Source organism: Molothrus aeneus, chromosome 1, assembly GCF_037042795.1.
Source record: "Molothrus aeneus isolate 106 chromosome 1, BPBGC_Maene_1.0, whole genome shotgun sequence".
Lineage (NCBI taxonomy): Eukaryota > Metazoa > Chordata > Aves > Passeriformes > Icteridae > Molothrus > Molothrus aeneus.
This window is the reverse complement of record NC_089646.1, coordinates 110,361,558-110,605,350: the sequence shown is the minus strand read 5'-3', so window position 1 is coordinate 110,605,350 and position 243,793 is coordinate 110,361,558. Positions and strand designations below refer to the sequence as shown.

General features: G+C 41.2%; 1 protein-coding gene across 8 annotated transcripts; it reads right to left on the bottom strand.

The window, feature by feature from the left end:
• Positions 1-214: 214 nt before the first annotated feature.
• Positions 215-224,210, bottom strand: DTNA (dystrobrevin alpha). 8 transcript variants are annotated; one of them, XM_066562910.1, is made up of 22 exons: positions 224,033-224,081; positions 169,831-169,904; positions 98,306-98,373; positions 92,423-92,503; positions 68,579-68,792; positions 61,383-61,468; positions 59,709-59,863; positions 55,382-55,487; positions 53,249-53,415; positions 50,662-50,786; positions 45,975-46,055; positions 43,999-44,088; positions 30,607-30,694; positions 28,048-28,148; positions 26,565-26,678; positions 23,206-23,302; positions 17,794-17,953; positions 14,914-15,003; positions 14,235-14,403; positions 13,381-13,513; positions 10,084-10,128; positions 3,629-3,742 (listed from the first exon to the last, which is right to left on the bottom strand). In XM_066562910.1, exons 3-21 carry the CDS (start codon positions 98,370-98,372, stop codon positions 10,111-10,113), a joined length of 2,142 nt encoding a protein of 713 aa, XP_066419007.1. In that variant the 5' UTR covers position 98,373; positions 169,831-169,904; positions 224,033-224,081; the 3' UTR covers positions 3,629-3,742; positions 10,084-10,110. The 8 variants fall into 8 exon arrangements, with proteins under 8 accessions (XP_066419032.1, XP_066419007.1, XP_066419023.1 ...); XM_066562935.1 differs by lacking the exons at positions 10,084-10,128; positions 169,831-169,904; positions 224,033-224,081 and adding exons at positions 37,782-37,874; positions 38,510-38,587 and having other exon boundaries at positions 215-3,742; positions 98,306-98,390; XM_066562926.1 differs by lacking the exon at positions 169,831-169,904 and having other exon boundaries at positions 224,033-224,210.
• Between the last annotated feature and the right edge of the window lie 19,583 nt (positions 224,211-243,793).

The following is a 243,793-nucleotide window of genomic DNA, read 5'->3' as shown; positions in this document are numbered from 1 at the left end:
CTTGGGCCACTGAAAGCAGGTGCTGCTCAGTACCAAGTTCATAGTGCTGTGGAAGGTGGTGGAGGGAGCTCTGTCATGACATGGTGGAGGAGACAAAGACTACTTGCTGCACCACAGGGACACACTTTCCTTCCTACCAAAAAAAATGCCATTTGGGCTCCATGGAACAGGACATCGAAAACCGAAATAAGCCACAAATATGATGCTCCATAAATTCCTTTTAAAAATCTTTTTAATGAAGAAATAATTCCATTCCAAAATATAGACACACAATTAAATAGTTTAATCACTTCAAAATATAACATGTCCCCAGTAGGTTCCAACACACACACACAAAACAATACTTAACAGCAATACAAAAACCCCATACAATAGCAGTTCTGTTACAATACCAATGAATATCGTGACATTTTTAGTGTCTCTGTATCTGTCTCAAGTGGTGTCAAGTACAGTGTTTCAAAAATGCGTTGCAGTTAGTAGCCTCAAGATGTAACTCTTCGTACTTTTTTTTTGTTGTTTTTTGGTTCAAAGGTAAAAATGCCCTTTATTCTTCAGGACACTGTGGAGTGCTTGCTGTTCACAGCTCCGTCTGCTGAATTGAACCAGTGTGATTACAGCAACCCGAGGTTGCAATATTTACAAGGTCTATCTACAGTAATTGCCAAGAACCAATAAGAATGGGAGAAGGTGACGACTGAAAGTAAAGGCGGACACACTTATGATAAATTATGATGCAACAATTTGGCTCATGCATATAAGAAAATACATATTATATCACAACAAAGGCCACACACCTTTTTATGCAGTTTAGTTAACATTACTACTTACAGACAACCCATTCTCCACCTTCGTTTTGGACATTCAAGGACCCTATACATCTTCACATCCCTGTTTCCTGATTCCAAACCACTGGTTTTCCTCCAGTGACAGCAAAACCACCCGGAGCTTTGACGGCTGTGGCGGGCCATGGGTAATTAAGAAAAGGGCCATACCAGGGACCTCTTCTGTAACTGTGTTTGTTTTAATGACCGCAAACCACAACCAAAATAATAGTCAACAAACAGACAAAGACCAGCTGGGTGAAAATGCAGCCAGCTTAACAGTTGGAAAAATGCTCAAAATAGACATTTGCAGAGCTAAATAAGAGGTGCTTCATCTCAGAGCTCCAGGGCATAAGGGACCCAGAACTCCTAAGGGATAATCTTGTTGACACCAGCCTAAAAGAAAGGTGCTTGATTAGTCAACTTCAGTTCTTACTCCTAGTTCAGGAAGCTCTTGCAATGGATTTAGTCTAGTGCATCTATTTTAAGCACGGTGACAATGAGCACGCAGACATTAAGGTAATGAGAGGGATCTATTACTTTGGGCACAGTTAAACATGACATGGGTTGAATTAATCAGCCATTGCACATAGCTGTGTTCTAGCTTGTTTTCTCCCTGTTCAGGAAATGCTTGCCTGGAATCCTGAGCTGACAGCAATGTCTACAGGTTCACTGGAGTAGCTTAAAACATGGAGTGCTAGGCACTAGTGGAGGCTAACTCATTCCTGAGAGGAGGTTGCAGGAGGGGACAGTGGAGGATATGGTGCCTGCCTTGCCAGGATGGCACATACCCAGGAGCAAAGACCAGTGATTGCAAAAATGAAAAGCTTACATGAAGATATCTGGATCCCTTAGTATGGATGTCTGGGAGCAAGCCCAGGTATGCAAGGATATACAGACAAGAGATCTGCATACACAAAAAAATGATATGAAAGTGAAACATGGCAGCAGCTCTTTCATACAGATACTCATTCCCTAACACATAGTGCCCAGGGAAACAGCCACGAGCCTGGAGAATGCATGCAAACGAGTGGACTTATTGGGTCGAGCTACATAGCAATCTCATGTAAACACGGCAGCACACATCCACGTCACCATGAAAGCAAGGACAGACAAGCCACGTTAACCTGCTTTAGATGGGTATCTCATCACTTGCTGTAGGCAAACTGTGCTGGTGTGAAATATCTGTATGAAACACCACTGTTTTCAGGGCTGTTAGACAGTGTCACTTCAGGTCAGCCAGGCACTGGAAGCCCAGTCTTGCATTAGGGCAGTAAAGTTACCTTGGCACAGAGGCGGCCCCGAGCTAACAGTGTGCAGCTCAGGAGGGCCAGCATGGAACACCTCCTGGTGTCCCTGCCCTGCTGCTGCTCCAGCTGTCCCTGGCCTGGCTCTGATTCCTCAGCACGGCAGTGCCATGTGCCACAGAGGTGTCACCTTTGTTTTGGAGCAGGGTGCTCTGGGGAGCACGTGGATGCTAGTTTGTGTCAATGCCCGCTCAGGAGTATCTGTAGGTTTGTGGTCACAGCAGAGCAAACACTTTTTAGCCAGCAGTCTCACTGCCTAACCTGCCTAATGGCCACATCAGTCCCCTTTCTCCTGAAATGCCTTGATACTGGAAAAATACTAAACTGGACGAAACTCCAATTCTGTAACTGTATGCCTGTCCTTCCGCAAGAACCCACTGCTCTTCTTGTGCTTTTCACTGAGCGCTATTTCTCCATCCAGCTCTGAAAGAGTCTCACCACACATTTCCAAGAGGGCATGCAGAACATCTGGTGGCTGGCTAAGGCAGTACACATTCGGAAATCAAAAGGAAACAGTTGCAAGCGCACTTTAAGCCTGTACATTTAAAGCTGAAGGCCTCGAAAATAACATAATGGAAGGGGCCGGGGAGGAAGAGGAGGGGCAGAGAGATGGAAAGAGCTGGTTTGTTGAACACATGCTTACTAAAGCTAAAACATCAATGAAACAATACCGTGGAGGATTATACGTAACATCAGTCAGTTCAGGGATCTTATGGCACCTGTGGTTTATAAACAGCTTTAGCAACGAGTATTTCAAAACATAGTTCACAGTTTTAAGAAGATCTGTGCTGATTTAAAAACTAGATTCTATATCATTTGAATGTCACCTTTTGTATATGATATCTATTTGGAAAAAAAATATTTACACTAACTTCTATGGCTGATTTGTTAGATTATTTTGAAAGAAACATTCCTAAGTTACACATTAGCCCTAAATTAGAGAAGTTTATTATTATTATTAATTATATTATTATTATTTTAGTACATTTTGTATAAGCCTTAATTTAAAGACTTGCAAACAAATTGCAAATATAGTCTGGTTCTTTGTTTTTTGGGCTACTAGATATATACACTCAGGAGTATCATCGTTCAGTGTTAAATGCATAATTGTCGCTTTTTATTTCTCCCGTGGGAAAAAAAAAATGTACAGTGTATAGTAAACCGATCTACTAAAACCTCAAAGTATTCAGAAATCAAATTTCTAACTATAAACAGTATTGTCATTGTAAACTGAACAGGTTCAATATCATGTGCAAAGGGTTCACGTGAGTTATTAACAGCGCCGCCGTGTGTGACAGCAGCACGCGCGTCAGTCTGTTTGCTTCGCCAGTAATGAGCCATGTTACAGAAGATGTAGCTAATATAAGTTAGCTTTAAACAAAAGTCTTGTTGTCAAAAAACACACATCTACAAACTACAACTCTTAGAACAAAAGTACTGTGCTACAGTCCTCAGAACTTAGTTATGTGATTTTTTTGTCAAGAGACGCTGCACCTCTTGGTTCCACTCTTCTGTGAAGTTTGCAGCTGAGTTTTCTTCATCGTCTGTCCGAAAGCAGCTCTCCTCATCATCGGTTCTTACGTAGCTTTCATTGTCTGTCTGACTGCAGCTTCCCTGTTGAGAAACGTTTATGGAAGGTTTTTAAAGAATTTATGGAAGGTTTTTAAAGAATTTATGGAAGGTTTTTTTTTTAAAGAGTGCTGGTTTAACATGCTGCACCCACGCAGGCAGAGCATGTAAAGCCTCCAACTGCTGTTTCATTGAGAGAAAAAGGGAGCTGGCCAATTCCCGTGGTTATCCCTCAAGGAGTTAAAAAAGGAAAAAAGCCATTCTACCTAGGTGAGCTACAGGTATTTGAGCTGTAAATAGAAACTTCCAGGCCATGTGGGAATTTGAAAACTTCCCTTGTCATGGGCAAGAAGACTGTTGCCTGCTCTGCTGTGGGACCTTGGAGTAACTCAGTCTGCATTGACACACATTCCCATTTTCCCTTTCACTTTCCCCTTCCAGCTCACTCTATAAATAGACTATTGAAAGTGAAACCATTGTTTTCACCATCTGCCTTGTGCAGTGTTCAGCCACTTGATTTGCAGCCACTCACCATCATGAGCCTCCCCTCACATGTAAATATCTTGTATGTTTTACTGTGTCTAAGAAAACCTGCAGTTACTTGAAAGGATGATTCTGGGTGCTACAGCTCATGAACAGCCTAGTCCACTGGTGCACAGTTTTTGCCTGTGCTCCTCTGTATGCATCAGTGAGTATGGTAAATTCCTACAGAAAAGGCATCAAAGTTTTAGCTGGTAATGGAAAATGCTTGATAGGTTACTGCTGCTTCTTCTCAGAACAATGTCAGGATCTACAGTCAGGTAATACTGCAAACTTCTGGAACATTTATTGTAAAGGCACTGTTTACACATTTGACCCTTCCTAAGTAAAGGAACTCATTCATTTTTCTTTTGAACTACCTCAGAGGGAAAACCAATCTGCATTGCATGAGATACGATAATCACAGCATAATATACCACTCCCCACACAAGAATTCTTTCCTACTCCTTTCAGGCATAAAGCTGGCCTAAAAATGGGAGATGAAATGCAAAAATAGTTAAATTAAATCTGATGAATGAAGAAAGGTCAGGTAGTTTAGTTTGCTGCTTCCCCTTCCTGAGACCATTTGATTGTATTAATTATTCAAGCACAAACACTTCCACTCCATTCCTTAATACCTAAGCATGCCAAATGGTATGATGATCTTAATTTAGTGTCTCCTTGTGTCAGATGGTTGCAAAAGACAAGCATTAACATTTTGTTGATAAATGCAAAGGAAACCTGCAGTGCAAGTCTAGTGAGAGTTAAATAAAAAATTTCTGAGGTACATCTTAAACGATATCTTCTAAAAATCAGACAGGCACCTGCACTTCTTAAGTCTGCAAACTAATTTGGTAATCTTAGCAAAGGAAAACTTTGCTCTTCACAATTCAGAAAAAAAAATGCAAATCAAAGGCATGGAAGAGGTCAGTTCTCAGCTGCCTGAGACTAACTTTTACTGAAACAGCTCCAGGGTTATGTAAATAGTAGAATCCTTTAAGCTGCAAAAGATCATTCAGACCAGCCTTTAACCCAGCACTGCCAAGCCTCACCACTAAACCATGTCCCCAAGTGCCACATCCACATGCCTTTCAAATATCTCCAGGGATGGTGACTCAACCACTTCCTTGGGCAGCCTGTTCCAATGCTTGGCAACCCTCTTGGTGACAAAGTTTTTCCTAACATACAAAAATATAGGAACATCTCATATTTCGTGATGGTACCATTATAAACCACAAGAGCAAAATAAGAATGGCTTGTGAAACATGGGATGCATTAAGATGCATTGACAGTAATGTTAAGTATTTGGGTTTGCTTCATATTTTCTGGATAAATTACTTCACTTTGGTGGACTGTGGGAAGGGTTATTCTAAATTCTCCCCAGGCTTCTCTCTGTTTCACAGCCAGGACTGGGATAGAGATATTTTCCTACAAGAGATAATGCGTACTAATGAACCTCAGAGCTCTAAATTCACTGCAACATTTTGGAAGTGCCAAAATTAATTCCAAGTTAAGATTCTTATGATTTTTCATGATATAAAACTGTTTCTAGACCTCTTCTGTTACTTAATCCACAGCTTCTTTTCTGTTACTTGCCATTCAGTGATTTTTCAAAAAACATCCTTATCACTTGTGTAATTTTAGAACTGAATTCACAAATTTAAGCTCCTTCTTCCCTGATAACTTGGTCACAGCTTTTTTACAGTGTTTTTTACACCTACATGCTAAGAAGAGGAGGACTTAGGGAGAAAAATAAACCAAAAAGAAAACCAAAACATAGCTGAGTGAATGTAGCAGACATTTTTGAAAATTACTGTGCTGTTATCCTCCTGTTATTTTCAAATGGAATGGTCCAGATAATGCTGGCTTTTATGTACTTGCTCAAGAAAAAAACAAAAAAGACTGGACTAGACTGACCACACTCTCCCTTGGGTTTTATCACCTGACATCTGATGTGTTCTTAATCTCTGCTGGGAAACATGAAAACAGAGGTTCAAAAAAAAGGGCAAGAGATGAGAAAAATATGGAAACGTTACTCAACATGAATTCTGCCCTGGAAAAACAGTCCAAGTTGAATACATGGTAATTTTAAAGAATACATTCATATAAAACATTGAGAAGATTTGGGGTCCTAGTGTTTGAAAAAAAATCCACCTGTTTTGTTTCAATAGAAACCATTCAGTCACTTTTGCAATGGAAAATGTCTCCCAAAGACACCCAAAGCCTCAGATCCCGCAACAGTTCATGTTATAAGGTTTTGAGAGAGTGGAAATGGAACTGAATCTTTAACTGAAATTATTACATTTTTGTCAAGACAGGGAAAATCACAGTTAAAATCTGAGAACAAAACCTGCAAGAAAGCCTCCTCTCTGCATTCCCTCTCAGTGGATGCCTTAGGTCTGATTTCTATTAGCTTTTTACACCTTCTCTCCTGTTTTAATAATGCATATAAATGAATTAGGCATGACCAATTCAAATGTGTGCCAGCACTAAAGCACAGCTTTAGAAAAATCTAGGAAATGGTAGGTCTCGTGAGGACATGTCCACTGCATGAGTCAACAGCAACTAATTGAAAATGACAACTTCCCAACCAGTCTCTGAAATGCAGGATTTCTGCTCCCATTGGCTGCCCTTGGCAAAAAACCAAATGCTATCAAGGAGATAAAGGTAAAATAACATCAGAGTTTCATCTAAAGTCAAGATCTGCATAGTACTTGCTGAGAACAAGCTCAAATTCACTCTGTTTCTTTACTAAAAATAAAACAAGTATATTTAACATAAAAAGTAAATTGAAAACATAATTAAATTATGTTTTATATATTACTAGAATCTCTTGTTCTCTTGGGAATTTCCTATATACTAGATGCTATTTGAAATCAATTCTGGAAAATTGTACACAGTATTTTAAAGATGCAAATAGATTGCAAAAATCATTAATCAAATAACATCAACTTCAGATGAATGAGGAAATGAGCAAAACTCTGAGGCTGGTCATCAGCAGTAATATCATTCACAAGGAGCTACAATAAACTGATCTCATTTCCCCCATCTTTTGTTTTTGTTTTTTTTTTTTTTTGTTTTTAGTAAGCACAAACATAATACTGGTGTGAGAAAATCTGCTGTCTTTCTACTTTCTATGGCCATCTAGGGCCATATCAGCTGTATTTGTATCACTAATGACTGAACAAGGGCTTAGAAATAAAACTCTCCATGCAGCTTCTAAGCTTCAAGCAAGAACCCAATGAGAACTGCAAAAGCACTTTAGATACTATGATTTAGATACTATCATGACTGGTATAAACTATTTTGAAGTTATTTTTCCAGTGCTATGAAATGCAAGTACCAAATAAAATACACAAGATATGACAGACTTCCATATTCACAACAGAGTGAATCTTGAGAAGATTCACTTACCATGTGAAGATGTATTTATCATAATGTACCATAATGCATTTTGTTCTTGTGGATATAGGTGAAGTGCCAAGTCCACCAGCTTTGGATGCCAATTTCTGTAGGGCTAGGCTTTTATAGCTCCTGGGAATGTTACACTCTTTGGTACTGGCCAGAGGGCTCCCCTGGGAGCTAAAAAGAATTTCACTATGAAAATCTTTCTTTTTGACAAGGTTTCAAATCATCCAGGAGACGAGACAGTATCTCAGTCTCAGATATCTGCTAATTTGAGACAGGATACAGATCTTCAAGAAAGCCAGGCTTCCAGAGCAGTATGTTTTCCCCACATGACTATGTAAACACTGCTTCCCAATAAAAAAGGAAACCTTATATAGAATTGCCTGAGTTTTGTAATTCTAATTAGAAAAGGTTTTTTTGACTTATCATTGCAAATTGTAATTATATTAAATTATATACAAAATTTCCACTATATACATTGTTACACACACATTGTTGTTGAAATATCTACTTTCCCTTCACATGACCTGATCTAAAACTGACAACTGTACCAAAACAGAGTAAAGAAACTTATTTTTCTGGCTGTAAATGTTTAGGGAACTTTACATGGCGCATATTTTTAACAAGACTACTGAGAAAATGAATGTAACCCGAGGAGCAATGTTAGGAGAATTTTTATGAGCAGTTATTTGGTGTTTATAGCACTCTGGGTATTGCAGTTTATTTGCTTTTCACATCCAGTTATTCTCCTTCAGCTGCAAGAGACACTGAGATGGATACCTTGGAAATACCCTTTAGTAGCTGCTTTCACAAGGTACACATTTTAACAGTCAAATTTCACTGTCATCAGAAGACACAAACCCCTTGAATCAGAGTCAAGTTTTACCATCAAAACTGCCATAAAAATGAGGAAGTCTAGCATAAAACATGACACAAGGCTTGTTCACTGGTTTTGCTCATCTGAACATGACCCTGCCCAAGCTCCAGTGCCCATTTGATTGTTGACCTCTGCTTGTTTTTAGCTTTGGCTTTGAGGAAGAGGCTCAGTCTGCAGACCAGAATCAGATCCCTATTCTGATTCCTCCTCCCTTTCCATCCCCTTTATCCCATGGTTCAGTGTCTCAGCAGGATGGACAGGACTATGTCACTGCCATCTTCACAGCAGGGCACTGCATGCTCCTGGAGAGCCAGAAATGCAGAGTCCATGGCTTCAGATGAGGCAAGAAGAAACGTGTGGTCTCCACTTCCTGGGCAAATGTGCAGAGTTACAGGCTACTTCACAAAAATAGATGCTGTCTGTCTTCCTGAGGAAAAACACAATTGCTGAACTTGGCAGTAAGCTCAGTGCTGCAACTGGGAGGATGGCATGTGTAAGAAACATGACCTCAATATGGTGATGCCTTGTTGGGGTTACCTAAAAACAGAGGTCAGACAAAACTAAAGGAATAAAAAGCTTTTATATTTATTGAAGGGCCTTCAGGTACTTTTCAGGCAGATGAAGCCTCCCAGGGGCTACACCCAAAAATTGGACAACAGGTCATGAATTTTCACACTTTGATAAGTTTGGTCCTTTTGCAAATTGGGGGTTAATTTTCCAATTACAGCTTCAGGTAATGAAGTCATTTACCCCAAGTTTGCTCAGCCCTAAGTCACTTTTGTTTACAACTCTTGGGGCCTGAGGCAGTGAGGTGTCCTTGATTCCCAGGCCTAGAGAGGAATTGTTTTGTCTGACCAAAATGAGAAGACAGTAGCTAACACTCTATATGGAGTTTAGAGTTCCACACTAAAGAACTGCAGGATTACAAATATATGAAAAATATAAAAGCTAAAATCCTAAGGCATCAATGGGACAGCAGGGAATTTACAGATCTTGCCATATTTCAGAACTGCCAGCTTCTATCCAGTAGCTGAGTGCCTTCCACTTTTTGGGGCTTTTTAAAATTCCACAACACATCTGAGGACACCTCTGTGGTTAAGCAGCTGGTGGATTGCTTTCTTTAATGTTTGCACAAGTCTTCTTTCACACACTAGAGTAGATGTTCTGACCTCATAAGAAATTATTTATTTCAGTTATCCTAGGAAGACTGAAGCACTGAATGGAATTAAACTCAGGTCTCTTGAAATGTAATCTGATTCCTTATCTTCTGGACAAGGCTTCTCTGTACTGGTTAATATATTTGTCATCATCCCCAGGGATGAAAAGCCCACGTTCTCACTCTGATGGTCAACAAAGGAAAAACATAAAAAGGGTGACAGCTTAACAGGAATCCTTGGGACTAGAACTACAGATCCATAAATTAGAACTGATTCAGAGAGATTCTGAGGCATCCCAACACAGGTTAAAAGGAGAAAGAAACAGCATTGTCACATACATTCAGGTGCCACAAGATGCATTGCAACTTAAATGTTTATTATAGGGATTCATTCCAAACTTTCTTCTAAATTATAGTAATACTTACTTGAGAGGAGAGAGAAGAATATTGCACTCAACTTTGCAAACTGACCTGTAGATAACAAAGGACAGAAAACAGGAAGATGACAAATTAAGCCCGTGAGCAGCCAGGCAGTGTATTATTCTGAAAAAAGCCATGCACAAGCCTAGAAATAAAGGGAGCAATTAGGCACCCAGAAAATAAACCCAGTGAAAACTCTCTTACACAACATATCAGCAAAAGACAGAAGTGGAAACAGATGTGGGAGGATACACGCTGTTAGCATTTACACTTGTGCATTAAATGTGTTTGGGTTTTTTTCTGATACAGATACTTGTTATTTACAACATGCTTAAAAAAAAAAAGAGAGAAAGAAGCCTCCTCTAAGGTTTCATGTCCCTGATTTCCCTGTGTATCCTGGCTTTTTTATACTAATTTAGAGTTCAGCACAAAAATCTTTCTTAGACACAAGGTGACACAAAATAACAAGAGTGGGTTTGGGCCAACCATCTTTCATGCTACACTACATCTACATGTTTTTCTAAATGTGCTGATTGTACAAGAAGTGAGACATTTAATAACATAAAAATGGTTACCAGATTGTTACTGAGGTGACCATTCTGCACCCTTAGTAGGAGTTCCTCCTTGCAGATTTTTTCAGCTGACAATTGCATTACGATAGCTACAGCTTCTGGCTCTCTTTGGCAATCCAGATGAATGCAGTGTATATGTGAGTACAAACAGTAAAACAGCTTGTAATATATTCCAATAGTTTGATGCAAATGAGAATAGTTGACCTGGCCTCTGTTTAACAGGATACCCTAAACAGAAATTTTCCAATTTTCCTTTGCTTTTTCAAGTAGTAAGCTGTGGCTTTTTTAGAATACTCAGTGATATTAGCAGAAAAAGGGATAGAAGAGTGAAATACCACAAATAAACAGTAAATTGCAGAGAACAACCAATGCCAAAGCACATGTCTTGGGGTCAATATATGACACTCTCAACCAGCTCCTAATCATCTTAGTAGTCCCTATTAACTTAATACCTTTTCTTGCTTCCTTTAAACCCATCCCCTATTTTAAATGGCATCACCCATACTGGGAAGGACTTCTCATGCATTGCCATTACATGCTTTGGGGCTGTGGTATTAACTAAAAATAGATTCTACTTACAAGTCACTACTGTCAAATCACTGCCTGATAGGAGCTGACAATCTGACAGACAGTAAAGTACATCATGGAACTTCTTCTGAAAAAATGCTGTTAAGCAGAACTTGTCTAGAATGAGGACTTTCTGGTCCTTCAGTGAATATATTTTTGACAAAAAAAAAAGCTTTTCCTTTTTTTTGACCAGGGGAGGGGGTATGTGTGTGTGGTGGGCTTTTTGTCTGTTTTTGTCCCCTGGTGGAAACAAATAATGTAAAACAATGGGGAATAAGCTTCACTTGTGTGTCATCTTGGCTCACCTAAATTCAGGAGTTTTATTCTGATGTTAATAGGGAGAAGATTTCCTCACTTTCTCCTTGGAATGTTGGTGGAAAACAGCAGAAAAACTATTTTGACTGAAGCAAGAGTAACATCCAGTGCCATCAAGTGACATACATAACTTCTCCTGCCTTTATTTGCAGTGTACATACATCCTGAATTTTATCCATGTACAAAATCCCATTGTAACTTGTGAAACTCAAGTAACACTATTGCCATATATTGCACTTCCATACTGTAATCAAAATACAGTCAAACTGATCTGTTCTTTCTGTGGAACATAGCATTTTTACCAGCAAGAATAACATTTATTATTTGATGCCAGATAGCTGTGACTATTTAGGCACCCCTTCTCTAAACTGACACCTACGTTTCATTACATCAGCAGTAGCTGTTAATCCTGTTCAGAAGCTATAAGGCTGTGATTTTTGACCATTCCTGTCTTGGATAAAAAGTTCAGACAATTCCCCCTAGTCACCTGCTGTTGCCTTAGTAAATGATCTATAACAATCCTGCTCCTTTTGTCAGGTCCTTCAAGACCTCTGCGATGAAATTACTTTTGGCAACCTACCATGGGAATGTAGCAGGTCTCAACAACAACAAAAAGATGTTCACATCAACCTCAAAGATACCTCAAATTTTGACAAGACTCAATAAACTTTTACAAGACTAACATATCCTAGCAGCTTTACAGAAAAAAAGATCAAAAGAGCAGCCAATCTTCATTACAACACAAGCCTGTCAGACACAGATTGTCTCCAAAGTGACCAGCACTGAACAGTAGAGGAGAATTACCAGAAAAGAAGGCTAGATTTTATTAGCTCCTAAAAATCAGCAGTATAAACAACTGCTGCCCATAAAGTGATTTTGAACCTCATTGGCAGACATCTGGCCTCCCAGAACATGTCTAATTTGGTTTTTGTATCCCATTTAATATGTTCATTGGGGGTTAGGTCCAAATTTGAGCTGATTGCCATGTGGAAACAAAGTTATTTTTGCTTGTTTCAGCTCTGCTCCCAAATAACTGAACTAGGTTTTCCCTCCTATTGACACTACTTCTAACTTTATAAGAAGTAATGTATTTTAAATTCAGATATTCCAAGTCAGAATAACTGAAAACATGGCAATAATCTGCAACACCAGGTAGAAGTGGAGACCATGATGCAAATATGGGCATCTACAGAATTCCACCTCCCCCTGGCATATCTGCTTTGCTCAGATTCCTAAACAAATGCCCTTTGAGAGCTTCCTCAGGGAGGTGTTTAATAACAAATCCCCAGGCTTCTCTGCACCAGATGCTTGTTGAATACTTGGTTCTCTGTTCCAGACCCTTTTCTGTACCTCCAGATTCTGACAATGACAGTAACACAGATTGCACCTGAGCTTAAGGTCACACTGGAGAAACCCTTATGAATGTTTCTTCTTTTGGAGAAAAAAAAAAAAAAAAAAAAAAAAAAAAAAAAAAAAAAAAAAAAAAAAAAGAAAATGGCAGGACACCCTGACACCACCATCCAGCACCTACGGTAGTGGGGAATAAGCTCTAAGTGACTTGGTAGGCATGGGCAGAGAACAAGCTCAGAGGCAGTTCTGTCCCACCTGGTTCCCTGGTACCCTTATGGATCACTGCTGCTTCAGGTGTGGTCTTCTTGGATATGCACAAAGGCTGGATGCTTGTGTGTCTGTGTAAGGCTGGCAGCAGCTTTTGGAATGTGGCTGCTCTGGTAACCCAGAAGAGATCACACTCCAGAGCCCAGGGCTGGTTAGATGGCCCTGGGCACTTGAGGGCCATCATCCTTTCTCACTTATGGAGAAACAGGGGCAGTTGGTGTCCTTCTCCCACCTGGTACGCCTCATCCTGCAGCTTCTGCTTCAGGTACTCCTCCATTTTCAGTTCATTCTCCAGCTGGCGGACAGAGTCATTCTCATAATTTTCATCATCTGCTCTGACATAGGGGTCTCCATCTTCTGTAACCCTAAAGACAATTATTAATAAATAGCCTCCTGAGATGAATGACATTCAGAGTCAATAAAACTTCCCTTTATTATAATCTATGAGGACTGTGGGATACTTTTAGGCTAACCACATGCTCCACTAGTTAGTATTTTCCTGGCAGTGGAGAACACTTCTGTTATTTCCCTCTCTCATGAAGTACACCAAAGGGCATATTCTGCTGAAGGCACTCCCCTAAGGAAATGAGTAACAAAAGTTCTCAATAACTTCATACAAAGAGGCTGAACTAAAAATAACTAGAAAGATGCCTATTGTCTCTGAAAGGAAGGATCAGGTTGTAAAAATCAATGTTTGTTCATTAATTGAGTAGGTCAATGAAAAGCATTCTGTCTTTTCCATTTACACATTTCTCCTTTTCCAGTGAGCCCCAAGAGGTCCCTCAGTCTGGATAAATAGGGAATAGGACTGCAGGGCACGTTTGGGAAAACAGCTGTCCCACAGCCTCCACGCTGTTTGAGTGTTCCAGGCTGGATGTGAGACAGCTCACTCCTGAAGGAGTCCCAAGTTCAGGCTTTATTGTTTACAAAGCCCACTACTATGTAACCATGAGGCAGTCCTCACTTGGATTTGTGCCTTTTTTTTTTTTTACCCAAATAACTGAGAGGGAGAGGAAATCCTGTGTGCTGCACAGTTTTCAGAGGAGGAAGGATGAGATCAGGAGAAGGTGTAGGGCAGGTACCCACATGTCACTGCGGATGGAGCCGGTGGCAGCAGCGCTGTGGATGTATCCCGGCTTCCGGGCGTGGATCTGTGCCAGGAAAGCCTTCTCAGACGTTGGGGATGGAACCAGATCATCAAAATGGGTCCGGCCAAACTCAGAATCCACGTTGCTCTCTGTCTCACTGCCCACTTCTGTGAAGCAAAAAGTCCCATTTAACTTCCACAAAAGTACACTCGCCTATTTCTTTAAGCATTTCTTTGCCTTTCCAATTAGGAATGCCACCTCCTTGTAGTGATTAAAAGCATATTATTCCACTTATATTGGCAAAACTTACAGTTTTCTTCTTGTGGTAGGACCAAATACTGAAACTTCTGCTTATCTCAGTTATTAGGTAGGATATTTTAATGGTAATGCTACAGACTGCATTTTACAACAGGTCCTATATGATCTATGCTAAATCTAATTTCTAAAGAGTGAAATCTCACTCCATGTGGAATCACAGACAAATTTTTAACTGTATCCACTTGCACCTCTACATCCATGGCTTTGAGAACTGCTGAGTTCCAGAAGCTGTAACTTAGGGATTTTTTTAACAAAAGCATAAAAAGCTTTGAAGATACGTATCTTCCTACCTCCCACGTTTTTCATACAAATGTGAAATGTCACTGTGACAACTATTCCCCCTTGCATGCCTCACTCACCAGAATTTAGTTCTTTTACCAAAGAAGACATGGTGTTGGTGATTGAATCTGCTGCCACCAGCAAATCATTTCTTAAGTTTCGTCTTGCACCTGAAGCAAGGGATGGACAAAGCACAAGTTACCATCATTCACATGACATATGTTTTACTGTTGAAAGCAGTTGTGACCCCTCTGAAAGCTGGCATTGTGATAATTCAGGGTCTCAAAGTCCTTGTGAAGGGCACGTGCAGAAGAGTTCTCTGTAGAATGGCCTCATTTACTTATGCTGTATGCAAAAGCAGAAGCCTATCCTCATGCTTCATTTAATCACAATGCCAGATATGTGGAGATTATTCATTGCCATCAAGCTTGCATTTGTGTGGTGACACCAGCAGACCAGGCCTGGAAGATTAAATCCAGCGTGAACTCATTTACAGTGCCCGTGGGGGAGGAGGGAAGAAGTGAAGTGTTTTCTCCAAGTTCCCACAGCTCAGTTTAATGACACCATTATTGCCAGATATTTGCCAGATAATTATGGCAAATGTTGAAGAAACACACTTGACCTCATCCCTCATGAAGACTATATGGATTTCTCTTCTCTGCTCCCTCTCAGCCTCTCCTGTAGCTCAAGGACATTCTTGTATAGTCTATAATTTACTCTCTCTCTCTCTCTCTCCCTCTCCCCAGCCCCCCTTGTTTGGTTTTTTTTTTAATAAAGGGAAGCACTACTGCTTCCATAAACAGCCCCAGGCTGCTTTTAAACTCTTTCTAATAATGCATCCAGAAGTGTTTCCCTGCTGAACCTGGCAATATTCCCTTAACCATCAATCATGAGAGATTCTTGGGAGCTGCATGGCATACTCCTTCCTTAGGAGGGGTCTGTGGGTAACATGTGCTTAACTCCCTCAAATCCCAAACACAGATACTATTGTTGAATAGCTGAATAATCAATATATTCCACAGAATCACTAGTCTTCCAAATGGAACTATTTACAGGAATTGGCTACTGTAGATTTTTTAAAACTTGTGAATGCAAACCAATACATTTAAAAAAGTTTCTCAGATCCTGAAGAGGTTTTTTTCTTTAATGTATCCATTAGCAAATAGTTACTGGAATGTAAATTATAGTAGTTAAACTCTCTCTTACACACACAGACAACCACTCTCTCTCTCTAAAGTCTTCCAAATTTGTGCCTCTGAACTACTGCAAATGCTGTGAAAGAGAAATGGAAAAAATGAAGAGAAAAGGTCCTTTAACCATGGCTTGTCTGCATTATGTGTATATAGGCAGATCTCTCTTGGTGCAGCAGAGAATGGAGCCATAACACCTCAGCCCAAGCCCCCTCACAAAGTCATATGTCAAGATGTGACAGAATGCTGGCTTCAAGTTCTTTGGCTTTGACCTTCCTATCTAGAGCTTGCAGTAAATAATGACACAAACCTAGGTATTTATCAAATGCAGCAGTTTTAAAATGTGATCACATAACTTCTTATATTGCTTTTGATCTTGAACAGAACACATTTTTACACTTAGAATGCATCTGCCTGAGGCAGACTTAGCATTGTTTATGGATATTTTATTGTGGTCATTATATTATTTATCTTACTCCTAACTCTAGAAGAAGCTGTCCCATAACAGCATAGGAGCGAGGGGTCCATATTTTTGCCTGTCTTGATTTTTCTCATAGCAGAAAAAAAGGAAAACATATTGCCTGTTTTCTTTTGCCACAGAAAATGAGACTGGCAACAACCCGTTAGTTGGGACCAGGAATTATGCCTATGTTCAATACTTGAATTGACCAGTGCTTTAGGAGAAAGTTCTTGATTGCATTAAAGATTCAACCTTGTCCAAAAATACACACAAAGACACAATTCACAGGAAAATCAAGGGGAAGGGTGCATGAGAGGGCTGAACTGGGTTCCTGGGAAGAAGCGTGCTTCCACTGTGGCAGAGGAACTTCTGAGCTTACATTTAAACTTATATTTAATTTGTGCTGGGTAAAGAGGGAAAAAACTTATTTGGATCATAGAAATGCAATGATGCAAATATTTTAGAGAGAGCAGATTAAAAAATTAGAAGTATTTCTTCATTTAGATAACACAGACTACTCTCTGTTATTCAATATAATAATTTAATTTATGGCCTTAGAAATTCAAAACAGTTTAAAATTTATTCTTACTTGAAAAAAGAGTGGGAAGGTGATGACAGTTTTCTGGAAACGCAAGAAAAGGGTTCACCTAGATTTTCAGACTTGATTCCTGTCTAGTCTACCTGGACTCTTCTCAGGCCCAAAGCAAAAAGACAAGGGACAACAGTCACAAGTTGCATCCAGGGATGTTCCAACCAGATAGAAGGACAAGGAATTTACACAATAAGGATGGTGAAACACTGCAACAGAGAAAATGAGTGACAGGATCCATCCAGAACTCAGCTGGTAATGTCCTGAATGGTTTGATCTCACTTTGAAGCCCTCTATCTTGGGGCAGAAGGACACAGTGACTTACAAAAGCCCTTTCCACCTGAACTAATTCTATGCTTGTATCATTTACTTCTAGCAAAGTCTTTATTTAAAACACACTGACAATGCCTGCTGAGGTCAATAGCAATTTTTCTGGTTAACAGAGCAGTGATAAGAAGGAATCAAAATTCTTTCTTGCCCCAAGCTTCATTAATTGCCATCATTGTCCAGTTTCTGCCTACCTGCTTGCTTTGACACCTTGCTTTGCTGGCTGACAAAGTTGATTTTCAAAAGCAAAATGCAGTTGTCACAGACATTTTTTGTTTTGTTTGGTTTCATTGCATGCAACTCAGAAGCTCGAGTACATTAAGTCAGTGAAACCACAAGAAATAATGATTCTTCAGTCTGCAGGTGCCTCAGACAAGCTGTTAATGACACTTACTTTGTGCAAAGGCTTCCTGCACATCTCCTCCCACCCCGGTCAGAGAGTCCTGAGGTGCGTGGGTCGGGGTGGAGCAGGCAGAGGCAGACCGGATGGGCATGGGGATGGGCCGGCTGATGGTGTGGCTGGGCGAGGAGCGTGGGGAGCCCGCCCCCTGCGTCTGCAAAACAACCAGGGTGTTAAACAGGGGCTTTGCAAGAGCCTGCCTGCTCTCCTGGCCACCCACCCCTCAGCTTAAAGGCATCATGCTGCTCGTAGATCAGTTGGGTAATGTTAATTTTGCTAGAAGAAGTAAACCAAAGTCAGTTGTTAGTTGACAGCGAGGCTTCTGTGTAGAGAAACAGTAAGTAGGAAAATATGAGTCAAGATCTGACTTCCTCCAAGCATGGGAAAATGTCAGGCAGCTAAATTAAAAAAAATCCAAGTTAATAAAGACCACACTACAGAGCTCTCTGCCCTCTCCCCTCTCACTCCCCCAGTTCACATGCATGTCTGCTAAACTGTAAGCCATTCTGGCTGGGAGAAGGGGAAAGCTGCTGGCACCAGCCTGGGCAAGGGACTGGAGCAGCCCCGTTCAGCAGAGCCCTGCCACGAGAGCTGAGCTCAGCCCTGCCCTTTGCCTGCAGGACAAGTTCATGGTACATGCAACCTCCCAGTCACATAAAGTCTGACACTCTCAATAAATAACACACATTTCTGCTTTTTATTTGGAGCTCGAGAACTATTTAAGCCACTATTAAATTATCTGCTCCACATACTCAGACACTCCCAAAACACTGTGGGGATAGGGCAATATAAATCCCTGCCATGGGTTCAGCTGCTGGAAGTGAAAATGCTTTAACACCAGTCATATAAATGTCATGCTGTTAGCACCTCACAGTTAGGATCACTTAGCTGAAATTCAAGCAGACTTAAAAAAAATTGCAATTTTTACTAATGCAGCTAGGTGAATGATATCAAGAGACACAGCTCTCTTCTCACCCTCTGTTTCAAAGTCCTGGGAATGTGCATCCATGTAAGAAAAAAGGAATGCTGGAACCCACACCTAACTGCACATAGCTTTTGAAACCCAGTGTTTAGCAGATGCCAAGGATGGAGGTGGCTTGAGTGCTTTTAAAGGGGAACTGCAACACAAGCTCCTGGTTGTTTTCAGTCAAAAGTGACTGGAGAGGTGGTGTTTCCCTTATCTTGGCTTTATTTTAAAAACACAGGAGGATTTCTTAACTCTTCCCACGGCATTTATTTTGACTCTGGTATTGATTGCCACTGCAACTCTGATTATGTTTGGCAAATATGTTCTAAGAAAGACAAGAGCAGGCCATTACAGGTTGAGTGCAGCACTGTCCTTGAGACTTTTATAAATTCTTGACCTGGACCATAAATAATGTATCAGAATACTAAGGTATTTGTTCTTTTATCCTATCACCCCTTCCTAAGAGACATTATCACCTGAAAGCCATCAAGGGTAAATTAGTTTTATGAGAAAAAAAGCACATTACTGATGGAAGAATGGAGGATTTAATACTTATAATTTCTTTAATTATTGGTTTTGGAACATTTACATGATGGATGGAAAACGCAAATTGAATATATTAAGGCCAGATGCTCTCCTATTTCTAGAATCATCTATGCCAGCTCCAGCAGAAATGGAGATATTTAGTCCTCCAGAAAAAGGGCCCAGAGCAACTTGGAGATGCTCCAAGGTCCCTGTTAGCCATAACCCCTACACATCAGGCAGGTACCCAGGACCTACAGCTTTATTCTTTCATGCCCTGATGGAGCACACTTCATCCTCACTGAAACACATCTGTGGATGAATTTTTAGTTCTCAGCTCTCTGAAAGACAAGTGCCCTTTTTCCCTTGCCTTTTTCCTTAGCTCCCTTCTGCCTTTGATCTCTGTTCTGGGAACACCAACAACAGTGGGAACTTTCAGAGAGAGATGAGGAAAAAAATGGACAAAATTTGCTTCCTGCCATCAAGTCATATTCAGGAATGAACTTCAGAATAGGCATTTTATTTACTAAAAATAACAGATGCCCGCCAGTACTTCTGGGCTGGAATTTTCCCTTAAGAGATGTGGAAACTGCTGCACACCCAGTGCTTACCCTCTGTCTGCTCTGCAGCTATGACTGAGATCTTGTGTTTATGATAAAAACAAAATGTTTGGGAAGCACAGGAAGATGAAGCATTTGGAGTTCCTTGTCCAGGATAAAACTCCTCACTTTTTATACTATTTGGGCAGTATGAGATGGAACTGATGAACAGCAAGTTAAAATAGGATATTAGGGAATGCCTGATTTCAGAGAGGTGAAAACTCAATCTATTTCACTCATTTAGATCCACCTCAGCCCAGGTTTGTGGCAATGAAGTGGTATATTAAGATTGGATTCCTGCTTAGTGGTTATCAGGAGAATTGTGGTTTTCAAAGGCTGGACCTAATGGTCTGAAATCTGCTATGACAGCCAGTCTTAACTTCTTGGTAAGGTCAGCAGAGAAGACAAGCCCTGAATTGCTCTCAAACCTTGACAGCTCTACCAGCTAAGGATTAAAGCATGCTGAAAGGGGAGCTACCACAGCCACTGTGGATATTTGGATGGCTTCAGCTTTTGTGTAGTACTTGGTTGCAGCTATCAGTGTTCTCATGCCTCCCAGGAAAATTTTCAGGCATTTTATTTAATTCACCATCTCTAGTCAAATTGCTACAGCTTTTTAGTTAACTCTTGCTAGACAGGAAAATTTCCCCACTATCAAGTGTCATGCAAGTTAGCATAAAACGCTTGAAATGAAAACTGGCTTTACAGGAGTTTTAGCCCATTGCTCCCTCTGCTGGGACTGAACTGGGATGACATATGAGGAAATCACACAGCCTCATCAAACGACAGGGATGTGAAGAACTCATTATCCTTTCAGAAGGAAGGGCAATGGAGAAATAGATAATTCATAAGCATTAGATGAATTGCCAGGCTGCTCATTCCAATTGAATTCCTCCAGAAATTAATTTAATCCTGTTTCTCTCAACAGATCATGAAATGGCATAGCATAATGGGGATCATTAAATGGAAATGGTGAGAGTAATTCTTTAGCATCATCACCTGGTATTCAGTGAGGCTATTACTCTTGGAAAAAAAAAAGCCATAAAAATACCTCATAGCAGCCTGAAAATGTGCTTTCACTTACACTGTCCAGTGAACATTTTATATGATAAGGTAACTCCTGTCACACTGGAAGCTTCTCTTTTGTGAACAGATCTTCAGAATCAAAAAAGACAGCCCTTACACGGAGGTGATATTTGGGCAGATTTATTTTTTTGAGTGTAACTCTACAAAAATTAGGCAAGTGTTGGTTTTATGAAGGTGAGCATTACCTACAAACTCTGGATGCTGTATCACAGACAGAACAGATCAGACTTGTGACTGCACTTCTGCTGATGAAAGCAGGAGGAAGTGCATTTTGTTAAAATGAAACACTTATTGAACTCATAAATCAGACTGCTATCTGAGAAGTGCCTTTTTTTTAAAGACTAATATATTTCTAAGATCCATTACAATACTGAAAAGCTCAGAAACAATTAAATCTTCTAAAATTTACTATTATTAATCTAAATACTTCCTCTTTTTATCTAGGTTGCAGGAAACATTTATTTCCCTGAAGACTCATAGGACTGTTAGCATCAAGGCCAACTTTTAAAGATGTGCACACTATGCCCTGACTTTTTGGATAAAATGAGGTTTCAAACTTGGTACTCTTGTCTAATTTAAGCTCAGTTATGCTTTTCTTGAAAGTACAAAGTTTCTCATGACATTTTCAAAATGTTATCTATTGAATTCATATTCTAGATTGGTTTCACTACATTTGAGGTGTGGTTTTTATAGCTTACATGTTTTAATTTAGAGGAGTGAGGAAAAGATTCCTTGTAGCCACGACTCACTTTCTAGAGCACTAAGATGGTTCATTGTGAAAATTGCTCCAAGACAATAATGTGGGAAAGAACTGCAAAATATTAATTTTGGTCAAAAGAACACACACACACACTTCTCAAGCAAAAGAAGGAACACAAACCACAGGAACACAATCACATTTAGGAGTTAGTGAGGCATCCAAAGAGAAGGTAACTTGCTACCTGTTTCAATTCTTCTTCCTAAAGAAAAAGAGGATCAGCACATGAGATGAGCCAGGATGTAAGTGAAGAACAAAAAGCCAACCCTGGAGTACAGGGTTAAAGGTGCAATCAAGATAGTTGAAGATATGAGACCAGGTTATGTCCCACCTCTGCACACTTTGAAACAGCAGAACAGTGCAAAGTGTGCAGAAAGCTGCTGTCATTTCCTACCCCAGATTTTCTTTGTCCAGTTAGTGACTAACAGCAGGCATCCTTCACTGCTGCTTGTGGCACTGCAGCATTTCATGGGTAGAACAAAAAGTATCCTGCCTAGTTCCAGCTCCCAAAAATCTGCTGGCTCTTCAGTGGGCCCTGCTGCTGAGGTGCCACCAAGTCGTGCATTGTGTCTGAGGAGGGGCAAGTGACAAAAAGTGACAAACCCATCCTTTGACGCAAATGGATCTATGGATGCATGTTGCATCTAAATGGATGCATGTTGCTAAATGTATTTCAGTGAAATTCCTTCTGCTCTTATCTGAGCCATATTTGACCCAAGTTGCACTGAATTTCCATGAACTCATTTGAGCTGCCACAGCCAACAAGTAAAGAGTCTCCTGTCATACTCAGAGAGCTTTGTTCCAATATGAATTTTTGGCATCATCTGTCCTGAAGTACATCAGGTAAAATAAGGCTGCAAATAAAAACACTTATTCCATCTTACTGTGGATGGCCTGTGTTTAAAAAAGCACTTGTTTTTTGATATCTTTGTTCTTAACTGCTAGTTGAGACATGTTTCATCTCTTTAACAAGGGCCTGCTTCTATATCCCTGAAAATGAAACAAGTGTAGGGAAAGCACCTCTGAGCTGAGAGAGGTAGATGTGGCTCTTAAATTACTCATCTGACAAAACCAGCAACTGAATCAATTAAAGAAACTTTAACTTAAGTGCAAAGTTAAAGGCCTAATGACTCTATACTGTCAGCTGCAGTGAATAATAGTGTACAGTACTGAGGTTTTTTCCTTGCAGTTAATAGTTAACTTGTTTTATGTGTCAGTTTCTTTTCTTTTTCTCACTCCTTTTAGCAGCAGGTGAAAATGATGATGCAGTACTGCTACAGGAATGACATCACCTGAACATCATCTGAAACCCTCGAATTAAAAGACCAAGGCAAAACATAAAAAGGGAGGGAGACACAGTCTCACAGTGGGTAGAAACAGCCAGCTTCTGCAGAATTCTGTGGTTACATAGTCCTCCCTCTCCTTTCTCACTTCACTTTGTATTTTCCTTGGCAGTACTAGGTGCAGCTGCTTACCTTCAGCAGTTTCATGAGGCCTTCTAGCTGAACCATCAGCTCCCTTCGGCTTTCCTGGAGAGCAGACATCCTCTGTTCCAGCTCATCCTTCCGCTGCCTGAGAAACAAGGAGACCTGATCAGGGCTTACCCCTCACAGCAGCAGCAGCAGCTTTTAACTGCATCATTCTGCCAGCCCTACTATGGACAGATGCCTACAGACCACAGGCAAGCAAACACACAGTATGAACTCAGCACAGGGCTTAGAAATGTGGCTCCATGAAGGCTAAGGAGCTCCCTCTCACTGGGAATCCTCATAGGACTGAATAGTGATTAGGGAAAAGACAGACACTGACACAGACCCTTCTTCAAAGAACAAATGAGGTTCAAACAAGCTTGTGTTATAGTCCCTTGTGCAAATGCCTGGCAATTTTAGCTTTGGAACTCTCTAGTCAATAACCTCACTAGCTGTCAGGAGAAATTAAAGCCATGCCCTGAAGGACAGGAAATTACAGCAGGGGCACTGAACACAGTGAGATATGAGAGATGCTAAGAGAGTTCAGAAATTCAGACAAAAACCCACAGTAATCTGCATTTGTTTCTATTTTTTCCCCTGAAAACAAGAGGAAGCCTATCACATAGTACAGATATAACTGCTTGAAGTTAGCTCTTTGCATTCAGAGTCCAGTGCTGGCTGTGTGACAGTGAATACTGAGCCACTCCAAGTGTGACAGTCCCTCTGTGCCCCCATAAATCTGAACAGCTTTGATTCTGCACAGCTCCATTACACAGGATGGTGGAACAGCACTTGCATACATTAAACTACTAAATTTTGGGAGGTCTCCACCTAAAAACAAAATAAAATTGTTGCCTCCTGGAAGTTATGATATAATGAACATTACATCATACATACAATTAACTACTGAAAAAGATGCATATATTTTATATTCTACTGCATTGCAAGTAACATACAAACACTATGTTGCTAGCCTTGTACAACCTACAAAATATGACAATTTAATCCTAAATGGAAGAGCACTGGAACCAATGAGACTTAAGTAGATTTCCTGTATTTAGGGCAATATGAAACCCTGATTTTGAGCCTTCACTGTAAGTGAGCAAGTACAGATACAGACAACATTGATTTCTACAGGACTGCTCATGTGTGCTATCCCTCACCTTTATAAAAGGATCATATAGTAACACTGCCAGGTTGCATTTACTCTTCTGAAGGATTGATCTATTTCCTGCTACAAAATGCCTGGTTGGCTTTTCTTTTCCAGACAGGTAATGGCTGGAAATGCTATGAACTGTACAAAGGCAGCAGAGTTTATTATTTAACCAAAATAAGGTCCGTGTAAGTCAAAGTGGCAGGTCCTAGTACAGAGCTCTGCTGGTTTTAGATTCATTCCACAGGGAGAGAGGAGCTAAGCAGTGTGCACTGTGCAGACTGCTCCTCTGAGGGGTTTCTCCTGCTGTACTCCAGAGCAAATTCTTTGAAGTAAGGGGTTTTCCAACCTGTCTCCAAGACAGCACTGGTAATGTGAAGAATGCTGTGTTCAGGACCTCATTTCAGTGAGTGACACACTACAGCAGCTTGTGAAAGCTGGTGGGACAGGTACCCACAATATGGTTTACAGAGTCCAGCATTTCTTAAAACAACGTGAACTAAATTGCTCTACAGCCCCTAAGTGCTTCAAGCCTGAAAAATCAGCAGGATAACAGACATAAATCAGGGCTGCTACCCTGAGTCCTGCTGTTTTACACATAAGAACAGCCTTGTGCCATCTTAAGTGTCTAGGAATTTGAGGTGGTGTCAAAATTCCCCAGTAAATCCAAAATCAAGACTTTTGCCTTTCAAATGGTGAATATTTCAGAAGGAATGCAAAGTAGTTCAGACCCAGAGATTAAAAGTTATTTTCTGATTCTCATACTGCATATTAAATCAGAGAAGGTAGAGGTGAGGAATTCAGTATCAGTGCCCTAGGGACATTGCATATCAAGAAATTCAAATAAGGGTATTATGCTTTAATATGTGTATCAAAATTGAAAAGAGGGAAAAGCTAAGTAGTCAGCCTGCTAACACTACACCATCATTCCTTTTTTTTTAAAGTGTAGTGAATTTTACTAGTCAACTATATAAAAAGCTGATTTCCTAAACCTGCTGAAAATGGACTTCCAGTTTGATGGACAAGAGTTACATTATTGGTATATTTTACAGTGTACACATTTTCATGGCAGTCAGTGTTATATGCCTCACACAATGTCACTTGCCTGTAGATCTCCAGAAGTAATTACACATTAAAATCCCTCATAGAAATGAAGAAGCTAATTTGTATTTAGATTGGAAAGCCAAAGTAATGATTTGTGAATCAGAAAAATATTTTTGTGTGGAAAATTCCATAATAAAACTATCAAGTATTTGTAAAGAAAAAAATTTAGCACAGTTTCTGATAGTAAATTCCTTTGGATATGCATCAGACCACTAAAATATTAGTTGTGTGAGGAGTGGCTAAATGGCAAAAAAATGTTCATTAGTCAGGGGGCAGAGCAATCTTGCATTGTTTCACTGGAAAGAAAGTGCTTACACTCTCTTCTCTATTCACATAGAGCATTTTGAATAGTTCTAATTGGATTCTCTGTTTGGCTCTCACAATGTGAACTTCAGGACTTCCAGGGAGCCTATGGATCTGGGCCAATGACAATTGCACTTCTTCAATGTGATATACATGGAAATTAGTAAATCCATGTAGAGTATTGTAACTAACATGCAGTCACATTCATATTAATGTTTTTAGCTCAGTGGGATAACTGGAGGAAGGATCCTCTAAATCTTCAGCAGCTGCAGATGATATTACTCTTAACGCCCCCATGTGACAAGGAGGATCATTCTGCAGCCTGGTTTGGCACCATGAAGAGAGCTGACCTCTCCTTAGAGTTCAACACATGGAGGAAATTTCCAAAGATTAATATCTAATTCTGGCTGTATTTTCATGTAGTTCTCTATTTTCTTTAGCATAAACTAGAAATCTTTGTAAAGGCATTTGTTCTGAACATTTTTTCCCATATAATTAATGGCATTTGGACCAGGCTGGGGGGACCTGTTCCAAACGACCTAAGGGCCTAACTCTGAAAATCCTAATGCATATGCTTAATTTAATGTAGAGGAGTAATATGTGAGATTTCACATGCACACAATTTAAAGCATAAGCTTAATTACTTCTAGGACAACGGGCTGCACCAAAACTGGATAAAAAATATACATTGGCTTACTTAAAAAACCCTCCAAAACCATAAGCCAGGCTTATCTTTTATTTCTTCTCTTGCTGAGAATGACTGGTTGGCCCCTGCCAAGGCCAGAGGTTTTACTCCTGAGCTTACCTCAGGAGCCGGAGCTCTGCAAGGAGAGTGGGATTTTGTTGGGCCTTCTCTGGTGTGGGCTGAGACGCTTGCTCATGTTCAAGTCGCAGCCTCTGGATCTCCTGCAGGATTTCTCTTGGGGAGGAGAATAAGCAGAAGACAATAAGTCATTAATTTTCCACAAAAGCAGCTCCCTGGACATTGCAAGAGGTGAAGAAGCATGACTGTATTTAGCTTTAAATCAGTGAAGATGTAAGTAAAATGCAAACAACTTGTTTGCAGCCAAACAAAGAAGCCCTCAGCAACAGGAGAGGGTTCTGGATATTTCCTGAATAAACTCTTAGGATTCTGCCATAAAGGGAAATCATTCTTCAAACCCCCCCCAAAAAACACAGGTAGACATAAAATAGCTCCATGCTTGACAGAACTGCTCCCTTTTAATTCTTCACCATGAACATTTCCAGCACCTCATGAACTTAAAAAAAATTGAAGTAACCTTTCTGGACATTGTGGGGTATCAGAGAAAATATTTAGCCCTTTAAAATACTTTGAATGGAAGCAGAGATGTGAGAGCAGCTGACAATTCACAGAAAAGCACTTTAACAAGACTTGTTACGACTGGCTTGTGAGCCCTGGAGTACTGTCAAAAGGCTAATACAAAGCTTCACAGCACAAGGTTGAAACCTTTGTGAATTTTGTCTCTTCTTCACAATGTGCTGGAAGCAGACGGTCAGGAGGCAGCCTCGAAGTATGAAAGGCAAATCGAGACTGGAGCTGGTGGTGCTCATTACACGGTGACAGAAGGCAGTGCAGAGTTTGAAACAGGAAACCATCTGGTCTGGGCTAGCCTCTGTTTTATGGTCCAGCACTAAAAGCAGAGCTCTGCTGCCATACATTTCATGGCATCAGGCAGTCTGGTACCCAGGGCCAGGTTCTCTGCTGTTAACAAACAGGCATCACTCCTATTTTGGGCCGGCTGGCCTATTTCTCCTGGACACTCTCTCGGTCACATCTGCACCTCCTGTCTCATTTGATCAGCAGCCTAACTTGCTGCTAATCTTCCTGCTAACCTCTCCCAGGCAGGCTGTGTTCTGAAGAGCTTTAATCATCTTTTTCCTGAATAAAAGCAGGGGAGCATAACATTACAAGCGTGACTGATCCTTTTATCATTGCATGTTATAGTGCTACTGAGAATCCAACTGAAAGTTAATCCGGTTTTGAAACAGAATTTTTTAAAAAACTCTTAACAAACAGCAGCTGCAAACAGTAAAGCATCCATGATTACATCATGTCATTGGACAGTACATTTCTGAAAACATGGGGTGGCTATGGATTTCATAGCCTTTATCCTATTGTATGGAGCTTTTTGTGCTCTGTTTTTATTTGTAGGGGGAAATGTATGTGCCTGTATAAGCACATTTTACAGGTGGTAAAAAATGCTAAGAAACAAACACATATGTAACATATGGGACTGAACAAAACCAGGAACTTAGCGGATCCTTACCGGTTTTTATTTTCAAGCTCTGCAATCAGCTGCCTTTGTTGCTTGTTTGCATCAATGGTGAAGGAGATATCTGATGCCCCTCTCTGCTGACTCGGCTGCTGCTGTAAAACAGAGAAGGCTGCATTGAAAGAGGAATAGCCAGCATGCACCACGAGTTCAACACAGATCTGTTCTGTGAAATCTGTTTACAGAAAGTGCAGTACCAAGCTTGCCTACACTAAAAAAAGAACATTCATGTTGTGCTCATACCAGTATGGAACCATTGCTAGTAAAAGCAGAGTAAGTGCTACAGTAAATAAGACTCAGTGTTTACCATCCTGTCAGTCACTGCTTTTTCACGCAGCTTCCTCTGAACCAATCATAAAAGGCAATGACACTGCTGCAGGCAGTTGCTGTAATGTAGCTCTTGATATTGATGCTACAGACAAGAGGGGCACACTGAAGCAAAAAGCAGTGTCTGCCTCCAGAAAGGATGGGATGTGTTTCCAGTGCAGTGATGCTTCGCTCTCTTGAAAGCACGGTTTTACTTTCAGTTTGAAAGCAGTGCTCAGTTTTCAGTCTGGCTGTGTGGCCCATTTGGCCAAGTTTTCCTATCTGCTCTCATGATACTTCAGGAAATCTATTTCCCCAGTCCTTCAAGTACAGAAAAATCTTTTTTTCCACCAGTAAAATGATATGAGAATTTGTCTCTCAGCAAACTAGGTAGTGCTCACTACAGCTTCATTGGACTACGCACTTTTTGCGTGTTCATCAGCAATAATCAATCGCTGTTTTCCTTGTTCATACTTCTGTATTTCAGTATCGTAACAATGACAACACAGAGCAGGACATTTAGAAGTTTCACAACTATGAAAGATACCCATTTATTTCTAACTTCAACCTGAAAGAATCAGGTATTTTAAAATACCCTGCTGAGTTACTGCTGTGATATGAGGACTCATCACCACAAAAAGGCCTGTGAAGTGTAACTCTTGGAGTGTTATTTTATGTGATGCCAGGCATCCCCTCTGCCAGGAGGTGAAACCTCAAAAAGGGTGAAGATCTATTTCAATAGCCTAACAAAGGTTAGGATTGTCTGTGAGAAAAGGACAGTATGTTTCCCTCATAACCACATACTATCTTTTCTGCTATGGATACATTTTAACACATCAACTACAGGGAAGCAGAACAGTGAGCAAAGAACTGATAGACACTGGTGGATGTCATCACTCATACAGGAGGAAGCAGGATCTTTATCCTGAATGCCCACTGTTATCAATATATTTAGCTCCTTAAAATCCAGAATGACTATCACCAAAGCTTTAAAAATTTCCACTGCCCCTACTGAGCATCAGTCTTTTGCTTGGAAAGATTTCTCTTTATAGAAACCCCCCCCTCTTCCTTCTGTCTTTTTTGTTCAAAGAGCAAAGATGGATGGCAATGAGAAATTCAGTATTTTCCTTCAAGTCAGCTGTGTTTATACTGTTTTCCCCTACATCAAGGACACATGTTATATGGAACTGATGTCGACTGATTTTTAACCAGAGACATTATTACTGGGGAATCATGTTCCCATAAAGAATTACTGTCTTTCAGGAATAAGACTGTCATCTACAGGTTGCCTTAAATTTGAAACACTGTGTCACATGTCTGGAAAGGATTGATTTGGGCTGGACTCGCAGAACAGGAGCACTCCTCTCCTCCCAGGCAGCTGCAGGTAGTGTGAAATCTCCGTGACAGCATCTGCACAGGGCAGCAGAACCATCTTCATGTGGTCTGAATGTGACTCAGTGTCTTTACACATGTGTGGTGCCCAATTTCACTCTTTCAATTGACCCCACAGTGTGAAAATTTCAGTGTGAAAATGTTTCTGGGTGCTCCAGACCTGCTGCTTTTCACTTAACCATCATTCATGGACCCTTCTTCTATCAAATGGTCTGAGATCAAATAAAAGTAGCTCGGCTGACCTTTAATGTACCATTTAAGATTTTATATATTTTGATAAGGTTCCTGCTTCATTCTCTCTTGTTCCTGAATGCAGTTAGTGAGGTTTTAGCCTGTCATCACCTTCTATCTTTGGACACAGAGAACAGAATAATCATTGCTCTGAAATGAAAATGGGAGCCAGGGCTAATGCAGGGGGTCATTACAGTCATCCTGCTGAAGAACATTCTTTAATATCCTTAGTACTTAAGGTCCTAGTGGCTGTGATATTCGAGCCAGAGAGTAAAATGGATTCACCACACCATTTTTCCAATGCAGTAAATCATTAACCTTTAACCAAAGCTAGTCCAGACAATATTTTATAGTCTTTCCTGAGTTCAAGATGTCAGACTCCTTTTGATGCAATTATTTAAATGCCACTACATTAGTATATAGATTATATGCATTAGTATGTGGATTCTTTGGATTCAATGGACTGCATAAAAGTGTTATTATTAAAGCATAACAGCCTCTGATGAAAAGAACAGGGAAAAATAATCCATTAATCATTAGACTGTCAGATGTAATTTCCCTGATCTTGCCAAGCCCCTGGAACACAACAGAAGGAAAGTACCTTCCTTTAATTAAAACACTTACTGATGAAGAAGTTTCTGCTGCCAGCCTTGCTGCGTACCTAGCGATCAGCTTGTGCTCTTCATCCAGCCGACTTGCACTGTCAAGGACGCTGCTCAGAGGGAGGGGGAAATGGGAAGAGAGGTTCATACACTGCAAAAACACCCTCTGCCTCAGCCAGCCACCACCTCACACCCCCAGGCAGAAACACCCTCTGCCTCAGCCAGCCACCACCTCACACCCCCAGGCAGAAACACCCTCTGCCTCAGCCAGCCACCACCTCACACCCCCAGGCAGAAACACCCTCTGCCTCAGCCAGCCACCACCTCACACCCCCATACATCAGTCAGAGCAAAGGAGCAAACCGTCACCAAATTAGGAACAGCTGATGTTAATGGAGCAAATGGGAGAGAATTTCCCTGGAAAGATCAGCTCTAAGGGGCTGGGTAGCACCTTCCCTTAGGGAGAAAACAGCAGTGCTCTGCAGCCCACAGTAAAGGCTGTACAGGGTGCAGCTTGCAGACTACTCTGCCCAAAAAGGGTCAGGAAGTGGTTAGGACCATCAGTCCACATTACTTTGCAACTCAGCTTTGTCATGTAAGGGGGATAGAATATAAGAAAATAAAGGTAGTATAGAAAGTAATCTTACCCCTAAGGAGTTGCAGCTGAGCCAATTATTAGAGATTAGGAACAGGCCTGACTTTAACAGGCCACAGCTGTAGCCAATGAGAAGAAGAGTGCTATAAAAGAGTGGGGTGGCTGGTTGAGAGGGGAATTTGACTCAGTTGGCTACTGTGAGGAGGAAGAAGAATCAATGCTTAGAGGAACTGTCCATGAGAAACATCAAGGAGATGTGAAACTCTTGCAGTAAGAAAAGGAGAATATGGAACCTTTGTGATATAATGACAATGTTACCATATCACCTGGAAGATTACTTTTTGGCCATCGGATTAGCAGGAGCCTTGGTGTTTCTTGAGAAAAACTTTAGAAGCTTTGTGATATTTGCTCCAGAAAACAGTGTTTAGGATAGTTTTGCAGGTCACTTCCTAAGGTCTCATAGATCACTGACCTAGGAATTTATAATCAGGCTTTCTCTTTTTTTCTTGGTTTCTTGCTATTTGGGAGTAAGACTTCACAGTGCCAAGTGACTGTGATCAACAAGTGTAAGAACTAAACAGTAAATATGGTGAATTCCTTTAAAATATTGCACCTTATTATCTTTTCTCCCCCAGGAATATAACATGCAAATATTTCTCTAAGGTTAATGCTTTTCCAACTGTCCTTATTTTAAGAGGAAGCTATTATTTAGTCAGATGAGCAGGAAAAGTAATATAGTGAGAGTCTTCACTATTTTTAAACATTAAGAAGTTTGCAGACAAACATCAAAACTAACAAAACCAGAAATACTTTTCAGAAATCTGAAAAGGACTTAGTTGACCCTGGATAATCCTGAGCTTTAGAATCCTATACTGCATTACTTCTAGTATACGTAAGAGAGAAAAAATGAAGTGCCTAAGAAGAGGTGAGAGGAATGTGGAATTGCCATGTGGAATACAAGGCTGCCTGTGGACTTTCCCAGACAGAGGCAAGTCTGGCCTCTTTTCTTATCCTTTGGCTACTGTATAATGGTTTTTGGCTGAAGGGAAACAGGAACAAATCTCCCTGCCCACGGGCTCTTCTGGGCATGTAACTGGTTGCTGGCAAACAAGCTTCAAAAGAGTCTGGGCATGGGATTTTATTCTGATTTTTTTTCCCAGAAATTGTACCTTGAACTCAAAAAGCCTTCCAGAGGAAAATCACACTTGTACCAAAAGCTCTGCTTTTGAAGAACTGATATATTTAAAAGGAATATTTCTCTAAAACTTCTCAGTGAGTTCATATCCCCGTGTCCTTCAGGGAACTAGAGTGCACATGTGTTGTTTGGCTTTATTAAATCCACTGGGATTTAAAAGTTATGTTTGAAAGATGAGCAGTGGTTGGTATTCACTGATCATGAAACTAAAGCTGGGTGTCATGTGGATTTGCTACAGCTTAGTGATGCAAGAGAAAAGAGACAAACATCATCTTTTTCTCATTCTGATAATAACCTGTGAGACCACAAACATGAAGTTTAGAAAAACAGTAAAGCTCTGAAAAGTGAGACACAGAGAGGTTCTGTGTAAATAAAACTTGTCCTGCAGACTGCAAGTAAGACTTCTGGTGGTAGATGAACACTGACTTTCTGGTTTTGGTTATGTTTATTTTGTTACATACACAGTCTAATTTTATACTTACTTAGATTCTGGTGGGGAAACTGATATACCTCTGGGAAAGACCAAAGCTAAAGGCATTTTTCTAAATTTACACAGTTCTGCTTCTTACATACTCATGCTTACTGTACTAGTATGTCACCCAGAGAAAGAAAGGGGTGAGCAACTCTTGCAGATACATAAAATTATGTAAACTGGGTAATAGGGGTTACTTTTATGACAGTTTAATTAATTTTTAATTTTACCATAATGACCAAAACATTGCATCCTAACAGATGGTTGTGAAGACAGCAAGTATTCAGCATCAATTCTCCTTTTTATGGCAATGTGCAGCCATATCCATCTTGGAAAAATGGATTATGGTTCCACTTATTGGCATAACCCAATCTGCACCAGAGTTCTGAGATGTGAGCTAACACCTAAGCCAACTGCTTTACTGAATGAACCAAGCCACTGCAGCTTTTTGAGTCTTACTTGTACTTAATGTCTTTGATATATATTTATGTGTGGGTGGATGTCATAAAGTAGATGTAGCAATGCATCAAATTTAGTCTATGAGTCCTGCAAATCACTAACCCCAAAGCCTTGAAAATTAAATTTCAATGTCTGAGATAAATGGATTTCTGGAATATACCTATTCTATGTGACCATTAAGCACAGAAGTTTGCACAGCAGCATTAGCCTCAACTGCCAAGAATTTTATGTCTCAGAGTTCTCAGATTTACCATAATTCAGTTCTGTTTTACTTCACCAACTTCACAGAAAACCATTCAGTGATACAGCAAGACAACTGCACAAAAAAGGTTTAAAATATTATGAATGTGTGTGCAGAATTTGGGATCCCAGGGGAATGACTCGGGCATCCTTTTGAGAGAAGCTGGACATTTTGCATACAAATATCCTAATGTTGTTCCTTCTTTTCTAAAAATCACTGCTTCTCCATTAGTGACCATTTATTTAAAAACCTTATAATTATTAGCAAGAATTGGTCTGGCACCCATCACCATTCAGATGTAGAGTGAATATCCAATATTAGCACCTGCACAAGGGGACTTCTGTGGTCTAAGGCAGCTCCATTAAAAAAAGGGATCTCAAAACTGTAGGCAAAGGATGAAAAACATGATAACCTATGGGCAAAGGAGTGACTCTGGAGGATCTTTCTATTTCTCAGGCTTCAGATGTGTCAGACCAGCCTATTCTGCAGTAGGCAGCTGGCAACAGCTGATGTGGATGTTCCCTGCTGGTTTTACAACTCTGTCACCGCTGGTTAGAAAAGTCTCTGGTGAAATTTTTGCAAGACAAGTATCAGTGCAGTCTTCATGACATGTTCTTATTCTACAAACCCCTCCTTAATAAATAATTTGCTATAGAAAATATGGACAAATTAAAAGGTCCGTTTCTAAGCCTTAGGGCTGAAAAAAAACCAAAAACATGTTGCATAACAGCAACACACCAAATGTTCTCTGAGGACTGTTTAACTGCCACACTTTCAGAACTGGCTTGGTTTTAAGACACTTTAAACCAAGACAAATCATCTGAGTCCTCTACTACTGTTAATTTGCCATTTACTTTAGAATGACTGAGATTTTACCACCAAAATACCACTCAGCTATAGGGGAATAATCACAAAATTGAACTCTGTTCAAGGGAGCTAAATGTCTATACATTTCCTCTGTAGCAACTGGTCTCTGAATGCTTTTCCTCTTTCCAAGGAAGACTAAACCAGCCTTCCCACCTAGAGTTCTACACACCCCCTTAATAAACATTTTAAAATATACCCTAGAATAGTACAGCACTTTTATATAGAAGTAGAATTCACATAGTACTATGCAGTATAACACAAAACCCCCAGAAAACAGCTCTCTATGAAACCAAAATAACCAAAAACCTCTTTCAATTTCTTATTTTTTCTGTACCTGAAAAGAAAAAGACTGAAATATATGGAATTATTATTCAAAGCTAGGCAAAGTCTCTATCTTACAAAAATGGAAATTATTTGCAGTTAAAAATTCTTTTTAAGAATCAGACACTAAAGATAAACTAAAGTAAGTGTCAAATATTGGTTTTAAATACTAAAAAAGACTTTGCAATTAAACTATTCAAAACATCTGCCTAAGGGCTAATTTTTCTACCCATACAGTTACTATAAATAATGAATTAATTCTTCCTATTTTTTATTAATTTGCTCTGGAGTACTGGCTTCTAAGAAACCCTCAAGTAGCTTATTAGCCTGTGGTAGAAGGAAAGGAAAACTTGTACTTTTACTTGCAGTATCAAATAACTGGAGATGAAAAATAAAGATAAGCAGTGAAAATTAATTAAATTAATTAAAAATATCCTATAAAGTCCAAAATATAAATACTAGCTGCACTTCAAACAAAAACAAAGTTATGCTGGGTTATATTAGACTGATGATTAGCTATAAATTAGCCTCAGTATCTAAAAAACCTCAACTCTTGTTTTGTTTTTAAATGTTACTATACAGCTCTTCAGATAATTTTATGTATTATGCTCACGAAGAATCTCTGCAGGTTTTTCTTGCAGATAAGGGTCCAGCTACAATCATTCCTCTTTTCAGCTTTGGCTGCCAGAAGCACTTGAGTTATCTGATGTCTGGGGATGTGCAGGTAGCATTTTGCAGGCAGATTGAACAGCAGAGCTGGCCAGCTGCAGCCTCCCCTAAAGCAGAAGCCACCTCATTTTGGTTAACTGCATGCTTTACTCAGGTTACCAAACCTCCTTAAGATGCAGGGTGAAGTAACTTGAACTCAGCACCATCCTGGAACAAATGTGTGGGTTTTGAGCAAAGTGCATCCAGCCACTCTGGGGCATGGGCAGGAGGAGGTCAGCTCTGCCTGAAGATGCCACCCCAGACTTTGAGATGCAGCAGCTGAGCTTCCTGCAGAGGTCTCACCTATTCCTCTGGAAACTGGCTTCACACAGGAGCTCTAGGATGGCAAGATTTTGTTCTTGTTTTTACCAAAATGTAACCATTCTATTTCTCTACTAGCAGTCTCGGTCCAACAAAGCAGAAAATGGCAATGCAGCATGGTCTGATGCTTGACTAAGACTACTGTCCCTCTAGATTATGTTTCTGTCAAAATCTAATTATACAAATAACTGAGATTGTTTCTCATTGAGGATGCCGTGACTGCAGTGATTTAATGTCAGTAATCAGATGTTATGTACTGTGCTTTGCATCAGTTGTTTAAACAATTAAGGTTGTTGTCAGTCACTCCCCCATTCATTTCTCAAAACCAAATAAATGTTGAATATCATGGCATATGATTTGTATATGTATATTTGGAAACAAAGGTGCTATGAGTTGGTGATGTTGGCTCAGAGCCTTGAGGGAACAGGTTGGAATAGAAAGAATAAAATTTGGAGGATGAAAACAGTACAGATGAGGGGAGGTGCTCACAAAGGGGTCTCAGGAGGGACTGGAAGCCCTCACTAAGCTAAATGAATCCTAGACATGGCATCCAAAATGCTATGCCTGCCAAACCAGCCTAGCACCACCATGTCCATTCTTCACTCCCCTCCTGAACAATCATATCAAGTAAGTCACTCATGGTAGCCAGGGCCACATTTCCTTCTCCCTGTCACACCAGACTGAGTGGCAGCATATTCCTGTCCTCAGTCATGGGTGGGCAATGCCTGGTCACACACATGCCCCCAAGAGCCTGCTTTCACATCCACGTGTCAATATTGCTCAATAAGCCTGATTTCTGGAAGTGCTTCTTCAGGAATGAAATTCCTCTTGAAAATGTTTTTTTTTTTTAAAGGATAAATGGTTTTTATTTTCCTCACTAAAACCTAGTTTGCCTTTTCAACCCTCCACCACTGGCACATTCCAGTGGGCTACAGAGTAGAGAAGCAGATCCAGGAGAATGGAGGCAGACTTTTTTATCCACTGGGCATGGCAAATTACTCCTATTTTCAACAGGGGCTACATGCAGAAGTGAAATTTTAAAGACTGCAGAGAACCATTGCATTCACTCTCCTAAATAAAGTTGCTTATTGCCTCCTACATCCTGGAGTAAATGGAGACATTCTTCTAACCCAGGAAATATTCTGGAGTGGCAGCACAGGAAACTGAAGGGTTTGCTATGAGCAAAATAAACCTCCTGATCATAGTTTTGATAGAAACATTGTACAGTTTTCTGCTCAGCACCACATTTTCTAGGGCCATATACTGCTCACCACTCTGCTGGTACAAGGCTGCAAAGTCTATGGAATTCTGTTGCACTGAAGAGCTGAGGCAGCATTTCCCTTCCCTGGCGTGGCGGGCTGCAATGCCAGCATCTCAAGTGCCAGGACAGCTGATGGGTTTATGAGACAAAGCTCTAACAATTAATTATGTTCAAGACACCCACTTAAAACCCCTGAAAGAAGGGAAAATTTCTATAAAGGATTCAAGCAATGCAGAAATCAGGCAAATTTAAAAGCAATGCCTGACATATGTAAAAATCAAAATTAATTTCTCTCACTAGGTTAGTAAGAAAACTATTATTGTGATTTAATTATTTAAGTACTATTACAGTTTCTAACTTTCAAGGAAGGTGAAGCTACAAATTATAAATGATCTCAAAAATGAATACCTGGAAAACATGGGCTTGTTTAGTTATTGTTGTGTGAAGATTTCTGCACTACCACCAAGTCCTGCACTGCCTGGAGCTCAGTATCCCAAACAATTTGCACAGCCATTCTTAACTAAGCAATTATTTGCAATACTTGGCAATACCTTGCAAGCCTCAGTAGAGAGAATAGCAGCCAGTGCCACAGTCCACCAACTTTGGGAGGACATACCCCATATTCATACACATTCACTTCAGGTTAGTGCTCATGAAGAGCTGCTCCAGCTCATCAGGCAGGAAGGGAACAGGGAGAGCCTTTGGCTGAGCAAGGTCCCTTTGCTGGGTGCCCCCAAGGTGCCCAAGCTGCACTAACCGTGCGGGGCTGCTCTGCAGCATGTTGACATAGACCCCGATGAGCACGTGTTCATCAGCCAGCCTGTCTGCAACATCCAGGCTGTACTGCAACCTGCAACAGGGGCAGGGTGTGAGCCAGACAGACACACACACAGAGAGAGCAGGAGCAAGATTGTGAAATGGGAATCTAGGAATGAGTACTTCAGCGTTCTTAGGAAAAAAAAAAAAAAGAAACAACACGCCAAGTGCAGAAATTATTTTGTTATTATTGTAATTTGTATGGTTAGTGTTTAGTGATTTAGGATGGTAGCATCCCACTTGATGACAGAGTCAGCCTCAGAAATCAGTGAGATGCCAGATCAGGCCAGGGACTGAAGCTCTGGAGCTGTACAGTTGAAGCTCTGGAGCTGTACAGTAGCACTTATTACAAAATACAGCAAATTGTAGGTCAGCATTATTTAGTGTAATATACTCTATATTGCACAAAACCATTAACATAGATATGTAACATAAATGACTGACACACTGAATTCACAAGCTGGATTTGCTTGGAAGTGTCCGATCAAGATCTTATGCATCCAGGTGTACATACATATATTAAAACATGCCTTATTTAGGTTAATTGCTTATCACAATTTTCTCAGGAAAAATGTACATAGAATACATTAAAAATGGGAGGAATAGAGGAAAATGTTTTGGTTTAGCTGTGTTAGTGCAAGTTAAGAACATACTCTCCCTTTAACTTACCCTTTGCCTTTCAAGAAAGCTGGAGCAGCCCTAGCCAGCAGTTTGCTCTGCTCTACTTCAGTATTCTTGGAAGGAGAGCTAGTTAACAAGACAGGAAAACTAAGAAGAGGGTAAACAGTGATGTCTGAAATTCATTATAGAACAGAGTTTGGAGAAGCTCATTTGAGTGCCCTGGACTGAATAAAAACAATAGAAGCTTTAAAGGAATTCTAGAAAACATCAGGAAATGCAAAATCAGGAATTATGAGTTTCCCCTCCTGTTCTCCAAAAGCAAACTATTAAAGCCTCCACTACAGAAATGACAAACAAAATGTGCTTCTCTCACAAATGGAGAGATGAAGGCTTGTGTATTTTCCAGATGGAGTCCGAGATAAACACGGTCTCAAATGCTGCTTTCAAGCTGGGAAAGCTTTACCATAACAGCTAAATTGCTTTTCTCCACGTTAACTGTAAGATGGTTTCTATAATCTATGGAAAGGTATTTATTTGGATGCAGTGATAGGATACAGCAGTTTAATTTTCAGAAGTACTGTTGTTCTGTTGATTTAAAATAATATATAGGTCACCAAATACACTTTCTTTCTAATTACAGTATTTAATGGATTGCAGTAACTGCCTCTTTCTCAACACTTAAATATCCACGTTAACAAGCTACCACTGGCTAAAATTGAGAAACATTGAAAATGTTCTTTTTTTTCTTTTCATGCTGCAGCATTTCTTTGTTTTTAAGAAACAACAAAGCAAAACAAAATTATATTTTACTTTCTTTTTTTTTAAAAATTAATTACCTTTTTTTTTATTTGGCACCTCATGGGTGTGAAAGCATGGATGCACTTGTGCATCCAGGGGTGTATGGGTCTCTGTGTGTGTGTGTAGACAGGTAATGTTGCAGAAATGTGGTGCCTGGTAATCTTCAAAACCTTCAATATTGGGACAAAGAAGGCATTCAATGAGGTGAGATTTGTGTAATTCCCCTCCTTTTGGGAGGGCAAGGTAGGCAGTAGGGTGCTGAAGAGGATGGGACCAAAGGTTGTCCTAAGAACTCAAACCTATTTATTTATAATAAATTTGTAAGATAAATGAATGAAATGCTGTACTGCACAGCAAGAAAAAAATGCTTGTTTCACATTTCTCTGCCCACCAGCATGCTACTTATGCATCATTCATGGGGTACAGGGTGTGCCACTTCAGCCAAAAATGCACCTTTCACTTCTAAAAGTACAGATAAATACCTTGCCACAGTGGGAGACCGAAAGCCACAGGGCAGATTTTGTGCCTTGCTTTCTAACAGTGTGCCCTCCACCAACCACAAGTTCCCCTCTCCCATGCTCCAGAGGCCACACAGCCAGTGTGCAGAGACAGGTGAGCAAGGATTACTCACTGAGCAACTGACACCATGCCCCTTTCCTTTTTAGTTGATTAAGCAAACTTTAATCTTCCAACCTTTTCTCATGAGTTACATTTTCTCTGTTCTTCTGATGTTTGGGTGTCTCCTCTGGACTCCAGACATGCTGGTTAGCATATCTACGCCCATGCTGCTGCCCTAAACTGCAAGCAAACCTCTAGGCAGATGTCTCCTCCTCTGGGGAATGAGTTTTAATGGCTTTCCACATGATGTTCCAGGGTCAAATGCAATCTAACAATTGTATTGCTGACTTCAATTAGTTTGTGGTCCACTGCAACTGCTAGGCCCTCTTTAAAAATATTTCTATCCATCCAATTATGCTCCCATCTTTTATTTGACTATTTGCTTCCTTGCTACAGCACTTTTCACTTCTAATTACTGAATTTCCTGTAATTGATTTCAGATCATTTGGACATCAATTACTACCATTGCTACTGAGCTACTTTTATTTAGAAACTGCTCTCCAAGCACTCTCTTCCACAACTACTTCAACCTTTGTACCACCTACACATTGGATGTATTCACTCTATTGCTTCCATTAAGTCACTATGAGAAATAGTGCAGTGTCTAATTTAGGATAGCTTTCAACAATCCCAGCAGATGTCCTTCTCCTAAAGCGACAGCAAACTTCTGAAAATGTCATTATTCATTTTCAATGTTGCTCTTTTACTAATTTCCCTATGTTTGTATTTACTTTGGGTACTTCTATATCATCTGGGACTATGTATAAAGTCCTTTTAAGGTCAACCCGTACTGTATGTGCTGCCTCCTTTTTCACCCACTGGATCAGTCATCCTGTCAATGAAATAAAATAGTTTGGTTGATATAATTTGTTCTTGACAAATCTATGGTGGTTCTATCTTGTTTATTATCCTCCAGATGCTTACTAACTCTTCTACAGTTTCAGTATCTTTGGATGCCAAGGTTAGGCTGCCTCCTTTATAATCCCTTTCACCTTTGTCCCAAATTCCACCTTCAACCCTCCTTCATTTGTAAGAGCTGACATTTGTCCTTCTTGTTCTTCCATATCTTCCTACATCCTCCACATATTCCCCAAAATACAATTAATACTTCAGAGATCATTCTGGCCACAGAGAATTTCCAACTGGAACAGATATTTTAAAGACATATTCCTGCTAAAATGGAACATCTTGTAAGATGCTAAGTAATGCTTCTCCATCCAAATTTAGAGATAGATCTTCCAGCTGTGAGCAGATGCCTATAAAGATACAGACCTAATAATATTGGTGCAAAAGTTATGCCCTCATTAGTGTCTACCTGGCTACTAAACAATCAAACATATAAACCTTTCCTTTAGCCAGGTGGAATATTGCTGATATTCTGCTGAAATAAGGCTTCTCATCTTGTTCTGAAAAAAACATGCCAAGACAGCAAGCAGTTGATGTCTACCATGCTCCTTAGAGACAGGAACATGGAGAACAGCAGCAATCCAGTGTGTTTTGCTCCAAGTTAGTTGATGACTAGAAATCTGGCCTAATCTCTTGTTAGAGGTAGAATATATTGTTAGTTAGAATACCATTTCCTTTAACTTTTATGTGGAGTTCAAAAAAGGCACCAGCCATTCTGACTCAGGATTGAATAAGACTCAATTTCTCCTTGGCTATGGGTATCAGATATCACAGTGCATTCTTTCTATCTATCACACAATTGTCAAGTCATTTTAAGTTCACCAGAATGAGCTGCATCACACCATTTATTCCAGTTTATTACCCCTTTAGAAGAACTAAATGCATTAGCTGTGAAGGAGGGGCTGAGAAAAATGCAAGAAAAACCATTCTGTTTCATCTTATCCTACCTAAGCATAATAATTCAATAGCTTAAAGAAAACATTTATAAAGAAAGAGCAGGACATTGTACCCATTATTATGGCAGCTATATACTTTAAGTCAGCATGACAGACTGCAGCAGGGGAACAAAATTATTCAAATAAGGAAGAAAAGCATTAATTCAGTGTATAGAGTTATTTCTCTTGAACAGACAAAAGTTTCTATAATGCTAAGTTTGCTTGTTTTGATGTAACATATCCAAATCACTGGGTTTGCAAGGGCATTACCTATTCTGCAGTAATCTTCCCTTGTTCTGCTACCTTCTAAGCCATTGGAAATTGCAAAAACAATTGAGAGAAACCCCTGAATATTAGCTACAACAAAAGAATTACAGGCCTTGTGGTTTTAATCATATTAGCTGTCAACAGCAAATGACCATGATTTGGTACTTGGGAGAAGATCACAGACTTTTTAGTTTCTTCTTTTCTAGCACAAATGCTTTAAAGCTGTTCTTGAGCTGTGCAGAGCATATTCTTGATACCAAATTCCACACTGTATACATTAAGAAGAAAGGTGCTTGTAATTGCTAAGCCAACCTCCTCATTAAAGCTCTCTTATGGACCTGCTGGCTCAAACTAAGCAAACAAGCACAATTTTAAGTGGACATTAATTCTAAAGCAGATTTAAGAAATGAAAAAGCATCTTTGGGAAAGCCTGAACCCAGCTTCCTTTGAGCTATGGAGTAATTGTGTACCCACCCAAAATCAGTGCTTCAGATGCAATTAAAGTGTAAATAGTATATAATGTTCCATCTCCTTTCAGCTGCTCCCCACAATTTGTCACTGCATTTACCAATTATCAAAGATCTTTCCTCTAACAAGATTCTCCATTCTCCCAGGTAATTTCCAGTTTTCATCCCTATGTCCAGAAATATAGTAGTGTGCTGAACTTAGGAGGTGCTCTCCATTTCCAGCAGCAGAATGAGCTGGTGTGCTGAATTTAGCATTTGCTGCCACAGGGAGGAACTGGTTAGAATGGCTATGTTCTTATGTGAACACAAGCAGCTGAAATAAATACCATGGGAATGCTGTGAATGACTTTCTCTGCCAATTCTCCTTTGAATAAACATTCAAATTACATAAAAACGTCACTTAAAGCTATCTGAAACCTCTGAACTAGACTGCAACACAAATTAAAGTAACCATAAGTTATCTGCAGTGAAAACACAGCCAGCAGAGCTTTTAGTGTTGATTACATCCAGCTAGAAATTTTACTCTGAGTTTGTACTCTTGTTATTATAATATGAATCATGGAGTATTTAATATAAAACCAGCATGTTGCAAACAGAGCCATCAAAGTCTGTTTCTCTTATGTTCAAGAGGGAGAGCTTCCACTAATGGGGCCTGATTTTCCCAGGGCAATAGTAACAGTAAAACTTAAAAGAATGAATGAAGATACAGTTATTAGTCTAACCCAGACCGAAGATCTTGGCATTTAGCAGAAAAGTACCTTCATATCGATAATTCTTACTGAATTATAGTTAATGCTCATGGATTAACAAGAAAAAAAAAAAAGGAAATTTCCACATAATTCCACAAAAAAAGGGTGGGGAAACTGTTCTTATGCAATTGCATATTTCTTTTATCCAGGATGAAACAGGATCTTCCTTTAGGTCACTGAGATGTGAGGGAATGCTGGACAAAGGGTTCAGCAACGAGAGGCAGGGGTCCAAATCCAGTGCTCACTATAAATGGGAAGTTTTCATTAGCTTCAGGAGGATTTAGATCTGCCTTTCCTGTGGTCATTTTGAAAAGCAAAGCTGAGGGGTCTGGGGAGGGTTATTGGCAAGCAGTGCTTAGGGCAGAACAGCAGCCACCCACAGAGAGAGCTGAGGCAGAGGAGGCTGGCTGTGAGACCTGAAATCATTTCCAGGCTTTTGTGCAAGCCTCTTTCATTCCTTAGTCAAGAACACAACAGGCAAGTCATACACTGATGATGGAACCATAAAGGTGTAGTTTACAAAAGCAATGTTTCCAACTTCCACGGGACACATTAATATTAATCCTACGTGAAAGGGAAAAAAGGAAAGAGTTGTGCTGCGCAGAAGCAAGAGAAGTTGGCAAAGCCCACAGCCAGCAGGAAGTCTATTCAAAAGATTAATTAGAGCCACAGAAACCCTCTAGCCCATCAGAGCCTTCCTTAAAGAATATTTTGAGTAGTTTAGCAGAATTGCTAATGATTTAGTGCATGAGCTACAGAACTACTGCGATTAGTAGGGTTAGTGCTCTCATACTGACCGTGAATTGTTGTGAAGCTGATTTACATACAGCTTTATAAGAGAATGCTCATCAGCCACAGGACTGGCTGCATTTATACCCCCAAGTAACCTGAATGATTCAAACAATGAAACCTTGTTAATACCTCAAAAAGAATATACAGAGAGCAGAGTGTTCAGAGAGGGTTCGTAACAATAAATCCAATTTATTTAGAAAGAGTACTGACTTGGTTGTTTGTAGGGTGCTTTTCCTTTCCAATAAAAAGATGCAAATTAAATTTGTAAAAGGTGAAAATAAAAATATGAGAATTAGCTGTCAAACTCCTAAAATCCTCCTATATCAATGAAACAAAAGTGACAAAACTTTTCATATACAATCAATGTAATCACTTTACATATCAGGGTACAGTTAACTCTAAAAAAGCCAGAATGACTGCTGCATCACGGAAACTTTTAGCTGTACAAGGATGTCACACTATCCACTTATATGAAGTTTGGGTACCTATGCTTGAGGGGGGTGGTACTATCACCTGCCTTCAGGGGATTCTCATCAAGGAGTGTTTTCTAGGGAAAAAAAGGAACTCTAACAGTTCAGGAATCATGTACATTTAAACCTGATAGTTAAAGACAGTCAGTTACCAAAGAAGATAAAAGTAAAATAATTAGGTATGTTTTACAGGCAAAGAGAGACAAGCAGCACAGTAGACAGTGCTGTGAGTGTTACTGCAGGTCCCTGGCCTAAGGAGCAGTGTACCTTTGTTAATCAAGCACAGGGATGTCTTGGGAATAGACAGAAGCACCAGCAACACTCCTAAAGAGTGCTGCTCTTAGCGACCTCTCCTGGAGAGGCCACAAATACATTACTCTGCCTTGCACATAAACCCCCAAGTATTCCAACTACAGAAATGAATCTCCATTTGCAGTCTCTCTGTATAGGCAGCAGATCTGGCCTTGGGAGCTGCTTTGGGACTGGCTTTCAAAAAGCATCTCAGTCACACCCACTTGCACTGAGACAACACAGAATTTACAGCTTACAGCTTGTGGTAACAAAATTCATAAATCAAATAAGTAGTAAACCATCTGCACTCTGACTTTGCAGTATACACTGCAGGTTTGGTTTCAGTTTTGATGGTAAAGTATGTAGCTGTGAATATCCAGAGATTGTGTTTAGTCATTTGGGAATGCTGAAGCACTGACACACACAGCAGGAATCAAGCAATAAAATGCACCCAAGGAAGACACATTGCTCATCTTCCCTAAGACAGCAGAAGTTATTTTCCTGCCACCTTCTTACCTATGTGCATTTGTAGGTTCACATAGATGGGGTCAGACAGCTAGCAAATGCTACACACATATTTTGGCTGGATAAGCCAAAATATTGAGTCAAAATGTACAGTCAGCTGCAAGCACCTCCTCTTTGGGATTTGTTTCTGATGAGACTTCCCTGGTTTGTTTACTGAAGGGTCAGTCACCATATTCCAAGACTACTCTTTCTTCCTTGTTGATTTTAATGAAAATCAGAATGATTTAACAGGATGTCTTGCTATGTCTTGGAAGTATGAAGACATCCCTTTGTTCATCCATATCTTGTGGTATGATGCAGGCATTCCCAGGAGGCAATGGCACATCCCAGTTCCTATTCCTATAGTGCTGTTACAAAATTACTTTTCACCAACAGCCCATTTTGAGTCCCTATGGGAGAGTGCCTGGGGTTGCATGTGAGCACTTTTTAGTGGGTCAGAATGGTTCAAATGAGAGCTGAAATTCAGTGCTCTGCTGTGGGGAGCTTGGGGTGCCTTAACTCCAGCTCTCTGTTCAGATGTCTGGGTACTAGTCCAAATTAACCAAGACATTTCTCTGCCCACGTCTCTTGATTTTACTGGGTTTAGGTTTGGGTTTGGTGAGAGGGTTTTGTTTTTTTTTTTACCCCTGTGAGGGAACTGAAAATTGAAACTTCCACCACTATCATATAATGGTTTGATATAAATAAGAACTCACCTTCTGTTTGCAAAGGGACTTCCTGAGGGAACAGAATGGGAGAAGAGTGTGTCGTTCATGCTGGTTACAGGTCGGGGGGGCCTGAAAGGCAAAATATCCAGCTGCATTAATTTTGCACCAAAACCCCCTCCATCAGCAACAGTATTTAGGTAGAACAGAATGAGCTTGTTTAAAGTAACATGGCAACTGGCACCCTCAAAGTAACATTGCAACTGGCATCTTCTGCTTTACACTGTAATAGTTTCAAATTATAGATGCTGTGGTTTCAAGAAGTTGATAAAAACACACTGGTACTTAGGCCTGGAGAAAAATAATGTCTTTGTGTGTTCTGAGGTGAGTTTTAAGCAACCAGCTCAACTTTTTTCCCCCTGCTTTGGTAGAACAGCCACAACGCCATTGTTCCTTTCCAGAGGCAACAGTCCAGGGTGCAGTCCCTGCTTTCAACCAGCCACGATGAGCACTGGCAGTCAGGGCTCTGTGGCAGCATGGAGGTCTGCAGCATCAAACTGCCAATAAGTGACACATCTTTTCATGAAGTTATTCCTGGTGCTAAGCTCCATGCTGCCACATCCACATAGTGACCACAGTGCACCCAAGCCCTCAGCATCTCACAAAATACACATGGAATTTTAAACTGGTTTGATGGCAAAACTTTTTAACTGGTATATCAAATCCCTAAGTCAAAATGTAGAGTAAATATTTAGTTAAAGAGGATGATTTTATTATTATATTTTTTATTTCCTACTTTTACAAAAAAATGAAACAAGAAGGAATTTTCCTCTGCTTTCTTTTACTGTCTACTGTTAAAAATAATCTGTGTGTAATTTTATCCTTCTGTATCCATTAAGGAGAAATTTCCCCTTCTTAGCAGACTTTTTATGGAACATTGGGCAAAAGATCTATCTCCTCAGGAACAACTAAAAGGTATGTTATTAAAATCATAGGGCTTTCAATCAGTTATGAGCAGAATCTGAAGCCACATATAATTCAGACCTCAGTTTGGTTCATATTCCCTTTAGGCTCTATGGAAGACCTATCTTGCTTTTTGAATTCTGCAGATGTGCAAGTAGAAATATGGTAGCCATTTGCAAAATATTCACTGGGCTCCAATTGGGCAAGACAACTGGTCAACCAAAGCATTTCCAAGAAACCCACTTCTGCACAGAACTGAACTGTTACTATATATTTTGTCCTGTAACTTCTCATAAAACAGGCAAAAATATGGTATTTGAAACATTCAAATGAATTTCTCAGCATGATAATGCTACACTGATTTTTAAGAAGTTTAAAACTGTGAAAAGAAAGAAGTAGGGTGTGGAGTGTTATTTATTTATATGAAAATAGAGTTTTAACCTAACCCTGCATCTGCAGAACCTCATGAAAAACTTAACTTCTGATCAGTCATGAATTTGAGAAGCAGTCCTTTGTCTTCCATGTACTTACAAAGAAGTGTTTAATGTTATTTTTTTTGGTAATACAGAGATTATTGCAATTTTTCCAAGCTTTTCCTTCAACAAGTGTACTAAAGAAGAAAAATACTCACCAAGTATCTCTTTTGCAGCAGAATAAAATGGAAAAGAGATCATTAATTAAATTGTCAGTTCAATATGTATATGGTCTAAGTAATACATTGGACATACTCCATTCTTATGACCCTGAATCTGAAAAAGCATGAGAGCCTCTATGCATAAAAGGTCATTAACCTGTTTACAAAAGCGAAGTTACTCTTGTGTAAAAATTTCTCTGAACTCCAAGACCTTGCTAAGGTTTCCTGATTAGCATTACTTTGTCAATTCTCATAGTAAAAAAATGATGTTAAACTAATCCAGAGCTTTCCCAAGGCAAGTTTCCTAAAGGCTGATGCCCACTGTCACAGTCCTGAGGTTCCAGTTGAGTATCAAATGGATGTTCAAACACACAGAATTGTGTGATGTGGTGAGACAGAACAACAGACTTTATTGCAAAGCAAAGGAAAACTCAGCTATTGACTATAAATTATACCTTTCTGAGGTTATTTTTAAACTCCTGAAAGTGAGTGATTAAGCTTTCTGATAAAAGTGATACTGAATTAGCTGTCCTCAAGGAGACAGAAAACATTTGATGCTATTGAAATATGCTATGTAATAAAAGCATGCTATGGTACAACATATATCCACAGTAATAAACCAAATTAAATAGGAGGAATTTTCCAAACTGCTCCAGGCTGCTCCAAGCTTCTTTACACTGATGTCAAAAATAATGCTCCCACAGGCTTAAGATGGAAATGAAGTCAGGCCAGTGCAGAATAGATTTGAAAAATATCTCCATGGCCATGCCATTTGTCATCTCTGCCGTCTGGACTTTCTTTCATGTTGCTATTCTTATGTAGAGAGAGGAAAAGTGACCCTTTCATCAGTGGGAGGAGTTCTACCACCAGGTTTATGACACGTGGATAACTATTTCTCTAGGTGAGGCTTTAGATGTATTTCTTGCTTAATTCAAAATTTTATGTGGCACCAGTAAAACAAAAAAGCCATGCAGTCTTTTTGTCTGGTCCCAGGCAAAGGTGGAAGAACAAACAAAGGGAAAGTCTCTATAGTAATTCAGGGAGCACTTGTCCCCATTTAAGCTAGAAGCTAAGAAAAGGATACTGTTTTGTTGCCAAAATTCTTCCATCTGATGCAAATATAAACCCCCTTTTTTGCCTGGATTCCTGCCCAGAGCTGTTTTTCTCAACTTCCATTATGTTTAAAAATAAAAACTGCATCAGTGAGAAGATATTCTCGACAAGGTTCTGTACTATACCTCTCCCCTCAGTTAATTTGTGTCAATTATGCTGTAGCTCATGATACCTCCACAACTTACAGGTTTCTCACTCATGCATCCTTGTAGCCAATATAGATTGCCAAGTTATATTACCATCAAACTATGAATAAAGAGAAACTGTCATAAACCAGAATAGATGGTGGTTTGTTCTCACATCCCGTCACTCTAAATTGTCTGTATATTTAGGAATAAGGGAAGGTGTTAATTTCACAGCAAAAATTTGGATCAGTTCCTACTTAATTATGTACCTTCTCCTTGCCTTGCCTAATTGCATTTAATCCATTCACAGTAGCCCAGTTTTCACTACCTTTTATATTCTGACATATCCCCAGGCCTTCAAGATCCCCCTGCCAACAGGGAACAGAGGCTTCTCTTTCAGTTTCAAGCTCTCTGTCTCTCTCCATTTCCCTTAAGGATGGCCAAAATCTGCCCTGTGAAATTATCACTGACTTGCCAGCAGGGCCAGGCACAGCAGGGAGGGAGCTCACCAGATCCAACTCCAGATCATTTCTGCCAAAGAACAACATCCTCCCAGTACCCTTCCATGAAGAGGTGCAGGGGGTTTAACTGACAATTAAGTGTGACAGGGATTTGGCACTATGTATCTGTCAGAGGCACCTTGTCTCTGAAGACCAGAGCACTCTCTTACACCTTGAAGAAGCTGTGCTTTAACCACATAAGGAAGGACCATCAGCATAACTCATCCTAAAAATGCCAGGCAGGTTAGGTTGTGTGAACTTTCCAGGTGTTGCACAGCCCACAGTGGCTGGAGTGCACTTGCCCTTAGAGATGCTACATACAAATATTCAGGATGGAAAAAGGTAAATATGCATAATAATTACAGACTAGAGCAGTTCCAGCAGCCAGTAACATAGCTATGCAGCATGGAAATACAATTCTAATGGCTGCTGCCCAAAATGCTTCAGTCAGGAGCCCTGGGAACATGGTTAAGAAAGATATTTTCTTAAGAAATACACCAGAATAAGAGAAATACTTTAAGGCAGTATTTTTGGAATATTTTTTCCAGCTTAATTTCTTTGTACCTTTCTTCCAACCAATGTCATATTTTTTTCTTAATTTTATGGGAAATTTAATGTTTTTTCCCTTTTTTTAAAGAACCCAAGAAGCAAAGGTAAGCCAAGTTGATAAATGAGAAAATTGGAGTGTCTGCCACTATGGCTAGTGGACATGTTTTAGAAAAAAACTCATCCAAAGTCGTCCTTTCCTCACCCTGCACAAATACATTTTCTTTCTGCTTTGGGTTTCTTGACTCATGCAGAAAAAAAGTAGTGACATGCTACTATACCAAAAAATAATTTTGCTTTCTCAACATATCAAAACATAAGGCTAATAGACTCTTTTCAAGTGACTTGGCAGTTGAAGGCCTGCTTTTTATGCAGACTAACCAATTCTTCAAGGCTTGGTGAAGAAGCTCCACTAAAGTCAGTGAGAACTCTGACACCTTTTTTTACAAAATTGGTCTGATTTCACTTTTCTCTGGCGCCTTGTGTCAAGGGATACCTGTGATACACTGAAGTTAATAGTTTCTAGATGACAGAACTGATGTTCTCAGCATCAATACATCCCAAAGTGCTGAAACTCCATAAAATTGCATGGACATCTCTTGAGGAGAATGGGAACATTACAATGTTGTGTCCCAGTAGTTGATTATACCTATATATCCCATTGATTTTTACAGGTTAAGTCACACCAGAAAAACACTTTTACACTAAATATCCCCACCAGCAAATTTGCACTTGTGATGCATTGAGCTGGACAAGCCACATCTGCCTCCTGCTTTGTTCAGAGCTGTAGTATCTACACTTGGTGCAAGCAACTCCTACCACAAAGCTTACTTTGTCTACAGCACACAGATACTTACACAATATGAGCCAGGTTTAGAGGTTTTTCAGGCTGGTCAGGGAACATTGGGTGCAAAGGTTCACGGCTGGAAGCACAGCTTAAAGACTTGCTAAGTGCATTAGTTAGCTTCTTAGCAGGTGATTTCTGGGAGGAACAAGGAAGGTAGAGGTAATCTGGACAAGTAAGGTGCATATTGTTTCTGCTACAGGAAGCACAAAACAACAAGAAGCTCTAACAGCTCAGGTACCTACGGACTGACATCTCCCTTGCCCCCCTCCCATGCCCAGAGTCTGGTAAGGCAAAGAGTGCTCCATTTGGGAAGGGATTACTGTTAGCTCCAGCAGCCTTTAGAGCAGGCTGGAGGTGTATCTATAGGGAAAGTTGCCATGGCTTTTTTGCAATGCTGCACTCAGGCATTGTTGAACAAAGAACAGCACAGTTTGTGTCACCTGGGCTGGTGCTGGCTTGTACCTCACCAGCTTGGGAATGCAAGGAGAATAGATCCAAGCATGCTTGTCCCTGTAGATACACTGTATGGGACATCACTTCCCTCCCAGATATGGGCCAGGCTAGGCTGCTTTGTTCTTCCCCCTCACTAGTATCTCCCTCCTCACCTCCAGTACCCTGTACTGTTTAGCTGCTATTACAAAGCTTCTCTTCCACCTCCTGTGGCCACTGACCACCGGAGAATGGAAATTTGAGACAGGGGCTTGCCAGGAATTGCCCCACTGTGGCACCAGCACTTCAAAAGAGACTGATGTACTGTCACTGTCCCCAAAAGATAGGGAAGGTCTATGCAAGAAGGGTAATTTTCATCAATGTGTAAAAAAACAAAACAAAACAACAAACCAGTATTTTCTGCTTTCTGTTTTGTTTGGAGGCTATGCACTTGAGGAGTAAACTCAGCTTCCCTTCTAAGGGATCTCTGAGATCCAGGGTGTCTTTTAGGCTGTGTGAAGGATTCTCAGGAAATTCAACTCAGCTCTCTGTGATTCACTTCTCTGCCAGTAAAAAAGGGTTAGTGACCCTTACACTGTCTCCTCTCCCCAAAACACAGCTCTACGGGCTGAAATTGAAAAATCTTTCTGGAATTTGACAGAAACGATTTTGTATTTGTGCATATACATCCCGCATTGACATATGATTGTCACCAAGTCTATACTGAAATACTTCTACTAGAGAAATCCAACCTAAATACAAAAAGTTCAAGTTCTTTCTCTTGCATTCATTAAATGCAATTTCACTCTGAATTGAGAATGGTTGATTTCCACTGCACCCATAAACACTTCCAGTGAAGTACATGAAGTATACTGCATGTGGAGCTCAATACTGATGCATTATGGAGAATGCCAACCAGGTTTGAACAAATGCTAATGAATGCTACAGAAAGGCAACTTCAAACTTGAAGCAAAACATTTGTTTCTGGCAAGGAGACATCTGAAAGCACTAGGCATGTGGTCATATTTTTGTCTTCCGCTGAGCAGAAATCTTAAGTTTTCCAATTACTTCCTACCTACAATTACAGCTCCCTGGCTACAGCAAAAAACGGATTTTATAGCACAAATTGCGGCTAGGAATGGAGTCTGAGCTACACAGTGGGCACTTTTCCTATTCAGATACTAAACTCTGGCCATTTGTGTCTATGCAACAAGCAGCAATTAGGACCCACAAAAACAATTACAGACCCAGGTCTGCTGGGATGCAGTGCAGGGCTGTATGACTGGCATACAGAGCAAACCACGTCCAATTTAACCCTTGCCTGTTCCATCAACAGAAAACCAGACATTTTAGAAGTATTAAAATTCAGAACTTTGTTAAATAATAAACTCAAAGTACCATAAAAATGGGAGCTTTTGCTGTATGCATAATTTTCCCTTTTTTTAAACAATATACTGTTGAAATATTTCAAATTAATTATGTATTTTCTGCTATTTTTGTTTGAATCCTGAAGGATTTTGATGCTCTGTAAACAAGGGGGTCAACTGGGGCTTTACTCCAGTCCATGGAAAGCTGAGTCTCCAACTCTCATGCCCTTCAGGGAAGGTTAAGGTTCCAGCAGCTGTTGATACTTCCCTTTCAGCTTAGGAAAAACACTGCATTATTTTGATTAACAACAAAAAGCCGGAAGTGAGCTTTTCTCTATAATAAACGCTACTGTGGATCTAAGCCCGTGACCACGCTCAAATCTCCAGTGCCAGGATCATCCCAAATGCTACGCATATGCTGCAGCCACTCAACTGAAAATATTGATGAATGAGCATTAAGTATTCATCATTTCATTTACACGTAGCCAAAGAGAGCAAGCCAATGACGACTTTACCGTGAGTCCTGTGGGAACGGGAGAAGCTGCCATGAGCCTGCTGCCCTGCTGCCAGCCCCTCCTGCGCTGCCCTCACCGCGGCACGCACCAGATCCTCACCCAGGAAAGACTATTCCCACCTCCACGCTCTCCCGACAGCTCCCAGGGCTGGAGCCTCCCAGACAGGGTCACTAATCCAAAGTGCCAGCCCGGCTCCCAGCTCGCCTGAGCCCAGAGCTGTGGCTGGGGGCTTCTCTGATGGCTGGAGGGCAAAGCAGTCTGCAGCGAGGCAGGAGCGTTCCCTTACCCATGACGTGTACTCTTTCATTTGGTGCTGGTTGCTGTGGGAACCGCTGGCATGGCCCCTCCAGAAGCAGTCCTGACAGAGCTGGTAATTGTGACACTGCTGGCAGCGGTAGCGAAACCCCATCATGCTCTCGCTGTGGCAGTAGGAACACTCGACGGGGTGGAAGACTGGGTGGGAGAAAGAAATGGTGAGCCAGAAAACAAACAAAGGAACACCCAGAAAAAGTTTATGGACAAACACCAAACTGAAGGGTGATCCTTTCTTTGTTTAAAGCAACCTGCAGCGTTGGATGCTGCTGACAGCTCTGACCCGAGAAAATACAGCAACCTGTGCCACAGGCAACACTTCCTACACTGGGCACCAAACCCTTCTTTGCTTCTGAGCTGGTATCGATGCCTCCTGCTCACAGGAGCAAAAAATGTGTGTGTTCAGTGTTCAGTGTCTAACAGAATACATGACAGAGTACAGAGGAGGGCCATGAAGATAAAGGTTCTCCTATGGAGACAGGCTGAGAGTTGTTCAGCCTGGAGAAGAAAAAGCTCCAGGGAGTCCATAGAGCAGCTTTCCAGTACCTAAAGGGGCTACAGGAGAGCTGGAGAGGGACTTTTGTCAAGGGCATGTAGGGACAGGGCAAGGGTGAATGGGTTCACTGAAAGAAGGTAGGTTTAGATTAGGTATTAGCAAGAACATCTTTACTGTGAGGCTGGTGAGGCACTGGATTGTATTGCCTGAAGAACGTGTGGATGACCCATCCCTGGAAGTGTTCAGGTTGGATGGGGATTCGAGCGGCCTGGTCTAGTGGATGATGTCCCTGCTGGGGAGTTGGAAATGCATGATCTTTAAGGTCCCTTTCAATCCACACCATTCTATGACAGAGGAAATTTGTATGTTGCAAAATCCATTGCAGCTGCACCACTGGGAGAAGCTGAGTGTTTTGTTATGTTTTAAGCAGCTGAGGTGACGTATCTTGGAGGAAAAGTCAAACTCAGCTGTATGACTACTGAAAGGATGAAAGTGTACTCAGACATGTTATCGTCTCAATTACTGCTGTCTCATCTGTACAAGTGGTGTCATTTAGGTACCTATATATGGGATTGAACATGTAGCTTTGGATGCCCAGATTTGGAAAGCTGGCCTTTGGAGAGACCTGTTCTCTGTTCAGAAGCAGACAGTGACAAGGAAGCATGTCACTGAGGACACTAAAGCACCAATTAAGATATTTGGAAGCACCTTCCAGGCAATACTTCTATTTCTGTTCCTCTTTCCTCGCTACAGCCTGTACCAAATTTACCACAGGGTACTGAACATCCCCTCATTCCCAGGCACCCTCTGCCTTTCTGTCATAAGGTTCAGTCTGGGAAAATTTGGATCAGTGCTGAATGTGTCAGGGTTTAACTCCTTGCCAGAATTTTGCAGCAAGAAGGGTTTCTGCTCTAGGCTAGGAAACACTGCGAAGCTGGTGAGGGACAGGGATGGATGACAAGAGCTTAAGGAAGGTGGGATAGATAGGTTTCTCTGTAGCCAAAAAAGACTTGGGAAAATCACCTTACCCACCATGGTGCCTTTCAGTGGAAGAGGGATTTGTTTGGCACAGGAACAAATACAATTTTTCCTCCTTTTCCTTTTATCACCAAAAATGGATGCACACCATCCACAGGGAACTTCCTTTTCAGAGGATATGGTCTGGCAGTGTAGACTTAGGAGTAGATCCTTCCTAAGGACCTTTTGGCTGGTGTTTTGCACTGCACTGACATCTCCTGCCAGGAATACTGCATGAACGGAAACTGCCAAGCTGCTCCCTCTCTGCTGCCATATGTCATAGCTAATAAAAGTTGTGGTCTTGATAGTTTACCAAATATAAGTGTGTGAATGGATGAAGTCCTATTGCTCTTTGCTTTTCAGAGCATGGGAGGAGACACAATCAGGTTAACTTCCTGAGCACAGCAAAATTTAAGCCATGTTCCTGGCTGAATGACCAACAAACTTCAAATATTTTACCAGTCACTGTAAAAATAGCACATGGAGTCAATGAACCCTGTACAGTAGCTTTTACAAAACCATCTACAGAGTGTGAAAATCATCACACCAAAGTTTATTCTTGTAACTGTGTTTTGGCAGCGCCTCTTTACTTACCATTTTCAACATTTGCCAGTCGATGCAGAAGTGGTAACCACACTAGACACTGTGGCGGGGGATCAGACATGAGAGTATCCAAGAAAGTGTTTAATGTGACTTTTTTCTGCTCAAACAAGCAAACAAACATGCACAAAAAAAAATCAGTAATTAGACATCCCAAAATTATTTTATCTTGTCTCTACAGAAACACTTGGGAATAAGTTTCAAACACTGTTTGCCTGTAGCCCTGACTGACTAAAAAGAACAAGTGATACTAGCAAAGCTTTTCCAGGCTATTTTTAGTTGGTACAATGATACAACTGATGACTAGAAGTCATTCTCACAAGGCTGGGCTGGAGACACTTAGCTCCCACTCACTTCCAGACTCTCTTCTAGAGTCACTGCCTGAAGATGCTTTGTGGTTAAGGGTGGTATTCAACTCTGCATGCTCTCATCTGTTTTGAGTATCGTGTGACAAGTACAAGTGGATGTGGGCTATCACTGTGTATGACCAATTTTCAAATGAAAAATCACTGCTGACGGTACTTGAAAAAAGAAAATGAGAGAAAATACTGGCAAGGGAGCACAAATTTGAAAGAAATACAGAATAAGGAGAGACCAGCACAAGCAATTTGTTGCCATAATTTAAGAAACTTTGCTTGTCTAAGGAGCAATGGCAACTAGTTATGGGTGAGTTTTGACTGTGGGATGTCAAGATTGCATATGCTCAGGGACTGCAACTGCTCCTGAACTCTTCACACCTTTAAGCACTCAGAGATTTATGCCCCTTTAAATTTCAGAGAGATTTAAACTCTTAAGATATCCCTGTTGATTTTAAAAATGCAATCTAGAGCCTTAAATTTCTTAGGTGTCTGGAAAAAGTAATCACAAATCCTAGTTCATTTGTTTTTTCAATCAGCAACTGAGCCTTCTTTAAATAAAATTTAAGATGCAAAAATATTGAGCCCTGCTGAGAGTATATGCAGATATATTTTATAGACATACATATTTAAGTAGTATCCCTATATCCAAAGGGATGGCTAAATTTTCATATCTGATTACATAAGCTGCTGCTTTAACTTGCTAAAGAACTATGGTTACCCCATGAGGAAGCTAAGCAGCACTCATGCAGTGACATGTATCATCTCTGTGTGTTGTGGAATTCTTTTCAGAGCTGAGATTTCCAGACAGAGTGTCTGTGCTCCATTTATACACAATTACCACCAAGTGTAAATAAAAATGTTATTTCTCTTATACAGTGAGTGATCAATGGAAAACATCTCACACTGCAACAGTCGCAGGGACGAAACATAGCAAGATATTTGGAAAGATATGAAGATGTTTGTCCATAGGAGAAAATACTTCAGGCTACTGTGGAAATGGACTTGATTCTTTAATGAACAGAAGTAGCCAGAATATGAGCTCTAAATCTCACTGGAGTACTACCTTTCCCCAGAATAATTGCAGTGTGAAAGTCCAGTCAAACACTACCACCTGCTTGTTGTATGAATTATCTTTCCAGCCATGGAGAGCAGATAAGCAGTTCCCAAATAGGTATCCTATGCTGTAAGCATCAGCTCAGAGAAAAGGATCTTTCTTTTGGAGATGTGGATTTCTTTTTCTGCAGTGGATGCTTGGCACAGCTTTGCTGATCAATGCTGCCAGCAAATGTCTCTGTTGTCTGCAGCAGAACTTGGGAGCACAGGGGAAAAAAAGGTGGAAGGAAGCCCAGGAAAAGAAGGGACCTCCAGTGCCCCATACTGCAGAGCTGAGTAGCCTTAGATCTTCCCTCTGCTCTTGAAGGGATACGCACAACCAGTCTAACAAGCAAACAGATAAGGAGACAAGGAAAGCTCTTCCACAATGCAGTGGGCTTTTGAAAGCTGCTATAACTTTAAAATCTGATTGGCAGCAAATAAGGCAACTTAGCTTCAATGACAGCTTTATGGCCAAACTGCTCTTGTGATCACTGATTTTATGGATTAGAGAAAAAAGCAGTGTCCCTTAAAAGGACACTGTCAGAGCAATTTCCATACATTTTCCTCCTGCAATTTTCCTTCAGCTGCTGGGAAAGTTTAAACCAAAAGCTGTTTTCTAAATATACACTACACACAGATGGAGTCTAGGTTTGTGGAATAACACTTAGACAAGTGCTAAGAAAATGAAGTTAGTGTCTATCTTTTTAGTTTGGGATATTTTTTAAGTGTTTTTTACAATAATAACAATACTGCTTAGTACAAATACAGTATAACATCACATCAATCCTACCTATGGGGGAAAGTGGTAATGATAAAACTTCTTTTTGAGCCACAGATTTGTGTTCTGAAACATTAAGTCACTTGCTCCAGCATTTCTGCCCCACAAATTTGCTGATGAGGAAACACTGTTGTTTCTACTTTGAACAGACATTCAATCAAGTAGTAGCTCACAGGCAGAGGAAAATACGTGGTGGGATCAAGCAAACCAGTAGAATTGGGAATAATAAAATATTTCTGCAAAAGGAAAAATCCTTTCAGATGTAAACTGAATGGATTTGACACCATGACCAGATAATTCTCAGAATCTTTTATTTTCCTGAAATTGAAGAATCTCTAGACATCAGGGGGTTGAAAGGCTTCTGGTAGGCAAAAGTGACCCATTGTGAGAACTAGTGAGAGTGCCAAACTTATTCCAAGCTATCAATTTCTGATAATGATACATGCAATATAAGAGAGAGAAAGAATGACTTGTGTGTGACTAAGACTGTAAATACCATTTATCGTGGTGTCATAAAGATCTGAATTTCATTTCAAAACTGGTTCATCCCTAGTGAGGATGGAATGAGAACTACATAAAGTCAATTTAAGTGAAATATCAGACTAGATTTACAAGAGTACTTGGCTGCCTCCAGATGCAAAACAGCAGCTTTGTAAACCTGCTGTGTACCTACATCAGTCAGAGACTTAACTCTTGTTAGCTCTAAGTGGAGCTTGTAAACAAAACCATCTAATGCTTGCTTGAAGATGTTGCTTCTAAAGATACCTTAATGCATCTGGTCTACTCAGCTGGATGCAATCTCAAAGCAAGTGCCATTTCTGATGGCAACTGAGATAAAAAATGAGGCCTGAATTACATTTTTTCAGGAAAAGAAATTCCTTTTTTTCATCCATAATAACAGCATGACCAACATGCAAGGCTTGAATACCCTGTTCCCATGCATTATTTTAACACAAAACTACCAGAAGTCACTTCACCATGTAAATTCTTCAACATAAGATGAAATGCTGTTTTAAATCTCCCCTGTGGAACAAGACTAGTTTCACATATGCAAACATTACAATTTAAAATGAATTGGGAGATGACTCAATAAATGAGTTTCAACATCTCCTTTCGGCTGACTGGAGTGCCTATTGATTAGTGATTAAACTGAGAGAATACTAAAAATGAGACTCTATTTTGCATGAAAATGACACTATGCCTGCTCCATTGAACTTACTTGTTCAACAGTATTCAGTTAGCAAATGCAAGGATAAAGAGAGGGAAAATACAACTTTATTTCTAACATTGTCCCAGCTTCAGCATATTCCCTTACTACATATTTATGGAATTATACAGTGTGATGTGTGGCAAGAGCCAGAGGAATTCTCTCTTTCTCCACTGGAGAAGTGGACAACCAGCCACAATTACAGAATCTTCTGAAGTGCTATGTATTAGCTGAAGCCAATGTGCTGTACTCAGTGTACCTATGGAGTCTTTTGAGTTGCAAAAAAATCTTGTATTTTCTTCAGGATAAATTCATTGCTTTCCTGACCCTATCTCACTGGTGTTATTGGTAAGAGACTAAGGATTTTCTAATACATACTGATTCCCATTTACAAAGAAGTTTTAAGGCTATTTTCTTCTCACTCCTAAACTTGTATGTCTATCACTGGAAAAACCTGAAGTTTGATTTTTTTTCTGGTGGAACTTCAGCTTTGTATGCAGAAGTTAGTGTTCTGTATGCTTATACCAACACCAACTAAGTGGGGTGGAGGTCTGCACGTCTTGGGGTATAAATATATAGAATACCTAAAGGTATATATGTATCTGGTGCTTAAATTAGGAAGTTTCCTAATTTAGGAATGTGTAAGTCAAGACCCTGCTCTGAATCACTTTTTGACTAAGCCTCTCTCTTGATGGTTGTATGGGAACCTAAGGAGACCAGCTTCCTGTTGAAGGCACCAAACCTACACACCAGAAATCAGTGGAGTGGACCTTCCCCTCATTCAGCCCAGTGTTTCCTGGGCAAATATGCACTTATATGTAAGACAGGAAGAATCTTGGCCTGCTCAGAGGGGTGATTGAGAACTTGTGTCTCTTCATTTACCTGTTGTGAGAAACAGGATTTTGCTGACTGCTCAGTGTAACCAAAGGAAGGCCCCTCGAAGACAGCGGTGGGCAGCTTGAGAACCTCGCGCAGGAACATGTCGTACCTGCCATAAACCATCACCCCGCTGGAGTCAGAAATCATGGAGAAAATATCTGAGGGGGGAAAAGAGAAGGAAAGATCACAGCAGCTTCAGTGTGAGCTACAGATTCGCTCTGAGTTCAGTATCATCTGATTTGAAAGAGAAGTAGTAAACATGTTTGGCGTATGGAAACCTCCATTATTACTGCATCTTTATTTCTGACCTCTTTTAATAGAAAACAAGAAGAATTATTTGCATATTAATAACTAGCTGATTTTAATACTAAAATATTCCTGATTTGTTTTTCTTTGTGTGTGGTCATTTTTAAGCAAAGTCTGATGCATGGCACGAGGCAGTAATTTAATCAGATAAGAAGGCTCTGATTTGACAAGATATGCTACATCAGCTTTTTGCCTGCTGCCAGTTTACCATGTCAAATCAAAATCTTGACAATGGGTTCATTAAGTCAGTTATTATTGTCTTGGACAGGACACACAAAGCAATGAAGGTCTTGCCAATATGCTATTTTTCACTCTTCCCTCATTCTTATGCATAAAAATATCACACTTTTATTATTGCAGTGATGTCAGTTTGTCAGCCCTTACTTCTCTGTTTGTTTAAAATTATCCTCTGCTTAGCAGGAGATCTCTGACTAAGGAACATTTATTGTTTTTCAGGCTGTCATGTCAGCTGCTTCATTTCCAGGAACCTGGAAGGGAAATTCTGACAACAGGACTCCGGGACTGCTGACCCAAAAAATCATCATTGTACTTCAGCCCTCCACTGGATGGACCCAGTTCCTATTCTTAAAGCAGCTTAGGGAAAAAATGGTGCTCAATTTATAATTTATAATTTATAATTTATAATTTATAATTTATAACTTCAGCTCAGTCTGTATTTGAATTTCTACACAGAAAAAATATATTAAAAAATGGCACCAAATCTGGAAGACTAAATGAGCACTTGGAATTTCTACTTGTCTACCGTAAACAACTGTAATTTGTAAACTCAGTTTTCTTGGGCTCAGGTAGAAGGCTCAGTGGAAACTGAAGGTTTTTGGTCAAAAAGTCTGGAAAATGGTGTTCTAGACCTGACATTATATGCCTATAGAGAAAGACTTCCATTGCAGCAACAAGTAAACTATGCTATTGGGGAACTGGGAATAAATCCTACAAAATGAGAATCTGTTCACCAAAATACATGGCATAAGAATGCCCTATGGAAGAAAATACGAATAGTACATAAATATATTGATCTTCTAGGTGCAAAAAGATGTAGATGTTACTAAAAATAATCAGAAGAAATGATTAAATTATGCTTCATGATGTTGAGGCACTTATTTGTATTCCAAGTTCAATAACCCCAATGGAAAAAAAAATCCACCAATAAGAACCTCAATGTATGCAATTTGTTCTTAAAAACTTCAGTGTGAAGTTCAACCAAACATATAGTGAGATTTACTTAAGAGATATACATAGGGCAACTCCCAAACCCAGCCAAGAAATTGTAGTTTATCCTAATTCCCTCTTTTCTACTTGTACTGTTAATTCTCCAGCAATAACAATTTTTAACAGGTAAAAAATATCACTTACATCTTAATTTGTCCATGATCTTTCCTCCACAAAGAGTTGCCAAGGCCATTTTGACAGCAAAAACGGAAATTTTACCATGTCCTTCCCTGTTCAAAAGTAGAAAGTAGACATATTTTACATGTCCATTTTATGAGAATCTGTTCAATTAAAATGCGTATTTCTGACATCACTTACTGTAATGCACAATATATATATGTGTATTGACATACAGAGAAATGAGTCCTTTAAAAAGAAGGTTTGTTTTGTGGGAACACACATCAGTACACTGCTCTGTAAAGATCTCAGAGCAGATTTATTATATATATGAAGCTCAGTATTAAACTGTTTATCTCATTATATACTACAGTGATAATTACTACTGCTATCTGTGATACAGTAGCACTCGGAGACACCTATCAGACTCATGGTTTCCCTATCCTAAGTGCTTTGGAATTTTTTTCGACCTAGAAGATTGCAAATAAGTGAAAAAATCAGCACTGGGAACAAAAGTGAAAAAGCACACAGGGCTCACATCATCGCACAAACTTCACCTGTACCTGTCAGTAGGTCCTGACAATTGCATTTTAAATTATACACCTGACCCCCAGGAACCTTGAAGAAGGACTTTGCTGAAAAATGGGAAATATGCCTGTATCCAGAATGAGTGAAGGATGTATGTTGTGATGTGGAGAAGACTTTTGTCCCTGGCTTGTTCAAGGGGAGGCTATACCTGGCTCTCTACCTTCAATTTACAATGCATAAAAGCTAATAAACCCCAAATTCACCCAAGAGTTTATCTTGGGGCAAAAAGGCACATCAGCACCTCTTCCCCCAGCTGTCTTGAAGTATGCAATGGCTTAACTTTATTATTCCTCCCACTATCCTCATTCTCCTTTTACAGCCATGATGGTCCCCAATGATCACCCACCATCACAGAAAACCTGGTTTATTTGGGCTGGATAAGTAAAACATGACCTCACACACTGCATGGCACACTTAGCCCCTAAAACACCTATCAGCCCCAGTTTAGTGTTCAGCCCCAGTTTAGTGTTCAGCCCCTTTCCAAAGATGAGAATGCTCTGCTAAATTCATCTCCTTCTTAATGTTAATCTCTTGACATCCAAATGACGAAATGTGGTTTTTCTTGGAATTTTCTGAATCTTACTGTAAGGCACTAGGAGTCCAGAGTTGCACAGGAGCAACTTCAATCCATCATCCAAACTCCTTGGCATTACTTCACAGCTTCCCACATGAATTAATGATATTAATTAATGACATCAGTGAGGACATGTCATCATGCTTTAAAGAAGAGACAACCAATATTTGTGAGATTAGCAAAATGGCAGCCATGTTTCCTTCTAAATTCTGACAGGATTAATGATGTGGCTAGATAATGAAGTTTTGTGTCAGTTTTTTGGAAATGGAGTTTCTGTGATCTTCAGTTTACTCTACCACGGAACACAGTGTTTATAAGGGATTTCCTGTTTCACATATGTAATCATGTCCTATATAAGATGGTTTAACTGCACTGGCAATAGTAGTACATAGAAATTTAGATCTTCATCAATATTTCTAAAATTACTCTGTTCATTGTCACTCACAATTTTAAGGAAGAAAATTGCATCTGATCAGAACTAAAAGAGTAATTGATTCTGGAAGGACACAGAGCTGTGACTGTGCCTCTTTCTTTGCTAATCCCAAACCAGACTAATGCAGTAACATATACAGGTAAGACAGACATGAATGGTATACTCACATCTGTATATAGATGCATGCTACATGCTTCACTTCATTAAATCACTCAGACTTTAGAAAATGAGTCAGTTCCCTAAACTTGACTAGCTAATAATCTTTAAAGTTCATTGAATTAGATTTAGTTCTATGTCAGTGTAACCCATAATTCTAAACAGAAATTCTAATTATACTTTTCACTCATTTAAAATTCTGCTTTTTGCCAGACAATCAACTAGACATACAAGCAAAACCTAACAAATTCACTATTAGTCAGTATTAAGAAAGAAATATTTACTGTATTCTTTAATGCTTATTTTTGTGCAAACTTTTTCATTACATGAGTTCCCTTTGACTGGCTTCAAAAGATAAAAATCACAGCATAGGAATTTCCAGGCTTCTCTACTTCCATTCTTTGTTGACTGGATTCTGATTCGTGTAAACCAGACTTAGCACTGTTATGGCTGAGAATGTGGTCCTTTTGTATTCTTTTTGTGCATGCTGCCCTTTAGACCCTTAGGAATTTTTCTGCACTGTTTCATCATGAGGTTTCCATCTGCCTTTAAAAGAGCTGTTATATTAAAAAAAAAAAAGCTATGTTGAAGCAATAGCATTATTAGGAAGCAATGGAAGATTTAGAGATTAAAAAAATGTGGAAGTGCTTCAGATTTAGATTATTTTTCCCAGGAGGTTTAGTTACATTTACTAACAGGATTATATTTTTGCATGGCAGACACATATCAACTTGGCTTCAGCTTTCCACCCTAGAGCCACTGGCTTTTCCCATACTTAAATGGTTATGGAAGAGAGGAACAGAAAAAGAAAAGATATCATTTATCTCTTCAATCTCTCCATTTGAGTTGATTCGTTTTGACACTGTATTTTCTATTGGTCATTTGTATTCCTAAAAGCACCACAAGAGCCAATATAAATCCAATTTGCCCTCCAAATATATATGTCTGTGTGTGTTTGTGTGTGTGTGCACATACACACATGCATATTTAAATACACACGACTGATGAACAGACAGGGTAATGGGGCCTAAGACTGGCCAAAATCATTTGGATATCCAGAAGTGCCCTAAGCTGTGTCTAAGCACCACAGATGACCCTGACTGGCAGCACTCACAGGGTTTGCTGTGCAAAAGCAAATGCTGAAGCAGTGGCTCATAGCAGCAGGAAGATCTTGGGAGAAGTCAGCACTCCCTGAAAACAGCTTTGGGCTGGCTAATGCAAAGAGAAATAAATTTTACTAGTGGAAACAGGAGAGGACAGCAAATATTTTGATTTTATATTGCACCTCTCTTACTGAGGTTACTCTTCAGCAAGAAGCATAAATGATGTCTAAAGCAAACCTTGAAGCTGATGAGCATTTAACAACAATAGAGGATGGAGTACTTAGGAAAGGAAATGATGGCCAGGGTTGAAGGTTATCTCCTGCTGGCTTGGGGGGAAAAAGGGCAAAAAATTATACATGTTTTTAGACACCAGAGCAGGGAAACCCCACAGACTGCCTGACAAAATCCACAGAACATAAAAGGCTGAGTCCAGCTCCAGGGCCTGATTTTGCCTATTGGGTCACCAAGGAGAATGGTACCAAATAGACGACACTGTCAGTTGTCAGGATCTCTAGCAACACCCACATTGGGACAGCCAGAGGGTGGGGAAAGCCATCAAGAAATAGCATCACATCTTTGGAAACAGCAAATGTGTCCCATGAAAAGGACATTGAGAAAATAGCATTTTTCTCACTAATGAGGCGCAAGTGGTGCTCCCCCAATACTTTAAGGTATCTTTTGCAAAAGTAAGAAAAGTTCCTCAGTTATTGGTTACTACCCAGGGTAATCAATCAAGGCAGTCAATTCTGAAATGTCAGAGGCTGTAATTACAAATTCCCATTTTCCAAACAACGTTTTAGAGATGAAATTTTATTGACATTTAGCAGGATTCTTTCATGTAGGACAGCAAATGCATAATGTCCAAATCTGAAATGCATTTTTTTTCTAGACTTCCTTTGTCAATGTGCCTCTGTGTCTTTCAATGAGAAGCAAAGGTGGAGAAGAGAGGGAATTAAACACTTTACTGCTATGAACAGATGAATGAGCAAGAAGTTGTATTTCCAAAATGGATATTGATCATCTTTATGTACTGAAATCAGTACAATACAAATGTTCTTTTGATTAAACAAGGGCATGAAAATTTCCTCATTTCTCTGTAGAAGTCAAGTCCCACCCCGAGCCAGGCAGGGTCTGTTTCATAGCCCAGGGCTCACAACTCCATTCACGGGACTGTCCACAAGGAACAGAGAAAATTCAGCTACTTTTCTTATCAGTTAAACTTTGCAGCAGGAATAGCTGGAGATGATCTAGCACAGAATATTTCCCACTCTGTTTAAAATGAGTGTTTTGGAGAACAACTGAATGAGGCTGACATTCCACCTTGCTGCCTAGCCTTTGACAGCAGCCTGGGAGGAATTTTTCAGAGAGGTTTGTACTCATCAACTTTTTACGTAGTACTTGGTGTGCCAGTGAAGGAAGTGTGCTATTGTTTCATAAAGCCAGTTAATCACCCTAGGCCTTGAAGCAAAAGCTGTTGCCTAATTTTAACCTGTGGTTAGAAACATAGATCAGACATGTTTCTGTCTACATTTTTTCCAAGTCTGACCACCTCATTCTGCTCACTGGTTTTGGCGTGTCAGGGTCACCCACCACATGATGCTGACTTCCACACACTAATGATAAGTTAATTGGAGAAGTATTTCTGTTGGTGAATTTTGAATTTGTTGGCTTGCAGTTCTATAAGGTTGTACTTTAGCTTACTTTTAGCTGCATAAAGGAATATCCCATTCAGTCTCACACGAAATTCTATCCACTATAATTTTCCCCCACTTTTTCTCCTTTCAGGGTTGAGCAGCAGAGACATATCTGTGGGCCTAATGAATCCCCAATGCCATAAAAAAGCCATAAAAAAATGGGATGCAAGCTCAGCACCGGCAGTGGCTAAGTTGGCCCACATGCCATGGCAGCACACTGTGGTTCTTTTGTGTTTTGCTAGCCAAGTTTTAGCTCCTGAGAAGACATCTGTGTTGCAGGTCTAAGGAAACAGTCCTTGCCAGAGGGCAGAGAAATCTGCCAGGATTTCAGCAGGCTATAAAAGAAGGAAGAGGCTCTGTTTAAAGTTTGGAGGATCTTCATCCAGTACAGTACACAAAGAGCAACATATATATTAACTAGAACTAAATAAATGAGACAGTGGCAGGCTTATTAGACTTTAAAACATGAAATAACTTGTCCCTTGTGGTCCTTTCATATACGTTATGTTGCAGACTCCATTTCTCCACTTTGGATTCCAAATGGGACATGAAAAACTGCACCCCCTTCTCTGGATCTGCAGCACCTTGCACTTGGCCTTGCTGAACCTCATGAAGAGATTCCAATTCTCCAGCCTGCTGAGTCCCTCTGGATAGCCTGCAAAGCATTGCTTCTCTCTGAACATGAGACCACAAGAAAAGACCTTGCTCCTCCTTCCACCATCTTCTACCTTTCAGCAGAGAATGACCTTTTTCCTGCTCTGGAGGGGAGAGAAAGGAGCAACACTGGAAGCAGAGACAGCAGCTCTGGTTAGACCCCAGCAGCTCCCACACTGTTCCTGTGGCATGTAGAGCCACCTCCCTCCCTCTGTTTCCCAGAAACCAGGAAACCTGAACCACCAGTGGTTGTTAAACCAACATCCAACATAAAACTTCAATGATATGAGACATACTAAAGTGCAGGGCACATTTTGAGAATCAGATGCTTAACTGGTAAGTCTTTATTTGTGACAGGTGTCTAGACTTCCACTACAGTACAGAGAGACCTAGCTGACAAATATCTCCATGAAACCTGAACTTAGGTATCTCAGGTTGCACATGAACATCATCTCATATGTTTGCTGTATTTAATATGGAGTGATAGGCAGCTAGTCCCTATCTCTGATCTCAGAGCTAGGAGCCTCTTCCTAGGGATTCCTTGGGGGTCTCTGTCCTTCTGGGAGGTGCAATCCCATGCACTACACTCAGAGGCAGCACAAGAGGCTGAGCTGCTGCTTGACAAATGGAGTGAGGGTCACAGCTTCCTTACTCTGGGGGGGCCTGATGGGAGCTCAGAAAGAGATCATGAACCACAGCACATGGAATGTTTTCAGGGAAAGCAAAACCTTGCCCCCTTAAAAACATTCTCTGATTCCCTCCAGGGGACTAAATTCCTCTACTCCATTATGCTGCAAGTAGCTGTGTTGTGTAGCTGAGATCTTTATCCCTTTACAATGAGCTACAAAGTAAGCACAGTATCAGAGGTCTTGCTTCCACAGACCAGGGTCTTTCCATATGTCTACCAGCCAGGAAGCAGTTTACTTGTGGCATGCAGCAATAAATGCATCTGGTCATTTCCAGCATCCTTTAGTATCCTTGTCACAGCCACAATGGTCTGAATTAAGATGCCTGTTCCTTCTTTTATTGCCCTTGAGGGGAGGAAAATATTCCTGAAGGCTATGATTTCACAATGGACTGGCTTTTCTTCCTCTCAGAGGGGCAGGAGGAGAGGTTGAGTGCAGCCTTCTCATGTGGAACACCTACTTTTTCTCCCTGTTGCCATGGTGACTGAGCCACTGGCTGGTCTGGCACTGAGAGGTGCTCAATGACACCCAGTACCAGGGCAGAGAGAGAGAGGACTGGGAAGAGAGAGGTGAAGCATCCTTGTTTTAATGTTTAATGGCCAGTGTTTTCTGCCGATGAATTTTCAAAAAATAAGCCATAAAGTGACAACATCTGCACCTGTCAGACTTAACCACTGTTCTCCAGTAACTCAGTTCTGAGGACTGAAAATATTGCAGTACAGGTTGCCAACTATGTATTCAGAAATTGCAATAGATATGCACAGAATACTCATTTATGTAAGTGGTTTGCTCTATCTAAAACTTGTTCTTTTTGTAATATGAGTCCCATGCAGTAATAAACAACACGAATTTCATCACCTCCAGGTCTTTAATCCTATTTCTGTCATGGTCTCAAAATCATGCTGCACTGGCATGAGCCAGAAAAAAAAATTGCTTACAGCTGCAAGAACTTGCAGGGAAATGAGCTCTTTCAAAATAATGAGCTATTAACCCATGGCACTGCTGCAGAGGCATTGCAGTGGTGTCAGCCACTGGTGTGTCAATAAACAACAAGCCAAATTAGGAGCGCGTGTGAATTTGTTTCTGTAGATAATTCTTCTTTGATATAAACTGGAACAAGTCTGAGTAGCTGGATGAAAACACAGTTGTGCTGAATTTGGCTCCAAAGAAAGGAAAGCAGAGGCCCTTAATTTAGGTTATCTCCCTAGTTAGCACTATTCACATGCTCAGTATTTGGGACAGAATTGAGCCTGCTCAATTGATTTCAAGAGATATTTCTGGAGGAAGTCAAACCCTTCCAGCAGCTGGGAGAGGCGGGAGGAAAGGCAGACTTACGGATCAAAGGCCGCTAGCAGGAAGTTGAGCAGCAGGCTGATGGACTGCTCCACGTTGATCTGGTGGGTGGTGGGCATCCGTTTGTTGAGCTGGTAGAAGATGGTTGACATCACAGCCTCCAGGCGAGCCACGTTCAGTTCGATGCTGGGGTCCAGGTTGTTCAGGGCGTTCTCCCGCAAGGCTTCGATCACATTCCAGATGTCCACCAGGTGCACTAGGGGGCAGGACAGAAAGACTCAGATGGGGAAACGTGCTCCTGAAAGCAACTGAGAAAAAGAGTCACCTCCTCCCGTGGGGTGAGGAATAACACAACCATGTACAACATGCTTCATGAATAATTAAATGAATTAATGCGTTTTCCACCACTGTATATTGAATCTGAATTCAAACCTGTTAATAAGCAAACAATATACTGATATTACTAGTTGTAATGAATACCACCTCAGCTTGGGAAATCATTCTTCATTGTACAAAGAATTCAAATAAAAGTCTGTATTTCACAGAAATCACTGTAAGGTAAACATATGCTAATTGTTTTTCTGAACCATGCCTTTATGAATCCCCATTCAGAAATTACTCTTAGATATTAATTTGCATAGCAGATGGGCTTTTCAGAAGATCCTACGAATACTAAGTGCTTATCACATACTGATATTTTGAAAATTCTTTTCAGCAATTTGTATGGAAAGCAAAATATTTTACAGAAACAGAATTGTAATTGAGTCAGGGTACATTTAAACAAATAACACATAATGAAGTGATCCGAAAGTCATATTTTATGTCTTCTAAATATATTTGCCAAATGATTTGTTAAATCTCTCTCTTTGATGAAATCCTGGTCTAAGATGAATTTGATGAGGCCTGTTTTTACCTACAAGGACAGCTTAAAGGACAATCTCTGCTCACCCTTCACATTGCACCCAAACAGAAATCTTGTTTGCAGAGCACTGTTATTGTGGCAGTACGATTGGCTTGCTGTGGATTGCCATTTCCAGAAGAGGTGCACTGTGCCAAAAATAAAGAAACCCCTACAGTAATTTAAAAACTGGATTTAGTTCAAACCTGGACTCAAAGGTTCATCTGTCTATCTTAATATTACCAACTGTCCTACTAAAGCGTCAATAAAAAACAAATCAGGAGGCTCAGGGGGCAAATTCTCTTTTTTTCACCAGACAAACTACTGCACAGTTCTCATTTCACAGCATGGTGATATGTCTTATGATGTATCAAAAGCCACCTGTATGTGGAAGGAGATCCATGCTTTTGTAGATAGAGAAACTTAATTATAATCCTCCTCATTATATTTTTATTTTATTGGTTTGCAGGTGCTGTCTCAGACTGCAATGTGACATGAGGGTCTGATGGCAGGGAAATGTAAGCTGATAGTAGATGGATGATGAAACGAGATACAGTCATTTTACTTAGTCTAGATTTTTGCCCTATGATTGGGTTTCCCTTCTTTTGCCTCAGGAATAAATAGCCTCCAACACCCTGCTAGCACATGTGTAAACCCAAAGAGGAAGATATTTGATACAGATGAGTGGTAACAGTAGCAGCAATCACTTTACAGACTAGACACGACACTTTTGCACTTGCTGTTCCCTAGCAAGTAACTGTGAAAACCTACAAGATACAATTCCATTGTTACACCAAAGTATTTATTTTATCTTTGTATTAAAAGAAAACTTCTACAGGCAAACTTGTATGCTGGCAGGTTGTCTTCAAAATGTTACTGTGAATTAAGCTGATGTTTGCACGGCCAGGTTTTAGTCACAGGGGGCTACAGAGGTGGCTTCTGTGAGAAGCTGCCAGAAGTTTCCCCATGTTTGGCAGAGCCAGTGTCAGCCAGCTCCAGAATGGACCCACTGCTGTCCAAGTGGTCATGCCTCTGGGATAGCATATGTAGGAAGAATTAAAAAAAGGGCTTTTCACAGTTGTAATTAATGCCAAAGAATAGCAGGGTGAGAATATGTGAGAACAACAACTCTGCAGACATCAAGGTCAGTGGAGAAGACGAGGGAGGAGGTGCTCCAGGCACCAGAGCTGAGATTCCCCTGCAGCCCATGGTGAAGACCACAGTGATGCAGCTGTGCCCCTGCAGCCCATGGACATCCAGGGGGATGCAGAGATCCACCTGCAGCCCATGGAGGAGCATCCACCAGAGCAGGTGGGTGCCTGAGAGGAAGCTGTGAGTCTGTGGGAGTCCTGTGCTGGAGAGGGGTCCTGGCAGGGATCTGCAAACCTATGGAGAGAGGAACCCACAATGGAGCAGTGTCCTCATAGGACTTGTGACTCTGCACGCTGGAGCAGCCTGTCCTTGAAGGACTGCATCCCATGAAAGAGTGACCCAGTGCAGCAGTTTGTGGAGCAATGTTGTCCACAGGATGGAGAAGTTCATGGAGAACTGTCTCCTGTGGGAGGAACCCTAGGTTGGAGCAGGGGAAGGATTCCTCTCCCTGAGCAGCAGTAGAATCAACCTCTAATGAACTCTAATAATCCCCCTTCTCTGTCTGCCTGTGCCACTGAGGTGGAGGAGGTAGAACTTGTGAAGGAGGAAGGGTGGGGGAAAGATATTTTTAAGGTCTTATTTTACTTCTCATTATCCTGCTCTGATTTTGTTAGTAATAAATTCAATTCGTATCTCTAATTAGAATCTGTTTTGCCTGTGATGTTATTTGGTGGGTGATCTCTCTCTGTCCTCATCTCAACCCTTTGTTATATTTTCTCCCCCTTGACCAGCTGCAGAGGGAGTGATGTAGATGCTTTGGTGGGTGTCTGGCATAAAACCAGAGTCAACCCACTACAGCTGGGTGGGTGGAGTACACAACCTCTGAACTCTTCTGTTTGTTTTCTGGCTGGTGGAAGAGCAACTTCCCCATAAAAAGTCTGGCATAGGTCTCAGGTCCTTTTAATGCAGTCATTCCCATTCCCACTCAATCAGTTTTCACTGTCACAGAGGTAATCTAGATAAATGGAAGATGAATGATCTCCAGGAAGACAGCTGGCACTTAATAACTGATCCTTTCTGGGCAGCTTCTCCACATGGCTCAGAGGCCAGAGGATGGAGGAAGTCATCAGAAAGCAGGCCATTGTCTGGTCCAGGAGAGAGGGGTTAATGAGCATTCCACCACATAAGGCAGCCAAGGAAAGTACCAGAAATACAGAGCAACATGCCAGAAGATGCAGGAACAGGCTGGACCATGTGAATGTATTTTGTGGTGGTAGGAGAGGGAAGGACAGGCAGAAAGCAAAAAGTGAAGTACGATTGTTTCCCTCAAGGTCCATAGCCATGCAGGCTGTCGCTGGCCATGGGGGCTGTCTCTGGTCATTCAGACCAAGCAGATGAAGAAGGTGCTTCCACCAGCAGTTTTGCCAAGTTGGTTCCTGGTTATGTATGCAAATCATCAAACATGAACTACAGAAAGATAACAATGTGAGAAGTCACCAGGCATAACAAATTGCAAAAGAAAGAGTAATGACATATGCAGATGCTAACCTTGACTTGAGGTTACACGACCAAGAGAGCAATCCAAGAAACAGGAAAAATCAGGAGTACCGGCACTACAGACCAAGGCAGAAATTACTAGGACAACTTTATTGTAAACACTGAATAAGGATGTAAAATCAGCAACATTAGAGCTGGTGGGAAAAGAATAAACAGGGACAGGCTGTTTATCTCAGAGTACATGAGTGTGGTAGCAGAAAAAAAGCATGAAAGTGGAAAAGGGCAATTTGAAGGGTAACAAATCATGTCATCAGAACTGCTGGGGTACCTTTCAAGCAGCCTGTGCAGGAACAGTTTTGACCATATATGAACACTTGTGCGGTCATTGGAAACTGAGATGGGTTCCCCAACCTCGATAAAAGGTTATCCAGGGAGGAAGAACCACATGCCCAGACTCCCTAACAGTGAGAATTTCATGTTGTAATTAAACTTTAATTGCTGTAGCCTAGTAGTGGAAAATTCTTGAATAGGGAGGAAAAAAGGTGGCACTATGAATAAGGCTGAAATGGGGGTTGGTGTCTTTATTCTTCACATGATCTAGTACAGATACTGTGTGCTGTCAGATTTTAATGTGGGGTTTTTTGTTGTTTTGTTTTCCTACTGATATTATATTTCTCATAACATAGTCATATCCAGAGTTAGTTTTGATGATAGTCTTGGGATAGAAAATGTCCAGAGGCTAGGAGAAGTGGGACTAATAACATCAGTATACTAAACACATCTGAGGGAATATGACTTGTTTTATTGTTAACTCTAACCTGAAAGGTTCATAAGCTCTCCTGATGTTCATTGGTATGCCAGAAAGGTAGGGCACAAGACTAAGAAAATGACTTATTGGAAATTACACAGCTGTAAGTGTTCCCTACCCACTAGGAAATATTAGTCTCAAGAAACTACTGTATTTGTGCTATAAATAATTTTACTCGGGCTTTTCTTCTTTTCTCCAGAAACACTTTGGTTACACTTGAAGCTGAATAAACAACAATCATACTGCACTATTTTATTTTGCATTTTATTAATTAATTGTACATATATCTAAGAGGCTGGAAAGCAATATTTCCTGGAGGAGGAGATGGAAGATGGACATGAGCCGGACATTTAACAAGAACTACTGATTTTGAAAATACCTGCTCAAATGTCTAGCTCAGAATCACAAGGACATTTTATTAGGCTGCTGTACAGATGACTGAAGTCTCTGACCTTTACTCAAGTCAGTTGTTACGGACAAGAATCATGCAGCTAAATTAAATGTAAAAAACTGAGTGTCTACTGCTGACTGGTGACCAGGGCTCCCTCTCATGTCAGTGAAAGAAAAAAGCACCTTAAAGCATCTGTTGGGAGACAGGTGGGATGAGCAGTGCTTTGAATCTGCCCATATTTCTTCATTGACTCCAGACAAAGCCTAAAGCATCATGTTTGCGTGAGACACGTAACCTCGGAGCTGGTGAAGTTAACTGAGTTGAATCCCACACCTTCCTCCTCAAACATTAAGAAAAGATGTCTTTTCTGTTCTGACTATTGCATGACCTAGAATAATTCAGGTTTTATATAAAATATGAATAATAAATACTTCAATCTGTATGAACAGCTACCAGATCCTGTCATAGCCATTACCTTTTACATTCCATAGCTTGACCTTGTACAGATTACATTCAGGTGTAGTGCCCTACTGATCACCATGAATTCTATTATTTTTTAAGGTTACTCATACAGTAAGCAAACTTTTACGTATTCTATCATGCTGCCAAGTCAAACAGTCAGTATTGGCAAAAGGGAAGTAAAACACAGGACTCTGCAAGCTCCACTCATTTGTACTAATAGATATTGATGCCTATGGCTAATGTGGTATCTGTATTCTGTTCAATGTAATAACAGAATGTCAACCTTGCAAACTTTGCATAAGCTTACATTCCTTATCTTCTCTTCTACCCATTTTCCATAATACCTGTTATGCTCATCTATTTATTTATCCATCCCTGAGACTGTTTTAAGCTCACTGAAGAAGGCACATCTCCTTTGTTTGCATAACACGTACTGCAATAAACCCCAAATCTGATTTCTACATGCTACAAGATGCTTACAAGAAGAGTTTGCAGAGTAACAAAGCAGCATAGAAATGCAGGAGAGCTTTCTCTCTCCTAAAATCTGCCTTGAATTCCTTCAACAGACTAAATCTCCAAAAGTTTGTTTTTAACTTCTAATTACTGTTGCTGCTTTTGTTGCCTTGCCCACATTTCCCACTGAAAAGCGAATTATGCCTCAGCATGTGAAAGATGCCCCTTTGGAAACAGATTTGGAAAACTAGAGAAATCTGTCAGTTGTTCTTTCAGTGCCAGCAGATGATCACTATGCAGTAGGAGTAAAAGCTTCTTGTATCTAGTGCCTGTGTGGTATAAGGTTATCAAAAATCTTGAAGCCGAGCCAACATTCATGGACCCTTCAGAAAGGCCTCACACTCTGTAAACAACACAGCTACCCAGGTGTAGATCTCACTCATTTGCCTGATGTCTGAAAAAAATGTAGATCATCTCCACAAACAATTGCTAAACTGTGTTTCCCTTTAGATTTTCTGTTAAGTGATCCTTGAAGTCACAGCTAAGCTAAAGCTCTGCGTTATTGCATCTTCTATGGCGAACACTGCCTGCTAATTTAGCTTTTAATGTAATTTTTGAACAGCATCATAGAAGGTTTCACATTTGAGCATGCTCAGTAACAGACAGTGATGAGTGAATGTAAATAAAGTTCAGTGTCCGGACAGAAGTGGGACGACACAGATGAGGAGAACTACAGATGGCTGCCATTCACTCCACAGCAATCATTACCAAAAAATGCACTGTTCGAGGAGACCTGGACTGAACTGCAGAGAATTGAGATTAATGCATGAAAATACACTCCAAATAGCAAATATTATTTCCTTCAATGGACTTCTTCAGCTGTTAAAGCAACATTTGGAGAGTGCCTGTTGCCAGTGCACTGAGACAGAACTGATCAGTCTCTCCCTGCAGGATGCAAGGGGGATGAAGATGGCTGGCTCAGTTTGAAAGGAGTTTTGTATTTTACTCACATGAAAAAGTTTTCAGATGCCTTCAAGTTTTACATCCTGCTCTTGTGCCTTTACCTGTGTTCAGAATACCTCTTCCTTTAACATTTTACTACTTTTGTAATGAAAGTGAGCAATTAGTAGTTACAGTGAAGAATTCCATCACCTACAACACTGTCAACAGGTCAATTTGTGTAAGAGATGTACCCTGGATACATTCAGAGAAAACACAATTTAGCAATCTTAGGTTGCTTAGTATACACACATATGTGAGTTTTACTGATCTTGAGCCTCCCTCTTTCCTTCAGGCATTTTCTAGGCTCTTCATTCTTCATCCTCAAAAAACCAATGTACTTTCAATTTTTTGTAACTAGTAACTTGAATTTACTTGCAATAAGTAATTTTCTGTTTTGTAGATACAGTATCTTAATAGGCAAAATGAGAGAGAAGAGATGGACTACATTCCTTTTTTTCAACTCAAAGCAAAGAAATTAATATTTACTTATGCAGTGAAAAATGAATTTTTCTCTCCATCATGCAATTTATAATTATGGAAAAGCTCTGAGATATAGATAATCTTGGATATATCACTAATCTCAAAGGAGGCAGATTACTTCAAACATCAGCTGTCAAGAAATGATGTTGCCCTAAGCAAATACAAAAAAGAAAAAAACTGTAGCAAAGTTTATCTTCTAAGTAGTAAAAAAAATTTAAAAATTTAAAAACAGTCTGTGTGCTTAAGCTTTCCTACCATTAAATGGATCTACTTATACAAAAATCCTCATCTGCCCTATTTAATTTTTTGTATTACACCCTAATGATGAACTTTACAAAGTTATCTCTCCATTTATTACTAAATGAACATGGAAGAGGAGATTACATTTAATCAAATACAGGAAGTGACTAAATCAGGTCATTAACAATCAATTCGAATTTATTTAACATATAATAGGTCTAAGTAAATATAAGTGAAACATGTCCAAGTGATAGTTAGGACCAAAAATTCTCCTTGATATATTTTCCTTTGTTGGTGAATATAAGAAGAAATTTTAAACAAAATATTGGTTTAAATTATTTCCAAAATTTTACTACACATTTCATGAAAATTTTAGTCCAGCAAAGCTCTTACACACATGCTTGAGTTTAAGCATACTTGTACTGTCATTTGAAATCAATGGCACTTGACTGTATGTCAGGTATCTCAGGTGGATTTCATTAAAAGGGAAAGATTTATGCTTCTTTGTCTAGCAATCCTAAGAATACTATAAAATATGCTAGATGATTCTTCTTTTTCTTTCATTAGAATCCATGAATCCATCACAAATTAGGGTATTGGGGCCATTTGTCATCGTCATTGCTAAGAAGGCTTGGGAAGTTATTCACATGTTCTGTTTGGATCCCTCTCTCCTGCTGCCAAGCAGGTAACAGAGGACTGACTGAGGCATATTTTTCCTCTAAACCACATCTGCTGGTGGCCAAACTGCCCCTCAAATCAGTCAGCTGCAGTGTGATCACTGAAAGCTTTACCTGCACATCCCACTGCTATGCAGATCCAAGAGCCAGCAATGAAGGCTTGCAGTTTTTTACACTGTCTGGACACCAAATTACATGAAAAAGAAAATGTACCAGGGTGTTGCTTCTGCTCAGGGCTAAAATGAGGTACTCTTTGGCAGGTACATCTGGTGACAACTGTCACTCTACACAGTCTGGCACATCCAGACTGCTCATGGCCCAAATATCTGATATTAGGAAGAAACTCCTCACTGTAAGGTTGGTGAAGCACTAGAACAGGCTGCCCAGAGAAGCTGTGGATAACCCATCCCTGGAAGTGTTCAAGGCCAGGATGGGGATGGGTCATCCCCATGGATGGGGATTTGAGCAACCTGATCTAGAGGAAGGCATCTCTGCCCATGGAAGGGGGTTAGAACTAGATGATCTTTAAGGTCCCTTTCAAGGCAAGACATTTTATGATTCTATGATCCAGTACAAGGGAGTAGAGAACATGGATTCACACTCTTTTCAGGGAAAGGACAGTGAAAGGACTGAGGGAAACAGGCACAAATTAAAATACAGGAAAGCATTTAAACGTAAGAAAAATATTTTCCCTGTGAGGATTTTAGAACTTAATGAGAAAGGCTTTATTTGAGGCACTGTGTGATACTGCCCACAAAGACTGTGGATTATATCCTTGAAAATAATCAAACCTGAACAGGACAAAACCCTGAGCAATCTGCTGCAGCTGACCCTGCTCTCTCCAGAAGTCTCTACCAACTTCATTGATTCTGTGATCATGAACCTCTACTGCAAAACCACAGTAACTCTCACTGGAAAGGAGTCAGTGCTGCCTCACTGACTTCTCTCTAAAATCATTACTCAAGTAAGCTGTGCTCCAAGGGCCTTCTCTAACACATGTGGTAAATAAAAAACCACAGAACCTACCCTGAGGCCTCTTGAATGTTTGAGAAAGAGTCCTCCACATCCTCAAGAGTTTTTGTGTGAGATGTGCTGCAGGTCTTCACAGCACCGTGTGTACTCAGGTATTTCCTTTAGCTTTCCCCTGAAGACTGAGGGATTTCAGAGGGAGGCCATGGTTCCATTTAATCCCCTGTCAGCTGCATGCATTCCTCCTCCTCCTCCTCCTCCTCCTCCTCCTCCTCCTCCTCCTCCTCCTCACCTTTCTGCCTGTGCTGTGAGACTGCACATGTGTGTGGTATGCACTGGCTCAGCAGGAAGCTGGAATAAGACTATCCACTTCTACCTGCCCATCCCAGTGGTGAGGAATGCCCAGGTTAGGAACTAAAGAACAGCCAACAGAAGCAGCTTTTTCCTGAAGCAGTGTGCACATGAAGTGAGTCAGCCGCATTTGGACTCTCTGGATTCACACAGACCACCTGTCCCAGTGATGCCACATGGGACAAGTAATGTCCCAGCCTTCAGGAGCTGGCTTGTCTGTGCATATGCCAGCCAGCTGCATGCTGCATGCACAGAAGACATTCCTGAGTGGGTGCCAAACCTGGCTGCTGCTTGTTTGGGAATCTGCAGGACACAATGTGTACAACTGAGGCACTGAAAATTTAGGGGAAGTTTTAAAGGCTCCCCTGTCTGCATATTTGGAGTGCCATCCTATTATACTCTACCTCTGTTGTGCCCAGAAGGTAAAACAAGTTATCCTAAAACCTCCTGGGATTCTGATCACTACAGAACTTTGATCAAATGTTAATAATGAGGAGTAATCAATAGGCTAACAATACACTGAAATGTGGTCTTTTCACTTTTTATATAGTACCTGACAAATCCACCAAGGCGTATGAGTGTGTAAAGATGACTAGTAAAATTTTTCTTTTATACAGTAATTTAATTTACAATAGAAGTTCCTTCTTCCCCTGCTGTCAGCTCCTGACCATCTTGTCTTACCTCTGTTTAACCTAAGACTGAGGAGCTCTCTGTGGGTGGCAAAAGCCATCAGTCCCTCCAAGGAGCAGCACTAATGACAGTCAATTCTGCAAAAGGGAACAGCGGGCGATCTACCCTGAGCACTGGGCTGGGAAACTGTTGTCATCTACTTGTCACCCAGATGCTGGCAAAGTGTCTCCTTTTTTTAAAACGTGCTTTGAAACCATTTCTTCGAAATGGTGAATGAAGTATGACATATATAAAATGAAATAATAAAGAATATAACTCTAAGCTTCTTAGTATTTTGACAACTAGGGAAGAATTAAAACTCTGTCCTGTTGCTAAGAAGTCAACAATGCCTAAATTCATGGATTACATATAATTTTCTTATTTTAAGAGTTAAATGTATTCATGAATTTAAGACCAATGTGCAAATAGCAGACCTATTGCTACATGTATTCTTTAGTCAGAAACTTCCTAATCACCTGAAGACAATGGTATTTCTAGACTGTGTGTCTCTATTACTTTTGTGATCCCACTTCAGAACTACTCTAATGAGAAAGGCTTTATTTGAGGCACTGTGTGATCAGGCTTCAGTCTGACTTATTAGTTCCTACAGAAGGGCTTTGCAAGTGTCAGCTTTCAAATAGCCAAAGAACTCATGAGATAATGAGACTTGGTCAACAGGTATGTACAATACACAACATCTTTCTCATTTCTCTTCAAAAAGGTCAGCTTGCCTTACATTTGAGATGTCAGGTCAGTTTGTAAAATATAGATCTGGTGAACCTGACAGTGAATACAGCAGTGAATCACGGAGACTTTCAAAAAATGTGTCCAGAGCGTCAGAATTCAAGACACATCCCTCCAGCTGTCCTAGATTGCCAAGACCCCTGCCAAGAAGCTCAGAGACCCTAACACAGAGCCCAAGATGCCTGTAGTTTTAATTATGACCCATAGAGCAAATTACCAACCTTATATGAAGATCTGCAACCCATGAAAGGATAAGTAAAATAATAATTAGTTTGTCATGAAATGAAAAATAGATTTTTGAAAATTTTTAGAATAAGAAGGCAAGATGGAGGAATCTAGGCGTGTCCAGCCTTTCTCCTTCTTCTTCTTCTTAGCCTCCATCTTCTGCTGTGATGTTGGCATTTTTAGATTGGTTTAGAGTAGAAGCTCACTGTCTAACATAGGTGATAAGTATTAGATAGTAATTGTAAATATTGTACGTGTAGTTTTTAGTATAAAAAAATAACACCACCCCAGGGGCAAGCAGAGTGCCTCTGACTGCCCTGCTGAGCGGACCTCAGCAAGCCAAGAGAAAGAATTTTATAGAGAAGAAACAATAAACAACCTTGAGACCGAGAACTGAAGAGCTCTGACCCCTTCTTCAACCTCTGTGCTGGGAAAAGAGACTTGCTAACATATCTCAGGGTCACTCTCAGCAGCTGAGATCCCGAGACCAGAGGAGAAGAAGAAGCCACGAGTGAGCCCTCCTGGAAATCCAGGAACGCCTGAACGCCGTGGGAGGAAGGCCCAGTGTGGAGGCAGGCGCAGACGGAGTGCGAGAAGGCAGGAACGCAGCCGAGCCCCGCGCCGCCGGCCGCACACCGCACACGCTCCTGGCGGGGGCCGCCACAGGATGGCACTCCTGGGTGGGTTTTAAATGCAGCACGCCGGCTCCAGCATTTTAACCCTCTCCTGGCACAGAGTCAGGCGAGATAGCGCGGATCAGAGGCGGTGCATGCCTCCCGCAAATGGCCTTGTCTCTGTGTTTAGTGGGATCGCGACGGCGTGCGCGGAGATGCGGCTGAGTGCGTGTCCTGCGCGGGCAAACAGTGCCAGAGCCGTGCGGTGGAAAAGGCAAAATGTCTTCATGTTGGATGCCCTTATTACAGTGATAACATCTTCTCCAGCAGTGTGCTTCTTCAAATGCCCAGTCTGACTTATACCACATCTTTCTTTCTTCAAGAGTTTCCTTTTTCCCTCTGATACAACCGCTGCCAGCTCCATCCATCCCCCCCCCAAAACACTTCCCATGTCACAGGCAGACTGCAGCTTGCTTGGCACTGTTACCAGCCAAAAGCAACCATAGAGGGAATGCAAATGTTAACAAATTGGGTTATTTACGTTTTCCATTAATTTTGAAGCAGTGCATCTTTCTCATTTCTCATTTTACCAGCTTAAGGATACAGGGTGTTATCCCCAATTTCATATTAACTGCTGTTTCCTTTAAAAAAAAAGTAGCTTGTGATGATAAGGGAAAATGTGATTTAACAGTTCTTTACAACAATTTCTTACCTAATAGCTGTAGAAAACAAGTTGAGATTACATTATCAACCTTCAAGGTTCAGTCATATCACAAAGATCAATGAAAAAGAATGAGCACCTATTATACATTTAGAACTGCTCAAAAACAAAAGCCCTCCTTGGCATATATCCTGTTTTTCAGAGTGTGATCCATGGTTACTTTGCTTTCTGTAATATTATTTTTAAAAATCATTTAGGGTTGGCCAGACTGTAAACAGCAACAAGGTACAGAATATTAATAAAAGATGAACAGCGCTCTTTCTTGAATATAAAAGATGTGATATTTTACATATATGCAAATTCTTAACCTGATCCTTATTCTATTAATTTAAATATTTTCTTATGTAATGTGGACTGAATTTGACCCATAATATTTTCATCTATTAAGAATAATTTGAGAAGTTCTTAAGCTGAACATAATGCTCGGGTAAACAGTCTCATACCACAACTGCATTTTTCATGCCCAGAGCAGAAGAGACATACTAAAGACTAATACGATATGCTTCCCTCTTCTGAAGAGTTTGGTTCAGTCCAGAGGGTTCCTGGGACAAAATCCCAGTACCAGCTTCAGCTGTGGAGAGTGGGAGCACTGCTATGCAACAGGACATTCATGTGACACACAGGACTTTGGCAAAAAAGCATCTTATGCCTGAAGTCGTAAGGACAGTTCAGACTGATCTTATTTAACCTTTTGCTGAGATTGGTAATCAAGTTATTAATTACTGTCATAGGTTCCAGCTTTCATAGGTATTAAATCATGCATTACATTTGAAAACAACACAGTTTATTTGCCCCAAAATCTTCTGGAATATGAGCTACAATCAGCTTGGGAAGAAGGAAAGATGGATCCTGGTATCTGGAATATCCATTGCTGGGGTATCAATTTCATTTGAATAGGCAGCTTCTTATACAGAGAAACTATCCAGAATATTTGACTAAACTCTGTTTTTGTGTTCACACAATCTTTCCAGATTTTCTCTCCTGACATTACTCACATTCAAAGCAGTGTCTTCTGCCAGAGTGGGTCGGTGCTCCATTTCCCCAGCTGATTTATTCCCTCAGTAACCACGACTCCCAAACCAGAAGGCAACTGCAGTGTCTCCCCTTAAAATACCATGCTCTAAACCTTTCCATCTCTTGAGGAAATAAGGACTAGGACAAGGAGAAAGTTACAGCTGATACAAACATAGCTCAACAATCAGCCACACTGAGAAAGGCAACAAGACTGCAGAATGTGAAATGGCAGATAGATGAGATTTAGGTGAAGTTTTGCACATCTATCCTTCCCCCTGTGTGTGACAGAAGCTCTTTAATGATGTTGTCAGGGCCCCTAGATGGAGTAAGAGTCTCGATGTACATGGCCACTTATCTGTCATCCTTTATTTTACACACACAGTCCTTAAAGACATCCTGCAAATCCAAGACAAAATAAAAGAGTTTCAAGGCAAAATATAGACGAATGAACTGTGGAAAATTAAACGTGGGGGAAGATCAGGACCTTTACAAGAGATGCAGGATGATACTAGTGTCAACTTCATTTATCAGAAATTGAGTTCAACCTCTTCAAACAATACACACTGAGAGACTGATTCATTCTTTCCTTTGCGCCATAGTGATGCCAATGAGTTCAAAAGAGTTACTTTCAATTTACTCCCTGTCAGGAAAGGAGACATCCATCTATCCATCCACATGGACCAAAGAAAAGGCTGAGCAGACAGAGAACTTCTGTGGAATTAGCCTACACTTTTCTTGCTTAAAGGGCCAAACACTCTGCTAGAAAACCTCTGCAGCCAAAAATAATATCACAGATACAACTCAGTCTAAATTCAGACTAGGAGTGCCTTGATTCAGCACAAGGAAAAAGGCCTCTTGTAAAGCCATTGTATATCACAAACATTAATGTCAGGAAGCTGAATGCTCATTGTATAGAGACCCAGAACTGTATTAATAACAATGCCCACTGAGGACATTATATTGTGCAGTCTCTTCACACTTATAAAAGCAGGAAATTATTTTTATAGCCAACATCTTCTGTTTTCACGATTTGTCCTAGCATACCAGATACTTGCTGTATGAAATCTTCCACTAAGACTTAATGAAAATAAAACTACATGCAGTAAAACATGATATAATGGCTAAGTTATAGCTTCTCTCTAAATATTCTGGGTGTTATGAAGTTGATCTATATTACTAGAGTTACACAAACTTTTAATGTAACTAAAAACAAATAAGCATGCAAAAAAACCACTCATTGGGAATTTACAGGAGGAGAGAATTATAAAAAAATGACATCAGGTCCCACATTCTGATTTTCCTTCTGGGGACTGTTTGCTGTCTTCATCCCATAATTGCTAAGAACGTTCACCACTGGCTGTGGCTGGCTCCAAAGTGGGCTTATTTGTAAAAGTTACTGGAGACAGGAATAAGGAATGGCTGGAGATAGATGAAACTTTCTGTGTCAGGTTGTGATGGAGACCACTGTTTAGGCAGGGAGATGGTGCAGACTCTCTGTGGTTAAGGTGGAGAAAAGCTGTGTAATACCTACTCGTTCTCCTGAGCTGACTGATGGCTTAAAAACCAGAGACGGGGTAAAAATTCAGCAAAATTCCCAACTTGGCAGATGCAATGGAGAAGGAGTTCAAAAACATGAGGAGTTCAAAACAAAACCCTTCAATTTATTTACTGTGAGAGTTGCTATGCATTGGAACAGGCTGCCCAAGGAGTTAGTTGATGGAGTCACCATCCCTGGGCGTGTTCAAGAAATGCCTGGATGTGATACTAAGAGCTTTGGTCTACTTGACAAGATGGTGATGGGTCAAAGGTTCTTGGAGATGTTTTCCAACCTAAATAATTCTGTGATTCTGTGAATGCAGTGCTACAACACACATATTGGACAAAATAGTCCAGCTTATCCTGTAAGAATCTGCAAGTACATAAAAACTTTCCCTTAATCTCTACAGAAAACAGGTATGTATGGACTGAGCTCATGCTTGGCTCCTCAAGAATAATTGCTTTGAGTCCAGAATGGAGACACAGGCCTTCAAGGTGAAGGTCCTTAGGAACAAACAATCACCAAACTCACTGATAACTGCTCCAAAGATGACTTGTTACTTCTTTCCCCCCTTGCCACATAAACAGGATGTCATACAGAAAAAAACCTGAGAGAATGACCCATACATGACAGGCATTAAGTCACACTGCTTAACGCACTCTGACACATTATGGAGGTGCTCATGTGACATCAGGGCAGACCAAGCAAAAGACCCAAACAGGACAGATCAGAACAGCCCAAGGAAAGGGAGCAAAGGCTCAAGTGTAAGAGAGGGTTTGCCCAAAAAACGGTTCTTGGAACCAAGAGAATAACAGAAAAAGAGAGAGCAGATGAGGGAGTAAGGGTTGCAGAGAAGTCAGAGATAAAGCAAATGCCACAGATAATGACATGAAGCTGAAGAAGGGACAGGGAAATAGTGAAGGAGACTTAAAAACACAGCTACAGATTGAGGGAAAAAACATGAGAGTGAAAGAAGAAAAAGCTCTCACACAAAGAATCGGAAAATACAGTGATTCTGTGATCACCAAGGTATTGGTTTGTTTCCACTAAACAGTATCTCTACATCCATTTTGTGATTTTTAGACTGTCTACAAGATTACCAAGGTAATAATAGTAATAATAATAATTAATAATAAATTTTCATTTGTTTGAAGAGTTTATTAAGAGGACCAATGTGAAATAAGATACAAAAACTTTCTGGCTTGGGGAAACTAAGCCAAAGGCTGCCAGACAAAGGTGAGTGATGCCTATTACCAGAAGCAGATGTTCAGAGACATGAGTGGGGAACAGAACAGACTGTCCAACCTTACAGGTTCATCAGGAAAGCCATCAGAAATAGCACAGTGAATGGCAGTCTTCACAGAGTTCAGGAAGTCAGTAAGAAGAGATTTTCAGCTATGATCCAATTACAAAAGCTGTCTGCATTCAGGCAGAGCTGTGCCACCTGTGTAGCAGAGGGCAGCATGTAGGTATACTTGTGATGTGACCTAGGCCACGTGGCTGTCAACTTCTGACTTAAAGAAAGCCAAATCAGTCATTTTCCTCTTTAAAGGACAAAATAATATTAGCTGACAATCTTCTGCAACTCCTGCTTTCAACAGGAGCCACTTGGAATCATGGGTATATTTGAAAAATCAATCTCTAAGCAACTGAAAATGTAAGAGTTTTAAGGTAGATATCCTTGTTTCACTCCTTTTGACATTAAAATTAATTCCAAATATCCACTAATAGTTCTTGTCTCAGTCTTGGATGAGACAGACTTGCAGTGGCAGCCTTTAAGAGCAAATACTCAGGGACATCTGAGATAACACAACCCTCTTATATAACAAGAGTACACTTCATGCTAACACTGAAGAAAAGGCTGAACAGCAGTCCCTGAATGAACATGCCAAATATACAGGTTATATGCCAGCTCTCTAACAGCTATTATGATTGTCAAGCATATTAATAAACTTTTACAGTTGAAAGGAAAAGAAAATCTGAACCTATTTTCAGGATATTGTGCTCTGAGCGAACACTTACAGACTAAGGATTTGTCTGCAGGGAATATGCTAAATCAAGCCCTTTTGAACTTTTGATTAAATAATTGATGCATAATGCAGAATGTATAATATATGCATCCTTTTTCCATAGTTGCCTGGAAACCCATATGGAACAGTACTAGCAATTCCAGAAGCATTTAAATCGTTGGTGAAGACAAAGGAACAAAAAAGTTTTAAAAATCATTAACTCATTTCTCTTTCCATTCTTCAAATACTGCAGGATACCAGAATTAGTAACTTACACAATGGTATCATGACTCTTGTAATATAGAGTGGCTTTTTTTTTAAAGCTGTGTCCCTTGGAGCTATGTGAATAATGTTACTCACTGTAAGGGAACTTGTAAGACTCAGCTTTCATTAAAATAGAAAACAAATGACACAACTAATATTTCCAGCCTCTACCTTTATGTAATACTAATAAGCAGATCATAAAATATACAAGGTGGTCAACAATGAAGAACAAAAATATGAATGCAAAATGGCAATTTTCTTTCCAAATTATAGGATTTTAAGCAAATCTCATAAAAGACTGATCACTCAGGGTTTAGAAGAATATGAGACTCCCATGATCACAAATTCAAGAGGCAGATTGCTTCATATTGCAGCCAAGCAGACCTTTTGCACTTCTCAAGTAGGCAACACCGCTTGTCATTCAGTTTGATTGCTCTGTGACCCAGCCTGAAACTATCTTGTGCTTTATTGCTTCCAAGATGAAATTAAAAACAGGATAAAACCCAACAATGAGAACAGAACACTAACCATGGAAACTACAGCGATGAAGGATTAAATTATTTAAACTAAAAGATTCTGTAAACATCATAATTTGAAGTCTCTGTTTCTGATGGTCATCCTGAGTAAAAGAAAAAGAAGGGCAAGCACAGAATTGCATGGGCTGTACAGTTCTTGAGATGTGAAAGGCAGGACAGTGACAGTGAACATCCCCTGCCATGGCAGGGATCTTCATGGGATTCTTGTGCCTTTGCACATTTGTTGTGTACTCTATTTGAGAAAACAGCCTCTGCACGTTTGTTGTACATATCTGAGAAAATCAATACTCACTGAGTCAAAGGATGAATGTCTTTGTACTACACTGGCAAGAGGTCTTGTTTGAGTAAAGAGAAGCAGTTACGTGGTCCTTAATCAATCAACATGTAATTATGAAGGATTCGATGGTTAAACATCAATAGGACAGACTGAAACCCTTGTGAGTGTCCTCTAGCTTTGTGTTTAGGGAACTCTTTTGGATGTGTAAACATGGTGCAGATTTTCTCATGCAGAAGAAGAAAGTTGAACCTGGATGTCCTGTTAACTTCCTCAGTCACTGGATACCACAAAGGTCACGCATCATTTCCAGTGGAATCAAGACTTACTTATCCTTTCCTTTTACTGCAAGTACCAGATAATGTGACTTTTCATTTTGTAGTGAATTGCATGTTGAATGGGATGGGATAAAATGATACATTAAGTGTCAGCCCAGCATGGAAAAAATACAGTCAAACCCTAAGCCCTAGCAATTTTATTTAGGTTAAATCAAATAATTTTTTAAAAATTGCTTGCTGTGATGATGGGGACCTGTAGCTCATACAGGCTGATCTCATCATTTCATACCCAGGTAGTCAGTTTCTAGGACAAACCCATTTTCAGCAGCTTGCTGTAGCATTACAGGAGGTCTAAGAGTACAGACAGAAAAGAGCTTTAAGAAAAGCACCTAAAAATAATGTAATTACAGTAACTGTCATTCATTTTCAGTAGGAAATTATTACATTTCGGGAGGGGAGAAATTATCCTAACTTAAAACAAATGTAAAAAGGCAGATCAGATCAGGGAACCACCCAAAAGCATGTACAGAGATTAAGCTGACATGCCTACATGCCTCAGCTTGACTTCACAAGCCCAGAGGAAGCAGAACAAAGAGAAGGTGGAGGTGGAGGAGACTGCCTTGGACATACATAAGGATTCCATCACAGTCATGGCAGCTGCGCTCCCTATCAATAGAAAACAAACTGCTGTACTACAACCCAGATAGGCCAAAGAATTAAACAACAACAACAAAAAAATCATTCACACTGAACAATATTGAAGGGAGAAACAAAGACACCAACACCCTAAGGTGTTGAGATTAAACTGCCAGAAAAACAAGCTCCCTTTTTGTCTGCTTCACTTAAGCCACATGTTACCATCACCAGCACAGCTTTTGATTCACAATTTCAACTGTCAATGGTTTATTCTGATCTAGGGAAATCAGCAAAATCTGTTTTTGCCATCACAGTCACAGAATGATCTCACAACACATTTAGGACAGTTCATCAAGGACAGCAGAAGTTTTCCAGCCATATAGTTCTGTATTAGTGAGTGATATTTAATGATATAATGGTTTTGATTATGATTTGTTGTTATGTCCTACTCTTGGTTGTCACCATAGCCCAGAGGGAATTTGCATGTGAACATGGTATTTCATCTCAGCATGTTAATAAACTCACTGAGAAAGTAGAATTAAAATAAATCAATGGCACAATGATCCCTGGGAAAAATTATAAATCGTGGGTTTGGTGGTTCCAGATACTGGTGAATGTCGAGGTCTAACTGCTGTCCGTGGTCTTTCATCCTTGTTTTAGGAAAGCCTAAGATGCTTCTGTGCCTGGATGCCATAGATAAACAGCAGCAAATCAACTTTGCCAAGACAGCATTTTCCTGGCAGTAAGGGTGCTGATCAGGAGTTGTGTTTGCTGAGAATGTACTCAGGAGCTCCAAAACCTGCTCCTATGCACTTGCAGGGAAGTTAAGGACAATACTCTCCTGTTTGACTTGGTGAGAGCAACACTGGTTCATAGGGTTTTCAAGTTCTGTGACTGTTTCGGACCACACAATGCTCACCTGTAGTTTTTCCATCTCCCTCCTTGACTCTTGAAGTGTGCACTATCTAGGACCACCTTTGAAGCACATTTAGAAAATCTATATGATAAAGTCAGCTATTCCCATTTGGTATATTTTGTACAGTACAGACTGGAATAAACATGCAGCATGTTTCATCAGGTACCTGTACCTGCTTCCTAGTTGCTTTTATTACCCCAAATAATAAAATTTAACCTCAAATTATTAGGATGCTGCTATTTCCAAGACTATATCCAAAGCCATCCACCAGTAAAATGGCCACAGTCAGCTCATACACTCCTGGCTTTACACTGTGGGATTTAAAGATGACATAATCACCAGCAACGTGTTCTCCAAGGTCATCTGTCCACAAGTTTTCACATTCATTTGGAATATTCATGGCCAAATCTCAATATCTTCTCCAGAATTTAGTACTTATTTGATTTTTTTCTTTTTTTTTTTTCCCAGAAAAGGCATCTATGTCTTGTGCTGGTATTTATAACTAAGGGAAGACTATTGCTATTGCAACAGGTCTATTGCTACAGGAATTCTGCAAAGCAATCAGCAAGTAGTCTGCAATTATCTCTTTCTATTCCCACCAAATCCTCAGAAGTACCTACATTTCCTACAGAGTTTCTCTTTTCATTATTTCCAATTTTAGAAATTGTCAGCAGAAATAAAAAGCATAAAATTAGTTTATATTCATGGTGAATTAACAAGGTTTCCCAGCTTTTAGGATTTCTGCAGTCAGAATTTTGCATGTCTCCTGCTTTTGGGATTTTTGTAACACATTGCATCCCACATTTGGGCACTTACCAGATTCAAAGGTGTGGCAACAATAATTTGTAAATGTTTTTATTATTTATTTGCAGTGTTAACTTAGGTAAAGAGGAACACTTAAATTTGCAGGAATTTTTCTTTGAAAGATAACATCGGAGATTTTTCAAATTTATCTACTTTTTTATGAGTGCTTAAGAAGAATTTTTTGCTTTTCTGAAGAACAAGGCTGGACTGGATTAAATTCCATCCTGCTTGACAAATAACTGAAATGACTGATAATGATTTTTTCACACTTTGATGATTGTTTTTGAACTCTCACTTTAAAATGCTCAGAGACATTTTTACAAAAGAAGTACTTTCCACAGAGTATTTTACAGAAGTTGTGTAGAATTGTCAGAAAGACATACAGTTGCAATTTTGAAGACTGTTGGCTAAATATCTGCAGAGAAATCTTTTTCTTATGAAAATGAAATAATTTTACAAAGCAAATTATTTGATCAACAGTAGTAGTACTCAAGCTGCAACATATGTAGTGATATTCTGATAAAAGGTGGCAAATAGTCATGTTCTCTCTTATTTTTACCCAGATAATTTACCTAGTTTCAGAAGAAACTCTGCAAGAGAGAATGGCTCTCAGAATATGATTTTTGCCCATTGCACACTGCCTACTTTGCCAGTAAAACCCAGCCTGCTGCTGAAGGCTTCAACAAAAAAACTGCTTTCATACTGAGAGAATTCTCAAAGGGAGGCCAGGAGATGAACCTGTGTCTGTGTCTGCATTAAAGGCAGCAGAAACAAACAGAGCACTGTGTGTGATAAGTGTAGCTGCCTGTTAAATGATATCCCATGACTGCCTATGCTAATGGGCACCTCCGGGTAAAAAAGATGGTGCTAATAAAGCCTCTGCTCTGCTTTCCTTGGAACAAACACTTCTGGCACTCAAAGCAGCTCTCTGCTTCCATCCTCATACACCTTCAGCCTGTAGCCAAGAGCAGCTCTCAGCCATTTATTAAATTAGCTCTTTAAAAGAACCCCTCAAATACAGTCTTTCCAAGCAATTTTTCCAGAGTAAGTCTGGGCCAGTGTGCCAGGGCAGGGCAGGAGGGCACAGCTGAAAGAAGACAAGGATGGCTTGAGTGACAGGAGGTGCTATGCACTGGGAGTGGAGCAGAACTGTCTTTGAGCTTTTTTCTTGTTATAGTCTACCCTAAATGCAGCAGCACAGATGCAGCAGCAAGTTTTTTTTTCCCCATGACCCCTTTTTCTTTTTTGTCTCATTACTGCTGGGTGGTGCATAATGACAGTATCTGTAGGGAGGAAAAAATCCCAAAACAGTAGCTGACATGAGCCAGAGGTCTGATATTAACCATTTCAAGGGCAGTGCTCAGTTACTGGCTCTATGTTTAGCAGCTCTTTCTTGGATAGCCATTGCTTGAATACCTGCCAGGTGAATGAATGACTTCTTTTCCCATTGATAAGAGAAACTCATCTGGGAGAGCAGCAGTCTACTCGAAACAACGAGAAGAAAGCTGTACTTGATGGTGAAAAGACACACACAATCCAGCCTGTTCCAGAGCAGCAGGCACTATTTCTTAAGTTGCACAGAACCCAATACCTAGCATGACATTGTAAGTTTCTCCTTTTACTTTTTTTTCCTTAAGGAAAGAGTGATACAGTATAAATCTTTAAACAAGATCAGCAAATTACTCATCCTAGGTTATCAATGGAGACCAGAAGCTAAGTCCCATCCTCGAGCTACTTGGCACAAGCTGGCAAACTGCAGGGCATCTGCACTAATTCTCTATGAGGAGAACCAACAGTTCCACAAAAGCAGATCACAGTTCATAAATAAAAGGCACAAAATTAAAATTAACAACCAGTATATTTTCAGCCAGACAGACACTCCCAGCAATGAGGCTATTGTTAGCCCTTAGGTTTTTTTTCACTTGCTTTGCATGCAGTTGCATACATACTTTGCTAGCACCATCCATTTAATTGGATACTTTTGTCACCTCAGACTACTGTATTCTGTTACCATGAAAATGAAGTGAAAATGTTATCCTCCTAAACATAAGATTTAAAAAAACACCAACTGAATGCAACATAATAGCGTCTTTCAACACATTTGCTCCTGAATGGGAGAAGCCAGCTGCTGGGCAGGTACTAACCCCCCCTGGGTTTTGTGTCTGGCAGATTGCTTATAATGTGATACCAAACCTTCAATTCATACTTCAGCTAAGGACATATTAAAAATATGAGAAGTGTGCTACAAAAGTGATTAAACTATCACCTCCATGGCTAATAACACAGTAAATACTCTCCAAAATACTTTCCATTACAAGTTGGCCTCTCCAGTATGTTTGGACAGCATAAGACAAACATTTCTGTAACACAGACAGATGTAACCCCAAAACTAGGAACTTAACAGGGTGGTAAATTTCTATCTACAGTGAGCATTTTTTAACATACTTACCGCTGTGTGCAGCACAAGCATAGCCAGGTTGTCATTCTAGTCTGGTATGTGAGGACTAAAACCCACTTGTTTTCTCTGTGTTGGTCCTCTCCCTACTGCTACTGCTGACAAGAGTGCCCTTGGTTAGGGGATTTTTTTAAGTTGGTGTGGAAAGGTCCAGTAAAGCACATATACCCAAATCTGCCCTTCTAAGTATTTGCATACTATTTTGGATGGAGAAGAAAGTACACACTCCATCACAGATTTTATCTGTATTTCGCCTTTATAGCTCACAGCACGTGACTCTGCTAATAGAAAAAGCAGCTGTAAAGGGAAAAAGACTGAATCTCAGAAGAGAAGTTAAAAAAGGTCACTAATCAAGTGGGAAATTTCCCAATAAAACCTAGAGGGAGTAAGACAGATATGCAGAGATTACAAGCAGGTTCAGTCTCTCAGAAGAGCTGCATTTAGCTGGCCTTCTGGAAATAGAGCGGTCTGACCAACATTACACTTACTTTGCTGCACCCTAAATAGAAGAGGACTAAAAGCAGCATTTTTTCTCACAGAGCTGCTATAAAAGCATTTAATTTGCAGGGCCCTGCTAAAACTCACAAATGCTATTTCACAAGAACATTGAAGAATGCAGTTAACATACTTATTAATTAAAGTTGTGGCCTGTATCCTGTCCCACCCTTCTATGAGTGAATCACTGGCACATTTGAGGCAAGCTCCTTACATAAACAGGTTCATATTTGAAGTCTGCCCAGGCACTCTGATGAGTGTCCTTTGCAATGCCACATCATACTGCCCCGGTTTGTCAGCGGTGCAAAGGACAGACTGCAGAGTGCAGAGGAAAGCTTGTAACAATGTAGGTGAAAGAAGCGCTGGCATACTTACAGTTGCATTTCTTCTGAACGAACCGAAGCTTGCATGCTGTTCGGTAGGTGGACAAGCGGATGCGATCCAGATCCTGAGCCCCTAGTGGAAGAGAAGAACGGTGACATTTGGATGGAATGTGACCTGTGTCACAGGGAAGCCAGGGAACAAAGAGGACACACGAGCTGCCTCGGTTTAACAATTTTCAAGGCTCTTTCCTTTGCAGAGAGAGCGGAGAGGAGTGAGCAGTAACAAGGGGAATGTCAGGAGCTACAGTGTTAAAAGAGTTTTAGAAAGGAAGGCAAGGAATAGTCAGCCCACTGTGTCTGTCACTTTGAAGAACAATCTGGTCAAGCTGCAGGCTAAAAGACACACTGGCCAGGCTCCAACAGCAGGGAAAACCTCAGCTGAATTTTAATATTCAGCAAAAAAAAGCCCATAACAAATATCTTTAGCTGACATTCCACACCAGGGCAAGGTATTGCCAGCAAACCCAATCAGAAAACATACTGTGCTGTAACATAAAGACTTATGGCAATCTGCAGAAGGGGGCAATGACAAGGGGTGTGTGTGCAGCCTTTCTCCACTTTGAGGATGTATGTTCTCTGCAATGGAGACCTCTGAGGGTCAGCTCTGTGCTCCACACAAAGCTTGGCCCTGGCTGCTGCAATATAAAGATCCAGTAACATTTCCAAAGCAGCTGCCCAAGAGATGGGAACAAACCAAGTGGCAGCTCCCTCACAAACAAGGGCAGGACACAGGGGCCAGTATGGGGGCAGAACCTGGCACAGTGTCCAGCAAACTCATCCAAACAAGGTACAGTCAGGATGTAAGAGGAGTGGAATACGGCCCTGCTTTTACACAAGCTTTCTAAATGCTTTAAGATTTCTCAGCTGAACTGCTGAACATATGGCCACCTTAGCATCTGTAGCAGGATACTCTGTCTAACTGGGGGTAAAACAGCTCAAATTTTCTCCCATCTGCATTAGTTATCAGGGATGGATGGAGAAGGTGGATCATGCTGCTTCAGGTGTTCAGGAATGCTGAGACCAGCCTGACTCCACAACCCCAAAGCTAAACCTTCTGGGGACATGAAAAACAGTCTTGCCTGACAGAAATCAGCACTGGTGAGGATGTGGCACACAAAGTTCCTGATAAAGGAAGCAACAAGTGATAGTACTGATAACTTATCTGAAGCTGCTGAGCTGGCAATGGGAGCCTAGAAACATCTGACTGACAGTCAATCACTTTATACCATAAAAGCTCAGTTCTGTTTTTTAATGGCAGGGACTTCTAACACTTTCCTTCTGGATACAAATGTGGCAATTCCTTCCTTGACTGGGGACACCCCTCAAGGCTATTCCTTCAGACCAAGAGGAAGAGATTTGCCCACAGTGTTGATATGGGTGAGTAACACCAATCTATACTTAATAATTATTAAGCTATTTTTGAAAAAAATTATTTAATAAATAGTGACCAATATAATTAGTTATAAATATCTATACTATCTGGTAAACAATTTTGGTTAAAATATTTTAGCTTAATTGTTATCATTATGACCAATTTAAATAAAGATTTTATTCCTATGCATATATTTGGTTTGCTATCCTTAATCCTGCATAATGAAGTCATAGAAAGTATCAATTACATCTATATAATGCTTAAGAAATAAACTCTTGACCAAGTCTGGGACTAGAACTGGATCAAACTCTACTCAGACTACTCTCTGAGAAGGAGTTTCCAGAGTGAGGGGGATCCTTTCTGCATCTTGTGACTCAATTGGAGGGCTTCCTTCCCTGATAAATCTTGCCTGAAGCTTCCATTCTGCCTGTGGCAGCATCATTCACCCAAACTTTCTTAAACAAGGTCATCCTTTGGAGGCAAATTTTTCAAATGTGCTCTGGCCTATGACATGAAAATGAGAATGATACTTTCTATTCTCTCCAAATTCTGCTCTTTTCTTGACCAAATTCTCCCACACGTCTTCCCAAGGCTCCCAGCTACTCCCTTTTGCCAGTTACACCACCTGCTCCTAGGAGAAATTCCTATGACTACTTAACATCAAGTATGGGAAGTATTTTTGTGAGTTTTTTCCATCATATCCTTTATTGTCAGAATTATACAGGTTTTTTTCCTTCTCCATTGGTATGTCATTGACAGCTTTAGGAAAATTTCTTTGTAGGTGAAAGGGAGGATAAAGCTTGCAACACAAAACTTTTCCTTTTTAACAGGAAAAATAAATAAAATTAATGTAACTTTTTCCCTCTTCAGTGAAAGGTAACACTAAACTTCCAGTGCTCCTTTATAAAACTTCAGCCTTTTAACAAGGTTTAAAAAGTGAAAGCAAAGCGGACTCTGGCTCATTGAGCTTCTGAGGTTGCAGTAGTAATTCTAAATAAATAAATTTGTAGGCAACATTGCTGGATTTTTTTTCCTTTTTACTATTTGCACACATAGTGGGTGGTATTATTTTGATATTATTTGGTGTGTTGCTGATAAGACCATGGAATAGACAATTTAATTTTGTCGTGATTTTGCCACAGTCAGAGATCTATTTGTCAAATGACTTCTGTTGAAAAGTGCCATCACTTACGTGATGGAGAGTCCTGATAAACAATAGGAAAGATGTCCAGGACTGAGCATTGCAAATGAGAGAGCAAATTTGTAACTTCCATACAGGACTGCCAGTGGCCTCTCCTTTCTTCTGCCTGCTGGCAGTGTATCACTCTGTTTCCTTTGAATATGCTCATGTCAAGCAACACTGTTGTCAGTTTGCAAAAATAACACAGGGACACACTGCAACCTTGGCTGTTGTTTTCTGGCTGGATAATATGTGCCAACAGTGATGTACATTTTGAACTCCTCATCAGTGTGGATATACCTGGGCATGTCAGGTCAGGCTAAGTAAGATTAAGACCTAGCGGCTTGATGTCCAACAGAGCATTTTGAGTTATAATACAAGCTAAAGCTTGTTAAAATAAGCTTCTTAAAACCACGGGACTCTACAGAAGGTGATAATGATTATGATATCAATTCACAAATGTTTGTAATTTGGAACTAGAAGGATGCCTCTTCTGAAGGAAGGGAAACAAAAAAGGCTGAACTGGACCTCTCAAAATACAGGGGAAATAAACAACGGTCGAAATTTAAAGTCAGAATCAAATCCTTCTATTCCTTGTTCAGGACAAACTTCCCACTTAAAAAGGCTTGAAAAGTTGGATTTACATTTTTCTTTTTTTTTTTTTTTTTCCTCTTTTCTAGCTTGTGTAGTCTGGAACATGACCCACTTTGTAAAATTATTGTGGGGTTTTAATCACAGACTTGCAGATGTAGATCCCAAGAGCCAAAACCAGTGGCAAAAGCCTTTATATTATGAATTTTCTTACTCTGATATTGGAAAGTTGTGGAGTTTACCTATTACCACAGGCTTATGCCTATCAGAATGTTAAGAAGCTTCACATGGCCCACAATATGTAGAACATCAGGAGCACATGGTTTTTGTTGCACATGTTAAAGTGTGGGCTTGCACACAGCTGAATGTGACCCAGGATGGATTTTGGTCTCAGTGAAGCACACCCTCCACACACAGAGGTATCTGAGGGACTCTCAGAATGCAAAGTTCAGTGTTTTATGAAGATGCCTAAAATATATTTAGTTTTTCCACAAAGACTTAAAATTTTCCCCTCATTTTACCTAGCTGGAACGTCCAGTTCTCTGCGTACACAGGCAGTAGGTGGAGGAACAGAGGCAGGCAAACAGAAAAGGGAAGCACACGTGAGATAAACCAGACTGAAGTAAGTATGCCAAAATACTAAAATGTGAAAGAAGAAAATAGTAGACTATAACTACTGGTGTGTAATACAGGAAAACAGTCCCTCCTCTGCCTCCAGCTGCTGATTTTCCCAACACCTCCTTAATTCCTGCTAAACAATCCAACATCAAAACAGCCTTAAAAACTGTGGAAACAAACCACTAATTTTCACAGCAAAGTCCTAAATATTTTAGGAGTATTTAAAACTATTTGAAATTAATGATACCTATGTCACTGACTTGAGCTTCCTCTGTAATTATGATTAAAACTACAGTATGTTCTGCTAATGGACAAATACATTTTTTGATTCTGGCCAAAGTACAACACCTCCCTCCAAGGTTCCAAGGTGCTGTACACAAGAGACAACTGAATCAAAGAATATCATGAGTTGGAAGGGACCCACAAAAATCATTGAGCCCAACTCTTGGCTCTGCACAGGATACTCCCAAAAATCACCCCATGTGCCTGACAGTATTGTCCAAATGCTTTTTGATCTCTGTCAGGCTTGCTGCTGTGACCACTTCCCTGGGGAGCCTGTTCCAGGGCCCAAACACCCTCTGGGTGAAGAATCCCTTTCTAATACCCAACCTAGACCTCCCATGACACAGCTTCATTCAATTTCCTCAGGTCCTGTCATTGGGCACCACAGAGAAAAGATCAGTGAGAAATACTCATGAGTTATGCAGGAAGCGTTGTGTGATACTGAAACAATTACAGGGCACAACAGAGCTAGTGGTCACTGTGGAATGGGCCAAACCAGTTCTTGGTAGGCCATCTGAGTGGGAAGTCTTTAATTTGGAGAGCTCAGATGTAGGGCTCACACACACTGAATTCACCAGCACACACCTGGCCTTTCATTATTGCACAATTAACTCCAGTCCCAGTAATGCCCTAAGTAACCAGTGTCAGCCACCAAAGATCAGGGAGATGCTCTGTCCTAGTTTACTCTGAGCCAGGCGACAAACAACAGGAAGCTTAGTAATTACACACAAAACTCAGGTAAATCTAGTGACAGAGTGACAGTCTCAAACTTGACAGCAGAACTTCCTGGAAAAACAGTGGATTGTAAGAGAAATTAGAGATGACTGTCAAAAGTGCAGGAACCTTGCTGGTATGGTACATCCCTGACACACTATGATGCAGGGAGCACAAGACTTCATTAGGAACTACAGAAAATTACACTGAAGTGGGGTATGAAGTACATGAGTCCCTGTACTGTGTCTGGCTGAGATGCAGTTAACTTTCTCTAGAGCAGTCTGCATGGTGCTGTGTTTCAGATCTGTGGCTAAAATGTGTTGATAACACACCGCTGTTTCAGCTGTTGCTGAAGGGTGCTTGCACAGCACTCAGGCTTTTCTGTTTCCTACTCTGTCCTCTCCCAGGGCTGTCTGGGGATGGGCAAGAGGCTGGGAGGAGATACAGCAAGGACAGATGCCCCACTTGGCCAAAAGGTTAGTCCACACCATATAATGTCATGCTCAGCAATAAAACTGGGGTAGGCAGTTTTATTGAAGGGGGTGGGGAGTTTTGTCTTCCAAGGCAGACACTGTTCCACGAGTGGCTGGGCATCAGTCTGCTTTTGGGAAGTGGGGAATAGCCACCTTTGCATTACTGGCTCTTGGTTTCTGTTGTAATTTTTTTCCTCTCTTTCGGTCACCTAATCAAGTCTTTATCTCAAGCAATGAGTTTGCTTGCTTTTGCTCTCCCTATATTCTCTCCCATTCTGCTGGAAGCTGGTTAGGGATTAAGCAAGTATGTGGGAGTTTGGCAGCTGCCTGGGGTCAACCCACTACAGATACCTCCAAAAAAAGATGTAGCTTTTGGAGACCTTTATCCCTCTTCATTGCAACCTGTGCACTCCATCATCTTTGTCTTAAGAAAACTATGGATTAAAATAATTCAATAAAAAAATCTGATGTAGAAAACCTCTCTTTCCTGCTTTGGTCAAATCAGCCCATTTTTGTACAGTTTTGGTCTCATGATATTCATTTGTGCAACAGAGATTTGAGGTGGAAAGCTTGCATAAATTTTACTGACATTGCATAGCAACCGGCTTGGTCTATCACAGCAAAACATTTCCAGGAAGTACTTACGCATTTCTGCAAACAGCTGCCTTCTTTCTGCCATGGTATTTCCTCTTTTCCCACAATCTTCAATCATTCTGGAAGACAAAATCATGTGCAAACATAAAGCATTATTCCCAGACTGAACATATGTACATAAGCATCCAAAACTGATCCCGAAGAACCTTGGAGGTTGACTGGTGCTCCACGTGTATCCGATGCCTTTTGCCAGCCTCTCTGTGGCGTGCTTTGTGGAGAACCTGGTCCCCAAACTGTCCTCCATTCTCTGGACTCTGCTTTCAAGCATTTGTTCCCCCTCCCGCCCCTCTCTCCCAAAGGCAGTGTTCAGTTTTTCTGCTTGATGTAACTAACTGGCTTACATAACACAAGCTCTGAAATTCATTTTAGGTTTTCTTAAATAAGGAATCCTCAGTTTAAATTATGTAAGAGAGAAGAAATCATAAAAGATTCGGATATTATTTTATAGTCTCGAAAACTATGTTCTAGCCAATTCTATGTGGAGGAGACAAAAAAAACCACCAAACAAACAACAGCAATTAAATCTCTACTCCATAACAAAATACATGTTATTTACCCAAGCAAGCACTCTCCCAATATGAATACTCATTCAAATTCAGGGCAGTGTATCTCTGGTTAAATGAGTTTCACAAAAAAGCTCAGAAGTAAGAATATATTTTCCTTCTGTTTTCAGATGAAAAAAATCTTTCGACTATTTTGAAGAGCACTACTGCTGGATAGAGCAGAGAGAAAAGTGACAGCTTCTCTCACAGCCAGCATTCAAACCATAAAAGACCAAAGCTTTCAGAGTGAAGATAAACATCTTTAGCAGCACTCAAAAAATTAAAACTAGTGTCAGCATCACCACTTCCTATGGGTAATTACCCTGTCGAACCAATATCCTTTCCTGCCTGCCAAGTCTGGTTAGAACTTCTGACCTGCATTTTAATCTCCATCCTTATGTCAACTAGACTGTGTAAAATACCATCACACTACACAGGTTATAAAGGAGATGTTCTATACAAGCCTGCAATCAAAAATACTGCACTGTATCCCATAGCAAACCTCCATATGTATACAACAGGAAGGATGAAAGTACTGGATGCTGAAGTCTACCATCACCAAAGAACTCAAGACAGAAAACCAGTTTCCTTTTATTTCACAAAGACAGGAAGGCAATCACATAAGAGGTGTTTTGTTGTGTTTTTTTTTTCTTTCCCCTTTCAAACTGCACAGTTCAAATGAAGTGGTGGTACATTATAACCGCCTTTTCCAAGTAGCCTATTCAATTCTCAGAGTACTGATAAAGACTCTGCTGAAGTGCTATCTATGGTGGATGTTTCGTGATGTGAGCAGCAGTCCCACTAGGAAGGGGACAAAGGGTATGGATGCAGCCTCTTTGCAGGGATATTCAAATTCACCTCATATTCTAGTAGGCTCCCATTTGTCCAGGAGTGATAGGGATGTGTGTAGCATGGCGTGAAGTCTGAGCTAATGTATCCTCCCTTTCTGCAGAGATAACAGCTCTCAGGATAGTGCTTCACAGGAGTCGTCACTCAGCCTTTGATCTGAGGTAGCTGGTGTCTTGGAGGTAGGTGGTCAGGGAAGACTCAAACCTCCCTGCAAAATGAGATACCTCAAGATATGCCAGGCCCAACTAGCATCTTAATTAGACAGCAAGAAGTAATGTCTTTTTTATATGAATCGGCCTTAAATCTCTTCCCATAAAAAATTAAAAGCACTATAATTCCACTAACCATGGCTTGAGCTCCCCACTCCTTTCTGTTTCTAATGAAACTCACAGTAGGAGACAAATTTGCCATGGGAAATGACCAGATCTCATAGGACAGGTGAGTTAATAAAGCCCTTTGAAAAGATAAGATCTTTTACTAGGCAGGGCAGTTGAGTGAATACTTCAGAGCAAACACAATTTTTGATTAATATTTATTGCTCGTAGAGTTAGTTATAGGCCATCATAATTTTCTCTGACTTCTCCTATATTCAACATTATTCCACAATGTGCAACTTGTTTTCAGACCACATACTACCTGTGTTATTTGACTGAGATTGGGATAATTTGATTTTGGCACAAGGATGACATAATCTTCTACTTCTTGACACAACTGACACTTAAATCTTACAGATGTTTCTCCAGTTAATAATGTGCTGCTTTCATTCCACCAATGTTCTCTAACATTTGTGAAGTAATTACTGCTCTCAGAGTGATTGCTACAAATTTTATTGAAAACATAAGGGGTGCAACTTTACTCTCACTTGCCTCATATTGACACCTGGAGAAAAATATTCCTTAGCTATTGCTTTTAAATATCTTGCAGAGCATGAATGTGGCTCACCTGTGACCTTATTCACCATGTGGATGAATTTTCCCACTCAAAATTTAGTAACTAAAAGTATTTTTCAAATCATGCAAATTGTACAACATGTTTTCCTATTCCTTCAGAAAGCCTGTTGGAAAAGTGTCCCCTTAGTGAGGGGGAAAAATAATAATTCTTTTACTGTTTTTCTGTTTTCTGCAATTCATCCTCCCTTTACTTTTACTGTGTATATCTCCCCATATAAAAACATTCCCTGGACCTGATCATCATTTTTCAGAATGTCCCATTATCTTCTGAAATTGAATCACCCTTTTCACTGCTGGGGCTTATGGGGATTACCAGGCTTGACAAATAACTTTATATTTATAAACACACAGCTCAGGCTTCCTCAGAGAAGGAAGGAACTTCAGATTTATGTTTTTAGGACTCTTCTTGCACTAGATATTTTGCAGATTTTAAAACAGCCTTCACCCCAAATGACAATCCTAATTCTCTGTAAGGGTATGTGCCATTAAGCTAATGAGAACATTAGTGGTGGCAGTATTTTCAGAGAGATACATTCTATCCCTCTTTCTTGTCTTTTCCTGATAGAAAAAAGTGATAGATGATGCTCATCTACAGAGTATTGGTACTTCTGTGTCGCCATTGACAGGAATTCACTCAGCTGCATCTTCCCTTCCAAGCTTTTCACATGCATTTTAACTCTAGAATATGCTACAGCCCAGGCTCAACTAATGCCACTGTCAAGGTGCTGGGCATCTCCTTTTCAGCCTTGTTCCCTGTGATCCAGATCACAGGTACACAGCTCAACTCTTCAGCTCAGATTACAGACTCCTGCTTTGAGCCCATGATGTGTCCACCTCAGTCCCTGGGGCTGGCCCTGAGCTAATTAACTACAGTTGTGGCCCAGTATTTCTGTTTACTCACAGCACAAGTCATGTCACAGAAAAAAAAATGTACAATTTGTTCTTCACAGGAGAAAAGCAAATCACAAAGCAAATGTGTTTTGAAAAACAGAACACACTTCCAGAGACAAAATTATGAAAAATATTAATTAATGTATACATTTCTTATAGTAGGGATCAGATTATATTTGTCTTTTATAGATTCCTTTCACTATCTTCTTCCCTTCACTCTTCTTCCCAGGAAATACCTCCTCCACTGCAGGTAAGAACACCTATTGTGCATCTAATTAAAATTCTAGTCACAAGCTAATTAGTAAAGTACCAATTAGAGGGGGATTAAGGTTTCAATATATTAGACATTCCAAAGCAGAAATCTTTCCAAATGCGAGGTTTCCAGCCTCTGAAAAAGATACTGTGCATTTTTTCCCACATTCCAAGCTGAAAACTTTTATGACATTAGTAGTGCTAGAAAGAAAATAATAAATAAACAAATAATATAGTTTGATTTGAACTATTTTGACTACAATTTCATATTCATGCTTATCATGTATCAGAAGCATAATTGGTCTATCGTTTAATATACTTTTCTGGTTTATAAAATGTGGGTGGGAATATCATGTAATATGCATAACATGAGAACTAAATGCCTCGTTTATCTTTCCTTTCCTGTTGTGCTGCTAGGATTATGAGCACTGCAATAATCTTTCTCACAAATAAGTGTTTTTCTTGTTTCAGTATTTATAGGGTAAATAGTATTTTTTATTAAGCCCTACTATATGTCATTCTTTTAATAAATAGTATATTTCCATTACATTCCATTTCTCGAGCTATGTCTGTGCCTGATAAAAGGAATGCATGCTACATTTAAATCATTAGCTCAAAAAAAAAACATATCCATCCTGGTTTAGGCCAGAATACAGTTAATTTTATTCCTAGTAGATGGTACAGTGCTTTGTTTTGAATTTAATATGGGAGTAATGTTGATAACACACTGTTGCTTTAGTTGTTGCTAAGTAGTGCTTACCCCAAGTCAAGGACTGCTCAGCTTCCCAGGCTCTGCCTGTGAGCAGGTGCACAAATGACTGGAAAGGAGCATGGCCAGAACAACTGACCCAAAGTGGCCAAAGAGATATTCCATACCTCAGAGCATCCTGCCCACTACATAAACTGGAGACAATTGGCCAGGAGGTGCCAATTGCTGTTTGGAGATGGGCCGGGCTTTGGTCAGTGGGTGGTGATCCATTGTATTGGGTACCACTTACTTATCTTGGGCTGTATCTCTCTGTCCCATTATTATTACCTCTCTCTGAGTCACTACTACTACTACTACTACTACTACTACTACTACTACTATTATTATTATTATTATTATTATTATTATTATTATTATTATTATTATTATATTTTGCTTTGTTTCAATTATTGTTTGTATCTCCATCCATGAGTTTAACTTTTTTCCTCCTGATTCTACCTACCACTGGGGGGGTGGGGCTGGTAGTGGAATAAGCGAGCAGTTGCATGTGACTTACTTTACAGCTGGGGGTAAACCACCACACCATCAAAAGAAACAGTTGCCTATATGCCTGGAGAAGGCACTCCCCTCTGGAAAGCCCCACAGATGTCCCAGGAGACCCAAAAATTCCTGACCTGAACCATGCACATGCAGTTTGATGGGTCTAAGAAGAGCCACCCCACTAGTACTGTCACTGATCCCCATCCTGTTTGTCTGTGACAGATGAAGTGCCCCAGGGAGGCAGGACACATGCCAGTGAGGAAAACTGCCCACTGAAATTGATTAATTCTGGCATGAAAAATTTACCAAGTCCCATGTGATGGTTGTGATGCAGCAAGGGTTTGGAAAAAGAGGCTCCGAATCCCGGCCAGTGACACTTGTGACAGTCTCAGGCTGGACAAAAGCTGCTTTTCTGTCCAAGCAGGGACACAGGAAGCAGAAACACCTCTCTGCCCCAGTCCTGTCTGGCTGAGCATGCTGGGGCTCTGAAACTCTTGGAAGCATTTTGGGACCCAACTAGCTGGAAGTTTTGTACCACAAGACTGGTAAACCCAACCGTGAGTATCTCAAAATCACTTTTGGAAAGAGTACCCCCCATTTGGTAGAAAATATCAACCAGGATCAAGCACCCTTTATCTGAGCAGTCTGTATTTCCCTAGCGAGGAAAACTCAAACTCCTGATACAGAAGCTATTTTTCCTTCCATGAAATGATGGAAGCTTTGATTTCTCTGGGAATTAGAAGCATTAGGATGCAGAGAAATGTTCTGGTTTCTCAGAGACTAATTTTTATGCTGTTGACAAATCTATTTTCTATGCAGCTGGTCAATATTTAAACCCAGCTTTGAGCAGACAGCAGTACCATTTTTCAGCAGCACAGGCTTCTTGTCTGCCATTGCTTGGGACAGTTTTATCAAAATGTCCTTCACACATAACAAACTGCTGTTTCATTTCAGGATTTACCAGCATCAGAAATTTTGATTTATGAAAATGAAAGAGCCTGCTAGAGTCTATCTAACCGTGACTTTATGAGGAACTTAAAAGCTGTAGTCAACATCCAGGATTCTGTTCATGCAGGATTCGTGGCAGTGTGAGAGAGGAGATTTTCCACTGATCTTTTATTTTCTCCAAATTCAGCTGTGTTAGGCAGATTCTGCTCTGCTAACTAGAACAGTTATGGCTGCTTATTTCAAAGTGAACTTGGACTGGAGAACAGTGAGTTAAAAGGGACAGTAAGTGCTGGCTAAAAACGTATTTCTGACGTCACCAACCTCAGCAATCCTTGTAGTTAATAATAAAAATCCTGAAGGGCCATTTGAGAGCCCTCTTCCCCTTAATGGATTTATTGGTGCCATATGAATGTCTTGTTCCACATGTTCTAATGAACCAAGTCCCTAATAGGCCTCTCTCAGCTTTACATTCCAGGGCTAATCTTTGGCACTGTAATAAAACTGGTCAATGCTCTTTCCTGAGGCTAGCTATAATTGCATTGCACTCACAAAGTGTGCTTGTATTTTATCTAGATGAGATTTTTACAGTGAAGAAAGAAAACAAAAGCTGTTGCTAAGTTCATCTCCAACATGAGTCTCAGCAAGTCTGACTCTTCTCATTTTCATCGTATTTTTCAATTTTAATACCACCAAAAAAAATTGAAATTCAGTCTTGATTTATTCCTTTAGTGAAATGTGTTTTTGTTTTTAAGAAAGAATTTTCCAATATACTTTTCATCAGCTCCCCCTTTTGGGAGTTGTGTATCCTTAGTGGGAAACTCAAAAATGCCTAATAAGGCACCCACTGCAACTCATTTCCATAAGACACAGTCTTCAAGGAAGTTTGAATGCTGTGCAAATCTTATCTCTCAGGTCTAAAAAACAAGTGTGAAGGGATTAATAAAAAAAAAGGCATAATTTTGAGACAGAAAATGTGAGAGTCAAAATATACTCATTTAACATTTAATATTGTATGGAATCAGCACTTTACTACAGGATGCCATGACAAAGGAAATATCAGTTGTTTTCCATGTGCACTAGGTTTAAGAATTCAAAATCTTCCTAACTAGGCCTAAATAAGGCCCAAAATCCTTATTTTTCATCCATCCTTTTCATGGGTACTTCTACATTATAATTTCCAGCTTTTCTCTGCAACATGAAGAAGAACTTCTCTTAAAGAATCTTACTACTCCAAACATGAAAGACATTTAAGAAAATGATTACTTGACACTTAAAATATACATGGGAAACTTTAAAAAGCTGTCTTACAGGCATTGCTTAAAAAATTTTTTCTAGCCATGCTCTTTTTGAGTCATGCTTCCTGATACTACAAGAAACTACTTTCTTGGATGAAATATGGAAGAAAAACTAATGTTCAGTGCTTCAAATATGTTTTCATCTTTTAAGAGCATAAGATTATCCAATAAAATAATTTTGGTCAACTCCAAAAATCTTTTCTCCAAGGCTTCACTGACATCACTTCTGATAAACATTAGAGGTTGATTCCAGCTAACTGCTACAGATTTAAATGGATAATTTCAAAGTTCTATTCAAATGGGATTAAAAAGTTGTATTTAATCTAAATTTTATTAAATATTTTAAAACAATATAGAAGATGCCAATTTCCTTTATATATGACCTTTTAGAGCCTTAGTTCAACTAAGGGGTAGCTAGAAATAACCTCCACTAATGGTCATTTATTTTTTGTTATACTCCAAACATATTCCAGGAAAAGAAGAAGCCCCCAAAACTCAGACACAAAAGCTGATGATATACAATACCAAATCCAATTTGTCTGATGTGTAAATATTTTTATGGAGTTTTCCCAGGAACTCATTTTGGAGCTGTATTTTACTGGCATTATAGCTTTTCCCTCAAAATATGATTTTTTAAAACTGTTTTTCTAAAAGCCAAGATCAATAAAGAATGGATGACCTTTGAACACTCAAATATGTAGTTCTACTCCTTTCACTTAGTTAGAGAAGGCATAATTCATAGACAAAACTGTAATGAAACTCAAGGGATAAAAAACTATAAGAACTTTATCACAGGAAGCATTTAATTGATAATCTGATACTTTGGTAGTCTTGTCCTCTTTCTTTGTTATTTGCCATTGTAGAGGCAAAAAGGAGGTTGCAGGATATCAAATATAATTAAAATCCTACTTAGTCAAAGGGATCTTTCAGTTCTTCTTGTGCTGCCATAATTAAACCCAAATTCATTTGAGAGTAAGCTGTCAGTGATACAATTGTGTTAGGAAGCATTTCTTGGCTTCTGCCAATTTTAATAATACAAGCTGTCAGTTTTTGTAAATACAGATTTGATGATTATTTGCTGTAGGACAGTAGGTACTTTCATGTCCTCAGAATTACAAAACCAACTAAATAAACCAAATGGTAGTTGCAGGAGAAAATGCATTCCTAGGAAGCTGAAATTATTGAGATCTTTTGCATGTACTGGGAAAATCTCACTAAAATTAAGTACAGTGAGTAGTCAAACAAATTACTTAATAGAACAACTACTGGCTTTGTAACCTTACCTGATGAAAAGTGTTGGCACCCAAACAATTAATGCAATAGCCACTGATCCAGAGAAGTTGAAAAAAATCTTATCAGCTAGGATGTTTTCCATTATACAACTCACAACCAAGACGTATTTAAGCTTTTTTTATCTTTAGGCCTGAAACAGATGCCTTTGGGGTTTTTTTCACTTTTCAATTTTCTGAAATGTTACAACAAATGGATTTATAGAAAAGAAAGCCCGAACTATATCTAAACAACACAGCTAAAAAAAAGAATCTTTAAAAACAATCCCATGGAATTTCAAGTCTCTCCAGATCTATTTGCCAGAAAGGTAGAAAATAAATTACAAATGAAAGAATGATGAGGCACTGAGGAAATTGTTCATATACTCTTTCATAGTGGTAGCTGTTAATTTGTCTTGAAGCTCAGTGAGAGCAGGCACTAGGACAGAAGAATGATAACAGAATGGGAATTAAGGCATTTAGGAGCATATTTGGGTTAAGTGTATACCTTCTGAGACAAAAAAAGCTTTGATTACTGCATCTGTATGAATCTCACACAGAGAGAAATCAGATCCTTAATGCAAGCAGGAGCAGCCTCCAGGCTGATCTAATTAATATCTGAAGAAGGCATTTTTAGCAATTAGCTGCTTTAAGGGTATAAAGAAATATAAGATTTTATCTTTTTTACCTGGCCATATCCTTTCTGTGAGTGGCCCTTGGGAACAGGAATACAACTTGATTGTTTTGGTGGCTGCATTCAAATGATGATGCTTTGAAAGCAGATGTCAACTTGTTAACTTTAATTCTGTTTTCAAGTACCAGATCTCATTGAAGGTCACACCTCTATGTCTCTCATTTTGTGGTGGAAAAAGAAATTTCACATACATTTTTAAAATTATTTCACTAGGCAGCCTTAGTTATAATAAAGTTCAATCCTCAAGATACTCAGTTAAGATACTAACTCTGCTGAAGTCATAATGATTGAAATGAGGGTCTGTACATTCTTGTCCCCTAACTGCCTGCCTGCATACCCATCAACAACCACACAAGCAATACAGCATACAGTCATTATACACCACAGAAACAGAACAGGTAGGCTGGCAGTACCATGTGGTAACAGAAGAATCAGCAATAAAAACCAGCAATGGGATGTCTACATTTGTATAAAAATTAAGTGACAAGAAATTACAGGTCAATACAAGAATTTCTGAGTCTTCTAATGATGAATACACAGAAAAGCCAAGATGGGTTCCAGTTCAACAAAAGCTTGCTTTAACCTGCCCTTATCCTGCAAAACCTTTACATACACACTGAACCCAAAGCATATGCTTGAATTCCATTGTGATTACCATACCTAGCCAAAGAGGAATGGGCTGCTGAACTGGGCTCAAAAGTTTTCTATTTAGTTCTTAATAAATGTCTAAGAAAAAAGGGCAGCCTAAAAGCAGTAGGTTACATAAAAGGGAATGTACTTGGAAATGGCACTTCAAGGAGGAGTCAGTATCTCCCAATAAAGATAACCTTTAATCACATAACAGAGAACACAGCTCTTCTGCATGTGATGTGGAAGTTTACAGAGTACTGAGGTCACTTTGAAAGCAAAAGGAATTAAAGAATTAAAGGGAAGAGTGTTAGGAAACAGAAGACTCTTTCAGCCCTTCATCCTTCTATTCATTATTTGGATGTATGTTGAGATGCTATTCATGACACTCTTATAAATTATGAAAAGAAGTACACTTTATGCCAGTTCCTACATCACTGGTTATTCCTAAAGTATCCCACAACAAAAGTTAGCACAAGCTTTTCTTTTCCAAAACTGTCTTTGATGCAAATGTATTCTGTCTTTGCCTCCCAGCAAATTTAAACCTCCCTTTGCTGGAGTACTCTCACACAGTATTATCATAACACTCTTTCACATTAGTCTAGATAATTTATTTCAATGATTAAAAAGGTGCAGCTATTAACTAGGAGCAGAAATTTTTGCAAAACTAGCCTTTTAATAAATAGAAAGGCATCTTATGTCCTCACTAGAACATCAGTGTGTTAGACATAAGGCTGTGGAAGGCTGTAATAACTTAAAACAATTGAAGAAAAAACCCCACCCTTATTTCAACAGGTAAAGGACGTCAGGAAATGAAAACAAATGCAAACAACAAAAAAATGGACAGCTTGATATGCACTATCAGCTAGTTCATTTTCTCAAATAAAAAACCTAATATAACAAATTACTTTTAACCTAATTAAAATCTGACATTATTTTATTAGGCAATATCATTATTACAATAGCATACAGAAGAAAATGAAATACAATATAATTATGTAGCAAATAGTCTCATATATTAAGCCAGAACAGAAAGCTAATGCTTGAAATATTGAATTCAAAGATAATGGCTTGTAAATGGACACAACAGAAACAGGCTGCTACATGTGATTCACTCTTCTGTGTCTCTCCTCTCAGATAATGCACATTACTTCTAACACTGGTTGGACCCTGCTATACTTGAGGTAGTGTTGTATATGCTTGAGGAGGAACATTTTTAATAAAACAGTATTAATTATATTGCAAAAGAACATTTAGATTATAAAAATTCCTCCAATACTACATAAACATCTCAGCTACTTGAAATGGGCTTGTAAGCAGACTCTCATCTGGAGAAATTTCAGGGCCCTGAATGTATCTCTCCCATGGCAAGAAGGGAATGCGAAGAAAGCCAAGGGGAGCACATGAAAGCCCAGAAGAAGCACATCTAAGCAGGCTGGCACTTATGGCTGCAAAGATTCCTGATGTGCTTTGAAATCCCCAAACGGTTGTTTAAAGATTTTTCTTTGTGTAAAATGAAGTAGATCACTTCTTAGAAACCTTAGAAACACTCCTCTAAGGGTAGTCAAGACAGAATACACACTCCTACACAAGCACTGCTCTACAATGCACACAACGCATCAACTTTCGTGGAAAGATGACATTTGTATCATTAACAACAGGAAATAAGAGGTGCCAAAACAGGCAAGACACTGTCACACAGCACTTTATGTCTGTATGTCATGTTCCCCCAAAGACTAAATGTCCTCAAAGTAATTTTTCAACACCTCCTTCCTTTGAAAATATCTCATTTTCCTTCTAATACAATACAGCAGTTCTAGGAGAACCACCTCAAAAACGACTCCAGAGAGAAACTCAACCACTGAACCATGAGCTGTAAAGGTGGCATTCCCAAGGCTCACCACACTTGAAAGAGTTATTTCACAAAGACCAGTCACCAAAACTCAAGAGCCATCACCTATGAGAAAGCCTGACAGCTGGAGGGAGAAGAGGAAGGGGTGGTCAATGTGAAGGCACAGAGACATCCTACAGAAAAGGGGAACTAAGGCCTCCAGCAGCTTGCAAGACATAATATATCCTTGGACAGAGAGTAGCAATGCAAACTGTTATAAGCCATTTTTATATGAAATGCACCAGTTCTGAGGAGATAAAACACTTTACAGATGCTTTCAGAATGAAGCACTGACCACACAGAGCCATTCCCACAGCAGCCCAGTGGCCAGGTACTCGTGGCTGCTGCAGGGGCACTTCCATTAGGCCATGAAAGCGAGAGCATTATATGAATCCTTGCAGAGAGCAGTAACGTCTAAAGGCCTGGATTTTGACAAGAAAAACAGACTTGAATTCACTGCCATAGTGACAATTTGCCTGGGCAATTACAGCCCCCTCCATCCCCAGAGGGCCTGTGTACAACCACTCACTCTCTGAGCCAGCAGCAGCTCTCCCGAGCGATGCTCCAGCCACACACCGAGCCACTGCTGTAGGAAATGCCACCAGCCTACTCCAGAGAGCAGCAGAAACTGGCTCTAAGGAGAAATCTGTGTGAGTTAAAAGTGCCACACCACTGTCTGGAGAAAACCATGTCCAATTTGACCCTGTTGGTAAGTAGAGACAATCCTTAAACTGGTCCAGAGGCATCTCAATTGAAGGTGTCTGAGCTGGTAATAAGCAGATTTGAGCTAAGCTGGTTAATGATATTTGCAAACAAGAATAAGTACATTTGCACCTGTGTCATTTGCTTAATTCTGAGAGCATGTCTAATGTGGCTGGGTATTCTTCTGGGTATTCTGGCAAGAAAGCAACAGAGTATTTTTGGTCTGCCTTATCAAATGCATCACATCAGAGTAGGAAGCAAGAGACCTCCTCCTGTTTGGCTCTGGTTCAACTACACTCAACTATTACATTCTAGTTTAGGCACCAAGTTGTCTGGAAGCCATTGACAGAGTGCAAGGAGAGAGGCAGAGAGATAGGAAAACACTCAGAGGACTGAGAGCAGAGAGTCTGATTTCTGGGAAGAGAGAAACATCAAATCTATACAGTTTTGTTAAATGCTGATGAGCTGGGAATAAAAATGTTATCTGCTGTTTATGTTGGGGAGAGAATCATAAGGTGTGATATACAGGGTTTAATTAGGAGTAACAGGAATAATATTTAAACACAGAAAATGTCTGATCTCAACAGGGGAACTCGAAGTGAAAGATGTATGAGGCTGTAGACAGTCTTTCAAGAGATAGAGTGAATGCCCTACAGTCTGTGGCTTTTAAAACTATCCCAGTAATTCTTTTGAAACATATTGCAGGCCCAATGCTATTTTCAATGAGGTGAAATGGAGACTCCAGACATGTTTCTGGATGAGAATCTCAGTGGTATAAAAAAAACGTAGTCGAGTTTTATCAGCAGAGGCTCATCTTGCATTCCTCACTTGTGGGTATGTTTTTTTCCTCTTAATATTTCATAATTTCGTTTCTTAAACATAGAATATTCAAAATAGACTATTTCAGCAGCCACATGCCACTCCCCAATGCTCTTTCTGCCTTCACTATTACCTTTGGTTTTTCCCTTGTCTCCCAAACAATCCATTTGCCTCTACTGACTTGTGATGTTTCAGAGTTGCCCTGTGTTAGATCATGGGGTTGTTATGTCCAGCAGCAGAGTGCTCAGTGTCAGCTTACCCACTTTGCTTCTTGCCTTAGTCCTGTGAGTGTCAAACAGAGAGCAAAGGAAGGGAGCAAACCATCCAGCTGGATTTTGGGCACTGGGCTCAGATCTCCTGTGTGTTAAAGAGATGCCAAAGGCTGATACATGAAAAATACAGAATTGGCAAACTCCGCTCTCACCTGTGACTGATATGACCGTAACACCCTATCAAAGAGTGAAATGCATTAAAGACACAAGCTGACTGTGTTAGAGTTGTTAGGAAGCTACTCCTCCCTTAGAAAAGGGGGTTGGCCAAGCCTTTTGGCACAAATGCCTCCTCAGGTGCTCTTCACCAGCTACTAGAAGAAGTGCTGGTGGGCGATATTTTTGGACTAAATTAGCTGCTACTTAACTGATGCAAGGAAGGCTGACAACAGGCCCGGAAATAACTTTTCAAGCATTATCTGAAAAATCACTTTTCAGCTCAAAAATTTCTATTTCCAAACCCCACAGAGACAAAAGATCATTCTGTTTCCTCAATCCATTGCTTATTGACTCAGGTTATCAGTTATCTCAACTGATTTCAGCTCTTCTAATACCTGCATTTCACTACAGATGCCCAGAGGCAAAGGGTACTTAGGAATTAGAGGTGTGAATTCATTTCCAGAGGCACTGGAACAGATTTAACAAAATCCATTGGGTAAATATTTAGCTGCAGGCTTGGTTTTTAAGCAATCTGTGAAATTGTGTTTTACAACACAAATGAATGGAAAAGGGGACTCTAAGGAGTCAGAGAGGCAGATTATTCACAGTTGCTCACAATTTTTTTTATTAACTATTTTGCCACTCAATCCTACTTTCAGAGCAGCTAGAGAGCATAAACACCTTTGCTGCAGAGTGCTGAAATATTTGGCAGAGGCCTTTTGGTAGAGTCCCTTGCATACACATCTTTATTCTGCACTCAAAGAGAACAACTGAAAGGATTTCCAATGGCAATCTCCAGCACCAGGAGGTTTGTTTCTATCAAGTGCCAGTCATCCCTCACTATTTAAGGCTGTACCCTCTGATACACAGCATCACAGAGATTTGGGAGAGACAGAAAAGCATTACAGGGCAGCACTTCTGCAGGTAGTACTTGTAGTCAGTCAGCTTCTAATACAGTCAGTCAGCCTGCAAAGGTTTTAGTATAGCAGTCATGTAGCTTATAAATAACCTGGCAGCATTAATAAGGTCAAAATAATGAGGGGGAAAAGAAACAGTAACAGGATCCCTTCACACTTAAGTTTCAACTAAGATTTTGCTTTTTTGATAATCATGCTAGGTGTGTAAGAAACACACTCAAGATTGAGACACAAATAACTAAAATTCATCAGATAATTTCAGAGTGTTCTGTTGAAATTGTTCTGACTGAAATAGTGTTGCTCTCTTGAGGAGAATATTAGAAAACATCAAAAAACTTGCAAGTTTTTAAGATTATATATTTATAAAACTCTAAAAATACGTACACATAAAAAATTATAAACTCAGGTACTTTAAAGAGTTGGAGAATCAACATTTTTAAGGCCCTGAAAGTTGCTGAATCTGTCAGCAACAGTTTTTGACATCAGCTGAATTCTTGAACACTGCCAAAACTCAGATACTGGAACAGTTTTAGGTGAGCTACTCTGAAGAGGAAAAATATTGAGCACCAAATCCAATGCTTCACATCTGAATGCTTTCTGTTCACCTCTGAAATCTCAACAGAAAAGCCAGGTACAAACATTAAAAAAAAACCCCTGTACTGCAACTTGAATATTGTATTTGCTACGATCAGAATGACACATCACATTATCTTAGTCCTGACTGCTCAGTCCTTGACAGGCAAAGGACTAGAAAAACAATAAATACAGTACAAGGAAGTACTCTCTCAAATGTCTAAGGGAAAGATGTTCCTATTCTCTTCATGCACACCAATCAAACAGTAGTCACATCTGCACATGTTGTTACATCAGGATAAAAAAAGTGTTCATTTTATGTTTGTTTCCCTAGTATTAAAAACACTGACTGCAAAACAGGTCAACACCTGAATGTTTATGGGATAGAAAACCTGTTAAAATTAAACTTTTTAAGCTTCCCACAGGCAACACCAAGTCAGAATAATCATTTCTTCTGTACTTCTATGCATGAAAAAGATTTCTATACACATTTTTGGTCCTTCCAGGCAAAATACAGCATCTGGGCCATCACTGACCTGGTACAAGGGTATTTTACTTGTTCCCAAAGTCACAAAGCATCAAACACAAACTCCAGTATATGCATCAATTTATGCTGATATTTATGGAGGAAAAGTACAGATTTGGAAAAAAAATGGATCTTAAGGTATACAGCCTTTTTACAGGGTGACTTTAAAAAAGAAAAATGTCTTTTTTTCCTTGTTTTTTGTCTTTTTTCTTTTTTCCCTCTGTAAACAATCCTCTTATATTCCAGGCGGGTAATTGTATGGGAAAGTAAATGTTAGTTCTTTAAAAGAAAGGGTTTAGGTTTCTTCAGAAGCTGAGGCAAAGCTGCCTCAATGATGGAAGAGCAGACACTTAGATCTGCATTTAATGGCTCCTAGAGTTACCATGAGTCCTGGAGCAAAATATTGTGGTGGATTTCTCTTGTCTGGAACAAACACCTATGAATTTTACTTTGAAAACATGGCATCCTGGTACAACCCCTGCTTCTCCCTTGAAGATGTCCACTGTAAAATGCAACAGTACTTGCTCTACTTGCATGCCCCCAGGTAATCTCCCTCAGCATCAACACTTGGGACAAGGCAGACATAACACTGCTCCTCTAATTTCTGCCACAAAGGGCAAAATTAACATCTCTCCATAGAAACAAACACTTCAAAAAGTCAGAAGCCATTTACTCTGAGAATTGCTATCCCTTAGCTTGCTGTAGACTTACTCCCTTAAGCTGATATCCAACACAGGCTGCTACAGCAATATCCTTTCACAAATGTAACCTGCACAACATCTTATGGAAAATGTTTTGTAGGGATCTCAAAGTCCCAGTAAACATGTCTAAAATCTCTCCCCTTAACAGTGGGCACTGAAGCCTGTTGAAATCCACCTGGAGTTCATGGCTGCAGCCCTGTCAAGTGAAATACCCTCTTGTTTGTGGACAAAAGGCAGCGGCTGACGTCTGCAGCCATGCTTGGCCTGCACTGACTGGTGCTTCTCCACAGCTGGCATGCCAACTTTCCTACAGGTCATGAACTTTAGAGTGGCTCTTCTCCAGCATGGTACATTCCTTTGGAGCAAAAAAGAAGGGAACAGAAAGGGTGCGTATGTCTGCAAGAGAGAAAATTCTTCTCTTGAAATACAGAGTTTTATCTCAGTTCCACTTAAATCAATGAAAAGGCTTGCAATTACTTCAATGACAATGAAGTCATTTTTGCCAGGATTTTACCTGTGTTTAATTTTAGCCATAACATCTTGTGTTTTCAAAAGTAACCTATGATTTAGGATACCTCTATTTCTGGATATATTGTAAGATGTCCATTAGATGTCCACTTTCATAGAAGAAGAGTTTTCATTCTGTACCAAAAGATCAAGCTGGGCAATGAAAATAAACATCATCCTTTGAAAACAATCTCATCTGTATATTTGTTTATTTTGTAGTGTTGCAGTGTTAAAATTAGAATGCTGCAAGGTTAAATTGTAATGTGATCAGATTCAAAATCAAGAGGGAGCCAAGACAAAAGAACAGCAACATCAGAAATAACAATCCATAAGAGATGAATGACAGCAATGTGGGAATCAACAATCACTTCTGCTCTTTAGTCACTGTGAAGTTCTCAATGAAAAGTGGCATTTGTCAGAAACCACAGGATCTGGTTCATCCTAGAGTGGCAGATGTGAAACTGTCACTAATGGAGACTGTATAAACCATTTATTCATTTTTTTCCCACATCTTTATCCACTTTAATAACTTTGGATTTAAAATAATATGCTGTTTTTACAAAGACAAGGAAGCAACCTAATGACCTCGAGGTAATAATTTCAGTCACTGATTCCAGTGGAAGTAATCTATCTTAGCTGTCCAGAATTTTGACATGAAAAGTGTAACCAGCAAACAGTGAATACAGTTTGGGGCACTCCCAGAAAGAAAGGTATAAGATATTCTCTATCCTTATGCAATAAATCAAAAAAGGGAGGGGGAAGTTATTTTAAAATGTGGGCATAACAACTGAAACTCTTCTTCTTGGCCTGCAGGAGTTTTTAGGGGCCAGGCATGGTCTGTTCTGCCTTCAGCACATCAGTGGGATCTTTCTGTTGGCATCTGACCAGCCAGTGGAAAGGAAGATGGATTAGCATTTTCCCAGGCAGAATGTACTTAAAGCCCTGGTATTACTTGCCTAGAAGGTAAGTTTCAGAAACCAGAATGGGGCTTCAGATATTTACTATCCCCTTTTAATAGGTGCATTTAAACAATATAAATGCCCTGGCTTGACAGTTAATTCAAGATCAGAAACATCATTATGAAGACATATTCTCTCATGTGGCAGCACTCAATTTAAAATACACCATGTAGAGTATTTTATTTCTGTTAGAAATTACAATTTACACGTTAAAGTTTAGGTTTATGGACAAGGGGAGGGCATTTCAGCTAAACAGAAAATGTAATACTTTTGTTTTTTTACAAACTGGTGAGATCATTGCAATGTTGTCCTTACACTATTTACAGCCTTTTATTATTTATTTACAACCTTAACCCGGTCTTGGTCAGAATTCAAAATACAGTTATGTGAACTTAGTAAAAGGGAGCAAAAGCACTTTGTGCTCCTTGTCTCACTATTTTCAGATCTGCAGCTGTTCTCTACATTGCCGAGTCAAACCCCAAACCAAAGAAAATTTTCTGAACTAATTACACTGGTGGACTGCTGGAAAAACTTTTTATTTCCTAGGCTTTAGAAAGACAAATGGGAACAGAATGGCCTGGCTACATTCTGAATTAGCTTTTGGAAGGATTTCTTTGAACTTCACCCAAAACTTAAGGGCCTGGGATGTTCTACTATTCAAAATATATTTCTGAACTGCAAGAGCTATTTCTGCACCTACCTGATACATTCTCTGCCTTACAGAAAAAGAACTCCTAGAATTTCATCCATGCAGCTCAGTTAAATGTGCTGAGTCCCTTGTATAACTAAGAGAAAACAGAGAGCAGGCTGGAAAAAAAACCCCACAAAGAAAATGCTTCACTGTTAGCCATACACAGTCCACAGGTGTGGAGTTACAATCTCTCCTGCAAGGAAGATCCCCAAGATCCCCAAGACCTAAAACTTCCTAGAACCACTGCAAGCTGGTGATACTCCAGCTCATGGGAATTTGTTTCACTGCTTCTCCCAACTGGTTGTGTTTGATGGCACAAAGGTTTCCTGTTGCAGCCACTTCTGTCTGCTTTAAAAACATTAGAATGTCCCTTGTGTCAGAATAATTACACTTAGGCTCTTAAAAACCAAAACCCAAAATGAATAATTATTTAATTCTGCTTTTAGTCTCTTAAGTTATTTATGTGATTTACAGACTTTTATATTACCAACTCGGAGAAAAAAAACAACCCTACTAATGGCAATCTTAAAACATACTCCTTCTTTAGATTCTAATCATGGTTGAGGATTACTCCATTTCCCTGCATTTAATACATCACTGATAAATTCACTCTGTAAAGGAGACTCAGCACTGAGGTGCAGCAACAACATGAAAGAGAAGGCATGGCAGAAGCTGGTTTCATAACCTTACACATGGTCCAGCTGTAAGAAAAGGTTTCCTCTTTCACCAGCAGCCAGTGCCCTGTCTCTGTGTTCACAATCCCCCATCATTCCATTCTGCACCCACAGATTCTCCTTTCCAAAGATCATTGCCAAGTATTCATGGCAGAGACCACCACTGCTCCCCTGTAACACATTATCTTGGCAGTTAGGGAAGGGATTTCCAAGTCTCCAATACAAAAGCACTTAAGAGTACTTCAGAAACAAGATGGGAGAGAAGGGAGTGACAATACAGCCCAGGGAAGGCAGTGGGGACACCAGAGGAGAAGGGAAACACAGGGAATGGGCAGCCTGGAAGCTAAGGGTTCCTATCAGTGCCCTTCATGTTAAGATACTGCAAGTATTGCAAGAGTGAATTGTACCTTTGCAAACAGAGTTTTCAGAGGTCAACAGTTACATTTCTAACAGGGAACAAACACAGAGGGCTTCTGGAGTAAAACAAGAACAACAGGTATTTTTGGTCAGCCTACTGATGAAGAACACATCAGTTTGAAGCAGTGCACCAGAGAAGCATTTGGGCACCTGCTGGATGGCTGCTGACGTGGGAGCTGTGTGTGCACTGCTCAGGAAACAACGAATGGCTGGCAGGAAATGATCATAATCAAACAGTAACTCTTTTGCTTAGAGGCCAAAGGACTAGGCTTTGTTTCTCAAGCCACAGTAAGCAGCACATTTAAGATGCTCATGACTGATGCAGTTACATACAGGGTAGGATAATATTCTTTGAAGATAGCTATGGCCACACTTCCAGTGAAACAGGAGGCATATCCTCACCTCTGTATCCACATCATTGCCCAAGACTACCAACTTTCTTCCATCCTGCAGTGCTGCTAAGCTGTATAAACCCACAAAATCATGGTTTGAGATGACAGCCCCTTTCCATGTGTCACAAACTGGTGGTTTTGGTATAATATTGTCCCAGTACTTCCACCTGTGTAACTGGGACAGATGCTATAAGGAGAAAATTACCTACTAAGATGTGAAGAGAAGTTTGAATGCCTTGTTGCCATAAGGCAATGAGGTCTAACTGGATTTTTCCTAAAGATTAAAAATTACCATAGTTTCAAGACCTCAGTGCTTAAGTGCATTCCTTAAAGCCTGATGATGAAAATCCTCTCAGGAAACTAATACAGGAGATGAAGTAGAATTTAAAATAGTCTGTCTATTAGATACTGGGGGGGAAAATCCATTTGTGTTGCTATTTAGGGCCATAATGTTTCTTTGAGTAGGGAATCACACAATACCATTTCTATTAAGCTTAAATGTTTTCAAACATAAACTTCTTTAAAATAATCCAATTAAAGCACTTTTCCATGTTTAAACATATTCCAAATAACATGTGTTACTCCTTATTTTGGAAATCATTGCACCATTTGTTCTGTCTAAAAACCACATTTGTATTCATACAGATGAAGTCTGATCAGTTAAATTCCGGTGTTACTATTGCTGTTGAATTTTCCCCCTAGATTAGTTATACAGTTTGACCGTGCTACTAAATTAGGCACCCTTGGAAAGCCAACTAACTGAAATATGGTTTCTTCCAGGAAATCTGGAAAGGATCACATTTTCCCCTTTCTGCAGTTCCTGACCCCTCTCCAATTAGAGAAAAGAAAAAGCAGACAGATTTCTCTAACAACTTTTCCTCATGAAGATCTTCATCATCATTCATTCTCAAACAGTCCACAAAGAAGACAAGAGAATCATATGGTAATCTCCTGTCAGGCAGAAGATCTTACCAGTGCTTCCTGCCCCAAGCATTTGTACAATGGAAGCTTTTTTTCTTGACACTTTTGAGGACTTCATTGTGCTCATAAATCCTAAAGAACTGTAAAAGAAACTGGTGACAGATAAGAAATCATAAAATAATTGGTGTTTAACAACAGAAAAAAATTTTCTTATTCTGGAAATATGCTCTTACAGACTACTGTTTTTAAGTGTTATTAGTGGGTATTTACCTTTTGAACACAAGTACACTTACTTTTGTGTCTGTGGAAATAGATGCACAACTTTTTTTGTCTGGGTTCTGTAAATATTCAATTAAGCTAATAAACATTTAAACTGAAACAAATTAACTGTGCCAGCGCAATATCTCTGTTTCAATTAACCTTTTAATTTAAATGTTCATCTGCCTACTTTCAATATAATTTAAGACTGGTAAAAATCCAAGAAATCTTCAATATAAGTGAAAGATAGCCTGACTAGAATGGTAATAAGTCCTTAGGTGAGATGTCAGCAATGAGTTTCCGAGCAAATTGACAATAAAGAAGGGTGACGTATTTATGAAGCCTAGGGGTTACAAAAATGGAAAAGAAAAAACCCAACCCTTTTTTTTTGCTTTGCTTGGCTAACTTCAGCTGAATTAACAGTCAAGATGTTCCTAGTTTTCCCATATTAGCATTCCTTAGTGCACCCTCAGCTTCAGTGCTGTTGTCAAAGGGTGCTTGAAAGTCTAATCTGCCTCTTTCCGTTCTAAGAAGCACTCCACACAAAAATACCCCTAACTAGAGACAGCCAACAGACTTTTAGTCCTCACCTTGTGATAGAAATGTGTGAGAAGGAACATTCCTAATTACAGTTAGTAGGTGGGTGGGTGGCACAGTGCCTCTCAGCCCTGCAAATCCAGCTGCTTTCAGTCCAGTGCTCAGCTGCAGCTCTCAGTGAGACTGGGCTGGGACACCTCAGAAGCAACCAGAGCTGCTTCAGCATCTCAGAAGAACAACACACAATGTGACACCATTAATAGACTACCTGCCCAGCAAAAGGAAGGGGAGACTTGCACTTAGCAGTTGTTTTACCCTCCTTCACCCAATCTGACAGCACTTCTTAGGTCACTTATCTTTAATAATAGAGCTCATGGCATCTCATCTTTTCATTAGTCATTTTTCTTTCTAGAAACCATGAAAAACAAGTAATTCAACCCAATAATTTATGTCTTAATGACAGACATGAGTTTCTTCAGGTGTGTCTGCGTGTGCATTGGTGCATATTGACACACACAAAAGCAAGTACATGACTTGGGCTACATGGGACAGGCAGGCAGGGAGGGAGGTGTCTGGTCATAAATTCATTAACTAGTATAGCCTGAAGTTGGTGGAGGAGGTGGTAGAATCACAGAGAAGACCTTTTCCATAGCTCAGCATCTGGATAGGACCTTTAGTCTTTGATGTTCTGAGCTACAGATCATCCCAGCACAGGCTGATCAGGCAACAAATCTGTTGGAAGAAGCTGTGCTGCCTTTCAGCTCAAAGACTTAACTTTTCTAAGAGCCACCAGAGGCCTTAAGCTTCTGGCTAAAGGAGCTGATTTTCTTCTTTTGCTACTGAAAATAATAATTTGCACATATTCCCAAAAGCATCTCTAAGTTTTAGGGTCTCTGCACTATATGCCCACCTTAAAAAGCTTTTCTTTTGGCTGTACCTCTACCACTCCATCAGGATAAGAGAATTTTCTTCTCAGGGTATCATAGCATTTGGCATTTTTTCCTTAGGAGACCCTCCTACTGGAAAGAGGAGGTTGAACAGACTCTTTTGCTCTGCAAAAGAACAAAGAAGTTCTCCATGGTTCATAGCTGCAGAAAACAACATGCAGCAAGCCTGAAAGCAGGGGAGCTCTAGCATCTCATGACTGTTCTGTAGCACAGACTCGTGATCTATGAGCACTTGGGACTTGGCAATATTGAAAACAAGCTCCTCAGAGGAAAAATTACAGGAAGTCTGACCACAGACAAATGTGGCCAAATGGCAGCTTTACATGTGTCCTTGAGGCATTAATATACAAGCTTCCTTTCCTTGCTCAGTAGCTATAGCAGTCCTGGACCAGAGCCTCATTTTCCACAAGCTGCTGAATGCATTTGACCTGTTTCAGCACACACTTAAAGCTGAAATGGGTGTTGAAGCCAGCCTTACAGACATCCCAGATGAACATCCTGATGCCACAAGCTCTTGTGCTCTATGAAGAACTGAACCAACTTCTCCCAGGATGATTTCATAGCAAACTTTTTTCCAAAGAGAATGGTTTTCTTTAATTTTCCATGTTGAATACTTTAAGAGTCTGGACCTTTTGGAAATAACTGTTCCTGAAAGCACAGTTCCTGCATGTGAAGAAGACATTCTGGACTGCTGCCAGTGCCCACTCAGGAGATGTTAGTCCTCCCTTTGGAAATGCTTTTGTTCATTTTGATTGAGCCAGATGAACATTTGGATATGGAGCTCGAGCTCCTAGAGTTAGCATCTGCTACTGTAATCACCCATGTACATATTTATCCCTAGAAAAACATCTCAGCCATCTGATAGCTGAGTGAGGGACTGGCCTGCTCCTACTGGTGCACATATTCCTATATCAATTAGTCTCTGCAAGTCGTTCCATATTGGAATCTTGCCTACGTTACTATTTGCATACAAGGCATATACACATCGTATCACGTAGCCTTATGATTTTCTGTCTGTTTTGGTTCCTACTGATCAAGAGTCCAGATTTCTTTCTTTCTTCTAGGAGGCTGACACACAGTCATGTCAGTTCAATGGGTTAATTTTTTTTCTTAGCAGTCAAGTCAGTTAGGTATTTCTGCTGTTTTCCACAAATCCAAATCTAGTAAAAAGATTATCATATCAATAAATTGTGTGATTTAATCTGTAGGAGTGGGCAGATGAGATCTCCCTTGCAAATCTGTTGACATTATTAATGAGTTACAGTTCTAATGCTGAATAAAATCTGAATTGCAAAACTGTGCAGTAAATTTATTCTCAAGGCACAGTAGTGCATTTTAGCAGTCTTCCATGACTTTCTCAGCTGGTTCACGTACAAAAGGCACCCATAAACTAAAGAATTATTGTTTGTTTATTTTAAAGGTTTCAGCTAGCAGAGAGTATTAATTGTTTTGAAGGTTTTAGAAAAGATTCAGTGGGGTTAATGAGACAGTAGAAAGTAAGAGGAACAAAAGCCCAAGGGGAAGGTTCATATGTACCCACAGATGCTACAAATGAATAAAAAGGGGCATTTGAAAGCACACCAAATTCTTCACCAAATCATGACCAAATTTATAATCTTTAAGGACATTTGTATAGTCTAATATTGTTCTAGAAAAAAATACATGCAATGGAATGCTATTTGGTGAAGGAGACTACCTTTTACTGACAGTTCTCACATTCCTTCTGTTCACGAGGCATTGCTGAGAACATGATTTTCCATACCCCTATTTTCATAATCTCTTACCTTTTTGCTAGTCTTGCAAAGATGATTAGCTGGACACATTTCAGTGTTATTTTGCTGGTTTTGCTTAATAATGAAGGTTTTAACTAAGATTCTCACTTCCTTTTCTCCCTTCCGTGTGATAAACTATCATATCTGTGATTACAAACACAAAAAGAGAGCGGTAGTACTCAGTAAGAAGGTGCCCTGTTTCCTTTTATCTAGATTCCTTAATTTCTTAATTCCCTGGACAAACTCATTCCTAGTGCATCTCTGTGACAGTCAGTTAGATAATGTGTTAGTGGTACTATGCTATGAATCACTTGCATCCCTGGTACCTTATACTTCAGGCCACAATGGATGGGCTGTATTAGTGAAAGAGCTCTTAGGTGTTTGAATTAGGTTCCTCATTCACCCAACCAAAAAAGGTCCCTAAATCTAGACAGATTAAGCTCCCATGATTGCTTAAATAATTTGATCTGGACTCCCTTACTCTGCTCAAAGTGGTGGAATCAGAGCTAAATCACTGTCCTACTTCACTTGAGTTTTCCCTCGTACAGCTAATCTTCCCCTTCAAAGACTTCCACCCTTTCTGAATCCTCATTTTCAAGAATCCCTACTCAACTTCTTGCAAACCTGTCTAATTCTGGGATCAGGGATCATTAATGGGCTGCACATTTATATGGTTTTTTATTTCACAAATTCTCTCCCAGGCAGAGTGGCTGCTTCCCTCTTCAGCAGCGTTGAAGTCACCTCACTACAGCCAGGGGAACCTGGCTCAAACCTGAGCTGTGACCATGCAGTCCCCACAGTGCCACACAAAGCACACTTGCTCAGGGCTGTGAAAAAGCTGCCCAACACTCAGACTTGGCTCAATTATACCCTAACTCAGACTGCCCCTTCCTGTCACTTAAAAGGGGTGAGTGAGGGGAAGGCTTGGCCTTTGCACCATCCCTCAGTTTCCACAGGAACACTCCCAGTCTGCCAACAGTGGCAATGAGCCCTTTGAACACGGGGCCACCAGGGTATAAATGCATGGGGAGAAACAGAGAGGTTGCTTGAAATCTTTTACTCAGGGCAGTGGAGAAGGACTGCACATTTCAACACCCTTGATATGTTGCCTGGTGTTAAAGCAGTGTCCTAAGAAAGAAATATGTTGTAATTTGTAGATAATAGAAAGCATTCAAAATGTTGGAAAACCTTGATGGGAAGCAGGGCAAGTACTAAACCATCTAACTTGAATTTCAGGAAGGCTCTCCATCTTCTCCACTATCGTTTTGGTCCCTCAGTTTTTCCCCTTCTAAAGTACTTCCTCCACCTCATGGATGCCACTTGAAAGCCTGTCACATTTAACCTAGTGATGGGTAAAAGCAAAAAACAGTGCATAAGGAACACGGGGGAATTACTAGTTTTTTGAGTTTGACATGGGTCTGAATAAACATTTAAGTTCAAGGCTGACCTTAATTATTGCTCTTTACCTCTGTGGATGAATGGTTAACAGGGTAAAAACCACAATAACCTGTGGCACTGTTTCCACTTTCATGTCTTTACAGGTGCACTGAAGTTTGTTTAACTGCATTAACAACACTGCTAGACTTAAAGAGGCAGCATAAAACTTGAAGGAATAAATGATATGAAAATTCATTTCGAAGAAGACTCAAGCAACCTGATGAACCAAATTGGGAGGGAGAGAGGAAGAAGTGTTAATAAATGCTAAAGAGAGCAGATCATTAAAAAGTACTGATAATAAAAATCATTAAGTAGATAATGCCCTGAATTCTGACTGAAAACAGAGATGTTGTGAACCACTGTGCAGACAGTAACAAAATCAAAACTTGTTCAACACCTTCAAGTGAAGCTGAAACAAACAAAACCCCCTACATATACTTTTTGCATTGATTTGAAGACAATCACCTCCTAATCTGTAAAACTGGTCTCTCTGCAGTAGAAGTCTCTCTCTCTAATTGTTCCAACTGCTGTCAATGTTTTCACATTGTCACATTAGCAAAGCAACTTTAAAATAACCATTTGGAAAAGCTAGGAGGAAACTCTCAGGAAAGTTGAGCTGCCACAAGGAGGAGGACTAAGATCTCAGGTTATCAATGCAGCTGTACCTTACCTGGGTCTGCAGTTTAACACCTCCACACGCCTCTACCTTCCTCTGTGCACAACAAGTACTGGGACCTGGAGCATTTGACCTTCCCCAGCTCTCCAGCAGAAACTCCAGTGCAACCTTTACCTTCAGCAAGGAGCTGTGTTCCTTTTCCCCCTCGTGTTCTGCGCAGAGCAATCTAATACACCTCATCATGTGGTGTGTTGCTATAGCAGCAATGAATCCAGCTGCTGCAACACAAAAGACTGACAAAAAGTTGGGTTTTTTTCCTGTCCACCCACCCGGTAAAAGTCAGGGTTGTTTTCTCATGCAGCAAATCTCACCCAGATAGGCTCATGTCACCTGTGAGAGCTAAGTAATGGCAAAGTCTAAAAAGAGAGACACAAATAAACTACAGGTTTTGCTTTGGGGGACAACTTAGGGTTTATTTTTAATAAAACAAATGAGTCAGTAGTATGACATCAACACCCCTTAAGCACATAATCATTATTTTTCTGCTCCTGCCATTCACTGGTTTCAAAATTTAGGTCCTGATCTCCATAGGAATTGCTACCACAAAATCATGCTCAGCAGTCAGAAATTCACTGGCAATACAGGTACAGATACAGAGCCAGCAGAGGTGGTGAACACCAAATTTACACCTTCAGAAACAAAACAACCATGTACTTTCACCATTGTGGTCAGGAAAAAGACTTTTACAAGATTTTTTGCTTGTGGAACAGAAATTAATTTATCTGGAAATCACTAAATAATCATTATTAATACTGCCCTACCAAATTAAGCATGAGGACTAACCATAGCAGAGACTTTTGAGTTAAACATTGATGCTTTACAGCTTCAAATGTATTCTTGCACTACTGAGACATCTTATGAAAACCATTCAAAATTTGCCTTGAGAAGTGTATTAGAACACATGAATTATCACACTAAGGTCCCAAATTTGTAACTGAGTCTTAAAGAACAGATTCATCCTGCAAAGCAGGGCCATATTCTTCCTCCAGCAGTTTCAGCAGGGAAAAGGACAGAACATGTAATGTAGCCAAGCCTTTCCCCTGCAGAAAGCTTCTGCAAGAGAAGGGACTGAAGTGGCAGCAACCTGATACGGGCCACATGAACTGGGTCTTGCATTTCTGAAATGGTCCTATTGAGGTTTTCCCAGGAATCTGCCTTGCCCAAAATGTGCTAGGCATTTTGACTAGGACTAACTGCCTCTCATTTTCAGGATTAAAAAAGCCTGTTCAAGGTGTGAAAGATACTATTGCTCCAGAATGTAATCCAGCAACTACATCATCAAAAAGTCAACTTTTCTATTTAGTTCTCAATTTGTCTGAATGTAATGGAAGATGTAGAAAAAACAGCTACTGCTATCATGGACCTCAACCCACTCCATTAGAGAGTCCAAAATAAAAATAAACCCCTAATTACTAATTCATTCTCTTTTACTGCTTTATAAGTAGAGTCAAACTCTATCCAAGTTAATTCATAATATTTTCATACAAGACTTGCCAAAGCTGTTTGTGGAATCTGCATCTTGCTGTATCTGTCAGCAAAAGCTGGCTTTGGAGTCCACAGATCTCCAGTTTTGAAGATGCTCAAAGTAGCAGCTGTTCTAAGAGACCTCTGAAGATGGAAAATAGCAATGCAGGCTCCTGAAAGAGTCACCCTTACTTTGCCTTGAAATAGGTATTTACCTATTGATGCACATTTAAAATTCTGTCTGGCACTCTGGATATAGGGTCAAAACACATGGTGCAGGGGGATTCTCACAATAATTTCTACAGTTGCTCAGTGCCATTCTCTTTTTAATACACAGTGAATTTTCTTCCCCTGATGCTGACAATCAGAAGAGATAGGCCATAAAGCACATCCTGAGGTTGTATAATATATTTGAGTTTCAATTGCTACACAGTTGTTTGCAACACTGTGTTAAGCATTTTACCCACCAACAACTGCAAAAAAGCCCCAAAAGCTGAAAGGCAAGCAAACTCTCCATGCACATCTGTTAATATTACAGTCTGTCTTGAGTACTGTTGGTGGCTTCACTTAGATTCTGTATAGAATAAAAAAAAGTAAAAAAGAAAACCTACTAAGGGATTCTAATGGAATATATTAAACAGCATCACCTGTTAGAAAAGAAATGAACAGAGGCTTTTGAAGAGCAATATCCCTCACTTTGAACCCACAAATGATCCAGGTCAGGCAGCTGAAGCTGCAGGCTGGAGCCCCAGCAGAAGCCCCCTCCCACTCCATGACCAGAGGGCTTTCCCACTCAACAGGACCTGCAGTCGTACAGCACCTGCTCACTGTTTATAGAAGGGCTGACAACACACAGATTAACAGAGCCATAATTTCAATAATTCATGTCTTCTCTGATATCCCAAGGCCATAAGCAGCCTCTTGTGTCACTCATGATTTCACGCTTTCACAATCTTTATCTTTCCTGCTGTGTTTCCCCCAAACCCAGATCTCCTTCATCCCATGGATTTGTATAAAACTTCAGGGGACCTGCAGGAAAATCCAGACAGTTTTAGAAGTTGTGCCTGTCAGTAATGGAAGACAGCCCTGAACTCTTCAGGGATCTTTTTAAAGACAGGTAGGCACTTGGAATGTGCTACGAAAGGTGGAAACCAGCTTCCAGATGGCAGTTACTTTTGTATGGAAAGGGTTGGGCACGGCTTGAAGCATCATCGTGTGCTCACTGTTCTGGAACAGAGTCAGTTAATAACTACCTGGGAAATGCAACAGGAGAAGGAGCCAATGTCAAATGAACTCTGAGGAAGGTTACTCTGCCTTTCTGTAAATGGGGGGTTGGGCAGGGGCTGCCTGACACACATGGCATCAAGAACGTGTGCACTTGTAACACGAATAGCTATTTTCCCATCAAAATATTTTCTCATAAGAAATGCTACTGAACCTTCTAGAGGGCTCTTTTCCTACTGCCATAGGATAACTGATCCTTTCCCACAATACCTGAGCCATACAAAATAAAGCCTGGCTCCTGTGGGTACTGACTCCCTCTGGATGAACTCAGCCTGCAGCAGCTGCCGAGACTTGACTTTCCCTTTAAAAGGCAGTGTAAGCACAAGGGATGGAGTAATAGCACTGCTCCAGCACTTCCAAAGCAAAGCAGGAAATGGCACAGGGAATCACATCTCACTGCTCCACTTGCCTGATAGACAGCAGGACTTCCTTCACAGCACCCCTGCCCAGGCACCAGGCAGCTGCTTGGGTCAATAGGCAGAAAAGGCCTCCCTAGTGCTGCCCAAAGGGCTGGAGGTTGAGCTGCAAACCCAGGAGATGGCGAGATACTAAAAGGAAACAACCTGTGGTTGGGGCTGTTTGCTGCCAGATTTCTGAGCCTGAGATGATCAGTTTTACGCTTCCTTTATACAGAGACCAGTGCCCAGTCTTCTTTCCTCATTTAACTGCTTTCACAAGGAGCCAAGACCATTAAGACCCATCGATCCAAGATGCATCCTGGCTGAGCCAGCCTCGGTGTCTCAGCAGAGCTGCTGGGCACAGTGCAAGGGCACCCAGTTGGCTCTGAGGGGTGTCAAGAAGATGCGTGCCAGCTCTGGCTCCCAGCCTGCCAGGCTGGACCCAGGCAAATCTTGCAGTCACTTGGACATCACCTCAGGGTTCTGTAAGCCCCAACAGCATGGATCCAGCTGGCTTTGCAGAGCCTCTAAGCCCCATGCAAGCTACTGCAGGGGAGGGCAGGGCCAGCCAGAGAGCATGGCTGTGGTTGCACCAGTGCTGACAAACCCGTCTGGGCTCCAGCTGACCCGGATGCCCTTCTCAAGTTAAAATGCCTCAGGCCACAGCGGTGGAAGTACAATGCACAATCCTCTCTGTGGCTGAGCCATTTCACAACATTGCAACTATTTTGTTTCAGTTTCCAGCACTGCTGGGAAGGCAGAGAGGAGAGACAGGAGGGAGCATTCCTGGATTGGCACCAGAGAGACCCTGCACTGAAGGCAGGCAGAGTTTGTGTTACGAAACCACGCCCTTATCTTGTAATAGCTGAAAAAAGGTTGTGACAACTTAAGTCCTTACAGCTCCTCCTTCCCCCTACTCCCTCCTCCCTGAGGATCCAACTATCTGGTAACTGGCAGTGCATGCCACTGGCAGCCAAATAAACACTCAAGCCCTATGGTGCAAGAACCCACAGTGTCCCAAAAAATTATTTCAATTATTTGACGAGCTGGATTTCTCACAGAGTGTGTGCCTCTGGTTGAGATTAAACTCTGAATGCAAAATAAAGCACTTTAAGCAAAATAGGTCAGAATGAGCAAAAACTCTTTGAAGCCTGGGCTCAGCCTCCCTTTTTGCCTACCAGCAATGGACTCCTGGGGTGGCTGGGAAGACAGGTGTGCCACCCAAGTACACTGCCATACCAAGCCAAACAAGGGAACCATACCTTGGCAGAGAGCAAGTGCAGCAACCCTGCCTGCACACACCTCCATGGATGCCTGCAAGATGCCTGCCAGCTCCTACAGGATTGCTGAACAACTGAGAACATCCCGATACATGGGCAAGGGAAGAGAAAAAGAGAGGAAGAAAGCAAGCAAGCAAGAAGGATAGATATAATTTCCAGCCTATTTTTCATCACTCCTACCTCTTCCCCAAGAGTGCCTGTGAACAGCCTAGGAACTGGAGGGTTTGATCTGTGTTCCCCATGCTGCTACAAGCAGCACATTCTCTCCAACACAGGACTGGTCTGTGCAATCCCCTTGTTAACTACTGGTGGGCCACTAGGAATTTTTGCTTACTATTCTGAATTGTTTCTCCCTCCTGGGGAGAACTCACCAGCCACCACAAAACATTGTCAAATATTTGCCATCCTTGTCAAGACTTTGTCAAGTCAGTCTTTGCATTTTTTGTCTCTCTTCTAGGTGCCTGACATGTTCCTTGTCTCGTCCTGCTGCCCTTCCAGAGAATGGTTACTATGGCACTGAATGCAAGGCCAGGGATGCCGTATGAAGCAGCACTGTAACACTGAGGGGAACAAATGTTTGAAGACTGGACAACAACTCTACAGCAGAGTGACAGCTCGAGCACTTCCAAAGCAGCAGAGCAGACATGCAAACACAAGGGGCCAGGGAGCAGTTTGATAAAACAGCCTTTTTCTAATGGTTCTCAAAAGGATATGTTTAAAAAAACATCCTCAAATAAACTGGCAATTAGGTTCCCTACCACCACGGTCGCTTACACTCCTGCAGAGATAGTTTCATATGAAACACATTTCTTCATTTATATTTTAACATGTTTCTGCAAAGGCAAGAGCTCAAACTGCCTTAAAAAACCATTGGGGCTAAATCTCCTTGAATCATTTTCAAAAAAATCAGCCCAGGCACTGGCCTCTGGCCACTCACCCAAAAGCAATGGGGCTGCTGCTGGTCCTGCCCAGACCTCCTGCTCTCTTGTCCCCCATCAGCACCACTGCCCAGCCATCAGCACCTCCAAGGTGCGCCCCCAAGCAGCTTAGGTGGGAAGTGTGTGCTGGGGGCACACATGCTGTAACTGGCATGCAGTCATGGCCCAACACAGACATCCTTTTTTCACATTGGGCAGACAATTTTAAAAGAGTGCAAGGTCTCTTTCAGCAGTTCAAGGATAAATCACCTTTAAGACATAAACAGATGTAAGCAATGGGCGAGGTGAAGGCAGCAGACAGTCTGAATTTGCATACACTCTATTTTAAGCATCTAGCATGAATGACCTGAATTGCCCATGTGGAGACACCTGCCTCTCTCCAATGAAGTTACTGGGAATTGCTGCTCCTAACACTGTTGTCTGAAATGCATCCAAGTTGGACGCCTAAAGCAGATGGTATCAGTACATCTCCTAAGGTTCTGCTCCAAGCAGACAAACCTTAACCTCTTTTAAAATGAACAAAATAAATTACTGGAGTGCAGACTAAAATCCAGGTAATCCAGGGGCTGTAGGGACTTTTGCAGAATCCCCTTATGCCAGAGTGGTTATAGTTGCTGAAAGAATAGCAGTGAGGGCTTCTGCCTGAAGCTCTAGGTCACTTCATCTGTATTTTTTTTCTTTTACCTTTACCTCACCTCACCAGCACAAACTGAAGAAGATCAACCCAGTTCAGAAAAACAAACCTTGAGGGCAAAAGGGAGACCAGCCAAGGAGGTGGGTGGAAGTCAGGAAGTGCCGCCCTTCCCTCAAGTCAGTGCTTGTGCCAGGGGTGGATGGATGGTGAGTGACAGTGGATCCTCTCAGAACCAGGGCTTTTAGACAAGGAGCTGAGCAATATTTCTGATCACCTATCATTATGAGTCATGCAATTCTTCTCCATAATATTCTGCCCTGCAGTACTGGCCAGATTATTTTATAAGTAGATAATTTGGATTGCTAAAGTTTCCCCAGCAGTTTCAGTCAGACACAACAGTCTTCCTTGCTTTCTGATCCCAGATTCAGGTTCCTCTGACAGGAACAGGTATTAAGATTCCTTCAAATACAAAGCTTTATACAGTCTCCCAGAACGTTTAATCCCTATGATTATTAGGGATATATTTACATACTGTCATTATCAAATTTTGTTTTTTTAAGTTTGAGGGGTTTTTTTTTGCCTATATCTGTCACAAAAATATAAATATTCTGCCTTGTAAGAGATCTAAGGATTTCCTTTTTTCAGCTTACCATAAACTATACATGGTGATGTTTGCTTCTGCAGATATGTGGTAGGAATCCTGTTAGCATTTACATATGCCTCCCTAGATACTTATTCCATGCTTTAATTAACCCTAGGATATGAGTCTTTCATGAGAAAATTATCAAGTAGGGTCACTGTAGTGTGATTTAACCACTCAGCCAGAGGGAGACAAGGATATTTTATTTTCAAAATTACAAAGGATATGCCAATAACCTTTTAAGTTCACCAGTTCATTGGCAGTTATAGCACCATGATAAAACCAAAGTCACCGAAGACAGCACCATGCCATTAGTAGCTGAAAAGCTAAAATGGATATGCAAGTCTGGCCTGTTTTGTTTTACCTAGTTTAAGGGTATCAAGGGAAGTGTGCCATATCTATCTGACAGCCTGCTTTTATAACCACAACCTGGCATTTTATATTTACAGCTTGGCACATACTATGAGGGAAAGTGATGTGCGGCGCTCATCCAGTTCCTCATCTGTGATAAACATCAAGCTGCCACGAATTTCAGAACAGCTAAGCATCTCTATTTGAGAGCAACCCTGTGGTCTGGCAGGCAGACTGGGACCAGAAGCAGAGGCCACCAGCTAAATGAGACCTCAGGACCACCCCTGATCTCACCTGCCAGTCCCAGGCCCTGGGGACAGAAGCAACAGCACTCATCTCTGTGGGCCTCCTGCTGCTAACCCAGGGCCAGCTGACTTAGGCTACCTGAAACACCACTGCACAGATAATGCATGCTGCACCATCTGGAGCTTTCCTCCTCAGCCACAAATGCCAGAAACCTTATTTCAAAGAAAAGAAATAATCTATACATTTCTCGTCCATGTGCTACTGGGAGCTGACTGCCTGTCTGAAGCTGAACCTGGCTACAGGTCAGGTCTGCAGGTTTCCAGAAGACAGGGGAAGAACCAGACTCAGCTGATAGGTGAAGTAAACAGTGTCCAACACCATGGCAACGAGAACAAATTCCCATCTATCTGCTTTCACACATGTCTTCTCAAGCTTGCTGCTGTGTTCCTGTGCTGCCAGGCGGAGCGAGCATTCTTGCTGTGGGGCTGCAACAGCATGCCTCCCTCAATGCTATGAAAGTTATTTTGCCCTCAAGCAACAGAAACCTAACACATTTTGTTTGACAAGGCTTCTCACTAAAAAAAACCCCATAGTATTTAACATGAACAGTCCTTAAAATATACAATCAACTTTCTTTTTTTTTCAAATAATCACATCTTCAACTTTCAAATATGCTATTATTACACAGTATGTAAAATGACTTCAAATAAAAAATTCTGTAACTAGGTATATTTTTATTTCCTTTTGTTTGCTTTATAGTTTGAACAGCACTTTGTACTTCTATTTGTGCAGCTTTTTAATATAAAAGCAGCAGAGAGCAGTAACAGAATAAAAGTAACACGGACAAGAGATTAAGAGAAATGCATTAAGCTAAAGGTATTTTTAACTCTTACTTTAATATTTGATTACACTTCATGTCATTCATTTATATTTTTGAAGGAAGGCAGAAAGTCGGGATTTTGCTGCAATTTTACAAGTTGCTTTATCTTATCCCCAATGTTTTTACTTATAGTTCTTTGCCAATAGCCATCTTTTGTCCTTTTTAGCAACTTGCCTAAATAAGTCTGGGAGATCAGCAGGAAGCAGCAACGTGCCTGAGATGCTTCCACCTCCTCACTGCTCTTAACTGAGCAAACAACAAGAGCCCCAGAAGTCTGGAGGGGATTCAAAACCACATTCATGCATGGACTTTAGAGAAACAAAGATTCAACCCTGCCCTACCTGGTCCAAGGCAGTCTCCACCTGCATCAAGGACAAACCAAGCACAAGGTAAGGCTGCATATACAAGCCTAAATCCTCTGCCATTTCATCCATCATATTTTGCAGAACACATCTCCATCACCTGGTTGACTTCAAGAAGGCAAATCAAATGTAAACTGGCTCTTTGAAGGCCCTGTGTTACATCTATCAGAGCCAGTATTTCTGAATAGACTCACTGCTGGAGGTCACTGTGCTCCCATGCAGCCAAAGCACAAGTGAGGCTCACAGGATCTGCTGAAACTTAGCTGGCTCCTGCACCCCTGCTCTGCTGTGTGGAAGAAACCTTGCTTTTGAATTCAATGAGTCCAACTAAGCACGTTCCTAAGTCTTGGGAGGACTGGAAACCAATAAATCTTGCATTGACAGAGATGCAGCTGTTTGAAATAAAAACAACTCTTGATTTTCATTTATGGGCCTATTAGCATTTTTTTTTAATTCATGCACTGGGACGTAGTGGTTTCCCTCTCCCTAAATCTCTTTGAAAACATGTTAATGTGTCTTCTTTTTAATTTAGCAAAAGCAAAAATGGACAGATTCAGCAAATCTATTACTACACAGAAAGAAATGGTGTGAACTAAATAGGGCACCATCAACAATTACAATAATATGTAGGTATAACTGTGTCTATCTGCTATTAGCATGGAAGGTAAGTACAAGGAACAGAACTGTGATGAATGTAAAATCCTTCCTAGAGAAATTTTCGAGGAAAATGTGATTATAAACAGTAGGTAAACCACAGTGCAGGTTTTTACATGACTTTCACCAAGGCAAGCCTGACTTGCCTGCTGGGAGTATGCTGAAGCACAGTTCTATGGGGAACAAAAGGAAAGGTGCAAGAAGACAGAATGAAATAAACTTGACCATCATGTTTCAGTGAGCTTTGTCATTGTGCAATACATGAAACACTCTCCAGCTGAGGGCACTGCAATGGGACATCTTGCTGCTTTCATCTGGCCATACAAGACACATGCCAGTGTTTAAAGAGCTCTAAGTACAAGCTGGGACCTTGTTCATAATATCCACACCTACTTTTGCTTTGACTCATTGAAGTGTGAAATGTGCAGGAAACGGAAGAGTGTCCTGGCTAAAATTAGTCAGGTTGGATGCCTGCCATCAGCTCAGGTGGCTGAACAGGGGTCTGGCTTCAGCTGCAACCAGTTTGTTGCAATCTTCAGCCATGAAGCCTGAAACAAAGTTCACAATTGCTGTAACAACCTATTCTCAAATCTCTAGGGGGCAAGTGGTTTCCACCCATATCTGGTGGGCTCACCTGGAGGACCCTTTCTTGTGTCCACCCTTTTTCCCTGTGCGTGGCTCTGCAGGGGAGAGGGTCCCCAGAAAGGCTGGGGAAAACTGTGGGCAGTTGCCCCCTTAACAGTGCATGAAAAGACTCAACCACAGCCAAGAGCAGCTTGAAAATAGAGGGACAAGATGATGAGAGAGAGTAGCAACTAAAGTAGCCAGCAGAGGTATCACCCCTGAGCTGGGTAGCTGGAGAATCCATCTGGGATTGCTGGATGGAGTCAAGGCTGTGGGTAGCACAAGTACTGCTGAAGCCAGCTGTCTGGTTTGCCTTCTCCTGACATTCTTCCAATTGATTTCCCTTGAAAACATTCCATAGAGAGTTTTGGCATAAGGTATTCTGGCAGAAAAGTCTGTAAAGAGTTAATGTGTTTGGTTTCCAGCTCTGACAGGCTGGATTCATTTCCTACTTAACACTCAAATCCTCTCCCTGTGCTTTTCCAAAAGAACTTCCCATTCCATTTGAGTAGATAAACAGCCTTTTGCTCTAGAGAGGCCCATGAGGGAAAGCAAATGAATGATGTTGATTAAAAGAGAGGCAAAGCAGTCCCTACCTTCCTGAGCAGACCTACACAATTCTTAAAAGACCACACTAAAACAGCCTGGAGGTTCATATTGAAAAAGTGACTCTCAGGATTGGGTTCCTGATCATTTAAAATAGAGCACCAATCCAAACTGCATTCATATTAAGTAAAACAGTAGTTTTAATTAATTTTCACTGAACAAGAAAATGTCTTAATTTTATTTTGAAGAATGTGGTCAAATATATTTTCGCCATTTCACTGTTGTTATTTTAAGCTCTAGTTTTAGTATCAGTTGAAAAGTGAAGTATTCTCAGTTTATCATCTTTGTTTTGACAACACTTTATTTCCTTCATTTTACCTAACTGTTTTTCTTCCAATAAGAACATTTGGTATTTGTATCAGACAATCACCATAGCAAGAAGGTATCTGTAACTGTGAACCCAACAGAACTGCATGTTATCAAAATAGTTTTAGAAACAATATTTGACAATTTAGAAAATTCCACATATTATGGCAATACTTTGGCCCATACTTCTCCCCGAAAACAAAATAAATTAAAATTAAAATTAATTCCTTGCTAAAGTTAAAAAGATAAATGATGAATCCCCCTTGCCTTTTCGTCTGGTCCTTTGACCACACTAAACTTCAGCATTTAATTGGTAGCATGATCCCTAAGTCTTTGAATTTTTCACTGAGAAGAATCAATAGGACTGCCATCCATAGCACAAAAGATGAAACAGGACAAAAATTATAAAATAGGGAGAGTTTTGATTTGATTGCATATGAAAGATCAGCAGAGACATTTGGGAAGCCAGATCTCCCAGTACCATGACACATTTCACTTAGAGCTGTCCTAAAACCTAGCAATGTGTGCTACTATCCTTTTTCACTGACTGTCAGTTCACTCATCAATGAGCTCTATCTAAATCACATCTCACTTCATCTGCAGCCTCAAATTTCCCACTCCAGTTCTACTAATAAGATGCATGCCAGCGTGAACGCACCACCAAGCTTGATTAAACTTCTCCCCTTCTGCCTCTGCTCTGCAAAAGCCTCTTTTATTTCATGTGTACCTGGCAGGTGGGAATAGAGCCCAGGGCTCCCACTTCCTCACACCTCAGAGACACTGGAAGTCCCTGACTGTGTAGGGGAGCTGGACGACACGCAGACCTATTCCCTTCCAGATCCAGCCCTTTCTGAAGACAGAAGTTTCTAGTCTCCAGGCTAGTGCCATGCTTGCAACTCTACTCTTGTTTTCCTGATACATGGATGTACAAGGTATAGTGACATTTCTTCCCAGGCTCATGCAAGACCCCCTGATCTTGCTTTTATTCCAGATGTAAATCAACAAAACATATTTAATATGACAGGAAGGATTTCTCTCACCTACTATTCACCTGCTATGGAAGCTGTAAAGTATCTCTAAAAGACACTCTAAATCCTGTACTTATCCTGAGTTTTGTGGGATCCACTTCTCTTTAGGCAGCTTTGAACATATTAAAAACAACGTCTGTTTGCATCCCTATGCAACTTGCTCTTTCTAAAGCGCCTCTTCAGTAATTTTGGACAAAAGGAAACCTGAGTCACCGGATATTTGTTTAAGAGGGAGAGGATGTTCATGATACACAAGAACCCTGTTATATTTTCACCTGCAAGCAGAAAGAGCAGAGCCTGTCAGATGATTAACAGCTGACCATTCTAAGGGATGATTCTCCACATCAAGGAGAATCATCCCTGAGAATGAGAAGGAGAAACCCTCTATGACCTGAAGAGTTAAAATCCTTTATGACCTGAAGAGTTAAGTGCAGTCTGGTCCAGGAAACAGAGGTGACAGCCCTCCTGGAATTCAACCCCTTGGGAATGACCAGTACATTACACTCTGGACCTTCAAACAAAGCACTTTCATAAATATAGATAATCTTGACATTATCCTTATCTATCTTTACAGATGTTATTAACATATCTCCAGATAAATGCTGGGGGAAGATAGCTAGGAATTTGTACGTGAAGAAATCAAGTTGAATATAGCTGCAGATGACTAAACCAGTTTTAATTAACTAGCACCAAGCCAGTCAGCACTTGGGAGCAAGAATGCAAATAAAGTGTTTGCATGTCCTGGGCATCTGGCCTGGGCAGCCAGGGCAGCAGCCACTACAGAAACTGCTGAAATGTCTGCAGGTCATAGAGCAACCGCAGCCAACATGAGCATGACAGACAGGTCACTCAACCGTGGTAAAAAATGCATAACAAAATGGATGTGGACTCCTGCACTGGAAAATGAAAGCTTTCTGGGGTGGGGGAAGCAAGGCCCAAAATGCAAACCACACAGAGCAATATTTTTATCTCTTTATACTGTAGGAGAAGGGACAAATATATCCCACAGCTTAAGCAACAACACTACATCCATTCTGACTGTCCTCTGGTAGCATCAGTCCATCAGACCTGTTTGCTTTGCCTTCAGTGGAGTCTTATTATGACTAACTATGACAAACTTTTCAGAGAAACTGTAATTAAAAATTGGTTTTTAAAAGATTTGTCTACATTTACCTCGAAAATACCATATTCAACCAGTTACTTAAAAATCAAAGCTACTGATATTCAGAGAAAACTGTGGATTTCTGTTTTTACTTTTTCCTTTGAAATTCTGCACCTGAACTTGCCCCACCTGACACCAAAACTTTTGTTTCTCTACAGTTCAGTAGCAACAAGGTTGCTTTCCATATGAAATTTTTTTTAATAGTAAAACATACCAAACACTTTGCAAAAATACTTCAAAATGAAATGTATCTTTGAAATTATAGCAAATTATAATTTATGTTTTGGGATCACTGAGAACATTGTATTTTAAGAATTGTTCCATCAAGGGATGAGAGGCAAGTTCTAAAGTCTTAAGGAATACAGTAAAAGCAACATCATTCATAACTGGGTGTATTATTTTTGGTTTACAACAGGAAATTTGTTTTTTTAAAAAAAAATTATGATGTTAGAAATCTACAAATGTTAGAAATCATTTGTACTTAAGTATTTCCAATAAATACTTAAAACTAGTAGCTGAGTGTGGAGGGAACTTTCCAGTTCTGCTGCTATTTTTTTATTTGAGCTGGCCTAACAGAGGATCCTGGGCTCAGATGCTCTTGAGCCTGGAGGAATGAGTGGGAAGATGTACCTAGGACTTGTTTCCAGGATGTTCCTCACCACACAGATGCAAAGGACCAGTTTTTGAGAATATGCCAGGCACCTGGGTACCTCACCTTGTCTGCAGAAAGCAAATGGCTCACAGACAGTGCATGAGAAAGCCCAGGTAGCTCTGATTTTCCAAATGGGAAGCTTGCCTAGCAGTTCTTCTGTTTGGTCCATTTTTCTTGCTTAGTACAGTTGGCAGGAAGGAGAATGGACCAACTGAGAGAAGGGCAATCAGGACTCTCCTTTGTGTAGTCAGCCCACACCTGGCACTATCTGCAGCTCAGTGCTGCAACCTATGCTTCCCTTGAGGGCAACTCAAAATCTTTGTTCAGTTCCTCATTTATTCTCCTGTGAGGTCAGTTTAAACCTCCATTCTCCCCAGCAGAGATTAACTTCACTTAACTTTTGCTACAGCAAAATCCAGTACTGGTGCCTTGAAATAAATGTTAGGGTCTTCTTTTCTTTTATTTTTTTTTAACAACGGTGCTGAAAACAAATAGAAAGCAATCAAACGAAAGATAATTGAAATCAGCTTATCTGCTTAGAGACTGCAGCAAGCATTGCTCAGAGAGCTCAAAACCTGCACCTGAAATATGAGACCTTTTCTAACAGTGCACTGTAAGAGATGTGTACTGTGTAAGTACACTTACAGTGCACTGTGGAAAGCCAAGTTGGCTGGGACTTTTCCCAATACAGATTCATGGGTTGGAAGGGACTTTAAAGATCATGTAGTTTCAACCACTGCCACGGGCAGAGACACCTTTTACTAGACCAGGATGCTTAAAACATCATGCAACCTGGCATTGAACACTTCCAGGGATGGAGCATCCACATCTCTGGGCAATCTGTTCCAGTGCCTCAACATCCTTATAATAAAAAATTTCTTCCTTACATCCAACCTAATGTCAGTTTACAGCCATTGCCCCTTGTCCTTTCACCATCAGCCCTTCTAAAAAGTCTCTCTCCAGCTTCCTTGGAGACTGCCTTCAGGTATGGAAAGGCTGCAATAAGGACTCCCTGGAGCCTTCCTTTCTCAAAGCTCAACAGTCTCAACTCTCATGGAGAGGTGCTTCAGCTTTCCAATAATCTTCGTGGCCTCCTCTGAACTTGCTCCAGCAGGTCTGTGCTGCTCCTGTGTTGGGAACCCCTCAGCTGGACACAGGGGCAGAATTCCCTCTCTCACCCTGCTGGTCATGCAGCTTTGGATGCTGGGCAGGACACAACTGCCTTTCTGGGCTGCAAGAACACAGTGCTGGGTCATGTCCAGCCTCTCATGCACCAGCACGCCCAAGTCCTTCTCCTCTGGGCTGCTCTCAGTCCATTCTCCACCCAGCTCATATTTGTACTTGGGATTGCCCTGACCCAGTGTAGCACTTTGCATTTGGTCATGTTGAGCTTCATAAGGTTTGGACAGGCCCAACCCTCAAGCCTGTCCATGTCCCTCCAGTGTATTGACCATACCACACAAGTCTGTCATCTGCAAACTTGGTGAGGGTGCACTCGATCCCGCTCTCCATCAAAGACATTAGGCAGTGCCAGTCCCACCACCAGCCCCTGAATGCCACAAGTCACTGCTCTCCACTTGGACATTGAGCCACTGACCACAAGTGTGACCATCTAGCCAATTCTTTATCCATGAGTGGTCCATCCATAAAATCCATTCTGTTTCCCCTGTTTAAAAAGGGGGGGTTATGCTTCCCCTATGGACAGGTTCTTCTTCCCCTTCCAGTCAGTGGGAATTTCATCAGAGTGTCCCAGCCTCTCAAGTACGATGGATAGTGGCTTAGCCACATCATTTACCAGTTCCTTCAGGACTCACAGATGCACCTCATCAGGTCACATGGACTTCTGCACCTTCAGGTTTCTCTGATGGTCTAAAACCTGATTTTCTCCTACAGTGGGTGGTTCATTCTCCCAGTCCCTGCCTTTACCTTTTGTGACTTAGGTGGTGTGGTGGGAGCACTTGCTGGTAAAATTTAACCAAAGAAAGTAGCTGAGTACCTCAGCCTTCTCCATGTCCCACATAACCACATTCTTTTGCAATCATACTTAAAAAACTATCCAGGCAAATTGAAACAAAAAGCATATTCATAAAGATTGCAATATGCTCCTAATTTGTCATTCAGGAGGATTCTGGCTTAATTCGCTGTTTGTTCTGATTCCAGTCCCCTGTCTATAAAACAGGATTTAATAGCACAACTTATTTCACAGCATTTTTCTGGGGACACCGACATTCATGAGCCTGGTGTGATAATAAGATCACATAGACAAGAAGCTTAGAAATATCCAAGACAGACCATTCCTGCTAGAACTGTCTGGACAATAACCCAAGAGGCTCAGCACCAGCCAGATATGAATACAAGCACTACCTTGTTCCTTTGAGCCCCAGGGCACTGTTTGTTACAGCAGAGAGGAGTGCAAGCAGGCCAGACCAGTCAGAGACAGCCAGGAGAAAGGGGAGTTCCTGGGCAGGAGAATGGCCTGGGACACCAGAAGGCATTGGGGAGGAGAAGGGAAGAGGTGGGCTGAATAACAGGTAAAAACATGATGAAAGATAGGATCAGAGCAGGAGAGAAGGGACACAGCAGAGGCAAATGATGGTGAAAATAGAGAGAGGAAGGTGTAGCAGCTGTAAAGAAAACTTTCTTTCAAGGCACACATCCCTCTACTATGCATCGTAACTATTATTAACGATCATTTATTCATGCTCATTTGAACCTATCACCAGTTTCTGGAGCTGTTCAGTAAACCCAGCCTGGAGTCAGTTCAGGTCTTAATGGAGATTTTCTCAGAATTTTCAGTTCCTATATTTCTTATGTCTTGTAACAGCACTGGCAGTATCACCTCCGAGCAGCCTGAGTACTTCACATTTCTCACTCCACACAAACACACAGAAGTGCAGTTAAATTATCTCACATAACACACACAGTTTTCTTGCAGTGTAGCTGCACAGAGTAAAATACCATTCCTTCTTAACCAAAGACATCACTCCCTCCACCAGGATCAACATAAAGATTAGCTGTGAAGAGCACAAGGGAAATGGATTGATCAGTTGATTTTCACTCATCACTCACATGATAACCATATGTCCTGAACACTCAGCCCTTAACAGTTCATCAGTTCCATACCTGTTAGCCTCTCTCTAAAGTGCATGAATAAGGAGGTAAGAAAATAGCACAGAGCATTACAACATGCTTTGGATTTCACTGCTCTTTGTGAAAAAATAAACAGAGTGCACATAAAGGTTGAGCTGGAGATGAGGGCTCCTTCTTTCTCTCCCTAACTCACCTGGACAGTATAAAAGCTTTCAGACATTTCTTCCCTCAACGTGAAAAGGATAAAGCAGCTGTTAACACAGGCCGTTAATAGAAATCAGGCAGAAATGTATACCTCTCCCTGTCTCTCACACATCAGTGTCAGGGCACAGTCTAATAATTGAGCGATAAATCAAGTGAGCCAAAAGTCTACACATCCCACTGTCTCACTAGAGCAAGTGCACCAGTTTTCATCCTTCTGCCTAATAGTGCTTAATGCTCACCCAAGTGACATGAAAGGCACCATCTTCTGAGGAAGGAAATGATTCCCCAAGGAATTCACCCAGGTATACAATGTGTGTGTCTTTGAGAAATCTCCTTCTTGTTTACTTTGACAGCATGACAAATTTATTTGCTAAAACAATAAATACAGCTCTGGCATTGTTGTATAGCCCTTCTCAACAGTACAGGCTTTTGCAGACCTCTTGTTGTAGAGGATCTCTAAATGGTTCAGGATTTTGTAGTAATTTCCAGTATCTTACCACAATTTCCAATCCAATCACCTCAAAAACAAATGGTAAGACACAAATCGAAAGCCCATTTCACCGAGCAAAGACCTTCAGATTAAATTTCTAAACTGAGCAGCCACAAATGCCCTTGGGAAAATCTTTGTTTACTTTCAATAGTTTTCTTTGTTTGTGAACACTGTATGTTTCACTAACTGCTGAACACATCAGTACTTCAAATGTAGGGCAAAATAGCATTTGCCAATGTTCTTACAGACCAAGTTTTCCCTTGCCCCAACCCCCAGAGTTTCAAATATTGTTCACACACATATTATTATGTTCTTGCTATTTCCACTAAGCCTTAAAATTACACTGAACCCTGGCCACAGAGTGAAAGCAAAACTATGATTCTTCTCCAAATCTCAAAGGGCAGCTGGCTGCAGGACCTGCTGTGCCAATGCTGTGCCAAAGGCAAGTGGACCTGGCTCTTTAGTCACAGCAGTATAAACATGGTGACGGTACTGATGTTGCTGTGGATGTTTCTGGTCCAGCACAACTAAGCCAAAAGGCTGCAAACTTCCAGAGTGTTTTCTAAAGGTGAAGTAAGTCAGAGTAAAAACTTCTATGCTTATCAGACTGGGCAATTAACATTTTAGGGGAAACCCCTTATAATGTGGGAAGGTGAGTGAGAAATGTACTACTGATACACTGTAAAACTGTGTAGCATCAGGATGACACTGAGACACACTGAATTAGGCATAATACTGAAGAGTAGGATTCTTACATCAGAGAAAAAAAAATGTATAAATGAAGATCTCACATTTCTGTGCTGGTGATAAGACCCAGGTCAAGATGAAGAGAAAACCTTTCATTTTGTGTGGGTTTTTTCCCACAAAGCCCACTTGATCCTCCTGCTGTGTTACACAAAGGGCTCAACCTGCTTGCTCCACACTCGAACTGATGCTGGGATGCCATGGCCACTGAAGCAGCCTGTGACTGACAGGTCACTTTAGCAGCACAAACGTGATCTGCATCTGAGACTGTCACACAAGCACACTGGTGTCAAACCTGCCTCAGCATACAAGGCACAGCTTATGTTGGCTTGACACTGCGCACAGGAGATCGCTTTTGGAGTGACTCTGAGCCTGCAAACCAGAGATCAGTGTTTTGCCACCTCCTCTCCCAGTGCTAGGTGTTAGATACTCTGAAGCTGTTTCTAGGAGCCAAAAGCCTGATGTGCTGTAGTGTCAAACAACAGTCAGGGATAAGCTGGCCAGCACCTGCACAAGGGTGCCATCGATGCTGCTTGCCTTCTTTGATGCACTACAGCTTTTTGATTTTTACTCTTGATCCTGTACATGTTTCTGGGTGACAGAAACTATTTGAGGCTTTTCTGTTAATAATTTATTGGTCTCTTGAAATGGCAGAGGACAACTCTGGATGATGCTGTGTGTTGTGTTTGTGTGGACAGGTTTTGGTAGAGGGTATGCTACAGGGTTGGCTTCTGGAAGAAGCTGCTAGAAACTTTCTCCCCATGTCCAATGGAATCTGTGCTATCCTGTTCCAAGATGCTGGCCAAGTCTGAGCCCACCAGTAACAGTGGTAGCACAAAAAATGATTGCAGATGGAGAAAGGAATGAGAGAATATGTGAGAAAAACAGCTCTGCAGACTCCCAGGTCAGTGAAGAAGGAGTAGGAGGAGGTGCTTCAGCATGACAGGAGACTCCCCCGAAGCCCACTGAGGCCCATGGTGGAGCAGATATCCACGCAGAGCCTGTGGAGGACCCCACACCAGAGGCAGGGGGTGCTCAAAGGAGGATGGGACACTATGGAAAGCATATGCTGGAGCAGGACTTGTGGCCCCATGGAAAAAGGAGCCCACACAGGAGCCAGATTGCTGGCAGGACTTGTGAACCCACTGGGAGACCCATGCTGGAGCAGTTCATGAAGAACTGCAGCCAGAGGGAAGTTGGAGAAGTTCAAGGAGAACTGTTTCCCATGGGAGGAACTCCACACTGGAGCAGAGGAAGAGTACGGTAAGTCCTCTCCTTGAGGAGGAAGAATCAGCAGAGACAATGCGCGATGAATTGACTGCCACTGCCATTCCCCATCCTCCTTGTGCTACTGGGACGATGGACAAAGTACAGAAAAATTGCAAATGAAGTTAAAACTGGGAAAAAGGGCAGGGGAAAGTGGTTTTAAATTTGGTTTTATTTCTCATTATCCTCCTTTGATTTGGCTGGATAATGAATGTAACTAACTTCCCCAAGTGTTCCATGACAATAACTGCTGAGCCTCTGTCCTGTAAGCCTTTCACAGTGTTTTCTTTTCCCTGCCCAGCTGAGGAGGAAAGTGACAAAGAAACTTTGATGGGCACCTGGAGTCAATCCAGTGTCAATCACCACATGGAAGTGCTCCCTCCTATATCAATATTTGCATGGTTTGTGTTTCTGGTTTTCTGGTGCCACCTGGCTATAGCCTGGGAAACCTTACGGATACAAATACATGCACAGTGAATTTTAAGGTCCAGCTTTGCTTGGTCAGGCCTAGGCAGCCTTGGGTGCAGCATGACTACAAGGTACATATCAAATTCCACCAGTTTCTTTGTATTTTGCTGTGGAGAAAAAAATGGAGAGGAAAAGCACCACTTAGAACAGAGAGACAAGCCCAGCCCAGAGAATGAAGGCCGGCGACATTCACACCACCATGCCATCATATTCCATTGCTGTTAAATGCGGAGACCTCACCTCTGGTTCAGGGAGTCACCAAGCCAGAGTCATCTCTGTGCTGGGAAAATATTTTGAATGACCATCAGCATATTTTCCCTACCTCTGGCACCCTGATGAATACATGTATGACACCTCAGGGCTGCCTGCAAGCTCCTACATCCACAGTATGCACAGCTGTGCATTACTGCTGCTCCTGCAGCAGATCTGGTGTAGCAGCATCCCAGGAGCCAAGTGGATAAAGGAGCTGACACAGCTGTGAGGATGGTGGCACGAAGAGGGCTGAGCAGAGTGTGTGGGAGAAGGGCTCTGCCACTGACAGCAGAACAACACGGACCCAGAGCTCAGAAAGCTGTGCTGCCAATTGCAGGGCAGCTCTTCTCCCTGCTTATCAAATGGAGAATATGACACCTGTCTTGGGACGCTCCCTCCACTGTTAGTGACTGTCACACACCCTGAGCAGACGTTTCAGGCTGTGCTGCCTGACAAATCTCCCAATGGATAGGAAAACAAATCCTTTCTTTGCCCCCTGCCAAGTGACTTTGTTTGTTTTAAAGAAAAAAAGGAATTCTTGTTCTTCTGCTGAGTTAGATACGTCGTATTCAGCAGTGACTTGCTTGTTCCAAGGAAGCAGAAGGGGCCTGGGATAAGCTTAGTACGTTTTAGCAGAGCTCAAAATACAAAGGGTGCCTCTTCAAAAGCTCTGTACAATCTCCCTCAAAGAGTGGATCCAATGCTTTTTCATATTACTGACTGTTTTCCAGGGAGGCTGCATCTATTATGGCTGCTATAAGGTCCATCAGCTAAGGTATGAAATCAGGATTATTTTTAGAAAAATACAGGCTGGTGGAGGAGGCAGCATGCGATCAGAGATGCAAAAGCCTTTCTTGGCAATGCATCTTGACTCCACAGGGCTTAAAGGATATGGCTGTAACAAGACCTTTTTATGCACAAAATCAGGAAAAAATCTGGCTCAGCCTAGAGGCCTATTTTCCATGGTATTTTCCTCTTCTCCTTCTATGGTCCAGTCTGATACTCTGCTCACTGAGCAGCTAATGCATGGCTCCCTTATTTTCAGAAGTAAACAATAAATATTCATTTTTTAAAAGCAATTTGCATTTTTTAGGCACTACTTGGTAGAAATCCTAGCAGGCCTGCCTCAGATAGCATCAAATTAGCTTTCTCAGAAGGAGCATTTGATAGAAAAATTTCAGATTTCTCATTTGATAGAAAAATCTTCCTTACCTATTATTAAGGGCTGCAGGCTGGGAGGGTTTCTGCTGTGCGATCCCACTCACACAGGAAGGAAAAAAACCAGCATAAGCAAATAAATCCATTAGCTAAAATCATGACCTGCCAGTAAGAGTGTACGGTCCCCTGGAAAGTCATTCTGAAAGTCTTTCTTGCCATCCATCCTGAAGAAGCTAAACCTGTAAGAAGCAGGTTTCTGTGGTACAGGGGACTGTCATTTAGCTTGAAAATAGTTCACTAAAGCCTAGTGTCTGCTTTTAATATAAAGTTGAACAAATTATAATCCATGCATCTTGTGAGCTGATTTCAGACACTAAACAACTAAATTTTCTCACTATCAGAAAAAATTCATGTTTCCATTGCAAAGACAACTGAGCTTTCAGTAGTATCTCAGGAGGCTAATTTGCACCAAATTTTTGTTAAAAGCTTGGTTCAAGCAAACATTTTAGACACAGCCCACCCAACAAGCTCCTAAGCCTTCCCAAATCTGAACACATATGGGTGGCCATGTTTAAAAAGATTTAGTCACTGCCTGTCCACCACAGCTTGGAGACCATTCAGATTTCCATTCCTAGTTATGCCTTTGGTTAAGGCAACAAAACCTCTTTTCTTCAGGCACAAATGATCCTTTCAATGCTAAACTTGCACATTCAATTTGGACAACATATAACAGGCCCAGCAACTTACAGCACTCACTCCTTACAAGTTGAGATGCTGTCTCATTCCAGTGCTGTATCATTCCAATGTCCAAGATAACAGCCTAGGCCTCTGCCTCTAAAAAGGCCAACAGGTTTGAAAATAATTCTCATGGCAAGTTATTTCCACATTATTGAGAATCCTGCTTTCAGTCTCTTACTGATTGTTAGTTTTTTTCTTTGGCCTACTGATTCTAGTGCTAAACAGGAAGAAATGTGAAAAGAAAATGTAGCCCAAACAGAAAACTTGTAGGTTAAAATCCAGCACTAAACTGCAAACACAAGCAAGCTGAAAAACAATGCAAAGTCAAATATAATATGCTTGCTTTTTCTCTCAAATACAATCTTCTGCAGTTTTGCTGGCCATATATGTATATATTTAAATATATATATATACATACACATAAAGACACAGCAATACATTGATGCACGTGAACCAAAGCCCACAAATCTCAAAGCTCCTCTAAGTGTCAGAAGCTGAATTCAAAGTGCTTTACATTGGAGGTTTTTCAAGTAAGTAAGTCAGAAAGTGGACAAACAACACAATTATTATCCTCTGTTACACAAAATCAAGAGTAACTTTTACTTCTACATGCAGAAGTGAAACTTCGGCTATATAAAATATTCACCTGACTTCAATAAATCCAAAGGATCGCACTTTCAGAAGGTTCCAGGGGAAACACGTTGGTATAAAATAGAGTGTTCTCCTTTCTGGCAACACCTGAAAATAGATCTCTGAGGGGGAGGGAAAACTGGGGTGTCTCATGAAGATGTTGCCCCCAAACTTTGACTAGTTACATCTTTCATTCTGGTCTTAACCTAGAGAGTACTAGGTTTAATCTAACTGCATTTTCCAATCCCATATCTAAAATTACAGCTGCTGTTACCTAACTATATGTATGGGTTTTGTACGTTGCATGGCAGCTTTTAAGGAAAGCTTGTCATGCATCCACTACTTGGTTTCCAATACCACAAAATCTTTCCATGAAATGTCATTCAGGACAGCACTGTATTAATTTAGTTTAGTAAAGACAGCAAGAAGAGATCAGTAAGAGCATTTCACTACCACTGCCCCTCCCAACCAAAAACATAGCAAGTGTGGGGTGAGTTGAGTCGTGTGTCTGGCTTTTTCTGCTTCCTTTGCAGCTGTGCCCTGCCAAACACACAGGACGCACAGAGAGCACTGGAGTTTGGTACATCTGCATGAACAGTGGGAATACAAAGTGCTCAAACAGTCCCCCAGCTGGGGAATGCCTGAACTTGTCAGGTTACCTGGTACAGAGTAGTGTAAACCTAGAGCCAAGAAGATTGGTATTTTCAGGTACTGATGATGCTTTTACTCTGCTTGCTAAGCTAAGCCTCTCTCATGTCTCCACATCAAATGTCTAGATGCAAAGTATCCATCAGTATTTTAGATGGCAATGTTTTTCTGTGTGAAGAAAGCCAAAATAGCATGCATTAAATCCAGAGCTTTCCTTGCTTCTGGCCCTTGTGAGTTCTTCCTGTTGTCTGTAGCGCTCTGCTCACTTGTCCTTGCTTTAAGAAAGAAAAATTTACAATGGAACAGCACAAGGAGTCATAAGCTGCCCCTTTACCATTAACTTCTGATTTTGTGATGGTTAATTTTGATTCCCATCATTCCTGTATATGGAAAGCCCCTCACTTTTTATGTGGAGTTGTGTCCTCCCTGTTTGCTCCTTTGCTTTGCCCTTTGGCAGGCAAGACACCCTAAAATAATCTGACGGACAGAAACACAATTGCTTTTACAAGCACAACACTTGATTATATATTTGTTTTGAAAACAGTTTCCAGAGCCTAGAGTATGTCAGCAAAAGCCAAAGAAAGAGTGTTGATGTTGTTACAAGGTCAGCTCTTCAGAGACAGTAGGCAGCAGTGTTGGCACTCTGACAAATTATCACCATGGCAAAGATGGCAGCTCTCAGGCAGTGATTCAGCTGCTTTGACAATACCAAGGCTCCAGCTAAATGTGAAGATAAATTACTCATAGTCCCTCACACACACACACACTCACATGCACTCTACCTTGGGAGTTTCTTAATGTCTTATTTTTTCCTTTTTTAATGAAGTTGCAGGGTTTAAGGAAAAATAGAAGCCATGTGCTTAAGGCTGACAGACCACAGTGAAAGTTCTTTTTCCTCATACACATATATTCTGTGCATATATACACCCACCTACACAGACACCTCCTATTGACAGGATACTATTATAAACAAGCTTTTCCTTAAACAGTCGAAACACTGAGATGTAATTCTCAAAAAACTTCCTTCCTCTGTAGCTAATTTCCATCTTCCCCTCTCATTCATGTAAGGGCTTTTTCACCTTTGTTTGTGGGGGGACAGGCTGCAGCAGCCTTCCCAGGCAAGAGACAGCATGCACAGTGGCTACACACATGGGGATGGTTCAGTTCCCAGAGCCAACATCTAACTGCTCAGTCCTGCTCCTCTTTTGCTCCCTGGGGAACATATTCTCCCCTGTGCTCATTTGCCAACATTCTTATGACAGTAATAGCTGCTGCATAATTCTGTAAGTATTTTACACATACCTTGTGTCCTCTTGCTTGTACACAATGAATGCTTGCTTCTCTAATCTTAGCAGTGCCATACTCCTGTACCCCACATGGCACCAGAAACTTACTGATGGAGGGAGAAGTTTAGAGGCCATGCATAAATTGCAAGTCCTCTTAAAAACTACAATTATGGGCAGGTTTTTGGAAGCTGCTCTGTAAAAATGTACAAATTTCACTTGGGCTTTTTTATTGGGATATTTTGCTTTTAAGTTACTGCTTTTGTTTAATTTTGTGGGTGTGGGAGGACAATTTAAAATTTGCAGGAATGAAAAAACAGCTTGAGATAAACTACCTAAAGCCTGCAGACTTGTTAGGATACACTGCCAGCACTATCTGCTCTGAAAAGCCTTTTTCCAGGCTGGAAAAAGCTATAAAATTCACTTTGCTATACAAGGTGCTTTGTTCTTAGTCTTGATTAAAAAAAAAAAAAAAAAAGCTTTTGTATCTATGTGTGCCCTGCAGCCTTGTCCTAGCTCCATGTTAGGGCAAGAATGGGGTGTGCATCAGCTGCCTCCTCTGCCTCTGCCTTGGCCTGCACCCAGCAGCTTGTAGCTGTTCCAGAGGAAAGGAAAGGAAACCCAGCACAGGGAGATCCCACGCACCCTCACCAAGCCCCAGCTGGGACCATGTGGGGAGGATTCAAGCCTTGATTTACCATCCAAAATGTGCTCCCAGGGAAAATATTTCAGCATTTCTGCGGGAGCAGGTTTTTTCCCCAGGAAAGGTACAGGGAAAATTTGCTGAAATGCATGGGAGAGCATGTCCATGGGCAAGGGCCAGAACCAGGACAGTGCTGCAGTTACTGGGTGATGGGCAAGTCCACATCTCCCAAGCACACATGGCACAGTGGAGGCTCTGCTACTTCCCTGCTCAGAGGAGTTTATCCAAGTAAGAATTCTGTCTTTGAAGCATGACATGACCCAACTAATCATCCTCCAGGGCAAGGTGGATCCTCCCTGCTCCCTCCCCACTGGTAGCCCTTAGACTGCAGTGAGTACACAGTGTGAAGCAGGAGAATGCAGACATCTGGCTGCTTATAAAACAGCAGCATTAACAGGGCTTTCCTAGCAATTGCTAATTCCAGGAAGTCTCCTCTTTTTCCTATGAAGAGCCATTATGAGGAGAACATCAAAAAATACTCAGAAGTGTTTAGAAACATAAGAATTTCTTTCTGGAAGTACTGGGGTCTTGGAATGGTTCAGAACTCTCAGGAACAAATTGCTGTCTAATGATAATAAGCATCTCTGTGATCTTATGCATCTGACACTAAAAGCTGGAATTTTGCACAAAGTCCTCCTGCATCAACACAGCTTTAGTATGTGCATGTCTCCATCCTTCCTAATCGGAGGTCATGCAGCCATGAACTCACTGCCCTATTGCTTCTTTATCCTTTGGTGGTTTTGCTGCTTCTGAACAGAACAGGCTGCACACAAGCACATCACAGCTGAATGCTGTGCCAGCCTGCCTACCTTCCCCCCTTCGTCCTCAGGATGCCTTTCAGCAAGACCTGGACTTCTCTGGATCAGCCAGTGTGGGTTGCAGGAAGGTCTCAGTTTGCTCAGGCTGAAGCAGCACAGGAAGACAGGCAGAAAGCCAAGTCCGCTGCAGAACTTGGCTGTTTTTCCAAAGGAGAGATTATCACATTTTTTTCCCCTTTCAAGAAGATACTTGTCAAGGGAGTATTAGTGGAAAATGGAAAGACAGAGCTGTGTTCCTGTGCCTGTGATCAGGTATGATTACAGACAGAAAAGATAAATGTACTTTCAGTGAGTGCAAGGGCCACTGTCAAAGCCACAGGAAAGGTGGAAGCATTCTCCCATTAGGGGAATACATAAAAGGCAGGGGAGAAAAGTAAGCCAGGCAGTGTTTTCAAAATGAGAACGTACATATGGATGCAGGAGCCTAATTTTAATCACCCACGTATGAAATGTTTGGCCCAGCTCCCAATCTTTTCTGAGCAGGAGCAGTTGTGTAGGATTCCCTTTCCTGGCAGGTGTGCAGGTTGTTCTCTCTCCTCTGCAGAGGGGTCCAAATGAACACTCCTGACTCTTCTCAAGGGGAAAAGAGATGCAATAAGGAGAAGCCACCCGTGCAGCAAAGCACTGGCTCCTCTCTGGCAGTGAGAACAGACATCCATCAGGACTGCTGACAGGTGCATTCTCCTCCCATCACCATCACTGCTCCACAAGCAGGTGCCAGGTCTGGAGGAAGCCTCATTTCCTGTCACCCACACCACACAGATGCTGGTAATACTCCTTTATCAGGGATGGGACGCAATCACTAACTCCTTGAGCTGGGGGAGAGTCTCTGAAAGGAGGGACTTCTTCCTTGCTAGGGGTGCCATATGCTGCCTTTTACTTCAGAAAACTGTAAATGCACAAAAAAGGGGATTCTCCCTTTTTTTTTAACCCGACACCTATTTATCCCAGACATGCTGTTCAACACGCACTGTTTACAAGCAACAACACTAGGCCTCTGTTATTATTCTTACAGGTCTTGGGGCTTAAAATAAAAACCATCCATGTCTAATGAGGGGAAAAGATACTACAAATAACTACAAATTACATTGACCAGATGCAGAGCTTGTCCTTTTGTTACCATTAGGCATCAGTCTGAAGATCAGCAGAAACGTGTTTGCTAAAAATTGATAATCACTGACTTCCTGTTTTATTTTTAATACATGCTTTGCAGATTGTCTTACCCATTCGAGGAAATGATAGCTCTCATTTCACTGCTGCTGACACTGTTCTGCTGCCTCACAGGAAAGAAAATCAAGGAAAATGAGAGCTTTCTCACAAGGAGGTTAAGATGCATGTTTGTTTACCCAGGAGTACTGGACAAGAGGGGCAAGTATTGACCAGCAGCATCTTGCAAGCCCATTCATTACTCAGCTGCTGGAAAACCAAGTATCATAAATATTTCATTGATTTTCAGGAACCTAAACCATGAGCCATGGTACTGACATTCAGAGACCTGGGAGGAGGGGAGAGGGAAATGCAAGAGAGGTTTTTTTCAGCACTAGCTGTGAGTAGCTTGTCCCATCTCTGCTTAGAGATTGAAGGCCCAGTCATGGCAATATCATTAAAATCTCAGATAAAAATATTCCTTTAGAAAAATTAGAACTCCCATAACCTAATGGGAGCCAAAACCAAAGCAAATGGCAACAAAAGCAACTCCACAATAAAAACCTGAAAATGCTTATAGATCCTGAAAGCAAAACACACCTGACTATATACTGTGAATCACAAATCACGGCCAGCAGCAGAAAGTATTTCAACACTCTACTGGTTTTGGAGTTTGGACTCAGCTCTACTTAAAATTTTATAGGGGTAAAACAATTTCAGTAATTCCCCTTTGTAAAATATAAATTTCCACAGGCAGGCAAGTCTCGGGTTAACCAGCTCCAGGACTTCAGATCCTGCCTCAGTGAGAACATTTTCAGAGATGAGATACAAAGGAACATTAAATAACTCTTCCGTTGCAAGCTAAAAATAAAACACGTGAATTCCTGTTTCCTTTCAAGACTCTAAAACAAGCCTTCAAACAGTTACTTGAAACAGTGTCTCACTGGTTTGTGCTACAACTCATCCTTCGCTTCAATTTATTTTCTGTCAGTCCTTGGCAATTTGTACAGAAAGTTCAAAAAATTACTGGTGTGGGTATTGCCACCTATGGAAAATACTGTCCCTCTCAACTCAATAGCTAACTCCTGCTGTGCTTGTATTAATGGATGCAAAAAGTACATCCAGTTCCCCATCAAAGGCACATACTTTGCCAGTGCCCCAGCATTTAACACAGGCAAGGCTCCCCTCCCTCCACACCATGCCCACTGCTCTCCACACACACTCAGCACAGGAGCTGGTAGGTGATTTGACACATCCCTCATCCAAAATGGCAGGGGGCATTTTAGTGTCCAGAGATGGACACTGCCCTGTGCACGAGCCCCTCAGCCTACACCAGGTATGTCTCTCCCCACTAGTAAAATCTTACTTGTATGCAAAATGGTGGTATGAAGCCTTTTCCAGCATGCCAGTGCAGCTGAGTGAGGATTCTTTGTGCTGAAATACTGCAGGGGAGTCTCCTGATTGCCTGCATCGATTCCAGGAGCATCTGCCTGCCTGCCTGCAGAGCCCGGGGCAGTGAGGAGAGCTGCAGCCAGCTGTGGGTCTGCCCTGGCTTACTGCTGCCAAGCCAGCAGGATCCAGCCAGCACCAAAGCATTCTGAAATCCCAGCTAGGAGATCTCCTCCGTGCAGGGAGGAGAGGGTCAAGGCAAGGTAAGAGCTGTGGCACACCGAGCCAGAGCACGACAGAGGAGCAGCCGGGCCACCAGGCAGCCCTGCCAGCCACAGCCCCACAAGGACAGACCCAGCTCCCAGGCAGCCAGCTGACCTACCGAGCAGCAGATCTATGAGGAGGTGGAGGTCCCTGTGTGTGCTCCCAGCAGATAAACCCTGGTACCCTCCTGATTCAGAGGCAGGGTAGTAAGAAGCTTTCCAAGGCTGAACATCGGTCAGAAATTATTTTCCTTAATCGCCTATTTATTTTGTCCTTTAAAAGTATGCTGTCAAGAGAAAAGGCTGCATTACAAAAACACCTTATCTGTGTTTTTCAAAGATGTCATATTACTTAAGGGACTGGTAAATTTAGCTTTGCACACATAATATTCAACTGACCTGGTCCATTTAATATGTAAGACCATTCAAGCATATACAAGGCTGTGCTAGAGCCCCAAATCCTAGCCTATGAAAAAAACCCTTAAAGTTGATGTTAAAAATGAGAAAATAATTTATTTTCATTTCCAACTGGTTAGTGAATGAGGTACTAAATAAATATCTTCTAATTCAAGGAGACTGAGGACAAAACATGACATTTAGGAAGGGCATTTGAGCACTTTGCTAGCAGAGTTAATTACCTGAACAGAGTAAAGCACATACCTGTGTGTTTATAAGATCATTGGTGAGAACAGAAGAAAAATACCTATAACACCATGGATATCCCTAGTGCTACAGAAGAATTCATTAATGGTTGGATAAAATCAAGAACTACTTTGCCATTTTTAAGAACTACACAGACAAACACATTTGAATACTTTTAAAATACTTTTACTGCCTTTTTTCTGCTCATTTTCAGGAGTGTCTCACAGTCTTCACAGTAAACTAGGTCTCTCTCCAAAGTATTTATCTTCTAGCAATGCTGTATGTTCAGTGGTGTCTAGTCTGGGGCTAGAGGTACACCAGGAAAGAATGAAATGATGGGAGAAATAGTCTAAGATTTAGTTAGATCTATCTAAGATGCATTATGTTTCAAAAAAACCTGAAAACCAAATGCAGTACCAAGTAATTTAGTCTTCAAGAGCTGATTAACTCTTTTCTAAAGAAGATGGAGTTTCATACAAGCCCCCTCCCCAACAATACCCATCTTCTAAACAGTTACTTGGATCAATCTGGGGGGGATAGCAGCAGAAACAACACTATTTCCATCTTAATCATAACAATATACGTAGACTTTTCCAGTCTGAACTCTCTGAGTAGTGGTGGTGGTTGGGTGTATCCTCTCCTTGCATTTGGCTTTAATAGCAATTAAGTGGATTGAGTAATGACTCCAAAGCCATTACAAATGAAATGCTCAGGACACCAACAGGGCTTGGTGGTCACTAATTCCCTAACAAGGAAAGCAACTACAAAACTTAAAGCACATGATTAACAGTGGTCAGAGATCAGCCACATGAAACTATGAAAGAGTTTCTTACTATTTGGGAAGGTCCAGCAAGTCCCTGAAGATAATTCAGACCTTCAAAAAAAAAAAAAAAAAAGCAGCTTGTGTAATTCTTTGATGACTCTCAGGTTCAGTACACTGAAGCACAAGTGGGGAGAGATGGTGAAGTGATTACCAGCTGTAGATGGCAGAGACAAAATTCAGCAAGAGAATCCCTCCCATTCAAGGGCATTGGATAAAGAGGAGAAACAAGTCTCTTCCCTCTAGACCCTCCATTTAACAAAAACAAACAAGAGCCAGAAATAACATCCCAGAGGGAATGTCTTTTTTCTTCTTTTTGGACTATATTTTTATTGAAATTGGAACACACTGGTTTACATCCTAGGACCCCACAGAACTTTTCCTACAGATACTTTTTAAAACCACTGAGATGGGCTGTTGTGCAGTGTCCAGATCCCCCACTACCAACTGACCCATATGGTCACACACCATGGTCAGAGAGAATGCAGATCCAGGGTTTCCTTCAGAGACAATGCCACCAGAGAGAGATTTTGTGTTTTCATCTTCTTTCTGACAACTATAAACAACAGGAAAATTAAGTAGGTGGTTAACATCCATGTTCAGGTGTCTGCTCTCACAGGAAAAGGAGCTCTCTTTGTAGAGGCAGCAACTGAACTGCGTCAGGGACCTGCAGAGTGGCTGGGACCTCTGGAGGTCATCTGCTCCCAGCCCCTGCTCCAACAGGGCCACTCAGAGCTGCTTGCCTAGGACTACTGATGTCCTCCCCAGGAACTTCTCAGTTCCTTCTAGCACGATAGTACTACATATACAACATCATTCTCAGGGTAAATTTTAAAAATAGGGAATTTGTAAATGGTGGAACAATAGCAACGTTAAAGAAGAACTAAAATGCCCTTCAAAGTATAGTTTTTAAGTAAAACAGATGCTCCACAGTGCCACAGTTCAGCTATATGTCCCTGCACAGATGCAACAAAAAGCTGAAATGCTAATTTTCTGATTTGAAAAAAATTGTGTTGTTGAAGTTAAATAACAGCTGAACCACAGAGAACCCAGGAAACAGGGCAGTCTATTTAGAGCATTAACGACATTTTGTTTACTGCTTAGGATGAATTCATCATGCAAACAGTCCAAAGTGAGATCCTGGCAGGCTCTGAACGTGCTCAGAGAGGCTGAGGCCAGAGACATTCTACATCCATATTAGGCTGTGGATCAAGTCCTGAGCTGGATACAACAGTTCTGCTCTGCCTGAGACTTTAAAAGCCCAATGATGGCAAATTAAATGCAGAATTACCATTATCCAAAACTTATTTCATCACACTATGGGCATGTTAACTATAGAAACGCGAAACTATGAACACTGAACTGGAAACCAAAGCTCCCACATCACCAGACTGAAGGAGGATGGTCAGAAAGATTCTTGTGCACAAGGAAAATGAAAATATTTGCAAATTAAATGAGAAACTTTACTCCAAAGCATGAATCTCATATATATGTCGTATCAAATTTTTGATTTATGCCAAGGAAACTACAGAAGTAGCCTGCTTACTCAGCACAGAATTTATTTCTAAGAAAAGGAATAAATCTACCTCCCTAAAAATGTCACAATGTTTATTGTTATGATAAAACTGCAGAGTGCTCAGCAGTTTTAGCTGGCCTACGCACCAGTGACAGGCCAGCAGTGAATTTTTCTTTCCTTAAGCTTTTGGATATTGTGGGCAACACAGAACTATAGAATGGTTTGTGTTGGAAAGGGCCCTAAAGATTATGTAATTCAAATCCCCTGGCCATGGCAGGGACAGCTTCTACCAGACCAGGCTGCTCACAGCCCCTTCCAACCTGGCCATGAACACTGCCAGGGATGGGGCATCCACAACTTCTCTGGGAAACCTGTTCCAGTGTCTCACCAGCCTTACAGAAAAGAACTTCTTCCTAATATCTAATCTAAACCTACACTCTTTCAATTTAAAGCCATTCCCCCTTGTCCTATGCCTACATGCCCCTGTAAAAAGTCTCACTCTCTCCAGAGCGCTTGCAGGTCACCTTTAGGTACCAGAAGGTTGCTCCAAGGTCTCCCCTGGAGTCTTCTCCAGGCTGAACAATACCAACTCCTTCTGTCTTCATATGAGAGGTGCTCCATCCCTGTGATCATCAGTGAAACAGGTGGAAACAGGACGGGCAGTTCTACTACTACATTTAAGCTTTCCCACAATGTCCATTATTATGGTATTTGAAAACAACAATTTGGGCAACCAGCAAACAGATCTTCACGTTAAAGTTGGAAATGGATACGAACTTTGGGCACTTAATTTTAACAGTCTGTGTGGAATGAATTGTATGCTTAGTATCATGCATATGAGGAAGTGTTTCCTTCACAGCCATGACTCAGGAAAACTGCTCTGGGAATTAAAAAAAAAAGGAATGAAAGCTGTGCAGTGCTGGTCCTTCAGTTCACCACCTGACTGTGATTTCTCTCACATCTACATACAAGCACATCCTGACACAATTTGGATCTACTGGAACTGATGCTGACAAGCCCTGGACACTCAGATTCCTTCCAAAACCAAATTTTTCCCATTTGGATTGTTTAGCTGTTTGCACACGTGCATCAGTAATATCTGGCAACTCCAGGACAACAGAGCTAGGTGTTGCTACCCAATCTGCAGTAATATCACCATATTATGTACATTGAGGTACCAATAAAAGGTAAATAATAAATAAAATAAAAATACCGATAAAAATACTTCTTTGTAAACAGAGAAACAGAATGCCAGATATAGAGGAATTTGGAAAAAAAAATTAATGCCAGAATTTAGGGCTTCAGTTATTTACTGCAGCACACCGAGTAGAGTGCTGGGCCCAGGAGACAAATTTTTTGTAGCCAATTGTAGTCAAGATTTCTCCACAAATTTTTTCATGTCTTCTAAAAGTAAATGTATAATGTGTCTTGAAAAACCCCATTGACAGAAAGATCCTGCCCAGCAGAAGAAAAGCAGTCACGCTGAGCTCTGGCTTTTCCCAGGGCAGATTTGTTCCAACTTAACGTCGGAGCTGTTAGGGGGGCAGGCTGCCCAGAGTTATTCAATAACCTATTACAGTGTTCAACAGGGTTCATAACCACGTCTTGCAACACAATGGAGAGTGACAGCAACCAAACCACAGCTTCTTCTTTATTTGGTCCCATCTCCCTGATAAGAATATGTCTATATTAGTAAGTGACACTGGGCAAGGACGTGCTCCTGAGAGCTGGAGCTGTTGCCTGCACTGCTACAACACCACAGCGTTCCTGGCATGATTTTGGGCCTCCTTCCTCCAGAGGGCTCCTGGGCAGAGTTTGGGAGTTTGCAGAGTCCAGAGACATTTCCAGCAAGCTGTTTGCTTGTAGCCACCCAGTCTAGAGACTGAGTTCAGTGGTATGAACACATGCTGTGCCATCCCAGCTTGTCCTGGTGCCAGAGGCAAACCTCTGGTATGTTTACTAGAATAGAGTGTCAGTCAGTGAGTTATTTAGTATGTTGAGGTTTCTACCTCTTCAGCTAGATATAGGAATCTGGATGCCAGAGCTCTTTCCAAAATGATGTAAAAATGACATGTTGCTTAAAAAAAGCTCATTTCCAAATCAGCTTTTCCCTCTGAAATGTTAATAATAATGGTAATCAGACCAGCTGATTTATCTGAAAGAATTGCAGCTTTCCTTGCAGTCTTTAATACATGTCCATAGCCATAAATGAGAATCCTGACAGGTTGCTCATACCTAAAGCTACTTTTACAGAGGTTATATCCTTTATACTCACTGTTTCTGTGCTATTTTTTAAAATGAGCTGAACACTCAGGTGCTCTCAGAAGCCAGAATCTGACCCAATTAAGGCTAAGTCTGGCCTTCTCCTCTAGCACTGACCATACACTTGGAGCAAGAAACAAAGACAGAAATCACCCCCATCCAAGAAATGGCCATGCTCTTGGATATATACAAACAAAACTGTTTGGCAAGCCAAAGCAATGAATAACAGAACTCACGTAGGCTGCTTGGCCTCATAAAAAGTAAACTTCAGTTTTAATAGCTTCTCTAAGAATCAGTATTTTACATTCCACTGCTGTTAATTCCAAACAAAGGTTATCAAATGAAAAGGTGTGATAATAAGGTAGGACACATCCTAGGAGAGTATGAAAACAAAGATGCTCTAAAAAATACTAGCTTCTGCTCCTGAGTGTAGAAGGACTGAACGTACCTTTTAGCTAGAAAGAAAAGCTTCAAACAACACAGTAGTTTTCAAAGTAGTTTTGGTACATGCTGTGCTGCCTATTAACTGATGGCATACACCATTGCACTTTTTATAAATGAGATGTATCTCATTTCTTCACACAGTGCCTATATTGTTTTTTCTGTACTGTCGTGTAAGGTGCAAATTCCTGGGATGAGGAGCACATCTCATGGTATCGCATATCCTGAGAACTACATACTTTATCTATACTTTATACTGTCTCAGAGAGTGAGAGTTTTAGCTCCTTTATCATGCAGCCAGAGGCAAAGTTTCATCTCCAAAGTTATGTTTACTGTCAGTAGAGTGAGTCTATTCAGCTCACAGCCCAACTCCACTTCCCAGCTGATAATCTGAATGGTTTTGTTGTTTAAAGGCCATTTGATTAATATGATTGGAGAGTAACTGTCACAGAGTTTTATTTACAGTTGCACAGCCAATATTTTAAATCTTTTTGGACTTAAGACAGTTTTTTTTCCTTTCTTTTAAGCCTTTTTTCTCTGGACCCATTTGTAGATGGAAACCTGAATTCTTTTTGCTAACAAAATCATAGAATCATAGAATGGTTTGGGGTGGAAGGGACATTAAAGACCATCAAGTTCCAACTCCTCTGCCAAAGGCAGGGACACCTTCCACTACACCAGGCTGCTCAGAGTCCCATCCAACCTGGCTTTGAATACTTCCAGAGATGGGATTCACAGCCCCTCTGGACAACCTGTTCCAGGGCTTCACCATCTCTGTATTTCTTCCATGTATCTAACCTAAATTTCCTCTCTTTCAATTTGTACCTACTAGTCCTTCCCTGTCACTACAGCTCCTGATGCAGAGTTCCTCTCCAGCCTCCCTGTATGTCCCCTTCAGGTACTGGAAGGCTGCTGTGAGGTCTCCATGCAACCTTCTCTTCCCTGGGCTGAACAGTTCCACATTTGTCAGCCTGTCTTCATAGAGGAGGTGCTGCAGTTCCCCTCACCAACTCTGTGGCCCCCCTCTGGACTCACTCCAACAAAATGCTGTGGTCAGGCTCTGGTCAGAGCACCTGGGAAGTGACAGGACACCAAGAGAAAAATCCTGCTCATGCTCTGCTCTCCCACTGCCCTCTCTGGCCTCCAGCAAACACCCAGCTGCTGCTTCTCACCACAGACATGAAGATTTGTATCTCTGCTGCTCCCTTTGTAAAGGAGTCGCCTATACACTGCGTTGTACTTCGGACATCAAAGAGAACGCTGCGAGTCTCTGTTATGCCAACAGCTACATCAGTTTTAGGGTAAGTGCTGGCAACCTCAGCACCACACAAGCAGAGATGACGACTCTGGCACCCAGCCTGGCCTGCACAGCAGTTATTTCTGTACACACGAAACCACTTGCAACAGCAATATAAACTCACAGTTGCTCGTATCTGCACATCAGCTCATGCTGTTCAGCACCCTTCCTTTTTGTAATGTCAAGTTAACAATTTTCCTGCATTATTATGTAGGAAATATGTTTATCCATAGAATTTACTAGTTACTCTCCTGTCTTAATTGAAATATTTTTGTCTAAGCAGCTGGTAATCCATTTATTCAGGTAGGATTTAAATTGAAATAATGACTGAGTTCAGCACAGCTTCCTGAACCCCTTAATACACTGCTATACAAGGCCTGGGGGTCACAACACAAATCAGAGAATGTAAAACTGATGCTTTCCCTGAAGACATCAGGAAGGCAACCTTTGTCTGGAATAAATTGCTGGGATGCAGGATGTCTTCTTTTTACTTGCTTCCAAACATGTATTCCTCTGTAGTGGGAAAATCTGCCTCACATTAATAAAAGGCTCTTTAATGAACCACTCAACTATGGTATTTTTAGTTGTTCAGTTGGTGAATTTTATAACTTTGGAAAATATTTCTAGAGTGGAGTCATACTGAGATATACTCATACCCTCTCCATGCTCTTTATGCCTTGGGCAGGACATTTCTCATCGAGCAGTCAAAAACATGGGGTCCAGTGAAGCAAAATGCATGACAAGCAAACACAGAAAATCTTATGAAAGAGATCAGAAAAAAATCCCAAAGCCTTGTTATTACAGAAAACTGGGGGGAGGACCTGTTGATTTATGCATCTATGACTCCCACTTGCCAGAATTTTGTTTGTGTTTTCATCAGGTACAAGTTGAGTTTGTAAAAAACATAACTTCCTGCAAACTTCACTTATTATTTATCCTTACACCATTGTTTTCAGAGAGGAAACTGGAGCAGGAACAGTGAGTCTGAAAGTAAGAAGGACTATATACAGATGATCTTTTGAGGGGAAAGTGATCTCACAGTATTATAAATTGCAAAGTTATTTTCCATCATAAAGAACTTATTTAGGCAGACCTAAGAGGATTGGAGGATCAATAGAGAAATGTATCCCAAAGTATTATGCAGCTTGGTCAAAAATATTAACTCTTTGCTAACCCGACCATGCAACATTCACATTGATGTCAAGCAAATCTACTCATGTGAATAAAATACAGTAAGCATGGGGCATTTACTAAGTAGGAAATAACATTCATCTGACCACACTGAACAAAACACATATTGAATCAAAAGGCTCTTTCTGAAGAAAAGGGAGTTTGCTAAAAGAGAGCAGCAACAACAAAAAATGCAGAGCTGAACAGAGGTGTAACCCTAACACCAAACACACTAATGACAGCAGGATTATTTTCTACTCAGTACTGGCCAATGTGCCATAAAAAAAGTTTTGAAATGTCCACATATTTATCTTCCTTCTGTTTGTCTTCTTCTGACATCTGTTCTGCTAAGGGCTTGAAGTATGGTAAAACCCAGGAGTTTTGAAAAGCAGTGCTTCATAAACTAAAATGGAAATGAACTTAGAATGTAAGCCACTTTCTTTCCCCTGCGACAGTGCTGTCCAAGAACAAGCAGAGTTCCTCTCCTGCTCCCCGCCTGTCCTACCAGAATGCTGCCAGAAGAGTAGATGTCATACATAGTTCACGTGAGAAAGATGGGAAAGCCCAGTATGCTTCAGGATCCTCTATCAAGGTTGTTTTGAATGCTAAGCAGTGTAATTACTACAAAGAAACTGGAGGTTCTGTCAGCCTTTACTCCACAAACCACACTATATAGCAGAATTATTCCTGAGGAATTTAGGAACAAGAATGCTATGTAGTTTTTTTTGCTTTAGCAGCTTCAGGGTTTAAGAGACTGGAGATGTCAAAGTTCAGGCTGCCTGTGAAGCTGCAGCTTTGCCCTCAGTGTGTCCAAGACTTAGGGGTACAGCATTCGACTTTTCAGTACACACCTGTGCACCCAAATCCACATGAAGACAAATACAGCAGAAACCCTGACAACTGCTCAAGGACCAAGGAACAACTTGGGTGCCATAAGCACACTTGGGAGACTCCCCAGCACCTGTAGAGAGACTGGTTCTATCAAGGATCTTCCTCTGCAGCTGGTTCTTAACATGGATAAGCTGCTCTGGATTCATTTTCCCCTGAGGGCTACTGTATAGGCCAAATGGGCAGATTTCCACAGGGACAAATAAGAGAAGTACTACTCATGCAGAGGTCATGTGCTCTACTGAAGCTTACATCCTTGTTCCAGTGTACAAGAACACTAAAGTACACCAAAGAAAATAACCCAAGGTTTTCTTTAAATGTGAAGAAACCCAACTTATTTTCATGCCAATCTTGTTCTCAGTCTTACTGAATCACTTTTGCTGAAATATTCCAAAAATACTCAGGCTGAGAAAAACAGCTGGCTAGAAAAATTTCAGTTCAGACATTAAAAGTTTTACAAATACTCTGAAAAACTTTAAGGTACTATAATGGGAACTGCTGGGCAACTTTCCTAATTGGTGGTGCTACCAATCTATAACATAGTCAGGAACTTATATATTTTATTTATCACGGACTACACTATCAACTACCCTCCACTGAGCTGAAAACAAGCAGTAAAACAAAACCAGGAGGGAAGCAGAGAGCAGGCAGAGCTGCCAGGTGAACCTGCACAAGCCCAGTAAAACGGTTCTGTGGCCAGTCTGGCTGGTGAGAGACACACCCAAGGACAGTTTTTGTGTCTGCCATGGCATTACAAAGCCATCCCACACACATGCACATGCACATCTCCCTGACAGAGAAGGCTTCCACAACATGAGTAGTCTGTACCTCTCCCAAGGTCATGTGCCTGAAAGCCACAGCCAGGCAGACTGACGCTCGAATAAGAGTGGAGCCGTACAGGCTGTCGAGATAAAATTATCACAGGCGTATTTCAGCAGATTGAAAAGAAACCTGAGATGCATGTTCAGATTAGCTGCAAGAAAGAGGATCCCTGGCCAGGCAACAGGCAATCCTATCAGCATGCTGTAAGGAAAACTCAAGCAGGTTTCACACAAACCAACTTCTGGAGAAAGAGAACAAAATAGTTCCTTCTTCTGAGGCAGTAAATGAGTGTTTCAGAGCCATGTGATGACAGTGTGGTCAGGACTGTATCTCAGATCTATCCGTGTGACTACAAAGAGCACTTGGCATTGAAGTCTCCTTTCCAAATTCACCGAACAGACACAAAATGTTTCTGCAGTGACACACGTAGGACACAAAAGATCCCACCTAGGAGCTTATTTCTGAATGTACTGTTTACATTTCTCAGAACAATTCCAACTAAGTGAAAAATGGAGAAGATTTAAGAGCGTGACTTTTTTTCTGCCAACTCCAAAATAAAAACCAGCAAACAAGTACCTTGTAATATGTTAAGACACTTCAGTCCAATTGTGTCAGCTATGACAAAAAGACAAAGCTTTAGAATTTTTAAGTTTCCATGGTAATAAGCAGTGGGTATTACAGGAATTTGAGTATCTTCAGGCTGGGAAAGACTATTTGAGATAACCTACTTAATTTCCTGAGGGCATAAAGTTAAGCTATAAAGTTCTTGCATCAGGTCAAGAGAACTCCTGACACACCAGAAACTCTACTTCATGATGAATTACAGTCAGATAAAGCTGTCATTTGAGAGATTATAATACCAATGTCCTACTCAATAACTATACTTGTACAGGATGTTGCTTTTATGTCTGTAAGAGGGTTTTTGCACCTCTTACCTTCAGTAATGTGCGATCCTATCTTTGGAGTGCCTGTTACACTAATATGAAGTGACACTTCCTTACCAAGGGTTTCAAATTTTAGTTGACCTTCCATTCTGCCCTGGACAGGTGAATGAATCAGACTGTCAATTTTGTAATAACGAGTTAAATTTTACTTTTAATAAGATTTCCAGGGCAGATTATTTTTTGAACCATTCTACCCATCAATTTTTTATAGGGCCGAAAGAACTGTGGTTCTGGATCATGCATATGACAGCATAAAACAAGGATAAATTACAAGAGTTGATAAATAGGAGACAGAAGATAAGGAATTCACCTTCAATAAACAGTTGAACTGTGAGTACTAAGGTCTGGCATTGAAAATAGAACAGGAGATACTTGGTAAAGAGAGTGATGTGTGACTGCCATGTAGACTTTCCGTGGCCTTCAGAGTTAGAGATGCTCAACATCTCTGAAAAAAGACACAAAGAGTAATATTGCATTTAAAGCCATGGAAAGTTTAGGAATGTAATGCACTGTGTCCTGTATTGTGTACCACCAATACTTCCAGAGCATAAACAGGGATATTTAAGAGTGAAAAAGGAATGCATTGATGAATGAACAAGTGTGCTTTCCAAAAAGCCATTAGGGCAGAGGGCAGTAGCTGTTGGAAGAAGGGAGAGGGCTTCCTTTCCTAAGGAACAGGAACAGTTCTGACAGTCTGATCTCTTTTGGGATTTGATCCCGTGAGGAAAGCTAAACCACAAAGCCATCTTGGAATAACTTTATTTTGATCTTTTGTCAAAGACCATCTCCCTTCCCTGTCCCACAACCACACCATCCAGTTTATTCAAGAATGCAGCTGGCCAGGTGACAACAAGAGGGAATGCCTTTCTCTCACCACTCCTCCAGCACAGGGTCTGTGAATAGCACATACCTACGGCACTTTGGCCTACAGAGGGGTCATGAAAATGGGAGAAGCAGAAGAATCACTGCAGAATGATCTGAAAGCACAGAGCATGAGCCACACAGGTTATTCACCACAATGGGGCTGAGGATGGCATCACAGCCAAAAGAAATTTGGTTTAAATTGTAAAGTTCTGATGGTATCATCCCACTGATGTGATAGTTTTAGCCAAGTTTCACTACACAAACTCATTTAAATATGCTTGCCATTTTAAATTCTGCTACAGGAATCACAACTGCTGCATTTTCCAGCATGACAAGTAGAATAGATTTAGGTTGGAACCAACTTACTTGTTGCACAGAGTTTTCTTTCTAGAAAAATGGCAGTTTCTTTTGCCGAAACTTTAGCACTTAAAAAAGAAGACAGTTTAGAAGTGTTTAATCTGTTATCACTTGCTGCTTTTGTTACTTCCTGCAATATTTGGAAAGTCTTGCTCTTTATTTAAAAGATGAGTTATCAGATGTGGTGAATAATTCCCCAACACAATAATTCCCTGATTTGTTGCCTACATCAACATGGGAAATCAAATGACCCAGACTGTACATTCATTCTACTAATGGAGTGGAAAGCTGCTTCAAAACAATTACAGTCTGCAGCTGGTCCTTTCCCTTGCTCTGTTTCCCCTCCAGAGAGGGGGAGCAGAGGCAGAGATACCCAGGGAAGAGTGCATCTCTGCATCTCTGCCCAGTGGTGACAGAATTCTTAATGATGATATTTCTGCTCCAAAAGCGGGAGTCTCGCTGTGCTAGAAAGAAACTCTACTGGTTTCACCACAAATGTGCACCATCCCAGGAATGTCTCCATGGGCCGTGACTGACAAACCCCAATTTCTCTGCTTCCTCCCTGAGCCGTGCAGGTACAAGGCAGCTCTGAGTTGGTTTCAGCTTCAGCAGTTGCTAAAATGCTATGCATCATCACTGGGCACAGTGTGGTGCTAAGTGAACTCTGCAGCTCGTGAGTGGCATTGGAGCACATCCCACCAGCCTGGGGAAGGGACAGAGGGCAGCTCATGTTGCTGTCTGCTGACACATGTCCTGTGTCTGAATGGGGAGTGGGGACACTACACCTTCACACGGGCAATTTGAAACAAGATTTCTTGAGGCTTTCTTCCTTTCCCTTTCCCTTCTCTTCCCTATCCTGTCCTTTATAAGAATGTGTGTCTAAAGCCAACCCCAGTGAAGAAGTGATAGCTCAGATAGATTTATCAGACTTCCGTTCATTCGAGAGATCTGTTTACAATGAGCACAGATCCTGACTGTCAAACTGTCTCACCAAAGTCTTTGATCATGAGCAGTTCTGTAGAAATTAAGAAGCACCAAGCACACTGTGGATTTCTCTTAAAGACAAAAGTTTGTTGAATTTATCTGTACACGTACATCTACATTTGTGTATATATACATGCAGACATATATACTCATAGTCTACACCTACCTTAACCTGCAGGCACCCAAACTACTACATTTGAGCTTTTGCTTTTCAAATCTGTAACAAGAATGTGAGGATGGAAATTTAAGGAAGTTTCAAAAGCCTACAAAAATCCTCAATGAACAGGCTTTCCACATCCTCACATCCAGAGTATTAAAAAAATTATTTTAATAACTGACTCCTTATAAATGATTAATGTATTGTATTGCATGTAAGTGCTCTTCTGTTTCTAGGAATATCTTGTTGGGTAATATTCTCATTTGTGATTCACTGCATGTTCTTTTATAATTGCAGTGAAACAATGGTTTCTGGGTAAGTGGTTTTAAAAAGTTTGTTGGGTGCTACGGGAGATCAAAGTATAATAAAAATTACATGGAAGCAAAAGTCGTGCATGAATAACAGCACCAGCTTAACAAAGGACTGAACAAACACATGTAATTCTGAACAGGATGGACTGAATTTTTCATGCTGTCAATTCATTGTGGAAGGCTCCATTCAGATGAAAAGGCTGAGCAGATAAGCCTGCACATACCAGCACAACCCTTTGCTTCAAAAACACACATACATAAGCCTGGGTTCCCATGGGCAGGGAAACTCTCACTGCAAGATGCCAATATAGATCTTTACATGCAGAGTTTGGGATCCTCTGAACAGAGTAAATGCACATGTAAAAGCAGCCTCAGCAAATATTAATTAATGACTAAACCAGGCAGTCTTTGTTTTAGTGAGCAGAGAAGTGGCCAGCGCAGCTGGGATAACAAGTTCATATCTCAGCACTATCAAGAAGCAGAAAACAACTGCCAAATAAGTCAGATATGACACTTCAAGATCTAGTCACCTGTTGTTTTGTTTTGGTGAGGGAAGACATTGAGGCAGTGGCTGGGAATGAAATTTTTCTTTGCTGTCAGAAATAAAAGGAATTCTTTTCTGTAAGCATGAACTAAGTAGAGCACTGAACAACTCTTAACAGCAGATCATCCCCAAATTCAACCAAAATTCCTCACATCTTCTCCAGAACTCCTACTACTTCCAATACAACCCTGGTGGGGACTCCTGAATCTCACTTATCAGTCCCAAAAACTAGGAAAAAAAAGGGTTGTTAGCTTAGCCATCTGCATTTGGAAGCAAAATGCTCAGCTGCAGGGCTTCAGCATTTTTGACAGTAAAAGTAAATTGCAAGTGCAGTGATCAGCCAGTGAGCAGCAGTCTTTGTGGAATTAGTCACTCTTTCAGACTGAACACAGAACATATAGGTTAGCTTACTGCTTCCCAAATATCAAATAAAATTAGAATACAAAGAGGACAGCCTAATTCTGACTTAAACAGTGGAGTAAAAGAACACAGAACAAAATGTGTCAAAAGTAAGGGGCCTTTTTCCCAGAAAATGATAGAGTTAGATGTTGTAGATTTGTTCAGAATAAAAGGAATGCAGCAAGTAACATATTCTACCTCTATAAAGTTTGGGTTTGAGCAATTGTACTGAAATGCAGTGTTTTGAATGCAATATCCAAATATCACAATAATCCATTAATACAGAGCAATATGGCTATTATTTTGTCAAAATAAACTACAAATGGAGAAATCTTAGAGGCCTAAATTGCTCTGGGATTTCTTTATAGCCTCTTTGCAGAAATACTAACCCAAAACATAATGTGAAAAAAGCAGCAACTAAGGACATTCAGACAGAATGTCTTTCTTCATTCCCAGGTGAACAGAAAGCTCCATGACTTGTGTCCAAATATTTTGAAAGCATCAGCACCAAGGAGTGACAGGTATTAAAGACATCACCTACCTTCCATGATTACATGAACTGTATCAGATTGAAGAAATAAAACTTTTTTTTCCCCTTGCTATGGTAGTTATTTTCATTCCCCTCAACAGCAATCTAGTCTTCTATGGATGCAGTGGCATTTTAAAACCTGAAGTGTGAAGGTTATGAACTGAATTAACACAAAGGGCAAAAAATAATTTAAAAAATGTAGTACCAATATTTATACAGCAGTTTAACAGGCCATAATCATGATGAAGTCTGTGTAATTGTTTGTGTATATGAAGGGCTTCAGGGGGATGAAAACTGTAGTAAAATTTGATGTGCCTTTTAATCCCTGGATGAACTGCAAGGCCCTGCTGGAAGGAACAGTTCCTGCACTAGGAAATGCTGTTCTGTCACTGGGAGAGATTTGCAGGTGAGGCTGCCCAGCCAGGTCTGAGCTATGGATGCCAGGAGCCCTGCCAGGCCTGTGTGTGGGCCAAGGTGCCACTCTACAGCCTGGGACAGAACCAGGCAGGACCACCCCTACACCCTGCCCTTACACTGCACTGAGGGAAATCCAGGAATACCAACAAAACCAGAAAAGTGGTGCATTCAACAGGCTCCTCGGTGTGGATAGTGGAAGGAGCAGGAAATGTGCAAAATGTGCCTGCTGTGCTGCTGGCACCAGAGAGGGACATGTGAGACTGGTTCTCAGGAGGCTCTGGGATGGCAGGAAAAGGCTGGCATGTTGCTGTGCTTCCACCTGCCCTCCTGGGTGTCAGCTCTCACCCAGCAGCATCCCTCTCTCCCCGTGTCTGCATGCTGTGGGACTCGGTGCTGCCTGCACTTTCATGCTCTGCTGTTATACAGCACAAACAGGGAATGTTTTCTGCTGAGGCAACAGTCAGTACAAAGCGACCAGAAAGACCCCAAGCAAAAGCCACCCAGAACAACAAAAGAGAATTCAGAGTACACAAAACAAGTCTACACTATTAACAGTGTTGTGAATAACTTACCAGCCTTTTTCTACCTCTACCCTTTGAGCTTTAGTACCAAATGGTATTAGGAAGCATTCAAAACACCTCAGCTTAATTCTAAGAGGCTAAAAATCTTAATAGAAATTGCATATGGAATTCCTTTTCTTTTTTAAGCTTCAGAAATGCATGCTTTGAAATCCCCAGTGCTCTTGCATCAATGTGGAGGTGACTAAATGGAGCAAAGAGTAAAGATATTACAGGGCAGATTCTTATCTGCTTTTCATTACACTGTAGAGCTGCTCACATCTGTACCATGAGTTCAATGCTTGAACACAAACTGTTACTGTCTGACAAAAACTCTGCACCGTTTATCAAAGAGCATCCAGCCAGATTTTCAAAAGCAAGTTTTTTTAACTCCAAAAAGAATGTTTTCAGACATAAATTGTATTTCCCCAAGCCAATGCCAGTACCCCAGCAGTCCCCACGAAGACAGGTAACACCACACCCTACCCGTAGAAATGATGCTCCTCCGACCGCTTGCTCTGTTCCCTGCTCCGTCTGCCTCAGAGTGCCCAGATCAGATCCTGCCCCGGAGAAAAAGCAGAGTCAAAGGCTTGTGACACTCAGAGCCGAGTCCTGGAGCCAGGCTGCAGGAGGATCAAGGAGTACTGGGCTGAAGCAGCATGGATAGGAGATGTATCAAAGTATACTATTGCTCAGTCATCACACATAGGTAACTGAGAGCATCTCAGTTTGAAATTGCTGGTCACCATCTGGTGATAAAATATGGAGATGCCAAGTGAGTTAAAGTGAGCTTGTGCATACCAGCATATTTTAGTTACACTACAAAATGAAGCCCATCATCACTTTCATTCATACTGTGGTGTCTGTCCCAGCATTGCAGTTTCATACAATTTGTGTTAACTTTTTCCCTCCTTAGCTTCAATTACAAGTCAATTTCATCTTTCCATCACATACACATAAACATAACCTTCCAATTCAAGACACTTCTCATACGAAAGGAAGTTAAATGCAAAAGAGAGCAGCTGAGACCTACAAAGTCATGCCGCTCCTAAAAACAGGCACAGAAGTCAGGCATTGGCATGAATTTGCTAAATGATGCAGAATTAAAGTGTTAAAGGAAAAGACAGGAGTCTGGCCCTTCCCCTGCTTCACAACTCTTCAGTGTGAATTACAGAATCCTAGGAGAGCAGCAAGATGAGGCCTAGCTGACCTTTAAAACAATGAATAATTTCCTAACATGGTGAGATGTTTTAAATATACGTAACAGCTTTAAACACCCAAAGCGCTCTCCATTTAATTATTTTTGCTACATCTGAAATATTTGAGGAAAATGTAGATGATATCTCTAATTTGTTAATTACCAGCTGGCTCCTACCATGCATTATTAAGCTACTATGGCAGTGACTAATGCCTCTGACAATACTAAATTACCAACAACACCTTGTGGAGGAATGTGACCCAAGCAGCCTAGAAAGGACTACCCGCAGGTGTTTATTTTCAGATAAAGATGGTTTAGTAACTCAGGCATGGAGCAGTACCACAGTAATGCCCAAGTCTAGAGGAGGAGGGCTGCATCCCAAACCCCACATGCTGCCTACCCCATGAGCACTGCCATGGGAGTAACCTGGAGTAACCCAGACACCTGCATCCTGCTCCCTGCTCATGGCACAGATGTGGAGGAGGAAGAGCACACAGGGTTTTTCTCTGGAGGTGCTTTAGCTGCAGCCGTGGCTTCTCACTCAGTGGCTTGGACAGGGGTGCTGGATGTGCAGAGATGCACCTCGCACCCATGTCTGGGACTCTTCCACTTCCAACCCAGCAGTCCCAAAGGCTTTGAAACAGGGAAGATGAAGACAAAGGAAATGTCATTGCCCACAGAAGGTCCCTCTGCACAGCTGCAGCCCAAGCACTGCCCTTCTCCTCTCACCTTTGAATATGAGTCTTTTTTTTTTCGCCCCCCACCGCTGTTTTTTTCTCTAAGCACTTTCTGCCAAATTGATTAATTTAACTAATAACATTACAGCTTGAACAGGAACGTACACATCTTAGTCGTATGTGTGTGAAATAACATTACTCTCCCTTCCAAGTCCTCCTGGAGTGGTGAGGAAATCCAGTCTTCTCTTGTGCATTTGCATTATAAAATTGCTGAACAAACCTATTCTGCTGTAAAGAGAAGGGACACATTTTCTTCCCTGCTCTAAGTAGGTCAATGAAAACATGATGTTGTGAGGATGAAACTGTTTTCCTCCATCTTCTTTCCCCTAATGGCAGTTTCAAATCATTCCAATTTAATTATGTTTCTAGTGTGAGCATAGTAACGCTGTATAATTATTAACAGCTGATGTACTGGTGGTCCTAAAGTCGGGGTTTGTGCTTTTTTGTGGGCTTATTTTAGCCTTAGATATTTACATGCAATTCCTACACATGGCCCATCATGGCACAGTTAAGAAAAGCCTGCAAAGAAATCTGGATGTGAAATGTAATGCATTATGAGGCACAAGAATTTAACACTCAGCTCTGAGACTGACACTGAGCTTCTACATTAATGTGATCTCCTTTTTAGGATGACATTCTGACTATCACCTCCTTTAAACCTGTGACCAGTGAACTTGCTCTGAATTAGCACTGGCATAAACAAAGCTAGAATATTTCCAATGGAACTACTCCAATTCATAGCACCTGGAGACTTCTCTGAATGCATTTCATCAGGAGGGATTATCCAGTAGCTGGAGAAACATTCAACTTCCAGCTATAGTTATCTGAATACTAAATGCAAACTAGCTAACTAACTAACAAATACTAAATGGCAATAAAAAAACATTTTGGGGGAGAACACCCTTCTCCTCAATGAGAAACAGGGCAGAAATTACATTACACTAAAGAGTAATACCATCCTTTTTTTAACATTTCTTTTGATAATACTTTAGGCACTACGTATTGTGCCTAAAGTATTATCAAAAGAAATGTTAAAAAAAAGGATGTTGCTTTTCTACTGTCTATTTGAGAACAGATGGTGTAAATTAGTTTTGTTCACATTATCTGAAAAAAAGAAAAAAATTAATTCACCTCATGTAATGCCTGTTGCAAGCTCTCACTCACCCACACAAGAACTCCAAAGGCAGGCCCCCTTCTGCAGCCAAATGTTTGTCATAACAAAGGTTACACGCTCTTACAACCCAGTCCTTGTATCCTTGTCCTGAAAACAACAGGCCTGCCTAGGACAGTAAAGCTAAGCACATACAAGTGGACATCACTCTGTCCTCAGTGTGAAATTTTTACCCTATGAAACCCCATGACTTCAAAGGAAACTCAGATTTCATCCAAAGAATCCAATTACATATTTCAGATTTAGGATGGACTGTCAAGTGCCAGCTGACAAAGTGATGTCCCCAAGTATTTCAGGACAGTGATATTTGAGATGAAATGCAAAGCCAGCTGTTTATGCCTTATCTAAGGAACATTTAAAAATGAGGAAATTATATGATGATTAAGTGTCTCCTCCACCTCAGCAAAACACATTCCACTCGGCAGAGGTCTTTGCAACCAGAATTTAGAAGGAATGTCTGTCATTAAAATAATTCCATGAGTAGTATTATCACCAGTATTATCAAATCATAGGGCTGGTAGAAAAGATATGTAATCCACCTCCCACTGTGAAACAGAGTCAGATACATTTTGTTCATGTTTATTAAAGTCATTCCTAACACTTCCAGTGATGGAGACTCCTCAAGATCCACCGGCAGGGTATTTTGTGGATAAAACTTTCGTAGGGTTTACCTCCTCTTGTTTTGTTTTAGATCCGTTTCTCTCCGTCCACGGCACAGAAAAAAAATTACTTGCCCAGTCTTGGCAACAGCCTGTACTGTGCTGTCTGTGCTGAAAACCTGCCTTTCTCCTACTCACTCCTCAGCAGACTGCTCTTCCTTAGGCACAGAAAACTTAACCCTTTCAGGGTTTCCTCCTGGGCTATGTCCTATGGCTCTCTGGTCACTTTTCCTGCCCTCTTCTCCTCATTCAAAGTGGTCAGCATTATCTTCAAGAGCAGCACTGCAAACTGAACACAGAACTCCAGCTGAGCACTCACCAGTGTGGAGATTGCTCCCTGCAGGCTGTGGGCCCACATGCAGCTCAATACTGTGCATTCCTGTTTCCCCTTTCTATTGTGCAACAGCTCAACATTGCTAATCCACATTCAACCAGGGATCCACAGCAAACTCTGTCCTTTCCTGAAGAACTGCTGTCCCACTGGCTGTTCCCCAGCCAGTACTTGGTGACAACAGCTACAAGGACACAGCTCGGTGAACCTTCTGCAACTACACACCACCACTGCAGCCTCTGTGCACCTAAGAAGATAAAAATGCCCTTGCAATGCTGATTCACAAAAGGCACCAAGTTGTGGGTAGTTTATCAGCAGCACTCTGTGCAAAACTGCTGCAAAACACAGTTTGTGGGATACACCAAGGACTGGGCCTTGGTGTTTTGCATAGTTTACATAAACTTCCCCACTTTTTATTTGCTCTATCTACCAGGAGCAGGGTAGAAAACCAAGCAGAACTATTTTTCCAAGGCTGAAATACCCAATTTTATGTCCTTGCTCTGTATAGAGCCTGTCAGTATAGGCAGTCAAGCCTAGTACAAGCCCAAGCACTCACCTACAGTGGTGCACAACAGAAAAAGGATAGAAAAAGGATAGGACCAATGACCTGTGAAATAGGTATGGACAGGCCTGGCTAGGCTGGGGTTCCTTTCTGGCAAAGCCTGGTTTCTCTTGGACATAACACAATGGATGGCTTCTTTTCTACTTCAGTATTTGGCAAAAGCTCAGGCTTTGTGCACAAGGAATTTATTTTTGCTTCCTGTAAATGAGAGTGGCATGAAAAATTATCTGTCTTCTTACTTGATGCTTTTTTCACAGAGAATACACTGTTCCAACAAAAGTGGATATTAAAAAGAGTAACAGCAAGGATTAGGCCTGTTCAGTCCAAGTTTCCACCAAATTGAGAGTAACTGCACATGACAATCAGCCACCACCTATTCCACCTTCCATGAAAATGTACTGTCCTGCAAAGAGCTCATATGAGTCTGGGACTATTGTTTTTCCAAAAGTCTTTAATCTTTAACACTTTTAATTCTATTTAGGAATACATTACCAGATTTAATGCAGGTGAAAAACTTGTGTTTTGGATTCTCTTCAACTATCCACTACCTTCTTTATTTATTTAACTGTATGATTTCTGAAATCCCATTTACTATCACCTAGAGTCACATAATTGCTATTTGCAATTATCATTTTAGCAAGTTTCCTCTGTTTACCCCCACTTCCTACTATAAAACCATTTTTTCAGTTGCTCTGCTAGCTTTTATGGCTGAGCTGAAACTTTACGTATCAAATATCAGAGCGAGGCTGAATGCATTACATACATATTTTCAAAGCCAAACTTATGGAAAAGAAAGAGTTTCACCTTTAATTATTCTTTTGCTGAGAAGCCTTCATTTCTCCATTGTTTCACACACAAAAATTCTGCAGGCAGATGCAACAGTTACTTTTCTGTTCCTATCACCCAACAGCCGCTGAGTTTATTAACAGAAGTCACATTTCATCCCCAAGGATGGCTCACAGGGAGCTTTAGAGCTTACAAGGGCAAGGGATTGCTCTGGCAGCTGAGGGTCTGCACCTCTGCTGATGACTCCTGTTTTGAGCTGACGTGGGTCTATGGGAGACATGCTTGGGGGGGAGTCTCCTTGCAAGCCTCACACAACCTCTTGTTTTTGAAAAATGTGTCTCCTCCAGAAATTTCCTCCCTGAGACTCCCTAGGCAAGCAGAGGAGATGAAGCAAGGATTGCTGCTGAATTTCCACTTCTGAATGGGCTGCCAGCCTGGCCTGCTTGCTGTGACTGTGTTTGATGGATCATCCAACTCTACAGCTGGAATCAGGGGGAAGACAACTCAGAGCTTTGGATGAAGAGGCCTGGAAGGTGGCAGAGAAAGAAAGATGGGAAGCGGGGACACAGAATAAGTTGTAGGGAAAGTAATATGATAGACAGTATTATCAGAAGTGGGGGTTTTAAGGAAAAAAATATGGCTTGTTTAGAGAACAGCCTGGCAGAGAACATAGCTTGATTCTCAGCTTTGTTAGGTTCTCCCTGCATTCCTGCACCAACCAGCATAATACAATTTATAGCTGCATTAAGCTGATGCAATTTATTTTCCCCAATGAGACAGGGAAACTGATCCCAACTTTAGGAACAAAAATAAAATCATAAAGCACTTTGCATTTTGTTAGATCTGTCTGGAAATTTTTTTGATCTGTTTGGAAACAAGATTGTTGGTGTATACTCAAAGAAAAGTTAAGTATTTGCTATCATATGAACAATTAAAAATATACATCAAATATCAAGACAAAGGACTGGCCCAGCTCTCCTAGACTAATTTTTCAATAAGGTGAGAAAGCTTTCAGTCATACAAGATTAGTTAGGATTCCACATTTAAAATGTGACAAGATTTCAGAATTATCAACTCACAAGGTAAAAAACGATTAAATCAGTGTTGCCTTCATAATTTAACATATTTCTTTAGAGGTAAAGGTAGTCATTCTCAAGTCAATTCATAGGAAAAAAAAAGAATGATCTAAAAGCAGGGAATGGATAGTATTTCTGTATTACACAAATTATACAGTAGGTCTCTTAATCCAATATAAATGTATTGTGAATTAGAAAGAAACAGGGGGACAGAAACTTGTGATGGCCAAATAATCATTGCTTTATAAAAGTGGAAAGAATTAAAGTGTTCCATGATCTTCTTCCAAGGACAATGTTGCACTAAGAATGAACACGCACTGCAAAGGTAGTAATTACTAGAAAGCACATACTTCCGTTACAAGAGGAATTTTTAAAATGTAGCAGGAAAGCCCAAGATTACTAATTCTATTTGCAGCTGTTACTTGGTAAAGAGTACTCAAGGACAACTTCACTCCAAGCATGTTCCTCTGTGCTTTGCCTTTGCTTACTTTCATTGTGTTTAAAAAAAACTAATCACAAGTTGTCATCAAATTGCTTTGAAAGTCTACTTGCTGACAGACTTTTCTGTCTGTTTCATTTTTCTCTCCCTTTTTTTTTAAGGTTCCACTTAGTGCAAATTTTCTTACAAATTTACAAAGAGGCCAGACTAGTGTTATTCTTACCATAAAAAGAAAATAGGAATGCAGCATGTAGGTAGTACTTTTCATCCCTAGATCCTGGAGCACTTCACAGAACCAGGCAAGTATCACCATCCCTGTTCTCAGAATGGGATACACCAAAACCCTCTCCTCCCTCCATGGCTTGACAAAGATCACAGGCACAGAAGCTGACTTGATCCCTCCACTGCCCCAGGCAAGGTTATGTTCAGCAAACAACTATCACCACAACAGCAAATAAATTAATAAAGAAAGATTCATCATTTCCACTGCTTTCCTATCTCTTTATTACACAGAGTATAATCCCCAAATCAACTTTTAGAGCAAGAGGCCACATAATTGGTTCAGACACAGGAAGGAGACAGTAAAACTCAGTTTCCTGTAACACCCCCTGCCAGGAATGATGGTTTTTCAAGACTGTTAGGTGTTGGGCATTCTCTCAACTACCACAGCTGCAATTAGATGCATTTTTAAGCATCCTATTAGTGGGAAGTATCACTGTGATTCCAGGTAAATCACTGCATAACATCATAATTAGCCAGGAAGTCCTTTATTCCCTGATACAACAGGAGCCAGAATGAATAGTGAGTGCAGGAGATCCAATATCACTTGGACAGGCAATTTCCTTGGGCTTCAGCTCATGGGCTCAGAGGTGATAATATGGCTGCATATGACGTAATAATTGCATTAGTTTGGGGGTTGGGTGGGTTTGTGGTTTTTTTTACAGAATTACAAAATTACAGGATTGAGGTTTTCTACAGTGTGGTGCACCATACAGACTGTCATACTCTGCCAAAACAAATCACTGGGAGAAGAATCAGAAAAGGAAAATAAAGGAAATTGTATCACTATAAGCTGCTTCTTTGGAGCTCAGAAAAACACCAGCACATTTTCAAGGAACTGTGGGGAAACAGTTCTTAAACTCCTTACCAACCAGCTCCTAATGACAGTTCCATTTTCTTATTTATGGGAAAATGACCTCTGCAAAAAGCTTGAAGATGAGGCTAGAAGCAAAGTTTTACAAAGGCAAAAAAGATTGTGATAGAAAGAAAATGGAAACCATGTACAGTAACTAAAATCTAGCAAGGAGGTATTTTTAATACCCATAAGCATATCCTTGCTACTGGTTTTAGCATGGTTTGCAAAGAAAAAATTGTAGGATCTATTAAAGGGGAAAAATGCTGCAAACCCATTTTCACCTTAGAAAGAACAACGTTCTCAAACTCTCATGACAAAGTCACAACAAAATGGTACAAAAAGGGAAGGACACAACCAGCCTCCTTGAGAAGGGGACATGCTACAGCAGTGCTTCTCCCTAGGAGACAGCAAACAGTCAGCTCCTTGGAGCAGGAAAGCATGGCATATGCTGACAGTGCCACTGGTACCAGCATCAGAGCAGCCCCTCAACCACTCACACAGTTTCCAAAACCAGGAGGCACCAGCTCCATCAATGTTCTGACCCCTGCTGGATCCCCCTGAAGATTAGCACCTTCATGATCTCTCCTCTCTCTGAAGCAGCAAGAGGCAAGGGCAGGGGACAGGCTCCCTCTCACTGTCCCATCCCCTCTGTCTCAGCAGCACTTCTCCATTTCCCCCTGTGTGGGATTATAGGGGGTTTGGGAAAAGTGAGGAAGAGAAGGGAAAGCTGCAGTGAGGAATGAAGACCAGAAGATCAAGTGTGTCACCGCCCCTAGCAACACCTTGTTACAAAAGCCTTTTAGAAAGTGATGTCTGCTTCTCTCTCCTTCCTCCCTCCCCACTTCCCAATAAATCCTAGTCACCTAAGGAGCACAAGGCTAGTGAGGAAGAATGGGGCAGGGAGAGGAGGGCAAGTAGAGGAAAGAGGTTCTAGTCCTTGTGTCACATCCTGATAAAGCCACCACACCCTTCTTACCCCTTACCCAAAAACCTCACTCAGTATCACACTGCTGTGTAGTACCATTATCACTGAGTGAAGTACCACACAGACCCTAATCAGGAAAAATTCACCCTAACAGCCGGCCAAGGATTTTCCACTTCAGTAAATATGCCAACATTATAATAATTTAGAATTTGTATCAAATACAACTAAATTTTCTGTGGGAAAATATCACTTTATTGAACGTTTTCCATTTATTGCGTGGACAATTGGAAAATATTATTTCAGGTGAATTAGGTAGAGCAGAACACTTTTAAAAGTCAATCTAATACCACAATGTAATTCTTTACTCTAGGAACATCCTGTTCCGGGGTCAGATGCTCATTCCCTTCCAGGAGCGAGGTTTTGCAGGCAGCTTCACTTCCCAGAATTCAAAGCATGTTTCTTTGTGACAAAGCTCTCCAGTGCCTCTTGGACATTTAATTATGGTAGAAGGGTCTCAGATAATGAAATGGGAACATCATGCTCCTGAACTATAACTTCTGAAAAGCAATACACTGTGGTAGGGAAATGCAATTAAATTTTGAACTGACTCAGGAATTTCCCATGGAACATTAATTCTATTTTCTGCTCACCTCTGAATGTCAGTCTATTTTTCTCTTTCAGTTTAAGAAGCTTATAAAAGGTGCAGTGAACCCCTACTTCTAAATCTGTAGATTCTCCCTCCCTCCTTGGGGAGGCCATAGCCATGGGAAGAGTGCATTTGCAAACAGAAGCCTATTGTGTTAAACCTTATCAGAAGCGGTGCCTAGCCCAAGGAACTGCTACCTAGATACCCAACACAGAGAAATAATAAAGGTATTTTCACCTCCTTCCAACCCCTTCTGGTGTGCAGGGGCTTTGAGAGCTCACATGACTTGCATGAAGCTGCACAGAACCTTGTGCATGAGCCAGAAACTAACCACAACTTCACCAAGACTCACTGCAAGTTTTACTCATCTTGACATTTTTTGTCTCAAAGGTCTTCCACTTCAATACCTAAATAAATATTACAATAATTTCTTGATGTAAAGCAAAAAAAATCTTTTATGTAAGCAACTGTTGGCCTGGAAACTCAGCCCAGGACTGAAGCGTTGAGCTAGTCAGAGTTACTTAAAAGAACACCCAGCTAGTACAAACTGTAAATGAACTGGCTTGGATTTTGTTTTTCATCCCTATATCTGTTTTTTGTGCCAGATTTACCTTAAAGGTTATCTATCTCTTTCTTCTCCATCCCCTACACTTAATCACACAAAAAACACTTCACAGCAGATTTGCTCATCCAAACACACCCAAATGTTTTGCAAAATTCAGGCAAGCTGACCAATAGGGATTAACTCCAGCATTGCCAGAAAGATACCAAAAGATACCAGACACATCATCTTTCCCTGAAACAGAGGAACTGTTTCTATTTTAGTTCACCCACTTTCACATATTGTGCATGACACAGACTGCCATTATATGCATCCCTTGAGCAGTGATATCCATAACCAAAAATGTCAGGCGTCTCAGTTATCCGCAGACAGCACCTATTTCCTATGGTTATTATGGGCAGTACTAACACGTCAGGAATTCTGAGTATGTTTGGGGGAACTGACACCAGATCCTAAGTTAGGAGCTCCTCTACTATGAGTGTAAAACACACATGCCCAGAAAAAATGGTATAAACAATGCTGACATTTAGACGACACACACTCAAAGCCCAGACTCGGATGAAACTCTCAGACTACAAGTTCTTGCTATATAACAAATAGTACATCTAACTTCCAAATGAGCTGCTGTATTTCAAAATTCTTTTGGGTACAGGAACACCACAACTTCACTAGAAATATTTCAGAGACTGCCTGAAAAAGACATTGATCAATGAGGCAATGTATCTGCCAGACACTGAAATTACTTTGGATAAGTTCTAGAAAGAACATGATAGCCTGAATTTCCTTTTCTTTTTTTTTTACTCACAAATTCACTATCTTAGTGAGGACTACCAGGGAAATGCACAGATTTTTAAATTACTGCTAGAAGGACTTTGTTCAAAGAAAAAGATAGCCAAAATGTTTGTTTTTTCTTAAAAAAAAAAAATCAAACTCCCAGTAAAAGCATTATTTGGGAACAAACAAACATGAAGGTTAAATTTAATTAACCCTGTGCTGTGATCAAATTCACCCATGAGGAAATAGTTTGTAAATTAAACCATTGTCAAACAACCAAGCAAACATTGATTACATCCGCTCTAACGTGGAAAACAACTTGCTTTTCAACTTTGTAATAATAAGCAACATTTCAAACAGCATGTCCTACTAACGAAGACCAAAGGTATATAACAAAAATCATCTGCTAGGAACACAGCACTCCAAACCATAATGGCAAAATAAAGCCCAAGACTCCCTAGGTATGCCAAGAAAAGTTAACACTTCACAGAGGAATAAAGTTCAAATGCTCCATATGGGGAAAACGGGAGACTAAATCGCCTGGGGTAAGCATTACTTAAGTATCCACCTCATCCTAGAGGAACTTCCAGAGTGCTTTGAAGGCAGCAGGAAAGCCCAGAGGAACCACCCCAGCAAACGCAGAGGCAAGCTTCCTACTTACCCCATTGTATGCACCATGATCTCTTTTGCCACCTTAGTAATTCCCAAGAATCCAGAATGATGTTACTTTTTTAGGGAATATTACAGCTGCTAGAAGAGACAGAGGCAAGCTGACAAGCAGAACTTTGCGAGAAGCCAGGCAGAGAGGGATGAATTTAAACCTTGGCTCAAGATGCTGTGTATTCTGCGTCTATCTTTAACTTCTAAATGATTTGGTTTCACATTCCTCTGAAGTCCTGCTGGCAGATGCCTTCGCGGAGCTTTACCAATCGCAGACACCCTGCCCCCTCTCCTCCTCTATCCCTCCACCTCCCTCCCTCCCTCCCTCCCTCCCATCCTCCCAAGCTGCCACTCCACCCCCATCTGCCCCATCCCCACCTCTCCTCACACACACACACACACACACAGAGGGGTTGGCTGGCAGGATTTCACGGGCTTCCAGCCCCGGCTGCCCGCCCACGTCTGAGGGAGCCGCCCGCCCGCCCGCCGGGCACCGGGGCCAGCGGCCCGGCGAGCAGCGCCTCACGGAGCCTTAGGAAATCGGGGCAGGTAGCTGGAATCACAGCCTGTGCCCACTCCGCCAGGGTCCCTGAGCCCCAGCAGCACTGAGCCAGCCGCGGTCCTTAGCGGGACCTCCGGGGCGCATCTTCCGCAGGGGAGCCCGGGCAACACGAGCTGGAGGGCTGGGCAAGGCAGCAATCCACCCACCCGCTGCTGCACGGAGAGTCGGCAGAGACACATCTACAGCTTACAGCACTTCCGACTGCACAGGCAGCTTTATGGAGAAAGGACATTTTAACAAAAAACTCCCCAAAAACTCTAACCCAAAATAAAATATATAATTAACTTTGTACCAGATCTTGACTACGAAGCTTTTAAATTTCACTGTTAGTCCGTGGCTCCTTACAGTAACAATGCATTGCGATGTTGTTTAGACTCTGAAGTAACTAGACTACAGATTAATGATAGAATTCTAGGTGACTGAAGTGGGGGAAAAACCCCTTCCATGTAACTCCAAAAGTCAGTATCCCTACCAGAGGTTGCTAGTGTTGACATAAACCCCTGACTCTTAAGATCAGCATTTTGAAGCAGCAGATTTTAATGCTCAAATGCATATTCTTTTGAATACTGCCGGCCATCAAGTCTGCCTTATCTCAGACATGGGTGGGAGCGGAACAAGCCGCAAGACTTTATGTGAAATGTATGAATTATTGAACACTTTCAGTTGCAACAGGAAAATACCAATTGCCAGTCATACCAATTCAAACAGAATAACCTGGTAAATGTGTCTCTTTTCTTGGAATCTTCAGCCTTTGTCTGAGCTGCTGCCAAGAGGGGGTTGTAGGGATGCGGCCAAGCAAGCAGTGAGCACAGGTTGGGGCAGAGGGGGCAAAGCCAAGCTGTGCCCAGAATCCCTTGGCTGAAAACATGGTTTGAAAATGCCTTGCCAATGCCCAATTTCATGGAGCATTACACTTTTTAGAACGCCAATGTTGAGAGGCTGGACTGATACAGTAGTAAAAGTGATCAAGCATTTACTTCAGGCCAATGAAGGAAACTGGTCAAACTGGGAAAGGCCTCAAGGGGAGGTAAAAAAGTCAGCCAAAGGGCTGTATCATAGGGCATATTAAGAAAGCCTCCACATCTCCAGCCTGCTTGATAACATGCATAAAAATAAGTGTGTTTGAGAATACATATAGCATATATAGTCTGATGAAAAATAGTAACTCCACAGTAATTTTCATGGTCAGTCTGCATACACTGAAAGGCAAGAGCTCTTCTTAACCTGGATGGAGGTCAGGTTTGTGGGCCTGGAAGTGCTGCCAGCAGCACAGAAACATTAAATAACAAATCAGCTGACAACTCCCAGAAAGTTGAAAGATTTCTTTTGAATCACTAACATTTGTTACTATTAGCAAAGCCATAGCCCATTATGTTCAATACCTGCCTTCCAGAGCACGTTAAAACCTCCAGCTAAACCTGCCATGGACTTCCCGACAGATGAGGAATAAGTCACTTCACTGCTTTTTCTCAGGATTCCTGATACAACAGTTCAGGACATTCGTCCATTACTCACGTTGAGGAGCTGCAGGGAACTGCAGGAAAGCTGCCTTGTCTGGCACTGCTTTCTGACAGAGCCACCTCTAACACTGCTGGCTTATAAATCCCTCAGAGCACAGAAAATCAGAGTCAGAGAATTCCTGTTCAAATGGTGCAACTTCATATAATGCAGTATGTACATCAAGTCATTCTTTTTCCCAACTGTTTGTAAAGATGTCAGCCTTGAAGGGCAGACAATCACCAGAAGCAGAGACCAACTGTTAACATTAGGTTTTAAAAAGTACGGTGGTGCTTAAGATGCTCAGAGAGACAAAAGAACAAAGAAAAGTCTTTGTGCCTTTGTGGCTGAGGGCTCCCTTCTAATTAGGGCAACAAGGAAGGAAGAAAGAAGTTCCCCGTGGAAGAAGGTGTGATGGACAAATGTGGTGATTCAGAAATGAAGTCATGAACAGGAAGGATTAGGACTGAGCTGTTTATAGGACTTCAAACTACCTCTAGAGAGTGCTTAAGTGTAAGGGAAAACAATGGCAGGGAAATCCACGGAAGTACATCCACGCTTTTATCTAAGCTTCTGCATTTCCCTTAGTAGATATAGAGGGAAAAGAGATTTGGCTTTGAATCCTCTAAAAGGCCACTGGTTGCTTCCCGTGCCTCCTAAGAGGGTATTTAAAAACCTAAGAGTATGGGGAGGGGAAGAGCTTTGGAAAACGATGCTGGAAGTTACCGGGAAACCTTCGATGTCAACCTGGACAGCATGATCCCAATCCCATGAATGAGGGAGACAGAGGTCATATGTCCAAAAACCGTATCACACAAGCCAAAGGAGAAGACAGGTGTTCAGTTTCCTCAGATGAAGAGCTGTGCAGTAATACCAGGGTCTAATGTGCAACATAAAGTGTACAGCTGCAAGATTTACCACTGCTGTGACAGGGAATACTGCTCTCCCAGCAGAGTCTGCTGCTTATAGCCAGCATCAGGTGAAACACATCAGGGACTTCTGTGGCATTGGATTTGAGAACTATGAAAACATATGAATAGTAAGTTCTTGTGGAGGAGTGGGAGCTCAAGTTGGAGCTGGCAAGGGAGCGGATAAGGGAGTGGCAGAGAGGGGAGAGTAATTTGGTACCGGTTACAAGTGTAAAGAGGTAACATGTTTGGAGCCATGTGACTTCCTACCCATTCCCAATTTAGCCAAGTGCCTAAGAGGCATGATCTGCCCCTTCGTGTTTAGCTATTTTTAACATGCACAGAATTTGCTCTTTGTCTCCCCTTGTCTGTCAGTGTCTTCAATTCATTAGTCTTGGCAGTCTTAAGATTTGGGCTTACTGAGACAAGCAACATCTTCTACCCTACAGGCTCAATCTTTCTAGGTCTTACTCAGGAGTATTTCCTCCTCTTTGGCATGATCTTGTTAACCTCTGCAGATATTTCAGCACAGGTTTGTCCAAGAGTAAGAGCTCTGGAGTAGAGACTGTAATTGCACTGGCAGGCATGGAGTTCCTGCCCATCACAATGGATTCAGCACTGTTTATTCAGTATTACTCAACCTGCACAACCCTCACTGCCCCAGCTGACCTACAGCCAAGCCTACGTACTTATACCCTCTACAAAATGGTCCAGCACGTGGGGTTTGACCAAATGTTGATCCACGTGCTGCTTCTCTCCTGCCTACCACTTTTTTTTTTTTCCTTAAAGAGATGGGGGACAGCTATTGCAGCAGTGGGGACAGGGTTCTCTTGGTGGCAGCTCCCAAGCACCCACTCCCTTGCTGCCCCCCACCACACAGCCTCCAACATAGCAGGATACACCTGTCCTGGAAGGAAATGCAGGGGATGGACATGGGCTCATCCAGGGCAAAACACTGCCCTGGTCTCCCAGTGACTGCGCCCAACACTCCTGCCATTGCCATGGGGCCCACTGAGTAATGGCAGACAGCTCAGTCACTGAACGTGTTTAGATGGGTTAGCTCTGCTATTTGTAAAACACATGCAAATTATCTGAATTCTTAATAAGCATTAATAAAGTAAATGGGGAATGCACTTAATGTATACTCCGTGACCATTTTTGCAGCAACAGAGGATTTTCTGTGCCAGCTTTTCTGCTCTTGATTTCTGTGTTTCTGTGATTCAAGCCACGGGGAAAGAAGGGAGCTCATCCATGGTCACAAATTGAAGCTTCAGGAATAAATCATATTTTCAGTCATTGCATTTGACTAAATTAAGAAATCTATTCTTTACTTTTAAACATGTCTTTCTTTTTGCTATGTCCTGTATACATTTGGTAAGAGTTTTTGGTATGAATACATGGCTTAAACCAGTATTTATCATCATATATAAATAAGTATGTCACATGTACAGGAGCCAGGATATGAAGACTTTGGCTTTATTTTTGTACACAAGAACAAAGTTTTAACATTAATTATCAAGAGTTAAGCAACTTTTGAAAAACTCTGTGCCCTTGCCTTTACCAGATGCAATTTCAAGGTCAATTGAAAAATACCTAAGGGAAGGACTAGAACAATTCTGGTTCCATTTATCTTTACACTAAATACAGGAAAAAGACGAATTCTTTTTTTGTGCGGTGCCCAAACTGATCAACAAAATTAGGATCTGAGATATAATAAAATTAAGAGCAACTTTTAAAAAATGAAGTTTCGTAGGTAAATGGATAATTTTACCAGACTGAAAAATATTTTTCTAAAAAGAAATAAAAAACAGGTAAACCTAAGCCCACGAAGTGCTGAGGCCTGGAAAAGTCTTTCTGGAACTGGTAGTGCTCCTGGATAAATAAAAAGGCTGCTTTCAGAGTTTCTAATATCATCTATTATTTGTCCTCTACCTGAAAATGCTGAACTTTCAAGGTTTGAAGTAACAGTTATAGTTCATTTAGGTCGCTCAGTGAGCAGCGCACCTAATGAAGATTGTCTTCCTCAGGATTTATGATCCTCTGCTATTTATTGCTTCCAACAACAGTAATCCCTGTTTCCTCTAAGCTCTCATGACCACTCCTGCCTCTCAGGACAGGAGAGCTGCCCACCTCCATATCCAGCTTCATGCAGCCAACTTGCACTGCCCACCTTCACAATTATCCTTTTAATTTCCCCAGGCCTCCATGATTGTTCTTCTAGATACTGCCCTCAGTTACCAGTATTCCCAACTCCCTTCCACTTCCACTTCTGTATTTTCTCTCTACCTGTGGAAAAAGCAGCAAGCAGGTTGTGCAGCTTGATTCAGAGCTGTGTGTGCTCAGTCTGAGCAGCCAGCACGGGTGGGAGCTGCTTCAGGAGGGGAATGTTGCATGTCCTGTTCTTTTTTTGGGTTGATACCTTGGATTCCACTTCAGGAGAATCAAGGAGAATCAGTATAGCTGAGATTTCTTTCTAGGTGTTTAATTTAGTAGAAGGTGTCCAGTGAGTTCAAAACTACTGGCTGTGGCCAGGACTGTGAGACAAACAAACATTGCATGATTGTGTTCCTTTAAAAAGCCAAACTCTGAGAATAAAATAAACAAACAGCCCACATGCCAGTTACAAAGATTCATGACACAGTCTTTGCTCCAGCGGAAAATGCTCTTTGTCTCCTCAATGATAAGAACCCTCTCCTGCATTAAAGGCTTTGTCTGGTCTAACTAAGTATACAAAAGGTAGCACACAGTGCTAATTAACAGAGCTCACTGCATCCTGTTCTTGATCAGGAAGAGTGAAACGTCTGTGAAAGTAAAGATCACAACACCAAAACTTGTCACAACATTCACTTGAAAACAAAGTCCTTATTCCTGAAATTAAATTATTATATATTCCTGAAATTATTATATATTGATATTTTTGTTATGGAAATGGCTCTGTTTTCCTGCCTCATTGCAGTGCTAAATTCTGCACTGAAATTGGTCTCCAGTAAGTTATTTTACAAAAATGCCACAAATGTTCTCTCTTCATATTTGCCTGAACAGACAGCCCCAAGTTTTTGTGGCAATTCAGCCACTGTGTAAAATGTTCATGCAGGCAGACATGACTGCCTGGAGTGGCACAAGCACTTTTTCCAGAACTGGAAGAGGATAATCAATGAAACAGATTCTACGTTTAATTCCTGCTAAAGGCAGGAACAATCCCCTTTCATTCATCCCACATCCCAGCAAAAATCTCTCCTGCTCTCAAACAAAACTCATTTTATATCACCCTTCAGACGAAAAACTCGGAAAAGCAATGAAATTACTTTTTTTTTTTCTCCATAAAGAAAAAAATGCACAGCAAGAACATGGAAGGAGGCCTGGAGGTCTCAGAAACTGCTAATGAGAGTTGGAGCATTAATATATAGGCCACCACCACCAGGAATCCCATCAGATCAGTTATGTAAAAGCCAGCAGCGCCTGACTCGCTCTCTGAAATGCACCATTGCCCTGCGGGGCTGGGGGAGGTGTCCCTCCCTCACACACAGCCCTCTCCTTCCCTGGGCTGGCCCACGGCAGCCGCATCCCGCGGGGAATGCCCGCACCCCTCAGGCTCGGGGTCCCGGTGCTGGGGCACAGGAGGGAAGGGAGCGCAGATCGGCCCGAGGGGCTGCGCTGGGCACGCAGGGTGAGACAGCCCGGGAGAAGCTTGTCCTACTGCTCCCTCTGCTGTACCCATCCTGTGCAGAAATCCCAAACGCCAGCGCCGAGAGCAGGGATTTGGGGGATAAGGCATGGCAGCTCTGAGCGCGGCCTGCAGGTAGCACAGGCCGGGGGAAGAGGTGAAGCCGCTGAGGAGGCAGAAAGCGCCACCACACTCGGGAGATGGCACGGCACGGACCTGTGTGTCCCACCCAGCCAATCTCCTTGGCTCTGTACCTGCCAGGGCTTCACTGGTGCTCCCAGAACAGGGGAATAAAGCCTCTCCTTGGCACCATCACCTTGCTTTGGGACATGTATTTAGACCATGAGCTCATCTTAGGATTTGGATGGGTGTCCGGATCAGCCCCAGAGAAAGGCCCAGGAAGCTCCCTGGGCAGGGCGGCAGCCGAGTCCCACACTAGTTGTGGGAACCCAGAACATCCCTCTGGCTGTCCAGGACGAACGGGACCCCTGCCAGGGGGCTCAGAAGCCCTGGCACGGAGCCCAAAACACCTGTGGTTTTGATTATGACCCGTGGAGCAAATTACCAACCTTATATGAAGATCAGCAAGCCACAACAGTTTAGGTAGAATAACAGTGAGGTTATCAAGGGGTGGAAAAGTAGATTTTAGGGTTTCTGATAGAGGGGTTCAGGAGGCAAGACGGAGGAAACTGGGTGTGTCCAGCCTTTCTCCTTCTTCTTCTTGGCCTCCATCTTCTGCTGTGATGTTGGCACTTTTAGATTAATGGTTTAGAGTAGAAGCTCACTGTCTAACATAGGTGATAGGTATTGGAAAGCAATTGTAAACATTGTATATGTAGTTTTTAGTATAAAGACACAACACTGCCTAGGGGGCAAGCAAGTGCCTGGAACTGTCCTGCTGGATGGACCTCGGCAAGGCAGGAGAAAATTTTTTACAGATAAGACACAATAAACAACCGAGAAATTAAGAGCTCTGACTCCTTCTTCCAGCATTGGGCTGGGAAAAGAGACTTTCCAACTCTTCTTGGGGTCACTCTGACCAGCTAAAGATCCCAACAATTAGGGAATACTGGCAACACCCCCAGCAAAGGGGGAAACCAGACCACCCCGAGTCATGTCAGTGCCAGCCACATCTAAACAACAGGGAGCACAGGGGGAAAAAAACAAAAAACAAACAAAAAAAAAAACCAGAAAGGAAAGGGGAAAAGTGGCTTATGGTAATGAAGTCAAATAATCATGTGGTAATTAACAATCTGATTGTTCTAGAGAATGCTTTTTTTTCCTAACCAAAAACCACCTGAACACAACTGCAGCCAGTAATTCCACCCTGTAACCTTATTTCTTAGGGCTGAGAATTTGGCAGAACTGGATACCACCTATGGAAGACATTAGCAGCTACCATGAAAGCATTTGTTTGAACACAGGGAAAACTTGTACCTCAAGGAAAGCACATATTCTCAGACGTTCAAACATTACACTGTGCTTTCTGCAATCTTCATAGCAATATTTCAGTTACTCCACACTTTCCTCTTAGCACTGATTTATGGAAATCCAAGCTAGAGAGGAAACCGTTTCAAAGGAAGAAATGTCACTCAAGCACTTTTTCTCTGAGAAGGTGTACACTCATCAGAATAGAGAGGAATGATAAGAAGAATCAGCACCTTCAGGAAAAGTGGACACTTTCCATAATAAAAGAGGGGACGAAAGGCTGGAGTGCAAGGTTAGGGCTTTGAAAATTCAGCCATACACTCATCTTAAACCTTCTGGAGAATCTAAGGAACTTTACACAACTTGAACCAGAAACAAAACAATCCTTCCTAATAGCAATATGGGACTAAAAAAAATTAATCAGTGAGTTCCAGAAAGGCAGTGTTAACAGAGAATTTGAATTCACTTTTTTTCTCCATGCCTCAACTATTACTCCTTCCTATATTACAGAACATCTACCAGCTAATGAAAATATGGGAAACCAGTCTTTATGATATAGAACGGTGATAAAATGAATTATATTTAAATGTCAATGGAATCTATTAAATAGAGCAAATTTGGAAGAAATCCATTCAGTAATTTTAAAGTTGTGAATAATTAGCATGGCATTTTCAAATGCACTTGATCAAATTCATGACCTAATTCTGCTCTAAATTCTTTCATTTTAGTTTTTGCAAAGCTATATGAGCCATGCAATACTACAGCAGTATTGGAATGCTGCAGCAGTAGTGAGTCCTGCTGAAAAATTCTACCCTTAAATAAATGACTCCAGCAAAAGAATGGGACATAGCAATTTGGGACAGAATGAAGCCCATTCTTTTCAAAGGCAGCACTCCAGATTTTCATAAATGCAAACAAATGCAGTTTGACCTCAGGACTGACACATGTACATAATTCCAACTGCCTAAGTTATATGGCAAGAAGAAACTGGACTGGAGCTGAAATATAACAACTTCCAATGGAAAACTGAGATACTGTAAAACATTTTATCTGTAGCAAGCCAGTAATAATTACAGATTATTTTGACATTGTCCCTATTAAGTTTCATGATGAACAGCCACAAATATACCACGTGTAAGGCACAGAGACCAAGCACAGGTCTGGTCATAACCTCACTGTCAGATGCCACAAAGCTGCTCCTTTTTATAGCACCTCCTTCCATCTCACTGAATTCATCATATTTATCCCCAAATAAAAGAAATTACTGGGTTTTTTTCCCTTTGTTCAGAAAAGCACATGCTTTATCCAAGAGCCTCAGACATTCCAGTGTAAATTATTTGTACTTCTTGCTACAGAAAGTCTTGCTCCAGGACTTTGTGACAACACTGACTACCTGAGGGAAATCAAATTAACAGCAGCTGAGACAAAACTATTAAAGGCATGTTTTCCCCTATGTACAGCAGTCTGCTAACGTATCCACAGGCACTGAGAGAGTGAGGATAAAGCAAGGACATTTCTCTGAGCCATCGCTATCTTTCACATTGCTGTCTATTCTTGTGAGGGAGCTGTGGATGCAGTGATACTGATAGGCACTGGGGTTCCTTGAGCCTCAACTCAAGCATGCAGATTTTACAGACATGCACACCATGAAGACAGCAGCTTCCGAAATAAATCAGGCAAGCTTTTTGCATAAGACTACAGAGGTAACTGCAAGGTTGTTGCTAGTTCTGGGTGTAATGATGCAAGGAAGTGGGGCACCTAAAGCTCCTCCTCTGCCCTCATGAGGCACCATCCAGCCTACAGAGAAGAAGATGGGTTTGGGATGGCACCCAGCCTCTTTGTGCACAACCTGCCAGGGCAAGATGCTCACAAAGGAGCTGTACTCATGCCCCTGCATTAACTCCTGCTCCACGAGGGAGATGACATCTCTGCTGTTTCCAGAGAAGGGCAAAGACACATACACTAGCAAAATGCTAGCAAACATGCAAAGACACTAGCAAAATGCTCAGAGAGGCAGGCTCCACATTTGTAAACAGGAATGCCACTCTGAAGTGCAGGCAGGAGACCAGCACATCATGCCCCTGCTGCTCAGGCATTACCTGAGAGGTCAGTGGGGCAGGGCTTGTTGTTAAACACTGCACTAGTAGTGGTAGAGACCTGACCAGGTCTCAGTTATGCCACAGGTTTGTTTTGTCAGTTTAGGAATTGACACATTTACTTCCTCCCTCCCACTTCTCATCTGCTTTGTCTGCATAGCCTTCAGTAGTTTTAAGGTGGGTGTCATGTTTCTAGGTGCTCAGAGCAACAAAAACTTGGAGTACCTTTGACCTCCTAGCACTACTGGGACTAAATATTGAACACTATTCAAGTAACATTTTTATTCCATTTAGTGAGTGGAAAAAATAACTGAGTTGAAAGAAAAATGCACCTTGCTTCAAAAGCCTCTTTAATCAGCCCCAGAATCTGAACCAATGCTGAACATAAAGATTTAAATTTGGCTTAATGAAAACTGAATAGACCAAAAAACAACAAAAGAAGTCTCTTTACAAAAGGTATGGATTCAACCCAGCCAGTAAATAATTAAAGCTCCTCTCTGTTCCCTTCCACTTTCTATTTTAAGGCTTTTCATTATATGGGATCAAAGTCAGCTCGAGTTGGAGAGAGTTAGACAAATCCATCACGGAGACAGAATGAATGTATGATCTCATCCCCTGTGACAGCAGCCCAACGGTACCACCTGTTTGAACTCGGCTCATACCACTTCTGATGACACTGGCAATGTCAAGCAAATTGCTCAAAATTCAAGGGTGGGAGGGGACACTCTCCACCAAAGCAAACAACAACCAAAAAAAAAGGCAAAAACCCGTAAATCTGGCATGAGGAATGCTTACAGGCAGCCAGTGCTGCAAAAAGAGCAGCCACAGAAAGGGTTCAGATCCCATGAACATAAATCACTCTGGGCCTCAGAAAATCAGCTGTATGGAGAAAGACTCAAAAAGAGTCAAATGAGAAAGCAATGCAAGATAGCTGTAAAAAAATTATAAATAATAAAAATAAGGAAATAGAAACATCCTTATTTATTTTCTTAAAATGAAAGAAAAATAATATATTGAAGCCAGAAGGCAAAATAAGAGATATGAAAGGCAAGTTAAACAGGGAGTTTAAAACTGACACGGAAATCTAAAAGGAGATTAAGGAAAATTCTGTTCTACCTTTTGGAACTTAAAATGTAAGTTTACCCTGTGGAGCTGTCTGCAGCAAAATATAATTGGGACCAGAAAGGACTATAAAAGAAAATATTAATTAGACTGTTAATGAATACCTGCATGTTCCCATTAGAAACTCATCTATTTTAAAAAGAAAGAATATAATCTTTAATGAACCTCACTTTTTTTAAGCAATAGAAGACAAACACTTATACTTCCTGATACAAACAATGATTAAGTGTCAGGGAGTAAGACATCACCCTTAAGGGGAATCCCCAAGGATTAAGAAAATCCCCTCTTGTCACATTATTCCGGAACTGTCAGCTGGCCAGTTCCTGAGCACTGTCAGGAACAATGTACTGGCCCAGATCCAACACATCAATGTTTGGTTAACACTGAAGTTCAGTCAAAAGATTTCTGTCTAAAATGCTTGTTTAAGGAAAAAGATGACTGCATTGTGAGTGTACCATAAAGCTTTCTTTTCCAAACCATTTTTTTCTCTGACTGCCAGTAGCTAGAAGCACTTGAAGATTAAGGCAGCAAGCATACATCAACTCTACTTGGTTTGGTGTATAAAACCACTTTGGTCTAGATCTGGGTCAAGATACACAATTTCACTTCTTTGAGCTGCTTGATGTGTTCAACACAAACTTGACTTCAGGTCTGCCACTGAACCAGGCACATTCGCAGTTCTAGGAGGTTGCAGAGTACTCTGGCTGATTAAACTTGCAACTACACAGACATAAGAGTCAAACTGTAAAGTTATTTCAGTATAAAAAAATCTCACTGCTGTGAAATTCATTTTTTTCCACGTGTCTATGTGAATGTGAATGCATTTTTTCCCTCAGTCTACTAAGATGAAAACAAAGAAGCAGTTTAGCACTTCACTGGCTGAAAGAGCTATTTCAAAACATGCTCTAGATAAAGACTGCATGGCAAGACCTTTTCCCAGTGAGAACAGGCACTCTGGGGATGAGTAGAGGCCCCCAACAATAATGTTCTCTTCGGTGACCTCATTAGCATCTGATGTGTAGGAACATCTCATTTAAATGTGTGGGTTTCTCGTCTACCTTGAAATGGCCCTTTAATCAAACTCATAAAATTACTTTTATTTGGTACCAAACAGATAAATAAACCAATGTTATTCGGGCCCAACAGCTCTTCAAATGAAGGGAAAAAAAAAAAGCCTGTAATAAAAAAAAATTAGATTGGAAATGTTTTGATGCTTTATGTGGGAGTTAGCTGTATGCAGAATTGAACTGTATTTTCTTGGTTTAGCTGAACTAAGCTGTACTGACAAGAGCATGCTGAATTAGATCCGGTTGTAACCCGAGGTGAACCTGCAGGGTAAACCTTACGTCACTATATTGCTGCAGTTCTTTCTTTTTTCCATGAGCAAATGTGGCTCACTTCCCTCAGTCTCTGAAATGCCATATTGTGTGTGCTGGCCATGGGGCAGAACTCTAAATAGAGCATGTTTGGATTTATTCACTTCAGGCCTCTGGGATGGGAACTGAGCTACAGGGAGAGACTGAAATAAGACTACAAAGGTACGAAGGAGGCAAATGTGAAAGTAATGGGGTGTTAGAATGCACCCTGTGTTTAAAGACATTTACCCATGATTCTGACTTGCACTTTTGGGCTTTTGCCTGTTCAAGGCAAAGCCAACACTGTGTTTATCTCTCAAAGCCACATAGGGACAGCTTGCCTCGCATTGTGGGGTAATTGACCCTAACACGTGACAATGCCAAGTCCTTCCTGGCTACTGTAACAATACTTAATTTCTACAGCACCATCCACACAACTTTGCAGGGTAAGATAAAACTCTCTTCCAAGAACCTGGCAACTCCTTAGCACGAAGGCCAATGAGGACATACGGCGCTTGGCATGATAATCTCCTCTACCAAATTTCCATGACCACATCACTGCTTCAGAGATGTAATTGCGCAGATAGAACTATTTAAGTTCTACCTCCAGCCAGGCCTACAAAATGTGCTCTGTGTTCCAGCTTCAGGCATGTTGCTAAGCACAAAACTACCCTCTCTTTGCCAGAGCCAGCTGGCAGCCTCAGTGGCACAAGGCAGGTGGGCACATGACCCTCTGTTAGCTCAGTGCCTGATGGCTCCTTTCTTTGCTAAGCTTTGTCCCTGACTTTCTGTGGCATGGCAGACCACACAGGAGCTCTCCCTCAATTAATCCATATACCTGGAGAAAAAGCAGCTCTATTTGCAGCTGCACTAGATAGGTAATAGACCACTGTCCACAACACAGGATCTTTACCTGCAGCCCCTGGAAAGAGTCCTCTGCCTGCTCAGTTGCAATGGTAGGACACTGAAAAAGGTTTTTCCTTTAAGTGCTATGGTGCTAAATGTTATTTTCCAACTGTGTATAATAATTTTTTAAAAGAAATTCAGGTACATGACCCTGATACTGATTTTTCTTCCGCTCGTATGCAATGGAGATGTTCTGGAGACACCATGATTTTGCTTAATAAAAATATAAATCTCCATATAATTTCATCACTTCAGGCCTTGAATAACTAGAAATCCTCCTCCTACAGAATTTGTCATGATTTCCTCACTTTGAGTTTAACGCAAGAAGTGCACAGCTAAATTATGCAGGACTATAAACTTACATAACTGTTTGTAAGATAGAAGAACATAAAAAATAAAGGAGCCTTAATAGTTAGGAATATAGAGAAGTCCAACACAGGAGAAAATGATGTATCATTCATTCTTCAGGTAGACAGGTTTACTAGTATTTAATTAGTATAAATAGAAGTAAATCTGTCATTTCCTTAGACATATGGAAACCAAGAGCTGGCAGAACTAATCATGAAGCAGTGACCTGAACAAACATCAATATAATATGTAGAAAGGTGTATTTACATTAAGAAATCACCCATCTCTGGTCTTAGGTGTATTTGCATTAAGAGATCACCCATCTCTTGCCTTAGTTTGTCCTTTTGAACAGCAGTGGCGTGATGAAGGAAGAAAGCACCAAAGAGAAGGCACCCTCATGGCTCACTGCTACCACTTGCACACAATCTTGAGTATCAGGCATCCACAGCAAGCATATGTAATTCCTTTCACTGCCTACCTACCAGGAGGTTCATCAACAGCCTACCCTTTTTGCCTTTTGGTAGTCTGCATTCTCCTTTTCTTGTAGCACATGTAGTCTCACATTACCCAGGAAGCCTTCTGCTCTCAATGCAAGAATCTGGAGGGAAATAAAATCCATCAATCCTCTGACTGGCTTAGTAAATCTCTCTCACACTGTTCATCACTCCCTGTGGCCCTGCAACTCGAGCCCTTTGGCTCTCTGCTTGTGGGGCTCTTTAATCCCTTAGCTTTCTATCTGGATGGCTGTGGGCACAATTTGCCCAAGCCCTGGTCTCTTTTGCTAGCCCCTGATAAGGATCTTTGCTCTCACCTGTGGTCTCTCCTGCCTCTGCTGAAACAGCAAAGAGCCTTTTACAAGGTCATGTATATACACACACCCTATAGTCAGGTGTTCTTTGGCTTACAATGAAAGCCACAGGACAGCACAAATGAACCTGGAAGGGTTCAGGATGCAAGGTACCCTCGAAAGAATTATACTTGGATACAACCAGAAACGGGGATGAAAAGTGGATTCCTTAGCAATTTATAGCTTTTCAGCATACTCCAAGCATGTGCATTTGGAAATTCTTGCTGCTGTTCCTTATGCAGATTACTGTTTGCAGCTCCCTTGCACTGTTCTCCCATTAGGTGTGTGAATGAAGCATAGAAACAATTTGTTTTATCGCCTCCACTCTCACAAAAGAATTAAATTAAAAATAGCAGTATTGCATCACTTTTAACAGGGCAGTAAAATAGGACTATAATGGCAGCAGGCTTGCTCCTTCCCCCCTATAGCAAATCCTGTAATGGGAGGGAGGTTGCAGCTCTGCTTGGGATCCTTCTACTAGATTTTGCCCTGAGAAAAGGTTTGTTGAGAGGGAGGTCAGTGTGGGGTAAATGCCAAAATCCATGCCTGTACTCTTGGTCCTCAGGCCATTTGGTTGGAGCAGCTGATGATCTGTTTTGCTGTTCCATCTCGCTGGCAGCCCATTTCCATGGCGATGCTCTTCTAGAGAGACCTGCCAGCCAAGAAGCATGGGGGTCCATTTTCTTGAGAAAGATTCTCAATTTATAGCTTTCCTGTAAACCTAATACAGGTTGCTACTTTTTAATTTTTACTTTTCCAGGGGCACAGTTATACCAATATCCCCAGTTTGCCCATCCCTTTCCTATCCTACAAGATGTTGCAAGTCTGCACCTCAGGACACGGAGGGGCTAACAAAACAGCAGGACAGGTACTGCTGACATCCATTTGATACATTTTTTCAAAACCACGGCATGAATCAGGTCCATGGAAAACTGCAAACAATAATCTGAGCTTTAAAAACCCAAGAGACAAAAGATGTCTGTATTATGCAAGTGATACTCAACTAACAAAGCTCTTCAGTTGCTCCCTAAGATACACGACACTCTGCTTACTGTTGGATTTTGAAAATGCACAAAAATACTTATCTGTGTATCTTAAATTGTTGTCAGATCTAAGATGAAGGCTACTGGAGCTAAAATAAGGGATAGAAACAACCTGTAGAGGAATTAAAATGTTTTGGCTTACTTAAATTTAACACTTTTTACTTAAGGATATATTTGGCCCGTGGTATTTAAGGATTTTCTCCACAGAACACTCATTAAGTCCTACAAGGAATGTATGCATGCCATTCCCATCAATACTACTGGATTTACAGGTGAATTGAGACTCACCCCTGCATTCACAACTCCAGCACAAAAGCCCTTGGCTTCACACAAGACAACAAATGTGTGAAGGAGTATAAAGGACAGAGGAGCTACCCAGAGATGCTCCTCTGCAGCCTTTCAAACAACCCTTGGAGAAGATGTTTTGCCCTCTGCAAACAAACTGTCATAGAGGAACATTTGGGAGCGGACTAGGGGCTGGATCACAGGACCCAGCAACCCCAGTCCTGAGCACAGCATTCCCAGCAGCAGCTGGCTCCAACCACGAAAACAGCAGTGGAAGAGCCAACCCAAAGTGCTAAATCTCTTCTAGCCCTTTGTTAGTGATCTGCTGAATTATTACCCTGCACACATTTTGTTATTCAGGAGTGGTGACCCACTCTGAAAATTTCATGCTATGGATAGGAAAACCATTTAATGTGCTTCCTATAGTTTTATGCACAAATGCCTAGAGCTTTTCCCTCTAATACATACATAAATTGAACTTCTGTAACTGTGAGTTTTGTTACTAGAAAAAAACTCTGTGAAACAATCAAGTTTTCCTAATGCTTCTGCCACATGCAGTGCAAGCACTATTGTGAAAGCTGTGTGATCAGAATGTGTTAATTGCCAGGTCCCAGGAGCATTCCCTTTAGCCCACTCCACATCTTCTTATATAATAGCCTTTACCATAATGTGATGAGAGGCACAGGCCCATATTTTGAAAGTCCATTATTGCTGTTTACATATAGAACATAATTATTAAATATAAAGTTATTTCTTAATAAAATTCTGCTGTGGCTTACTACAATTCTGCATCAGTAGTAAGTATTGACCTACCCTTAAATTATTCTCAAAATACTTTTCATATGATTAAAAAAGGTCTTTTTCACTAGAACACAAGTATTTTTCACTTAAAAGATAATGAAGATGGCAATTAGAGATTTATTTGTATCCTACATCCTAAAACCTTCTCAGCTGCCGTTGATTAAGAAAATATTATGAAGAAGACAACACTACAAATTCAACTTTAGTGCTCTGTTCTACATCTCTGTTGGACAAACAGCATTAGGACATGAAAGCCATTATAACCTCTTTTGTTGAGGGTCATTGCATTTATGACATGACAGAAGTACCAGCATACACTTAATTGTAAAGACTGTTTGCACATAAAATAACCAAATGGTCAAACTAAAATAGCTTCCCAAACTGTGCATCTGTAGTCTGTATATTGCCACACAACTCTCAAGAACTTGAATGTCAATTTCCCAGTAAGATTTTGGAACAGTTTTCAAATTCATAGAAGTTTAGAGAAAGGAAGTGAATAGGTGAAGAGATTGTTTTTTCTATCCAAAAATATGACACTTTATTAGTAAGTGACAGAATTAATTTTTTCCTTTTTAAAAAAAGTTTGTTTTTCTCTATAGACCAGGTTGGCAATTGCTTTTATTGTTCCACTGAGCTGTTCTACAATTTCTTAAGAGGAAATCTTCTGGAGGCAAAACAACAGAGCAAATTACTTTATAAGCAATTTTTTCCTGAACCATTTTGTATTTTAGATTGTAGATAAACATGTCTTCACAACTGCTTTTCTCAATTTGATGCTTTTCCTCATACCTCCAGTGATGCCACTGTCCTCTATCTTAATTTCTCATGGTTCTCAGGTCACAAATTTTTATTACCCAACTTTACCATGGGATCTATCTGAGGATTAAGACATGACATCAGAATACAACAGCTATGTCTCCTGGTTAAAAATCTCAGCTCTCTACAGTCTTGCAGACATTTCTTCTGCTTTTGTTGACTTTTTACTGTTTTATCAGAGCTACTGAATTATTCATCTGTCAACATAAATGTAGAGTTCATCATATAAATATGTAAAGTCACCATTTTAGAGCAGACATCCAAAGAGAAATTCATATAAAAGCTTTTTATAGATCATTAAACCTGCATAGCAAAAGACACAACATACCACAAATGTAGTAGTATATAGTAGGACTGAAGCTGCATGCAAACTCTGTGTAGGGCAGTATTCCAGCCTATTCTCTATGCTGCTTTCTACAGTAAGGCTTCCATTCTGATTAGCAAAGCCAGTCCCTGCTTCTTGCCTCAGTTGATGCAATCCCAAAAGTGACATTCATCTCAACAAACCTATCTATTAGACTGTGTCAGAAAACTTCCTTTCTCTGTACTAATATTTGCTTTTCATGCAGAGCAGCTACTACCAGATATTTTCAACCTGGACCTATTTCTTGGCAAGAAATCTACAGATCTGAGTGAGACAACAATAAGCTAGAACTAAATACTCCCAAAATATCCAGTCCATATTTTTACCTTTACAGTACAGGTCCTGGTAATACTGCTAAATATAGGGAATGCCCATGTGTTCTGCTCACCTAGACTCCACTGAGAATAAAGGGGAAAAAAGACTTATTTGTCAGTGCTTAATTTACTACATGAATTTTATGCATGGTCAGTTATACTATACAAAATAATCCTAATGCTGGATCATGCATTTTGCAGTCAGCTTTATCTGATAAAGTCTGAAGATTCAATTATAATTTAAAAAGAACAATTACCTTTTAAATAACAGCTTGAGTAAACAAAAGGAACAGATTCATCACTCAGTGGCAGTAAGATCATATTCTAGGTAAAGACAGCCTGAGCAACTAAGCTATGGAAAAACCTGTTCAAACACTCAACATTTGACTGCAGTTCTTGTAATATATTCACAGTAACCTCAGCAATGGCAATTTGAGCAAATCTTGGGGCAAACCCCAAAAGACTAATTTGGTTTTGATTATCATTTTACTCCATTTTACAGAACAAAATCACACACTGACTCCAGAAAAGGAGCTAAAAAAGTACACTAGGATTTGCTATCTCAGAATGCAGTGTCTCCCTTCCATTACCCATGAGTAACCTGGCAAAGTCAGACGTTAGGATGGCCAGTTTATATTCATATTATCTGTATGATTCATCTTCTGTCTTGCTGCCCTCATGTCTTCCCTGGATGTTTAGACAGGAACACTGAGCACACCAAAACAACAGGAGATGTCATTTGCAGTCCTCTCTGGCTTCAAAGGCCTGACAGGCTGGCCATTTAAGATGCAAATATTTCAAGAAGTGAGACACACTGTTGAGCAAGGAGCAGAGCCCCGTTTGCCATCCCACTCTCTGCATTGTATGTATTTATTTCATTCTCCATAGTCACGACTACAGAATGTGTTCTGTAAAATCAAGTGCTATTTATGCTCCTGCCCTCATTTAGCCTCAGAAAACACTTCAAAATCCTTGAGTTCTACTGTAAGCATTTCCTAGGGAAATAGTATCATCTAAAACCTTGACACTTCCTGGAAAAGAATGACAGATCCTTCATAAAGCTGACAAATGAAACATTTTAGAACAAGCAATCTAACCTGCTATACCAGCTGGCATCCAGGGTAAGAGATCATGGCTGAAACTTTGTCCCATGCAGAAGATGGAGTTTTGTGAACTGGAATTATATAAGAAACTCAGCAGAAAGAGGGCTGGCAGTTAGGACAAGGCCACTGCAATACAGTCCAAGTCCAAGAGAGAGTGAAAAGAGATGGATGCTGGAAGCATGCAAGCTATCTGAATGCTGTTCACGTGATCTGAAGTTTTCAAGGAAACTAATGACAGCAAATTTCACAACAGAAGTGTGGATACAAGACTTGCTCAGCATTCTGTTGAGTAGAGTCACTTAAGCATATATACTTAGAGCAAGGTACTGGAAAGCCACATCTTTAAGCCAGATTTTATTCCAGAATGCAGAATCCAGGAACAAAAACATGTTGTAGGTTATTTCCACTTAAGGATTACTTTTTTCATTAAACTGATACCCACTGAAAATGGGTTTAAAGTGTAGTCAGGTGAATGAGTGTCTGATGAGTTCTGATACAACATGAGCTAGCCTATTGTCTCTTATCTGAGGTAACAATGGGAATGCAAAGCAGAAAAGAATACCATAAACCACCATCGTGTACCACGCACTTGTGATGAGCAGCAACTGCTCTTCCTCCATTGCAGGGCAGAACTGCAAGGCAGCACAAGCCAACACTGTCTTTGGCTTAAAGTTAGTGCTAAAACAGCTTGGAACTAAAACACATGGGACATTAAGTTCCATTGGGAAACTGAAAATTCTTCAACTGCCTGAAGTATCCTACCAATCCTCTAGATAAACTAGAAAACTCAAATCAAAATTGATGTCTACACGAGGTTTTACTTGAACTCTGTCTACCTAATTCAGGTAAGTGCAACCATTATTTTTACAAAGTAGCCTAGGAAATCAACTTTCAGCTCACAGGAAGCTTTTAGCTGTTGTTTGTAATTATTTCTGGAGCTCTTGTAAAGAAGTGTTGCTCTAAAATGAACCAATTTTAGCAGTTTTATTGCCTTACTCCTACCAAACAAAGGCCTGTATAGGTTAAGTTTTACCTGTTCAGATACATTTAGAGTAGCTGAAAATAAACAACACATGTTTGCAGAGTGCAAGGCTTAAATTTCAAAGTGAGAACATGGGAAAATGTGCAGAAGACAGTAATTAGAGCAATGAAATAAAGCTAATAAAAGAAAAATAATATCAGGAAATTAGTATCTTTCTTAACAGCAGATCTGTTAATGCTCTGGAACATTTTCCCAAGGGAAGCAGTGGGAGCTCCATTACTTCGATAATTTAAAATTAGACTGACAAAAAAGTAGCAAATGTACAGCACAATAAAAAATAATTCTATACAGGAAGGGGAATGAAGTAGGTGACTAATAAGTCTTTCTTTCAAACAACTATGAATCATACAAGTGCAGTGATGGCTTGCACAGAAACTGGAGTTTCTATACACAGATGGTAATGCAAACTGGTAGCTCTCACATAGTACTTGTTGGTAATGGTTGGAGGAACCAATTCTTCAGATACCATAAACCACAAATACACATTATTAGACTATCTGCCTAAATTCTACAGAGATTTCACATACCATTTACTTTACTCACCACCCCCTGTCCCCCAAACAAGAAAAGCAATGCCAGTTTCATTACTGCATGCACACTTATTTTGCTGGGACAGAACTTTTTTGCTAAAAGCAACTGGAGCTACTTTATGAACTCAGTGTTTTACATGTAACCAGAGGTAAGAATTTTTGGTCTCAGGTCACACCATGTTTTACTTGAGTTCAATTAATTCTCTATTTGAAGGCATATTTAAGACAAACAATCTGTTGGGTACGAGTTCAATATTTCCCGATCAAAGTTTGAGAGAAAGAATGAAACACAGGCTTTTTATTTGATTCTTCTGTTTTCCAATATTTTCTCAAGTACTGCAGAGAGACAAGGGTTATTTGAACTCATCTTTCCAGGCCTTGCTGTTTGACCCAAGTGCCTTGTTTGCCACTATGCGACACGGAGCCTTTACAAGAGTTGTGCCCTGACAGTGACATGCTGCTTGGAGCACAGACTGGGGTTGAACATTCATCACCACAGCAGCGGTCTGCAAACCAAAAGAGGGGGAAAGCAACAGTTTAAACTATATATAGGATGGTATCTTGCATAAATTTGAACATGATGTGCCTTCGTTCTTTTAAAAAGCAAGATTGTCCATAAAAAAGGGTACTGTAAAGCACTTTTTGTCAAGTATCACAGAAAGTGAAACTTACTGTGGTGCCTATTCTGCTGTTTAAATAATCACCTCCAACTAGAAATTTGCAAACAATGTATCAGAGAACAAAGGCAGTAATTTTCCACAAACCGTTCAGGAATTAGGAATGTAGGAGAATATTAAAATAATTTTAAATCTTGTATTTCACCATTTTTGGAAAAAAAAAAGCTTATTAAAAAACCAAACCAACCAACCTCCATGTTTCTTCAAAGATCCAAAGATCCTGTCACTGGAGCAGGCTGAGGATGGTCTATCACACATTGTCTGGATGGAAAGTAGCTTAACAATTAGGACGAGAGGAGCAACAAGTACTACTTCCTGCACTTTGGAAACAATCTGTTTCCTTTGCTGGCAGGTTACTTTGCCTTTGCAGTCTCTTCCCAAAGAGTCTAAGCTGTCTGGAATATTATTTTCCAATCACCTTGAGTGGCTATGCCTGTGTGTCACTGTTCAAACAACTTCATGACCAGAGAATGATACACTCAGGTTTGGTATTGGAACCAGCTTAGATGACACAGTGCATGCAATATAGCAAAAAGTATAGAATTCTGGTTTTCTTGATCACAGGAAAACACATACCAGCATACAGTAACTTTTCCTTCTTGCATTCTCACAGCAGCACAGGAAAACTGAAATAACATGAAAATCAGTAGCACACCAAAGATATTTAACTACATAAGACTTTGGTGGAAATCCACTGCAATGCAAACAGCAATCTAGATTTATAAAGCAAACACTTCAAGTCCCAGAAGACAATTACTTCCCACTTAGAGCACTGGCCAGAGTAAATTGGGTTCCTTCATCTAATTAGAATAGAAAGTCATGGATTAGAGAATTGAAGTTTGATGCAACTACATATTTTGGGAGACAGGCAGTTAAAGGACCATTTCTAACACGTGCATAGCACAGTCAATGAAATGATAAACATTACTGTCTGATACTACTTTTATTTTCAGTGAAAGCTGTATGAATTGTTCTTATTTTTTTCCACTTTTCAAAATATTTGCCTTCAAAACATACTTTGTGTTTCTTCTAACTACTATGACTGAAGAAGGGGTAAAGCTAATATAAAGGAAGACAGGAGGCATAACAAAATGGACAAATCTGGAAAGGCACAAAAAACCAAAACACATTTTTTCATGTCCTATCAAGTGCTGCTAAACTCTCAGAATAACTTCTATCTTAGAAGGAAAGTTATGGCTGACTGGCACTAACTGTTGAAGAGAGTGCTTTGTTGTCTTCCTACAGCACAGGGAACCAGGACCTCGGGATGCTTGGGGGTGACCAAATCCATAGGGTGGTCCTGAAGGGTCAACGACAGCAATAGCAGGGTGGGGTTAGGATGGATGAAAAGGAGGATGAGGAGGAGGAAGAGTGATCATTAGAGCTCTCAGTCCAGCTGCTGCAGTCCTTAAAGGTCCCCCTTCATGTGAACTGTGGACTTCTGCTGTACACAGAAGCACACCAGGACAACTTCACATGTGCAAGATTGGGAGTACCTGTTGCAAATGAGTAGTTTAGGGTAGCTTAAAGAACCTGGGAAGGGAGGGGATAATGACCACAATACCCCTATGACACTCCTTTAATTCCTGTGCCATAGCAGGACCTGAAGATGCCTCAGCATTTCCTAACACAGTCTGATGTCATTATCACACTAGAGAAGATAAGGAAATGTCACATATATCAACAATGTTTCTCTAAAAAAGTGAGGCCTACACAAAGCAAGAAGCAGCACAGAATGGGTGAAAACCAGTGAAGTTCTCTGTCTCACCTCAGTGGCATAACCCAATGACCTCAGGCAGCCTTCAGACATGAGCTGTCACAGAAGGGACAAAGCAAGTTCTAGTGATTAACACCACAAAGTGCATTACTTCTACATTATTAACCTTGCATGTTCTGCTACTGTGAGCTGGAAAGCACAGGGAAACTCTTAAGTGTCAGAAGCACTGATATCCTTCTTATACCTACGTTTCTGACTTTGATTATCTGATCATAGCTTTTTCCTACATGAACAGCTAAGGTACTGATCACTCAAACTCAGGTTGTTTTATCGATGTGAGTAATCCTAGATGTTCAGTGCAGTTGCTTTCATTAATAAAGACACACAAGTCTCAGGTGGTTGTAGGATCAGAGCCTTCGGGTTGTGAATAGTCATTGGCTTTTCTGCCGTTAACAGGCCATTGATGAACTGCAGCTTCCTTCACATCTGACAGAGGGATATTAAGGTACACATCCATCACTGTCATTTTTCTCTTGCCACTTTTAAAAATGCAGAATCACATTCAAAAGGCAATCAATAGCAATCCAGTCACAAGCACCTCTAATGAAGCGCAGCAGAAACAATTTAGTATTAGATTTTCATCTGAAAGGTCTCAGAAAACATTTTTAAGCTCCACTTTATCTGCCCAAAAAGAAGATCAAGGTGTTTATTCCAGGATTTGAGCCAGTGAGGATAGACACATTCACTGAACTGCCTAGAGCAAGAAACTCCACTATGTAGGATAGCATAGCTCTTTGCATAAAGTCATTGATACCATAGATTGCTTGTCCTACTCACATCTGTTCTTGAATATCTGTGTCCACAGCTATAATTATTATAATTAATTATAGCTGAAAGGACAATGAGAACTATAAATTCTTAAAAGTATTTCCAAAAGGAATTTTTAAAACTTTTTTTGAAAATTGAAAGCCTCTACTAGGATACCTGTCAATGTATCTGTTATATTTTTAATTCATGTTTATGAATAGTGATAGACTGGGAATGATTTGGGTCAAGTTTGCACTAAACTTTTCCACATTACTCCCACCATGCACAGCAGCTCTTCTTGTTCTTTGACTCCTAATCCACCCTCAGCTAAGTCGGGAAGTCACAGCACATTTATATTTTGTCAAATATTGAAGAACATGATTAACTACAAATACTTCCTCCTGTTGTGGGAGCAAAAGATAAAGGCAGAATGAAACCCAGCACAGCAGCTGAATCTGTTTTCAGCTTTTCTTTCTTGAATAAAATTTTCAAACACACATCATAACTTTCAGCAATGCAAACCACCCCATTCACAACTTAACTCACAAGGAGGAGTGGCAGTGATTTTTCCCTTATTTTCTAAAATACAATTATTACTTTTTGATTTTGAATGCTCAGTGAACCAACATGATTCCCATTTTCAGATACACAAGCTAGAAGAGAAAGGAATAAAATCACACAATAATTTTCAACAGAAGTATGAAAAACACTAATAAGCATATTCTGATATAAATTGGCTTGTATCTCCAGCTCCTGAAAATTCATCATCTTTGCTCATAAAGTAGATTTGTGCATTTGACCTGCACTTTTTAGAGTAAATCTAAGGGATACTACTGCATAGGCAACTCTAATCCAAACTCCTACTCCTAACTGGTAAAAATTACTTTATTATGCCCTAGACATCAATCAGGTCTATGGTATAGCACTACTGAACTGTTTCAGATGAGCTTGTTGGTGCCTGATCTAATTCCAAATTAAAAAAATAAAAGTTTTAATACTAACTTCATTTTCAAAAGAAAATGGAGAATATCAACACAAATCACTCTGAAATCATAGTACTGGCTCAAAAAAGCACCAGCATTCTGAGGGTTGGTAGTGTTGAAACAGAGCTTCAGAACTCCATCTCCCTTGTGGAGAAGCCAGCAAGAGCCTAAAGCCCAAAGTTTTGGAGTTCATACTTCCAATTCACCACTAAAACTCTCCCAGAAACTGTTAATTTACATGGCAGCAAGGCAACAAACCACCATTTTATCCAAACAATTGAGTTTCATCCAAAAAAACCAAAAAACAACTCACTTTTCCAGGCATGCAGCAGCAGATTGAGCAGCTCTAAGAAGCATCTATCAGGTCAAGCACCTAAAGAACCATTGAGAAGGAACTCTCTGAAAGCTTCAGGTGCCTCCCACTCAGAGAGATGAGCAGCTTCCAGCAGTGGGAGAGTGGGAGCAATCCAACAGCAAGCTCTCCTCCTGGCACCACTGTCAGACAGCACACGGCTTAAAAAGGCAGCAGCTCTCAGGTACAGGTTTCCAAACCAGGAAGCAGCAAGATTCTTATGAAAATGGCTTGTTTTTAATAAAAGGGCTTGCAATGGCCCAAAAGACGACACAACAGTAGCCAGCCAGAAAAGCAAAATAGAAAGGAGAAAAAAGAATGACAGCTCTCACTTAAAAAAAAAGAAAAATCTATTAAATCTAGATTTAATGAAAACAGAGAGAAATCACATTCATGTGGCAAATCTTTCAAATTTGTTTTGCCAATCACATTCAGGGGCAGAAGAAATACCATTCCCCAAATGTTCTTTAGAATTAAATCAAAATCTTCATTTGCAGTAAACTGGCAGTTAAAACAAAAGCTGAAATTAAATGAACTGCCCTTCTACATACTTTGCTGCCATCAAAAGCTTTCAATATATTTATCAGTCTTTTCTTTTTCAGCTGAAATTTTGCTTTTCAGCTTTCTTTAATCCTATCTTTATACACACCCCTTCTTGGATCTTAATTGCTCTCATCCTACTTTCAACTCACATTTTGTTGCCCTGGGAGAAAAATTGCTTGTTTAATGAGAAGAGCCACAAAAGGATTGTAGCCTATTCTAAAACAACACTGAACTATTCCTACCTTACTTTCATAAAATGCCTTTACAGAGGTCATTCAAAAAAGTATGTCAAAGGAAAGCCAGTCCATCAAAGAAAATGCTAATAGACATATAGGCAGACTATTAAGATTGCACAAATTACCACATGTAATTGCATGTATTTCTGTTTACATGTATTTGCATGCATCCACTCACTCATTCAGCGATTCTCTGCTGCAGCTTCCTGGCTTAGAGGTAAATTCAGAGCTAGAAGAATTACTGGAGGGTTGAGAGATTTCATCACCCAGGAGGTGAGGCCAGGGGAAGGATGTGGGTGGGTCACATCATCCATGGGGCAGGGAACAGATTTTTTTACTGGGATTCTACACAGTCTCTTCAGCTAGAAGCTGGGGGCCAGCTTTGAAAGCCTGTCAGGGACCATCAGACACAGAGAGTACTGATGAGGTGTTCTTGGCATCTGGGGGAGGTCTGCCTTGCAGAAAGGTTCAGCAGCTGTGGTGTGGGTAGGGTCATTAGTAATGCTGCATTCATGACTCATCTGTGGCTTATTCCTTAAATACACACACAGGCAGGAATTTTTGTTTCACTGGGCTTCAAGCTGGTCAGGACCTTCAACATAAATCCATGTATTAGTCTGCAAGGAAATTTATCATCTGACCTTGACATGTTTCTTCCACTTTGAGAAAGAGTACTGGTTCTATAGTTCCTTGCTTGTAAGAACAGGGAATGCATCCCAGAATAAGAGGAGCCTTTACAACAAGGATATTTCCCAGTTAGAAACCATGCAAACAATGACTAAGAGAGTCTTGGAAGAGACTTGGTCAGGAGAACAAAATCAAACAGCAGAAATTTTAGCACGGAAGTGCTTTAACTTGAGCTGAAAACTGAAATCTTCCATCAGCAAAATCAAATGAAGTGCTTCATTAAAAGCCAAGTTTAATTCATGCAGAGAAAATGCATCACTTTCAAAACAGACTGAGTGTTATTGTTTTGGGATAAGCTGTGTCTCTCTGGGCTACTGGAGGATCTCAGCAGATTTCTAATTTTGGTGTCTTGTAGACTGGACCATGGAGCTGCTTTTGGACAGCAAAATACAACCTCCCCACTGGGCACAGAAGCTGCATACTGATGACATGCCAAGAAAAAATGTATCTTCAGGCTGGGAAACCTGACACAGTAGGAGACAGAAAGGATGAAGTGCTGCAGTGACTCAGGGAGGAAAAAAAAAGTTCAGACTGAGGTAAAGAAAACAATGAATTTGGCAACTTAAAATCTTTTGATCAAGAATTTTTAAATGAAACATTTTAAATATCTGAATGGGAAGTTTTGGGTTTGGCAACAGGTTTTTGTTGATGAATTTTTTTTTGTTGATGAATTTTTGCAAAAGCTTTTAGCAAAACATTCCATAGCACTGAAGATTAACTTTTTCTTTCTTTTTTCAGTCATGTCAATTTTCTGCTTTTTTAATCAAATTCTATGTAAGCTGTGCTAGAATAAAGAGAGGCACAATGAAATTGTTCTTTGTATTCACTGATAGAATAGAAGTTGGACTGGTCTGTTCTGATGCTTCTCAGACCACTTACAAAGCAGTGTTTATATCAGTATCATATGTCTAAAATTCACTACTACTGAATATTAAATCATATCTTTTTACATGAGGGAAAACTTCCTGGTTTATTCTCTGTGAAAACCCACAGAAGTAAGAAATGCAAGTCAGAACTCATTTAAATCTGTATGTTGTTAGACTCACTGGTATAGCTGTTAATTGTCTAAAATATGAATAGCACCTCAAAAATCTTTCTGATCTTTTTCAAAGATAAGGCATGGCAAATTTTGGGTCTTTTCCCCTCCCCTAACAATGTGGGTTTGGTTCTTTAAAGCTCTGTGTTTTGTATGTGTGAGATTTTCTTCCTCTCTTTTCATCACAGCTGCTTTTTTCTTCGCCTTGCTTTTGAGAACAGGCTATGCAATTTTTAGAAAATACGCACTGCAAATGAATCACCAAATGATAGTAGTTAAGCTCCAGCCATTGTGGATGCTCCTACTGAGGGGGAGCACGAGGGTTTGCTCAGGAGCACACAGGGTGTGGGTGGGTGACCTTTGGTGTGGGCTGTCCAGGCTCAGGAGGTGCCTCTCCTGCAGCTCCTGCCATGGACAGCACGGCAGAGATGCACGAAGCAGAGGAGAGCATCGCTCACCGGCTTGTTCACATACATCTGCTCAACATGAGCTTCAGCAACACCAAAACACCTGCAGGGAAAGAGCACTGCCATCTGGAAGAAGCCCAGTGAAGTTACCCTCTGGATCCTCAGGAGCCTTGCAGGGGTGTGAAAAGCAAGGTCACAATTAATTCAGCCAGGATTGCACAGAAGCACTGTGCAATGGATTCCTTTCAACCTGCTAATATCCTCTCGTGGAAAGGGGATTGTAGGGACTTTTTGCAGACACAAACCTCTCCTTGTACATTTTACAACCAAATCCCATATCTGGATTTAGCTCAGCATAAGCTAGCATAATCTTAAAGTCCTGGTGTATGCAGCAAAGCAAAAAAAAAATCTTATTATGGCAGTAAAATCACAGCTGAGGTAAATATATTCTGTGTCTCTACTTTCAGACATTTGCAACCTTCTCAAAAATACTGTCCTTTGGTCTAAGGATTTCTTGTCTTGTCAGTTCAAGACCGCTTAAAAAACAAACAAGAAAAAATGTTTGCCAGTTATTTTGTCCATCTGAAGTAGTCAGATAGGAAAAAAGGAGGATGTAAGTGGACAAAACATGGAAGGACATAACTTCTTATCATTCGGCCTTGAAGCCTTCCCTCTGCACCCAGGGCTAACTTGGCATCTCAGTCATGCTGAACCACCTGGGATTGCACATAAAACTTCCCACAGAAAGTCAGCTCTAATATCAGCTCCCAAAGTTTTCATGATAGCATTTTTCCCTACTTGTGCTGCAAGAGCTAAAAAGGAGGCGTACTGACAGAAATAGAAACATTTGCTATTTGACAGTGTTATTAAATACACTTAAATCTGAAAAAAACAAGTCATTACTTTTAGCAGTGACCAGTGTTATCTGGGAATGCAATAGTTAAATACTAAAGACAAATAAATATGGCTGGTAAATAAAACAATGGATGAACTCCCACCTTAAAAGCCCCACAGTGAGACACTGGTTGACTTATGAGCTGACTTAGTATACTCCAGTTAGAAATGGGAAATGTGTTCATCCTCAGTCAGGTCACTGAGAAGAAAAGAACAATTCTTGGATTTCAAAATATCCCCCCCTACTGCAACATGTCCCTCTGGCATTAAGGCAGGCATGGACTCCACACCTTTTGAAAGGGACTCTGACCATTGCAATCTTTGTTCTTAGGACATTGATTTACTCTTTGCAGTTGTGTTTTTGTGATACACTCTACAAGTAATTACAGAAAGCCTGTTGTTCATTCCTTACTTTTTTTCCTTTTTTTTTCTATTATCACTGGCTCCTCCCTTACCAACTCTCCCTAGTATGCTAAGAAATCCTGTCACCTCACCTTTGCAGACATGCATGTCTGTATATCTTCAGGCACCTATTTCCCTTCTCTGGTGCAGCTGTGATTTGATCCGACCCCAGTGTATGCACTGAACGTTTCACAGGGAACACACAGGGAACAGTCATAGGAGATTCCCTTAAGAGTGACTTTACTGGAGCTGTATGAATTTCTGGAGCTAAGGATCTACTGCCTAGATTGTGTGTTACATTCTCCTTTTGTATGAGAAGGCACAGATTAGCTGTACTGCTTTGTATTTTGCTTAAAAGGCTTAGGAGCTAGGGTAGGTTTTTTTGCTACATTTCTTGATAACTGTTCCATGTGTTTTGTTTTTAAAAGGGAGATTTAAAAATAGAATATTAAAAAACCCAATGGTAACAGTACAGTTACAAATGCTGAAGTTTTAGAAGGAACTGCTGTGGGAGTTGCTGCTAGGAATACTTACCAAGGAGAAAAACACAACAGTTAGGAGACTGTTAATACAGATGCACAGACAACACAGAGCAGAACCTTGTATTTCCAAATCAAGCTAAACACCTTAATATCTAATGACATTGACAATTCACAAATAGCATGCAAGTGGGTGCCACCACTTTCCAAAACAAAGTCACATCAAACACTCAGCTCTTGCAGGGTAGGGGAGGATCGTCTTTAAAAACAAAAATAAAAGGAAACAAAAGGAATAAACTCTGAAAAATAAGCTGTGAAAAAAAAACAGTAAAGGCCTTTTCAAGGTCTGAGCTTCTAGCCACACTGCTCACATAACAAGCACTAACAAATGTTTTGATAATTCAAGGACTGTGTGCTGGAGCTTCAATTTAAACACTCTAACACCATTTAAAACTCTTCCTAAATTATGTTCCAATCACTGATGTGCTCTTTCCATGTAAAACTATAATACAATTTGAGGTAAAGCATAAAGAGCAAATATATTCTTAATGAATTTTTAACCCCATGTTAACAAGGGATTTTTGGACTTAGCCAAGGAGACAGCAAGAGGTCCAGGAAGTTCCACTGCTGTGAGGCTGTCAGAGACAAGGAAGTGATAAACTTTTGGTCTGGGGTTTTGCAAACAAAGCAACACATTGTTCTTGATTACTGTGTTTGAAGACCACTTGAAAAATGTAGATTGGCCCAGTATCTTGCACTCCTTAAATGGAAATAGATGTGTGAAGAGCTAACTACAACAAAATGCAAGCTTTACTGTCATTTCAGCAAAAGAAGTTAAAACAAAGAAAAGCAAGGAAGAATACCACCATGAAAAACCAAACACCTTTTCCCCCTCCCAAAGCCCCTTGAGAGCCAACCAGCTAGATTCTGATAATATCGGGTAACTGGATCTGATGAAACAAGTTTCTTCACAACTTGGCATGTTGGTTTCAACAAATTAGGATGCAAACTGTAATACCAATGGGACAACACCACTTTTTCTCTCTGTTAAGCAGAGGCCACAGAGAATCCCCTGGAACAAAAACAGCAGTGAATTCAAGTGCCCTGGTTGGTTTCCTAATAGCCAACTCAGGAGTGCTAAGGTCAGGTCCCATATCCCTACTCTCCTCTGCATTCTGAGCGAGGAGGCAGCCACAGGACCCACCACACCATTCAACACCATTCCCTCTCAAGCATTCCTGCTTGAGAAAATGTGCAGCATTTTGGGGAAAAAAAAAAAAAAAGGAGGTGAGCAACAGCCCAGCTGCTGACATCAAAAGAAGGATAACATCTGCATCCTGCTCTCAGTGGTACACCTGCACTTCCCCAGCTGACCAAAGGGGCAGCCACTGCAGCCCTGCCTGCAGACCCAGGGCTACCATCTGCAGCCCCAGAGCTCAGGGAATTGAAGGTTCATGGGATAACTGTGACCATTTGTAGCTCTGGCAGCAGCTTCCAGCTCTCCTTCCCTTGTGTAATTCCAAGGTCTTGCAAAACACATGTCAGCGTATGTAACAGAAATCTGGGTTTCAAGGACAAACCTTCTTGACACCTGAGTAGTAAGATGACATTGACTCATAGGCATAAGGTCTGCTCTGAAAGACAACTTTGTTTTTAAATCTTTTTCTTGGTTTTGAGCATCAAATGGCATAGACATATGGGACTACTGAGGTTTCTGCTAGTATTACTTTATTTCTATTTCTGTTTCTTCTAAACTACCCTATTTTCTTCATCCATGTCCTTAACTGGATGTTCAGATTAAGGTAAGAGATGTATTAAAATACGTAAACAGTAGGATCATCAAACACAGTATGTACAAAATGGCAGGTTTTAGAAATATTCACTGCTAAAATTTCAACTGTTAAATGTGTTTTGGTAGGCAAAGAAGACTCTGCAGCTTTTTTCAACATGACGAAATCCGAAGGATTACATCAAACCATGTTACAGACACTGACAGATACAGGCTTTCAAGCAAAACAGCTGTCATTAAAGCTCCTGTGACTGCTTAGAATACACTGCTGCAGTCTCCTTAAAAAACCCTAAATCCATGGGAAAAAAAGAATACCTTTAGCCTATACTTTAGCTTCAGAATGGAGATGCAGCACCATCTTTCCTCCTTTTCCTATGGACAAACAAAAGCAGTATGAACCATTTCTACCCCTGTGGTCACCAAGAAGGGCCAGAAAGCTACAATATGGCCTGTAACAAGCATGCTCATCTCACAGCAGGGACTACAACCTCACACCTTTCCTAGGACTGCACTTAGCATGAAATGTTTCCATTTCATTTTATTTAACATTAAGGTCTTCAGGTAGAAGATCACTTCCTACCTTCACTATTTGAAACAAGACTGAGCACTGGGTACAAAGTCTGAAACCTGGTACCAGCAGAGCTGCTAAAACACTGTTGTGTCATCCCTCTCCTTGGACACTTGTACAAGCTGTCCCTGCACATCTATGGTGACAGCAACCTGCCAAAGCCACCAGGGTTTGTGTCACTCTGTGTGACAAGCAGTGCAAATAATTAGTGAGATGATTTGCAGGGTCACAGGCCATCCACACTCAACGTGCAGCAGTGGTTAAGACAGAGCAGCTTAAATCCAGGTGCCACTGGCAGGACAGGAGAGGATCCTTGGGCTTGCACAGGACAAGAGGACACAGAAGCAGCTGCAGGGGGAAGGAGGGAGGCCAGCGTGAGGCATGACTCTAATATGGGATGTTTCTGTGTGGAGCTGGCAAGACAGGGAAACAGCTGGGTCCAGGACATGTATAGAGGCAACTGAAGGTCAAAGGGAAGTATCTAGATGCAGTGTGACCTCTAAACCAGCCTTCTCACTGCATTTTTGATTACCCTCCTGGCCTAAGTGTGATCAGGTTTGATCAAATGTTCACGTCATTATATGGCAACCAAAGGAGGTCATAGCTAATGATTTTTTTTTAACTCAACATTCAAGAGAGTGTTGTTTAGGCCTGGTGTGACCTTTCCCTATCTTATTCTAGCAGGATGCCCAACTTTCATGGTTCCCAATTTTATTTATAGCATAATACTTGCACAGAAATACAGACAAACACATTAATGCCTTCAAAAGTAATTTTCACAGGAAACGCAATACAAATCGAGCTGTGCACGTCTTAAACCTTCCCTGTTTGCACCCTGCCCAGAGAATAAGAGTCATTTATTGGGAAGCATGTGCCTTTTATTTCTGCCCCTCTCCCCAGGTCAGTATCCTCAAAGCCTTTGTTCTAGTCTTTCCATGTGGCTACTTGGTGAACTCCAGAAGCATTTGCATTGATGGCGCAGGACTTAGCACTAGATCTGTCATATATGGTTAAGCTGCTGCTGGGCTAAGCTCCCTTTTTTATCCTGAGTGGTATTTTCTCTTTGAACTTTAGGAATTTATACAGTGTTTTATCCTTTCAAGTATCTCTACAAATTCTTCACAGGATCTACAGCACAGACAGGGCCTTTTTATGACAGAAAGACACAGTAGGTTTTCATGCTTTGCAGTCACTGTAATATAACCCACTGCTTCACTAAGCCCACTAACATTACATTCATTATTTGGCACGGAGCTTATGGTAAAGAAGTAATTTGTTCTGATAGTCAAGTGCACCATCAAAAGTCTGATTGCCTACAACAAATCAAGAGAGTTTTGTAAGCCCTGCTATATGCTTTCATATGCTGAAAGAAAAAAAAAAAAAAACTACCACAAATTGTGCAAGAATAATTATCTTTCTGCCAGTTTGTCTTCAAAATGAAGATAGGTAACAATGATGTGTAAATGCAAATAGGGATAATATAGGGATCCCAAGGTATCAGAAAGGTAGCATTCCCTGTGGAAATAAAGACCACCACAATGGGTCAAATGAAACATACCTCTCACCAAAACATGAAGGTGAAACCTCTTCTTCCAAGGATACTGGCTAGTGCTTAGTGCAGAGAAATATACTAAGTAGCTCCATTTTAAGTTACTACCGTGTACAACAGCTACTGTGTACCTTTTCTGTGCAAAAAAGTTCATGCAGTTGTCCATAATAATTTGAGTCTTGATATGACTAGATGAACAGTGGTAATGAAGGAAAAATTAGCAAAGTGCCTTTTAAGAAACATAGTGTTCACAAACACTGACTGCTTTAAAATCTTCTGCATCTGTCTAGAGAAACAGGGAGTACTTTTTGAGTCACTCTAATATTGCAGTATTTACAGTGTGTATCACCTTTCTCTGCAGAAGGTTATACAGAGCACGGCCTGATGCAGTTCCTCTGCCAATGTCCTGTCTGTGGGCTTGAAAAACCCAGCAAACTGACCCTGCTACTGCTCACACTGCTCGTCTCGAGAGAATTCCTCCTGCAAGTAGTCCTGTAAGGTCAAATGAGACTCTTTGCCAAATAAGCCTTTGCAAAATCAGTTCTGCTCTGTCATGTTAAGAGAAAAGGAACCTAGCTGGAGCATGTACTAATTTTAATTAACACAGTACATCCTTCTCACCAGATGATCTGGTTGGGGTTTTTTCTCCTTTCCTCTCCTTCCTTCTTTTCTTTTTGCTGTTTTCAGGCTTTTTTTCTTCTACCCTTCCCTTTTGCATTTTTTTTTCTCCTTTCACATACTATTTTTCTCCATCCCACATTCCCCTTTTAACAATCAATCTCCTCCTCCTCCTGCATCCTGTTTTCCTATCCCTTTGTCCTCTCCCAGTCCTTTGAAGGACTACACCTGTGTTTTTCTAACAGTCCCACCAGAAGCAGCTGAAGGCAAGTGATAAGAAACTGATAAAAACCCCTTGAGACTTAAAAGCTGTATTCCTACTAGCCTGCACAAAGGGAAATGGTAGATGTGGGCTAAGGAGAGAGGGATTAAATGAGTCAAAACTTGCAGAATTCCAACACAGGGGATTTAAATTTCTGTAGTTCCCATTAACTAGTGCACACCACCATTAAACTGCTTGTTCTGGTTAATATTTAAGAAGGGGAAAAAATGAGCAGAGTCACAAAGTAAACATGTCTGGAAGCCTAAAAAAAAGAGTAAGAAGTTAATAAAAGTGTGTATACACGTCAGACATCATACCCAGACCAGGAATGGTGTTATCATTTCCACTATAGGAGCAAATACCTACCTCTGAAACCTGCAGAAGTTTTAATTGCTTTTTAAAATCCATGCCCTAAGAAATTACCTCATTATTTCCCCTCTTCAGAATAGTGCTTTCCTCACACTCATTTTTAACACCTTTCCAGGTAGGTCAGTCCCCAGCAAAAGCCTGGTCCTGTTCTTTAAGCCAAAACACACTCCCCAGGTCTGCCCCAGTGCATTTAATGTGCTGGCTTGCAAAATTTCTCTGTGGACTGTGTGCACTTAGAAATCAGCAGTACCTGATTTGGGAGTCACACAGGCAGTTGCCATGTCTTCGGGTTAAGCATAAAGGGATTATATTAGATCTGGCAAATGTCATTTATTTCCAGGATTTGAGAAAAGATTTTTCTTATCCCAGTAATTCCAGATAATCTAACTTAAGGATCCTAGAAAGATAAAGCTGAATCTCTACTTTTATACTGAGAGTATCCAGAGTTCATTACGGATTTTGCCAAAAATCACAGATCCTTGGTTTGCCTTACCAGCTCAAAAAAACTGCATCCACAGACCTTCCAGAATTTTGAGAGAAGACCATGGCAATTTCCAGCTGGGTATGTGATGCTATTCATTCTGCAGTCCACAAGTGCTCTCTCCTAGTGAGAGCTGGACCTTCAAGCAAGAAACCTGGGTGCCCTAAGGCAGCAAGGCCAGGTGATTCTCCAGCACCACATCTATAAAATTAGGGAAATGAGCTCAAGGGTGATGTGCTTCTGCAACCAAGTCCATGTGCAGACAAGTTCAAGTCACCTAGCTTTCCTATGTCCTTTCTGCAGAGATACAGCTAATGTTAACATCTTCAAAAGAATTCTATGTATTTAACTATCAAATAATATATGGCCTGCATGTGTTAGCTGACTGCCATCCATGGAAGGGACTTAGCTAGGGAGTCTAGCTAACTACACGAAGATTTTGGAAGCTATCACCTACAAAGAAAGTTTTGTACTGACAAGTGATTTCCACACAACTCTTGTTGACTATAGTATTTCACACTTTAAAACACGATTCAAAACAAAAAGTATGGCAAGCACAAATTCCCACTGATCTCATGCTGTACCAGTAACTGTGTTGGTAGAATCTGAGCTGGTAGCAAGCTCCAAGTGGTTTGTAAGGAAATTCAGTGCAGTGAAGTGTCATTTTCCACATTCCCAGTTGTTACAAGAGTGCCTAGATTCAAAAGACTAAATAGCCTCCTTTGTTTATTACATAATCTGCAGAACTGCAAGCAGAGAGCAACAAGGAAAGCACAGATCCTTCCTCTCAGCACACTGACATGCCCCATGTCCAAAAGAAGTCTCTCTTCAGGCTTGTTGCTTTGCTACTCAGCCGTTCACTTCGGCAGCTTTTCCCAAATTGCAGAGATGCCTATTTATTATGCCCATCCATACAATTATCTACATCTACACACATGTATGTGCTCTGCTGGCTGCCCACACTGAGCCCATCTGCCAGGCTGGCACCGTGCCCACCGGGACGTTGGTCGGTCCCTTTCGCTAAAGCGGAGCTGTCAAGCGGTGACGGACTTTGGTGGGCAGCCAGGAGCCCTCCTTTCTGCAGGGACCAAAGCCTTCCAGTGCCACTCACGTTTGTGTGGCACACCACAGGAGCACAACCATTGGCACGCACGCCAAAGCAAAGAAGATTTCAAAGGGGAAAGAAAAGAGGAGAGCTGACTGGTACTTCAGACTGTGATCCAGCCCCACTTTGTGGAGGTGATTATGGCAGACAATGCTGCTGTGGCTGAGCACAGGCCAGCCATCACTTAACTTGACTTTGGCACCAATCAAGTACAACAGGGTAATTGTGAGACGACTCAATAGATGTAAATAGCCACTATAGAGGGCGATTCTGTGAGGCATAAGGGCATAGACAAATGGCCTACAAAAGGCAGCTCCTTCCACACGCGTGCAGACATGGTGAGTAACTCCAGCTGCCCGGGAACCAGCAGTCCAGATCAGACCTACATGCATCAGATCTTCAATTCAGCCCAGATCTTTCCAGGAGGATCATCTTGCACACGCTGCTCCCTCTCACATTTCTGTTTAATGCTGACCTTCACTTTTACACTTACACTACGTGAAGAGAGGTGGGTCATGCTTTGCATTGGGGTTTTAATCTCTCAATGACAAGAATAATGCAACATTTCCTGGCATGTTATCTTCTACTTTTCTTTTCCTCCAGTCACCTGTGAACTTGGCCACTAGAAGCCTGCTTTAGAACCTCTCAAGGTGCTATTCCTCATGGCTGGAATCAGCTTACCCCACCCTCACTGGTGTTAAGTAGGATGCAAACACAGCTCCGCCTCCCTGCACAAGCCAGGATGAACAGTTCAATGTGGTCTCACTGTTCAATGGGTCTATTCACCCGTAAGTATGACAAGCAAATTCTGGCACTAAACCAGCAGCTCCTCTGCTCCCCAGGAATGCCCAAGGGCAAAATATTATCATGCTTTTATTTAAATCAACATCGTCAAACTTCACTATGGAGGAGTTTTACCAGTTAAATGAGCCTCCATTCACACGCACTGTGTGAGGACTCAGTGGTCAGGAAAGAGTCCCAGCTGAACTTTTGAAAAGCTAAAGACAATGCCTCAAGTTTCTTTCCCCTGTTGATTTTAATCAGGTCAGAAAAATCTTACATTACGATAATTACATCACAAAACAGTTTATAGACATTTCCGTCACATGACATTTTAACTGCCGTTACCTCTTTAGACAACTAAGCCAAGGCAGAGCTTGTCAGCACCAAGAGAAAAGAAAATCAAGTGTGCTTCTAAAGTCTGAATTTCTTCTTAAGCAAAATAAGCAGACATCCAGACCACTACAGGAGGAAATTCCGCATGTATCTTCTACTTCAATTTTGAATGGCTCTCCTGACATCTCTTCCAGCTAAGAAGATTAAAAAAGACCAAATAATTTGAGATACTGTATTGCTTCTTGACATCAATCTGGTGAAAGATTTAACTGAAAAGAGCCTTTATTTTTGTACTTTGTATGTTATAGGATGGAATTCTGTTAAGTTGTAATCTCTTTTGAACAATTCAAATTGTTCAAAAGTGAAATCGCTGCATTTCCCTTTACAGGCTGTTCTGCCTATACAGAGAGAGCACACCTATAAAAATGCAGCAGCCTCTGTACAATAAAAGGTACGGCTCAGGATTTCCCTCTGGGTCCTTGTGGCATATGCACAGGCATGTGAACTGTCAGTGATGCTTCTCACATAATCAGTACAAATACAGTGCTTCCAAGAGGAGATGACGTCACACATTTTATAGTACAGGCTCTGCATGAAACAATTATAGTCCCTAGCAGCAGCTGTGGATATGCCATAGGTAAGCTGAACAGTTGTGATCTCCTTCTCTCTTCAGTGGGATGGAGAAAATACACAAAGACTGGATTTATGTCATCGTAATTGAGGGAAGGATTTTGCCCCATACGAAACACATGCCCCCAGACACTGTCTGTCTTAAGCAGCAGGTCAAAAACCTGGCTCTACTGAAGTGAACAGCATCAGGGCAATTAGTCTCAGATTTGGTCATCTCCACACCAGCATACAAAGACCACTGAAAGTTCCAAGTTCTTACAAGTGGCTTGGCATTTTATCTCAGTTGCTGAGACCACTAAACCTTGCCTGCACTGATTTCTCCACAAGTGACACTAGATATCTATACAGCTAAAGAATACAATAGATGCATCTAACTTAAAAACAGATGAAGCATTTACCCTTTAATTGGAATTTGTACAATTTAGATCTAAATTTGCACATCTTTCCTATATGGTTTTCCATATGTCTTCATTGTAACAGTTTCCCAATTTAAGGCAATGTGAGAAGACAGCTCTTTTTTGCAAGACCGTGAACACACACACACACACCCTACCCCAAAACCAGCACTAACATCTGCAGCAATCACAATATGGCAACTGGCTACACACAGGAGATTAAAAATATACAGATAATAATGTTCTGCTACGATTTTCAAACAGAAACCTCATGTAATTTTTTCCAAACACAGTCCCTCTCGTAGCTTTTGTAATGACATTGGAGAGGGAGACATTGCATTACACTTTTCAAGCCATTCTGATAGTCCCACACATAATTTCCCCCTGCCTCCCTCCGATTTTCAGCTAAAGTGTCATTCTTGTGCTGTTTGTGTAAGTGGACAGAATTTCAAGCATCTGCTCCCAAATGATTATAAATCAAGAAACCTTCATGCTCCATTAGCTTGAGAAGATAGCGTTATTAATGACTGCTATTCAAGGAAGCTCACAGTAAGTGTCTAAGTGAAGACACCTCTGATGTAAGGCTTTGTTTTTTTTCCAAAAACAGCTGCGTGGGCAAATCTTCACTCTTGCTGTTTAACATATTTCTGAGGCTACCACTTCTAAGAAATATCAATTATTTTTGTTAGCTTAGCAGTTATATCAGTTTCCTCTGGAAAAAGAAACAATACTGACGCTCCACAGCAATGCTCATGAAAAGTCATTTAGCTTAACAAATACTGGGGTCTATGAAGATCCAACACTGCTCTTACTCTGCTATTCTTTATCCGGTTCCAGAAGTCTGAAAAAGCTGGTTGAAGTCTAAAGCACAAAAAGTGAAAATTAAAGTATTAGGTTGTATTACATGGACTTGAAACAATGTAAGAAATGACTGGGTATAGCCTGGCACAGCTGATTTGCTCCACAGGTTAATACACCATGATTTCCTGCATGATCCTAACCAGCAGCCTTTTATTTCCATAGAAGTAGGACCAACTTTGCAAAGAAAAGGCGAGTCAGAGGTCTGATTAGGTGACTTCTCTGCCTGTTAGTTACTTGCCTAGGTGCACAATGGATGTGAGGCAGCCCATGCATGAATACCACATAATACCGAAATTCAAGATAAGAGATCTGACTCATCACTCCACTGCACCAGTTTTATGCCTACGGGGCTCCATGTTCTTCCATGGTGACTCAGACCCAAGACTCCCCTCTCTCCAGGAAAAACATGACAAGTCATGCAGTACATGTCAGACCTACCCATCAACTACAATCCCCATTTGCACTGCAGAACTTTTTGGAATGTAACATTCCATACCACTTGCATCTTGCTGTTAAGCCTAGAGATAGAAATATATATAACTAATGTAAAGAGCAGCAGTTTAAAATACAGTAATTGGAATTAACCCTAGTACACCTGGCAAAACACTCAAGGAACCCTGTTTGAGAAAGCAGTCCTTTCCAAATGTTAATAGTGTCAATATGGACACGCTAAGATTAACAACATGGAATTAAGAAGGAGATTAGCTACTGGAACAAAAAGTTTCTCTGAAAAAGTTCTCATTGCAAGACTGCTGCTTTCACTTCTCTAACCCAAGGCTGCTGAAACACAAGAAACTTTGAACAACTCTAAGGTAGGCATTGACTGTTTCTTCCAAAAGGACACGCTGTATTTATGACAGCTATTTCTGGCTTTCAACTATAGAAATATAAAACACCATGAGGCCCATTTTCTTCTCACAGCTTCATGTCTGTATATATTCATTGATTTCAGTGCAATTATATCTGATTATTTGCCTGGAATGGAAGTTATATCAGTGCTGACCCTTATAGGCAATTCTGAATGGATTTATACTGGGCAAAATGTGTAAGAGGAGACAATCTACTCTACAGTCTGACAGCATACTACTGTGGAAAATAAGGACATAATTAATAAAGGTATAAGCCTTCAAAAGCCAAACAAAACAATTCATCCTTCACCTTGCTCTAAACCTTAAGGGATTGGTATCCAGCAGTTTACCATAACGCACCTTGTGCTTTTTTTCTGTTTTTTAGTCACAGAATCAGTGAGTTACTGTAGAACACAGAGATCACTGCCACATGTTTCTAACCAGGACTGGGTCCTGAGCTACTTTGCAAAGAGAGTTGAATCCATGATGGTTGACCCTGCAGTTCAGCCACGCTGGGCACTGGTGCACACAACCACTAACACACTGAAAACTGCTCGTGGAAATGGTTACACACCACTGGGGAGCCACACATACTGAGCATTACATGCACAAACCATCCACTTGCTTGTGCTGGCAGAGGGCACACGTATGTAATTCTGTATTTACTACCACCACTGCAAGATGATAGCATCTCATTCTGACTACACTTACATCCCACTGAGAGGTCAAGGCAGGAGATGGTATTATATCTGTGCTTTTCTACAGGAAGGCAAGATTTCTTCTGAGGCATTCAGTTCTTTGAGTTTTACCACTGTCTTATGAAAAAGAAAAAACCAAATCCACAAAAACCCACAAAATTGTCCACTGCAATGAATACAGACTTTGAATAAATGCAGGACCTTGACTCCAACAGGAAGGTGAAACCCAAAAATGTGTCAGTAGGATCATTCTCTTTTGAGGAGCACTATAAAGACATGAACTTAAAATAGACATAGCATCGGCTCTTATCTCGTGCTCACTTACTCTCTGACAACCAAAAACCAGGGTGACTTAAAAACCTAGCACTTACTGCTCTTTGGTTGCCATAATTTTATTAGTCTGGTCATGTGGCAGTCACAGGTGTGAGACACAACCTGGTATCCAGGTAAAAGTTATGGAAACAGCTCCATAGCTAATGACACTGTTAAACCACAGAATCTGTGCCTTTACCCCCATTATTAAAATACTTCTACATCCAAAATACAAGGAGAGAAGCAGAGGTACAGCGTTCAGAACTGAACAGCAAGTTACAAAACTTCAAACACAACAGAGTATATTGAAAGCCTACTAGCACCAAATTTGCGATGCTGCTTATATACCTGAACCTAAGGTGAACCTCTCCTTTTAACATCTGGGTCACCAGTAACTACCAAGGATTACCAGACCACACTGCTTCCCACCCTTGTTTAAAGTACTACTAAAGTACTACTAAAACATCAACCATGCTGGGAAGTGGATCCAGTGATTGAGTACCCGATTCGGCGGTCGCCAGCAGTATTTCACTTTGGGTGGTAGCTGGTTTCTAGCATGGAAGCGTAGAACAAGCCAGTTTGGCTGCAACGATCGAGATTTTCACCGCCCAACACCAAAGTTTGCCAAGGAGCCGGCGAACGCACAGGTAAAGGCAGTCGCTGCTGCGCTGCGGGGCGCCGTCCTTTCGTCACTTTTACCTCAGCCGGCTGCAAGAGGCGACAGCGGGCGAGCAGGGACAGCCCACCGGGTCCCCAGGTGGTCTCCAGGGACCCCGGGACCCGCTGCACGGAGCGGCTGGGTGGGCGACAGGGAGCGAGTGCCGTGCCGCATGCCAGTGCACACTCGCACGCCGGGAGCGCCCCAGCGGCGCCTGGGGACAGGCGGGAGCGCCGTGCGACCCCACGGGGGGCGGCCTCGGGAGGGTGGGGGACAAGGGAGGCTGCCCCCCGCCCTGCCCACCCTCCGGAGGCCGCCCCCCACCCCCTGACCACGGTGCCATGGGGAACCCCCGGCGCCCCCCGCCCCGCACAGGCACACGGCAACAGGCGGCGGCGCCCCCCGCCCAGCACCTCGCACCCGCTGCCCCGCTCGGGATCGCTACCTCGGCAAGGCTCCGTGCGCTCCCGCCGCCGCCTGCTCCCGCCGCCGCCGGGGCGGATCAGCTGATATTTACCTGTGAGGTAATGCACGCTCCGTAAGGTCACCGTGCACCCGCCGCCGGCACACGGTGCCAGGCAGGAGGAGGGACGCGCCGGGAGGAGCGGGAATTGCTCCTGCTCCGCCGCCGCCGCGCACGGCGCCGGAGCGGGGCGGCCGCGCCGCGCAGAGGCAGAGGCGGCCGCTGCCGCTGCAGCTCCTGGCACATGCTGCAGGTGTCAGCGCAGGAGCTGCCCCGCCGCCCGCCCGCCGCGCCCGCCCCGCCGCGATGCGCAGCCGCGCCCGCCGCACCGCGCCGGCGCCGCGATGGTGCGCCGGCGCCCTTCGCCGGCTGAAGCCGCCGCGAAGCCGCTGCCCGGCCCCGGCGCTCCCCTCGGGAGACGCTCCCCCGCCAGCACCGGCGGAGAGGGGGCGGTGGGAGGGATGACGTAGTGGGGCGTGGGGCCGGGGCGAGGCCGGGCGGCGGGGCCGGGAGCCCCCTCCAGGTCCCCCGAGAGCGCGGCCTCGCCAAGGGGGTGCGGGTGGGACCCCCCCATCCCTATCGGAGCGGCGGGCGGGCCGGGGGAGCGGCGGGGCGAGCGGGGGCAAAGAGATGATGTCATCCCCTTTTCCAGGGGAGGGCGGGGCCTGTCCGCGGGAGGAGGTGGGCGCGACGCCGCGGCTCCCTCAGGATCGGGCGCGGAGGGGGATGCGCACGGTGCCAGCCTCTCACGGCGCCGAACCCGCGCGTCCCAACCGGAGCTGCCCCGGGCCGGGCCAGGCTGAGTGGGCTCCGTGCCCGCGTGGGGGGCGATCGCTCCGTGCCGCAGCAGCGGGTTGTGGGGCAGGCACCGGGGAAGGCACCCCGCCCCGGGCGGGAGTCCCCGTTGTGGATCCCAACCCCGGCCAGGAGTCCCCAGCATGGGTCCCAACCCCGGGCAGGGGTCCCGGCAGTCCCCATTGTGGGTCCCAGCCCCGGGCGGGGGTCCTCGGGAGTCCCCGCCGTGGGTCCCAGCCCCAGGTGGGGGCCCCGGGCATCCCCGTTGTGGGTCCCAGCCCCAGGCGGGGGCCCCGGGGATCCCCGTTGTGGGTCCCAGCCCCGGCGGGGGTCCCCTGTAGACCCCGCAAGCCCGGCCGGCGCTCCCGCTGCAGGGCGCAGAGCGGAGCGCAACTTCGGCAGCGGCACGGCCGGCCGGGACTATCGGGGGAAGAGCCCTTGGTGCAGCCCTGCCCCGGGCGCCGCCGTGTCCTGCCGGTGCCGGTGGCGGGGCACACGCTCGGCTCCAGCGCGGCTCGCCGCTGGGAGCAGAGGTTGGTGAGTGGGTGGGTGTGCGGGAGCTTCCGAGCACATCGGAGAGCCCGGCTGCGGGAGTGACGAGCAGCAAAGGCTTCTGCTCATCCTGCGGTTCTCAAAATGTGCGCAGGAGGTTTGCTGGAGAAACCGAATGGTCTCCAGCGCTCGGTTTCTGTGACCCACTTATTTTTCCCTAACTGGTCAGATAAGCCGTAGGGATTAACCATGTAGGCTTAACACACAGGTACCTGAGAGGAAAATTCAGCACCTTTCAGAGTAGCAGCCTCAGGTTTCCTTTCATCTTCAACTATCAGCACCTTTAAATAAGACACAACTATCTGCATTAGAAATGCAATGCATAGTCTTTAAAGCAACAGCATTTGGAAGTTGGGTGGGGTTTTTCATCTTCAGTTTTCACAGATTTTCCCAATCACTTAACAAAAACGGCAATATGTATAACTCTTTAGCTGCAAACTTAAAATCTTGAGCTGGGATAATGTTTAAGGGTCTAAATGCTTTTAATCACATGATGTCAGGAAGGCTGAAGGCTTTTGGGATACTTCTACATCAGTCCTGTATTGGGCCTGATGCTCTGTCCAATCTGAAAGCAATATGAAGAGACTGCATTTCTGACTGGGGAAAAAAAAAAAAAAAAAAAACAAAAAACCCAAGCAAACAAGAAAATGAAAAGGGGAACGCTTGATCATACTGGAGGCTCAAGCCTGCCTGGTTAGATAGCTAGGACATTACACTACCCTCCTTCATGCAAACATTAAGCATAGTAATCCTCATTTAAAAAGTCTTAAGAGAAAGGCACAGGCAATGCTGGATTCTCACTCTGATACCACTTTCTGGATACTGGCCTCATCACACCGCTGGAGCAGTGGGAAGGAGAGGTGAAGAAAAGGATGGAAATGTGATTCAGGCAGAGTTGGTACCACAGAGAGTGGCCTGCTGGTCCCCCCTGGCTTGGTGAGACACACTGGGAACATAGGGATGGAGTGCATAAGAGGTGACACAACAGGTGACATAAGGTATGAGGTCATGGAGCACACTGAGGTTGAAATGGGAGCTCTGAATGAGATGTGATTGGTGAGGGAAAGCCAGCAGGGAAGTCTGTGTCTGCAGATTGTATCAGTTATGAAAGCTGATTATTGTTATCACAATATAACAGAAAAACACAGAGGAAGGGCAGCACCACAGAAGATGAAATGAATGAGCCTGCAACCAGGGATTTTGTCCCTGTAATGATGAGGTAAGGGAAGACTTGGGTTCCAGTAGGGACATTCAAGTGTCAGTAACTATAGTAGAAGATATGTATTGTATTTAAATATCTGTATAGAGGCTTTGCCCCAGAGGTCCTGGTTGCCCTCGATGGGCTGCAGCTGTAACCGATGAAGATGACCAGGATAAAAGGGGGTGGGATAGCCAGTCAGGGAGAGCCTTGGAGGAGCCCTGACCTGAGAGAGAACAGCATGCAGAAGAAAGAGTCCATGCTGTGAAGATCTGCAGCCATGAGAATGCACCGGAGAGGTATGGACTTTAGAAATCTAATAACAATATGGGACTCTAGAGAAATAATAGAAGAAGAAGAAGTGGTGACCCCGACGTGATAGTTAACACAACGTAAGAGGATAGCCAGTCAGGGAGAGCCTTGGAGGAGCCCTGACCTGAGAGAACAGCATGCAGAAGAAGGAGTCCGTGCTGTGAAGATCTGCAGCCATGAGAATACACCGGAGAGGTATGGACTTTAGAAATCTAATAATAACAATATGGGACTCTAGAGAAATAATAGAAGAAGAAGAAGTGGTGACCCCGACGTGATAGTTAACACAACGTAAGACAGCCGAGAGCTGTGGTGGCCAAGAGCTGCGACAGAACATAAGACAGCTGAGAGCTGTGGCGGCCAAGAGCTGCGACGGAACAGCCAAGAGCTGTGGTGGTTGCTAGCAGAAGATAAGACAGCCGAGAGCTGTGGCGGCCAAGAGCTGCGACGGAACATAGCCTTTGGGTCAGGGAGCTGTGAAAGAGTATGGCCTTTGAGCAAGGAGCTATGTGGGTTATACATGGCCTGTGAGTCATGGGAGAATGTGGGTGATGTACATGACCTGTGAGTCATGAGAAAATGTATTGTATTTAAACATCTGTATAACTGTTAACTTAAGTAAAAACAAAGGGGGAAATATAGTAGAAGATATGTATTGTATTTAAATATCTGTATAGAGGCTTTGCCCCAGAGGTCCTGGTTGCCCTCGATGGGCTGCAGCTGTGATGTCCTTAATTGGGCTGCAGCTGTAACCGATGAAGATGACCAGGATAAAAGGGGGCGGGATAGCCAGTCAGGGAGAGCCTTGGAGGAGCCCTGACCTGAGAGAACAGCATGCAGAAGAAGGAGTCCGTGCTGTGAAGATCTGCAGCCATGAGAATACACCAGAGAGGTATGGACTTTAGAAATCTAATAATAACAATATGGGACTCTAGAGAAATAATAGAAGAAGAAGAAGTGGTGACCCCGACGTGATAGTTAACAGAACATAAGACAGCTGAGAGCTGTGGCGGCCAAGAGCTGCGACAACATAAGACAGCTGAGAGCTGTGGCGGCCAAGAGCTGTGACGGAACAGCCAAGAGCTGTGGTGGTTGCTAGCAGAAGATAAGACAGCTGAGAGCTGTGGCGGCCAAGAGCTGCGACGGAACATAGCCTTTGGGTCAGGGAGCTGTGAAAGAGTATGGCCTTTGAGCAAGGAGCTATGTGGGTTATACATGGCCTGTGAGTCATGGGAGAATGTGGGTGATGTACATGACCTGTGAGTCATGAGAAAATGTATTGTATTTAAACATCTGTATAACTGTTAACTTAAGTAAAAACAAAGGGGGAAATATAGTAGAAGATATGTATTGTATTTAAATATCTGTATAGAGGCTTTGCCCCAGAGGTCCTGGTTGCCCTCGATGGGCTGCAGCTGTGATGTCCTTAATTGGGCTGCAGCTGTAACCGATGAAGATGACCAGGATAAAAGGGGGCGGGATAGCCAGTCAGGGAGAGCCTTGGAGGAGCCCTGACCTGAGAGAACAGCATGCAGAAGAAGGAGTCCATGCTGTGAAGATCTGCGGCCATGAGAATGCACCAGAGAGGTATGGACTTTAGAAATCTAATAACAATATGGGACTCTAGAGAAATAATAGAAGAACAAGTAACCTTACTGAAAAGGATGAGTGACATGTAAAACAGATCAGACCACAGGAGAACCTGTCCTTAAAATCTCTGTTTACAGCTGACAGGAGAATATACTGGAGACCTTGATGCTCAGTAGGGAGTCCAGTGAAGACATTAACAGGACTGAGGAGAGCTCTCTAGGCTGCTAACTGGGAGAGCTGTTATAAATTACAGCTTTGAGGCTTTGTCAGGGAGTGTTGCTTCATTTATTGAAATTATGGGCTAAATTAATCACTGTTTTAACATAGTGCTAAATTATTTGCACTTATAGGCAGTTTTGTCACAATAAATCTTAATCTTTCATTCTCTGGAACATGCCCTTCCAAGGCTGAGTGAGCAATGGACTCCCCACTCCACGGGTCACAGACCTGACTGGGATGGACTGTGCATGGACTGTGCAAAACAAATGTTTTCAAGGGGGATTGAGACTACACTTAGCAAGCTGCTTTTCAGCAAACTGTTGTCACATGGGAGGCAGAATTCCCATAGAAAAATGCTTTCATTCCTGCCAAAGCACCACAGGAACTAGATGTAAGGAGTTGATGATGCTCTAAGTGTGGGTAGCAGTTTTGAGACAGACAAGTGTACCTGCCTGACAGAGCTACTACCACATCAGGAAGGTTATTTTGTTTAGGGTGCATGGTAAATCAGCATATTCTAAGTGAAGCTTTCCTTGAATGTCCAGTTTGCAGGAGCAAAAAATGTTTCTGGGTTTGCTTGAAATTTATGAAAACTAAATTAAAAACAAACCAAAAGGGGAAGTCTGCAAAGTGGAAATCCTGCTTTTTGAACAGTTTGTACCACACTGATGGTACAAATTGAAATGCAGGGTTGTTAAGGAGCAGTCTGAGTGCTTCCTGCAACTTTGAGATGTATTTTAGCCCTCTGTCCCCTGCAGAGAGACATTGGCCTGTATCTATGAGAGCAGGCTGCTTTCTGCAATCAAACACCTGAAAACTCCGGTCCTCACCCTACATTCCCCTGCCCCCCATTAAATTTTGTACCTGCAAAGCAGCACACTCCATGTACTGAGCCTTTATAAATACCCTGGGGGGCCATTTCTCCAGAAAACTCTTCCTTATGCCCTTTTCTATAGATGCATTTGGATTATCTCACAAACCACTCTCATGTTTATTAGCTTCACCTGGGCTTGTCATCAACACTAGTCAAGTACAAACATTAATCAAATTAGAGGTTCAATCCAGCCAGGCATAAGGTCAAGCTTCTAATTACAAGGTTGGAAAATGGGAATGACTGGAAGTAATTTAAACTTAACATCTAATTCTAGGGCAAATTTAACAACAGTTTCTTTTCTGGTTGCCCTATTATCTTTCACCTTGAGTTTTTAAGATGTCTCATCCATAAAAAAAAACAGAAGTCTAATTTGCACCTCTACTGTGTGGCTTGTCTTGTTCCCTTCCAGCCCAAGGCAAGTGTCTCGGGTATGGCTAGCTGTCATTCTGTTTGAAGTACAAAATAGTTCCTGCATTCCTAAACCTTTTTTCTGTCACAACTTCTAAGCAAGCTCTCCTATCACACATTGACCAGCCCTTCTTTCCAGCCACCAATCCATGAAGGAGTTTCCAAAGCTTTTACTGTCTTTCCTACAATTTGCATTTAGTACCATTAAAAAACCATGAGATCTCTAACAGTCCTCTCAGGTTTTCCATGCTCAGCTGATTTCTTCTTGGATAATAGAAATTACTTTCTAACAATAAAGATGACAGACATGATAATGACATATTTTGACCAAGCAGTACTCCCACCATTCAGTGCCAGATTCTGGGGTTCCTAATTTCACATCCCCCCACTGCTGAAGAATGAGAGATCACACCTCCTACATCCAAAAGTGTGATGGGAGCAGGAATCACACTAGACAGTGCTGATCTTAATGTCAGCGTTAACAAATCTAATCTGTCCCCAGTTCATCTATCACTGTGCCAGCTAGGCATCGTTTTGTATGATTAAGTACCTGTGAAATCAAATAGTAAACTGAATTTGTTCCATTGGGTACATTATCTGAACTGGACCTTTGGATACATCATCATTAGTATGATCTTTGACTCGTCAGAAATGCCAGAATACAGATAATAATGGTAAAAATACTGACACTGCGCATTAGTGGCTTCCTTGACTCATTACAGCCAGAGAATAAAGTCCATACTTCACTCTAGAAAAGTGCAGTGCTTAACAATGAGATGTCACAAGGAAGAAGTTGGATTTCTGCTACGTAGAAATGAAAGATTTTAGCAGGCAGAAAACTACAAAACACTTTCTGCACTGTTTTACTGTAATTTTTTTCATTAATAATTTTATTTATGCACTCCTTGGAAGAAGGAAACTGAGTTGACTGTTTAGCACCAGATTACGGGTTTAATTGGGCTTTCTTAATCACCTGGAAGTTAGAGTTGTGATTAAGTCTGTTGCTAAATTAGTAGCTTTGTTGTAGATGCGTGAGTTTTATTCAGAATGCGATGGCGGTTCCAGAGACATCACACTGTATTAGAAGTTGCCACAGACCTTTATTTGCTGGCAAAATGAGGAGAATATTCACATCTTCCACTTCTAAAGCACCTTCTGAGAGCATGACTTACTCTGCTCCAAGAGGAGTTCAGAATGTTTTCAGTGGTGTGACTGGCTGTTGCTCATGCTGGGGATGCCAGGAGACACCTGCCTTGCGTTGTTTTCATGCTGCCATGGTGTGACCGCTCATCAACTGGGCTCCAATGGGCTCCCACCCTCACCCTGAGAGTCCAGCCCATCTGCCAGACTAAATAATGGGTCTGAAGGGAATCTGAAAGGAATACAACTGTGTGAAAGACTGACAAATGCATTCCACGGGAGGCTGTGAGGAAGCTGAGTGATTTCTCACCAAACAGTATTCTTTCCAACAATTGGATTTCAGGTTGTCTGAGAGGATAAAACTGCAAAGATCACCAGTGACAATAGTAAAATATTTAATTCCCTTTTAGGAATTAATATTAAATAAATTATACATTCTAGAGCTGGAAGTCATCTTTCAAGAGAGTGAAGACATTGTGCTAGACAATTATTGTCAGCCGGTATAAGCGAGTTTATGAGTGTTATTTGCATTAATGTAGTTGCTTGGTGCATTACTGTGCTGTTGTGTTCTATGTCCTGAAAATGCTAAAGTGTAACTTTAAAGAGTTTGGAAGCTGGCTATTGTAATGATACTGTGGAGCAACATACAGGCTTTTTACAGAGACTTCATTAGCACATTGCTGCAGTCTGTGCCAAGCAGCTAAATATTATGCAGCATTTTAAAAGGGAAGTGAATTTACCTGTGTATCACCTAGACCTCTACACATACTGAGGGAAGTCAGTGGTTCACCTGTGATGCTGCTGCATGCAAGAATGTGGGATTGGGATTTGTCAACGGGTTTGAATTCCTAACCCAGTCTGAGCTGACTGCCCTTGGCACAGCCCTTTCCTTTCTGTACCTCCACCTGCAACAGGAAAAGGTGGTGGTCCCTTGTAAATGCCTTAAGATCTACAAGGGAAAAATGGGAACTATCTTTGTGGTAAGCAGGTGTATCCATACCTGCCTAAAATAGTTACAAGACAGTTATTTATGGGAGCAGACAATTGAAACAATGGTAGCCCACACTTCAAACACAAGCACATGCAGAACGTGAATGTGAAGCTGTACGATCTTGAGAGGAAAACAAATCCATGAATTCATCTACATGTGGCTCTAAAGAAGCTAGAACAGCTTTTTCAGTTGTGTGCACACTATGTTGTGTGTCAGGGAGATGCTGTGTGAGTGAACAGTGTCCCTTCTGTCCTTGTGACTGCACTGTGTCCTGGCACTATGGGTTCACCTTGAAGAGTAAACAATTCTGGGATCACACAAAAGCAACTGCACAGAAAGGAACACAGGGACAAAGGCTGCCTGAATAGAAAGGATGCAGAAAGGCACAAAATGAGTCAGAGGGAACAAATTGTAATGACAAGTCTGAAAGGATGTTAGAAATGGAGGAAGGCCAAAGGAAGGTCTGCTGCTTCGTGGGGAACAAGAAAAAAGAGGAGGTGACACGAAGATTGACATGTTCAGTGGTTTCCAGTCACAAACAAGGCGGTACCCAGAAACTTAGCATGCTTCATTTTAACAGGTGTGTAGAAAAGTCCAAAATCAAGGACAGAAAACCTTTTAGACATTTAAGGAATGTAGAAGTCATCCACTGAGCTTCACACTGGCAAATTTAAAGCACTGTAGCAGTCTTAAAAGCACTGACAATGATCTTTGACAGCTGCTAGAAGAAAAATCTCAGTGGATAAATGTAGTACCTGTCATTAAAAAGGCGAAAATTAAGAAAATGGTGACTTTCAGGGGAGTCAAGCTAGGACTGTCACTAAGAAACATTTTTAAGCAAGTACACTTCGTTCCTAAACATGCAGAATACAGTGAGGCAACAAAGACTTTTGACAAATAAATCCAATTAAATAGGTCTAATCCCTTCTTTAGGACAAAGAGCCTAGTTCCATAGGCACCTACCCCTATTGCTGATGGTGACATGATGCCTCTGAGAGGCATGCAGGAGGGTGCCATGCTTTCCCCTTCTGTTTTGAGAAGTTTTTGCCCCTCAAAACACTTAATGTCTGCACAAGTTCATCCCTTTCTGTGGATGCTGGATTTACTGGACAAGTGCTAGAAAGATCCTGCATACTGTTGAATCCCTCCCTACCCTTTGGCTGTGTCTGGGGAAAGGTGGTCAGTTAAAACCCTGCTATGTGTTGTTAGGAGAAGATCATCTGCTGCCTGCATAGGTAAGGCAGATTCAATCTACTGCAATCTAACTGCAAGGGTAGTTGCACAATCTAACTGCAAGGATGCTGCCAGGATAAACTGTGTACACTGGGCATCCCTGACCTAGCTGCTGGTATATGGCAAGCTCAGATGTGAGTAAGGCTTTTTCAAAGCTCTTGATGTAGTCCTGCATGACGTTGTTACATGCTGAACTGAAAAAAAGAGAAAAAAAAATAGAAAAGAGGCCAGGCTAAAATCGTTCTGCAGTCTGGAAGGGGCATGAGTGGTTGAAATACCACTTGTTCAGAGTAATTATCAATGATTCACTGTCAAACCAGGAAAGCACTGTGAGTGAGGTCCACAAGGGTCTGTCTGGGGTCAGTTTTACTCAGTGCCTTCATTAATGACTTGGATGGGAGTAATGATTTGTATGGAGGGTAAAATTTGTGGATGACATTGAGATGGAAGGCTTTGTGAGCACTTTGGTGAACAGGATTAGAATTTAAAACAATCTTGCTACACTGGTGAAATGCTCTGAAATCAATAAATCAAATTCAATAAAGAATGCAAAGGACTCCTCTTAGGGGGGAGAAGTCAAATGCAGAGGTGTGAAATGGAGAATAGCTGGCCAGGCAGTGGTACTGGAGCCAAGGCTCTGGGTCCTGCAGTCAGTCATGAACTGAGGATGAGTCAACAGTATAATGCTGCTGGAAAAACATTCGCCCCCATAATGACTTCACTGTCCCATGAGCTGAACAAATGTAATTCTGGTGAATATAAGGATAATTACTCCGTGCTACTCAGCACTAATTATTCAGGTTGTGTGCCCGGTTTGGAATACTATAAGAAAATAATCTAAAGCAAAATTAGCTAAAGAAGAGGAAGAGGAGTGATTATATTTATTTCATCTAAAAAAAAGAAAAATAAGAGATGACCTGGTAGCATTCTTCACCTGTGTAAAAGATTTGCAGAGAAACATCAAGTCGTCTCCATGCCAACAAAAAGATGAAAATTCATTTGCAGCAAGAGAGATGTATGTTAGATCATCATTTTCTCAGTATATCTCAGGATTTGAAGAGGTTTCTTAAAGAATTCCCATTCTCAAAGTTTTAGAAGAACAAGACAGGCAAACTTCATTCATGAATGTGCTACAGAATTGATTCTTCCTCAGTGGAGATAGGACATTTATGTTTCTTCCAACCTTATGTATCTGTGATTTGCATCTAACACCTTAAATTGCTAGAGACAACATAATTCTTAATTGCCTAATGCTGCAATTCAGTATAAAACTGTGTAGTCAATACACAAAAGTGTGAATCAATTAAATTCTGAACTCTTGCATGATGGTGTACAGAACCAAAAAGTTGATATACCATAATATTTTGTTATGGCACAGCTCCTTCCACTAAAGGGCTCAGTCCTAAGAATCTCCATAAAAGTCTTTGTATAATTATCTTACCTTTACTCTGGAGAAAAGAAAAAGCTCCTCACATCGGTATAAAATTGAAGGATTTCGCTTCTTTTTGAATTACAGACGTGCACAGCACAGAAACATTTCTTAACCTGGTGATGTGTGTCATTGGCTTTTCACTTGTAGGTGTAGACTGTGTCCACCTAAACCCAAACCTCGATCCGGTTCCAGGTGGGAAGGGGGGCGCTGTGGGAGCTGCTGCTGCACAGAGCAGTGTGTGCCAGCTGCTGCCCGGCTGCACCCCTCCCGCACAGCCAGGGGCCCCGGGGTGCGGGGGCAGCTCGCCCTGCTGTGCCCTGCTGTGCCCTGCTCTGCTCGGGCTGCAGCAGCTGAGGATCTGACCTGCAGCCTCTCTGCAGTACTGTTGTGCAGCTCTGATAATAGCATCATGAAAGGACCCAATTTATTTTTGCTGTGTACGCTCTGTTCTAGCATTTTGCCTCCTCTTCTATTCCCAGAATCCTTGATTTGAGAGTACAGGAAATGCTGTAAAAGCAAGCAAGATGTCATGAAATGCTGCTTATTCATTCTCTGGTTGGTTTCTCTTTTTTCCTATTACCAGCTCTTTGGGCATTGGAGACCAGGTGAGTGTACCAAGAGACATTTGGGGGCTCTGGAGACTGCTGCAGAAATTTGAGATTCCCAGTTGGTTATGCAGAGTATTGGGCTAGGAAAAAGTCTGTCAGGTCTTCAGCAAGAAGCCTTCTTCTTACCCTAAGTTTAATTTTTACCCTTTATCCTTGAGGGTAAATAAAGGAAATGAGAGAAAGGCTTTAATTTAGGGACAGAACCAGAGAGCTGCAAGGTAAGTTCTCCTCTGAGATAGTCTGGGCCATGGCTAGGTGCCTGGCTGAGGGGTCAGTCTAGGGTTAGGGTTAGGGGTTTAGGTTCCAGGTTCAGTCAGGGAAAAACACAGAATGACCTCCTGCTATAGGGGAAGCTGGTCAGAGGCTGGGCCAGTTTGAGTTGGAATTCAGGTTAGAGCAAGATGAGGAGGAGCAGAGTGATAGTGGGTATGGGGCTGGCAGGTAGCTACCAAAGGAGGCTGAGGCCTGCAGGAGGAATTCTCTCATGAGGAATTTATTGTCTGGGGCACAGCTAATCTTGACCCTGAGGTGCTCTGGGAGGGCTGTGGCTGGCCTTTGGGACAGGAGGTGTAGCAGAACCCAGCTGCTTTGGACAAAGCTGACTGGGAAAAAGTAGTAATTTGAGGGTGGCTGGAAAGAGCCCAGAGCTCAGGCTTGAGTTTTTCTGGGCCACATGGAGCAAGGTTGAGACTGGGGTAAGGTGTCATCATCAGGGCTTTGTCAAGCAGGACCAGCCAGTCCCTTCTGAGCAGAATCCTGTGGTTAGCTCCACAGGATACTCTGCAGAAACCTGGGCTTTGCTCTACACCCTTTCTGTAACCCTGACTACAGAAGCTGGCAGAGCGAGCTGTGAGGACATGAACAAAAAACACAAACAAGCTGCTGGTCCTTTTGGAGCCCAGATCTCATCATGGTTTCCACTCCTCATTCCCCCACAGCAAACCACTCTAATCCATTCTGTAGCCTGAGGGTGGTACCCTAGGGCTGCCTTCAGCTCTGCCTCTTCAGTCTCCCTCTTCCCTTCATTCACCTTGACCTGCTTCCTTACTGTAGTCTCATAAGTCAGCTCTGGCTAAGTGCAGGTGGTAAGGGCTAAGTGCTGGTCTAGATGTGCTTATCCAGTCTTCTGATAGCCCTGCCAGCCCTTATGTCCACCACAATCATATGGTTCATAAGAAAGAAATCATCTGATCTTCAGCTCTGTAAGAGAAAGAGAACAGCAGCAAGGTGTGGGAGTCTAGCAGCAAGAACTCTTTGGCTTTGGAGAGCAGTTGGCTCAGTCACTGAACAAAGTGGATTTAATTTTATGAAGAGATTGCTTTTGGTGGAGACACAGAACAGCTCACTGGGGGAAGGACTGGATAGTTACATCTGCTCTGGGAAGTGGTCAGAGTATTCCCCAGCCAATGCTAGTGCTAGGTGTGCATTATAGTGGAAAGGAGCTCTATTTTCTCTAACAAATTGCATTAAGATTACAACAGAATGGGGTGAATGTTCAGTATCTCACAAAGCTAAGGTCAGCTGAAGTGCACAGCATTTTATATTTCCTCTTGTGAGAACAGAGACAGAAACAGTAAAGTGGAGGTGCAGGGGTTGAGTAGCATTAATGTCTGTCAGCAGAAGGAACAAGCTGGTTAACAAGGAAGTTAACACCTAATCACACAGGAGCTGGTTAGTCTTATTACCCCAGAGAATATCCCCCCCAGCCTCTGCAGCTTTGGCTGAGAGCAGCAATCTCCTCCTTCATGCTGAGGGACACTGAGTCCACACCTCCTGGCTGCAGAGGAGAACTGGTCTCTGGGTGCACCTCAAAAGGCAACTTTTTAATGTATAGTGCTGTTGACTTTAGTCATAATACAGACAATAGAGACTCCATCATCTTGCTGTTCATGAAAGAAAAGAAATAGGATTCCTTTACTTCCCTGATTTATGGAGGAAATGGGAAAACCCTGATTTATTAAAAGAGAGTAAGTATTTCTCCAAAATAAAGAACTGTAGAACTTCACTCAGCCAAGCATTTCTCAAGCTACAAGAACACAATAATGTAGGAAGAGAGTATAAATCAAATAAATTATTTTTTCTATCTCTTCTGTAGCTATATCTGTATCTTCCATCTGCAGGACTCTCTTCTTCAGCTATTCACTTTGCAGAACAGATACATTTGAAAAGCTGGCTAAATTGAGAAATGTTACACTTCTGTTTAAAAAATTCTTATAAAATCCCTACTTTTTGAATTACTCAGCAACCAGATCAAACATTTAATGTAAATTGCACTTGTTTTGTGGTACTCTGTACTAGTCCAGTAACAAATTATGGTGAATATAATTCTTTTTCTTTTGTTCTATGGAGAAGAATTTCCCCCTAAAGACAGTTTTTGCTCAGATTGTAATTTGGGCCAGAAATTTGTGTAACATTCAACTGCCAGTAATAGACCACTTTTCTGATAATTGAACAGAAATAACAAAGTGCAAAATCAAGTCACACAATAATTGCACTTTACTGAATTAGCGAAAACTAATTAAAAAGCATATTTGATAGTAGGAAAGCAGGGTGAGGAGAAAATACACAAACTGTTGATTCCTTGATAGCAGCACTTTAACCTTTTTGTATCTTCTGGCAAGCAGAGAGGAGATCTGTGACTGATAGAAGAGAGGTTCCTGCTGGGTTCTTTTCTCCCACTCTCCCCTTTTTATTTTTTACAGATCAACATATTTACTTCCATTCCTTTTTTTCCCTTTCTTTTCAAATTACATTTTTATTTCCAGTGTAATCACACGTGAAAATTTGGACTTTGTCCCAATGCACTCTCCTTGAAATGTGTCACCTTGAACCTCTTCATCCAGGGCCAACTCTCAACTCTCCCTTGCTAGATTGCCATTATCTCCATTGTTATCAGGCAAAGATGGGGTGGGATTCTTCTGTTTTCTGAAGTTTCCTAACACCACAGTGATGAGGAGTTGGCAACACATGTGTAGATGTGAGAGGTTTATGTAAGATATCAATAGTTTCTAGGCAGTTAAAAGTGGTAGCTGTGTACCCAGATTTCATCTGGGTGTTTGTGCATTAGTGAAATCATTTACAGGAAAACCTTCCTTGGGATTGTCCTAGCACCTGTTCTGGCCACGTAATAGTGTTAGAAGCAGGTCCCAAATTACAATTAGAAAATAATGTCAGCAAAAAAACTTGGGAAATAGCAGTAATAGAAAGAAAAAACATATGTAAGACAAAAAACTGTCCACCAACGTGCTCATTTCAGAAACAATTAAAAATACATTTAATTTTGCCCTCAAGTATTCAAAGGACTAAACCATAATTGTTCAGTACATTGTTTACAGTGAGGAGAAGTGGAGAGAAATCAAGGGGAAACCCCATTTGGTGGTAAGGGAGTGTGTAGCTGTGAGTAAACTGTGCTGACCTTCTTCTAGCTAGAGCAGGATTCATGTTCCTGAACAATTTTGGGACAGATTAAATAGGTGAGGCTGTGTACTACAGGGACTGTTGTCTCTTGTGTGGAGAAGACACCGTGGACACTTTACACAAAAGGAGAAAGATATCTTCAGATACTGAGATAATCATGTGTTCCCTACCTTCAGATATGTTGATTCCCCAAGCCATGAGTTCAGACATGACTGGTAACAAGTTTTGTAGCAATGCCATGATCTGTGGTGTGTCAGCTAGGAGACACTGTCACCCATGAGAATTCTGCTGTTTCCAGTCCCAGTGATGATATGAAAGTAAGTCCCAGGGGTTTCAGCTGCTATTAAAGCCTGTTTGCTAAAAGTTATAAAACATCCCTGATATTTTCACATCCCATGGAGACATAGTGCTTGAGATACCAGAATTGTGGTACATAGTTTGGCCTCTCCTGGAAGAATGTTGTTACCACCAGCAGTGGCACTATGTTATTTACAAAGCCCTGCTTATTTGTGAGCTTCTGCATTATTCACAGACCCATGGCAGCCTAGTCCAGTGGCAGTGAGTCATAGAGGACACACATTTTGTGTTTCATAGTGAAAGTGTGGACAACCTGGAGCTGGGCAGCTTCTGTGGTGCATCAGCTGAACTGCTCTGAAGGAGGGAGATTATACACAACAGGGTAAGACTTCACAGTTCATCAGTTTATTAGTAAAGCAGATGGATTTTAAAGGCTTGAGGACTAATTGTCTTAAGTTTTGATTCCAAGAGAAATCATGTGAGGCCCTAGGTGCTTAGCAACTGGGAATTGAAGTGGCACAGCTGGAGGATGAAAGGCGCTGAAGTAGGACAGCTCACGGATGGCTTCAGATTTGTTCTACAAGTTTGGAAGGGATAACTTGGTTTGCACAGACTGCATGCCAGATCAGGTATTTACTGTTCTCTTAAGCACTGGTACTGGATGAGGAATAACTTAGAGAAGCAGTATGAGGTGTCATCAGTGTGAATGATGTGTTGGGTGCTCCAGCTAACTGGGCAGAAATGTAATTTCCTCCCTGATACCGATCGGCTTCCTTTTCTCATGTGCTGTAGTGGCCCAATATTAATAACACAGCACCAGAGCCATACAGGACAGGAAAACGATTGAGTAACCTTAACAAATGGGTACACAACCCACCAGAAATCACAACAGAATTTGGGTATAGTAGTTTCAATGCTCCGACATGATAAAATAAAGCTAAGACTTTGTGTCTTAGCTGATCAATTGACATAAATTATATATATTGTATATGTATATATATATATATATATATATATATATAAAAGTCACATATTGTATATGTGACTTAATATATGTTATATAATGTTTAATATTATTATGTATTTATTATAATTATTTCAGCTTCGTTTAGCCTTTTCACTGTTACCACTTCTAGAACAATAGGGATAATGGTATCTTAAGAAAACAAGTAAACTTCTCTGTGTTTGACAAACTGAGATGTCTGTTGAAATAAGAGTCCTTTTCAAATCCATCACATCTCTAAACATGAGGTGGTGGCTGATAACATGCTTACAAAAAGCCTTTTTAAGTTGTCTGGCAGATCTAGCCCCAACTTGTTCAAATATAAGAAAGCAAATGGGCTGCAAAGAAAACCCACTCAAAAAATTTCCTAGCAGGAGCTTTGGTTTACTACCCAGTGTGAGTTAAAATTAGGTAATAGGAAAAGCAAAGAAATAACAGGCTTTAATAATGTTAGGCTTAAGTTAGTATTAGTCCACTTCTTACTGGAATCACAAAACCTTAGCACAGGTTACTTGGATAAGTTGAGCTACATGGGAACATAGATTTCAGAATGTTGTTTAGGTCACATTGTTCTGTAATCTCTCTCTAAAAAATTATAACTCTCAGAGTCTTCTACAGGCTGACAAATGTAAGGTACTTTTTAAAGGATCAGAACTCAAATAGGCTAACAAAACTGATTTAAAGACTGACCTGCTTAAATATCATGGTTAATTCTTGAGTACAGGTAGATTGCATTTAGCATTCATGCAAAGCATACCCTTCCTTACCACCTCCAGAGCTTTTATAACTAAATAAACTCTGCTGACTTAAATCATGAATATCCAAGAGTGACAGACTTGGCAGGAAACGCAGACCTCACGGAAAGCTGTGAGAATCTTCTTGTGCATGCACAGCTTTTCAGGGATTTGTCCAGTTTATGCATTAATGCACTCTATCATTTTGGTCATGCTTGCTTGCTCCCACACTCCTCCTCCCCTAAATGAAGACAGTGTGCTTCTACTGCTGCATCTTTCAGAGACTGCAGGATTTGCAGGCGGAGCTGAGCTGCACTCTCTTTGCAGATGACTTTCTTCACCTGGACACCACTGCTTGTGTGTTGGAAGTTCCCACTTGAGAGCAGGGCTAGCAAAGGGGCTCCTCAGACTCACCTAGGCAAAGGCATCTGTGTGCAACTGGTTTGAAACTGGACTGTGCTAATCTTGGAGAATTTACACTAAAAGAGGTTGAGCAGTGCTCACTTATGTGACTGCACCTGGTGAAGAGCTGGATGGGACCCTTGTGCCAGTGTGTGGTTACACATAGGGAGCCACAGGAGCATCTTCGGGTGACAAAGCTGGGGCCAGAAAAGTGCCATTGCCAGTGTTCTCAGCCTAGGGGTAGTGACATGGTGTCTGTGTACTCACCTCCATGTAAAAGTACGTGCTTAGATCAATTTCAATTTGCTCTTCTTCAGTGTACTGAGCCTTCCTATCAGCTATTCCTTTAAAACTGTAAGAGCAGTAAACAGCTGGCAAAAGGTTTGTACCATATTCACCAGATTAACCACTTTGTTTTCTTTAAAGTAAAGCAGCAGCTATTATGTTGCCTTGATTTAAGGCAGCAAAATCGAGCCCTTGGGTAAACCTGGGGGTTTGAGTACTTTGAGTAACAGGCAGAAATACCTGGTGGTTTGCTGAGTTGGCATTATTGCATGAAGGTATATATGAGCAGGGCACCTGAGTGACATGGACACAACAATACAGAGGTAAGAAACTTTAGCCATGTACTTTGGGCTTTTAGCAGAACAGCTCAGATAATACCAGCAGAGAGATGGATTCCAGAAATTCTTCCTCCATGTGGCCTGCTTTTCTATCCCAAACAGCCTCTTTGGGCAATACTGGACAAGTTTTTAAGTACTCTGGAGTGATTAATCCCACCAAATGTTGACTGTCTGGCACTTAAACCCAGCAAAGATTTTTAGCAAACAGTTGCCATTTTGATAGAGAACAAAATGCAGCTATCAACCATCTACTGAGATATAAGAAGAAATAACAAAACCATTATTCACTTTATTCACACAGAAGAATATTTAGAAGCTCCCCCAGTATAATTTGATGGCTCCTTTGTACCCCTTTTTCCTGCAGTAGGATCTGTCTTTTAAGACTGGAATAGATTTGCTGTCCTAGATAAAAACCTCTGGCTCATGTCTTCCTAATAAACAAGTTTAGTACAATACAAACCTTGTCTTTGTGCAGTCCTGACACCTATATAGAGGATAGCTTTCCTAATGGATGTCTTTTTCTAATGCAGTTGTCTCAACAATCTTATACTGTATGATGATAATAAAAGGGATTCGATGGCCTCAAGCTTCATTGGTGACTATCTGACAAGGGAAAATTTTGGAATTAAAAAAACTCCACAGGTTAGTTTCACACTCAGGATTTCTACACATGAGAGACTTTCCATCGAAATGAGATGCTTCTCTTTAACTGCTTCACATAATCTGCTCTGGAATAAGTAGAGATAAAGAAGCACTGAACTTTTATCTTGCTGTAAGTCATTGTTTTCTTGTAGTGGTGGTTTCTTTAAAAGTACTCCCTCAGTGCTGTGAGCTAGAATTTCATGTTCCTTGGGACTGATGGGGACAGGGCATTTTGGGATTATGTCACTGGAATTAGAAGCATATTTTGTTATTGGTCACTGTAAATCTAAATTTTCTGTATCCTTTAACAGAAGTGTAAAAGTATCATGATTTGTCTTTTGCCACGAGAGCTGATTGCTCTCTGCCTGTGGATTTGTGTCTCAGGACCAAAAACTGATTGATGTGGATAGATACAGGACATAATTCTCCCAGGTACCCTCTTGCTGCGCAGCAGCAAGGAATAGGGTTTATCTGCACTGGAGTTTGCCAAATCAAAGGTCTGTAAGGAACCTCAAAGTTCATTTGAGTTATCCCACTACCCCCAGGTTCAACTGTCCTATTTCAGTCTTGACTCAAGCCTTCTAGAGACCTGCACTAGGAAGAATCCCCTAGCAGCAGAGTAAGAAAGCAAAAAGTAAGAACTGGCACTCATCTCTGAAAAACTTTATGTTGGGTATGGCTCTTTCCAAGACCATAGGGGATGGTCTTGGAAATGGGAGTGCAAGAATAGAAGTACTTCTGTGGTAGATGAAGTCAAAGGTCTGGCATGCTCAACACTGTGTATATAAGATGCTGAAATTGAGCACATGTGTTGAAAAAGGCCTCATAGGGAATTTCTCCCCCAATGGAGACAGTATGCAGACTATCTTTTTTAATTACATCAATAGATCTATTTTTTATTAACTTTGAAAACTGTTTAACTTTTTTTCACCTGCAGAATATCCTTTGCAATTAAGGTTCATCATTCAAATATGAATGGAAAAAAACCCCTTTCCTGTTCTTTATTGGAACTTAAAGCTCAGAAGACCTCTGACAATTGAATTGGGGAAAATAGTGAAAGACTATTCCCTGCTCACCTTTCACAAACCATTTGGAAGCTGAAAGTTTCCATAGAATTTAGTCTGCCATCATATGGGAGCCACTCTATGCATTTATTGTTCTGACAGCTTTCTTCTTCCTTCCTGTGCTCTTTGTGAAAGTGAGTGATCAGAATTATGTGCTATAGTCAGGATGGGAATGCATGATAGATTTTTACAACTGTATGACCTTTTTTACTGTTATTTTCCTCTGCTCCCTTTCTGACAATGCTTAATATGTAATTCAGTCTTTTTGAACATGAAAAATT

What these genes read in the sequence shown, in the direction of transcription:
- DTNA (XM_066562935.1), bottom strand. Translation starts at nt 98,390, where the DNA reads ATGATTTTGTCTTCCAGAATGATTGAAGATTGTGGGAAAAGAGGAAAT. An exon ending in TGAAAGAGTACACGTCATGG is followed by an intron (nt 50,787 to 53,248) that starts GTAAGGGAACGC and finishes TGTTCCTCCCAG; the next exon opens with AAATCACCTGCTAAGAAGCT. An exon ending in TGCAGGATGAGGCGTACCAG is followed by an intron (nt 3,743 to 13,380) that starts GTGGGAGAAGGA and finishes GTTTCTCAACAG; the next exon opens with GGAAGCTGCAGTCAGACAGA.